Below are 288,358 nucleotides of genomic sequence, written 5' to 3'. Positions count from 1 at the left end.
TGCAATTTAAAATTCTGTATCTCCTAAACCACTGCCTGGGAAAGTCACATCATTCTGTGGCAGGCAATCACTGAAGCAGCCTGAGGCCATACTAACAGAGCTTTGAAGATTAAAAGTGTAACATTGAACTTGATGTAAATGGAAGAGAGGAGACAGTTTAGCATATGGAGTACTGTCACACCGAACCTTTGAAAAAATTGTTGTATGAATGTTAGAAGTATGGCTAATGCACTGAGAAAAGCCTGTGTACTGCTGTCACAGGAGAACAGTAAAAGTTGCCTGGTATAAGCTTTCAGATATCTACATTTAAATCAGCATGGGGAAAATTCCTCTGCCTGTTTCCTCCTGTGTGAAGCATGATATCTATTTTGGTTGAGATATGCAATGTCGTGCTTGTACATTTTTATTCAATAGTCATTGCCATGTAGAAGACACTTCATCCCATGATCCAGAAATATGTCTGTGCAAATGAAAGTTGTAAAATTTAGTAAAGATAAAAATTTTTTAGAAAGCAACCAGAACATGGCATGTAAGTAGCAGCTGAAAATGTGTTTTGATTATATTTTGGTTGTATTTTTAGCCTGAAATAGGTTAGACACTAAAAATCACAGGAAAACTTTGATTGGCCACACTAAGTAATTATTTGCCATAGTAGATTATTGCATGCTATATAGACAGATACAGGAAGGTATTAACTGTGAATCCAGATACCTGCAGATACGTTTTACTAACAATAGCGTGAATGGATCCAGGTTTCATCCAGATATTCAGATTTCTTCAGTGTTTAAAAAATTATTTTTGGTGACTGGCCCATACTCTGTGAAAGAATCACAGAATCATAGAATCTTAAAAGCTTTGATATAACTTTTTATGAATCACACCCTTACTTCTTTTCAGTTCTTTTTACAGCTTGAGCACAGTTAATTTACAACATACCTGTGTTCCCTTACCTTCCATTTTTAGTTTATGGGCAAATGGTACTTTGATGTGCTTGCCTTCAGTTTTTCTTTTGCCTTTTGTAGTGGGTTATGTGAGTTATCTGTTGTAGATGAACTTTGCAAGAAAAACCGGACAAGTGGACAAACCAAGCCGGTGCTGGTGCCCAACACTGAACATACTGTTTCCCCTGGCCTGGATATTCATCTTGATGGATGAGACAGAAGTTATGACCTGCTCCAGTGAACATCTACAGAGGATGAAAGATATAAGAATGTTGTTTGTTTGTTTGATGCAAGATGCAAGAGGGAATACAAGAATGATGTTTGTCTGTTGAAGAGTGGGGGTTAATGAGAGTATATAAGAATGTATATGGATTGTTAAGATGGTTTGTCTGAGCATGACATAAATGGTATGGAATAAGGGGTGGAGACTGTAGTGGGTCTGGGACGGTAGTGATTTTCCACAGCAGCTCCTGCAGTGCTGTGCTTACTGTTGATATCAATATTATGACTACCGCTTGCACAACATCGGGGCTGCCCCTCCAGCATTCCTTCCCCCACCTTCACCAATAGCTGTGAGTGGGCATGATCTTGGGAGGGACTATGGCCAGGACAGCTGACCCAGGCTGACCAAGGAGATATTCCATACCATATGACGTCAGCTCAGGAATATAAACTGGGGGAAAGGAGCAGGAAGGGGAGGCGAGATTCATTTCTGGCCTTCCCAAAGCAACCGCTACACGTACTGAAGCCCTGCTTCTCGGGAGGTGGCCGGACATCGCTGCTGATGGGAAGTAGAGAGTAACAGCTTATCTGCTTCTGCTTTGCTTCCCGCGCGCGCGGCTTTGCTGCTTATTTATTAAACTGCTTTTATCTCAACCCACGAGATTCCCATCTTATTTTCTCCCCTTCCCTGGCTTGCTGAGGAGGTGGGGGGTAAAGCGGTGTGGTGGGCACCTGGCATCCAGCCAGGCTCAAACTACCACACCTTTCTGGTCAGCAACAGTGCAAAACTGCCTTAGAAGTAATTGTATTGTTTTCTTTCTGAATTGCAGTAAAAGCAATCAAAAAGTGGTTGATCCCTCCTGTAAGGTATATCAGCAGTTGTAGAGGGTTACAGTAACTCAAACATATCTTACAATATATCATTTTGATGCAAGCAGGTGTAAATCAATAACAGCATAAACATCATTAATGTTATCAGCATTTCAAATGTTAAATACACTTGTCTCAAATTTCCTTTATGGAGCGAAATCATAGCTATAGGAAAATATGCCTTCATTTTACTGAAATGATATAACTTTAAAGATGAAGAATATGCTTCTGATAGATGCTGAATGTCATTCTCTCCACTGGTTGCTGTGGATGTTGAGCAGTTTTCCAAAGGATGCCTAGTAGGATCTTTCATAGGATCAGATCACAACAACACTGCTGCAGTAAGCTCTTGGTGTTTCTGTCATCTAAGCAATACAAAAATGTGATAAAGTGTGTTTAGATGGAATATAGCAACCTAGTCAGCTGTTAATGCTGGCAGTGGTGTGTCAATTTGAAGTCATAGCTGAAAAGATTCTAGCACCAAAATTGAAAAACTTTTGGATCAATGTAGGTAAATAAGAACACAGTAGATTTACAGAGGAACAGACCTCTCAGTTTTAAGTCTATGAAAGGTAAAGGAATTGTATTGTCAAGATGACTCTGTTTAGTTGGTGCTGCAAAGTCTTCCAGTGTTATAAAAACTATTTGTCCTCTTTAGGAGAGATGTGCAAAACAGCATTGGCTAGCACTTTTATTTTCATCATATTTGTTTTCTTTATGCTTGACTGCTCTATACAATACCCTTCCCTATAATATTGAGCAATCTAGCTTGCAATTTTAAAAGCATCATTCACCATAAATAAATGTATCTGTCAGATCTCAAAGAGAAATACAAATGTGCCATGTTTTCTGTGAGAGAAGTATACAATTGAAAAACCCCCCAAAGTAATTTTTTCCAGGTCATCATAATAGACTTTTTTGGCCTGGATGGCTTTAGTTAAGCCTTGGATTTTTGTCTTTGAAATTCTACATAGCATAAGTAGGAAATTAATTTACTACTACAATTATATGAAGTTTGTATCAAAGATATAGCAGCTCTGATTTTCATGTTTTATTTCTTCTTTTTTTTTTAACAAATCTCATTGACTCAAATATGTAGAGCATACACCCAATAGTAACCAGATTCTAGGTGCATAATGCATGCATACCTGGGATGCATATGTATTTCAGTATACTAGGATCCTTCTTTCTGCAGGTAAACTCTTGAAAGAAGAAAAACAACGAAACAAAAAACCCAATTTTGAGTACACAGAATAAAGTAGAAGTTAATATTACAGCAATACTCCCTTCATCTAAACAACAATGAAATCAACAACAAAATTGATCAATACTGTAGTATTCACCCCTTCACCTGCTGAATATAGGTGAAGTTCTCAGTTTTCATTGAGAAAGATGCAGTCTTTGTTTCAGAACAGATAGTAATGACATAGTCTTCTGTATGTTCACATTCAGGGAATTTCCACCACTATGGTGCCCTGAGCAAGAAGAATTCAGGCTTCTGAAGCAGTGAAGGGATTTGACATCCAAAATCTTTTAGTCACATTAGGAATTGCAAGGTTTCTAGGAATCCATTACAATGACCATAATCCTTATCAAGAATCTGACAGGACTCAACAAAAGGAACCACTCTTGTGGCACTTTTGTTTACTTTGTGTCCTCTTCGTTATCTCAGTCATCATGTTGGGTTTGTGTGGAGCTGTTTCTGGTAATGGGGAAGGGCTGCAATGATAACTCCTGTAAGAAGTTGCTCAAAACTTCCTCCAGCAATAAGTCAGACCCACCTCTGGGGCTGCGCCAATTGGGTACCTCTGCGAGAACTTTTTGAGGGAGAGAAGCTGGAAGAGGGAAGTGGAGGAGGTGGAAGGAATTAGAGGGGAAAGAAATGACCATACAGATCCCAATGTCAGTGAGAGAAGAGAGGAGGTGTGCTGGAGCAGAGACCTCCCTGCATCCTGAGGTGGGGTGACAGCTGTTCCCCTGCAAATCATGGAGGGTAACAGTGGGGCTGAGGTCTGCCTGCAGCTCATGGCAGAAGAAGTGGCTGTCCCCAGAGGAGATGTGACTATGTGGTGAGATGAGATTGGAGTGGAATGTGACTGGAGTTGTGTCAGCCATGGAGGAGTTTTGTGGCCCTTGAGAAGAACTCATGCATGTTTGTTAAAGGACTGTATCCCCTGGGAGGGATCCCAAGTTGGAGCAAGGGAAGAATGCAAGGTGTCCTCCTCTGAGAAGAAAGAAGCAACAGACACTATCTGTGAGGGACCAAACACATCCCCCATTCCGTATCTCCCTGCACTGCTGATGGGGGGAGGACGTGGAGATATTGAGAGCAGTGAGCTGAGCCTTGGAAGTGGGAGGTCTTAAAAGATTAGTTGTATTTACCCCATCATCCTGCTCTGCTTTTTGCTTTCTGTTCAGCTTCTAATTGACAGTGAATTAAACTGATCTTGTTTTCTTCCCTAAGTCAAGCAGTCAAGCCTGTTTTGCCTGGAACCATAGATGGATAGCAAGCCTTCTCTGACCTTGTCTCAATCCACAAGGCCCTTCATTATCTCTTCTCTTCCCATTTGCCTGGGTCGTCCAGCATCCTATGGGAGGTGGGGGTGTGTGGGGGTGGTGAGTGAGCAGCTGTGTGGTGCTTCGTGGCTGGCTGGGCTGTCACTGAAGTAACTGAACAGTTTTTAACTGTTTTATTCTCACAGTTGTGAGATCTCTTTTTTGCACTTGAGGATCTGAACCAAAGGCAGAGATAGCCATGAAGTAATGAAACACTTAAGTATAAACTCAGCTTCATATATCTGAGAAGCTTGATTTCCAAAATGAAAGCAAAGAATATGTTTGAAATTTTTTCGACACCTATGTGAATTCCAAAGATTCACACAGATGGTTGTAGCAATGTCAAGTGCTGAATGCCTAGGGCTCCTGAATGTTGTTGAAATGTTTTAACCACAGGTTCCCTTTCTACAAGTATATAGAAAGATCTTTATAGGACCAAATCTTTACAATAAAATCTGTTAAGATCCATTGAATTGCTTGTCTGAGAGTTGTTTTAGAACCTCAGAGACAGAATGTGATTGATAACTGAAACAATATCTAAAGTTATCTGGCAAGAAAAAAAAAGAGGAAAATTCCATTATATAAAATAAGACTCTCCTGTTGGCCATTTTTCTGTTACATGTATTATTCTCTCATTTTTCCAGTGATGGGAAAAGCATATGTGTCCTTCTTTATATATCAGATGTAAAGGTTTGCTCAAGATCATTTCATCTCTCTTTTTATAAAAGAAGAAATTTTACAGAAAAAAAATTTCTCTTTTACTCTGCACAAACATCCCAGTAAAGGTAAAGTGCACAAGGCTTCAAATGGATTTTAAAAGTTACTTTTAACAACATTTTATCTTAGCAATCTAAGAGGTTTTGGACAATTAAGGAATAGCAGATTTTAGTTTACTGCATTTTCTCTTCCTGACCACATTACATTACACAACACATTACATTACCACATTACAACAAAAGGATTTTCAAATCTCTGTTCAAAACAATTTCACATATGACCATTTTGCTTTTAGCAATCAAAGTCTCAACCTTTTCAAGACCTGCTGAAAAGTACTGATGATTTTTTATAGATGTCATACAATCATAACATGGTTTGGATTGGAAAGAACCATAAAGATCACCTAGTTCCAACCCCCCTGACAATGGCAGGAACACCTGCCATTAGTCCAGGTTGCTCAAAGCCCCATCCAATCTGGCCTTCAGCATTTGTAGGGATGGAACATCCACAACCTATTCCAGTGTCTCATCACCCTTCTGGTGAATAACTACTTCCTGACACTTAATTGTAATCTCCTCTCCTTCAGTTTGAAGCCATTACCCCTTGTCCTGTCACTACATACCTTTGTAAAAAGTCCCTCCCCAGCTTTCTTGCAGGCTCCTTTTAGATACTGGAAAGCTGCTCTAAGATCTTCCTGGAGCCTTCTCTTTTCCAGGCTGAAAATCTTCAAGTCTCTCAGTCTGTCTTTATTACAGGGATGTTTCCATTCTCTGATCATCTTTTCACATAGCTCAGAATAAGGTCAGCTCCCTGGGCTTTCAGACATGCTCTACTGACAGTTGTGGTTTAAGTCCAGCCGGCAACAACAAACCACACAGCCACTCACTCACTCCTTCTCACCTTTACAATATGTGAAGGAGAATCAGAAGGCCTATATTTAGTTTTCCTCCCCAAATCCTTCTTGTAGGGCTGCTCTCGATACACTCATGGCCTAGAATGTATTTGTGTTTGGGATTGCCCTGACCCATGTCCAGGACCTTGCACTTAGCCTTGTTGAGCTTCATGAGGTTTTCATGGGCCCATCACTCAAGCCTGTGAAGGTCCCTCTGGATGCCATCCCTTCCCTCCAGCATGTTGACCACACCACACAGCTCAATGTCATTGACAAATCTTCTGTGGGTGCACTCAGTCCACTGTCCATGTCACTGACACAGAGGTTAACAGTGCTGATCCCAATACCAGCCCCTGAGGAATTTCACTTGTCACTGCATTACACTTGGCCATCGAGCTACTGATATTTTGAATATGACCATCCAGACATTTACTTATCCACTGGGTGGTCCAATCTACCAAATCCACATCTCTACAGTTTAGATACAAGGATGTTGTGCTGGATGGTGTTAAAATAATTTCTATACCAATATCTGTCAATGCTGTAACAATATTGTAGAAGGCCAACAAGTTTGTCAGGGATGATTTGCCCTTAGTAAAGCCACTTTGGCTGTTGTCAAGCACCTCCTCATTTTCCATGTTCCTTAGCACAGTCTCCAGAAGGATCTGCTCCATGATCTTGCCTGGCACAAAGGTGAGATTGACTGGCCTGTAGCTCCCAGGGTCTATCTTTGTTCCTTGAGTTATGATTCTTCAGATGGTCCTTAGATAGACTCAAATCTGATAGTCTCCTACACTCCTGGGGCTGTGCTGAACCCCTTCAGGAAAAAAAAAATTAAATCACCAAGCCTGAAACAGACAAACAAAACAAACAAACCCTATCCACATTTTTATCTATTGCTAGAGAGATCTTGGAAACAGATAGCCAGAATAGTATGACATCAATTGCCCAGGATTCTCTTATACAAGCTTATGTTGCTTTGGATATGCAATACGTAATAATTTTTAAGCACTTCTAAAATTAATCTTGGGTATATTATCGAAGATATTAACAAGAAATAATGACAAGAAATGTGTTTATATATTCTATGATAGGATGAGAAAAGTACAGGTACAAAAATACCTGAAAGATGTAAAGATGTGTGAAGGGGAAAAAAACCCCAGAAATGGCACGATCATGTCCCTACTACTTATTGAATTAATCAATAAACTGACCCACTGAATCACTGGCAAACAGTACTTCAGGAGTGATGTTTTTGTCTGTGCCAGAAGCAGTGTAATGTGTATGGAGTACAGACAATGGACTAACAGGACCTGAGAGCAGAACACCAGGTGATTCAAACTGCTCATGTAAATGCACAAACATTTGTCTGCATATTTTTTTCTCTTTTTTGTTCCTTTTTTTAAAAAAATCCTGACACTTGACAGCTTCATTAGCTCTCTGTAGCCCTTGTACTGTATAATCCCTTAAAATTCTCTTTGTGATATAACATGTATACAAGATTTTATCTATCACAGAATCACTGCTATAGTCACCATTAGGCTTTCCTCTGCCATCTGTGTAAACTGTATTCATTCAGCTGCAATTTGGTTAGTAAACTCTGGAGGTTTATGTAGATATAGGGTATACACAGAAGATATTTCTGACAGACCCTAACGTTACTTCCTTTCTTTTATTCTCTATTATTCCTTTCCATCAAATGGAGCAGATGCTTATAATGTTTGTGTCGTGAGTAGGAGCTGTAGAAATTCAGATGCTCAATTTCATCTCAATGCTTCAATCTCTGTAGGCATTGTTATTTATACTTCCAGATGAATATGTGACATTCTGAAATTTTATAGTATGAAAGTGGTCAAATACAACATTCTTGAAAGTAGGAGTCTTTCTTTTGTGTACTGGTGTATTACAAAAGCCAAGTGACAGATATATCTTCTCCAGAGCTATCTTTTTCCTGCAAACACTGAGAGATTAATGCTTCCCATTTACTGTAGCAAACAGAAATTTACTCTCTTCTCCCTATTACACAGTGAAAATTTTTAGTAAATATTTGAAACAAGAATGAACACTAAGAACATGTACATCAATATCAAAATGTCTGATAGAGCAATCTTAAGAAGCTACTTGGACTTCAAACTTACCTGCAGTAGAATGATGGCACTTGCTTTAAAAAATATTGAAGAAGCTCACACAAGAAAAACTGAAGACGACTAAATCCGGGGAAACATATAGTTGGCACATGGAAATTAACTGGACATTCTTCCAATTTTATGGAGCAGAATGTTAAACTTTTTTCAACTTGTATTGGGTCTGAGGTGCTGGTGATTTTCCACAGCAGCCCTTGTAGTGCTGTGCCTTCTGTTGGTAGCTAAAAATGTGTATCGATAGCGCATCAATGTTTTGGCTACTGATCATGCCGCATCAAGGCTGATCCTCCCACACAACCACCACACAGCTAAACCTAAGTTTTGGTCTGGCTTCTTAGTTTATTTAGAGCATCTTACACTACACTTATTCTATGTGTAGTATTCCATCAGTTTATGCTACCCTTACCATCCCATATGACATATTTACAGTAAGCCCGATTGTCAAGTGTAAAGAGTTGTTCTTGCTTAGTGAATACATAGTGAGGTTATTTTAAATTGCCAAAATAGAATGCAAAATTAATGAACAAGGATATCTTAAAATTGCTTCATTTATAAGTGGGATCAATCCCTTTATCAAGAAATAGTAGAAAAGATAGAGCTAATCATCTTCTGTCTTTATAAATTATATGAAACATCTGTTAGTACTGAAAATCAGGGTCACAGAGATACTCTTTTTTTATAATATTAGAAAAAATACAGTTAATACATTGAGTAACAGATAACAAAAACACAGCCAAATATTTCTTCAGGGAAAAAAAGTCTTATTTTCACACTGATCTTGTGACTGGATCAAGGATATCAAGAAAAGAAACAAGGTTGGCTTTAAGCCATTTGGGAGCTTCTTAGGGCTTTCCAGAAATCTGTTGTCTACACAGATGTCAGCAACTTTAGAGTATCTCTATATTCTTGCTTTCTACAGCTTTGTAAGGAAAATAATGACACTCTAGATTCCCACGTCCTTAACAAAGACTGGTTTGTTACCTGCAGTGAAATTCAACCCTGGAGATTTTGTGGTAGATGATGGCCACTGGGGATATTTGAGAGACCTGAATGCCTAAAAAGGATCTCAACATAGCTAAATATTAAAAATAAGATCCAAAAATTGTTTCATGTGTTGGACTTCTGATTTGAAAACTTAAGGTTCTTTAATTTCTTCCTATAATATGTCAAGATTTTCTGCTGGCTACTAATGTTTCTCTCTGGAAAGTTTCTGTTTGCTGATGAATTTTCTCATCATGTTTTTCCTCTACGAACAGCTGTAAATTTGGCAAAGACATACATTTACAGCCCTGAATAGTTTATTTGGCAGCTGGCTTTTGTTTTTTTACAACTTGTTCTCTCTTAGACTGTAAATAATCTTCTGTCTTCCTTCCTTCCATGATTCTATGTGTGACACAGACATCTCTTTTGTAAACTCAGATTAATATGATATCCTGTTGTATATATGCAGTTCTCAGTAACTGCTGTTACTAAAATTAAAAAAAAAAATGTTAATAGTATTATCCTTTAAAGCCTTTTTTCTTTAAACATATTCACCATGTCTTGCTTTACATGTTAAGACTAGTAATTTTGAACTATCTGATTCAGAGGAGTTTGGCAGACTGAGGTCAGGAAACCAAGTTTCACACAAATTCCTTTCTACACCTGTACTTTTGAGCTGCCTCAGAAATACTGGTGGAGTAGAAGTTGCAAATGCACCCCAGCACACCTCAGTGGAGGTGGGCTCATGACAGTGACATCCACGCAGGGTTTGTTACACATAATCTCAGAAAATATCACAGTCTTCACCAAATTATATTTCCTGTTGGCAAAACGCAATTCAGCAAACTTGACGTCCAGTTCACAGCCTTGTAAGAGCACCAGACAAACTTGATTAAAGAATATCTGTTTTCTAATCTGTGGGTTTTAGTACTACCCACTATAACACATAATAAGACATGGTCTTTGGCTATATCTCTTCCTGTCTCTCCCAAAGACTACACAAGGAGATAATGTGAATGAAATAACCCATTTTTGGATTCAAAGGTGAGGATAATGAAGAAGAAAAATTAGGTGCTCTTTAACACCTTTTTGAATACAACTGTAAAATGAACAAATGGTCTTGAAATTACACAGTGGAAACCATATTCTACGCCATAAAAATTGATTTTGAATAACTGGATACTCATGAACAAGATATATTCTGAACAGTGTTTTTTTCTCAGATTGTTCTCTAGTGATCCCTTTTACTTACAAAAATGTTGTCATTTCTATCAAGACCATGCATTGGTCACGAAATATCCAGTCTTCATGAGTCTTTTGGGACAATTTGCTACAGTTTTATTTTATAGGTTAAAGAAGAGGCAAAATGACTCATACTACAAACACATCTATAGAGCTGCAGTTATGAAAAGACCTGCTCCCTAGGGTTCTAGTCCCCAGTGATTATACAATTGTACTAAGGGAGAACAAAGCACCTGGCACATGTATGTAATGGAATTCACGTTAAAGTATCTCAGTTTTTGTTCTCATTTTGCATTGATTTTAAATAATTAGTTTTCATCTACTTCTAAATATTCTTGCAGAATGTTGTGTCTAATAACAATTTAAATCCACTGCGTGAAAAAAAGTGAGAAACATTCTCTAGTAGAACAGTGCTACAATACTATGTCCCTGATAGAGTTTGATATCCATCTTTTTCACTGATTTATACAGTGGTGATTGAATTTCACTCTCAACTCAGTTAACTCCCCACAGATTCCCGATGCAATTTATGTAGAAACCATTGAAACAAATCCATGATAAATAAAAATATAAATCTCTGTATTTATGTAAATGTGAGAAAGCCCATTCATAGTCTCACAGGAATGGGCAGAAGGAAAGTCACTGTGAGTAATGTGAGTAGTTAAGTTGTATCAGTCTAGCTATTACTGCAAAGTAACCACTTTTCTGGTTCATTTTCTCACGCAAATGCAAGGTATCACAATTTACTCCCTTTGGCTGATCAGTGTTCTATTGCACCTTTGCGATGGAATGAAAGGGTTCATATGGATATTATGAGTGGCCAGCATGTTGGAAATCCACACTTAGCACAGACTGACTTTGAAGTTAATAGAAGTGTACCTGCTTTACTAGCTATAATTTTATCACAAAGGTTAATATGGTTTTTAAGTCAATCAGCTCCTACTTGCAGCTTTGGTGAATTTCTGCCATAGTATCTAAGTTCAGTAAAATATAACTGGCTCAAGATCTTATGTTATTCCTAAAATAGTTTTATCTACCTCTTCCTATCTGCCTACCTCCCTATCAACAAGGTTTTCAGGTGTGGTCATTGACACACGTATATCAACTGAAGAAATCAAGCTTGTTCCAGGAGCCAACTCTCAGCTGTTCCAGTGGAAATAGATTCAGAAAGTAAAACTGAGTAGCAGCATTCTTTTTGATATCGTGTTCTTTTGACCTATAGCACAGGGTTACAAGTTATGTAGTACAATTTTTCTTATCTAAACTTTTATTAAATTATTTGGAATTGTGTTTTCTGGCACAAATTACTTAAATGGCCTTGAGGGAAAATCTAGCCAAATTGAAGTGACCTTCTGTTTCAGTGGAAGACAGAATTCAAATTGAACTCCAAAATTTCATTTAAATCAGGTCTGAGAGATGTAATCATGGTCTTAATGAAGTCAGTAACTAAATACCTCTTGTCTTCCAAGAGAAGCCTGGATTTCACATGAGGTAAGAGTTTTGAATATAGTGTGCAAGTTAAAATTTCAACCTACTTTTATTTTGTTTGCTTCTTTGATACTTTTTCCTCCTGAATTTATATGTTTGTGTCATTAGGGGACAACGTGGGAATTTCTCTCATGTTTAAAGAAAGTCTTTCAGTGTTTGTGCACATACCACAGCAATATCATTTAATACATCATCCTTTCCTAGCCATAGGAAGAAGGAGAGAATTTGCTGTGCATTGGAATTTAGTCAAATCTTGTCTAACAAGTCTTCCAGTTCCACCTACTACCCTATCTTTTGGCAGAGAAGACAAATATGCTGGGATTCAAACACAGAACAATCTCAGAAAGATCTCAGAGGGAAAAGGAATTCTAATATGTTTAGTCTAGGGTTGCTATCTTGTTATATTTGAAAAGAAAACAGAAAATATAGGAATGAAAATACAAAAACAAAGGATTGTACACACATTGTAAAAAAAAATCAGCAACAGAAATGAGAATATAGAACTTTTTGCCTTATATAGTCCTACATGGATTCAAGTATGATATGAAGTCACTCTCAGTATGACATACCCCCAATGCCTCAGATAGTAACAAAAGTAAGAAATAATTTGTTTCTGTGATTTCTTTATGATCGACAAACAATTTTAACTCGCTTTCTTTTGTTCTGCTACAATATTTCTAAATTATACCCCTCATAAAGCCTGTGTCTTGTTCAGTAGGCTTGAGTGTGGTCGGATTGTTTGCTCCTTTTCTTTTCTTTTTCTTTATTCTTTCTTTTTCCTATATTTTTTGCATATTGTCAGTTCCAGGCTACTTAAACTTATCTCCACCTTTATACAAGATTTCTACATATAGACAATGAAGAAATTACCAAAGTTAATAACCTCCTAGTTTGGCAAAATCTTTTAAATATATCTGAAAAACTACTGTTATACACTTAATATTTTCCATCAAATATTCACAAAACTGGAATAGTCTACACCAGAAGAAATCAAGGCCAGATAATTTGTTTCTTTTCTAATTGATTCCTTAGCTTTAATATGCACTATGTGTTAAGGATGTTCCATAGTAATTACTAATACAGCATCTTTTTCTATGATTATACATTGTCTGCATCTGGTTATACACACATTCTGAATATTGTGAGGGCTGCCTGCTCCTATGACTCATCTGAATATGGCAGTCTGAATTCTTATAAAGTTGTTCATTGATCCGTGCTTAGACCGTGCAAATCACAGGAAGTCACAACAACGTTGATGTTGCTGCAGCTTCATGCCAGAATGCTCTGTTGAGCCTTGGCTTGTTTACCACTGAATTCTCTTCAAAGAGAAGACTTGAGTATATAAACAATGGAGACCTTAATATATAATTAATGTGTTTTCTAATTAAATAGTAACCAAGTATGTTGTAATGTTTCAATTAAGAGTATGGAAAATAATTAATTATCATCTTAAATACTTAATGTGAGCATACCAATTAACAAAATGCCAGTTCTGTAATTTAAAAATTGTGCTTGGCCGAATGTCAAACTAACTATAAATTTTTAGTGGTAAATTACTTCTCTTTTTTTCAAGGCAGGCCTTTGTTTTTGCAAGACAGGGACCTGTTAAGTTTATCGATACAGATTCAGTTTTTTGAGTCTAACTAATTTCATACACTTATGAACTATTATAATTTAGTATAATAATTTCACTTTTTTAATAATAAAAACCAACTATTTTTCATCAGAAATCTTATTTGGAGGTGAATACTGTAAAACTCAGTTGTTAATTAATATTTCTAGGGTATTTACTTTTTATATTAAACTGTATGCTTTAGGTGTATGATCAATGCAATTCACTTCCTCTAGCTAAGAGATAAAATGGTATTAAAGTCCCTGGAACTAAACTACCAATTCCATTTAGATTTCAGTCTTTGAAGGGATGTTTTGAGTCTCAGCTCAAAACATTGTATGGCACTGAAGAAAACTCACACCCAGAAAAGTTTTGCAGGACTAGACTGAAAGATGCAGCAGTATTTGGGTTTCTTCAAGAGATGCTACGTGAAATTCATTGCTATTTTTTTCTTTACTGCTTAAAATAAGATATTCCAATGCCCAAGAATGAGTAATAATGGTAGTTAGAGTTAATTGTGCATGTGACTTGAAAGGTAGGATGGATGTTAGTGTTTGCAGTCACAATCTATCTCTATGAAAATAAGCCTGGCATTTTCCACTCACTGCTGTCAAAGGTAATAAACATTTCCTGTAATGCAATATAAGATTGGTAAAGTTTAAAAACAGTTTCTTTGGATCATTGTGGCTATGGCGTTGATTAAAAAATAGAGACTAGAAGTACTTTTCAGGGATCACCACAACATTGTTGAAAAGGAGAGAAAAAAACCAAAATTTATGCATAAAATAAGAATAGAATGCCATATTTAGGCACTCCAATGTCACATTTCCTTATATTTAGAGACAGTTAATGACAGTCCGAGTTTTGCGAGTTCTGAAATGTCTAAAATACATGAATTTGAAACTTATGTGCAAGATTCTTCCAGAAGTCTGATGCTTTTAATCCTGAATGGAACAAATGCAACAGAAAAGAATAAAAAATCATTGGGTACTCATCTTGTGAACCTCTAAAATGCAAAGTTTGAAGAGTTATGTGATCATTGACTTCTTAAATGAAAGTAAAACATAGGTTAGCCCTTCACATATTCTGTAAAATAGCTTACAACTTGCTTATTCCTGTAAATATAATACAGACAAATTGTTTATCTGAGGAGTGTTATGCATTATTTCAAGGCATGAAGTCTAACAGTATTAATTATAAATATGACCTTAAATTAATAATAGACCTAACAATAATGGTAAACAAACCAAGTATTTATTATACTTTAGTACTTCAATGGAGCATAATGTACATGGGGTTTTGCCTTTCATAGTTATTTAACATTGACCAAGATTGAATACATTGTAATTGTTGTGAAACTAATGTAGTTATATCACAGAAGTGCAACCACACTACCTATGTTTTGAGGATAATTTAAATGACAGTATGTTTACACATTATGAATAATCCAGCTCTCTTTTTATGTCATTGTAATTTACTATACAAAAGCCTTCATGAGTAAGAAATATTCACATGCACATGGGATTTCTCTTCATATCATATACGTCTCATTTTCCAGTGCTTAATACTGAACAGTGTAGCACAAAATATAACCCATTATGCTTGATTTGCTGTACAAGGTTCCCTTTAACTTTTCACTGCATGACTGATTGGAATGCGAAAATTATAACTTGCAGCAGAGTATTCTGAGAGAATATTTGCCCTAGGAGCAATGTGATCATGTTGTATTTCCAAAGCAGGATGCAACATTGAACTCTCCGCCCCAAAATAGTTCATGCATCACCAGGAGCTATGCTATAGTAGAGGTCATAGCAGTTGGAGTAACCCATTTTGTAAAGAGACAACACTGTTCTCTAACTACACTTAAACAAAGCACTGAAATTCTGTTCTCCAGGTTTATGTTCTTTATGTTCAGGGAAAATTAATACATTTAACAGTTAAAGATAGGAATTCATATTCAGCTAGCTACCTGAAGAAATAAACCAAGATTTGATTAATCAACTTGAAAAGTTCTATATAGAAAAATTGATCCTTAGCTGTTCACTGCTTGATTTTTGTGTCTTCCTGTCAAGTATCCCTTGTAAGTTCCTGTCAGGGACCGGTTATTGAGTCAGGTAGATGGTTCAGTGGCCCTTCACACTGTAATGTTTGTAATACTTTAAGGATAAGATTCCTTCCATATAACATTAATGATCAGATTTAGGTGTCAAAGCTCACACCCTCTGAAGGGAAATTACAAACTCTCAAAAAGCAACTAATCAGCACTGCCTTTAATATCTGCTCTGGGATAGACAGAAACACTCTCTGAAAGAACATATCTCTTTACTATTTACACAGAAAACTAAGACAAGACATTTAATTTTTGATGGGCAAATTTACATAAAAATAATCTCGGATTTAATCAATTACTAAATATAAACTTATCACTTGAAGAAGGAAGTGCTTCACAGTAATGAATAACACAAGTTTTCATAAGGACATTGGGTACAAACAAGACCCAGCAGATCTGAGATTTTCAGATCTCACATATATGAAATCTGTGTTGCATATAGGTCAGTAATATCTCTTTTCCAGATTTTTAAATTACATTGGGGATCTGCAATGCAGACAGATATATTGTGAGATTTTTAAAAAGTAGATTTTTTTAAGATCCTATTCATGTCTTCAGACTTATAAATATCCTTATATAGTGAGTCTTAGATGAAAAAGAAAAAAAAAAAAAATCCATCATTCACACTATTGATGAAGCAATTTGCTTTAAAATGGTCTAAAAGAATTCCACTGTGTCCTCATGTGGGTTCATGGGTCTTTGGATTCCCCATTGTAATGGAAACAGTGAACATCTGGAAGCCGTTTACTAGGAGAATTTGAGGACTTTATCATTATCAATTCATTCAACATTCATTGCAAAGTCACTAATTAATCTCTTTAGTGTTCTTAGGGATCTCACTTAACATTTAATTGTTCTTATAGATCTATCTCATAGCTCAATTTCTACATTTATTTCAATGGCATCAGTTTTTGCTCAGATTTCTCTCTAGACAAAAATCCATTTGCCCCTGACTGGTTGCTCTTTTTCCTTACTTCTTTATTTAGTTTGAGGACTTTGTTAGATTTTAGAGGTCTCCTTGTAATGTTGCTTTCTTTAAACACAGTTGTTCCCACAGAGACTCTAGTCTCTACAGCAAAAATGCTAATAAGATTTTAACATAACCTTTTAAAGATGTCATGTAGATTCCTCTCCTTTTGGCCATTTTTCTCATAAAGTATAAAAAATAATATTAAAAACTATAGAAAAATAAAATATAGAAAAGAATATAAAGGTAGGAGGTTACATTTTGACTCAAGAGAAGTGGCATGTGTGGTTTGTTGTTTGTTTTTTTTCCTTTAACCCTATTGCCAGAACTAATTATAAGTATGTTTAATTCTTAGGAGCTTAGAACTTTTAAATAGAAAAAAGTATAACATTTTACAGGCTCCATAAATCTTAGCATATGCTACAAATTTTAAGCTGACAGAAAGCTCTTCTAAAATATCAAAATTTATAATTTTCCTTTATAGAAGATGGAAGACTCCTAGAGAAAAAAAAAAAATCAACATTTTTTTTATTTTCAATGTATTGAGAACACAGAAGATTTAAGAGAGTGTTTCAAAATTGTTACAGTTTTTGTTTTTTGTATTTATGTACTTCATTTTGCATACACATTTCTCACTCGGCAAATTGTTTGATCTTACCACTCCTACTGGAAGTTACATAACGTGACTACGCTTCTGTTATACTGCTATATTGAGAAGATTTGGGGAAAGGACAGTGTAGGCAGAGAGAATAGGTGTGGTTCTTTTGCCTCCTTCAAGCTTCTGAACCCTGTTTCAAGTCTGCTTTCACTACCAAATATTAAGTTCTCAGACCAAGCTATTTTCTGTCTCTTTTTGTCACGTGACTTAGGGTCCAACTGGCATGCTAATAACTAAACAACTAATCTTGTCACTTTCGTATCTACAAAACTATGATTGCTTCCACCTATGCCCACCACACCCGGTGCATTAGCATACTGCCACTCTTCTACCCATTCCATTGAATATTCCAGGTGATAACCTTACAATTCCATCATAGAGTTTTTTAATAAACTGTAATTTTAAAGCATAATCTAGTGTCCAATTTATTTTTTAATTCCAAGTTACTTAACAATAAGAGTTTATTTGCTATGGTGAAATAAATTGGGTGTCATAAATGCAAAAACTTGATGTTCTGCAGAACATTAAGTATCTCATTATTCAGCAGTCCACGTACTACCTTTGCAAAGTATATTCAGTACCATTGTCTCATATGTTCCAATGGAGAATCTGCATCAAACTATTACTGAAGGGATAAAATGGATTAGTAACAGTAACAAAGTCTTCAAAAGTAAGATTTTTAAAGATACTGGAAATACTTCAGGAAATATTTAATTTTTTTTTTTGCTTCACTTCAGAAAGGGTCACTGTACTTAAATGTTAGTAATGTGACTATTGCTATACATATACTAACAATATTTGTATAGCACATGTTAACATACATTAACAAATATTGAAAGTGAATATAGCGTATCATTCACCTTTACAAATCTCAGACTAAATGCTGGCCTAATCGTTGCCTCAGGCAACAACAATAAGAACTAAATCGTTAAAAAAAACAATGCAAAGTGTGTAAACCATGTCTAAGGTTGTGACTTATCACCACAAGAGGGAGTGAATCCCAAAGACAATGATTCTGTGATGGTCCTTTGATAACTATGTTTCCAGGAAATTGGGTAAACAGATGGGAGACCAAAATATTCAAGCCAGTCATAATAGCACATGTTAGATAAGAGAAATGAGATCTGAGATGGTCTGATCAATGCCATTGAAAGGAATTATATGGTCATGAACACCTACAATTGCATTAGAATTGAAATTAGGTGAGAACTTCTTTTTTACCAGCTTCCTCTACTTTTAAGAAATTATAATAACAAGGTCTGAAAATTATTCTCTACAATGAATTATTCAATCACTAAATTGAAGAAAGTAAGTGGACTGTCAGATTTGTAAAAGATCCTTTACAGTGAAGAGCAAACTTCAACTGTCTAATTATCTACTCCCTTGGTTGCCTAACTGATCTATGAAATCAAATTAAACACCAATATGCAGATTTAGTAATAATTTTCAGTGTTAAAGGATCTGGATCAAATGTACTGAAACAATGAGGAATACCTAAGTCCTAGTGTAGTTTGCAAATGGAAGCTTGGAAATCTTGAGTGATTAAAATCTAGAATTAGATATTCTGTTTTCTACAGCTGAGTGTTATTAACCTGTCTTCTCATTTTCTCTACTATAATGACAATGCTATTCAGTCTGTCCCATCTGCTGCAATAAGCAAGCAATGGAGCATACCAAAGATGATAGTTAACCTTTTATGTTTTTATGCAAGCTGTTTCGGGTTTCCTTTTCTTGTTGTTGGTTTTGAGTTTGGTTTTTCTTGCCTTAAATTAGTCAGTCATCTGCAGGGACAGATACTGTAGTGATGAGAACTACATCTGTCCCTTCATCATTGTCTCTCATTTTTTCTCTTTGTCCCCTTGTCCTACTCTTTCTCCTATATATATTTCCTACTGAGGACAATGACTAAGCATTTTTGGCTGCAGCTAGAGCCGTGGTCAAATACTCAAGAGTTCTCTGTTATTGTAACTTTCCAGGAACATTACAGAATGATACTTTTCCCTTGAAGACATTTTTACTTGAAGTGGGAAGGAAAAAGGTAAAGGGAAAAAGGATTGATTTCAAACAACATATGTTTAAATGTTGCTTTCTTTGTGTGCAGAGTAATTCAGTTATTTCTACTGACTTTTGTCAACATTTTCCTACTAGTCAAGAAGGATGAATAATGTCCCTTTCATCTTTCTCTTTTTTATCTTTTCTTGTCAGTACATGTCAATCAAAGATTGAGGTTATTAGGCTAAAAAGAACTAGGATTTTTGTTCTTCCATTCATTTGGGGTTTTACCACTTGTCTTCTTCAAGGAGAGGTGCTAGAGACAATTATACTTTTACTATACAGTCTCAAACTGCTGCTACATCACTTGGCTTATGCTAAGTTGGGTGACCTTATAATTATTGCAGACACAGATGCCCATGTATAGGTTTCTTCTGCTATTAAAAAACAATGAGATATTTGAAACATTTAAAATAGACCGGTCGATGCAATGCACAATCTATGAGTCTCATGCCCTTCTGCAGTAGCACAGAGGTCAAGGATGCTCTGTGCTTCACTATTGGAACATGATGAGATTATAGCATATAGTTCACTGTTGGCATCTATCTAAAGGCATCTAAATCTCTGCATGTTAATTTCAAACTGAACTTAGATTTGATATCTGGCAGGAAATTGTGATCCCGTTAGACCTGAACCATGTTGCACCAACAAGAAGACATACTTGGCTTCTCATGGGACATATTCTATGCTGAACATCTGTAAAATACTCTGACACACTAATCATACAGTTCAAGTTGTAACCTCTAGAAAATCCTGTATATACTTATATTCAGGACTTTTCTTAGCATATTAATTTCCAGCATTGCTGCATAGTTCAATTTGTCTGCCATTTGTGGAAACAAAACTTGATCTAGATTTTAAAAGCTTTTGAATTAGAATCATGAAATATATCTGTTACTGGGTACTAAGAGCACAGTTCTGAGTCTTTGGACTCTTTTCTCTTAAAATTAAAAGTAATGTATGCTAGACATGTTAAGAACTTAGTCTGCTTCCAATTTAATTCAATTCCATTGTGAAATTGTGAAAGATAATTGCTTAAGGTTTTTGTATGGTGCTGGAATCCTTGCCGTTGACATTCAGTCTCACTAATAAATAAGATTTAATGGACTCTTTTCAACCACTATACCATCTTGCTTCCACATGAGATCTGCTACAAAGTACACACAACTGAAGCTTAACCATCTGAACTCTTATTTTAGAAAGTAAGTTAGGATCTAAAGCTTGTTAGTCATACAGATTAATGACATTACTTGTCAAGATCATTTGTCACTAAAATGTAAATTTTAATCAAAATAATTAAAACCTTTACACGAGACCTTGTGTTTGTTGCCAGAAAATGTCTACTGCTGAAAGCAAAATTGTTTACAAGAATTGTTTTGACAGATCTATTGATGTGGATTTCTTAATTACAAAAACATATGATTGCTTTAAAAGCAAAAATAGTATTTGTTTTCTGTCTAAATATGAGGTCTTTTTTCCCAAGAAGTAAATGAAATAAACTGATTTTCTTTTAAAGGAAAGCCATACTTTAAAAAAAAAACAAACAACAAACCACAGGAAAGGTTTTCAACATTTTGAAAGAGCAAATGTCATTACATTATGTGAATGGTTGTTGAACATTTCTTTTCTGAAAGATTTGGATGTTTAGTGTCATTTAGTATTAGGGGGAAAAAAAAAAGAAATTTTTGAGTATTATGCCAAAATGGGAAAGACATCTTGCCCAAATCTAATAATGTCATTGAAATGTTTTCAAGGGGACTAATAATGGTGTAATGACTGTCATTGCTGAGACAGAGGTAGAGAGGAGGTAGATATGGATGACAACACCCATAGATTCTACGTCTCTGTTATCCCAGCAACTGTGGTATCTTACATATGTAGCTCAGTTTACTGGGATACTGATCTTCATCAATATATTCTCTGAGTATTAAAACAAGAAAAAAATATGACCTGGGCTACTTGAAGAAATAAGTTTGTTTTAACTGTTTGTTGAAAGTAGATTTGTATTGTTCTGCATAGGTATTGCCAGGAAGATGATATTTTCAAGTATTATATTAAAATTCAGTTGATTTTATTTTAAACTTTGAGTTTCTAACCTACAAAATAATCATACTTACAAACCCACCAACTACACTGGGCTTTTCTTTTGATTTGTTTTGTTTTCCTTTTGAGAAAATGCCCTTTTTACTATGGTGTTTATTTAAAAATTAACATGTTAAGCACGGCATGAGTGAAATAGCCAACGACACGACGGCACAGCCATGACTCAGTTCAATTATCACTTTAACTGGGAATTCCTGTGTAATATGAAAAGTATACATATTTAATCACAGTTCCATTCCCCTATTGCTTACCTATTCTGATCTGTGGTCTCTAACAGCTATATTTTTTCTGCACTAAGACCACAGATTGTATATGTCTGGGAAGGGAACGTGTTTGTGTGACTTCACAATATATAGCAGAAATGTAACAGACTGCTGAAATAATTTTACTGAATATAAATCTGCCTTCCCTTCAGCCCAAATAATATTCTTCAAAAGATATAGGTTTTCTCTATGATTTTTACAATAAAAAATCCCACATCATTTTTTGCAGCTTTTCTGATCATATTAGTGTGAATTTTTAACTTGATATCAAGCTGGTTGATTATGAAATCCTTTTAGTCAGAACCTCCAGAGTAATACACTAAGTCTTTTCTTCCTTTTCCGATATCCTAGGTTACTGCAAATTACTGCTACTCCACATCACAACATTTATTTGAGATTATTTGGAGTTCTAATTGATGGGTTATACTAGAATGATATCCACTGATTTTAATGATGTGTCTTCTCATACTTTGTGATCAATAAATTGTTAACAGAACCATATACCTTAGAAAATGTGTTGTTACACTATTTACCATCAGCAGAAAGTATTCTGTAGTAAATCTCCACATGGAGCTCTTAGACACAGAGCTTCTGTCAAAAAAAAAGTTCAATATGTAGAGTACAACAGTGTCAAAGAGTGCTCTACAGTTATCTGACTTGTTTATTTTTTCTGGTTTTCTTGCCCTTTATTAGAATCATAGAATCATTTAAGATGGAAAATACCTTTAAGATCACCAAGTTAAAAAATTAACCTAATACTGTCAGCTCCACCATCGAACCATGTCCCTAAGTATCACATCTACAAGTCTTACAAATACCTCTAGGGATGATGACTCAACCACTTTGCTAGACAGTTAGGTCTAATATTTGATAACCTTCTCAGTGAAGAAATTTTTCCAAATATCTATTCTAAACTTTCCCTGGTGCAACTTGAGGCCATTTCCTCCTGTTCTATCACTTGTTACTTTAAAGAGACCCATCAAAAAACCCAAAAACCCAAACCCAAACCACCACCAAAATCAAATCCTCTCATCTGTTTCCCACTACAGGATTTTATTTTCATTTACAATATAACTGGAAAGTGTAAAAAATAAATGCGAAAGAGAACATACTCTTCCTATATAAGTGTTGAACATGATGAATTACCTCATGGACTTATCTGGGATGAGTAGGAAGTTTCTCTTACTGTTATGTAGGTTTTTTTTCATATTTTGAACTGCATATGACTCTGGTGTGCTCTTTCCTACTTGTCAGGAACATATTTAAAACACAGTTTATCACAAGTAATTATCAATAAAACCTTCCTGATAGTTGCAGAAGCAATTTCTTTTTTTTTTATGTTGGTGTTTTATTTTTATTCCCCACAGCTGAACAAGCCATCCACTTCTGTATAATGACTATCATTTCCCATTTGTGAGAGTGTTTCTAAACATTTTTAAAAAAATATCAGCAATTCTAAACAATATAAAAATATTTCTTCCTTTTAATGAGAATGAGGAATATCAAAGGCAGAAATCTTTTAGAATACACACAGAGTAAATACCTTATTCCACTGTAGAATCACCTTTCAAATTGCAATCAAACTTTTTCTATTTTAGCCAGTCACAAGCTATAGCACCTAATATTCACTATTCAAGCTCTAGATTTCAGGCAACTCTACATTTTTTTGTTGAGACTTCTAACATTCCACTCCACTGAGCAGCTGCAATCATCCATCACAAAAATAATAAAACAAAGACAGGGTAGGGTGCTAAAACACATGAGGCGATCAAAGGTACATGATATATGAAATTTACCACAAGAGACTTAAGTGTGCACCATGCATGTCAACACCATACATATGTTTATCATCATAATAGTTGTATTCAGATGCATACATCATCTCTGAGATTTAGATTTCTTTTTAAACATAAAGATGTATGTTTATCTCCTAGTTGTTCTATTCATATATAACCCAGAGTTTATAATAAAAGTATGAGTAATTTTCTCCAGCTTTATACAAAGAAAGAAGCAAATTGTAAAGGCTGTAGAAGAAAGAAGGTTTTTTGGATATAGGGTGAAACCAGCCTGCCTGGTATGAACCATTTGAATCTGCCATTCACGCTGCTGTTGGTGAACCTGAGCAGAGTAAAACTGATAAGAAGTGGAAAGTTCTGAATTATTTTAATTTATTTGTCATTTTCAGAATTCAAATTACAGCACCACGTTGTAGAACCACATACAGGGCTTCATATCACAAAGCGTTCTCTGAATAAGCTTTCTAGCTCATCACTAATTACTCCAGTGAGTTGCTTGTCCTAAATAGATTAATGCCTATAATTAATACTTGTTGGATTTTAATGTCTTATTATATGTCATTCCTGAAAAAAAAAAAAAACCAAACTATTAATGCATAACTTTGAAATGGGAGTGATAACTTTTTAATCACTTGCATTTCCTTCTCTCTTATAAACTCAGTTTTTAAAATAAAGTACCGTTTACATACAGAGATACATGATGTTTTTCAGGAATCCCATTTAATTCTGAGTATTCAAAATTGAGTATAGATTCTATGGAAAATAAGACTTAATATTAAGGTTCAATTCAAACAAATAGATTATATTCCAGATGGATGAAATCAATATTGTTTAGAGATATCTGGTTTCTCTGGGTTTTTTTCCACATTTTGGTTCTAAAATATTAATTATGTAAAGAATATCAATTACAAGGAATTAGTAACTCACATGTTAAATAGTTGACTGGTGTCTAAAGAATATTGCTAGTGATGAGTTATCAGAAGGAACAACTAAAGTTCAGTGAGAGAATAATCATACCTGCTGGTCATAGACCCATCAAAAGAGATGATAAAGATATAAAAACATTGGATTGCTAAAAATAGAAATTATAAAAAACTTAAAAGTGAAACAAGGAAATTTAAGTATGATATTAAATATAAGAACAACCTTCTAGCATAATAATAGATTAATCATGACTTAGGGGAAATAACCTCTATCTTTAAAAAACCCCACAACCTCCTATAATCCCAGTATCGGTTTAGCCACTACAAAAGCCTTCTCAGGCTTTATAACATGTAGTCCTAGGTTCATGACCTATGAAGATGAAAGTATGTTCTTCAGTGCCCTCAATATACTAGCAATGAAAAATTTGCCTGAAAACAATTACTGTCATTCAATGTTCTTCAAGAATTATTCGCCTTCAAGGATCAGAATATTTGGGAAGAGGGTTAAATATTTGCCCACATCCAGATGACAGGAATGTTGCTGTCTGATTTTGGTTTGTGGTGGTTGGGTTTGGTTTTTTTTTTTTTTTCCTTTTGTAAGAACAGTACAAAAATCACTTCATATAGTTCTCAATTATTTTTGCCAACCACTTTGTTGTTTGATGCCTGGCTAGTGTCAGTCTGTGACAATTAGCACTTCAGGCACCTAAGGACTGAAATACTTGGTATAGCCTAGGTCACATGGCCCCAGAGAGGAGTATACGGGTGAAAGTGAACAACTTCTGTCATGTCATAGATTCATGTAGAAGAGTTACTAGGTTCCTGCAGTCTTAAATACTCCGAAGTATAAAACATAAACTTGTACCAGATGGCTCTTGTAGTTGCTTATATGAATAAACTGACTTCAGAGTTAAGTACTGACATGGCTGGAACCCCAGAGACTCACTAGATAAAATCCTTTGCCCACCTGAAACCATTGTCAAAGTCCCTACTGAACTGTAAGCTGTTTGCTATTTAAGTGAGAACCTTTCTGAGAGGTTCTGAGTACTGACTACTGACACTCCCAGCTACAGACTCTTCCTTGTAGGAGTACTCAGCAATTCAGGACCAAGCCTTTCAAATAGCATTCAATGAACAACACCCTTGTTCATAAGAGAAGTTAGAGGGCTGTGTAAAAAATTCCTTGTGTAAGTTGAAACCACTGGCATTTATTTAACTCCCAAAGAGTGGTTTAAAATGAAAACAATTTCCATTATGTTTTTCCATTATTTACTTATGATATAATGCAGTTTTTAACAGTAAACATGGTCTTTCATTAGCAATCTGGATACAAATGAGAGGTACAAAATGATGGTCACAGTTCAAACTACTCACAATATTATTCTATGTCAATGTTTCCCATATGATCATTAACAGTATTGCAAGTATGATTAACATCATTCCTCCAAGATGAGCTGATTTTTCATAAGTAGGAAGGTGTTCAAAGGCTAAATAAAATCTCAAAATAGATCAGCCTTCCTTGTACACTGTTGCCTCACTCCACATAGCATATACACAGTCTTTTTTCCTTCCTTAGTGTAGCAGTGGCTGAGATTCCCTGTGTCTCTCTGCATAATCTCTGCTTACTTTTACTAAGGACAAGGATCTGACAAGTAGCAGCTTCTGGAAACATATTAAAGAAAGAACCAAACAGAAAAAGTAGCAACCTTCAGGCCAATCCTCAGACAAGTCAGAGTTACAGTAATTAACATATTGATAATGAATTTGACTTTCAGTGTCTACTTATATTTAATCACTCAACACAATATAGAGAGAAAGATTTGGAGGACACCTTTTCAATGCACAAGCCACCAGCATAACATATGTTTTCTAATAATTCCTACATATGATTTCATGACAGGTTTGTGTGGAGCTGTTTTTTACTTGATAACAGAGGGAGGGGTTGCTGTGCTGGTCCCTGTAAGTATTTTTTGAACTTTGCCTCGGCTCCGAGTTGGACTCATCTCTGGCCCGGCCAGATCAATATGGTGCCTCTGACATAACTGTTTCGGAAGACAAATCTGCAGTGGATGCATCAAGAAGAGTGTGGCCAGCAGGCCAAGGGAGGTTCTTCTCCCCTTCTCCTCTGCCCTGGTGAGGCCTCATCTGGAGTATTGTGTCCGGTTCTGGGCTCCTCAAGTCAAGAGGGACAGGGAAGTGCTAGAGAGAGGCCAGTGCAGGGCCACCAAGATGATCAGGGGACTGGAACATCTCTCATTTGAGGAAAGGCTGTGGGAACTGGGGCTGTTTAGTCTGGAGTAGAGGAGACTGAGGGGAGATCTTATTAACATTTATAAATATCTAAAGGGTGGGTGTCAGGAGGTTGGGACAGCACTTTTTTATATGGTAGATAGTAACAGGACAAGGGGTAATGGAATGAAGCTGGAACACACAAAGTTCTGATCCCAGAAAGCTGTAACTCTTGACACAAGGAAAATAGAATCCAAGTAAATTACTTTCAACTAATACAACTACAGGAGGTCATTACCTTGAACTCCACTGAGGTGAACCAGACTGAGGCTTGAAAAAAGCTGTCCTTCTGACCCTTGCATTCTGTTCTTTAAGTTGCAAAGGTAAGTCATCTGGGTAACTAAGTTTTAAATAGTATTTAGAGTGGATTGGACACATTGTCTTTCAGTTTTACAGGCAACAGGATTTGATGTAATTGAAATTATTAGAAGAGATGTGTAAGGAAAAGTATAGAGAATAATCTTAACAATGATGAAACAGAAATATTTAAAAAATAGGAATGTATTCTAACCTCTGTGCTAACTTAAAATTAACATTCATCTTGGGCTGATCCACATTTGCACTGGAGAGTACAAAAGAGATCAAAATCTGGAACTTGAGATCACAACAGCAACCCCTTGAGGACACAGCCGTGGGTTGACTTCCTTCATTGCAGGAGTCACAACCTTGTCAACATGCAAAATCCTTCATATGCTTTGAATTCTTTGTCCTCTCTCCTTACCTTCAGCAAACAGTAGTTTCTACATAGGAAAAGCCAAAAAAGACAGGCAGTGAAGTCAGTTAGTTAAAAAATGCATATAGTTGACAACTGTGCAATGCCTCTTACATATCTCCATTGTTTCATTTTAAAGAGAATATAGCTTAAGCTTCCTTTAAATCGAGAGGTTTATTTATTTTTTATTTATTGAGGTCTCAAATACACACGCACTATAAAAATGCATAGCACATTTGTCTTGTACATAACTCTAAGTGACAGGATAGCTGTACTTAGTAAGTTTGTATGTGTGTTTGGCTAACAAAAATACAATTCTCAGCGGTAACAAATGTAAAGAAAAAAAAACAAAACAATTTTTTTTTTAAAACCCACAACTAATGTTGGTTTCTGAGAAACTTTGCAGAATCTGAACCATTAGTTATCTATTTTAATTACTTGCACAAGGCTAGATGAAATCTTCTTATCTCTTTATTTTAGCATGGGATTCCTCTTTTAAGATTGGTATGGAGCGGAACAACATATTTTATTGCCATTTTGTCTTAATAAAGGTGTGTTTCATCTCTTTTGTGACTGCCTCTCCCTCCAAAACACCTACACACATATTCACACACTCCTGAAAAAGGAAATCCTGCCCAAATACTCAAGTCATATTTCAACTCAACAAAGGAGTGAGTGGGACTGAGAGTATTATTTCATGTGAGGAAGAAAAATCTGATTAAAATTTTAGAGAAATTATTATCCTTATGTTTGTACCAGTTGTGACATTCAGGACACTGTCTATAGTAGCCTTCCTATGGAAATTATAGACATAAATGTAATGAAAGCTTGTCTACTTTTTAGCTACTTATTGTAATTTGAGGTACCTAAATGTAGGCATCTAAATTTAGGAGCCTTGATCCTGAATTAAGCTTTATCATTGTAGATATCTGCAGATGTTTATCGCAAACACTTAGGTCATGATTCAGTTGTTTTTGGTGACCACACATAAGCATCTAGTGCCATTTGAGATTTCTCAAGGCATCTGAGACATCTGCACAGAAGAAACAGATCTGACATAAAACCTGTGGGAGACTGGAGGCTAGAAGAGTAGCTGCAGTCATCCCAAATGGCACTGGATGTCTGTGTGTGGGCAACTGGACAACCTCCAAATCAACTGCTCCCCTGAATCTCTCTCTGATGGAAAAGCTGATAACTGAGGATCAGCTATACTACAGTGGGCAAAGTATAGAATAACGATGTCTGTCAATCTGATTTAGCTACTTCAATACTCTTCACCAGACTTCAAATTATACGAGGACTGTGAACTCAGTGAACAGTGTTACCAGTCATATAAATTACTAAGATCTAGATTCTGATCCAAATGTTTATGGCACCTGCATGTATACAGTCCAAGGTTTTGCTTTGCTCACAGAGAGAGCAAGCTGAGTCAGACACAAATACCAGATCTGAACTGAGACTTTCCAAATTGTAAGGGTAGGTGAACCTCTGGTTTTGATTCAGGTTTACTGACGGTTTGATGTCCTTTGTTCTGAAAATCGGTGTAGATGGGTGGGGATGTTTGCACAAGGAGGCATGAGGAAAAAGAGAATAAAACAGCAAACAAAGGGCATGTCCACACTAGGTAATCTAGCCATGACACAGCACCCACTGACAAGCTCTGAGCTGTTCGCTGATGGGCGGATGCACCAGTTTGTTCAAAGACAGCACAGAGGGCCTTGCACAACACTCCACTGTGTGAGGTAGACATGCCTCTTGGGGGAAATTTTGAGCAGATATAAATAGCTTCTGTGTATAGTTGAAGAAGCTGTATCCTAGGGATTTAGTGCTGTAACGGGTGAAGTATAAAAACAAAGCAAAGGCAGGATACACATTCCTTCTCTGCTTTTTTCTCTTATGAGGTGAAGATTAAGGGAAGTATATACTCAGACAACTCAAGAAGAGTTTATGAGAAGAAATGCACAGATCAATCTAGAAATCTTTCCCTGAAAATCAACTTTTGAATTAGAAATTTAGGGTTTGATGGGTCACTAGCTTGCCATATATCTTGTAATTTCTGTTATTATTTTGAATTTTGCACAAATTATGTAAGGAAAACTCTTCCATTGTAATTTCTTAAATGCATTGAAACATTTATCTGCCTTTAAATATATGCACATTTTTAAAATGAGAGGCTGAATTTTTACACTTGGCAATTGAATATTAGGCAGTCAAGTATAAAGAAATAGTCTGTTTCAAAGGCACTATCATCAACTTTTTATACAGTAGGTTGAAATTTGATCTATATTTGACATATTTGGCTTGGAGGGTTATTTACTTTATAATAGTTTCAATTATAAGACACATTTATATTGAAAATACATGGAAATATATTTATTTAAAATCAATATTTCCCATCAGAATCTACCAATGCGTAAAACCAAGACCAGCCACATGAGTTTTTGGGCCATCAATGAAAACTTTTGTACAAAGACTAATGTTGAAAGTGGGAATTATTAATTCATTAGATGAAACATTCTCTTACAGTAGTTTATTATGGTATCAGTTCTCCCAGTGAAGAAGTACATGAAGTTCTTTCAGCTGACTTTCTGCTACTCTATTAATTTGGATGATACTACTTAGGAAAAACAAGTTACATGATGACAGAAATCAACGTGGCTTTTGTGTTAAGTAGGATTTTTGACACATGCATGGTAATAACTTATTTAGAGAATGAAAGTCAACAAGGTCTTGTTACAAAACAACCACTAGTCAACTGTAATGAGATAAGGGGAGGAGACATGATCCTTGGAAGGTAAGTCTAAAAGAAATAATAATATTCTTCTCAATAAATCAAAACTTTTGGTAAGAAAAAGAATATACAGGATAATTCCATATGCACAAAATGTATCATTGCTTCATTAGACTTTCTTTTTCTACTAAGAGATATCGTTTCCTAATTATAGGATGGCAATGTTTTAAGCTTTCAAAAACCAATAGCATTGTCTTCATTTAATTTGCAACCAACATCACAGGACCAGCCTGAAACATATATGAATTTCAAAAGTAGAAAATAAAAGGATTGCCAGTATCTTAAATGGTACTGGTGTTTATCTAATATGTGATGAGAGAACTGAGGTTAAATAAGGCCTGTCATAGAATCATAGAATTCCTTTGGTTGGAAAAGACCTTTAAGAACATCAAGTCCAGCTGTTTACCTAACACTACTAAGTCCACCACTAAACAACATCTCTAAGCACCATATCTACACATCTTTTAAATACCTCCAAAGATAGTCCAAAAAATACCATCTTCTTGGGCAACTTGTCCCGTAATGAAACTTTTACTAATATCTAATCTAAACCTCCCCTAGTTTCCTCTTGGCCTATTACTTGTTACTTGGGAGAAGAGACTGATCCCCATCTCACCACAGCCTCCTTTCAGGCAGTTGTAGGGAGCAATAAGGTGTCCTTTCAGCTTCCTTTTCTCCAGGCTAAACAACCTCATCTCCCCCAATTGCTCCTAATAGTACTTGTTGTCTAGGCCTTTCACCAGCTTCGTTGCCCTTCTTTGAACACACTCCAGAACCCCAATGTCCCTCTCGAGTACAGAGGTATGACCACTTCCCTGATCCTACTGGTCACACTATTTCTGATACAAGTCAGGATGCCATTGGCCTTCTTGGCCACCTGGGAACACACTGTTGATTTGTCTTCTGTTGGCTGTTGGCCAACATCCCCAGGACTTTTTCCATCAGATAACTTTCCAGTCACACTTCCCCAAGGCTGTAGCATTGCACAGGGTTGTTGTGACCCAACTGCAGGACCTAACACTTAGCCTTCTTGAAACTCATACAATTGGCCTCAGCCCAGCAATCCAGCCTGTTCAAATCCTGCTATAGGTCCCTCTGAAGAGCCTTCCTGTCCTCAAGCAGATCCACACTCCAGTCCAACTTGATGTTGTCTACAAACTTTCTGAGGATGTCCTTGATCTCCTTATCCAGGTCATTGATAAGGATAATAAACAGAACTGACCTCAACACTGCGCACTGGGGAACAACCACTGATGACCAGACAGAAAAATTCAATCAGGGCAATAAAATTAGATATCTGAGATTAGACTATGAAGAGATTGTTTTGTGCTATTTCTTTCTTTTTGTCAAGCTTCAGTTTATCCTCATCTTTTGAAACAGTTCCTGAAAGTAGTGCTCTGACCCTCACTTTTAGTATCTGAACCAAGCTACTGGTGAATACATTTGCTCCATAATGTGATAAAGTTCTCTTGACTTTAGCTTTTAGAAGAAAAATACATCAATCATATATTGAATCTGAACAACGGCTTTAAGTTTTACTGAATCCATGTTCAACCAGGACTTTGTATTTTGTCCTCTTTTCTTGTCCAGAAAATTTATGTTGCAGGTGTAGGCAGTGGTTCAGTAGGATTCTCCCTCATTTAATTTTGCAGGTCTCTTAATGTATTCTTGTTTATTTTTAGACAATGCCTTCTAGTGATAAACTCATGATTTTATTGATCAGAGAAATAAACTAGCAATTTAAATTGAAGTAAAATATATTTATTTTAATTTATTGGTCTGTACTGCTGATAAAAATTTTGGTGTTTTGTGCCAGTGAGCCTTACTCCACCTATAGAGAACTACAATTTATAGGTGGCTTCATGATGGATACAAAATAACATTTTATTATGAATTAGTCATTTATTTTAAGACAAAAGATATACCCAGGCTAGCGTTGGTTGTCATTATAGCTTGTTTCTCAAGATGATGTGCCTTTTCCCTTGTGGATTTATTGTTTTCATATTAATAAATCCATGCTACATTGCATTACAGAAGCCTGAAGAGTTAGCCTTGTATCATTTCAGGTTTCCCCGGTGATACCAAAAAGCTAAAAGTTATTGAATTATGTAAATTATCTAATCTTATATATCTTGTTTATCAAAGTGACTTCAACATCATATCTTTAGTACTTATAGACTCCAAAAATCCAGTGATGTTTATCTCTTCCATTTACTTCTTTACAACTTCCCTGTTCTATCCCATTTTTCCCATCCATAAAAAAAAGACTAATATAATTCAGTTCCATTTTAAAGTATTATCTATATGGATTAGGAATTCCATTAAACAGTAAACTTTACCTTTTAATAATTTTAGTAAGTCATAATAGTTTCCACACTTTCTTTGCTTATTACTGTCAATTTTTCTTTTCCTTCTCAACTGTATCAGTATTTTTGTAAGTCTCCAGGTGCCCTAAATTGCAGCCCTCATAGACTAAAGAGAGCAATGTATTTACAAATAGTAGAGACAGTACAGCATGGGCCTTCAATAGCTTAAGAAATCAAAGGCAGACACAAGTGACATGAGCAAAATTGTTATTATCCCCATTTTAGGGACCAAAAGCTGAAGCCAAATTGATTAAATTACTTTCTCAGTCATGATGTTTTTTAAAAAAAGCTGGAAAATGAGACGTTCACAGGCACCTTTAAAGATACAATTATCTCTCTTGTCCCACTGCAAAAGATATTTTCCAGAAATAGCTAAAATTTTCTCATTTCAGTAATTCTCTCTTAATGCATAGAAGGAAGATTCCCCTTTTTATAAAGCATCAAAATTACCCATGATAAAATACATAGTAGGTATTTTATATGAACAAGAGGACATATTTTTTATTGCTATTATTATTGTCTATAGCACACTGAGGGAAAATAAGAGCATAAAGAAACTGAGGCTACAGCCTGCTGAATATGCAATGTATTAATCCTGTGTAATCTCCCACTCAGTAAAGGATTTATACTGATTACATTGACAGAGATGCTGAGTGGATATCTTACACAGTAGAAGAGGAACTGAGGATACTAAAAGAACACAGTAGAAGGAGACTTTATGTGCTCTAATCATGAGTTCACCACTCACTCACTGCTTTCATCCTGCCTAAAGCTTTTTAGTAAATTAAATTGTACAAGGAGTTATTCCTTGGATTTGGAATCATATTAAGATCTGATCATTCACTCTTACTTTTCTGATCATTAGCCCTATTTCTTATCATTTTTTTCTTGTGATCTCTTGTATGCTTTTGTCCTGGGACAATCAGATGTTTCAAATTATTTCCAGGCACTTTTTGGAAGTTAACATGGAGAAGGGACAATTGCCAACAGAGTTTGCACACAGACAATCTATTGGCAAGCTCATTAGTATGAATATGGTCAGGCTGCATCCCTGGATTGTTGAGCCACAAAAGGAAATTTGAACACTATTTATTTGCTATTAAAACTATTGCTACTGTGGCTTTATCACATCAACCCCCAAATTTATTATGGAATTAAATCTGTTAAATATTCTATTAAAGATTTCTCCTTTTTTACTGTAGTTCTAGTTTGAGGATTTATTACTTTCTGTGAAAAGAGCTTTGGTGGCTCTTGCTTCTTTTTCCCCGTTCATCACCATTTTACTTGCCTGGAGGAACAATTTCAGGAAATCATGAGATTTTTTGTCATTTTTGCCTCTCTAGTTAGGTTTATCTTCTTAATGTCTTCTGCTTCCTTAATATTATACTGTGCCTTGGACATTTTACTCTTTCATGTCCAAAGGTATGTATCTGACACTCAGTTATTCCCCTGATCATGGCAGTTCAAAACTGCTGTAAATATTTCATGTTTAAATTAAATAATTCCAGGAAAATATAGCAAGAGTTTTGACTAAGAAATTAAAATAATCCAATGGTTAAATGGTAGTGAGAAAATCCAATATTTGATAATTTGTCTCCATTTAAGTAAACAGTACTTATACCATTGCAAGTTTCAAAAGTCTCCATGCTAATAGATTTAAAATATTCAGATAGGTGGAAATTAAGATATTAAGTATTTAGTATTTCAGATAGATTTATTTCATTCATTTATGTAACTATTTTTCCCTACAATACACTCTAAATGTTTGCCTCAGATTAACAACTATGTTTTCCAGTGAGAAAAAATAGATTGCTGCTTCTGCTACATTTCCAAGAAAAATTTTTTGTTGGTTTTTCCACTCCATTGGTTATGACTTTGTAGCATAATATTACAGTATTTAAGTCGTATTTAAGAGATATTTAAGTAGCATTTACTTATAGTATTTAAGAAGTATTTACTCCTATGTTTACTTCATCGTGACTGAAACAAAAAAGCAGATTAACCATAGTGTGTTAGAATGAGTGCTCAATGTGAGCTCACGATCAACCATTTTCAATGAAATACTTTGAACAGTGTATCTAGTATAGTTAATATGGTATCTTTGTGCACTTGGTGAATATTTTGGTGTACATCTGGAAGAGAGGAAAGGGAAAAACATCTGACTTTTGGAAAACCTTAGAAGACCAAGCAGTCTCTTTTGGAACCTAAAACCAGTCATGTCTCTTGACTTTACTCCTATTATCCTTGGACCATAATTTTCAATTGTTGTCTAGGTTAAACCAAAGACTATTTTCCCATTAAGTTAGAACTCTTTTGTTTAGTCATTCCCTGGCCACTACTAATAACAATGAATAAACTGAATTACTAGTTACAAAGAATCTCACGATTTTTCCCTGTAGAAGAGGAAAAGATAAAAATACAGCAATTCTACATAAATGGCTCAAGATGTTAGTTTAAGGACATATTTCCTTTATTGGGACTCTGGGACTCTTTTATACTTACATACAATAGCATGAGTCTGTAACTGTTATCAAATTCTATTTGTCTCACTTTTCTCAATACTTAAGCCTCATCATTTCTCCTTCAGAAAAGAAAATACTTTCTTGGTCACATAGAAGGGAAAGAGAGGAAAAGAGGGATAAAGGAAGGTGCGGAAATAGAGAGAAAGAGAGAGAGATAAAGAGAGAAAGAAACGAAGAGAAAGAAAGAAAGAAAGAAAGAAAGAAAAAGAAATACTGAATTCTGAGAAGCTCTACTGGAATTTATACATCAAAGATCTCAAGAAAACCTAAGCTTAAGGTTTATATTCTACACATTCTGAAAACATTAGCACTACATAACTCCATTTTGATTTAAAATGAAAATATTGATTATCTTATAGTAGGTTGACTGACCTAAATTAAATCTAATTGTGTGCACTTAGAGATGCAGTACTGCACAAAAAGACATTAAAAAACAGGCTTTAGTTTTGTTTTCTAACATTTTAAATCTGCAATTTGCATGAAAATCATTGCAGTAAATAATCAGACAAGTGAAGAAATAAGAAAGAGCAGGATGGAAAACAATACTTCTTTTCCTGTGATCTCTTGTGGGTATTTTTAAATTAGGCTGAAACACTGTCGCAGGCAGCCTTCTGAAATGGTTAGCTGCTTTTTGCCTGTACTCCTTTTATTTACTGCTGTAGTTGTTATTTTATTGCACAATAGTTCACAAGCATGGTAGGCAATTGACTGAATTTATTATCAACACAGAACAGAGGTTTTTAACTTTAAAATGTTTTCATTAATGAGGTAATTTTTACTTTTTTTTTACTTTTTAAGATAGTGAGTCTCTGTGCATGAAAAAATGCTTCCATTCATTATGTTTTGGACAGCAGAGGCCCCAGATAATTATTAAGAAACTTTGTTGATCAGTTCTGGTATGAAATAGGCTATTTGTGTGGTAGATTTCTAGTGTCTTTCGAGTCAGACATCCTAGAACTACACAACAATGACTAGAGTTGTATGTTCTGTCTCCTTACATAGCGTTCCCCTGTCTTTATTTTTTAAACTCACATGCATGTATTTATTTCTGTAAAACTTTTTTTTTCAGTGCATGATTAGATATTTCTTCTTTTAAGCATGTATATGGAGACAAAGTCTTCAAATTTATATGTGCCTATGTAAACGTGCATGCATCTTTACTTAGAATCATAGAATGGTAGGGGTTGGAATGGACCTTTAGAGAACATCTGGTCCAACCTCCCTGCAGAAGCAGGTCAACCTAGATCAGGTCACACAGGAACATGTCCAGGTGGGTCTTGAAGACCTCCAAGGAAGGAGCCTCCACAACCCCTCTGGGCAGCCTGTGCCAGGGCTCCCTCACCTCACAGTGAAATAGTTTTTTCTTATGTTTAAATGGAACTTTTTGTGATCCATCTACTCTGTACTAATAATTGCTTTCATATATACACAAATCAAAACAAGAACAGCTGAGATCTTGCACCTCACTGGCAAATTTAAAGAATTAAGAATGTATTCATGTCCAAATTGGCTTAAGACCTTGCAGTCATCACAAGTCAGAAGCGTCTCCTTTAATTTGAAGATATAAGAAAAGTTATTAAACTCAAAATTAAAAAAACCCGAAACATTATTATGAGTCAGATAACAAAAATGAATAAAAAGCATGAGGAATCATATTTTTAAATGCTAGTAGTGATGTTGCAATAAAGTGATTAATTTTGTTTATTGCATTGCTGAATTAAATACAAATGTCCACTTCAGTGTTTTAAAGTGTTTCTGCCTACAGAGGGTAGTAGAATATACCCATCAGCTTTCATAATAACACCAATTGCATGATACATTTGTTACATTTGATACATTGTATTAAAACCACAAGCATCATGTCAAAAAATAAAACATAATTATAGCTTTAACGGACATTTTGAATTTTAAAAATGTGAAATCCAAGCTGATGCAGAACACCCACATATGTCTTTTAATACATATTTCAAGTGTCAAAAGGGAGATTGTCTAGTGCTTTGCTGTAATATTAATTTCATCCTCATTTATTTACAAAATTCTTGTTCTCTTCAAATTTGTTTAATAGGTGAACAATGTTTTAATTATAGTGTGATAATAGTAAGAGGCATTTTGTGTAGCTTACGTGACTCTCCCATTTGTGTAGCTTATGTGACTGCCATCTAAAGCAGAGTCAGATTTTGTTGCTATAGCTCTAGGCAAAACTGAAAAAAATTGAAGGATATGTCCATAAGATATGGCTACGTCGGGTGAAATACCATGATACAGAATCCTGTGCCTGTGTGCCTGAGCAAGGCTGAACAGGAGGAAGGCCAGAAGAGGTGGGAGGGAGTGAAGTTTCTGTACGTCTGCCTGCTCAGTCTGGTCCCTATATGAGGAAATTTACTCCCTCCTTTTGTTTTCCATCTCTGGTTTACGTAACAGCATTGCAAGTAGCTGAAAAGTCAGTTTAAAATACATTTAGGGTGATATAAATTCTTAGGCAAATCTTCTCATTCTAGTCTAACTCTTATCACAGTTAATTCATATTCAGTCCAGAAGTCTTACACTGTAACAGCACAAGCATCTACCTTTGCTCGAAAAGGTTATGTGTAGACATCACCCTGTTTCTTATTGAAAGTGGTTAAGATAAATTAAGCATTCAAAAATGGGAATCGTCTGCTCATCATTACTTTCTCGTAGAAGCAATAGATCACGAGTGCCTAACTCTGTTTGCATGAGGCATTTAAATTATGTAGTAAGTCTGAGACCAAACTGAATAGCATGACTACCATGACATCATTAATAATAACTCACACAGTAGTTGGGAATGACAGGACTGCCAAGAAAAGAAGTTAGGTAAATAGTATTATTTGTTGGCCTGTAAAGTAATCAGATAACTTCTCGGGATTTTTAAGTAATCTATTAATGTAAGCCATTACTTAGTTATTTGACTCCATGTAACCATTGCTTAACTTCAGCACAACACTTAAAAGGCCAAAGAGTGTTCTGCTGCCTCAGTGTCAAATACCAGTTGTTATTTTGATCAGTACCTTTTACACATTAGCAACAGCCATAATAAACAGACTCAGCCACTCACGTGCACAGTTGCCTTTTAGAAACTGCATATCAGAATGCCATCTTCACAGAGACTTCATATGTTGATACACTTGTATATGTGTGTGTCCATATATACAAATATGAGTTTATGTACATACAGTTTTGAAAGCTCTATTTCCATATATTTGTACCATGGAGAAATGTAGAAGATATCTAACCTGTCTATATTAAGGAAGTTTCCAAGTTGGAGAGGAGAGAAAGAGTGGAAAAGGGAAAATGAAGTTAAATTGTACAGTGAATAACAAATATGAAGTGATGAGTATAGAAAAGGCTAAAGAGATAAGTCACGGTACAGATGACTTAATAGTTCTCACCAATCTTGAAGCTAGAGTCACACTTCAATCAGCCTGTGTAGCTGAAGGAATCACTTCAGACTAATAGCTTTTATTCAGACTAAGCCTGTTCAGAATCTTAGACTCAGAAAAATATCTGCCTTGCATCCACATTGTTGATCGTAAGCATCATTTTGTTGTGAAGCAGAAATGGCTTACAATAGGCTTTACCTTTTTCTTAGAATTTTCTTAACATACTTTGCATTCTTTCTTTCAACAGGCTTCAACATGGAGAGCTAGTAGAGAAGGATTATCATAGTTTAACAAAGAGAAAAACGAATTTAATCATTAACCGGCCATTCAGATTCAAATGTCTTCCTCTCATTTACACCCTTGTTTATACTTCTGCTTTACTCCTGCACAACTCTCTTTAGTATGCCTTGTTTGTAAAACTCCTTAGATTGTTGCTCTGCCCTAAAGAGGTCATGTGAAAATGCACATCAAAATGCAAGTGAAAGTCAAGGCTTTCTATGTTACGGGTCATACGTTTTTTTCCAATTAATGCTTTTGCTCTTAGTGATTGAAAACACACAAAAAACCAATCTTTGAGATTTTACAACTCTACCAATTTATACAATTTTTTGTTTCATATCGTTCTCAACTTCCCATGAATAATATACATTGTTGAACAAAAGGTGTAATTAAATGCAACATTCATAAATATCAAACAAATAACCATTGTCATTTTGCAAAATAGAAATGTTCCTTTCCAGTGTAAATTGAGGTTTTGTTTATCAGCTACCTTACCTTGGCTATCAGGATAAATTATAAACCAGTTTTCTCTCTTCATTCCTAATCATGCCTTAACAACAGTAATAAAAACAATAATTAAAATATATATACTGTTAAGTTCTAACATGCTTCTGCAAAGACTTGCCTGCATTTAAGTGTCTGGCAAAGACATTTTCTTACAAGTTTTACTTCTCCTGCCTGAATATCGTGTTAAATCTCACACTGTATGCACTCATCTTTTATTGCCTAAAATCTAGTCAATTTTGTAACATTAGTCAACACACAGATTAAAGACTAGAGTCTCCAATTCTCAAATTCGAGATGCAAACTTGTATAGATGTTTCTCACTCTGGTCAAGTTTGAGAAAAGGGAAAATATGCTTTGGTTCTTTACTGTGACCATGGATGGGTCAAATTGCATGCCCATTATTAAGTCGGCTTTTATGAAATAATGTATTTATGAGATATAGGATATGTACCATTTCAGGGTTAGGAGCAAACATCAATGTGAGGTGAATGTATGTTTGAATATATCCACAAAGCAGAAACTATGGTGCATTTCCTCTCAGAAATGCAGTGTGGTTTTCTTCCAGGAGTAATCAACATTACTGGGAGAAACAGATATTTACCGTATCTTTGTATTAGTCTTTCTATACAATTTATAAATGTTTTAAAATTTTACTTCCTTAATTTGTTCTATTATTACTACGCAAAAGACATAAACAACAGACCTAAGAGGACTGTGGCCAGAAGGTCAAGGGAGGTTCTTCTCCGTCTCTACTCTGCCCTGGTGAGGCCTCATCTGGAGTCCTCTGTCCAGTTCTGGGCTCCTCAGCTCAAGAGGGACAGGGAAGTGCTGGAGAGAGGCCAGCGAAGGGCCACCAAGATGATCAGGGGAATGGAACATCTTTCATATGAGGAAAGGCTGCGGGAACTGGGGCTGTTTAGTCTGGAGAAGAGGAGATTGAGGGGAGATCTTATTAACATTTATAAATATCTAAAGGATGGGTGTCAGGAGGTTGGGACATCCCTTTTTTCTATAGTAGCTAGCAACAGGACAAGGGGTGATGGGATGAAACTGGAACACAAAAAGTTCCACTTAAATATAAAAAAAAACTATTTCACTGTTCAGGTGAGGGAGCCCTGGCACAGGCTGCCCAGAGGGGTTGTGGAGGCTCCTTCCTTGGAGGTCTTCAAGACCCACCTGGACATGTTCCTATGCGACCTGATCTAGGTGAACTTGTTTCTGCAGAAGGGTTGGACTAGATGATCTCTAAAGGTCCCTTCCAACCCCTACCATTCTATGATTCTATGTTTCTATGACTGATGGTAGAACGGTGTACACATTCACATATAGGTACACATATTTTAATCTGGTTACCTCATATGTAATTGCTTTCATAGCCTTTCTGGTGGATCACAGACAAGGTGTTAAGTATGAGATTTAAAATGTACCATGTACTCAAACATCACTTAAAAATTAACAAACAAACAAAAAAATCAGGCATATTTAAGTAAACTTTAAGTCTTTTTTAGCATGAGAACAACTTCCTGAAAAATTAAGATTTAAAAAAAAAAAAAAGAGACAGGAAATTAATTAGATTAGTGAGATGAGAAGAGGGAAAAGCACATACATAGTATACATCTGAGGCTACTGCAGCTCCCTGAAAATTCACTCCCCTTCTGTCCAAACCATCAGACTCTCTTCAAATCTCCTTGTAAACCTGTCTAAAAGATCCATTTTGCACAGTTTGCATTTCCTCAGATGGATATCTACTGCTTCTATCTACCCATAACCACTTCCACCACCACTTAAATCTTCTCCAGATCTTACTGTATTATTATTTTGTGTTACAAGAACCTATACAGAAGGAAAAATCTTGAATTTAGACAAAAAGAACTTTTACTAAAAATTAAGAGCAGTTTGGTCACTCTTCCACGTGTAATAATCACCCTTTAACTTTGAACGTGTTAATATTTCAAGTAAGTGTCATTCATGCAGATGAGGACGGCTTGATTGATCTCTCTTCATTTGCCCAGCCCTATGGGGCCGGGAGCTTCATCACTTGTTGTCTACAGGTCACAGGCTTATTGTTAACATTGAGGCTATGATGGAAAAGTTTTATATGATCAGTAAAATCTTGACTTATTCCTGATGGGGCAGCTGAGACTGGCCTCTTATCACCTCCTGTCTTCCTCTCCTTCATAAGCTGTATCACCCACGTGTGCAACTTGCACACACAGACATGTATGTACACACACAGTTTCTCACTCTCACCATGTGGACACCAGAAGTTCCCCAACCACAGACTGAATTTCTTAGGTTTTAGCAGTACAGTCTGGGTGAATGTAATAGGTTTGTGAAAAGGCAATATGAAAGCTTCTACTCTTGTAGAGAATTTAGACCTCAGTATAGACACAATATCCATGGAGATTGTTATATTGCATTCCTGGTTTCTGAAGTAACACAATAACATATAGTGGGGATTTTCAGAGATCAGTATATTACAGGCAGGTAATGTAAAAGCAAAGAACTCTGGAAAATCCATATCTACCTACCTACCTACCTATCTACCTCTGGAAGACAAATTTCAGTTTCTAAAGAAAAATGATCAGGTAGGATATAATATATGATCAGGTATAATGTCATGCTGACTTAAAATGATGGTTTTTACTGTTTTTCATGTAGTATTTTTTTGAAGCTGATCTCATGATCTCTTGAATAAGATATAATACAGAAGTAAAAATTCAGATTTTATTTCATGAGCTAAGGAATTTGATGTGAATGGCAGTTAATAGGTTCTTATCAACTAATTACACAGGATTTGTAAATCCCTTATAAAATTCATCACTATCAGCAGTAGACAGTTACTTTAACATGAGAAAAACAACCTTTCCCCAGTGAACAATTAATCCTAAAATAAAATGAAAAGTCTGTGAAGTCTGTAACAACATGTTCATAATGCTGTTTAAAAGTCCTCTTCACTTGATAACCTACAAGGTTTAAATTTATTGTGTGCTCTTAAACATTTTTAAGATACAGTCTTGTTGGCATTTACATATTTTTGGTTTTTAATTGTTATATAATACTTGGAGCAGGAAAAGAAATTTGAAAGATGAAATAACCCGCATGTTAGTTTGAAGTTGACACCAGAGTAGGTGGGAATTATGTCTGGGCCACTACAAGCAGTTACATGGAAATTCTAAGTTGCTTGACATTTCCATGCTTCAGAGGTGTTTTCAGGGCAATACATAACTCTATGTGGTTTGATTCTTTCTCCCTACATTTTGTGCTTGCATTTTCTGCTTGAGGCAAGGTAAGAGGAGAGAATTTGGGCAGAGAGTAATAGTCCAGTTCACCTGAGGTTCATCTCCTTGAAGCAACTTCCACATTTCCAATTAAAACATAAGAGCTGAAAACAGATTTTCAAGGGATATCAGATTCATTTTACTCCAAAATGTCCTTAAGTAAAAAGCACCTTTTCTATTACAGACCAGATTAAAGGAATAAAATAACAATAATGAAAAAGATCAATCTAAATGGCAAAATTTGGCTTAAAAAACAGCAAATGTTTTCTACTTTTATTTTAACACAGCTATCATGAGAGAAAACCAATTGAAATCTCTTTGTATCACGTGAGAAGACATCTGAGGCAGAGTCTGAAGTCAAAGAATTTCAAAGGTTTTATTTGCAGGCTAAATTTTCTTTTTTCCTAGAATATCCATGAACCTGAAAATATTGGAATATTAGTTTAAAAGAGTTTTCAAAAAAACCTTTCTTAGAAAAAAATCACCTTAAGTCATGTTACCATACTTATATATTAAAATGACTGAATCTTTGCTACAAACTGGTTTGAGAGGGAAAAAAAAGAAGTTACTTAGATCATTCTTATTACCGTCATCTAAGCCACAATAACACCTTGAATAGCATCAAACTATTCTTCCTAACTTCATGCAAACAAATAACAAGGAAATTTTCCCCACCACAAAGAACTTGCTATCTCATTATAAGACGATAGACAACAGATGGATCCAACAAACAGATGGTGGAAGAATAAGGTAGCAATGAGATGATTATAATCAGTGCGATAAGCAGTGATGCATACCAGCAAACAGGCTGCCTGACTATTATCTATGAGTGTATGCGTGCATGTAAAATTAACATAAATACCATTTCCATGATATTAACTAATTCTGAATGTCTGCTAAGTCAGTTTAGAACAACAAGGAATGCAGATTCAGGCAGTGAGACCTTTATGATCGACAGGTAACACTGCGAAAACTTATGGCTGAAAGTTTACCCACAGGAGGGCAACTCTACAGAGAAAGATCTGGGAGTCCTGGTTGAAAACAAACTAACTGTGTGCCAGCGATGTGTCTTCACGGCCAAGAAGGCCAATGGCATCCTGCGGTGCATTAAGAACAGTTTGTCCAGTAGGTCAAGGGAGGTTATACTCCCCCTCTCCTCTGCCATGCTGGGGCCTCATCTGGAGTCCTGTGTCCAGTTCTGGGCTCCCCAGCTCAAGAGGGACAGGATATTGCTGGAGAAAGGCCAGCACCACGCCACAAAGATGATCAGGGGACTGGAGCATCTTCCTTATGAGGAAAGGCTGTGAGAACTGGGGCTATTCAGCCTGGAGAAGACTGAAAAGTGATCTCAATACTTAAAAGTATTTGAAAGGTATATGTCAAGAGAATGGGGCAAGACTTTTTTCTGTAGTGTCCAGTGATAGGACTAGGGATAATAGGTAAAAGGTGGAACACATAAAGTTCCACTTAAACAAAAGTAAAAATTTCTTTCCTGTTCAGTCCTGGAACAGGCTGCCCAGGGAGGGTGTGGAGTCTCCTTCTCTGGAGGTTTTCTAAACATTCCTGGTCCCATTCCTGAGTGACCTGAGCTGGGTGGACCTGTTTTAGCAGGGTGGTTGGACTAGATGATGTTTAGAGGTTCCTTCTAACCCCTACCTTTCTGTGATTCTGTGATTATAGATGCCTGATGATGCTAGCCGTTGAAAGGGTGCAAAGGACTTTCAGTCAGGTAGTAGATGGCTAAACTTTTGTAAAGTGATTATTTTTGTGTTACTAGGAATTTTAAGATGAGGAAGGGAGTTTAGACCAGAAAGACTCATACTTCTAGGTTTTGTGTCTGCCTTCTTTCTAAATCAAAGCAAAGAAAATGAGTGCTAGAGATAGATAATTGTGCCTCGGGTAGTAGATGTGCTATGTGAGGAGGAACAGTCTGAAAGACTTTATTGTTAAACATCTAAGACCATTTTGTGCACTGCTACAACAGAATTTCAAATAAATATTCTACTCATAACAGCAGAATTATTTTGGAAGACACTGGAAGAGCCTTGGGAAGTATTTGAAAAATGTACTTTCTCAAAGGAAAAAAAAAGAAAAATAAATTAAAATATCTTCTAACATTTAAGACCTGAGCTTCCCCAAATACTCAGATTGCAAATACCGTTGGAGAAATATAATTGCTTCTCTTTCTTTTTGCTGTTGCAAAGGGAAATGTCTGAAGGTGAAAATATAAGTTTAAATGTAAATTTACATTTAAATAAATATATACCAACAGAAATTTCTGCATACTCATTTGATTTCCGTGAATTATACAAATAATTGGCAGGAACAGTAAGCTGCAGCCACTTCTTGACAGCTTTACCATAACAGAGTGGCTGAGCTTCAAGAAATATGAGAATGGCAGAGCTCTGTAAACTGCAGCACATTTTTGTAATTCATTAAACAGTGATAAACTGCATCTAGAACACACTATAGAAATTATTTGCAAAAGATATCCCTTACTGAAATATATTATAGTCTTCCCAATATGACATTCAAGGAATGATCTGAAGGATGTTGTTTTTCGCTTTTTTTAAAATTCCTACACAAATAGTAACAATATACAGTCATGTGGACTGGAAACAGATCTTCTGGTGCTGAAAATATTACATTGGCACTTCCAAGAGGGATAGTAATGAATAGAAGAAGGGTTACTTTTGATTTTTTATGTAGTTTTAATTTTGTTAGTAGTTCACAACTGTCTGTTTCTCATGGGCTCTTTAGAACTCTGAGCAATAAATTCATTAAAATTTATTCAATTTCTTCAATTAAGCCTAGTCTTTTATTAAATAAATAAAAATTACTATTAAATACTATGAGGAAATGGTTTTCTAATCCATTGCAAACAAATGAAAAGTAAATGAAATTTTAACAATGTTCTGTTATTAATATAAGTTGTTAATGGCAATATTATTTTTTTCCTAAGGCTTTTTTTCTCTACAATGTATTTCATTTTTTTTTCCTGTAGATATATGTGATTTTAATAGCCATAACTATAAAGAAATAATTACTTTCAAACAAAGGAATTCTTTAAATACATGTCACTTTAAGAAACACTTCACAGATTTAACACAATGGAGACATGTGAACACCTACTATTAAGAAAGCTTTCTATATAAAAAAACCCAAAAGTACATAGTTGCTTCCTTTACACATGCAAATGAAAGTAACTCAGTCATCCTGTCACTGTTATTTGACTTGACTGAATTAAATACATAATTTTGCATACCCTAGCAGCTTCTGATTTGAAGGAAGGGCAAAATGGAAATTGCAAAAAGTGGTCCAGACCTACCTGAACACTAGAAATGGTTCTTTGCCTATGACAGAGTTGTATCCCTTGGAGTATTCTGAAAATGTCCATAGGACTTCTGTATACATTCTATTAATTGAGTAAATTTCTTAATGAAGCTTTCAGTTTCTTGCCTGATATATTTGATATGTTATTCAGCTTGACGCCTTTGAGATCCAGATGTCAGTCATTAATCAAGTGAAGTAAAAAGATTATGAAAAGTATTAAAAGTTAAGAAGATGTTAACATCAAAATTTTATTATACACATGTACTTCTACTAAAGTGAAAATTACCTATTTTTTTATGTGATGATATCTGAAGTTAAAGGTCATAGTAGAAGACAGGAGCTTGTATTTTATTTGAAAATTTAAAATACTTATACCACTTCATTGCTTTGAAATTTTACTTTCCATGTTTAAATATATGTCCTTTAATAACAGTAAATATTATTATTACTATTGAAAATGCCTCTTGTGCCCTAAAAATAATCTAAGAATTAGTATTAAAAGACCTCACAAAAAACAAAAGACAAATGTATAAAAAATAAGTATAAATATAAAAAGAAAGTAGATAAATTAGTAATAGTAAGAATAAATACATTAGAAAGACAGGGACAAGAATATTCCTGAATATTCAATTTTATAGAAATATTGTACAAGAGACTATTTTAAGATGCAGATCTTATAATCCAGTTACTGTTAAGGTTGGATATGCGTTGCAATAACAGATGATTGCCTTCTGTGTGAATAAGATACAATACTATAAAATATTCTACCATTTCCTGACAATGTGGAAGGAGGAAGATTATTTTTAGTTGAAGAAATATACCTTTTGTAATGTTCAGGGATGTTGTAAGAACTATTGGGTTTTTCACCCTTCTTTATCTATCTAGTTCATGCCACCAGATAAAGCAAATCCCAAATCATTCCAGATCAAGGAACTGAAATGGAAAAGAACAGTGTCTTTGGTCACAATGTCTCTGGCATATCTTTAGTGATGAAGATTTTAGATTCTTTTTCTTGTGACTCTACTGAGAGAGAGGATAGAATAATGAATGCCCTTTAGTAAGTGACACAAATAATTCCTGAGGTTATTCAGTCATAGATCCTTCAGAACTTTGCTTGACAGATATTTCTTATGCTATATTTCATAAATTATACAAAATATTTCACTGTTGCTATTATTCACAAAACTCTAAAATCACTTGCAGTTAATTCAAACTTGACTTTTTGTTTCAAATCTCTTAAATAATTTTCATCTTTTGTATACGTGCAGAAAGAGTAGAGACAGAAGGTCATAAGAAAGTTATCAAGATTTTCTCATATTTTTTCTTTCATATTTTAAAACTTATTTTACAGATTACTGACATTTTAAAAATTCATAAAGTTTAACCAGCAAAATTAACTCTATTGGAATAACATCTGGCTGATGTTATTGCTAAGCTGCTCTCCATTTTTTGAAAGATCATGGAGCACAGGTGAGGTGGCTGAGGACTGGAGAAAGGTCAGTGTCACTCTAAGCTTCAAAAAGGGTAAGAAGGAAGACCTAGGAAACTACAGGCTGGTCAGCTTCACCTCCATCCCTGTAAAGGTGATGAAACAACTCATTCTGGATGATATCTCAAAACACTTGAAGGAAAATATTCACCAGGGAAAATACTGCTTGAAAATCTCGACAGCCTTCTATGAGAGTAAAACTGGCTAGCTAGACAAGGGGAGAGCAGAAAATATTATCTACCTTGACTTCAGCAAGGCTTTTCATACTGTCTCCTATTACATCCTCTTAAGAAAACTCAGGCGTTGTGGCTTGGATGAGTGGATGGTGAGGTGGATCAAAAACTGAATGACATAGCCCAGAGAGAGATAATCAACAGTATCAAGTCTATTTGGAGGCCGGTGGTCAGTGGGATTTCACAAGGGTTGATTCTAGGGCCAGTCTGATACAACATCTTCATCAATGAGAGCCACAACTGGTGTCCTATGTCCAGTTCTGGGCTCCCCAGCAAAGGAGGGACAGAGAATTTCTGGAGAGAGTCCAGCACAGGGCCACCAAGATGATCAGGAAACTGGAGGATCTTCCTTATAAGGAAGGGCTGCGGGAACTTGGGATGTTTAGTCTGGAGGAGATCTCATTAATGCAAGTATTTAGAAGGTGTGTGTCAAGATGATGGGGTGGCACTTTTTTCTGTAGTGTCTAGTGACAGGATTATGGGTAGTGGACACAATCTGGAATGCAAAAAGTTCCAGTTAAAGAAAAACTATTGAGGTGAGGGAGCCCTGGCACAGGCTGCCCAGGCAGGATGTGGAGTCTTCTTCTCTAGAGATTTTCCAAACCAACCTCGGCACGGTCCTGTGTGACCTCATCTAAGTGGATCTGCTTGAGCAGAGTGGTTGGACTAGATGATTTTTAGAATTCCCTTCCAAACCCTACCATTCTGTGATTCTGTAAAGTATTTGGTAGCTTGGATTTTTGCTGAATACTTTTATATACCATGCTTTTGACTGTTTGATATAAATCTGATAAAATCAGATCACCTAAAGAGTCTGTTAGTTACTATGGCTAACAAACTACAGAGAAGAGACTACTAAATAAAAGGGGGCAATTACAGATATTCAAACATCAATGAAAAATGTCTTGTAATATTTAACCAGGGCTACAGGGAATTGGTTTGGTTTGGCTTTCTAAAGACAGTACTAAAACTGCTATAAAATATTATCCTGATGAATATTTGCTTTAGTGACACAACCACAGTTATTGGTAGAATTCAGATGTTAAGGTGATAAATCATTTCAAAGACACTTAAAATGTAAGATAGATGAACAGTTTTGTGTTGTATATTTCATTATGTTTTCCCTTCCAATTTTTGTTACTGTTCCTCACAGTCTATGTGTATTGTGCAATGATATCTGAGCAATTTTTTTAATTTGAGAGGATTTTAGTTATTCCATGCAAATTTGGAATATACATCTAATTTGCCTATTCTAAACGAGTACTATCATGTGTTTTATTATTGTCTATTGACAGTAAGCATATGATTGTAATAAAAAATGGAAGAATAGGTACACAAACAGCAAATCACATCCCATCTGCTGACAGATCTGAATATTGATATCTTTTTAAGATACTTCCTTAGGGCTGTGAGTCATGACACCTAACAATTAAATATCTTAAACTCCTGGCACTGAGTTAGGCTCTCAGCTTCCTGTATATTGTATGATTGTTACTGAGTACATGAGAATGAAATGTGCAGATGATGATATTTCAAGTAGAGAGATGACCAGGTGAGATGATAAGGCCATGTCTACAATTCTGCCTTTGATGGACTCTTCTGTAGTTGTAGTCTTCAGCAGGACATTCATGGGAAATTGAAAAATCTCTTCTGAAAATGCAGATCTCCTGTCTGCTTAGACAAACCATGCCACTGAGCGAGGTTTACTAACACTCACTTTTTAAGGGTAATGTGAGAAAATAAGGGAGTGACAACTACTGCGTGTTATGTGAGTATAGAGAAAACCTGATGTGAGAGCAGAGGGCTGAAATATTATACAATACTTGGCCCAAGGATGTGTGATCAGCTGCAGAAGGAATAGTTAGGATATGCTACCTAACTGCCCATACCCTGTGCATTGCCTGCTAAAGAACTCTAAACAAGGAGGAAAGCATCACAGGAGATAACAAAGATGACACAGCTCTATATCTTTGTAATCCAGTCTTTCATGACAGAGATGGAAGACATCTCAGATTTGTCAGAAATTTTCCTTCACCAAAGAAACCTGAGCTTAAATAATTTTATCTTACCTGTGCCATGAATTGAGCTGCAGATATTTCAAGGCAAGGGCACTAATGAGACTGACTTTCCCTGATCAGCTCCACTCAAGGGCTTCTCCAACCCTGCCCAAGGCCTTGGATTCCATTTCAGCCACCATGGGCCATCAACTCCTGCCTCAGTGATGCCACAGCAGGATCTATCTCCAGCCACAGCCATGCCTTGCTATCTATAGAGCTAGCCCATCTTCAGGCTAATGTTTGCTCATTCTTTTCCCCATGGAGGTGTCCAATGACAATGTCTGTGACTACTCCAATGCCCCCTTCTGCCCTGCCCCTGACTGGGATGGTGGGATGGTTCCTAGTTGGTATTCCCTGGAGAGACCCCTGAGCTCACAGGGCTCTGAAGGTAAACACACCTGAACTAGATTATACTTTAAGTGAATCAGTTGTCAAACAGTAGCTGGGTTGGGAATGTCTGTAATACTGGATATTAGTAACTATTTTTAATGTAATTTTTGCATTGTTCTGAAAAAGTAAAAGTTGAGAATTTGTAACTGCATGTGCCAGGAAGGCAACTGACCTATTCCTCCTTGCTGGACGAGCATACCAGCTACTGAACAGATATACAGAGTCCCTACACTGACACCAGGCTTCCTCCTCAGGACTTATCTTCATGAATTTGACCATGACTGCTTTGTTTGGTATGCTGTAGAGCATTAGTTAAGGTAGTGCTGGACACAATACTGAAGAACTTGTAAATCTGAGATATCTTAAGCAGCTGGTGAACACCAAGATTACTCACATCAGATAAGAGGCAAGTGCTTCAGGGCCTGATTTGTAGCAGAATCTTAAGTGCCTAAGCAATCTGTGAGCCGAAAATATGTCCTCTAAAGAGGATAAGTGTTGGTTTTACAGACTTAGAGATCTAAATCTTGTTTTGGATCTTGCCCTCAATTCATACCTTTGCAATGCTAAGTGGTCTGTATGCAAGACAGTTGATCTTCAAGAAGCACATCACTGCTGACAATTCTAATCCTCATGTCCAGACAAAAATCTATAAAGAGAAAACTCTTCTCTCCTAGAGAGACATGACTTTAACAGACCTGATCATGTTAATTACTGTAATTATTCTTCAAAAGCAGTTTACTAGAACAACTTCCCATGGGAAAGAAAATCTAATTCTTCAACCTTCTCTATCTTAACCTAAACACACATAGTAATAATATATTTAATGAATGGGAAAAATGTTCCCGCATAGTTTGGCTTTTCAGAGGTGGATGGCAAAACATTTCTAACTTAGTGCACTTGCAGAAGTCTGTCAAATATTTTACTAAGTCTGCATAACTACCTTAGAGGATCCAACAGCTCTAATGTGTTATCAGTACTGAACAGTGATCTGAACCAATCATATCTGGTAAATATAGTTGTATATAACTAGGTGTAAGGATGTATAAGAATAACTCCTTGGATGAGACTGGCAGATTGATGGAGTTAGGGTCACAGAGGACTTTGAGTAACTCTTCAGAAAGTTAATTATTTCAACTGAATCCTGTGAGTGGTTTGGAAAGTTGGTAGGTCCTAGGATCATTTATCTTGTGAATAGAACTTAGTCAAACCAAATGACAAGCAAACAGAAGCCTGTCAAAGTGTTCCTATGATGCATAGAAAAAGAGTATGGAGTACATGAAGGAAAAAAAAACTTGTGCAGGATTTCTGCCTTGGAAGGTTAGCCCAAGTGTTATAGGAAATTAAACTTAAAGACTTTCAGTACTTGCTTATTGTTGTTATAGGTGACAGGATAAAGGCTGGAAGGAGCAGAATCAGTAAAGGAAAACATTACCAGCTGAGGTATTTGTTTAAAGATATAAAGATATATCTAAAAAAGAATTCTCTTTCCTGTGCACTCCAGGTAGATTACATCTTTGCTGAAGAAGAAAGCTTTTCTTCAAACAATCTTTCCTTAGACATGACCAGGCCTTCTCTGCCATCCTTTTTGAGAGAGCCTCAGCAACAGAGAAATTTGCTTCTCGACCTTTTAGCATTGTTCACCCTTATTAAATGCAAAAAAACCCCAAACCTGAAACCCCTTAAAAAGTAAATAATGATCAAAGAAAACCACTAGGAGCCAAAATCCTTAAACAACACACAAAGAATTTTTTTAATAGCAATAACTTCATGAGTAAAGGCAGACTAGTGTGCAAAAAGCCCATGAACAACCTCAGTGTTAAGAAGATTTGTGATCAACTCCATTTACCCCTGAAGGATATATGATTCTCCACAGAATATGTTGATTCCTTCCAGGCTCCAGAAGCTCATTCCGCAATCTTAAGTATGTCTGGTTGGAAGTTCCTTCCCACCAATATAGCTTAGGAGCTGAGGGGGAAGAGGCAAGTCATCGTTGTCTAAGGCTTCGATTTGCTTATACTTACCACAATTATTTTCCTATTTAGTTTGTTCAGTTTTTGGATGATTTGGTAGGTAAAGCCAAGGATTAAAAAGCAAGAAAGAAAATAAGAGGTGGTCTGAGATAGGCTGAGCTGTAGTCTAAACAAGGAGAGAGTGACTGTGCATTATCCTGATGTGAATGGAGATTCCTGGGATAATGCTTATGGCTCTTAACTGCAAAAAAAGGGCTTTACCAATAGCCACTCTTTGTCCTGCCTTTGTCAAGACTGAAATAAGAGGAGAAGGGCTTTTCAGGTCGAGTCTGTGAGGATGGCAGGGTGGAATGCAGTTGGATTCCAGCTGAGTGTTTGATGTCTTCATTTTTGAGGCCTCTTCTGAAAAAGAGCTGGCAGAAAAGTGTGGCCTTACACAGAAAAAGGGTAAGTCCTGGAGCAAGTAGCTTCCCTAGTAATGAGTAGACATCCCATTCTATTATAATAATGTGCTTTCATTGCCACAGTGGAGCTAATAGAGTTTGTGGTGACTTCACACCTGCTGTAGCCTGGAAAAAAAATAAAAATGACCATGAAATCACCCAGAAGGCTACTGCTGTCTACAGGCGAGAGTGCAAGTGACAGATAAAGTGTCTGACAATGGCATATTGCTTCAGGACTGCAGCAAAATTACTAGAATGTTGTAGCATAATCTCTAACTTCCCTCCTTCAAAAAATGAGGAAAAGGCAAAGAAATGATACATAAAATTAAATGTTATAATTTCTTTTCCTGATTACTTGCAGGAGCATGCATATCTGAGAAGTTTAATTGGGATTTAAACTCTTCAAGACCATGTTTGCTCATTCAATTTCATACCTGCTTTTATTATTATTAGAAAAGAACCGTTACTGTCTTAGTTTTCATTCACTTTCAAAGACAATTTGTTGTAAGAAATACCGAGATCAATGGAAACATTTCCAATGGCACAGGGCTGCATTATTGGTTTTCTCCAGATTCCATTGATAAACACGAGCTTGGTTTTCTTAAAAAAGCAAGATGCCACCTTTTTGACAGATACAGTATGTAGTTATGTCGCAGCATTATGATAAACCTTATAGTGAAGACACAACAGGGTCAGAGAGTTTCTACATTCCCAGCACAGCTTCCATGAAAGGAATGTTTACATGACCCACAACGCAAAGTTTAAATGTATGCAGCAGTTTTGCTGTTAACTCCCTGAACTTGCTTGCTGAGCAGCCTGTGACCGGCAAAATTCTACTCAACTTGTTATGGTGTTAGTGTTAACATTTTCCTGTCCTGTCAGCTGTTTTGGACATCTGCTGTGCTCTATAAAATGTCTGCACAGGGGTGGTTGGGGAATTTTGTTTGGTCTTTTTGAGTGGCTGAGGAATATAAATATTAGTCTGCCCTTTTGTTTATGTTGGTTGAAGGGAGATGAGAGAAGAGAAAGAGACCTTGGATATCAAGCCAATGAAAATGAGTAAGATTCTTGCTTGACAAGTGCTGTATTTGCCTTTTACAACTCCTTTTCAAATCTGTAACGCATAAGTACACAAAGCACAGGGTATGTATGATCTAATGTTTTGTTAACATGTGCTTTTACAGGACTGATTCAGAACTCATTTTAGTCATAGACGTTTTTCATAACAGCAGTTAATATCTCTTAGTTTAGATGGGATCACTGTATGGATCAGAAGCCTGCTATACATTGGAAAAATTAAACTGACTAAAATACCCTGAATGCTTACAGAGCACTTTGTGTTACTCTGAATAAGATCTAATTAAAGGAAGAGGGAAGAATAGATAAGATACTAACCAGTGACTGGTTGAAATATATAAACAGAACATAGGCCAGACCCAACTGTGTTTGCTCCTCATGCTACAAAATCTTGGTTTCCCCACAGTTGTTCTGAGAATATTCTATCATAGTCTATATCCATTGCCTTTAAATAATTTGACAAGGAATATCATTGTTCCTAGTCTAAAAGTAGCAAAACTGAGGCACAGAGAAAAGCAGTTATTTCTGAATCTGAATAGTAAACCTAAGAGAGCAAGACTAAGCAAAAGTAATACCAAGTCTATATTCATTGACTAGTTTAAAATTGGTTAAGGCATTAGAAGCTACATCAACACAAAGATGAGTGTGGGCTTCAAAACTGCCAATAAATCATGGTTGTAAGCTCACAATAGCTTCTTTATTGCTGTGGTTATACTATTAGAAGTGCCTGTGCTACTCTGCTTAAAACTAACTTGATTGTGCTTATATCATATTACTCTTGCTTTTGTGACTGATATTACAATTACTATCCACAGAAGAATGCTGCCTCCTTAGGAGTTCTAATTAGATTGCAAGTTTTGAAGGACTTTCTGAGCAAAACTCAAAACTCTAGGGAGCTGCTCATCACAGGCCTAAATTTGTGTCATTGTTCAAAACTTTCAAAAGTTTTTAAAAGAAAGACTGATTAAGCTTGCATATAACAGAGCACACTTGAAGATTAAAACATTATGACTTTGATTTATTAGAATTTTCTTGGTTGAAGCATTTGACCTTGCTTAGAGGCTTTTTTTTTTTTTTCTTGTTCTTTTCTTTCACTTGTTGGCCTGCAGTTAAATTCAGGCATGTTTCACGCATTTGCAAAGACTGATGTGATTAGGGTTTTACTCATAGTGTGATGTCTAGCATCTTGGATATGCCTATTAAGGAAGGATTGCTTTTCAAAATGTGATCTCTGTTACTCTTTAAAATAATTTGTTTTCAAATATGAAGCAAATTCTTCACATTTCTTTCTCCTTTGCATGCTTGCCTCAAACAAGGCAGGTTACATGTATTTTTTTTTTCCCCCTTTTTGCATTGACTGTATTTGAAAAGTCTTCAGTAGTTGTAGAGGAACTGCAACTCAGCTACATAACCACATTGTATTGAATCTTCTCTCCAAACACAGATTTAACTAGGTTTGTCTCTTTAGTTATTGGAGACTCTCTCTCTATGTATATTATGACTTCATCAAAGACTTGAAGCCCTCAACAGCTTAAAATATATTAAAAAATATGCTCTATGACTCACACTTTTAAATATTCTACACTTAATCAGCCATATCTGAAGTAATGAAAATTAAACAAATATTTCATATGAATGCAGATTATGAATGAATGTCAACATATATCTGTCATACATAAATGTCAACATTTTTACCCCATGGTAAAAAATTTAGGGAGGTAACTCAGCCATGTAGTAGAGCTGAGATCTTGACACAACACACTGAAAGCCCAGCAGTCAGATATGAGGGAACTGAGGCAGAGGATAAATCTAAGTCTTAACTGTGCTGCGTGAATTAACTTAGCAATAGAAGGGGAGGACTGGGTATTCTTCATCATAAAAATGTCAGAGATAGTCAAAGGAATGCTGCCAAGAAATATTGCTGTGTATGGCCCAGCACAACAGCAGCAACACTGAGACAACTGCCTGGCCCATTGCTAAAGGTGAGCAGAAAGAACAATGGGAAAATAAACATTTTTCACTACCACTTTTGAAAGAACAGCTTAAATGTTGTTCTTGTCCTGCAGTATTTCCTGCCTTACGTCTGCCTCAAACCTGTCAAATTACCTTGATTCACCCTGTACTCACTTAGGTTTGTTCATTTAGCTCTCTGATACTTCAGGGACTGTTAATTTTGGAAACTCACAGGGAATCTCAGGTTTTGATCTCTCCACCCTTTCAGTATGTCCTGCAGATGGATATGACAGCTGTTTGCATCTGACAGATTAAGTCTGGTAACTGAACTTGCTGTGTGTGCACTCAGCCAGTCCTTGAACCAGAACCCTGGGGGTGTATGGAAAGCAGGTTTACCAAGTGAGTCAAAAGGGAGCTTTCCACTAATAGCTGTGCTAAACTTCTCTCAGTTTGAAGTCAGTTATTTGCAAGTCCTACAGCAGTTCTTTGACAAGGGAGATTATTTTCCTGTGATGAAACGAGAAACAGAGCTGACATTAATAAGAAAAGAGATGCTACACTTTGCCACACTGAAACTATATGTCTGTTTTATTGCAGAAGGCTCATGGCTGTGAATTATGTCATTAGTGCCTAACTGAAGAAATGTGACTTTTAACAGAACTTGAGAGGGAGACAAGGTTGAGGGGTTGCTTTTTTACCTTCATTTAATTAAATGGATTTGCTCATTATAGAATTTTAAAACAAGACCAAAAACTTCTGTCTTTGTCATCTGATAAAATCCTGTCAAGGCTGGTAGAAGCTCAGACTATGTGCTACAGAGTTGCAGCTAAATACTTTAATTGCAGCAATACCATGGCTGAGAAGAAAGTAATATCTTTTTTAAAATAGAGCCTACTACTAATTCCTTGAAAATTTCCTTTCAGGCAGGTTTCAACATCTTTGTCATAGCTTTAAAGTAAAATGTTTCCTCTGACCTAGGAATAAATGCCAATGTTTTGACCTAACATTTTCAGCTATGAAAGCTATTGGATTATCTACAGTAGTCTCACATTTTACATATACTGAACAGCATCTGAAATATGACAGTGTTGCTTAAATTATTCCAAGAAAAATACATAGTCTCATCAGAGCTAAGTTCCCTTTTTTCATCTTTGACCTCACCTGGCTGACAAGGAAGTTACATATTTGAGAAAAGTAGGAAATTTAATCAGAATGATCTCTCTCTACGTATTCTCCAGTAGTTAAAGGAGACTCAGAGCAAGCATATCTGAACAATACATCTGTGGCAGATGTGTAGTCATGAGCCTAACTTCTCCCTAAAGGGTTTACTCTGCCTCACAAAATCTGCAGGAAGGAACTTATGGTTCAAAACAGATTTCTGGCAAGTAATAAGATGGATTTTTTTGAGTATTTTGATGTTTTCCACCTTCAGGAATACTTCTTAAGAGGTTTAAGTTTTATTTTATATAAACATATAACATATTCTGTAACACATTTTTAGTTTGCTGTTTTTTTGTTTTGTTGTTTTGGCTTCATTTACTGATAGAAAAAAGAAAGAAGAAGAAAAAAAAGAAATGAACTAGGAAGTGCAACTCTCTAAAGGTTTATAGCCACACACAGTGTTGGTAAGGGTGGCATTAGAAAACTGTGTGATTCCAGTATTTACAACTTTGAAAGTTAAGAGACGGAGATGAGGTAGCTAAATCTGTAACATTGTGGAAGAAAAATCTACAATAATGAAGATTTTTAAATCCAGTGAAGAAAGCCATCAAAAGATTTATGGCTGTAAGAAGCAGCCAGAAAAAAAAATCAAATTAGGAATAAAGCAATTTTTAAAAACAAGTGACCATGATTAATCATAGAATCATAGAATGGTAGGAGTTGGAAGGGACCTTTAGAGATCATCTAGTCCATCCCTCCCGCAGAAGCAGGTCAACGTAGATCAGGTCACATAGGAACGTGTCCAGGTGGGTCTTGAAGACCTCCAAGGAAGGAGACTCCACACCCTCCCTGGGAAGCCTGTATGGAACAGAATTCAGAAATGAATCCTCTGTCTCTTAACATCCTCAAATCTAGGTAAGATGCCTTTTTGGAAACTATCCTTTCTGAATACAAAGCATGTTTTAATCAAACAAAGACTGATAGCTTCAGTGTAGGGTTAAAGGGTGAAAGTTAATGTCCTATAATAAATGAGGAAGGCTAGATGAACCAATATTCCCTCTGGCCTAATTTGTATTAATCTCTTGTTCTCTTATATGTTCAAGGAAAAAAAAACCATAAGGATGCACATCTAGAAGTTGTTCTATTTTTTATTTGATTACAAGCATTTTCTTAAACTAGATGAATGTCTTTTTTCTTTCTTCTTTTAAAATATATATAGAATTATAGAATGGAAGCTTTCTATAAGAAAAAAATATATATACACTTAATTTCAGTACATGCAATAGAATGAACCTGAGTGTTGATTTCCTCAAACAAAAAACAAATTCCAGAAGTCCCATAACTTTTTTGCTAAAATATAATGTCATTCTATCTGCAATCTAGAGACAATTACTGTCTCAAATAATACAGTCAGAATACCAGCAAGATTATTTATTTATTTCTTTATGTAAAATGTCAGATGCTTATTCTCCGCTTTATTACATTAGTCTTCCAGTGTAGATGTACATTCAACCTCAGATTAGTTTGAGCTACAGCTGAGTTGCCACATCATTAGGTTTGCTAAAGCTTTACCATTTTCATAAACATAGTCACTGTGCAGAGGATTCAAAAAGATGAAGATAAAGCATAATGGCTGGGACTTTCTAAATATCTTATGGCATTGGCCTATCCATGATTTGTTTGAAATCATTGAAAGTTATGCTATTAGTGCCATAGGCAGTACATTCAGGCTGATCTTAAATGCTTTTAATCATCTTAAGCAGTTCTGTAGTATCTTTCTTATTTTTGAATTGTATAGTATTAGACAACAATAATGTATGAGAGGGAAACTATGATGGACTGTACATGAGAACATTTACTGAATTTAAAGGAACTAGAGACTAGTGATATGAAGGCAAGCCAAAATGTAAACTTGTAATTCCCCACTGCCTCTCTGAGACTGAAACCACTGTTACTGTAATCACCAGAACAGTGTCTCCTTTTCCCTGAGCTTTAAGTGGAGGGAGACTGAGAAATTAGCACTGCCTATTTTATTAAGAAGCACTACTTAATTAAAAACAACTTTTTCCTCTCCTCTCAATTGTTCTCCTATATAGTCAGCAGGAGGGATAATAACATGAAAGCTTGTCATGATGACAAGAAATTCGAATGCTTTTAAAGACAGTTAATAACTGATGACAGAAGTCAAGAGATAAACATTGCTCTCTTCCTCTAAACTTTGGGTTAAAGACAGCTCTTATTAGATGCTTGCTATCCCACACAGCTTTTGCTTTCACCTATTTTCTAAGCCAGGTATTTTTTATTCCTGCGTTCCACTCTTAATTTTCTGATGTCACAATAAAATTCTCGGAGAATTGGATTCATCATTCTAAACAATTTCAACAGCAATGAGTAAAAAATTCCCTTTCTTTATGAAGAGGTTTTTTACTACTTTTATCTTACTAAAAGGTGAAATGTGCTTTTTACATCAGTTCTTATCTCAGGTCAACTTGATAAAGATTACCAAATGAAAGTGGAAAAATTGAGAATAAAATACATACAGAGTCCTTATCAACAATAAAAAACATAAGAAGAAGAAGAAAAAAAGAACTGCTTGTATCTATTTTTAAGATGTAATGAAGGGTGACATTTTAATTCTTTATAGTTCACTTACATAGGTAAAGATGTTCTGATCAGCATAGACTCGATAGGGCATAAAAGCATAAAAAAGAAATCACTCTGCAGAGAAACAGATAATGTACAATCTATTTAGGAGGCGCAATCAGTTGGGTAGAGACTTGATCATTGATTACAATTCAGCTAAAATATAAAGTATTTCATTTGAGAGACAAATCATTCTCTCAAGATTTTCCTATGAAATTAGTTTTTTTGAAGTACCTAAATCAACTACAAGTCTAAATCTCTTGGTTTATGTTACTAAACAACCTACATGCCTCTTAAAGTATTACCCAGGGATATTAAGAGTGTGCTTTTTCTGTATTTGTTATGCATTTCAGTTCAGCTTCCTTTGCTTTAATATGTCCATACTGAGTGCAAAGCACGGGATTCTGTAAGAGTTTTGTTATTGCCAGGGCAAATAATGCCAAGAAGGCAAATGGCATCCTGGGATGCATCAAGAAGGCCAGCAGGTCAAGAGAGTTTCTGCTCGTCCTCTGCCCTGGTGAGGCCTCATCAGGAGTCTTGTGTCCAGTTCTGGGCTCCCCAGCTCAAGAGGAACAGGGAATTGCTGGAGAAAGCCCAGTACAGGGCCACCAAGATGATCAGGGGATTGGAGCTTCTTCCTTATGAGGAATCGCTGTGGGAACTGGGGCAGTGCAGTCTGGTAAAGAGGAGACTGAGAGGGGGACCTTATTAATACTTACAAGTATTTAAAATTTGTATGTCAAGAGAATGGGGCAACATTTTTTTCTGTAGGGTTAGGGGTAATGTAGGACAAGGGGTAATGGGCAAAAGCTGGAACAGAAATGTTCCAGTTAAGGAAAAGTTTCTTGTTCGGGTGAGGGAGTCCTGGCCCAGGCTGCCCAGGGAGGGTGTGAAATCTCATTGTCTGGAGGTTTTCAAAACCACCTGGACATATTTCTGTTTGACCTGATCTAGGTGAATCTGCTTTAGCAGGGTGGTTGGACTAGATGATCTCTAGAGGTCCCTTCCAACCCCTAACATCCTATGAATCTGTTATTCTATGATTCCATAATTCTGTGATTCTATAAGTCAGGGCAAATATAAGAGAGATTGGAAGTATTTGGAAATTAATTTTTATATATGTGGCAGCATAAAAGATCAGATTTTATACAGAAAATGCAGCATGCTTTAAATAGAACACAAATAGAAAAGTATACTGTAACAAAATATTTGGACAGAATGATGCTTCCTTTCAGTCAGGTTTTACATGTGGCTATCCTCTGAATCACAAATAAAAATATCTGAATTAGATTTCCTTTTTCACTAACCTCATAGTCAGATATAAATATTCCAGCCTCTTGTCAGCACTTCAGCTGAACACTTCTGTTGCATCTGCAAATAGCAAGGATGATAATAATTTTTTTACATGTCTTATCAAGAGAAAAAATGTCTAATGTTTCTCTACATCTGGGGTAAGGGGCACAGGGGAGCTATGTATACTACTTTCTGCTGATGATGTTGGACTGAGATTGATGATAAATGATTAATGAACAGATTAGTCAAGCATCCCTTGGGAACGTGGTAAATACATTTGGAGCAGAAAGATAGTGTAGGTGACTCCTCAAGGTTCCTTTCAGATCTGTCTTCAATTTTTCTGTGATAACGTGTAAGTCCTTCTTCTTGTTGTTTTAGGATTTTCTTTACAGGTACATCTCTATTCAAGGTCACTTCTCTAGAATGATATATCCCATGATTAATTGCTTTAAAATAGTACTAAGTTGGCTAAAAGATGAAGTTCAGAAGCCAACATTTCAACTACAAAGTAAGATGCTCTACTCACTTCCCTGAAGCTGATATAGTTCATAGCAGCTGAGTATATGTCTCTTTTCCTTCAACTTTCACCTCCAAAACCTAGTGAGCTCATTCTTAATACTTCAAGTGCCAGTATGGATGAATTCCAACACTGGAAGCACATTTCAACTGGCAAACAGTAAATGGCTGCCATCAGGCATAAGCACTTGTTATATCAAAGCTTTGGCACGTTATTTCTGGAAGACTTATTCTAATTAATTCCATCCACACCTACCAGATGTGCAATCCAGGATTATGCCAGCCTTTTACCAGAATACTTGATGTCCAATAATATCATGAGTATAACATGACATTCAATATTAATGTTGCTGAACAAGGAAACTTTGTCTTAATGCCTTTGTAGCAAATGAAATAACAATGTTTTCATATATCCTGATTCAAAATGTTAGCTGGTTGTAAGCTGGTCCAACCCTTACGCAAGCATATGTGCTTCTGTACATATGGCCAACTCCAAGGCTCTCTGATATTCATAACAAATAAACCTCATAGAAAATCTCTGGAACAGTAAAACATCAACTAAATGATAAAAGAATTTGATTAACTAAAAGCATTCACTATTATATGTTTATTTAAATAGATTTGCAGGAACAAAAGTACATTTTCTAGTATGAATTTCATTTACATTGTGAAGACTCCACCAATGACCTCATTAAAATTAGTGGTATCTCCATCAAATTCAGGTTTTACCAAACGTATGTGAAGACAATAGAAACTAGTAATTTTTTTTTAGTATGTTATACTTACAGACATAGTATTTTCTTTTCTTTTGTTTTATTTTGTATAGAACTGTGCCCTACTTGAAACGATATCCCATCACAGGGGATCATCAAATCAAATAATAATAACCATTCAACTTCTTGGGCAGGAATATTTTATTTTCAGATTCATAACTTGTAACAGATTGGCTTCACATTCATTGTATTTACAAATACAATAATTTCCTGATGACAAGAATAATTACTTCTTTTAAGAACTATTTAAATTTGGGAAGGCAATGAAGACCTCTTGAAAGTCTTATACTTTCTGAGATGAGAAACATTTGTGATAGCTTGTTTGGCTTTATTACTGCGTAAGCCACTGACATACCAAATTAAGAAGAAATATAATATATTGATAATGACTCTAATATATACATATATTAAAACTTCACAGTTTTTTTTTTTTTTTGTAAAAAAAATGTTGTTTATATGCCTTAATTTATATAATGAGAAATACCAACAATTCACACAAGTACTGCTCTCAGAAAAAAAAAAATCTAAGTATGGTGTCAGTTTATTACACTGTTTTTTAAAAAATAATTTATTTTTAATTAACTACAAGGTAGACCTTTTAAAAATTCCTTTTCCATTGTACTGCTTGTCAAATTAGGACTTACTAAGTCTTGCTATCAGAAAATAATCACCTAATTTGTCTTTCTGTGGTTCAAATATTGCTAAAATGCACTAACGTTTCCTGCATAGGTCTTGATTTGTTCAATTATCTGCTCCTCTGAATGCATATTGCTAATGAGAAAGAGTAACTTTTGCTGAAAATTACAGTGTCTGACATTCCAACTTGCTATTCCTAGAAGTAAAGCATCACACAATGATATAACAACATAGTCATTTGATGGGTATATATGTAACGTAGTTGTTCAAAGACAGGATATGAAGACAGTTATAAAATATTGCTTTGTTTATCTTCTGTTGTAGAACAGTAGTAACACTTGTAATGTATTTTTTAAGTCTTTTTTATTTCCTCTGTGGGCCTGATGAGACCTATAGGTTAGTAACTTGGAAATGGCTTTATATTAGCATTTCTCTGCTATAATATACCGTTCATAGGCTTTTATCTTTAAAGGCATTAGAATTCCTGCATTGGAATGGTGGTTGATAGTTGAGCCACACTTGGCAATGAGCATAAACATCTTTTATTTCCCTTCTGGATGAAAACATATATGTAAAAAAGGTGAGAGATCTTGGCATGAAAAATATCTTTCATTGTTAAAACAGAATTTCTTCACCCAACTCTGAGCTTACTTCATCAGTCTTTTCCCACTTTTTCATTGACAACTCTGATTCAAATCTTACTGAAGTCAGTAGGTTTTGAACTGGTTCCTAATGCTCCAATATCATGAATATGTTTTCTATTTCTGAAACTCATTTAAAAAGTGTATTGTATATTAAAAACTGTATTTAAAAAACATTAAAATAAAAGAAAAAAAAATAGGAAAATAAATATCAGGGGTAAATGTAAATCTACTGATCTGGAAATTTAGTTTAATCATACCTTATACTTCATTCTCCACTGTTACTAACGTAGTAATCTTTAACTTACTCCTATCACATACATACTGGTTATTCAGACATGATTAAATAATCATGTCTGTTTAATTTCTGCAATGGACTTTGAAATATGACATCAATGCTTTCAGACTTATTAGAGAATGTTATGACTTTGTTGATTATTGAGCACTGTGCATTTCCTAAGGAAACATCCAGAAATATGGATGTGTGTATGATACATATTTATTGCATGTAACACTGAATGTATTTTCATTGCTTTGGTTTTGGTTAACATAATTAATCTTTTAAGAACAAGATGAGGCTCAGAATAATAAAGTCTGAATAAAGAAGTGAAAGTAGGTTGAGTAACATCTTGTTGGCAGAGTTTGAGACTAGAAACTGAATGAATGAAGGTTGAGGAGAATGGGAGGAAAATAAGAGAATCTGTTTTGCAGGGTGTTTTCTGTTACTATTATTAGTGCACACGTGTAATGAGTTCCTGGTTGTCTATCTGTTTCAGCAGATTGCCTGCAGACAACTTAACCCATCCTAAAGACCAATATATGATCTGTGTCCAAACACAAAAGCCTCAAGCTCACTTCAAACTCTCCAGGAATACTGGCAGAGAGTCCTTATTTGCTAATCATACCATATGCAGGTAAAAAGTTGCCAAGAGTCAGATCAGACCAGAAGTATCTCCCAATCAATTATGTGCTTGCATAGCGCTCATTTTAAAAGCCAAATTTTAATAGACAAAGTGTTTTGCCATTTGTCCCCATCAACTTTGCTCAGTCTTAACAATGTAAAAACTATTGCTTTCCTAAAACTTCTCTCTTTGGACACATGTCCAGACCTCGAACATGTAATAACAAGTCATTATTCATTCTTGTTTCATTGGCAACTAAGTCTGCTGACAGTGGCCAGGGAAAACTGGAGCTTCCTGTCCACATAAATTTTCCAAGTGTCTGCTAGAAAGACAATATACTCTTCCATATCAAGATATTAACAGTGATATCCAAGAATATAACACAAAAACGATCAGTGGAACAAAAGGAGGAGGAATTATACCTTATGTAATCTCCAATTAAAAAGTTATGCATTTTAACTGGACACAAAACTGTTGTGATCAATAGAAAACCATCTAGCCTTTTGACAGTAAGATACGTAGTGTGGACATAAATTTAGTGCTCTTGAAACCTTAAGGCAGGCTCACAGTTTTATGACATACCTATGTAGATACAACCAGTACTTCCAGGAATTGTCACCAGGACACTGTTTATAAGTGTTTTTATCTAGCTTTTATCTGCTATTTATAATGCCTTTATCTTTGTATATATACGTATGTGTGTGGTATGTGTATAGAGAAGAAGAGAGAGAGAATGAACACTCTCTAAGCTTACACAGTTACAGTAGAGTCACATAATTTGTTATTAATATCTCATCGCTTGCATCTTTCCCAAATGCTGTTTTACACACACACAGAAAAAAAGCAGCAAGAAAAGAAAGCAAGTAAAGACACTGCGACAAATTTTAAAAACTTTGAGGAGATTCTGTCTTCCATAAAAATGAAACAATAGTTTGCTAGACAATACATGCCTGTTTACACTTAACATTTCCAGGAAAGTATTTATTGTATAGTAACCATGAAACTGAGACAAAACCTTCATTTGTATATTTATGTGCTCTGTCATAAGAGTGAGCTTGCTATAGAAAGAAACATTCTTCAGCCATTTATTTAGATTGTATTGCACCTCCTTTGTATGCAACAGTCATATAAATATCGTAATTTTACAGGTAACATATGGCCAATAAGTATGAATTGTGCCACCTCTGACAAAGAAGGTTAATCTTTCTTAGAAGAAGGAAAGCATTAAGGCCTCTATAAAGCTGGTGTGAAACACAAAAAGCAAAGTAATACACCTATAAGTAGTCTCCTAAGCATAAAACCAGATCAGGATTAAATTGATGTTCTTTCTAATCTTAATGAACATTCACTCATAAGTGGGATATGTGTATTCATTCACAAATTAACACTGATTCTTATTCACTCTTTTCCTTTTTGTCTCACATATGGGAAAGACTTTTACAGATTTATAGAGGTTTACAAGCTCATAGGTGGAAAAGAGTGCAGATTTTTCACTACTGTGAAAAATTTTGTGCAGATTTTTCAATATTGTGAAAAATTTTCACTTCTTTCATTAAATATTCAGCTGATTAGAGAAATATTGAATTGACTTAGAAATGGATCAGTAAGGAAGTACTTGTTTATTTATTATTATTTTAGTGCTAGCTGATACAAATTTTTTTGAAAAGGAAGTCTGAAAGTGATTCAAAAGAAAAAATATTTCTCTTCTGTGGTGAAATTTAAAGCTTAAATAAAGTGTTCTTTATCATGCAGGTTGACATTCAAACTGCCTAATTCCTTCTAACCTGATACTCAGATAGAATTTAAAGCATTTACATCCAAGACTGATCCATTCCACCTGAGCTGATGCCATGAAAATCTGTACACTTTTGGTTTGGAAAATAAAGTTCATAATGTGCTTAAATCTAGACTCTAACATATGTTTGACAGTAGCACCTGGCTCCTACATAACCCCTTTTATGATTCACAGATGGGCTGGGAAGCCACTCTTCATTTGGAATTCCTAATATGTAATATATGATCTTAGCAAAACAATACTTTCAGAGTTTTAATTAAAAGCTACAGCCTGATGAAGAATCTTATTGTTGTTAATTCTGATAATTCAAAAGCTTACCCAAAAAGATATGAACATGGATACTAGAGCTTCAGCACTGTGAGTGGTGTCAGTTCTAAAGCTCCTGCAACCAGGAAAGGGACTTAGGCACCAAATAACAAGCAAAGTAGGATCAGCTTCATCTACATCTCACCGTTGAATCTGAGCTACTCTGGGGAAATCAGTGCAAAAAATAGTGATTTAGAGAGCAAGACAAAGAGTGTGGCTAGTATTCAATCCCTAAGGAATTTGCTCTGGGTTAGGGACATGTGGACTCCAAACTATTTCAACAGAACACTTACATATATTAAAGAATGAGTCTGTAAGAAAATAATGATTCCTTAAATAGATGTTCAAATTTAAGTTTCTACTTTCCATCCTTACCCCACTAAAGCTGCCTGTCTAATGTTTTCACAGTCATGTTCAGATTTATGCCTTGGCTGCTACGCAGTAGAAAGTTGCTGTGAAAGGATTACATCCTTGTTTTCTCCTCCTGTAGCTGGGTTTCGAAAAGAAAAATGGTAGATACTTCTTCATTCTCTTTAGTGCAAGTTTCCTAATATAGGTGTACAGTGGATTCAGGTGTAGAAAAAAAATTGCTTTCGAGGTTTTGATTGGGTTTAAGATGTAAAGCTGCTCTGGCACATAAAAACAGAACCTGTGCTGGGAATGCAGAGGCACCTGAGGGATGTTCATTTCAAGTACTAACATGTCTATATGCTTTGGCACACTGACAGTCAGGTATCAGTTGAATGAGGGATTTAAAGATCATAAGTTTGGATTCAGACACATCATTCCCACTTTATAGATTTTTTCACATCTCACCTTTTGAAAATGTTTCCCATAGCTGTAACGAAAAATGTATTTATTTCCCTGACATTTGTATTGCTTTCTCATTAGGAATGTTGGTTAAAGTAATTCACTAGTTTGAATTTTAAAGCCTTTCTTCTAATTAAAGACAGTTACTCTTTTTGTTTCAAGTCATACCATGTTTCTATCTTAGATAAATGACACGTTGCCTTATGGTTTTATTTACAATAAGATATTGTTGACCATCACCACTTTTGCTATTGAACAGGATTATGAAGCCAAATCTGAAAACAGCTGAACTACTTGAAATAAACAGCGCAGTTAAGCATTTAGTATACTATTGTGTACATGTCTTTGATGAAAAGTGGTTTGCTTTCTCTGAAAGAAAAATGTCTAATCCTATCTCTGTAATCACTGAAAATTACTACAATTCCTTCTAATGCACTTAGTTTCAAAGCTGAAAATATGAGAGACATTCCTTTTGACAAGTTCTTTTCTAAGTTAAAAGTTTTACTCCAATTTAGAAAAGAAAAGAGCATTCCTTCAGAAGGAAAGGAAGAGCTCAGAGAAAAAGCCCGACATCTCATGCTATAATGCACCATTGTCTTAATACCATCAAAATAGCACCAGAAGTCACTCGAGGATTCTCTGCTGAGCTGCAGGGGCTTGTTCAACAATCACTAATTCAAACGGAAGAACGAAATCCTCTGTAAGACCGGCTAAAAGGCTGTGAATTATTCTTCCTTTCATCTGACAGTCTTGTCTTGGACATAAAATGCAGAAATGGATCTGAAAAATAACAGAAAGCTGCATCTTTAACTTTGAAAGTTCCATAGGTACATAAATATTATCTGCATACACACACACACTCGTGTGTGTATGTGTCTATATACATATATGTGGAAGTTAGATCAAATGTCCCACTGACCTACGCTTCTGCCTGCCTCACTTTAGCCACTGTGCTAGGTTTTGGTGAAGATCTTGTTTGTGCAAATACAAAGGAATAGAGGGAACAGAATTGTCAAAGCACACTAAGCTGCTGAGCTAGTACACTCAGAGTAAACTTGGTCTTTGCTGACAAGCAAGTAAGGTGAGGTGATGTTGAAGCCAATGTTTCAAGCAAATCAGTCAGCAAACAAGGCACTGGTCCTCAGCTTCCTAGTCATGCCTTCCTCATCAATCCATGTGCCATCACTGTGCCCTTTCTTATTGTAGGTTTTTACTACAGGCTGCAGATAAGGGAAATTCTAAATACACAGCTTCTGCTTTCAACACTGGAAGCAGTCACATGGTGAAGTCAGTGAGGGAAACATGGGGAAAACATTATGGTTTCTTAATTCACTGCAAGTCATGGTACAACTACACACTTTGGACCTGAAATGGTGTCATGCACATTTGTAAGTATGCCTTCACAGCTCACAGTTAAAAGCTGCTTGACACCTGTATATGGGATACTCTTTCTTTTCCCCTCCTGACTCTTGCACAGATACTGTCTGATGGCATACCAAGTCTTGCACTTCATCTTAATGCTAAGCTTAGGAATCTCTGACCGTACAAGCACTTAAAAGTACGATGAGGGCACAAAATGGTGACAAAACCTGGGAATACTCACTCCCACAAAGCTAACTGTTCATTTTGGTGTTAAGAAATTGCTTTTTACATGTGTTTTCCAAACAATTCTGTGGCAAACCTAGAATGGAATAATATTCTTAAGTCCCCTGAGGCTTAGAAATAGTTGTCAGTGTTTTTAATGAAATTTAACCAGTCTAGAAGCCTGTGTTGTTATTTTCTTTTTTCTTAGCTTGTTTTTTTGCTTTTCCTTTTTACTTTTTTACCTCCGTCACATTTTTATAAGAATAAGACTTAAGAGTGATGATAGAGAAAGGAGTGGAGGGATTTTTATGGGAAAGGGAAGAGAAGAATTGAAATTGAAAGAATTACCTTTGCAAACAGATCTCTGATTACAGTTGATGCTCTGGGACTCTCACTAGTGTTAAGAGCAATAAGTGGTTTGCTAATACTACACTAAGTTCTAACTCTCTAGCTGCTAATTTTAGGTAGAAAAATTGTTTTCATTCTTAATATGCTTTTCTTTAATTTATGTGCTTTTGATATCTTTTGCTGAGAAAAAGGTAAAATTGTTCTCTGTTGGAGACTAAATAGGTAATTTTACTGTGTTTTTCATCCTTCTCTCGGTATTTATTGACTAATTTTCACTTTAATTATCTTTTTTCATATTTGAATAAAAGAAGAAGGAAAACCAACTCCAATATTAAGACTAGAGTTATCTTATGTGATCGTAAACGAAAACCTTTATTAGATCTTAGGGGGTTTTACCATACAACCATGTTTTTTGACTGGAGCTAGGCTTTATATATATATATATATTTACATATATATATATACATATATAATATTTATATATATTTATTTAGCTAGATTTTACTATGGGGAAACATACCATAAGAAACACATTAATGATAGCCTTTGAATTTAGGTTATTAATTTTTTCACTAATGAAAACTAAGTTATTTTCCAGACATGCAGAACTTCTAGTAAATCAGTGACAGGGTAACAATAAAACCCACCAAAACCACTAAAATAAATAAATAATATTTTTTAAAAGTCCTTGAATTGAATTATGTGTTTCTGCTAAAAAAAACCCTATTTTTTGATCCTTTATTTTTTCTTTGTATGCCCTCACTTTTAAAAACAGAAATAATGAAATAAAACTTAAAATAATGTTACTTGCTGTACCAAGCAAATATTGTTTCTATTTAGAATAAGAAATACTCTTGTACATAGGTTGCAGACTTTTTAATTATATCTGCATAGAAGTGTCAGAAAGATAAGTCAGCTGTTGATTGTAAAGCTTTGTACAATTGTTGAGTGGTATCTAATTATTCCTAGTTGTAGAGAGCCTGATGAATTTCTTGTTTAAAAAAAATAAGTGAAAGATTTATGAATGAGTCAGCTATCTATCCTAGCAGAGAGGCTGGAAGATAGCCCTGTAGAAGAATGGATTTCTGATACATTTTTAATGGACTAAGTAGGACGACATACTTCAAAGAGGGACTGCATAGCCAGGGAAGTCACTGTGATGGAGACAAGCAAGGGCAAAACAACGGAGCTGTTCCTCAGAATGATGACACATATTGCTATTTTATCTCTCTGCCCCGCACTCCTGACATTGTTGATGTGAATGCCACTGAGTGTGACGACAGCTACAAATGGGCAAATGCAACAGCATTGACTGAAAGAGTCCAGGGTACTTTCCTGCAGTCAAGTATCCAGAAACAATTGAGAAGCCATATTTTTACTCCTACCTGACTTCCATTCGCTGCTGCAGGAAAGCACATGTTCCCCTTGATCTTGTTTTAGATCTGTCAGGATGTGTAAATGTCTCAGCTATAAGAAAGTAATAATACATAATATCCAATGCATTTACATGGGCTGGCAGACATGGGCTGGTTGTCTTCCTGAACAGATACTAGGTATCTTAGTATTGCTAAAATGCCTCCAGACACCTGTGTTTTAACAAAATCTAGAAATCTTGTCTAAACTTCACAGAATCATTCAGTTCTACTAAATGTACTGACAAGATGTCCATTGAGTGTGATACGATCATGTGGTCTACAGGTGATAAAGAGACCTTAAGATAGACACCTAGTTTTAGGTATTTTAGTCTCAAACTGAATCCCACCCAAAGAGTTTCTTTGTTGATTAAATGATGACATTGGATATCCTGTACACAGATATTCACACAGATACAGATTGTCTTGTCTTTGTTGTTGAATCATGATAAAAGAATAAGTGTTATTAATAGAGCTCCCCTGTGCAGCCTCTTCCTGCTGGCTGCTGGCAGAGCTGTTCCGCATAGCTCTTTCTGTTTAGCTGACCACCTAAGGCTTTCTGTGTAATCTCCAGATCTGCTGGGTAATATAGTTCTTGGCTGCCCTGTGTGAATCTGTTCGTGATTGAACACCAGGACATGCATGAAGTCAAAGGATCTCACAATGGGTTCCTGGGCACCAGCCATGCTAACTTATTTGCTCAATGTATTATTTTTTATTTTGCTTCTTTGTGGAAAATTATCGGCTGTAGCAACCTCCAGTAAGAGTCAAGTTGCTCACAAAAATGCTGTCATATTCTTATAGTGTTCTTACAGATAATAAAAATATTTCCAGAGGTTTTATTTTCCTCTTTTTGTCCACTCTTACTCTGTCAGCACTTCTGAGCTTTGACTTGCTTGGACTTTGGGGCTGCTTTCAAAGTATCTATATGCTACCACAATTCAGACAATATTTTACAGAAGTCTGGCTTCTAATTATTGTTCTTGAGACATGATGAGGTATGATGGCACTCTTTGTCTAATTATAAGACTATATATCTAAAATTATTTGAGAGAATGTAGGTGTCAGAGTGGGTAATTCCTGTATTATTCACTCATGTCAAATATATTATAAAGGACTCCCCTGGACATCCTCCAACATTAAAAAAATGTAACCTGGACATAACAATCTCTAAGCAAAGGAACTACATCAAAAGACAAACAGACTGAAGTGGATGCAAAGCACAAGTAAAAGGAGAGTCTGGAAGTCTGACAAAAACCTGAGTAGATTGGAATATATCTGCACATACCTTAGAACAAATTCATTCTGAGATGCTCCAGTATACAAACTTCTTAAAAAACAAGTGATAGCAAGACACTGACTCTCTAAAGAAAACAAACATTTTAAAATACATCTCTATTCATCCTATTAGTCTTCACGCAGATATAAGGTTGTCTTAACTTTGTTGGTGTGTATGTGTAAATGGGAAGAAAATAATATCATCAGCTTTTGAAAACAGATTATAAACAATCATTTATATGCACAGTAGAAGAAGGAAAAGAAGTGAGGAAGAGGAATCCACTAGAAACAGAGATACAGTAAAGAATCATATGTAGAGAGAGTAACAGAGAAATGCTGAGAAAGTGAAAGAACAGAGGAAAGGGTTTTTTCTTTTCTTTTGCTAATTAAAAAAAACCACAAACCCCACTTCTAGTTAATTAGAAGAGAGGCTCAACATCTAATAGCCAAAAACACCTGAGTCCCAAACCTGCATTTCAAAATTACTTCTCTGTAACAGCGGGGAATTCACTTTATCTCTCTGAGTTTTCCTGTTTTCAAATTTGGAGACAGGTATTTATTTGCCTCATAAGAGATGCATGAGGAAAATTAGTAAATATATATGTTTAGCTTAATGTTAAAAAATATTTTGATGTTTTAAATAGGATTTGTTTATTTCTTCTTCTATATGTTGAACAGTTTTTAGTGTGGTTGGTATAAACAAAATTGCAGTGTCAGATATTCTGATCTAAAACTCTCCCACAGGAACTTTCAAACGAGATTTAAATTAACCAAAGGGGATCAAACATTGTCCTCCAAATGTAATAATCTCCATCGTGTAGAATTATAGAAAAGTAATTAAAAAGTTGAATATAAGGATCCCACATCATGTTTCCCAGTTCATTCTTGCATGTAACATTTCATGCAAATCAGATTATGTTGTTTGACTTAAAAATTACTGGGCCAGATTCTCAGCTGAACTGAAATCAATGGAGTGGAGCTGATTTACACAAGCTGTGAGTCTGATTTGTGACATTTATTTACCTTATTCAGATGTCAAAAAATTCTCCTTCCAAGTAAGATTTTAGCTGTGGCTCATGGCAAGCAACATTAACCTGATGAGAGCCATGCAAGGCTACAAAGGGGTGGAGTTTGACTTTAGACAGGACTCTTAGTGAAAAGTGTGTCCACTCCCACCACAACCATAGGAAGTATCGTAGCTCACAGAACCAATTCCTCCCCTGTTTCTTTTATATCCTAGGAGTTAGTAACTTATTACTGGTGAGGTTCAACACAGAATACCTATGTTCCTACTGTGAGTTGGCCCAGTTATTTTGGCTAAGAAAAGGGAAAGTGAGCCACTGCTGTGATTGCTCTTCCATTGCACATAAAGCAACTTGGCCTCATACAAGGTCCATTGGGTCCAGCAGGAAAGAGCAATATAGATAATGATGCAATCTATATGCTTTGGAACTACAGCAGCAGTAAATTAATAAGTAAAGAATGGTAATTTCCTCAACTTCACAATGCTCTCATCATATATCACTAGTTTAGGACCAGACCTAGTAACAGTGTGTAGAAATCAATTAGAAAAAAGGAATTTGATCCTGACTATTCTTCATCTTCTCTGTTTTTCCTCATTGTTTTCATTGATCTACTGAAATTAGAGAATCATTATCAAAAAGATTTTAGAGGGAAACAGCAAATCAGGGTCAAGCTCCCTACATGTTCCTCAAAGTTTAATTCCATCTCCAAATATTCTTTCATACTTCCTGTAATTATCATAATTTAAGGAAGGAACTAGAGAGATTCATTTTAGTTAAGTGGGTTTCAGAGAACAAAAAACACATTCTGTTTTCCAGAAAATTAGTAAATTCTTCACTGGATACATGGCTCTCTCTTACCTAATCCACCTCCAGCAGGATACCTCGATTACCAAAAATTACTTTTCTTCTTCTTTTTCTCTTTTACATTTCCTTTTCCTATGAGACATTTCTTTCTCTATATTACTCTATGTTGTTGTAGCTAACAGCTAGAGACAAGTTCAACAGCAAATTTTATCTTGTGGGACATCATGTAAGTATTGTTCATATTTTACATCTGCATAACGTCTACATAAATGTTACATAGCAATAACTCTTTTATTAAACTGTAAACTGTGGTGAGGAGCATGTACGTTTGTTCCTCAGATGGCAGTGAAAAGCAAGAGGGACCCAAAATCCAGAATAAAATTTACTCAGAGACTACTCACTGATTTTTTGATCCGTTTAAATGGAATATTTACAGAAGCAGACACTTCTAGCTCAGGAGTAGTGAAGCTTAATGAAAGAAATGTAAGATGCAGAGATAAATGTTCATAAGTTCTAATCCATGTTTTCTTGAGACAAATTGAAAAAAATTAGACAAATATCTGGCTAGATCTCATTTGGAAAATATGCTTTTGAAGATTCTGGAACTTCTTGTGTGTTCCATTTACTCTACCATATTTTGATTAAGACAACTAGAAAATCCACTTTTTCAAATCAGTCAACTTGTCCACAAATTGCTCTACAAAATGTTAGCATTTATTTCTCTTATTATTTTGCTGGTAAGTACTGCTTTTTAGTGTTGTCATTAAAAGGGATGTTGCACTGGGCAAGAAAATCGCTGTATGTGAGTATGGTCCTTCATATCAATCTGTTGGAATAGAAAACACATTTCACATTGAGAGCTATGGAATTCATACAGCTAAATTAAATACTTCTGGAATGCATTTGTGTCCAGTGAGGAGCAGCCTGCCCTGTGAGACACAAGCGTCAGGAGCCATGGGGAAAGGACTAACTGAAATCTCCATTCTCTGCCCCCTTGAGCAATTCATGGTGGAAGGAGATAAAGACCCTGGGATGAGAGCTCTGAGCCCGGGAAGAGGGGAGGGATCGGGACAAGGTGGTCTTAAACGGCTGATTGGACTCTTCATCGTTGTACTACTCTGTGTTGTTTTGTGTTTGTTATGTCTTGGGGCTTTATGGTTATGTTTAATTGATGGTGGATTAAATTATTTTCTATTTTCTTCCCCAAGCTGAGTGGCCTGGTCTGTTTTATGCAGGACCATAAACAGTAATTAAGTCCTCCTTGTCCTTTGAGAGTTTTCTTAAGTCTGTGGTACTTAAATCTAATTGTGGCCTTTTGTCCCTGGATGAGTCTAAACCACAACAATTTGCAAACAAAACCCGTTTTCTTATGACCTATATGTCAAGTAGTAGTTTGGATGTAATTATATTGATGGCTACCTCTGGAGCTTCATTTTCCTGAAAAATAATTTTTATTCTGTTCCACCATGAACACAACAGATGGAGCTCTCAAAAAGGATGATTTCTGGGCTGTGTCTGAACTGGGGGATCCACAAGTGTTCTTGAGCTCATGGTGAATGTTCTGACCATGTCACACCCCCATTTTTTATATTCTACTTGTTGCAAGAAGAAAATGAATATACAAGATTTTGCTATGTTCTAAGCAGCTCCTCATGGACACTGACAGCCTGATCCATCAGGAAAGTTTCTGCAATTGTTCCTGTAATTTGGGGATGAATGAAAATCTCAAATCTGCCAGATAAAGACATAGAATACTTAATTCTAATTATTCAGATTTGCCGTGAAACAACAGTTAAGTAATTTTAACCTCTTCATATCTCCAAACTCAATCCAGAAATAGCAATAACAGTAATAACTTTAACTTCAGGGGTTTTTTCAGTGTTTAAATTGTTACCTTAAGGTTTTTTAATCCATATGTGCATATTTGTGAATGTGTGCATGCACGCTTGGGCATGCATTGAGCTAGGACAATAGTGCTGTAGCACACATTTTTAGAAATACAAATAGATAGGAACATTTATTAGTATGAAAAAGCAACAATTTTTGACCAAATGTAAAAATTGCTTATACACTGTTGGTACTCTGGCCACATTAGCTAGATCCATGTTAGCAAGCTAAACATGGCACAGACTTGTTCGGTGATGCTCTATTATGCATATAGATTTTTCAGGCAGCTTGTAAAGATTCATAGGATCCACCTGTCTCTGAAACCTCTCCAGGGATGGTGACTTCAGCATCTCCCTGGGCAGCTCCTTCTAATGCCTGACAACCATTGCACCAAAGAAATTCCTCCTCACATCCAGCCTGAACCTCCTCTAGTGCAACTTGAGGGCATTTCCTACTGTTTTATTGCTTGTTTCTAGGGAGAACAAACCCACCCACTCCTCGCTACAGCTTCCTTTCAGGTAGTTGTAGAAAGAGAGGTTTCCCCTGACCCTTCTTTTCTCCAGGCTAAACAGCCCCAGATCCCTCAGCCCTTCCTCAGCTGAGACGTGCTCCAAATCCTTTCCTAGCTTGGTAGCCCACCTCTGGATCATGTCCAGCACCTTAATGTCCTTCTTGTACAGAGGGGTCCAAAATATGACACAATATTCAAGATGTGGCCTCACCAAAGCTCAGTCCAGGGGAATGATCACCTCCCCGCTCCTGCTGACAACATTGTTCCTGATCCAGGCCAGGATGCCCTTGGCCTTCTTGTCCACCTGGGCACACTGCTGGCTCATGTTCAGCTGCTGCCAACCAACACTGCCAGGTCTCTCTGTGCCTGGCAGCTTTCCAGCCACTCCTCCCCAAACCTGTAGCACTGCCGGGGGTTGTTGCAGCAGGACCCAGCACTCAGCCTTATTGAAACTCATGGCATTGTAGTTGGCCCAGCCATCCAGCCTGTCTAGAGTTAAGCTTCCCTAGCTTCAGGCAGATCGACAGTTACACGCAGCTTGGAGTCATCTGCAAACTTACTAAGGGTGCACTCATCCTTGCATTCCTGCTCTTCAAATGGCACTGTCTTTGTTTTATACAAAAATTGTAGAAAAAATATATCTTTAGAAGACTCTTTCTTATCTTGTTAGTCTTTGAAAACAATTTTCCCTACAGTCATTATGGTTACAAAAGTAGCAAAGGACTGTGTTCATATAACCTCTTAGCTGTGTCATATACAAGCGTTGCAGATATTTTTGCACCCCAAGACAAATTAAGAATAATAACTTTGGATCACCTTGGCTAATATTTGCATATCTGGACAACTCTACTGTCAGTTATAAGAAAAACATTCAAAACCTAAATTAAGCAAACAGCCAACAGCTTACTTTGGAAGCCTAACTTAAATATCGTGCCTGTTCCCTCTATTAACTCTAAAGTCAGTAGATAAGCCAGGCTGAAAGACTTTTCACAGAAATCTGTCATCATGCTGTTGAACTGAAAGACTTCTTGGAAGACTGAACACCACCTACAACACTTTTCATTCCTGCCTAAGGGAATTTTGAGTTTTGTTTGAATGTATTTCTTAATAATCTGGCTATGGGGTGACTCATATTAGGTGGCACACTGGCAAATGATCAGTTCCTGAGATTTAAGCTTGCCAAGGAAGTCACTGGTATGCAGAAGGAATAACAGTACATTTGTATTTACAGAAAAAACAAAAAAAATATTCATTACAGAGTGACTTGCATTTAACTAAAAAAGGCTTAAAAAGATGTAAATGCCACTGCCATCTCTCTCCTTAATTTTGATGTTAAAATGGTATTTTTAGGAGACTCGTGGAGCTCTTTTGCTCCTATTTTTGTAGAGTACACAATATTGTTTGCTATTTAAAAAGAAAAGCTGGATGGTTGATCTAGTTGCTAAATCACATCTACAATGTGTTGTAAACAGCTAAAAAAATATAAAGCAAGAATCTATTTCACCAATATTTGGTTAGTGTGTGACATTAGGTAGCTGTTTTATCTGGCTTTGTAACATCACAGAAATCTATAACTTCATACTTCATGAGTCAGAATCAATAAACCTGTCATTGCACACTCCAAAATCAATCTTGCCTTACATATTCCTGCCTCCCTGCACCCCACCTCCCTTATTTCTTCCTCTTTCCCTTGTACCAAACCAGACTTCTTTGAGAATTTATACTGTTTTAACATACATAAGTAAAACAGATCATATAGGAACATGGATTCTATGGGCAAGATCACTTACCATCACGTTCAAAGCTGAGTGTTGAAACAAACACTTCAGGGACAGCACCCAGGCTGATGTTCCAGTAGAGTCATAGTCCCTCATTCCTATCTCAGTTTCTGAGGGTATTGTGATTTAAGTTTAACATTATCAGCCTTAGGCAAATTAAAATTTCAAGTAAAATTGAGAAATCAAACCCTAATTTATCTTCTAATGTCTGCAATTTCTCTGTTCGTCTTTCCAAGAACACATTTTACAATCCTGATCTCCTATATTGTGATCATATCTTTGACATCCTGTTGTGCTTTTTATCTCCCCAGTTTGGGACTCCAACCTTGTATGCTCTACATTTCATCTGCTTACTGCCTTCAGCATGTATCTAGATGTCCTAAACATTCTACCATACAAGAGTCATTGATCTTCTCCAGGAATTTTGTAAGCTCAGTCAGAAAAAAAACAATGTAGGCCACTGCTATTATTCTAAAGATGTTACTGCATCAGTTGTGCCATGAGAACAATTTGTGTAATGTCTTTTTGACCTGGTACTACATGCTAGATGATTTGAAATCCTTACCCTTTCAGGAAGGAGGAGTAAGCTCCTTCAGATATCCTACAGAGAAAGAGGACATTCATGAGAAGAGTATCCCTGGATCTTTGGAAGTCCAAGAAATTACTTACCTCCATATTCGTAAGGTATCTCCTAGTTATCAGAGAAAAAGGGAAAGAAGAAAAAAAAAAGGTAATAGTATCAAGATTTAACTGACGAAAATCATGGTAAAACTGGCTATGTATTCCTTTTACAGGGGATTTTGTCGCTCACTCAGTGCAAACCTAGTTATTTTGTTGTCAATGCCTTCTCTTGCCATTTAAGTATCTGAAGGAGTCATCTCCAAGGAAGTACACGAACCATATATAAAAACAGTTTTAACAAGTAAAAGTATTATAAAAAAAAAAATCACCTGTTTGAATAGGATAGGCCAAAGTCTCAAAAGTAGACAAGATACGATCTTTGATTTAGTTTATGTATAAAGTATGTCATTTCAGTGTTCTTCACTAAGGGAATTCTGCTAAAAGATCTAAGATTTTCTCTTACAAAACGACTATACAAAGAGTATATTTTGTACACCATACAGCTTCTGGCACTGAGCAAACCCCAACAATTTCAATACTAATCTTTTTGAGCACAGATTTCCTGTATTTTCCTCGTTATTTATTTATATTTCCAAATAGCCTAGACACCGCTTAGGATGTGGCTTAATAACCCTGGCTCATACTGTAGAGCAATTAGTGCTGTTGTGGAGAGTATTTTTTGGCATTTCTTTTGCTGTGTCAGCCCACTGGAGCACTTAACAAACGTTGGTAAATGAGAAGTTTGAGTAGGAAAGGAGAACACTAAGCAGGTGTTATGCATTTGCAGAGCTGCACTTGCTGTACTGAACATGTAAGCTGGGAAAGATACTGGCTTAAAATTGCAAAGAGGAATGAAAAGATTATGATGTATGGCACAATTATTTTTTGTTGGTGTTTTTTTTTTAAAGGGTCTGGCATTGTTTTTGTCCATTTATAGGAAGAACAGAGCAGTTCCTCCACACAAGATGTCATGTCATCCTTAATTGGCTTCTCTGATCTTTCTGAAAAGGGGATGTGGATTCTTTCCAAGATTAATAACTGTGCATCTGTTAGTATAACAGTGAGGCAGGTTTGTGATCAATAGACCTACACATGTATCTGAAGAGATCAGTGGCACTGAATGAATCTAATCATGCTATTACATAAAAAAAGGGAAAAAAAAGGGGACCCCTCTACAAGTCATCTGTGTCTTTTTGTTTTGATGGTATTTGATTCTGCTATGATATTCTAAATGCTTGAAGTATCACTATTCCCTTCCCTTCCCTTTCCTTAATGGAGACTTTCTCCAAAACTTTGTGAAAAAGACAAGATAACTGTTGAAGGATCAGTCGGAAATCCTCACTTCCTATATTTGAAAGAAAATTGCAAAGCATATAATATTTTTTTTTTATATTCTCTCTTCTGTTTGAGATAAAAATTGCTTTAAGAATGGCTCCATCTTTTATAATATCTGGATTGACTCACTTCTAACTGTTCACCGGTAGGAGTGCTGGGGTTGTTACACAGATTTCTAAACATGAAAAAAATATTGACAAGTGCTTCTGTTGTGTTTTGAACTTTCTTTATTGTGACAACATCTGAAAACAAGAGGAAGTGTAATTACAGTCAAATTAAAGATCTCTAATTAATTGCAAAAGAACATAAAGGTGAATTTGGATCAAACCATCCTCGGTAGACCACAAGCAGGTTATACTTTAACCACTTTGGATGATCTTCAGATTATAGAACACTTTTAGTACTGATCATGTTTGTTCTATTTTTAGTTATGTTATCAAATTCAAACACTACAAGTATAGAAAAAGAAGGAACAGTGTAAAAGCATACATTTTAAGAGCATGTATTCAACGATTTAAACTTTTCAGATTGGCCAGAAGTCTTATTCTCTTATGCCTGATACTATGGTTTTGCTGCAGATGAAATTGCCATTGTAGTGCACTGCCTGAGAAACAACTGCAGAGAATTTCACAGACAATTCACACCTATTCTACTGTTTGGGACAAATAATTCCTTTCTTGTAGGAAACTAAAGTGCTGATAATAAAGTTTTTCCTGATTTTGGAAGGAGGAACTACTTGTCTACATAGGCTTAAAAAATCTGACCTCAAAATAATGAAAGGAGCTTGTAGATGTCAGTATATTACCTACATACCAAAACACAAACCATCACCAGTTCTCATTGACCTTCAATAACTGAACTTTTTCCATTCTGTTAGGAATATGACAAAAAGTCACAAAAAACCTCATCTCCAACCTTACACTTGTGGTAAATGCAATGAATCAACACAGCCAAGCAATAGGTATTTTAATTGTTTCAGGAAACCTATAGATTTGGGGGGGGAATCATCATCTCATTTTGCACAGAAGAGGTAATTATGCTTTTCAGTCAATGAATGCAAGAGAAACTGCATATGTAGATAAATTTTGATGTTCCTCGTGAGTTAATTTGGCCATGCAAAAGGGTAAATTTAGACAACTGAACATGCTATGCCACTAATAGTGACTTATCTGCTTGCAAGAAACAGTAATTACTGAAAGGAGGTGAAGAACAGAGCTAGTTGTGCATGGTGAAATGGTTATGATTAATTAAATAACAGCATTGAGCTAGAGATATTTGTCAAATTAGAAAAAGGTAAACCCACTGACACAATATCAACAAGAGAAAGGTCAATGAGATAACAAAATTGAATCATAAGGGAATTGTTTGGGTTTTACCCAGTACTACACAGAGAGGCTTCTCAGTAAAGGCTGATCTTTGTCTTTTCACAAAGTGAGGAATCTTTTATTTTTACACTAGTTCTACTGATACCTTGTACCAAGGTTTGATAACGCTTTAAGTGCTTTCAAGAACAGAAAACATTTGGCCTCTGTGCATTGTTTTTTGACCCTTTGTGGTAGACTGCTTTTAACTTATAACCATGGTTCTTCAGAGTACCGTATCAGTTTTCTTCTGTTTGGGGGAGAATCTTGATGAGAGTGAAGTTTCATCACTTCTCCCTGTGGATCTGGCTTTTTTTCAATATGGAAGTTATAATGCTTCACACGTCGTCCCTGGCAGGATGTTTTCTAAGCAAAATGTCAAGATTTGCAGTATGAAAACAGTTTCCCACCTATTGAAATTGCAATGGCGAAGACATGAAAAATATTTCACTTGTCACAGAAATCATATAGAGAGATTCTCTTTGCCAGTGGTAGGTTCAGATTTATAAGCATTTAGGTAACTGCTGCTAGCCTTCCCCAGTCTGCTGGAACTTAAAGGTCAGCATAGTTTTACATGCTTCATAGACTGACTGACACCTACCAAGATATCGATAGTGACTTATTTTTTTACTTAGCATGTACAACTTGTACACTCCTCATTCTTTTCTTTTTTTCCAGAACTGTATCCCTGCACAAATTTCTGTAAAGAGGAATAATCTCTCATTCTTCTTCTCATCTGGGAGGAGTTAATATTTTTGTTCTTCCCCCTGCATCATTTTGTCAAACGAGCCATTAAAATGACATGCAAGAGCTTGAAGTTAGAAGTGCTCTAAATTATGTATTTCCAGTGATACTGCTCTGCACAGCTGCCTGGGAGATATGAGCTTGATTTCACATCCCAATCTCATATTCCTACCCATTTAAACAGAAAACCCATGAATAGTAACTAGTAATTAATAACTCTCTCCAAATTGTCATCTCCCTTGGTCCCTGAGAGAGATATTGCTTCCCTCCTCAGCACAATAGAAAATGTAAGGAAATGACAATACAGTTGAGGATAGTATCATCTTTTATGTGTTGTTCCTTAACAGCAAGTTAATGCCTGAGTCTAGGAAAAACCTCAGACTGTAAAACAAGTTAATGTACTCACCCCTGGCCTTGTTAGAACCCCCAATGGATTTCAAGAACTGTTATAGAAGAAAATGCTACGTATTTTTCCCCAAGCAAGTGAGTTTGGGGGGCCATTTATGAGACCAGGTGTTGATCTGCCTCACTGATTTGTCCATTGTTTGTCCAGTTTTAAACCTCAGTCCTCAGCACCAATGGCTGTTGTAGGTTGCAACTATGCATCTGGGTCATCATGGAAGAAATTTTATTCCAGAATAAAAAATAGACCCAGAATAGATCCAACACTTTCTGTCCCTCTGGAATACTAAGGTCGAAACTTCAAATATGTCACTGCTTGTCCTGCCTTCCAGGAGACCACAAAATCCACCAGAAAATGTGAATTTGTATTGCTGGTTCATTACCAAATCATAGAATCACAGAATCAATATTGTTGGAAAAAACATTTAAGATCATCAAGTCCAACCACTAACCTCACACTGTAAAGCTCATCATTAAACTAAAACACATTGCTCAAAATCTCCTCTATGTGTTTTTAAAGTATCTTTAGGGATGGTGACTCCAACACTTCCCTGGGCATCCCATTCCAATGCTTAATAACCCTCTGGGTGAAAAAGTTCTTCCTAATGTCCAATCTAAACCTCCCCTGGTGCAGCTTGAGATTGTTTCCTCATTTCCTGTTACTCATTACTGCAGAAAACAGATCAAATCCCAGTTCATGACAGTGCCCTGTCAGGTAGTTGTAGAGAGTGATCTTACCTCCTCTCAGTTTCCTCCAGGCTAAACATCTCCAGCTGCCTCAGCCACTCCTTCACAGGACTTGTTCTCCAGACCCTTCACCAGCTTTATTGCCCATCTCTGGACACACTCCAACACCTCAATGTCTTTTTAACTGTGAGGGCCCCAGAATTGAACACAGTATTGGAGGTGCAGCCTCACCAGTGATGAGTACAAGGGGACAATCACTTACTTGGTCCTGTTGGTCATGCTATTTCTAATACAAGCCATATGCCATTGGCCGCCTTGGCCACCTGGGCACACTGCTGGCTCATATTCAAACAGCTGTCAATTGTCATTCTCAGGGCATTTTACATTGGACACTTTTCTAGCCCCTCTGCCCCAAGGCTGTAGCATTGCCTGGGGTTGTTGTGGCCCAAGTGCAGGACCTGGCATTTGGTCTTGTTGAACCTCATGCAATGGGCCTCAGCCCATCATTCGAATCTGTCCAGATCCCTCTGAAGAGCCTTCCTGCCCTCAAGTACATCTACACACCCACCCAACTTCGTGTCATCTGCAAACTTACTGAGGGTGCATTTGATCCTCTCATCCAGATCATTGATAAAGATGTTAAAAAGAGCAGGCCTCAATTTTGAGTCTTGGGGAGCACCACTGATGACCTTCTGCCAACTGGATATAGATTGTGCTGTTGAATGATTATTCTTCATTTGAACACTGCAACACCATTATCACTTTTTTTCAAAGGGAAAATAACTTTCTTGTACACACATGTATAGAGAGATTGTTATATATATTGAGGTGTATATATAAATCATAATGTGTCTACAGTTTATAGGATGCTGGTTTATGTTATCATTAGGATCATTTTTATTGCATTATCTGCCCCACAACTTAATTTTCAACAGATTTATCTGCTGAATATTTTAAGCTATATACTACTGAGATTCCATAGGCACACAGCAGTCTGCTAATGCACAGAGAATTGCTCATTTGGAAATGTAATAAGAGCATCATGAAATTACAGGAAATATTTATTGAAATATCCTCACTTTTTAAGAACCATACTGCAACCACAATATTCTATATTTTTTTGAAAATGGTGATTTGAGTATGAAAGTATGCCATTCTATAACATTTTGAACACTTGTGACTGTGAAAAGATTGTGAGTTGAATAGATAATCCTTAGCAATGACATCTAGATTTTTTACAAACAACAGAGAAAAGGAAAAGAGTATACTTTTAAGAATATTTATCATTTCTCTCTTATTTTTTCATTACAAAGTCTCAAAGTGCTTTATAAACATCAATCAAAGCACTTGTTTCCTTACCTGCTTCAAATGAGTAAACCAAAGTTCAGAGATTAGTTTCTCTATAATAAAATAGTAAACCAGTGGAGAAGTTGAAAATAGAAGTCAAGAGTTGAGATGAGAACACCATATTATGCAAAATTTTCATAACAAAATTAAAACAGTCTTAAATATTGAGAAAGACTCTTTGTTATAAATAGAGATGCACCCAATCTAGAGAAAACAACACATATGCCAGTGGGAATGAAATTTATCTTTGTGACAGAAGTATTCAAATCATATTTGAGCCTGTTTTCCAATAATATCGTGTCTGTTTGGGGGTGAAAATAGATTATTGAAAATTGTTTGTACATCAAAGAACAGGTGAGAATGTATGGCTTTAAATATCTGTATATATGAATGTGTATACCAATGTATTTATATATATCTATTGTCAACAAAATCTTGTTATTAAAGCTACAAATACAGGAAGAACAGTGGGACTGCAAATGTTACCAGACAATTAAAATTTTCATGCAAGACTTCACAAAATCAAAACAGCAAATTTAATCCAGTTGTAATCTTGACCATGAAACTGTAGGCAGAAACCAATAAACTGCATTATTTCAACTTGAAAAGTATTTTTCAGATATATGAGCAGGTTTCTTTCTAATATCTCTGGTTTCTTTTTAGAAAGAGCATTAGTTCTGCAAGTAATGACAAGTAATGGTCACAATTAAAACAATAACATTTATTTCTGATATTTATTGTTTTTTGTACTGATGACAGCAAGATCCACTGAAACCTTTGGTGAACCTAAAACTAATGTTTCAGCATTTCACAGGGTTCATGATGTTTTTGTTCTTGGAGATTTATTTGGCTATATTATATCTGGCACTAGTTGGTGAACAACTAACAACATAGCACAGTGGTGACTGCAAGATACTTTCTCTGTTCTCACTGTGAGCTGGGCAAAGATTCATATTTTGTGTATCCTTAACAGGTTTTTTTAGTGGTGGAAAAAAAAAATCTACTAAGCTTATCACACATTGACAACAACAAAAATAATATTCAGGAAGAAATGTTTTTATCTTGTTGGTTTTGGAAAGTTATCTGAGAAGTTAGACACATAGCGCAGACGTCTCAGTGATTGTGTGTGCTTATCTCATCAAGGCCTCCCAGAGTTAACTCAGCACCCAAGTGTCAATGGCCTTAGCTGCAGATACTGGGTAAGGATTTCAGTGTGTTATATTGCAATCTCCCTTACACCTTGTCATTTCTGTCTTTCACACATTTTACTTGTTTCATATCTCAGTAAAATTTCAGCTTCCCAGGCAACTGCCAGTTGCTGCTGCAATGTGGCTGGCACCTTCACCCTGATCCCACCACAGTCAAGGAAAAATTTCTCATTGATTTCATCAAGAAAGGTTTTTGTGTGGAGCAAAGCTCATTCAAGACTGGCTTCTGTAATACTCCCAGTAAATTCCTCTGTCATACTCTTGGTCAGATAGGAAACTTAAAATCAAATTCCTGGTTGCCAGATCCAAACAGCTGAACAGAAGCCACTTCTGATCTACCTGCAAAGCTCTACCAAAGTCAATAACGTTACATTACTAGCACAAAAAAAATGAACAGATGAGGGGTTGGTTTTGATTTTATTTGCTGCTGCTTGCAAATCTTTGTCTATTTAATCAGCTACTTATTAGTATAGGCTGTTAATGTCCAGAGGGAAATGTTGATGTGCTAAAGGGTCTGAAGTAAAACTTGTTCTACATGAGGCAGAAAATACATACACATGTATACATAATACTTCTTTGTGATAGTCCTTTCACTTGAAAAGAATGGGGATGTAACCTTCTTTGTAAGAAGGTATTGGGAATTCTCAGTCTGAAATGTACTGTTTCATTCATATTGAATCTCCAAGCTTAGCTGTGTCACCTGGGATTTGTCTATAACCATGAGAAAGAAGAGCAATGCATCCAGTTCTAAAAGAAGACACTCAGGTAAATGGAATGACTCACCTATAATGAACCTTGCCTTTCTGCATTAATTATAGTATCTAAATAATTAATGTAGGCTAGACACATGAATTCTCTATCACACTATTAATTTTTTCTTCAAAAGAGAAATAAGACCTATTCCAAAGACAAACTTCAACAAATTCTTGGATACATAAATCTATGTATGTGACTAAAAACATACAGAAACACAAAATATATAATTCATAAAAATGTACATAGATATTCAAATGCACATATACATAGATTTATATACATACATTTACACATATCATACCTATACCTGCTGTGTCTTTGTAAGTATGATCAGGATTTGTAGTTGTTTTTCTATAGCCAGTCATTCTGTTCACCTAAATATCAAGTAAATAGAATCATAGAATGGTAGGGGTTGGAAGGGACCTTTAGAGATCATCTAGTCAAACTCACCTGCAGAATCAGGTTCACCTAGATCAGGTTGCATAGGAACATGTCCAGGTGGGTCTTGAAGACATCCGAGGAAGGAGACTCCACAACTCCTCTGCCTAGCCTGTGCCACTGCTCCTTCACCCTCACAGTAAAGTAGTTTTTTTCTTATATTTAAGTAGAACTTTTTGTGTTCCAGTTTCATCCCATTACCCCTTATCCTGTTGCTAGCCTCTCCTCGTGGCCTCATAGGTTATTTCATTAAGAAAATTACATCAGTAATTAAGAAAGTAGTGTGATCACTGGGATTTTTTTTTCCTTTTTTGGTCTTCTTTAACAGAAAAGGACAAAACCAATCACAAAACTCTTACCTTTTATGTAGATGTGTGCTTGCTTGTCACCATATTGTATAAAGAATAACCTCATTTAAACATTCTGAAAGTTTTATTTTCAAATATATGATATACACTACACTTAAAAAAATCTATTTGCTTCTTTTTGTGGTGACATTAAAGGATAAAGCATCACTAGATTATTTTTGATGACACCTGTGTTCTTTAGCAGCCATAATGTCTTAAATTTCTAGAGAAAATTCTCCTGACAGTGGAAGAAGCAGCTCATTAATAACAGGATAGAGAGGGACACTAAATGCACTATAAGATAGCAATCATCTCTAATTTAACATTTATATTAATTTACATTAATTATTCAATCGAAAACTATTTTATTCAGCTGACAAACCAAAGAGGTGCTGAGACACTGCAGTTAAAATCTCATGTAAACATATTTCAATTCAAAGAGCCTTGCATCTTTTTTTTTTACTCTTGCATTTTTCCTCCAGATAAATGCTAACCTTTTACAAGACTGTTATCATTACCAGTGGTTGTTAACAATAATATTGTTAATACTAATTAGCAAAAATGCTCCTACACCCAGAGAAAAAATAGGCATAGCTAAAAATACAGGTGAAGTCCTTGTTAGGAAACTGATCAAACAAGCTTAATTATGACCCCCAGATAAAGAGACTGCCATTAAGCCATTAAATTATCACAGATAAGACAGACTCTCAGTCACTGTCTGATGATAAATCACAGCTAACAACAGCAAGGAAATCAGAGCTTGAACTGCTAATCCTTTTGAGGTTTGTGATGAGCACCAGTTCCCCTACTGTTTTGCATCTATTTATATTGCACTCCGAACTCCCAAATGGCCTCTGCTTATCTGCAGCTTTAGATAATTTATGCCTATTGGTGTGTCACCTCACAGCAGAGGCTGTTATCAGGAAAGAGGAGTTTTAGGAAATCTGATGCCTTGAAATGCTAATCCTCTGGAGATTACTGCACATAAATGAGTTTTCTGCTGTGATTTACTTTTGTTTGTTGATAGCAGAGATTAGCACTTTACGATTGCCATTTCAGACAGCTCCTTATTTTGGGAATAAAGTGGTCATTTAATGTGCAGGATTTTCACATATGAAGCTGCCCTGAGCCTAGCAGTCAAAAGGCAAGGTGGTAACTTTTATTTATATGTCATCTCTTAAAAAGATTTGTAAATATTTTTACTACCTGAAAGGCTGATCTTAAATGCCTGATTCTTCAGACCCTAATCTAATCCAGAAAATCAACTACATTTCTGTGAAATTTTATTCATGTGAATGATAATAATAACTTTGATGGGATATTCTCATGCTTATAGTCTAGGTGTGTTTAAGCACTTTGCTGGGTCAAGGCCACAGCAGTGAGATGCACTCTGGTTTAATTCAGCTATGATGTGTACTTTCTGTGCTGAAATGGTTTCTGGTAAAAAAAGACTATATGATTAGAAATTTTATTTAAAACTTTTTTTCCCTATCTTAAGGCTGTTGAACTCAGAAAAATCTTATCTTTTAGCATTTGATGAGGTTATTTGGCTGGTAGTTGAATGTTGTGCTTCTTAGTGCTACAGACTATTCCTAAATGAATAACTACCAAAACCATCAAATTCAAACACTACTAGTATGGCATAATGAAAGGTTGAACTGCAGGCCCATGATGCCACTGAAAACAAGTGGACTAAATACATAGTTGCTAATAGTTTCCAGTTTCCTTTTTTGTTGTTTTATTCAGGTTCAATAGTCAGACTGGATGAGATCACACCAAGCGACATGACTGATTACTAATTAGCCAAGCATTCTGATGGTAGCTGTTGGTGGCAGCTACTGAGATATAGTACTATGTGTCAGAGAGATGAGGAGAGGCAAGAAATTAAGCCGACCTTGAGATTTCCTTACATTTAATGTCACCTAATAGCACCTTATATTTTTAATCCTGGTTACATTCTCCTTAACAAAACCATTCTCACTGGCAATCATTGAAAAAAAAATAGGATTAAATAAAATTTTCAGAACTTCTGCAGTTTTCTCCCTTGGGATCACTTCAGTATAGAAGTACATATGAGAGTAGCCTGGAGGGAAAGAAGTGAAGAAAGTAGTGCCCCCTATTTTCTAGGGTGATGGAGATACTATTTCATTGCTTTAAAGTACACATTATATAATTTTGACCTTTTTTTTTTCCCGGGCCTCTTGGGGGAATGCAGCTACTGTGAAAAGAAGAGAGTGAGGGGGTGGAAAATAAAGATGTTCTCAAAACATAACCAAAAGATGGTCACACAAACACGCAAGAATGCAAATTACATCTCTGAGTGCTCGTTTTCGCTGGATTTCAGAAAATTACATCTTTATATATATGAAGGTTTCTGTGCACTTTCAATTCACATATCATGAAAAGGCAAAGTTTCTCTTAAAAAGCTGTTTAATTCTAAATGTGTGTCTAGCTCCTGAGTAGACAAACAAAGATAAGACCTTTTCACTGTCCTCTGTCTAATTGTGCATATGTTCTTGAATATATGTGTGCATCAATGGGCAGGTAGAAAAAGATCCTGTAAACATAAAGCAAGACTTCTTCAGCTTTTGCTCAAGAATTTGTTCTAAAACTACCTAAAGATTTTTGCATTACTTTATTGATAATTAGGATATGATGACAGTAGTATCTAAACCATCCTTCGTTTTCTTTTTTCTGTTCAGACACTGAAATGGATGTACAGATGTTGATCACTGTACAGATAAAATGTTCTATTGAATGGATTAGTGTGTAAATTCCTACATTTTTTATTTGGGGGAGAGGAATAATATCAATATGTTGTACTAGATCTAGATTTAATTGGATTTGTCTACAAAAGTCTGCTCTTTTCTTTTGCTTTGAGCCTTACCTATTGTTTCTGTAAGGTATGTTTAAACTGTGTTCTCAACAGATGTTAAGGAAAATTCACAGAATCATAGAATGGTAGGGGTTGGAGGGGACCTTTAGAGATCATCTAGTCCAACCCCCCTACAGAAGCAGGTTCACCTGGATCAGGTCGCATAGGAACGTGTTCTTGAAGACCTCCAAGGAAGGAGACTCCACAACCCCTCTGGGCATCCTGTTCCACTGCTCCGTCACCCTCACAGTAAAATAGTTTGTGCTACATATACTTTTACAAATTATTTGGGAAATTCTTGACATTATAGACACTCTACAGTAAGATAGTTGCAGATCTTAAATTGCCTTAAATTGCTTGGTCTAGTTATTGAGATACAATTTTGATATGGTGTTACTGTTCTGGAGATAGATATTTCAGCAGTGAACTGCAACAAGGTTTGAAATATTCTTGTCCAAACTTGTATTAATTATTTTTGACAACAGTGCATCTTCTTTTAAGCTTCATTAGCTGAAATATTTAATGAAGCATATAACCCACTCCTTGTATTTATTGGATTACCTGCCTCCAAACTGACTGTCTCAATTTGTTTTCCTTGATACTTCAGGTTAGAAGTTCAATTGTAATATTAAAATGGAAATATTTCCCTGGCTACTCATCTACAGCAATGCATATTGCATAGGCAACAAGCAAGAGGAATTGGAAGACAGGAAAGCAATGACATAGTTGCCATCACAGAAACATGGTAGGATGATTTGCACAACTGGAGTGCTGCATTGGATGGCTGTTGTAGTGGGTCTGGGATGGTAGTGATTTTCCACAGCAGCTCCTGCAGAGCTGTGTAAATTCTTCAGTAGGGATAGGCAAGGAAGAGAGGCAGTGGAGTATGTCAGAGAGTAGTTTTTTACTATCTAGAGCTTAACAACAGTGATGATAGGGCTCAATGTTTATGGGCAAGAATCAAGGGTAAAGCCAACAAAGCAGATATGGTGGTGGGAGTCTGTTGTAGACTACTCAACAAAGATGACAAGGCAGATGAAATATTTTACAAGCAGTTGGGAGAAGTTTCACGATTGCTAGCCCTTATTCTCATGGGAGACTTCAATTTACCAGATATTTGCTGGAAATATACTACAGTAGAGAGGAAACACTATAGGAGGTTCCTGCAGTGCGTGTAAGATAACTTTCTGACACAGCTGGTGAGACAACTAGGGAAAGAGTGCTACTGGAGCTGTTGTTTGTGAACAGAGAACTTGTGGGTTATGTGATATCTGGAGGTATTCTTGGGCACAGTGATCATGTAATAATAGTTTTAGATTCTTGGAGAAGTAAGGAGGGAAGTCAGAAGAACTGCTACTTTGTATTTCCAGAGGGCAGAGTTTGGCTTACTCAGGAGCCTGGTTGACAAAGTGCCTTGATCAGCAGGTGGAAAGAAGAGTGGCCTGGCTGAACAGAGAGCTTTAGCTAGAACTCAGGAAGAAAAGGAGAGTTTCTGACCTTTGGAAGAAGAGGCAGGCAAGTGAGGCAAACTACAAGGAGGTAGTAAGGTAACGCAAGGAGAAAATTAGAGGGGCCAAAACCCAGCTAGAACCATACTGTTGCTGTAGTAGATGTTATACCACTTGTTACTTCTGTAAAACACATTAAAAATGTTTCTGTAAACATGCTTTTCAGCAACAAAAGAAGAGCTAAGGAGAATCTCCATCCTAATTGAATGAGAGGGAAATCATTATGACAAAGGTTGAGGAAAAGACTGAGGTACTTAATGTCTTCTTTGCCTTAGCTTTAATGATAAGATCAGTTGTCCTTGGGACCAGAAGACAAGGACAGGGAGCAGAATGAATCCCCCACAATCCAAGGAGAGATGGTGTGTGACCTGCCACGTCACATAGATACACACAAGTCTCTGGGCCCAGATGTGATCCACCCAAGGGTACTGAGGCAGCTGGCAAAACTTCTCACCAAGCCACTTTTCATCATCTATCAACAGTCCTGGCTAACTGGGGACATCACAGCCGACTGGAGGTAAATAAATGTGATATCCATTTATAAAAATGACCAGAAGGAGGATCCTGGGAACTACAGGCCTACAAGTTTGACCTCTATGTCAGAGATGGTTATGAAGCTCATCTTTAGTGCTATCACATGGCACATCTGGGACATCCAGGTGATCAGGTACTTGACTAACCTGATCTTCTGGGACAAGGTGAAAAGGGAAAGTGAAAGGCCATGAGTGTTTCATAGCTGGACTTTAGTAAAGCCTTTGACACCATTTCCCACAGCAATCTCCTTGAGAAACTGGCTGCTCAGGGCTTGAAAAAGCTTAAGTTGGATGGGAAAAACTAGCTGTATGACTGAGCCCAAAGAGTGCTGGTGAATGGAGTTAAATATGGTTGGTGAGAGGTCACATGTAGTGTTACCCAGGGTTCAGTGTTGAGGCCTGTTCTGTTTAAGATCTTTGTTAATGATCTGGACAAGGATGTTGAGTGCACTCTCAGTAAGTTTGCAGACAATGCTACAGGCTTGGGACAGAGTGACTGGAAAGTGTCTGAAAGGACCTGGTGGTATTGGTCGACAGATGTCTGAACATGAGCCAGCAGTGTGCCCAGGTGGCCAGGAAGGCCAAAGGCATCCTGGCTTGTATTAGAAATAGTGTGACCAGTAGGACAAGTGAAGTGATTACCTCCTTGCATTCAGCACTGGCGAGGCTACGCCACCAACACTGTGTTCAGTTCTGATTTCCTAGCTACAAGGAAGACATTGAGGTTCTGGAGTGTGTTCAAGGATGGGTGAAGAATCTGGTGCAGAGTCCTGAGCACAAGTCTTATAAGGAGCAGCTGAGTGAACTGAGGTTGTTCAGTCTGGAGAAAAGGAGGCTGAGTGGAGAACTCATCACTCTCTCAGATACTTGAAAGGAGGTTGTAGTGAGGTGGATATTGGTCTCTTCTCCAAGTAAACAAGTGACAGGATAACAGGAAACAGCCTCAAGTTGCACCAGGGAAGGTTTAGACTGGATATTAGGAAAAATTTCTTCAGTGAAAGGGTTATGAAGCACTGGAACAGGCTGCCGAGGGAATTGGTTAAGTCACCATCCCTGAAGGTATTTCAAAGATGTGTAGATGTGCTTAAGAACATGATTTTGTCATGGATTTGGCAGTGTTAGATCAATGGTTGAACTCAATGATCTTAAAGGTATTTTTCAACCTAAACAATTCTAAGATTCTGTTCTATGAAAATGTAGATATTTGTGTATGAATTTGTAAGAAAGAGAGAGCTTGAAAATAAAATAAATCAAGGACCTTGTCATGGTTAGACATCGCAGGTCAAAGACAAGTCACTGATTTAGGCTGTTCCTTTTATTTTCAATACATCTTTTTCATATCTCTGCCCTTTATAATAAACTGAGAAGTCACATATTTCAGAAGTTTGAAATTGGCACTCGAAAAAGAAGTTAGATTCCTCTAAATGATTTCAAGTTGAGTTCCCAAGCTTAATCAAAACTTACGTTACAGAAAAAGTTTTCCTTTTACAGAATTAGAGATGATAATCCTTTTTTTTCCCCTCTAAAAAAATCTATTATTTCTCACTTCTTAATTTCTGGGGTTTTGGATTGGAATAGAATCCCAGAATCTCAAGGGCTGGAAGGGACTAAATCATCCAGTGCAACCCCCTGCCAGAGCAGGACCACCTAGAGTAGATCACACAGGAACTCGTCCAAGAGGGTTTGAAAGTCTCCAGAGAAGGAGACTCCACAAACCCTCTGGGCAGCCCCTTCCAGTGCTCCCTCACAGTGAAGAAATTCTTCCTTGTGTTTCTCTGGAACTTCTTGTGTTCCAGGTTATATTCATTGCCCCTTGTCCTACCATTGGACATCATTGAGAAGAGCCTGGCTCCATCCAAGAACAAAAGATTGAACCAAATTTATCTTTCAATAATTTAAGTATAGTTTATATTCAAAACTCAGATAAAAAGGCAGAAAAATCTACATGAGGCCAATATCCAATAAAGTGGTGGAAAAACAAGTCCACGTGAAGGTAAAAGAAGGGCTAGAGACTGTACTGAAAAACAATGTGGACACCCAGTCTTTGATCCCAGTGTAGGCACCTGGAAAAGACTGATGAGATAGGCTGTGGAGGAATGAGCATTCCTGAAGGACCCTATTTGAACACACGGTTGCAATTTTTTGACCAAGTTAAAGCCACAGTCTTTCTACCAGTTCCTTCCTTTGTGTCACTGAGTATATTAGCTCTCCTAGAAATAGCTTTTTGGCATCAGTGCATAAAAATCCCTCCCTTTTTTTTTTTTTTACCATTTAGGCATAGTATTTAAAAAGAATTGTACTTGCCCAGTACATAAGAGGAAAGACTGGCTGACCTGGGATTCGGTATGAATTTTCCTCTAATCCCATATTGCTGTTCACCTCTTTTATTCTATTGCTACCTACCATGGTTACTCAATTAATACCTGTCACTTAAAAAGCAGAATCCATAAAAGTTCACATCAGCAATACCAAAAAATGCTGCAGCAGTGCAGACAGTGTGCCAACATATATCTTTAATAAACTGAGAGTGTAAGAAGTTCATTATAAATGGGGGAATGAGTCTATATCAACATAGATACTTAGATATAGATGAGAGAGGTACAGATAGTAGTCATTCAGGGCTTATTAATTTTTAAAACATTGCATGGCAGCTTGATTTGATAGTTTGTGGAGTCTCTTAATTTTTGGCTTATTACTTCCCAAAGCTCTACTGATTCACAGAAAGGCTTACAGGCATCTACACTGTAACGGAACGGATGGAAATGCATTACACTTTCTCTAGGAACATAACAAATCTCCCCTGGCAGATAGTTCTCTTTTGTCACTGGCCAGATGAGCACAGCTATAGATTTTGAAAAAATATTGCTTTTATAAGGACAGAGAAATAAACACAGTACTAGATATTTCTGTATTTTTTATAATATAGGCAAGCGGAGATGTTTCAAAAAACACAAATGAATAAATAGATAAGCTCTTCAATCCTCATCTCAAACACCCAAGATGCACCTCAGACTGAAAACCACTCAATGTCAGTCATCACCCACTTGTATCACCCTCTTTTCTCCCACTATGTAAGATTTCTAGTATGTTATGAATACTAATAACTCATAGGGTCTACTCACCTCCCCACAACTACGTACTGTCAGTGTGCACATAAGGTAATCTGTTCATGGCATAATCCTTGTACAGATGGAGAATAATTTTTGGAGAACTACTAAAATACCATTTAGGTGGAGTTAAGACAAGGGACAAACAGAACTAATTCCTTTATACACAGTAACTTTAACAGACTGCCTAAGTCAGGGTTCAAACTTATCTCACTGCTTTCACTGCTATTGTAACACAGACTCCATTCTAGATCTGCAATGAAACAGGTTAAATGAAGCTTTGGGTGCTCATACTAACAGGGTAGCTCTCCATAGTCCACTTGGTTGTTGCCTAACTCTGAAAGTTCAATATTTACTGTGAAAGACAGAGATTGGTACTTCAGTGTTGTAGTTTGATGCTAGAGATTACTGCAGGGAATAATGGGATAAACAAGAGGAACAACTACTGTGGGAGAGATGCTCAAGTCTCACCTTGCAACAGCCTGTAGTTTCATGAGTAAGGCAGTGTTGAAAAATAACCCAGTATCAGCACACTATTCACTTGTTTTATTCCCTCTATCTGGCTATTTCTCTAGTTCAGTCAGACTGTTCTCTGCTCAATATGCCAGCGTGAGTGCAGACTATTGCTAAACACCCAGCTGCCCTCTTTCAGTGTAGAGGGATGTGCCTAATCTGGGTTTATAGTTTCTACAAGGAGTCAGGACATCTAAGAGGCTAAAGGCTATTTCTAAATGCACTTTATGGATTTAGCCCTTGGCGATTTTTCACTCTGAAGGTTGTATAACCACTCTGTTAGAACTAGTTAGGCAATAAGGAGGTCTAAATTCTACTTTTAAGGTTCCCAATTAATAAAATATAAATGACAATAGTTTGAAGGCAACCCTCCCCCATCTTGAAAAATGCAGAAGTGAATTATAACAACTAGGCACTTAGGTGTGTACAAAGATTACTGGACAGAGGAATGAATTAAAACAAAGAATTTAAGCAAAAGTATTTTTATTAGTAGTAAAGGGAAATGTGATATCTAAGAACTGTCAGATGAGAAAGTTTGATACAAAATGATTTTTAAAAGTTAAATCAGAAGCTGCCTGTAAGGAACTGCAAAATGATTTCACAATTTTGAATACCATTGCCAATAAAGTGGCAACATTTGATAAAGCATAAAGAAATGCACAAGAGAAAAATAAGTCTTACTATACATACACAGGCAGAGGCTACAAATTAACTATTGCTTGAGAAGAAAAAAAATAATGATTTAATATTAGACAGCTCTCAAAACATCAAGTCAAGTACTCAGTATCAAGTAAAAATGTGAAACAGGATATTTGGATGATTAAGAAAGAAACTGTAAACAAAATAGAAAACATATATATATATATCACTGTATAAATACACTGTATCGCTATATCACTGTATAAATACATCATACACTCTTATGGTGAATAATTCATGCAACCCTGGTCATTCTATTTCAGAAGAAAGGGCAAGACAGAGAGTGACAGAGAGACAGAAGGAGGAAGTAAATTCACAGGATCTAGGACAAATTCGGGCTATTAAACATAATGTACCTCCTGATTTAGGAAGCATTTGAACTGTACATATTGGATACAGAGCCCTGAAGATGTCTGGAAGTCAACAGCTGAATCTTTAGGGGACGGTGGAGGCTTTAGAACAACAGGACTGTACCTCCACTGAGGCAGGACACCTGCCAGCTATATAGGGCTACATGAACATGTGGTTTGAGTCAGTGCAGCTATTATTTATGCACAATCAAGTGTCTTCTTGGAAAAGTTGATATAGGAAAGGATTGGCAGGGAAGTATAGGCAAGGTCAAAAAAAGAAATTACAGGCAAATAGCTAACTATGCTGTCCTTTACTCTCAGGATACATGGTAATATTCTTTGTATTTTTTTTTTTAATCAGTCTTTTTCTGAGGTAACAGTTTTTAATTACCTTCCCAAATTAAGCACCCAGTGCAGTGCCTGAACTGCAGGTTTCAGAGGTTATGCCACCTTTCCCTTCTGAAATGACCTTGGAGTAGGGTTTTTTTGGCAGTGTTTTTTGGTTTGGGTTTTTTAGTTGTTGTTTTGGTTTTTTGTAACAGAGGATGAAAAGGTGCCACACAACAGAATCTTGTCTTAGGGGTTAAATATAGGTACACACATCTTCCATATCTACTATCATGAGGGAAATGGGAGCAAAATTATGAAAAACCTGGAGTTTGGCTAAATGTGGTTAGTAGAAATCTCAACTATGTTTTGATATTGCTTTATGCTGAGTCTATTATTGCAACAAGTTGTATGCAATTGAATTAATGATGATCTTTCCAATATGTAAAAATGATATGTGAAAAACTCTGTATTATGGGGAGACAGTATGACAGGGCTTTGTAATCTCTTTTTCATGATATGTGGACTGTTATGAAACAGTTCCATTTGATTGTAAGAGGAATTTAATCAGGGTAGATTTTGTAAGATGACACCATGGTTATGTGATTTAAATCTAGTACTATTTCAATAACAGTGGCAAGAAGTTATTGAGGTGAGCCTGACTCTTCAAGCACTGCTGAACGTTGTGTTAACTCTATACCCCGTATGTTCTTCAGTAGGTGAGGTTTCTACATTGACAGAGTAAACCTCATTGCTAAAATAGTACCCTGAGGTGACAAGAGTTTAATTAACTTAAGCAAAGTTCAAATTGAAGACAATAAAAGAAAATGTACTTGGCCCTTGCTGCCATTTGAGAATCCAGTAAGACACAATTTACCAAAATCTTGAGGCAAACAATGGAAAAACCCAACCATTTAGGGATTTTTGGTAATGCTTCAGCTATGACTTTCAGTTGTCTCCTCCTCACCTACATGAATTATTTGAGTCCTATCCAGAGTCACTAAGATATTCTCAAACAAAGCCATTGTCTCCACTAGACAATATTTAAATCATTCCACTGCTAGAAGACACTGAAATTGGGCATCATATTGATAAGGTGTCACAACAACCAACTTGATATCACTCGAGTGTACATTCAAGATGAATGACTCATGCAAAGCTGTGTTACCCTGAGGGAGAAGAAAAATGTATCCAATGCTGTCCTCTAAAACTTACAAGAAAAAATACAATGGATAAGTACCTATAGTGCCCTAAACATCAATACTTTGTGGTCAGAAGTACCAAGCAAATAATGTCTATATATGTCAAAGTAATAGAATACTCCGTTACCAGCAGTAGTCTCTCAACTGTCATACCAGTACATCTACCAGGCTAGAACTATGTCTAAAACCAGTTTCACTGGAGACAGAAAGATCTGGGCCTTTCCAGTGTGCTTTCTGATAAACTTTCCCAAGAAAAAGGGAAGAGCTATGAGGAGGATTTAATTAGAGACATAGATTGCAGGGAAAAAAAGTATCTTCCTGTAAGCACATCTAGTTAATAATTCTTAAAGAAATTGGCCTTTTCTCAGGAAGCCATAGGAACTGGTTTTGCTCTCTGCAGCTTAATCGTTAGACATGTCTGATCACCGTAGCAGAGGAGAAGGAAGTGAGGAAGAGATTATACTGGATACTTTGCAGCTTTCTTACTCCTGAACAGTTCTTACCTTGGAAATTAGGGTAGTTTTAAACATCTGACAGACTGAAAATAGCAATTTTCCAGCTTCCTTCTAAAAACAACATTACTTTTCTAGGAGAAAAAAAAAAAGCCAATCCAACATAATGAAAATAACTCCCAATTTTATCAGAGTTTTTCATGGAGTATTCAATGGTTTTTTTAATAAGCAAAACAGCTCTCATATTTTTCTGTAATACTGAAATGCTTTTCAGCTTTAAAAGAAACTGTTCAAATATTTTCCTTCCCTGTTCATTCACTGTGAATGTCATAATTTCTGCTTCTTTCTGATCTAGAATGAAAGGGCATTTTAAAATGTCGTGGATTGGCTGGAGTGTTATAATTTTGCTGAGAATTTCTCAGAAAGGCCTATTTGTAAGTAGTGGAAAATACTACCATTTGTTTATGTGAAAGGCTAACAAGATGCACTCTACTACTTGCTACCAGCAGCAGCATCAGTAGGAGTAAATCTGTATCATCCCAGCTTAAACTTCTTCCCCAGCAGGATCTTTGGAAGTGTTTGAGTTAGCTGCTTCTCCTTCTCCTTTGCTCTTCTATATACATAGTTTGTGTGTAAGTGGGGAGCTAGAAAGAAGATGGGGAAGCAGGGTTATATTAGTGTAAGGAGCTTCCAGGGCAGGCTTCCAGGGCAGCTTTGCTGGCTCTTCTCTCCCTAGCAGCATCGCCATGTCCTGCTTCGCCATCCTCCTGAAATCATCATGCTCTTCAGATGTGGTCTTTCATCCTTGGCATTAGTCATAATCCTCAGTTTGTCAGGTGTGTGTTCTGGCCTCTCCCATACACCTCTGTTTACTCTTCCTCCTGTTTGCAGTCTGTTCCTCCCTTCTTCTCCATTCCTTTCCACTCTTCTTTTCTACATTTCCATTCTCTAATCCCAACTACAGTCCTTATGGGCTTTAAAAAAATGCCTCATAGCGTTCACTGTGCCTCCAAACCAATCTCATGATCTTATGGTTATAACTCTTGTTTTGCTTCCCCTTTCTGCTTCCTTTGCTTCCTGCCATTATGTCATTTCTATTCAGGCTGTCATCTCTTCTGGAAAGGGATTTTTCTTGTTCTCTGTTTTGCAAAGCACCTGGCATGTTTTTGATTCTGTCAAACAAATAATAACAACAGATATGAAATTGGCAGTGCAGCAGAATCCTGATATCAGGAAGTAATAGAGGCAAATTACACTATCATTGTCATTGCCATGTATACACCACTACTTGACAAAAACTCTCATCCACTAGCTAGGTAAACATCAATAAACCCAAAGATTCCCAAGCAAACACCTCTAACATGAAGGAAATGTAGTTGTGTTTTACATTGGATCTCAATGAGCCACAGGGTTATACTGGACAATTTCAGTGTTGGAAAGAAAGGAAATTAATGAATGAGGTGTAGGTTTTCAAATGGGTATAAAATTGAGGACTGGAAGAAAATGCAAGATAACTTTAAAACAGAGAAGTAGGAGAAGAGTGGAATGGGTGCATTCAATTTAAACTCTGCTTAATTAAAATAAACTTTATACACTTTACAATTAATAAAGTAGACTCTCCTTTAGCATAACTGATATTTTCAGAAGCTCTTATTATTGCTGAAGAATCTTATAAAGTATTTTAACTGATTTTTCTCATTCATTACGTGATATTGGGCACCCCGAGACAGTACTTATGTTACCTGTGTTGCCAAAAAACACCCCCCAACCTTAAGAAAAAGGGAAGAAAAAGATGTGGATTTCAGTGTACACTTAGTGACAGGCTAGCCATATGAAATCTATAGCTTTAAGACTAATGGATGTAGGCCAGGAGTGAATAGAAATTATTTTACATATGGTTAGCAACCTCTTAACTAAATTATTTGAAAATTCCTGAGAGAAAAGCAATTTATTACAGACTTTGAGACAAGCCAGTGCAACACTAATAGTAAAGAAAAATAAACCAGCAGAGGAATGTCCCATTGCCATTACAGTTGATTCCAAGTAGTTTTCTGTAATTCCAGCACATGGATTAGATTATTTAACAGTGTGAATCAAAAGGAAGACACTCATTCAGAAGAAGAGCATTATTAATACACTTTAACGTGCCATACATCTCTGTCATCAAACTGGACAAAATGGGAGCAGATGTTTTATGATAAGCTGAGAAGAGGATCTGACAATATTAATAGCTACAATGTCTGAGACTTAGTTAAAAAAAGAGAAAAGCCAGAGGAAGCAATCAGAATGTTTTTTTCTGTCTCTAGTATAATGATCTAGGGACTGATTTTACACAAAGGGAAGGTATTAACTAAGCTAAATGATGCTTTTCTTAGTTTTTTTTGCACCTGCCCTTTAAAACCCTAGTAATGCAAAGAATGTATGAGAAAAGAATGCAGCAAAAAAAGAACTTTCAGGGTAAATCCTTTCCAAAAGGAAAAGGGTTTTGACTCTGATAGGGTATTTTTACTATTTTGAAGGCAAGTAAGTCTTTGATTTAGTAAAAATGATTGACATGTGAATTTCTTCAAAGCTAGAGGCAAATGGTAGACACAAATAGCACTTAGATGCATAGGTATTTCAAACCTTAGGTTACATTTATATGGTCTCTGTCTCTACTGACAGTTTTTTTATCAGCACTAGGTCAAAGGTCTCTGGATGAAGAGATTCACAAAATAATCTGTGCACATGCTGGACTGTGGTGTAGATTTACTCCAGGATGCACCTGGTTCTCACTGCCAAGGACTGGTTTCAACAGAGCAGAGACTAAGTGCAAGTTAACAAGTGAGAAGCATCAACAAATGGGAGATGAGGATCCATCCATGTGTGACACATAGCAAATTGATTTGATCATCTGTATGACCTAGTTATTCATCATGTTTTATTTCTAACTGCCCTGCTGTCCGGTGTCATTCCAGGCCTGAATTAGATACTCCATCTCTCTGGAAAGAGATAGAAACCTAAAACAGTTCGGAGAAATGGAAGGCCAGTCAAAGACAGCAGACAAATTGTCTGACAAGCTCTGATGAGGTAAGGATAGGGCTCTGGTTACCAATTTCACAGTAAGAGGAAGAGTATTTCTGGAAAGGAAAGGTGGTTTGGAAAGAGAAGAGATCATGTTATGCAGGAGGAATTTTGAAGGTAATTTTGGATTAGACTTAACCTAACCAACCTTTTCCCAGGCAAGCAGCTGCAACTCGAAGTGTTTGTCAGTATATGAATATCTCCCTTCCCACACAGAGGTTGAAGGCATCATGTTGGCCTTCTTGTAATACCTTCCCACAGTCAAGTCTATGCCTTTCTCATCCAAGAGATATGTAAAATTTCCATATCTTCTTAAAAATAAGTAGGTCATTTCATCAAACCACAAACAAAAAAAAAAGAGAAGTTGACTCTCCCTGGAAACAGAGGTAAAAAAATGCCAGATAGGTGTTACATTTCCATCAGCTATGTATCCTGAACTATGGGTAGCCACGATTCAGCTGTTAATAAGCATGAGGGGAGTCAGCATGCTGGTTTCTTCTGGTATTTATGCTAGACAAGGAGAGAAAGTAAGCTCAGTAATGGCTGGACATCATCTCTGTGAGCACTCTGTACTATCAGCAAATGCCTTCTGCCACTTTACACCACCTTCATTTGCTTTCCATTGCTCACTGAGGTTAGCTAACAAGGGCTTCCATCACCAAAAGGCCTTAAATACAAAAACAGGAGCAACAACATAATAAAACTGATGGTCTAAGCACTGTCAAACATAATATTCTGTTTTGCAAAGGTACGCTGTGATGGCTCAATGAGAGACGTGCAGATGCATAACTCTATGTTAAGATATGTGGTTTCTGTTTCTCTTGTATCTGAAGTGAAGCACTGTTAATTTAGACCTGAAAATGCAACCTTAAATATCATGCAACACCTTGTAAAAGCATTATGAAACATCTAATATCCACTACTATAGGATTTTAAGGGACTTGACAGAACATGATGTTAAAAAAAACCACAAAAAAAGAAATAAATTCAACTTTCACACAATCTTATTTCAAAATACAAGTGTAAAAAAGGTATTAGCTGCTTTGAAAGTTTACTTTATAAGGAATATTTTTTTGCCTTTTCCATAATTATTAAGATAATTTGCTATACTGAAAGCAGGTAATATTTCTAGGGAATATGTTCATTTGTTTTCAGCAAACACTTCATAAGCAGGTAACACAGGCAAAGCATTACTTTCCATATGATTTTCATGAATCATGGAACCATAGAATGGTAGGGGTTGGAAAGGACCTTTAGAGCTCATCTAGTCCCATCCCCCCTGCAGAAGCAGGTTCACCTGAATCCATTTAATTTCATAAAATCCATAAAAAATAAGTTTATAATGGAATGAAAGAATGAAGAAGACACTTTTCCCTATTCATTTAGGGGGAGTATAAAATCACAGAAGGTAACTCTTTCCTCCCAGTGCCCTGAAATATTCCCCTCACCAGCTGTTTGGATTTCTTCCATTCATTTCCCACTTAGATCATACTGCAAATAGAAAGATTTGGATCTTGTTTTAAACATACCTCATTAGCTTGTATCATTGGTGCTAATGGGCAGCCTGGCTGATTCAGCTCTTTTGTATTCAACATTCCCTCTCCCTATACACACATATTTTTTTGTTTTGTTTTGCTTTGTTTTTTGCACTTAAAGCACAAATCACTTGGAGTGATCTCCCTGTCCCAGAGTTTGTTGGTCATAGACTTTGCATTAGTTGTTGCTGAGGTATTAAATGTTACTGCCTCACTGTCATCTACTTACCTCAAAGTGAAGCATGGGTACTGCTAGGTAAGTATTAATGACTAATGCCATCTGGGGAGAAATGGAAGTAGATCATAGTGCAAAAAATAGTTTCCCTCCTCGTGACTGGAGAAATATTCCTCAAAAGACAGAGGCATCTCTGCACAAGGAAACCAACGTGGATATCTGCAGAAGGACTTCAGTGTTGTGATACTCAAGTAACTATCGCAAGAAAGGTACTGTCTGGGAGACACACTGATGTCAGGCAAGGAGTTCAATTGGATAGGTAGCTTCTTGTGGCTGAGACTTGCATCGGACAGACAGTATCTGGGATTGAGCGTTTTTTTGCTAGTAAGTAGGAAGTATAAAAGAGGATTTGTCTCTTGCACTTTAGGTGATATAGGCTTTGAGACAATTCTTTCTCTTGAGAAAAAATACTACAAAGAAATGCCTGAAAGCTTTTTTTTTTAATCTTCCCCATCCCATTCCTGCTTATCACAGGGGATGAACTGGAATGTGTGGGGAAGCTATTTAGTATGGCACAGCCTTTCTGTCCACAATAGCAATCAATCATTTGCCCATAGTACTGAGACCCAGTAATATTAAATGAAAATCTTAATTAAAAATCCTTCTCAGAGCCTTCCTGGCCCAATTTCATGCTGCCATGGATTTGAATCTAACCTTGTCTTCTCCAGCAGCCCATGAGGTTATAAACACTGGCTACTGGGAAAGAAGACACTGCTGTTTTATACAGAGTAATATAAGGGAGAATTTAAGGGGCTACTTGAGTAAGAGAGCCAGAAGAGAGAACTCGGGTGAAAGGGACCAAGGGTGAGGGCTCTGCACCTCAAAGATCCTGAAAGAGAAAAACAAAGACTACCAAAAGTCCCCTATAGGTCTGACACCTCCTCTCATCCTCTCCTTTCCTACAGGAACAGACTACTCACCCCACTCAATCCCATTCTCTTCTTCTGTTGGAGAAACACTGGTGTTGCCAAGACAAACAATAAATGTTGAAGACTTGGTCTAATTCTGTTACAGAATTAAGGGGTTTTTTGTTTATTCATATGGATTCAGAGATTTTGCATTTGTGGTCTAGTTTCTACTACCCAGAAAGCTCCATACCTTGGTAAGTGGAGTGTTGTACATTGTAAAAGCTGCACACACAGACTTCCCACAGAACCACCTCTTTCACTTTCTGAACAAAATCTTAACCACCACTTAAATCCTGACATTTCTGAGTGGCCTTGAGGAGATATCTGGAAGATTTTGCTAAGTTTATTCCAGGCAAATCAGATCCCTCATGTAATTTACCATGTACAACCTCAGTGGGAAAACACATTTAACATGCAGCTATGACTGAAAAGAATACCCTGAAGAGAACTAATTTGAGATTCCTGCATCTTCTTAATCTTAAGCTACATGTGCATTCTTGGCATAGGTTGGTTGGTCCCTGAGGAAAGGAAACTGAAACATGTTTTCCAGAAGACAAAATGGACATGCAGCCCTTCAGGAAACCAGTGGAAGCTGGCACAGTAAAACAGGTTGAATGATTGTCAAGAAATTGCCTGAGTAATGATTCTACAGACATGAAGTGCCAGGGATCAACACGGATACATTCTATCATTCTTTGCTCTAGCCTCTTTAAAGTCAGATTTGGATGTTCTAGTAAAACCAACTGATGACTTTAATTCTCAGTGAGACGGTATCTCTGAAGCAGGAAGTTTGTTTCTTAATGTGAGGGATAAACGCGGGGGGTTCTTGTAATTCTAAGTAAATAATCAGAACATAATTTCTAATGTACTTGATAGACCTTACAGACTCCTCAGTATTCCTTCCTCTATTTTCTTTTTGGCACAACAGGAAGGGTTTAGTTATGGACTATAATGTCCACATGGACTATAGTGTCTCCACTTTATAAATGACTAAATATTCAGTCATGGAGCTCTAATAGCAATAGCACACATAAGTCTTTGGGCATAGCTATGACTTAAGCACCGAGTGTTTTTCAGTGTTAGCCATATTATGATTCATCAGATGACCTCTAAGTTGTAGTTGTTCATTATTAGTATTAATTATTACTAACATCACAGTTCTGCAATTAGTTATTTGATTCATTTATATACAGAAGCCTTGGTCCATGGATGAATAGATTTTCTGTTCCTGATTTAGCTCGTCTGGCACTAGGCATTATGTCTTGTTTTGTCCAAGATTCATTTGGCTGGCTTCACAAGTTTCACATGGCTGTATTGCATCTTTTTTCACAGTCTATCAAGACATCAACTATTTTTTGACTTGTGGTTATTTTTTTGGTCACTCTAACTAGACACTAATTTCACCCAATTCGTATCGAATCAGTGCTAAAATCTGCTATCGTTACCTTAAAATTAAAGAAAACTACTCTAAAACCTTCTGAGAGTAAATATCATCAGAGTTTATATTTTATTTTCAGGCTTTTAATGTAAAATTCTCCTTTCATGTCTCTTTCAAGTCTGCTTGAATGAGCTGTGTATTACCAGTTGCTTCCCCATCTGTCTCAATTTAGTCTCTTTGACAAATTCCAATCTGGCCTGAGGAAAAATCAGAGTACTGAAACAGCTCCACATTGGATTATTAGGTGTATTTTATTAACAGTATCTCTTTACTTAAACAAAAAATCTTTAACACTCCTTAAATCCCCTGGCAGCAACATCTCATCTTGCAGAGACCTATGACTTAAACGCACACATTCTGAATGTCTTCAGACCCCTCTCTTTGCATTCTCTCCCATCTTCTAACTTTTCACCAAAGTGAGGGTTTTCCTCTTTAACTTTTAACCTTTCATAATCTCTCTAGACAAAACCTATGTGGTCTGTACAGCATATAAACTCCACACGGTTCACTTTCAAACTGCCTCTTACCCACCCTGCAAGTGTGTTGAGAATTTCATGCACATTACAGACTCACTAATGTTGTCCCTTAGCCTGTCCCAACAAGTCCTACCCTAAATACACGTGTTAGTTATCTTAAAAGTCTCACAAAACTAAATCCAGAGAGGCAAACCTCCCACAGATGCAGAATGCATTCTGCCACTACTCTTTTGTCAGGATACTGCAGTTTTTATGCCTATGGTTTACCCTCATATTTTTCAAATTCCAACATGGAATGTGTTACAAAAAATGGTGAGCTCAGTCATACTTTTAGTTCCACAGGTCACTTGTTGGATTGGTTTTCTTTCTTTGTTTTTGTAGTCTTTTTTCATTTCAAAACTCTGTATTCTTCCTCCTCCCCCATCCCTCCCCAAACCTTTTTTTCAGGATTTTTTTGAGAACTGCCTTTTACCAAGTAAATAGAAGGTTGTACTACACAAACAATAAATATCTCTCTTTAAAAATAATTGTTGGCTGTACTTGACAACCCTTAAGGATTTGGGAGAGAAAATAGAGGCTGTTGCCTAGAATTTCTTGTTTTACTAGAAATTAGTTTGAGATTAAGACTTTTGAGTAGTCTTGTGAATCCAGTATTTACCATCTGCAAATCCATTTCAAGTTAAGGGGAAAAATTTCACCTATGTCTGCATGTCAGTTAATCATCAGATGTACAACCCTAACAGGTCCTGAGCATGCAGAAACCCTGCTGTGCTAGTTGCTCGGCAAATCACAGCACCAACTGCCTGAATACCCCTGCAGCACCTGCTGCCAAAATTACTGTTGGACAAGAATTTGTATCGCATTTTTCTTAAAACTGGGCTTGTCATGCTGTCTTCTGGGAACTGCTCACTTCCACAAGCATCCTAAATGTCACTCTCTAAAAGAAGAAAAGCAAGCAAACAAAACCCATTAAAACCCAAATTAACGTTATCGGTTTCTAAGTACGTGCAGGGAAGTGATGCATTAAGTATGTGTCAGCTTCAGAATGTCACATATATATATATTTAAAGGTTGAAATGACCCTTTTTTGACTGTGTTATAGCCTTCACTGCTCACATGAAGCCAGCAGACTGCTTCATGCCATTATCAGGCAACAGAATGCTGGCTGAACCCACACTTGTGGCAAGATGTCTCAGCATCTCTTGACATTACGGCTGTAGCGACACGATCAGTGTCTCAGTAACTCCAAAGTTGCAGAATTTAAAGAACTTTCAAAATTGCTACATATAAATTATTTAGAAGGTTAAGGACAAATTATTATATATTTTTTTTTATTTCAACTAATAACCAATAAATGTAAAAAAATACCAACAGCAAAACGAAAATAAACCCCTTCATCCCCCACATTAAAGCAATAGGTTTTGTAACATTCAAAACAGTGGCAACTATTTACTGTATATTACTATCAGTGAAGAAAAGCAATTGTAATTTAAAATCATTTGTTTTTTTCAGACTCCCTCCGTGGTTGTCAGATAGCCCCAGCTTAAACAAATATCAAAATCTCATTTTAAATGGAGAATAATACAGACAAAGCTCAGTTATTGAGATAGTAAGGGCAACATTCATTCGGAGATACATTTAAGCATCTTTGCCTCCTGGAGATTTTTACATGACAAGGCTTTAGATAAACACAGTTTTGCAAAAAGCAACTATCATATCTGATCACATAACCTCTGGACTGAAGCAGTATGTTAGCAAATATTTCTGATTATTTAAAATATTAAATTACTGTAATTTACTAGGCATATCTTCCTCAGGACAATCACAGTTTCTTTTTTTTCAAGAACTGATACCCATATACAAAAAGTATTTAGATGATCTGTTACAAATCTGTGAAGAATAATAAAACAAATCAACCTCTCTCTGTGAGAAAGCCCAGTTCAAATACATTCTGGGATGTACTAGTAGTGGAGGTGTTGCCTTTCTACAACACTCAGCTTGTGAGGAAAACCTCACCTAATCACCTCACCGAATTGTAACTATCTAGACATTAGACGCCTAATTTAAGCTAATCATCTGGGTTCCCTCTACAGGTAATGGAGATAAGCATTTCCAGAGGGAGATTCATCCTGCTTGTCTTAGGCATTTCTCTTTTAGATGCTCGTAGATGGATAAAGTCAAGAAAGATCAGCCTCACTAACAGCCTGACAGTCTGTCTTTAGTGATGCATAATTTCCAAATTCAATGAAATTGAGCCAGAACTGAGACAATTTCTTTGTTCCACCTTTTAACCTTAAATTCACCCTGTGACCCAACTTCTTCAGTTCCTCCCATGAACATAACTTCCTCTGGTACTCTGCTTTCTGTATACTGGACTATGTTTTCCTGAAACCTGGGGGACTGCAACCGACATCAATATGTTGCTGCTTTACCAGTTACAAATCCATTTACATGCATGTGCTCTAAATCCCAGTAACGCTCTGAACAGATAGATACTACAGAAGCATTGATAGTGATTGTGCTTTCTGGGTCTACTCTACCACTTTCAGATGTGTAAAAACCTGTGGCAACATTAAGGCAGTCAAGGTATATAGATGAATGCTAAAATATATTTACTATTCAAAGAAGATGGCTTAAATCAAACAAGAAACAACAAGGAAGAAATACCATTAGGGTCCTCGCTTTTACATGCGTGAGCCCTGGTCATCACACATGCTTCAAGGCCTCTGGGCTTCAGAATATTTAGAACAAGTCCTAAAGGTGAAGCCTGGCCTCAACTCTCCTACATTTAGGGTTTGTGGGTTCTCAGCAATATCAATACTGCCGCATCGCACTTTTAATCACCAAGCCCTTAGAAACAACAGCCGAGGTTTACAAGGAAGCAGGTGACTGAACTTAGACTCCTAAATTCATAGCTGGGTGCCTAAAGCAGCAGCAAAACTGACAAGCACCCCGTGCAGTCGCCCACAGACGCTCACTCCAGTAGTGAGGCACTTGGCAGGCGTTACAACACAAATTGGATGTTTGCTAATGAAGAGCGTTCCAACGGCTACTTGAAGTGCCTCGGCTAAGTGCTTGTGAGCACTAATTTCAACGTGGGGCATGCAGTCTACTCTGCATCTTTCTTCCTTCCATAGCATTTCTAGAAAATTAATTTGAACAGTTAAAAAACCATCTTGAGCTGCATCCATGAAAATAACTCCATTTCTACCGAATGACAATCTAACATGAAATAAGAATATTCACCTTTTTTTTTTTTTCTCTTACTCTGCCCAAACCCAGGCAATAAATTAGGCTTCTCAGCATGACTGTAAAGTGCTGTGAATTGTATAAACAATCATATATGGACACTGAAAAATAACCCTTATGCACATTGCATTATAGTTCCAAAAATATATTTACAGTCTATTACAAAGATTACAAATGGAAGTGTCTATGTAACGGGATTATGCTAGTTAAAAGCTTTTTACAGATTTCTCTTCAACAAAGGCAGGGAGGACAAAAAATTAGTAGAACCAAATTGATTTCTTTCTAACGAAACAAATAAATAAAATGACAAATATAACACTGTACAGTGATATAAAAGGGAGAAGAAAAAAAAAAGGAAGGGGGAAATGATGCATTTAAGTTTTTGATAACTATCTTTGGTCCTAAATGTGGGAAAACACATTATGTAGCACTGAATATACATGTTTGTTTGTGATGCTCTGCAAGTAAAATAGAAAAATATAGTGCATTTTCAATGTATTCAGAGCTCACTACACATAAATGTGTGTACAAAACAAGACAGTATAAATAAAATTTACAAGTTTTACAAAGGAACATTTACAGGGTTTTTCTTTTGTGTGGTTTTTTTTTATTCTTATTTTTATTTTTTTTGTGTGGATGCCCACATTATCAAACAAGACCAATTTATGATTGATCCCTGGGATCTTTCTCTATCAAAATCAATAGAAGCAGCCCGATTCTCTTTGGAAGTACAGCATTTCATTGCTGGGGTAGTTCACAATTTTCAGGTTGTTGGGTTTTTTTTTGTTGTTGTTGTTCCTTTAAAGCATTTCTCTCTGGTTCATATACATTCCTGCAATATCTGTAAAGACACCGACTGTTATTGCTTGTGGTAGTTAAAATATTTGAATCCAACAAAATTCATCCGCAAGGAAATGGTGTAAAAGGACATTCCGTCGAGCAACTACTCTCGCATGTGTTCCTGACGAGTGACTTGTGTCCATGTGAGCGCCTGTTTGTTCAGAGCAGCAAAAGCTTGGTAAAACAAACACCTTGAAAATTTTGAACTGCCCCTTGCCTCATGCTCTACAAGTTCTCGTATAAAATCTATGTTCTTACTCTGACAGCTGGACCGCGGACGGCTTCAACTCTTATAAAATATACGCCAGCCGTTTCTCTCACAGTTACTAATTCAGCTTATTGGAAAAAAGAAAACCCAAACGTGATGTGCTCAGATTAAATGGTTTAGGTAACACTGGAGGACTGCGCCCACGCTCTGAGACACTCCTACAATCAGTTGTCCACTCAATGCAGTGTCTGAGCAGGTTTACAGTCGGAGATCTACATCTTTGTATATATCCCGCTTGAACTCTAGTCCATTAAAATCATCTTGCAAACCATTTGCTAAAAGTGCCTAGAACTACTTAGGGGTCATTATTGCTTCTCTTTTCTTTTTTTTTCTTTTCTTTTTTTTTTTGTGTTTTTTTCTCTTTTATTTTCTTTTAAAAGATAGTATATGTGTAACCTTAAAAAATTCTTTAAAAAATATCAGAGCTCTTGGCAACTTGCATTTTCCTGACTTCCCTGCCAATTAGCCATGTCAATACAGTGCTGAGTTAACAAAAGTAAATGGCACAAAAAGGATACCAAAGTTCGGACAGATATACATTGCTTGGTCATGCTTCTTAAATCTCTAGGAAGTCAAATAATCCTTCAGAGGTACCCAGTGTAGTAATGTGTCATAGGATTAGCACTAAAAAGGTCCAAAGATATAAACATCATACTAAAAGAAAGTCTTTATGAAGAATAAACACAAATGATTAAAAAAAGATTCAGAAATCACAGATTTAAGGAAAATATTTTGTTGAATTCAACAATAATATCATGATTTTATCTGACAAATATATTCTTTTTTTAAATTTTTATGTACATTTAAAAAGTCTATTAGATAAAAAGGAGGTTAGAGAGCTCAAGGTGTTTGTATGTTTATTCAGGTAGTACTTTGTTTATTGTCACTGCTGCTTTCCTTGCCACCACTGGTGGATCCTAATTCCCTTTTCATAAATTCTGGTGGCACTTAGGAGTTCAAGTCTGTAGGTGCTTCTTGTAGCTCTTCTATTCACTGCAGGAAGGACCCAGGAAATCAAGTGTCTTCTAGCAGCACTTCATATATACTGAAGGCCAGTGCTGTTCTCTCAGTCTGTCACCTCCCTCATAAGGGAGAAATGTCTATCACACTTGGATGCCAGTGCCGTGTAAATGTAGCATTTGTGCTCTCATAGTCTGAATGCTGCTCATGATTTTCTTTTGATGACCAACCAACGTGATCCCTAAACTCATCACATCCCTGGGGAAGATAAATGCGTACATTGTTAATTTTTCAACTTAGACTGCTACTGTATGGTATTTAACTGTGAGTCAAAGCTATGTAGGGGTCTGGGGCTATAGGTTTCTAACACTGAAGCTACACTGGAACCTCAGCTCGGTGCTGTGAAGTTCGTATAGGTACTGTTCAACTTCTCAGTGAGGAGCGTAATTACATGGCAAGCGTCACGTAATTACACTGAGTGTTTCTCCACACCTGAGAAAGAGGCCAGTGTGTTTTGCACTACAAATAGTCTTTTATTGTTTCCTTTAAGGACACCTGAAGAAAGAGACATTTGTCTTGTGCAAATACTTCGTGGGTAGCTTTCAAGAAAAAAAGGTTAAGTACAATTACAAGATTTTGGGAACCACATTCTGCTTCCTAAAATGATGCCTAGAGAAACTTTTTGTATATTGACCCATACCCATCATGCAAACCTAAGAGGAACAGCTGTTTCAGTTCCACTACTACTAGTGCTCTGACCAAGTACAAGCTTGTGGACTCTGATGACAGTTCCCAAGCTATAGATTGAGAACCCTAGTGATACCAGGCAGATAAAAGTAGGGGTATAAACTTGAGAATATTGCTTAGAAACTTGTTTAGAAAACCACTGCTCTCTGTAAGAGAAATTACATGTGTTTGGCAATCACCAGGCCAAGAACGCTGTTTGCAGGGTGCCGGGAAGCCCTGTTTAAGATGGCAGTATCAACACAGGCCATGCTTGCCTTGAGAAAATTGTTTTGCTGCTATATACTTCTATTCTGATTCAAAATTATTTCTTGCAAGACACAAGACAGTCCCCAGCCAATCAGAAAAAACAAGTTCCACATCTTCCTAGTACACGTCTGGAAAAAAATGGCACTAATTAGATAGTGGAAGCAAAGTGGTTGTTTTCCTATACATACAACCTTTGAAATGGGTTACAATCTCCCTCAAATTCTACCCCCTCACTGTTAGTTTGATTGGTCTCAAAAGCAGGGGGAAAAAAATGATGCCACACATAGGTACCACGGTAATAATTAGTCTTCCATGGGATGCTTCAATACAACATCATCACTTGCTAAACTGGCTGGCTTAACCCCAAGTACAGTGTCAGTACTCAGAGTAAAGTTTTGGAGGTGAACATTGTGTATTATTTTACCTAGAAATTCCCTAAATGCAAGTTAAACATGCCCAGTACTAACTTACTCAATAGTCATCCTGGCAACTGATTCAAGAGAGTTGTAGCCTGCTGCTGTGAAATTATCCTTATATCTTTCCATCTTAATAGCTTGTAACCATTCGCCTACGGAGCAGAAAGTGGTAAAATCGGGAGTGTTCTGGTCCAGAAGAGGGCTAATTGGTCTACGGAGAAGGAAAAAGGAAAGTAAGTTGTTTCCAAAGAGAGTAAAACATCAGGGAGTATTTAGCAAGGGGAGAGTCAAATAAGTTTGAGGTATTAAAAACGTCAAGAGTAGAAAGTAATAGGCCTTTATACACCGTTTAGATAATTCTGTGAATAGCTCTCGACTACTCTGTAGCTCACAATATGTACTTCCTAAACTTATTCATGTAAAAGATGAAGAGTCAGAGTGAGCAAAATCAGCCTAATGGACTACTGTTACCAACAGAAAATCAACCTTATTACCTAGCTTGACAGCAGCTGCACCTGAAGTTGCTGAGTAAAATAAAGATGCTTTTCTCTTAAGCATCTCAGAAAATATAGTAGTAGCTATTCCCATTATTCAATTGGAAGGGACAAAACAAAGACAAGGAAAGAGCAGAGACACAAAGTAAGTTTCTTAAAGGTCACACAGCAAATCAGTCAGTAGAAGAACTGGGAGCAGAACGGTTGATTCCCTAGTGCAGTGATCTAGGCAGCCGATCAAAAGATTACCACCATTAAATAGTTCACCTAAAATTTATGAAGAACCCATTTAAAGCTACACCATGAAATATAATGAGATGCAATCACTGAAAGGAGTTAAAGCCAGAAAATGAAAGGCAAAAAATCTAGAGTGTAGCACGTTCAAGTCCATTGGCAAGGTGTGAGTATTATTAGTACTATTTCTACCGTAGCAGTCCCTAGGGCAAGGAATTCATCACATAAAGCTACAATAGTTGATGATCCTTGCCCTTCAGACTTCACCATGCTAGTGGTGAGAGTGTGGAAAGAGTGACAAGTAGGCAGTAGTTTACTGAGAAATGTGCAAGTTCTGTGATATTTAGTTTATTTTTGTTAATCTTCTAAGAAAGTCCATTTTTGGCTTTGTTCAGCATGGTAAAAAAGAAAGGCAAATGAGGAAAAGAAAGAACAGAGAAAAGAAGGCAGGAGGAACTGAAAGACACATGGAGGAAGTGTAAACTGCAACCAGCCAAGCAGAACATCCAGAACCCAGCCACGTGCATCATCATAAGAACATACACTAAAGCTTTTCTTACCTGCTACAGGTTCCCAGAGGTGTTTTCAAGCTGTTTGGGTTTCTAATCATTTTGTCCAGAATACCAACTATCTGTTCAAACTTTGGTCTTTCACCACGTTCCTTCTGCCAACAATCTAGCATCAGCTGGTGGAGTCCTGCAGGGCAATCCATAGGTGCTGGCAAACGATAGCCTTCTTCGATTGCTTTTATAACCTAGTAGCCAACATAGTGAATTATTTATCACACAGTCACAGAATCATAGAATGGTTTGGGTTGGAAAGGTCTCAAAGATCATCTTGTTCCAACCTCCCTGCCATGGGGCAAGGACACCTAACACCAGATCAGGTTGCTCACAGCCACATCCAACCTGGCCTTGAACACTTCCAAGGATGGGGCATCCACAACCTCTCTCAGCAACTTGTTTCAGTACCTCACCCACCCTCAGAGTGAAGAACTTCTTCCTAAATCTACCCCCTTTCAGTTGGAAGCCATTTCATCGAGGGATATTTGAAGAATATATGTTGCTAAATCAGTTCAGGAATAAAAGAAAAAAATCAATTAAAAAAATCAATAAACTCAAATTTGTCATCAGTGTTGCAAAAACAGGAGTGTGTTGACTTGAAACTACCCTTCATACTTTAAATAATCTTCCTAGCTTTCTCTTTGGGGTTATTAAGCACATTGCTTTCTACGTGCAGAACATAGCTATGTTACCTAGTCAAGTGAGCAGCAGAGAACAACAATTAAATCCACCAAGAGAGCAACAGATAGATTGATAAACTGAGTTATTTCAGAAAGTATTATTACTTGCCCCAAGGCTTTTATGAAAAGAGTGTGTGGTAGAAGCAAATGGCTTGTAAGTGGATAGGGATCTGTGCATGCACATATAAAATAAAGCAAGCCTGAAGATATTATAAAAGGATCCAAGAAAAATGTTTAGCAGACAGAAATTATTAGAGAACAAAGTTGTATTTTATGTCTAGCTATGCTATATTAATGATAAAGTGAGAGAGGAAGACCTGGCTGAATGGTATTTTAATATATCCACTGAAGAGAAAGTTAGATTTAATAAGAGATGCTGCTGGATGACGATATGATCAAAGGACAGCATAAATGTCTGAACTAAGAATTACACCCACCCATTGACTTAGCCAAGTCCATTTGTATCTAAGGAAAACCTGAGTAAAGTACAATCACAGGAAACTGCTGTAAACCTTGAGGGCAGGATGAGAAAGCAAGGTAGATAAGAAAGGCTTGTGAAAAAGGGAAAAAACATAATTCCTGGGGGATTTCAACCATACTGACATTGACTGACACAGCAGTATTAGAATTGCTAAGGAAAGGTGCTTGTTCCTGAAGGGTAGTGCATAGGACTGTCTTCTCTCTCAGTTTGTACAGGAAGCAAGATCAGAAGCTGTTTTTCATGTAGCCCTGGGAAGTAGATCTGATATGATAAATAAAGTTGGTGAGCATCCAGGATTTAATGCAAATAATAAGCTCAGATAAAAAATATTCTATAGATTATGTGAGAAAATGCAAAAGCAGTGGACTGCAAAGTAGACAGGGCTGCAAAAAATACAGAATGACCTTCAAAGAGCTGGCTGAAATCCATGATTGTACCGAAACCTTTTGCAGAAAAGACGTTTTGTGAAGATGAGGCATAGCCCGTTGGTAGGGCACTTAATGCAGCTTTGTGTCACAGAATGTCCTTTTGACCTCAGAGAAGTTGCTTCGTCTCCCTGGGCCTCAGCTTTATATCTGAACATTCAGAATGACAGTACTGTCCTACAACTCAAAAATGACTGAGAAATATTCCATTCCTGTAGTAACATCAACACCTTGAAGAATGAATGCAGTGACCTTTCAGAGACAGTAAAGTTATCTGTCAGACAAGGTGAGAATTTCTGCAGAAGAATCAGGACATGAGAAGAACAGTACTATAGAAGCACCAGTGGAATAACAGTGAAAAGTGAGCTACAGTGTCTCTAAGACACTTGATATGCCGTGAAAAGTAAGGCAGAAATCTCTAAACTTCTAAAAGGCAAAAGGTATTAAGCCATTTGTGCATCCTACATATGTTTTATTACAAATGAACCTGTAGCTTAAGAAGGCAGAATGCAGAGGCAATCAATGAAGAATTAAAAAGCTGGAAAGAGCAGCAGCAAAACAACCGCCAAGATATCTAAGAACTATAGAATTGCCAAATCATCTTCAACAGGGCTATATCCAAGAGTGTAAAAGAGAATGAAACCATAAATGAAAGAATCATAAAGAAGATTTTGCCATGTTCACTGTGATCTGCAGAGAAACCTGAAGAGAGGTGGGAATCAAGATTATATTTTTAAAAGGCTTTGGAAGTCCTGCAGAATCAGCTTCTTTGATGTGTATTTTGAACAGGAAAGATGAAAATGGGAAATAGAAAATAATGAGTTAGCTAGAGAGAGAGAGATGAAATTGCTAGGAATATCCAAAACACTGAAAAAACATTCTAAGGTATTGGAAAGGAAAGCTGTTGTTTGGCTGTTTAAAAGCTTATACAAAATTAGGGCACTTTGAAGGGTACTAGCATCCAATCTGCTAAAAAAGGTGATGGTGGGGTTCCAAAAATCACTACTCAGAGATAATGAAATAGATTCAGGAAATTACTACTATTTTTTTTTAAATAGGCAAAGCTACAAAGAGAACACAGCTGGAATTCTTACTAATAGATTTTATTTATATTATTTACACTTCTCACAATTTGTTTTACAAATTCTGCTTTTCTTGCAAAAAGAGGAAAAGGGAATATTGTTGAGAGTCAAGTACAGTTTTATAATAATCAAGCTATCAGAGGATGTAAAGTAGATGAGAAGAGGACCAGGTCTGTCTGCTTACTCTATGTGTTGGTTGCCAACAAAGAAGCATTAAATACGAGTAACTGGACAATGTAATATTATCACTCTGCTTCTGGATATATAATAAGGATGTAAATTAATAATTGAAATAAGGGTAATAAATCCAGGAGTACAGGAAAAAAAAAGCTAAGTCTAAGCTCCTGCCCCGTGAAGAATAACAAAGATCAAGCTGAAGGGAGTCCATGCTCAGAGAAGCTGGAGGGACTCTGTATCATCTGTGCTCAGCCCACTGTGCCTCTGTGGGGAGGTTGCAGGGTGAATGTTTTTTTCTGGCAGATACTAGCTCCAAGTCACTGCTAAAAGGCTGACTTTTCATAGAATCGTGGAATGGTAGATGTTGGAAGGGACTTTTGGAGATCATCGAATCCAACTCCTCTGTCAAAGCACTTCCATCTAGATCAGGTCACACAGGAACGTGTCGAGGCGGGTTTGAAAACCTCCAAGGAAGGAGTCTCCACACTCTCCCTGGGCAACCTGGGCCAGGGCTCCCTCACCTCAACAGTGAAATAGCTTCCTTATGGAATGGAACTTTTTGTGTTCCAGCTTCTTCTCACTATCCTTTTGTTTAAAAAGACATTGCAACGTGAATTTGTACCCTCCACCACTCTAAAACAGTGAGTTTTAGAAAAAGGGTCTGAATTACAAAAATGCCATCTAAAGATCCAAAGTCAAGGAGAGATATTTTTCTGGAGATCTGATCTGATCTGTGACCACTGTCTGTATATATATGCAGAATTAAAAAAGGCACATTTAGACTCACAGGTAGCTGCAGAGGAGAATAAATAATCACAGATTTACCTATGGGATTGGTAGGATATGTATATGGGAGGACACACTTGAAAGCTCATGGCATACAAGAATATTCCAAATTATTTTACCAAGCAATTGATGAATCTTTTAACTATGTGCCATTGAAGATTAATATGTAAGATGTGAACGAGAGATGAAACTGCAAGAAGTGGTAATTAGTTGTTTTATGAAAAGGTTCATTCATGTTCCCTACTTGCAGTTTTCATTAGAGGGAAAACTTTTCAAAATCCAACAAGAAGCATGAAGGTACCAAAATTTCACCTATTTAAAAGTTTTTCCTCATTGTTCTCTGAAGGATAGGTAAGGTTTGGCTTTGAGGCATCTTATATTCCTGTCAGATTTCTTTTATGTTTGAATCTAGTACAGAAGGAAGGTGTCAAAAGAAATGAAACTCTACTGGGTGTCTAGGGAATGTAAATATTTCTCTTTCTCTGCCCAGAGGACTTGTTTGCCCATACTTTGACAGTCCATGAAATCTTTGACACTGAGACCTGTCAAATATTAACAGCTTTGCACTGTGCCAAACTGACTCATCATTTACACTTTTATCTCTTTTTTCCTGCAACTTTGATGTGGATCATTCAATGCAAAAATAAAATAATAATAAAAAACCACTCAATCCACTAACCTGAAGAACTTTAAATGAGACTCTTTTTGACATCTTCCTCACCTGCATGCCTTTTTACTGTACATTTTCTCAATTAATGGATAGTCTTGTCAGAAATGAAGATTAACACCCATCTGTTCTATTACTGCTGACCTGTTGCTCTGGGTCATATTTTATGCAAACAAGGGTATTGTTAAATCAGCATAATAACCTTGAAAAAGCGAAAGTAGGTCATTAACTGCCACTCACATTCTTAACAACTTTTTTTTCAACTGATTAACCATTGCTCTGAGGTCAGGAACCTCAGAATTATTTTTTATTGGAAAAAAAAAGATAATTTCTTCTACGCTTAAGTGGAATGAAGTGAAGAGCACATCTTGCTATTTTGTATGTCTCAATTTTACTTGATACTCGGAACAGAGATCTACAGCAACCACAGGGTAGAAGAAAAATTTAGGGATTTAAGTAAAAAGTGGAAGCTGTGTAGCTTTTTCATTCTTTGTGAACTCTACAGTATTTTAATAAATCTCACTTCTAAACCAACATCTTATGCATGTATAGTTAAACACATGTAGATATTTATGATATGTAGTTTGGGGGTTTTTAACACACACAGGCATGCACATGCTCACAAACAAAGAAAGTATAACGTACATCCTGATTTGACATGTCCCAGTAAGGCCGTTCTCCATAGGACATTACTTCCCACATAACTATTCCATAACTCCACACATCACTGGCTGATGTAAATTTTCGGTACTGGATGGCCTCTGGAGCTGTCCATCTCACTGGAATTTTTCCACCCTAAGAAAAAAACAAAATAAAAGTTTTGCTTTTTTTCTCAGCAAAATTTGTGTATCATCTTCCATAGGGTGCATTTATAATTATTTCACGGAATCACAGAATGTTAGGAGTTGGAAGGGACCTTGAAAAATCATCCAGTCCAACTCCCCTACCAGAGCACACCACCTAGAGTAGGTCATACAGGAATTCATCCAGGTGGGGTTTGAATGTCTCCAGAGAAGGTGACTCCAAAACCCATCTGGGAAGCTTGTTCTAGTGCTCTCACACCTCAACAGGGAAGAAGTTTTTTCCTTGTGTTTCTTTGGAACATCTTATGTTCCAGCTTGAACTTGTTGCCTCCTGTCCTATTATTGGCCATCACTCAGAACAGCCTGGCTCCATCCTCCTGACACCCATTCTTTATGTATTTGTAAACATTAATGAGGTCATCCCTCAGTCTCCTCTCCTCCAGCTCCCTCAGCCCTTCATCAGAAGGGAGATGCTCCACTCCTTTCATCACCTTTGTGGCCCTTCACTGAACTCTCTCCAGTAGCTCCCTGTCCTTCTTGAACTGAGAGGCCCAGAATTGGACACAAGATTCCAGATGTGGTCTCACAGGGACAGAGTAGAGGGGGAGGAGAACCTCTCAACCTATTGCCCACAGCCCTTCTCATCCACCCCACGATGTCATTGGCCTTCTTGGCCACAAGGGCACATTGCTGGCTCATAGTCACCCTGCTGCCCACCAAGACTCCCAGGTCCCTTTCCCCTACACTACTCTCTAAGAGTTGATTCTATCAACATCAAAAGCAGCACTTACACTATCTATTACAGCTGACGAATTGCATGATTTTCAAAGGAATAGAACGAAGTTTAGGCTCTCAAAATGTTTAGACCATAGACGTAGGCAACTGTCTAAGCTAAGCTGAATGTATTTCTCTGGGAGTGCTTATCTCTGCATTGATTTTAAAGGGCTGCTTAGATGTCTGATTTACAGTAGTCATTTAACTCCTGGCTGGCTGAAGCTAGGTGATAGGAGTCTCACCCTATGCATATAAGTCCCACTGACTTTGTCACACAGCTCCTCCAACATGACATTTTAAAACCAGGATCCTGCTTAGAGCCCAGTGGCAGAACTGATAGCTATTAACACCACTGCAGTCTCCTGGATCCCCATGCCTGTTGGAGCAGATTCCAGGGGCCCCTCCTTCCCTCAGCATGAGAAAATAGGTACAGTGAGGCCCCACGGGAGGGAAAGTGGAGCTGGTTCAACAAAAGAATAAAGAGCTCAGTGTGCCCAATGAATGCTTATTTAAGAAAAGCGTCCCACCCAAAAAATGAGGGAAAATACAGGAGTTGAGCTTTGTCACAGTCTAGCCTCAAGCTAGTCAACTTTTTGGCAAGATAAAATCTACTCTGAAAAACAGTAATAGCTGACAAATATTTTAATTGACTCATAGTAAATGAGATTATTAACAATTTTTACGAATAAAAGTTCCGTGTTTGTTCAAACAGAAGATCATGAGGAAGGGAATAATGAAGATACTGTGCAAAGTTTTAACAACTTTACCAAACAAAAATGTATGCTCTTGCAAAAATAGCAATCCATAATTAGAGCCAGATTTCTGCAGAGATCTTTTTTTTTTTTTTTCCTTTTGACTGGTTAACATTTTGCAAGCAATTAAGGTGTTTCTCTTATCTCTGCTCTCTAGATATGTTTCTCCTTAGTAACCACACCTCAAAACTACTAAACCCCATTGATTTGTCTTACGGTAGTAGTGTAGACAGCCTCTGGATCATCTTCTATAACTCTGGAAAGGCCAAAGTCTGACACTTTACAAACAAGGTTGCTGTTGACAAGAATATTGCGTGCTGCAAGATCCCTGTGTACGTATCCCATATCGGCCAAATATCTCATTCCAGCAGCAATTCCTCTCAACATTCCCACCAGCTGAATGACTGTAAATTGCCCATCATGTTTCTGGAGGGAAAAGAAAAGCAGCAGCAATTCTTGTTAGCATAGCTGAGAAGCAAAATATGAATTAGTTCTACAACTTTAGCTTTCTACTTATTTACCATTTCTGTGCTAGTTCATCCTGGGGCAAAGAAACTCACTTCAAACACAAGTTTTATGTTCTTCAGAGATAAAGTAGTACACCCAGTTAAGAAATGTGTGAGTAGTTAATGTACTAGAAGTAACAAAACTTGCTAATCACTATAAATTTCTGGCTGTCATGGAAAGTCTCTTTTGAGACATATGATATGCAGCTCTCTACAGTTTGCCTCTATGCTCTTCATCTCTCAATCTAATTGTTTGTATTAAGAAAATAAAAACTGTGTCTTTTTGGAACCCTGGCTGCTGATAATTTTATACATAATCTTTCAGTTCTCTACAGAGTGTTTATGCATCATCTCACAGTGTATTATACACTCAGTAAGGAGTCAGAACTAACCGGTTCAGAACACACACACACACACATAAATGCTAAACTGCTGTGAACTTGAGTTTATTTTTCCTTTGTTCTTCTCTTAAACACATCACAGCTCATTTAAACTTTTTATGCTGATTTCCACCATGCTGACACAATACAATTCTTCTCCCCAACAGTAGAAGATTGGGCCTGAGGTATCAGTGGCAATTATAAAACCCACCATATCTATGCCACATTAAATGGCTCAGATTCCCAGAATGTTCCCATGTGATCCTGTTTGTTCCTCTCATTTCTGACATGATTTTGCTGAAACAGAGAACTGATAGTATTTGTCAACATGCATCCCAGCCTGAAAACCATTCTAATTATACTAATATCATGCATGTATCCATATATATGCATATATATAAACCCATACTTTTAACAGTGACAATGTATTATGCAATATCTAAGTCATTTAAAATATGTTTATGTATGTTTTCATTTTAGTACTCACCCGAAGAAATGCATCTAAGGCCCCATTCTCCATGTATTCTATTACAATCATGACTGGTTTCCCTGAAAGGAGACGGATTTTGTTTGAGAAAGTGTAACACAAATGGAGTGCCTTTTTTTGATAAAACACATGTTATGCCTTTGAAGGACTGAATCACTGAGACAACGAACATTTCTGAGGCCTCCAGCACTGTTACTGAGCTCTAATAAGTTCTTAAATGTCTGCATGGAATGTGGTCACGATTCACAAAACTAAACCATACAAATCAAAATGTCACCATGTTCTCCTAACTCCCGCTGCGCGAACAGGACTCTGGAATAATGACACTTCAGATAATATGAAAGGACATGAGAAACCTTATCTCTCTGCATGGTCTTTGAGCCTAAATGAAACTAGAAAAATAATATATTTCAAAGTACTTCATCTTTTAATCATGCATGCATCTTAATTTTTTTCCTCAGGTTGTAGCATAAAGTAAGTATTGTTTCAGTTAGTTACGCATCAGGGGAAAATCCATTAGGAGTGTACAGCCTGTTTATAATTTCAGTTGTTGACCATGAATAAGCTAAAGTAATTTCTGCCATTATGTTGGTATTTGACTGACAGATGGAGCTGCTGCTTACCTCTGGTAACAACCCCTTCTAAGTGAACAACGTTGGGGTGGTCAAACTGTCCCATGATGCTTGCCTCGCACAGGAAATCTCTCCTTTGCTTTTCAGTGTAGCCAACTTTCAGAGTTTTTATGGCCACTGCAACATCTCTCTTGCCAGGAAGCTTCAGTCGCCCACTGCACACTTCACCAAACTCTCCTAAAATGAAGTAGACCAACATTGAACTGCTCAAACTATAATATCAATATCCTTTTTAGGTCATGGTTCGACTAGCCACCTAGTGTGTGTTTAATTTTAACACATGAATGTGCATATTTAAAATGGATTACTAAGGAAGACTGAGACAGGCATGTGCTTTAAATGAACTGCTGGCTAAGAACCTTATAAACACGTTAAGCTAATCTACAGGACTGTTGTTTGACTCTTTTAAAAGACTTGTTACATTTTTTTCATAAACAGGAAATAAATGTGAAGTAGTTTTCACAAGAAAATACTATTACAGAAATATAACACCATTTCTAAGAGAAAATGTCATTCTGCCCTACATGGTTTCCTCACTATTTTTAGATTCAATGGGTGTTTTTCTCTCAAAGGGCAGCTCTATCAGAGCTGCTTTTTAATTTAACATTGTTACAGCGTTAAATGAAGCACTACATTATTACCTTCAAGCAGGATAATTTACTTTGGAGATGATGAAACGAAAGGTGGGACTCATAATTTGTTACATTAAACAAACACAAGCAAATGCTGGAAGTTTGCAAAAGGTTTCTAAAGTAACAGATGAATGGAACTTGAAGAAACGTGAAAAAACGGCCAAACTGCTAATAGGAATACCAAAGGAAAAGCCTCAGAAACCATAACCTGATTGTTGAAAGAAGTAATCGGAGTCCATCAGTTATAAGGATGGAAGCATGTGAGACATGGAGCTGAATGGCAACATATCTACCTCACTATTATTGAGATTGTGAAAAACTAGATTGTCCCTTGTCTCATAGCTGTGAAAAGAGAGAAGAAAGAGAGACCTCCTATTCTGTAGCCAGGAAGTCTCTTAGGATATATAGGAGAAAAGGGTACTAACGTGCCTTATACTGAATAAAGAGGAACATCTCTTTAAAAAGAGAAAGATTGATCACTAAAATATTTAATGATCTGGTACTCTCTAAATTTGAGGTATGGGAGACATAGATCCAAGTCCCTTCTCTGCATATTAGAAGGGCTGTGGGCAGTAGGTTGACAGAGGTTCTCCTCCGCCTCTACTCTGCCCTCATGAGACCACATCTGGAATAATGTGTCCAGTTCTAGGCCCCTGAATTCAAGGACGGGGAGCTACCAGATAAAGTTCAGCACAGGGCCACCAAGATGATGGAGTGGAGCATCTCCCTTCTGATGAAAGGCTGAGGGAGCTGGGGCTCTTCATCTTGGAGAAGAGGAGACTGAGGGGTGACCTCATTAATGTTTACAAATATGTAATGGGTGAGTGTCAGGAGGATGGAGCCAGGCTGTTCTCAGTGATGGTCAATGATAGGACAAGGGGCAATAGGTACAAGCTGCAACACAAGAGGTTCCAAAGAAATACAAGGAAAAACTTCTTCCCCGTTCAGGTGAGGGAGCACTGGAATGAGCTGCCCAGATGGGTTGTAGAATCTCTTTCTCTGGAGACATTCAAACCCACCTGGATGAGTTCCTGTGTGACTTACTCTAGCTGATCCTGCTCTGGCAGGGGGGTTGCACTGGATGATCTTTTGAGGTCCCTTCCAGCCCTTAAGATTCTATGATTCTGTGATTTATCTCCTGCATCCCTGTGGAATGCCTTAACATTAAACTACTGAGTGTATACAAGTGTGCAGACACACATACATCCCAGCCATGGTTCAGGGTGAGTGCTGAAAAAAAACTTATTGGAAAGACCAGTACAAAACATTTGATTAAATAATACAATTGGATAATAAAATGAGGTCCTGAGAAATGTGGTGGGGTCAGAACCTCAGTGAACATACACACAGGCAAGTTGTGTACCTGGCAGAGGAGAGAGGTGTGCTTGGAAACAGGACTCAGTGCCTGAAGAGGTAGATTTTGAAGTGTTCTAATAGATGAGTTTTGAGAAATCTTGCTCAGGACACTGACACTATTTCAACACTACTGTTCTCCTGCTCTAGGCAGATGTGCTTTGGCAGGGGGATTGGACTAGATGATCACCAAAGATCCATTCCAACCCCGACCATGCTGTGATTCTGTGATTTGCCTGTCACTCCCAATATAGCAGAGTGTAGAGAAGGAAAGAAGCAGTACCTGGGCCTCAGCTTCACAGTTCTCCAGACTGAAAGGTACAACTTTGACCAGACCTTAATATTTCCAATTGACTTGTTAGAGTAAATCTCCATTTAGCATGGCTCACAGGAAAGTCAAATCTCATAGGGGATGACTGCATACAGAATCTAATTCCTTTTCCTCCTGTTCTGTGCTAACTGAATGAAGGCTAGCTCCAATCTGCTGCATACACCTCTTCTAGCACCGTGCTGTACTTGAGCTAATTGGCCAGACAGAGTACAACTACTCCTGCCTGCACAGGTGAGGCATTAGGCTCAATCATCTTTGGGCACTAGAGTCTTGAATATTTGTGCCATAGTTACAAATACCACAAGATGTAGCTATTAAATACATAATATCTATCTGTTCATGCCCTTAGCTTGGTGCCTTAACCTCCCTCCTGCACTTCATTAGGAATATGGATATCTATTTATGAATTCACTACTCACAGCTCCTAGCCATAAGAATTTACTAAAGAATGACAATTTTCTCTAGCAGTACCTTCCAGAATTGTTTTTGTTCCACTCTGAAAACAGGAGCATGAGCATGTGTGTCTGAATGTGATACTTAGAGCCAGGTAATTAGGATACTTGGCACAGGAGACACTGAGGCTTAACTTCTTTCCAGCTCTCTGTGATCTGATTTTGATTGAATTCCAAAAGCAGATCACTTACACTCAGGCAAACCAGAAACTTCAACTTTAATGTTATGCATTTCAAGCCAGGGTGCTAGCCAATGAACTACTTTTATTCCCAAGAAAAGAAAGTATTCATCTAAAATTATATCCAAAAAATGACACAGAAAATATGACAAGAGGAAGAATATTGCACAATCCCATAGCCCTTAGCTCAGCATGGCAACAAGGAATAACCTAAAACAAAGGATGTATGGTAGAAATAAGGACTCAACAGAGTGGACACCATATTCTGTATCTGACAGGTGGCCGCAGCGGGATGGTAATGAATATATTGGCAAGGAAAGCACATATCCCTCATGCAAATTGAGCACAAGCATGCTTACACCCTGTTTGTCTGAGAAAGACGTGGCACTACTCAATAGTTGATGTGGCATATTGAGACTGCTAAGTGGCTTTTCTGGTGCTGTCACTGGCAGAAATTCTGCATTTTTGTTTGATGCATGAGTTTCAGTTGCTTCTTTGAGTCTTTAACACTCTGTTGTTCCTGGACTGCACTTCATTTCTCTTCTGCTTGCTATCTGCATCAACAGGTTAAAACCATAGCTAAACCTCATACACAATATGCCTCCACCATAGCATTTCTAATTAACTTTCTTCAGAATGACTACTGACATACATTAAGGGATTTTTTTGCCATCAGTTATACTCATTAAAATCAAGAATAAATTAATCTGCAGTCACCACAATTAACATTCTGAAATTAGTCTGTCATAACGGTGAAAATATGTTTTAAACTGTACACATTGCAACTGAAGCATTTTCAGGATTCGGCTCAGAAAGCATCAGTAAAGTCCAACTGGATATATTTTTGTACTCTGAACTGTTGCTATGCTGACAGTTTTTTAACTCAAAGCAAAAGACACTGCTCAGTAATTTTCACATGCTAATCTCAAATTTAAATCCTGTGCATTGTGTATTTATTAGAAGAGATGCTGCCATTCCAGCATCACAAAAATTACTAGTTAGCAGGGGCTGGATGCCTATGCTCTTACTCATCTGAAGGAATAATTTTCTCAGCAGTGCTGTTAATTTGAATGATACTACTCCTTGATTAAAACATGATTTGACATGAGTGAGGTTACTTTTAAGAGGCATTGTGAAATCTACATGTAAAGATTTTTTTACAGGTAAACCAGCTTATTTTAGGGATTTTACTTCTCTTCTTAAATAATACCATTTTTACAATACAATACCAGGATGCAATTTACAACACATGCTAAACAACAGGGTGACTTGAAAAGAATTCTACTAATACTTTTGTAAAACAACGGGAAAGCAAAAGAACATTTCCTCCAGGAATCCAAAGTATTTGATATTTTCCTTAGCCATGGAAAGTTAATTTCACTATGTGGAGCAGTGCAATAAAAATGTCACATATCTTATTAATGCAAACAAATGAAACTGACTTTTTAGAATATGAACACCATGGCTTAAGTAGGTGGTAGACAGTTCAAGAGGAAGAAAAGCAATGTAATGCTGGTGCAATTACAATCAGTCACGAGATGTTAAACAATAACTTTTTGTATTCATAAAATATCAAAAAGAGAAATGGTGCAACAAAAAAACAGCCTCAGGGAAGATTTTGTTATACAGAAACAAGACCTTCCTAGTCTCTATTTAAGATTTTGAACTGCAGACAGTTTTCCTTACTCGTATGAACAAAAATTCAGAGGTCAAAAAGCCCTATTGCAAAAGGAAAATGAGCAGAATTAGCACTCATGCCTAACACCTTTACTCTGACAGTAAGTAATAGGAAGCAATACTGCTCCCCCCCCCAATTACATTTTTAACAGCAGATATGGAATTAGAAACCCATAAGCTTTCAGTGTCAAGCAAGACTCTTCATTTACTTATTTATTTGGGTTTTGCTGGGTTTTTTTCCCCTCTGTTTGTTTTTACATTTTAGAAGCAAGTGCAGCTTCATTGCTCCTAACTACTCTGGCAAATGCGAAAAGTTCTTCTATACTTGAGGTATAATTATTTCCCTGTCATTATGATGTATGAGTTTCGATCCCAGCTAAATGGAACAGTTGAATCAGGAAGCCATGGCAGCCTTACCTGCACCAATCACACGCTCAATTTTAATACAAGAGGCATCTAGCTCCTTGGCGAATTGATGGACAGCTCTATTTGGGTCCTCGTAGGTTTCAGGGTCAATGTAGGTTTTGGTGCCTGGAAATTTAACTGTAATGATGTAAGAAAGCATGACTGTGATGAAGCAAAGGCACTTATTGTGCAGTCAGCCCAGGAATTTCATTATGCAGAGTGCTCCTTGGAAGAGTGAACCTGCTTCCACGCTGCCTGAGTTAGAGCTGCTCTGCGAGATAACCTTAGTTTTTAGGCATCATCTGCAAGCATGCTGACACAAGTACACAACCTCATCTCAAAAGATGACTAACATTACCATCTGCATCTCCACCTTGAAGTGAAAAAAAATAGTAAACATTAAATAGTGCTCAGCAGAATAAAATGCAAGGATTGAGTGGTAGTAAAAGTAAAGCGGGGGAAGGGGTATAAGACCAGCAGAGGAGGTGAAACGGTCTTTTTTACACAAGGACATTTTATCTTCTTTTCCCACATTGCTTAAACAGCTTTTCTTTACGTTATCTCTGTCTTCTAGTGGGATTTGAAGGGCTCCTCTACCTACTTTAACTTGCTTAAATGACTGAATATAATATTATTTACAGGTTGACCTGCTTATGCAGGGGGATTGGACCAGATGATCTCTAAAGGTCCATTCCAACCCCTACCATTCTATGAATAGCCAAGCTAAACTATTCACAGCACATTGGATATATAACCTCAGGTATATTTCTTGCACTAGAATATGAACATGAGAAACACCTGTAGTCAACTGCTAAAGGAAGGGAAAGCTGGCTCTGCAGCGACATTTCTTCCCTCAAGCACCTATGTGAATAATATAAAGCAACTTGTTTTTTGCTCTCTCTTTCTCTAGTATAGACCTTAGTACAACTCAGGCAGAATAGTGCTCTGGCCAGCATGTGGTTTTTTCCCTTAGTTTACTGCTGATTCAGGAAAAGTATTTTTTTGCTTTTCTAGTGAAAGTAGAAACTTCTGGTGAAAGTAGAGCAGCCCTGGAAATTTATTAATCAAATAATTTTAGTGAAATAAATTTGGCTCAAAAGGATTACAGTCTTGGGCTTTAAATCAGTGAATTAAATCTCAATATGAAAATGCAAAAAAAGGTTCATCTGCTAATCGATATACTGATATATAAGAACAGGATAAAAAGTCAATACACCACATAACTTGCTAATGGTTGCTTTGTAATCTTTTAATTGATTAAATATTTTAAATTTAAAAATATATTTAACAATAGCTTAGGAATCATGTGTGGTTTTATTTCAGATGGTATTATTGACCAAAAAAATCTTCATAAGAAAGAAAAAACTAGCGGAATTTCTTGAATAATCTAATAAATTTACCACTAGAGAAATTATTTTAAATGTTTCCCAGATGTTATTATCTGCCCTATTATGCATTTAAAGAGATGTTCTTCCAATTGTATTGATAATTCTACAGATTTTTAAAATAACTTTTTATTTCTTGGAACAAAAAAAAAAGACGAGAAAATGAAAAAAAAAGCAATTGATTAGCCTGCTGTAATTGTGCTTTCAGGCAGGGAGATGGACAAAGAGCCACCCTCTTGTGTTTTGTGATAAGGGGCTTGTATTGGAGGTAAACTTGCTGATCTGAAGTGGGCCTCTGATGGCTCTTTATTCAAACTGTCATTAAACATTTTGACAATCCCAAGGCTATCCTGGCATACCAATATCGAATAACACTGGCTTGGATTTGGAGACAATGCTAGAAGAAAATGGGAAGAGGAAACCAAATATAAATATTAATTTCTTCACTAAACTCCTCTATTGTATCATCAAGTACCTCAGCACAGAGAAGGTTGTTTAAATGTTACAGTGCAATTCAGTGTTCATAGCTCTATGACCAAGCTGGTGACCACAGCACTGGCTTCTATATCTCATTCTGTATATGATTGTCGAGTAAAATTAAATACTAATCCTTCAGTTGACAGACAATGAGCAACTGGCTTGGTAAAAAAACGACTTATATTTGTCTCTATTATTCAAAAATTATGCTAACTATTCCTACTGATGTGCTGGATAACCAGATTCCTCAATGCAAAATGAGGGAAATGAACACTTTCTTGGTCAACTATTAATCGTTAAGTAGCAGCTCTCATATTAATTAAGTTTACATTTTCATTGAGACAAAGTAAGTGTCTCCAATAATGGAGACAAGGAATATAAGAATACATAGTTGATTTTTTCCTTCATGGACATAATGGGGATTAAGAATTGAAAAGCTTATAATGCACCTTTGAGAGACAAAGTTCAATTCAACATTCATAGAACAGTAACATTTAAGAAATATTAGATTTTAGATGAATTCTTTAAAATCAAGTGCTCTGCAAAGTACATAATAAATAATTCTTATCCCATTCTTATTTTCCACCTTTCCTATACAGGTTATGAGTTGATTGACTAAAGCTGCAGTGCTGTCACTACTTTGTTTAATACTCTCTGCAGTTAAATGATTTAGGTAGTAACACACCCAAGCTCAGGAAGCATGAATAAATTCCAGCTAATCTGATTTTTTCAGGGCAGAAAGGTGAAAGAGAAATCTTGATCTGATTTTGAGTGCAGCTTTCATTAGAACTACTTGTTTGCAGAGGTATGTATTGAGAAGATGCTATGAATTTGCAACTAGTGGCTACTTCATTACATTCTGATAATAGCTCATGATTTTAACATATGTCAAATAAGTTAAGCCATATTGCTTTCATTAAAAAAAACCCCAATCTGATGGAGTTAAGCTAGAGCTGCAATTATTGGTAGACAACAAAGGCTGCATACAGCATAGAAGAACCAAATGGCAAGTTATCCCTATATGAGAGTTATCAGGTATGGGAGAAGACTGAAAACCTAGGCATTGTTCTACACCAGAACTTATATTCAGCTGAATTCTATTATGTGATTTTGCAATTCTGAATGCTTGAAATAATTTTGCAACTTAGTTTTACCATGTTTCCTGAGGTAATGACCGATTCTAAAAGAAATTAACACATTTTTAATTTTCACATCAAAAGCATATTACAATTGAAATGAGAAAGGGCTAAAAGAAATGTTTTAAACAATATTTTGACAAAAATTAAGCTGCTCTTGCATAAGCCTTCCTCTCCTCTTAAATTTTCAGTTGTCATTAACCCAAGAAAGATGTATTTTATTGAATTTTCACAGGTTTCTAGTGTAAGTTCAGATGGTAGCTGAAATTTTATCAAGAGAGACTTTAGGTGTTGCTCTTAGGCAAGTGATTCTAGAAGAGAGAACAGTAATGAAGTAGCTGACCTTTCTTTTAATATTAAATATTCTATTTAAGGACATTATGTTTTGTAAATATTGCTGTTGCAGTATTCACAGTAGCAGAACAGCTTCATTGTTAGGGTGATGCAGTGACCTATGCTTTCTTAAATTGAAGTTTGCCTGAGGTAAAAATAATCTAGTTACTTAACCAAAGGCCTCTCAAATACTGCACCTCAGAGGGATCATTAGGATGGTGTGAAGCATATATTCAAAGAAACAAAAAGAAAAAAAACCACACAACTCAATCAGATTTAAAACAACAGTATATCATACACATGTATAGAAATAAAACTGTCTGTGTGAGCAGTGTTGACTTTAATCTGCATTGTTTTCATGTAGGTCATATTTTAAGTGTTTAACTTCCAGCTTGATATTTACACAGAACTTCTAAATTTCATATGGCTTTGTCTTTGACAGTATGTTGTTTTAGTATTGTCTACACTATTACAGTTGGGAATTTCTGAAAGGGTGTGGGGGGGAAAAAGCAAAACACTTACAATGAAAATAAAGTTCTTCATCCCCTTCTTGATCAGCTTTGCTGTAGCCACAATGCCTGAAAAGAAAGACATCAGTTTTACTGGTAAATAATGGTTTATTTCCTCACATGTAAAGACTTCACATCAGTTCTACAGACTGGCACTGAGCACATAACTCCTGTAGGCCCTTTGAAAGTTTCAGCTATAATTCTCTTGACAGCAGAGTTTTAAATAAATCATGAACAGTTGCAATCAAAAGGTTTCTGTATCAAACACCAGTTGGGACAGGTCCTAAAGAGAAAATCGTAGTTCTGGTGAAAGGCTTCTACAGATAAAATAGGATTAAAGAACTTGAAAGTAGAACACTGTTTTACATGAAGGTATTCATAAACTTACTACTGTGCCTCTATTTCTTGAACATAAAGTCATTTAAAATGTCAGACTTCTCCATGTGAGAAAATTGAATAGAAAGAGACTTTGAGGAGTACAGGTAAAGAAACTGTTAAGGGTACCTTTTACCGTACATTTACATTGGATGAAAAGAATATCTTGATTCAAGTGTGTCTTGCCCAAGTAAAAGGAGAACTGCATAATTGATATCGGGATTTAAATGAAAACTGTCCTTACTAAAAATGACTTCTGTTTCAGATTTGCAAATTACTATCTCAGATTGGAATATGCCTCAAGATTTCACAAGAATAGGGTCAGATATGCTTATGCTTATGCAAGGTACAATACCTTCGGCCAATGATGAATCCAAACACCATGAAGACCAGAATGATGGTTCCTGCCACAGCAACCACAGCTATGATAATGACAGGATTCTGCTCACTGGAAACAGCTGTGGCTACAAATGGAGTACAGAGCAGAGATTAGTTGAAAACTACTCCCTACAAAGGAACTGCAAAAAATTAAGTCAACCCTCATGAATTGCAGACTGTTAGTTTCCCTTTTCCTGGAACTATTACACTGATAAAGTTAGTCTAAAGAAGGGCCTTCACTGGAAATTCATCCACATGCTGCATGGGTTAATGATTGTCTACAGGGAATAAAAAGGAGCTATGCTGGAATTGATTTGACCAAAGTGGTACAGCCATTAGCCAAAAGCCAGCACCAGCATCAACCACTTCCACGCCCTCCTACTGCTGTGCAGTCTTCTTTAGTTGCTCAGTGGTTGACTCTGCCCTGAAATAGGAAACTTCGATATCCCTCTAAGGGAGGACAGGAAGAGAAATAATCCCTGAAGAGTTCTGCTTCCAGCCTCCCCTCTAAAACTGGCTGATGTGACTTCAATGGTACTCAAGGAAACAGTGTCTTAATGACAAGAAGAATGTTTGAGATGAAACAGTATTAACACAGATTTCTTAGCTTATTTCTATCAGTAACTGCTATTAATCATTGTAAATTGCAATTATTACTTATAATTTGTTTCTGTTAGCAACAAAAAAGTGCTTCCAGATATACAAAATGAAATTCTCCGTGCTTCAGAGACTTTAGATGCTAAAATATCCACATATTCTAGCTCTTTTTATTCAGATATGTCAATGGTATTAATATATGCAAACCTATGCATGTCACATTAATGTAAACTGAGATGTAAATACTTAGCCTGAGAAACCTCAAGGTTTGTTAAATACATTGCTTGCCTGACACCTAATGAGGGTGATCACACACTCAGTTGCATTAAATGGGCACAGATCTTCTGAACTCGAATGTGCTATGCTGGTTTGTAACAGAATCTAGCCCAAGAAACTGAGAATAAAGGAGGAGACATCAGGTGGTGATGCTGAGCAAGGGACTGTGAAAAGTCTGAGTCATCTGGAAGCAGCAGAGAGATAAAAGAGAAAAAAAACAAGCAAAAAAAAAGAAACCCAACGGATAGTTGATTACCTAAATCATAGATGGTATGTTAATATGGTGAACTGCTGGCAGTGATAACTGAGCAGGATTGTCTACACAAGGATTTTGTAAATTACACAAAATCCAGTTTCTGTTGCAGATTTCAGAGGTTCCCATAGAAACAAATAAACCAGTCATTTCTTTGCTCTGTCTTGGGAGAAGTGAGCCAATCAACATGATTTTTTTTTGTCACTGACCTGTACTAACTGCTTCCCTCCCCAAAATAAGAAACTCCTTGTTATACTACCCAGAAGTAGAATAATCTGCACTGGGGCAAAAATTCCCACCATCACAACCCCTCCTTCAATTTTATTTCCTAAAGAAACTTTGTATTTTTTTTCCTATGTTCTACCTCATGGAGGTGAGGAAGACCTCTTTGTTCCTATTAGTCTTTAACTGAAAAGAACAAATGCTTAGCTTTTAGTAACTATAACTTTCTGAGATGGCCAGCTCAGTAGGATGTTACTGCAGGCTGGCATTGATCCTACCTGTGGAACTTCTAGGAAATCAGTGGTCACTGTCACGTGCAAGAGTTTAGCAGAATAAAATTCAGTTCCTGTAACTGAGTCATCAAAGCAGACAATCCCAAACAATGTCAAATTTCTGAAAAATACAGCATTTGCTAAAACTATTCCCTTCTCTCTTTCAGCTTCAGAGTAAACCTCACTTGCAAGACAAGAAGAGGTAGCATCCTGTCACAATGGCCAGAGTGTGATGCTGCATCCATCTAACAGTTTGGAAAAACACTTAGCCCAACCTGTCAACTAATCTAGCAGCCAAGTTGAGTGCATAGACACTTATATAAGTGGGTTGCTTTGTATAACTGCCCGGAAGATTTTGAGTACTGGTACATTCTGGAAGCAAGCTGAGGATGTTATCTGGGCTCTGGAAAACACTGGAGGCATGGTACACTGTCCAACTGGTAAGACGAGTAGGACGCAATGTATAATTTAAAAAAGAAATAAAATGTCTCGTTCTGGACATGGTCTGTTATAAATTCAGTGACAGTAACCTAAGAGACTTGAGAGTTCAAGTAATGCTTCTCTCTTCTATAAGATGGATACATTCAGTGTAAGGGTGAATCAGAGCCTGGCTTCTGGAATTATCACTATGGTTTGGCAGAAATAAAGATGCTAGTGTTTCCAGAGGAATGATTCTGAAGTGCAGATGCATGGTATGGTTACCTGTGACTGGCCCTGCCACAATGATGGCAAAGAATCCCCTGCAGGACAGAGAAGTCTGCTCTTACCTCTGCTTAGACTGTGCTCAGACTTCAGAGGACAAGACAGGGTCCTGGCATTTGGGTAATCAGGTACAGCTAATACCTAATCTGACATTATGATATTTCCATATCCAAAGGAATGAGGCAATGCTTAATTTAAAGGAGTTAAACCTCCATTTTAGATACATGGTTGTAGAGATGGGGAACACGTATCCAGGTTTTAGAGGCGATCAGCTGTAAAAGCCATGCTGCTCCTCCACTGACATTTTCTCATGCAAGTAACTTAAAGTGTATTATTTGCAGAAAAGAGTTTCCAATGAATTTCACCATGAAAGCTTTAATGATAAATTGGACTCAGGTATGCCAAATATTCCTTTCTCAAATATTATGCTTTATATCTTCTGTAAAAAGTTGCAGTAGTGATATTTCAGACATGAGAAGTAAATTTTACACTGGCGTGTTCCCTCAGCCTTGCTGGATGTAAAATTTATTTCTCATGTCTGAAATACCACTACTACTGATTCATGACATAAGGAAAAAGCAAAGCCTTCTTCATGTCAGTTTGTGTGGGCTCACTCACTTCCAACAGGGAGAGCTGAAACAAGTCATAAAATACCCTTCAATTACGAAAAGGACTGGATCATCTTGGGATCTACTGGCTACAAGTAATTTAACAAAACTTAACTTTTAAATATTTCAGTGAATCAAAACATAGAATTAACACTTAAGTGATATTCTTTGCATTTATCTTTTCTTCCTGAGGGACTTTTGACTCCAATAACCAGCAACTGATGTCAAAAAATACAAGGTCTTAAGTACTTTGATCTGTTGCAAACACAGTAGGGAACAGAAATATCCTGCTTTTATAAAGCATTTTTCTTTGTAATACATAAATATGTATTCACTACCCAAAATGTATGGTATGTGAAAATACAGGCATAAAATATGTGTATTTTACATATCAGATAATGGTAACATAAAGGACATAGTTCCTCAAACATTGAAAAGTGGTCATTCAGTGGCCAGTGCAGAATTGCACTCAATTGAATTGAATACGACAATTCAAAAACCAAAGTATAATACAAATATCTGTTTACTCAAGAGTGCCAACAAAAAGTGCCAAGAAGCTGAAGTGCCAGAAGAAATTCAGGGAAGCAATATGACTAGCTGACTGTGATGGTCAATATAGATATTCTTACATAAATATATATGGTTTTATACATGATATACATATAGATACACTTATATCTCTTACTGTGTATATTCACATATTTAAAAGCTGCATTCAGAAATCCACTGGAACAATGAGAAACCTAAACTGTAGCATAACACCAGTTTACTGCCTACCTGTACACTACCTCACTTCCTAGAAATGATCCAATAACTGTCTTCTTTTAAAATGTTAACAAAATACTATTTTGATTAGCCTGTAAGTTATGATAAAGTTATGATAAAATATGAAAATTTAATGGAATGTATCATCTGTTTTACCAACATTTTAATTATTTCTGAAAACTATATATGAAATAATTGGATACTTATCCTTGATGAGAATTGTATTCTATAATGTTCTCTGAAGACATTGGAAAATATGCCACTTTAAAATTTTCCTTAATGAAATCACAGGACATTTCGCATGAGCATGGTCAGTCATGCATTTTTTTCTAGGATCTCCTAATTTTCCATATTGTGACCAAACTCCAGTCAAGATCATTTACCTCTGAAATCACCTTTGTCATCTTAGCAGCTACCAGTGTGCTCAGTTTCAGTATATAAATAATAATTGGGTAATTTAATGAGCTAATTTTTGATTAGTAATTTTAACCCACTATGGACTATAAATTAGCTCATTAGCAGAAACTTATGAAACACTTCTAATTTGTTTTTCCAGAAATCTACTCAAAATAAGAACTGACTTCTAGCTTTACCTCAGGTTCCCATTCTGTGAAACGGAAAGTATGCTATCAGAAATGGAACTAACACTATTAGTAATAACAGCTTATTGCTGCTATTATGATAATTACTATTTCAATTATGTCTATTAGATGTGTGGTAGTATTCATTATTTATAGTTTTCATATTCTGTGTGGAACTAAGGTGGAATCAAGACCTAATTACTGTGCTTTAAGAATACTCACAAATTGTTCAGGCGACACCTGGCTGCAATTACTAAGATGCACCAGTGTGTGTCCATAACTTAGATATGCTGCATAGATTGCAGACAGCAGAGCTGGCATCCATACTCTTTTAACCTGCAGGCTATATATTCTCAGTTCAAAATCTGTCTGACCTGCTGTCAGGCAGGTAAACCTGAAGAAAATGACCCAAAACAGAATAACTACATTTGGGTCTGTGACAAAGTGGTGAAGCTGCCAGGGAACACAGGCAGTTGCTGTGAATGGGCTCACAGCTGCCAGTTTCAATGATGGAAGAGTTTCTTTCTGACAAATAGTATGTCTAGCAGGCGGAGGGAAGTTCTACTCCCCCTCAACTCTGTCCTGCTGCGGCCTCTTCTGGAATCCCGTGTCCAGTTCTAGGCTCGTCAGCTCATGAGGGACAGGGAAGTGCTGGAGAGAGGCCAGCACAGGGCCACCAAGATGATCAGGGGACAGGAGCATCTTCCTTATGAGGAAAGGCTGAGAGATCTGGGGCCGTTTAGTCTGGAGGATACTGAGAGGGGATCTCATGAATATTGACAAATATCTAGATGGTGGGTGTCAGGAGGCTGAGGCATCACTTTTTTCTGTTGTATCCAGTGACGTGCCAAGGGGTAATTGAAAGAAGCTGGAACACAAAAAGTTCCATTGAAACATAAGGAAACACTGTTTCACTGTGAAGGTGACATAGCCCTGGCACAGGCTGCCCAGGGAGGGTGTGGAGGCTCCTTCTTTGGAGGTTTTCCAAAACTGCCTGTATATGTTCCTGTCACTTGATCTAGGTGGATCTGCTTCTTGAAGGGGAATTGGACTGGATGATCATTAGAGATCCTTTCAAACCTCTACCATTCTGTCATTCTGTGAAAACCCAAAGTGTAGATGATTTTCTCTAAGTACATGTGCACTTAACTATATTAATGAGGAAAAATATATCAGTGTGATTTTTTGACAAATAAGGGTACAAGTTGGTTTCAGCAGCAAGGAAAGAAAAATCTCTCTCAAAGTGTTATTACTCTGCTGAGATGTCACAGCCAGAATCTCTGCTATACTCTATTGTACTGAGAGAGTCTTTACTCCATCTTCATACTTTCCACTGTTAGGAGGTTTCAGGGTTTTTTTTCCTTACACAATTTACAGCATATTAAAGAAACCTTAAAGAAACTCAGTGTCTTTGAGTCCTCTGTTTCTCTACTAAACCAAACTGAAAGTAGCCAGTGAACTCAAAAGATACTAAGGATAGACATACCACTGAAACAAGACATGCTCATAAAAAAGACTTTAAAGAGTTTTTTCAGGAAATTAAACAGCCAAAAACGACCTGGAGAAGACTTGTGGGCTGAAATCTCCTCTTGCCTCTTTCCCCAGTTACAGAAGAATCTAGTTATTCAGCTCAACACTTCTTTTGTGGAAGAAGTGTGTATTTGAATGAAAAATAAAATTATTCTTTGTCTTAGAAAGAGAAGAACACAGTGCATTACAAATCTTCTCCAGCTAATTATAACAGTAAAATTTGTAGTTCTATGGTAAAACAACTAACTGAAGCTCATCCTTCAAAATACAGTTACAGAAATCCATCTTCATGTAGAACTTCATTCTTTCTAGTTTTAATAATATTGCTTATGCCTCTTTCCTTTCTTGCTCTACTTAATACTTTTATTGAAAGTATTAATTTCCTTTAAATCTAATTGTTTACCTGTGGCTTCTTCTAGTGTGGCAACATCCAGTCTGGGGCTGTAATTACCATAACCAGCAGCAGTAAAAGCACGAATTTGAAAAACATACACTGTTCCTGGCTTTAGGTTATTAATAGAAGCCGAAGTGGACTTGGTTTTCACTGTTGAATAGGTTCTCTCCCTTTGATCCTGGAAACAATAAGACAAAAGATTAAAAGACATTTACAAGTCAGATTTTACCGTGGTTGCACATCAGTAACTGACAGCCAGTCTGGGCAGTTTTATTTCAATTTGTTTAATGCTTTTTTTTCACAACATAAAAAATGAAGCATACTCTGTGGAGTATTACAAAGCACTGTCAATGCCATGAGATGCTCTAAGTGTAACATAAAATTCAAATGAGATGCTCATGTTGTTACTCATAAAACATCCAGACATTCTCTGGCTCTGATTATGTTTTGTAAATTTTTTATAAATAGCTTGACCGCAGCTTTCCAGGGGGATCTGCAGGGTCTAAATAGTTCAAGGATAGGGAAATCTGTTCTTTTATGGTCAGAATGTCTTCCCTTGTTACCTTCTGAAAGCTTTAAAAAAAATACATTACTGCCAATGTATAACTGGCTGGATTTTGCACTAAATTCTGAAGTCCTTAAGTCATTTCTCACTGAGGTTTTTGGGTTTTTTTTCCCTGTGGCTTTTAGTCTTTTCTCAGGTTTTGACTCTATGGCATCAAGAACCCAGGGAAAGAAGCTCAGTATGATAGCCCCAAATTTGAAGCTGTAAGATTACAAACCCTGTGAGTAATAACTCACTTTCACATACTACAAAAGCTGTATCACAGATCATTACAGCATTCAAAAAAGCACTACTTATTCATCACATTTGCTGATCCAGATTATCTTTCAGCATAGATACGTGCAGCCCTGTTGATTTTCAGTGGCAGATGCAACCCTGATTTGAAGGGCAGAAGAGATGAATTAACCAACCATCTGAATGCACCACATGACCAGAGAAGCATGAGCTGTATGAGGCAGTGGTAATGAGATGGATACAAGGAAAGGAATAAATCTGTAACTCATTTCAATAGTACTTCACTAGTTAAAAATGATGGAGAACCTTCCCTTTCGCAGTCAATAAAGCAGCAAAGGCTTTAGTTGAAATACAGGTTTAAATACAACATCTGTTATTTTTCTGAGATTCAGTAAAGGTTTCTCCTGGGTCTTGCCCAGTCTCACATTTAAGCAAGACCACCAGCTTGGCTAGCAACAATTTCTCCTATCTTCTCCATTACAGTGGAATGTACATTGGTATGTGAGAAAGAACAGGAATGTTTGAGAGATGAGAAACAAGTGTAAGGAAACCATAAACAATCAGGTTCGGGATTTTAAGCCACAGTGGAATTTCAGAGTTTGGGTTTTGATGCATAAATGAGGCTTATTTGAATTGCCAAAAGTTCTTGCATTCAAAATAAATAAGTAACAAAGAAATAAAAATAAACTGCATTCAAAATCTCACAGGATGGACTTACTTGGGAGATTTCAGGCAGTTTCCATTCCAGCCCTAGCCAGAAGTGAGAGGTGAAAAAAACCCCACTTATCAGAATATTTCAGAACCACAAAAATGTTTGATTAAGGGCTCTAAAAGGAGTTGAAACTTCAAATCTTTTTTTTTCTTTTAAACTAGTGTCACAAAACTGGAACTGTCTCTCATTCTGAGAAAGAAGCTTATAAAGTAGTTTTCAAGCTGAACTGCATTATTTTGAAAGGAAAACAAGCATTTAAATATTTGTGTTAACAATTGTCTCACTGAATTAAAGGCACACAGTCCAGTTTAACTGTGTCTGTTCATAGAATAGGCTCTTTTATTAATTCCACTATATTAAGTACAATACTGTTTCTGCATGGGGGTTGGACTAGATGATCTCTAAAGGTCCCTTTCAACCCCTACCATTCTATGATTCTGTGATAATTCTTTGCATTACAAAAGAACCTTGACAACAATTCTTGTCTTTGCAAACATAGGAAATTGGCAATGAAATTCTGCTGGTTATTTAAAGCAACACGAATATACAGGGAAAATAATGAGCCATATTCTAAAAGCTATCATTATATAAAAAACCTGGTATCTTGATCATTTTTCTTTCAATTTCCACCAAATAAATTATTTAGCAGATTAAAAACTAATCTACATATTAAAAAACACAAGTTTCTTGGTTTAGAGAGGTTTTTTAATTTTTTTTGTGCAAAGAACAGTTTTTGCATTTCATAAATATGTAAACTTTTTTTTTTAATAAAAGTATGGGCTTTATTTGTGCATGTGTACACAAATGCTTGAGGAACAAAAACTACTCCGTAAAATTAGCAAATTTCCTTTCTGATGAAAGGCTGAGGGAGCTGGGGCCCTTGAGCTTGGGAAGAGGAAACTGAGGGGTGACATTCATATTTACAAATACATAAAAAGTAGGTGTCAGGAGGATGGAGCCAGGCTATTCTCAGTGATGGCCAATGGTAGGACAAGGGGCAACAGGTACAAGCTGGAATAGAAGAGGTTCCAAAGAAACACAAGGAAAAATTTCTTCCCTGTTCAGGTGAGAGATCCCTGGAAGGGGTTGCCCAAAGGGGCTGTGGAGTCTCCTTCTCTGGAGACATTCAAACCCCATCTGGACGAGTTCCTGTCCTGCTCTGGGGGGTTGCATTGGAAGATCTTTCAAGGTCCCTTTCAACTCTTAACATTTTGTGATTCTCTGTTCAGCTATCTGTAGATATGTGATAAATTTTGTTGTAAGAGTGATACCTTTAAGAGTGAACAACTTAAACTGGGAGTTAGCTTCAACAAGTAAACATTTTATTTTCTTCCCAAGTCGTATAAAGATCTTTTGATTAGCATGTTTTTGTAATTCAGCAGTGACAACTAGATGTGACACTTGATATTAGATTCAATCTGGTTTGAATTTATCTAATTCTGTGTTACTTGTAAGCTGACATGCTCATTTTGATATAGAGGTAATATTATCTTGTTTGCAGAGATGAAATGTATGCACAAGTGATCACAAAGATGCTCCTTTATTCATTTCTTTGTATTTTAATTCATTCTTTCTTGGTTTTTTTTTTTTTTCAGTTGGAATGTTTTATATAAATTAGGAATGTGTTACGTGCTGCAGTAAATTTCTCGCAGAATCTGGAGGAACCATGCTTAGTCTAGGTCCCATGAAAATCATATAGCTGTACAATCTGCCTTCACACTGCCTTCATCCAGCTATTATGGCATGTGGCTCTACTTACATGTCTGTATATCTGTCTTTTTTATTCTGAAATATTTTGAAGTTATCGCGAATGAAGCCCTAGACACCCCAAAATAAATGGCAAAACTCCGACTGACATCAATAAGAGTGCAATATCACTCTACCAGAAACAGAAATCACTTCATCTACTATTGAAAAGCAGCCCTCAATTCATTATTGTGTTGAGAGAACAAGTGAAAGAGAAATTTTACAATGCAAGGACTTTTTAAAAGGACAAACAAGGAATATTTATTAGTTGAAACTGTAGGAAATGCTTTCAAAGTTTTCAGACACCAAGTCAAAGCTTTCCAGCTCACAAGGAAATACCAAATGCAGTTAAGAGTTCTGTTTGACACAGTATCTCAAGACTGGAATTACAGTGACACAGAAGGAAATGAAACAAGCTTTAAAAGCAATGTTGAAGAGACAGGAAAATTACATATATGATGGTAAAATTCCAAGTCCAACTTGGAACTTGGAAGCTGAAAGTCCAACAACAACTACATCCAACAAGTCCAACAACAACAGTTAAAAGAAAACTCTTTTAAAAAAGGCAGATTTCAAGTGGATATTTCATTTTTAGCTTACCAAAATACAACATACGAGATATGATAGCAACAGCTATTAAAATCAAGCAAAATCACCGTGACTTTGAAGAGACACCATAGCTGATAGCTGATGGCTTTAACATTGTTCCACAGCAGAGCAAGCCAGCATGAAGCAAACACTGTTGTACATCACAGATAATCTTAGCACTTACTTTCTCATAATACTTGATTTCATATTCTGTAATGACTCCATTGGGATGTTCTGGTTCCTGCCAGGAAAGCTCCACGCTCCTCTGCAGCACTCTCTCTTTCATTACTCCACTAACTTGCGAGGGAGCTGTTTGGACAAGATGTGTCAATAAATAAAAAGCAAATTCATTGAATGCCTAAAATCAAATGTCATTACTGATCCACCCCATGCTGAGCCACTTTCATTAAGGTAAAAGAAGGCACCTTTTCATAGCTCACAATTCATAGATAATGCATATTCAAGCAGGACCCTATTACCGTTCATAAACTTAGAATGGCAATTGAATTAAAGTGCAAACAGGAAAAAGTGGCATTGTTCAAGTTAGTACAAAACTGAGATTGATTGATGGAATAGGAATAACAATTAAGCAAATTAATTCTGATTAGGATAGCATAGTAGATTTTTAGATTGATGTGGAGTAAATTAAGAGTCTAAATATTTATTGCATATGTTTCTGAAATGTCTCATACAAAGAGAGATCTTTTAGAAACAAAAACACATTTTAGGCTGATTTCATAACTGATTTCAATTCTGCTTTAAAAACACCTGATTATGACACGACCTAGTGAAGAAAACAACTTTGTTATGAGACAGAGCCCTCCCTCTTTTTCATTAATTCAAACCTTTCCAGGACATTATTACTTTAGAGCCAAAGTTTCCACATTTGGCCTTGGCATTTTTTGAAAGTGTGAAACAATTTAAGAGGCAGATCTTATGAAATAAAGGGGACACTGTTTTCCTCCACCTCACTCTAAAGAGACTTCTGTACATTCACGCCTGCATGAGTACACACATACAGAGTTTCCTAATAAACAGAACCCACAAACAACCACCTTTCAAAATAATATACAAACATTATACAGCCACTGAGTGCCATTTAAAAATGTTTAAGAGATAATGTAGTAAAATATGAGAGACTGAAAAAGTTACTTGCTTTATCAGCTTATCTCATATTTAACAAAAAGAGAAAGACAGCAGTTTTTCTGATGATGTGCAGTTTTCAAAGGAGGCCAAACATCATACTTTTCTTCAAATATACATACTGCCTGTAGGAATGTAGCACAGAAGTCTTGTAAAACCATAGCTGTTTAAAAAACAACTATGGCATTGGAACTATGGAGAACTTGATCCTGCTCTCTTCAGTTCAATGAAAATAACTCAAAAGTGTTACACTGCTCATGCAAAAGACAAATAAGGAGAGGATCTGGCATTTACATGTACAGGAAATTGGGCATGTTTGGAAATTAAAATTGAGATAAATCTATTTATATATTTTTCAATCTATTTAAATCTTTTTCTATTTATATCTTTATCAAAAGATTTTATATCTTTTATGTTCTTTTTCAAGACTTGAATGATTCTTTGAATAAAAATTCTAAAAATCTCTTTCTTGGTAAAAAAAAGAACAACTTTGTTACAAGTTTTGTTACAAATTAAGTAAAATGAGTACAGTTTTTAGATAAACCAGGATTCTTATTCCATGTGAAAAGGTGAATTGCGCTTTCTCTATTTAAATTAAAGAACAGAGAAACAAAAAATTTAGAATGCAAATTGCTGTAGCACTAAGGCTAAAAATATAATAATTAAGTAAAAGTATCTATAGCACATTCAAGGCAATAATCCTCTAAAAAACCCTTGAAACTTTATAAACTTTTCATTTTAATTGTGTAGTTTCTAGCCTTATTTATATTCATTTGTATTTGAAAACTAAACTTACTTTAAATTTCATTAAAGGCTCCAAGAGTCCATGAAAATTAAGGATTGTAGCCATGCGTGATAATTTGTATTATGAATTATTATGCTATATATAATCAATATAATCAAAGTTCAAGACTCTTTAATATAGGCTGCCTAACTGATAAATTCATTACATTATGTCGTAAAAACACCATTGATTGAAACATCGTTCCAAAGCCAGAATCGCTCTCTATTGCTCTTCTTGTGCTCTCTTTCTAAAAGCTTTGAGCATTTTCACTCTTTAATTAGTGAAATGTATTCTTTTTTGTAGCTAAGAGTCTGGAATGCAGCAAACTAATTTACTCTGTCTAGTTGTCTCTGCCATGATTAACTAGTTCTCTTCTTTGTCTAAATGAGCACCGCAGCATCCTGTCTGAATTTCAGAGAGGTCATTACGTTCCATGTTTAATGCTCAACCTCATCCATATAAATGTTTTCAGACTGCTAACTTTATATCTTTCTATATCCAAAATACTTAATATTCCTACTTATCATGAAGTAATTTTATACTACCTAGGTCACTGGAGTTTGTTTTCAATATTTGCTGTCTTTTATTTTAGCTTATCAAATTTTTTCATTCCATTGGTCATAGCATTCGGGTTTTTTTTTAGGCAGTGGAGCAAAATGAACTTGTTTCCTCTGGAATTAGTTAACTCTGTGTATATGGCAAAGGAACTGCAATGTAGAGCAAAAGGAACAGAGAAGGGGAAAGAATTTAATCGGAGAAATGAAATATACTATGTGAGATTCCTCGTTAACTTCTGTACAAAGTATAGTGGACATATGCCACTCTCAAGGAATTCCAGTTCAAAACAAAATCTCAGTGATTTATTAGCATTGCATGACAGCATTCAAAACTCTTAAAATAAATGCAGTCTTAAATATATTTCCTGATAGTTTTTTATTTCTTTCTTTTAGTAATCTAGTTCTTGCCACTTCATCTATAAAAGAGTTGTTGTGACAAAGACACTTCTTACAGCATTTCTAGACAACTAAGTACCCAGTCCTGAATGACTTGAGCATGCATAATCCCTACTGTATCACTTCAGGTTACAAAGAAGCATCACTTGTCAGAATCATTATTTCCATAATATATTACACTGGGGGATACAGACTGTTCAAAACACCATTTGCCATCAACTTCCTTTCTGATATACCTCATCTCTTCTTTTTCTCCTTTCTGCTGACACAACATCCAATGCATCAAACACACACAGCCTCTCAGGGCTAACAGGCAGATGTACCTACACATGCTGCATAAGAAAGTACTTGGAGAATGACAGGCCCTCAGCACACTCATTCACCTTTTTTAAATGCTTCAAATATACCATTCAGCAAAAGGAAAAATTGATTTTCACCAGGTTTCAACTTCACAGCCACAGAGAAGTATAACTCTGCTGGGCTTTACTGATAAAGCCTTCAAGTTATATAGATTTCAAGCTGGTCATCATTTTCAGATCAAGTTATAGAAAAAGTTAAAACTGAGGTGTCAAAAAGAGCAGGATATTTCAAGGAAATACACTGTTCCAGAGAGAATATTGCATCTGGTAGACTGACGTGTTACATTCATACTGCTAAGCCAAGCATATGGTACATTATTAATATGTGCAAATATTTAGGTATAGAAAACTGGTGATTGTTTTGGAAGGCACTGCTTTCAGTTCAGAGCCCCCTGAAAATGTTATAACACATTATTGCTCATGCTTTCAATCAATATCCTTAGCTATTCTGTGGTTCACATGCCTAATATTTCCCTTGATCAACAGTGTTCTTTCCAAAAGACAGATACAAAATTAAACCTTTTTCACTTTATATTAGGAAACAAATAAACAAAAAATACTAAGTATCAAACCAAGACAATAAAAATAGAAAAATGGAAGCATATGAAGCTAGACTTCCACATATAAAAGGAAGCAGGCATTAATGCACCAATTGCTAGCATAAAGTCATCTGTTACATCTTTTTTATTGAAAAAAGACAACTCAGCAAAAGAAACGTAACTAGTCACTTCTTTGAGATTTCTTGAAAGTCCTACATCTTAAATGTATCTCCATTTCATCACCATCATCAGTTATGGAGACTTTTAATTCAATACTTATTAAAAAATGTTTCCAGAAGCAGCGTCGCAAGTGTTTAATAGCCCATGTGTATAAAACAAATTATTAAAGAGCATGAGAAATAAGGATTTCAATCCTGCAGTCTCACATGCAGAAATGTCCTCAGTTAGGACCAAACTCTCTATGCTACCAAATCTATGTTTACAACTCCAGTTTCACGATTTGTCATACAAAGACCAATGAATGAATGAACGAATGGGCTATCCTTTTTTGTATTTCTATATCTTATAATAGCAATAATGTCCTGAAGTCAATCTGAGCTTTGTCTTGAACTTGCTGAAATCAACAGTAGCACTGAACCCCTAATGTACTTCCCTCTTGGCTTTTGGCTTTTTTTCTTTTCATGTTGTGAAGACACACAGTAATCACTTGAAACCAATAGCTTTTCATACAGCAGCAGTGAGATCGATTTTTACATCCTTGTAAAACTGTATCTTAGGTCCCAAAGTAAGCTCTACATTACATAAACACCACTTTCCTGCAATGGTGTTCTGCAGCAGTTGGGAGGCGTTTTTTGTATTGAGCCTGTAGAGGACATTGCTAACAGTTGCAAACCATGGAAAAACAGAGATATTAACATCCCAATGGTTCTAACCTACTCTGTTATTTCTTTTTAGTCGTCACTGTCTCCTTTCTTACCGGGAATCTTTAGATAACAGCGTTGCTTTGACTCTACATCTATTTTAAGTCAGACTGGAATCTGGCACCTTACCAACAACAAATGCAAAATGAAACTATGTATATATATGTGAAAATAGAAGCAGAAAATGACACTGTTGTTAGTTTTTAAGTGGTTGTTCAGGAAGACAATACAAAACTCCTTATACACTATTAACAGCCTTGCACCAAGATTACTCAAATGGCATCCTTCTGTACTAGGTTGCATACTAATTTGCTCCCAAGAGAAAGCATGTAAATGACTTCCCATCATGCTATGAAGAGAAACTTTGGCACTAGAATTGTAAAAATTACTAAATAAGACCGGTAAGCAAACAGATTATACACCTTGAGGAACTGCAGCTCCTGCTGTCAGGGGCCTGAGGTCAGTGTGTGGGATCATACTGTTATTTGTGCTGGTCCAAAGCAGTATGTCTCAGGTTTCATGCCCTAACTCGTTTCTAAGGAGCTGTCTACACAGATGTCACTTGAAACAAAAATTGACAAGGGTTTGCAGGTATTAGGTAAGTTTTAAGTCTTCACTTTGTAGATATTTCCCTTATTTGTTTATTCCATTTGCTATAAAGATAAAAAGGCTTTGTGAAAAAAACATGGCTATATTCCTCTTCATGTTTCCACTAATATATACAATAATATTCACATTATTTTATATGATAGGTCAGGCAGAAAGGATATGATAGCTCTTAAACTGAACATTATTAAGTAGATAGATGGAAATTCATAAGATTTTCTTATTTGTTACAGTGCATTTGTCTCCCCTCAGTCAAGTCTCCACACGACAAAGCAGCCCATGATAAAAGGTTATTGAGTACCACTGTATTATGTCATTAGTACCCATTGCTTTGGATCAATGACAGAGAAATACCCCACTGTGTTTACAAGCTGTAGCATTCAAAAAGAGACCCAAATAAATCAGATATTTTACACTAACAATATCCTACAGAGAAGCGATTTTAACTTCCTCTCTGACACACTCTACTTTCCGGCTCATAAATATAATACAGTGTGCTTACAATGCTCTGTAATCCATGAGCAGAGGCAAACACAGCTCCCTGGGCCACTTGGGGATGTCCTGGGTACATGGCTAAAAGGCAATGTAGTCAAGTAATACTTGTCTACATTACTCCGTTACATTTCTTTCCATTACTTTTGTGGTTCGGAAACTCTCAAATTACCTGCTGATCTACAGAGAGGAACAGAAGCAGTAGTTAGCCACATACTTTTGCAAATCAATTAATAAATGTAAGTAAAAACATGAGGAAACCAGATAAATATATTCTGATGTCCCCTAAGATTATTAGTAAAGTTCTAAGAAAGCTTGTGCTCGAATAGCATTCTCACCAAATGTGTGGTGATTTACTAATAGTCTGTATCTTTTATAAATTTGATGCACTTAAAATAGTTAAAGGTTTAGTAATTCCTTCATCAACCTCAAAACTCACCAGCTGGATCAGTTTTATATACTGTCTACTCCGACAAAATTCTGAGGAGTGAGATCAGAAAACGAAATAAAAAGAACAGACCAGAAAGAAATGAAATAGTTTATAAAGATCAAGGCTGACAGTTTGTCTATCATGGCTTGGGTTTTTTTCTGGTCAGAGTCTACATCTAGATCCATTCTATGAACTCCCTTGTTTCTCCTGCCTGACACTCGGTACAAATATTATTGTCACGTCTGTATCCCATTTCTTCCAAAACTGGCGACTTGGGCATCAATCAGTACTGAACGGATGCTGAGTTGCGTAACAAGTGACAACATTGACTCCCAAGGTAGCCACAACTCTTGCTTTGTGAATAAGTTTTGACATGTCAAGCACAAACCTGATTCTTACAAATGTGTTAGAGTAACAAACCAGCCTTACAAATAACAGAAAGGGTTTTTTGTTTTCCTGAAGCATTTGTTTTCCTCTGCAGAAGAAATATTTCTGTGTTAATTAGGTTTTTCTTTTGTCCTGCCTTCTTTTGCGATTCATCTTTCAGAACTCTTTTTTTTTTTTTTAGCAGAAACATCTGCCACAAGCCTTAGAGTAAATCCTTGGCACACAGGTATTATTCTTCATTAAAGAAAACAAAATACCACAAAACGCCTCATAGATGGGGATACACTTTTCCCTTGTGGGCTACTCAGACACATTACGTTCTCCTTCTGTCTCTAGTCATCTCTGTTGGCAAGTGTCAATTACAGACAGAGGTTTCAGGGAACTGAAGGATAAAGCACAATTTACAAATACTTTCCTCTGGAAGCAGACAGGTGTAATGACTGAGACTGTTTGCTGTAATTGAATTTCATGCTGTCATCTATTTAGTCACAAAAAGATGTCATCTTCAACTATGGTACTTGTGAGAAAAAAAACCAACAAACCTCAAACCAAACCAAACAACCCTCCCCCCAAAAAAACGTCAACAGACCCCAAACCCTTAATACATCCTCATTACTGTAGAGCTAATATCGGCACTCTAGTCTGACATCTGTAAAAGTTGCTTTTGCTAAAGAGTAAGACCAGCTTGAGAGCTGGGTGGAAAACAACCTCCTGAGATTCAACAAGGATGAGTGCAGAGTCCTGCATCTGGGAAGGAACCCCATGCACCAGGACAGGCTGGGGGTTGACCTGCTGGAAAGCAGCTCTGCAGAGAGAGACCTGGGAGTGCTGGTTGATAATAAACTGACCATGAGCCAGCAATGTGCCCTCTTGGCCAAGAAGGCCAATGGCAGCCTGGGATGCATTAAGAAGAGTGTGGGCAGCAGGTCAAGGGAGGTTCTGCTCCCTCTCTGCTCTGCCCTGCTGAGGCCTCATCTGGAGTCCTGTGTTCAGTTCTGGGCTCCCCAGCTCAAGAGGAACAGAGAACTTCTGGAAAGAGTTCAGTACAGGGCCACCAAAATGATCAGGGGACTAGAACATCTTCCTGATGAGGAAAGGCTGCGGGAACTGGGGCTGTTTAGTCTGAAGGAGACAGAAGAAGAATCTCATTAATATTTACAAATATCTAAATGGTGAGTGTCAGGAGATTGGGGAATCCCTTTTTTCTCTTATATCTAGTGACAGGACAATGGGTAATGGGATGAAGCTTGAACACAAAAATTTTAATTTAAACATAAAGAAAAACCCTTTCAGTGTTTATATGAGGGAGCCCTGGCCCAGGCTGCCCAGGGAGGATGTGGAGGCTTCTTCCCTGGAGGTCTTCAAAACCCACCTGGATATGTTCCTGTGTGACCTGATTTAGATGGACCTGCTTCCACAGGGGGTTGGACTAGATGATGTCTAAAGGTCCCTTCCAACCCTAGCATTCTATGGTTCTGTATGAGGTGATTAGAATTGTGGCTTTGGAGACCTATGGACTAGCATGATTACTTAATGTAGGAGGTCCATAAGACAAGTGAATAGATTCCAGCCTCATAACAAAGTACTTTCTTTCAGACACAGGCAACCAAAATCTGGAAACTAAGTGCCACAGCAAAAAAAACCCCAAAACAAAACAAAACAAAACAAAACAAAACCCAAAATAGTTGAGCAAATATTAACAGAAAAACATATAAGCATTCTATAAAGATGTCAGCACAAAACAATAATTATCATCATGTCAGAGCATGTCAGGTTTGATTAAGCTGATGCTTTCAAAGACATAATTGTTCAGTTGGGAAAAAAGAAGTATGACTCTAGTAACATTCCTAAAAGGTGTACAACTTCTGTTCCAGCCCTCCAAAATCCTGTGAAATGCATTATAATGGCATTGGTAATGCTGGGCATATTTCTGAAAGCAGTATGGGTGGTATTTGCAAGGAATTCAAGAAGTAATCCTTGAAAACATAGACTTGCATATTTTTTCTTTTTGCATTATGAGCTTGTACTTCTTCTCACAAAGAGACTTAGATCTCTAGAATTTAAGGAGATAGATAAATATGCATCTGGGAAGCTCTTCTACAGTGATAAATACCAGCAGTTACAAGCCTGAAGTTAGTGACCATGTATATGAGTAAAAGCCCTAGGAAGGGAAGGTCAGGCACAGCAGTCAGTCTATGACTCCCTCGGTCAGGGCTTGTGGAAGAAGCAGCTTCTCTGACCAAAATGAGGTCACTGCTGTGGAGAACTGCCACAGACATAAAGACAATGTTCAAAATTTCCCTTGAAGTACAAAAACTCACATACATTCCAGCAACTGAGAAAAAAATTAACTTGATAAAATGTTGATTGTCCCAAATGAAATACTTTTGGAAGTATGCATGAGCTCTTTAAAAACTACTGACATGTAGAAGCAGAAGGAAAACTTCTTATCTTAGGGAGAACATATTTTGTTGATTGATTTAACACCTCCCTCTTAAACAGCAATAATTACTTTAGAGACAATGCACATATTTACTTTATAACAAAGCACATAAAATTTGTATGAAAGTATCTTGAGCTTGATAATATTTTGTCTTTTTTGCAAACAATACAATAAAAACTTGTAACAGGAATAACACATTTCTAGGATTTATGCAACAATATATGGTAAATTGGTATGAGTTTTAAAATAAATGTATCCCTATCACTTATCTTTAGAAATTCTTTTCTTCGACTAGCCATAGGTTCATTCCTAAATTTCCTTACTGCTTAAAATAATCTTTGACTTGAGGGGATTTTTTTTTTTGATTATTTGAGAACACACATTGATTCAACAGTTCTCCAGCTTCCACTCATCAGAAAACTTTGCATAAAGGCTTGTCTGATGCAGAAAGCTATTAAACTGGAAAGACATTAATCATTTAATGGAAGAATTTACTACGTGGTTTTAAAAGCTGCATAGAATCATCATCTTCTTACAGACTTTCAGTGGCTTCACTTCCCTGAATGCTATGAGGCTCTAAGGGAAACCCAAGTTCTGTATCCAAAGGTTAACCTCTTGGAGATTTAGATTATGAAAATGTCAATTGCACAAATTATAAACCCATTTCACTCTCTGATTAGTTCCACTTTTAGCATACAATTTAGGGCTGCATTCTGACCTCTCATCAGTTATATTTTAGTTTAGCTGCATTGATTTTATCTAAGTTATCCTTGCTTTATGCCAATGGAAATAAGATCACAATTAGGTCTTAAGGCTAATGTAATTAAGAATGTAATTACCACAACTGATCAAGCAACACAGCTGCATCTTTAATTGGCTACTATAGTATTTTTTAAAAAACAAAAAAAGATTTAAATTTCTTTATCATTTTCACTGAGGTAGGTTTGAACTTTTTTATATCAGAAATAGCTCTGAATAGGATCCAGATGATCCAACTTAGGCACCTGGGTGCACCTACCCTTTAGATGACTTCAGCTTTCCTAAATTAGGAAGTGCTTAAGTTCCCTCAAATAGCTTTCCTCCCTGTGACAGAGAGGTAAGTGTATTGGAAAGATCCAGAAAAAGATTACGCCTGTTTAAACTGAGACCCATAAATTAGAAAACACCTTCACTTTATGGTCTCCACCAACTACATAGTGAATTTAGGCAATGATTTTAGGAGAAACAGATGACCTGGTACACCAAATAAACCTGAAACTTAACATATGCATTCTTTTTAGGTGAGGTAGACTCCATCTTCCTCACACTCTATCTAGAATTTCTTCCTATCTCCTAAATTTTCCTTGTGAATTTAAGGAGGTGTGTTCCTTGATCCTTAAAGCAGTTTAAGGTAATTAATTTGGACTCTGCTGTGACTTACCTCCTATGCAAACCTTGTAAGATCCAGGTTTCTACACAAAATAGCAGAAGCCTAATTCTTTATGATCTTACAGGCATTTTAGCAAGCTACTAGCTAAATACTGTAACTTACATACCTACAACTTCACAATTGCAGGGAATTAATTCAATACTGAAAATATTCCTTAGTAGAATTGAATTGTGAACTAAAATTTTTGTAACAAAGAAGCCTCACAATGCAAAATCAAAACAACTGCTTCTGGATTTGATTCTACATTCCCTCACTCACAGTAAAGGTATTGTAAGAGTGCATGCAGCATATGCTGTTCTGTTAAATAAAAGTATGGAAGAATGGTGTCTACAGATCTTACAAGTCCTAGGTTGTAAAGGATACAGAAAACAGACAGTAAAACTGGAATGTCACCAAAAAAATTGAATCATAACCATAGTACTATCCTTTGTTTAAAAAAAACCAAAACTGTGCTGGTACATAGACTGTGTAGATCATTTTTCAATTACTATTTTTCTATAAGTTCCAAGTCTACAGTAGAAATTGTTGCTGCCTGCATTTCTATATAGCACAAAAGCTGTATTCACAAACAACATCGAAAGACTTGACTGTAGTGGTTCCAAGGCATATCACCAGTAGAGCAACTCAATTTACGTGAATGAGCACAGCGTACAATATGGTTCATATTCAGATTAGCCAAACAATATGACATAATTTAGACCAATAGTGTATTAAATACCTGAATGTGCAAGATTGCACAGTACATAAACAGAAGCAGAATCAGGTTTGCATCCTCTGAATATCAGTCTATTGCCTTATTCATTTGAAAAAGCTCCAATGTAATCATTTATACTCATGAATGTATTATAATACACATATTAAGATGGATATACATCAGAATCATGAACATCTATAGCTTGTTTCCTTAATGAAAATGTTCTCAGCACTGCTTACTGTATAAAATGAAAGAATGAAATTATTGGTACTGGAAATTCTCATGATAATAAATACAGCAAATGCTCGCTGCTCACCCATTAAATGTGAATGGAAAATCCCTGTCTTAGAAAATAACTATGCTAAAACACTTAGAAGCTCCACTCACAATCACTCAACGATAAAAATAATCTACTCATTACCTATATATGAGTTTCTTCAGCTCTTCGCATGAACCCCACTGAAAAAGGTGGAATAGTAGAGATGTCACTTAACTGATCAAAGCTGCACTGCACATGTCCTCAGGGGTAATAAAGAAATGAAAAAAAAAATAGATCCCCTTTGTTCTGATTAGCCAACAGTGGTTGAATTAGTCAGAAAATAAAGCTGGCAGTGATAGGGCCATGTCTTACTTTAAATCTCTGCTTGAAAGGTTTTTCTTTTTTAACCTTGTAATTTATCTAATTCAAACTAAACTAAAGGTCTATGAAATATGCATATAAAGTCAGACAATACAAAGACTCCTGGTATTTTTATAATAATATCAGTATGAGTGCAGATTAAATAGGATAGATACATTCAAACATGACTGCAAACTGATTTTAGGAGTGGAGCACCCAATGGGCTTATCTTTATTAAAAGAGTGTTCACTGTATACTGGCTGCATGTGTTAAAGTGTTTGAGGTAGTGTACAATTTATCAATAAATACAATATGTACAATTTATCAATAAATACAGTTCTCCTTATCTGAATACAAATTTGACTTGTTCCCCAAGTATGCAATACCTGCCTGGACCAATCTAGTTTTGCAATGGTCTAATCTAATATTGCACCTGAGATTAAAACACAAGTCTAAACTCCTTAAGATCCTTTCAGTTAGTGGAGAATGACTGGTAGTACCTTTCTTTTATGCTACATCTTTCACAAGGTTTGAGGTTTCTTTTTTTTTTTTTGCCTTTTTATTATTGTTATTCAGTTTTAAGTCATCTAATATTTGTTTTCTGTGCTAGAAATACAGATATCTCAATTTCTGTTACTTCTATCAATTTATTACAAATAGTTGGAAACTAGCCTCTCTAATTTAAACTCTTGAGTCTGAGCAGGAGATGCTTAATAAAATACTCTCACAAGAAGAAATCTAATCAAGAGGTTGCCCTGAAAGACCTCCAGAGAGGTATCCTATCTGATACAACTCAGACACTCAGATAGGAAGACAGGACTTCCCTCTGAGGGACCTCAGAAGCATCTGCCACTCTTCAAGTGGTACACAAGGAATGTCCTTTAATGAGTCTGGTTTACTCAGACCTAAAAGTCTGTGTCAATACGTGATACGTGGCAAAGTTTGGCAGATGGAGTCTACCACCTACCCACCTTTCTGCTGCAATCATTAACTGTTCTCCAGGATCCCTAGAAACCACTCTCACCTCCTAGATACAAACAGACATTTGAGTTTCTGAAATGAATTTCCATGAGACTGAATTCTATGAAGAATGCTTCCATAAAAAAATCTATAGTTAAATGTGACAAATGAGGCTTGTGAGTAACGCAGGTTTGTGAGGTGTAACATGCAAAGAGATAGTCAGCTGACGTACAGCACAACAGCCATATGTATGTGTCTTAAGTGCCTGAGCTTGGATTGAAGTCACAGGATCACCTAAAATTGTTCTTAAACCCTGCATATTACCGTACAGCCAGTCTATCCAGATTACATACTTTAGTGTTAAGTATGCACTCTCCTCCCCTTTTCAAGTCTGTGGTAAGCTGTTGGCAAAAGAAGTTTTGAAAAGAGAAGTGATCATAAATGTGGTATTTTAAAACATTTATAATATATTTTATATGTAGATATATATAATATATACATTGAATAACAAATTAGGTCTCAAACCACTCTCCCACCCACATTCCCTCCCTTAAAGAAAAAGCAAATAAGAAAGAGAACCCAAATCTGCGGCATTTTTGCACAAGATGGATTTGATTAGTATGAAATTATCCTATTTTCTTGTTTCCTTTAGTTTTCATATTAGTCCATAGCTCAGGGAATATGGCAGAAGGAGGAAGGGAAGGGAAGAGATGTGGGTTTTTTCAATCAATGCTTTCTTTCCGAGAAATCAGATGCCTACATCTGACTCATTGACTATAACATGAAGAAAGTAAAATCTGGAAGAATTCCAGCCCAGTGCTGACTGTGTAGCACTAAGTGCCATGACTGGTCTTGAATACTCAATACTCAATACTTCCACAAGGTCAGGAATGCCAGTAGTTGGCTAAAGTTTAAAGGAAGCTTAACTGTTGAGGGAAAAAAAAGAAAGAAAAGCCATTTTAATGACTTACCACAGTCTCAGTGCAGATTAAGCTGTCTGCATAGATACAAACAATGACAATAAAACTGTTAGACTAAAGAAATTCTCCTTACCTATAGAACATCAGTGTTTATCAGAGGAACTTTGTCTTGTTGTTAGCAAGTTGAATCATGTGAAAACAAGATCAATAAGAGAGAGTATCTTTAAAGCTTCACTGTTGCATAATGGAAATTACTTTGAAGAGTTGGCTTTGTGTTCATGGAGAGTTAGCAAACCACCCCTGCAGGAGCTAGTGACATTAAGTAGCTCAAAATACAGTATTTCACTTGAAGCATATCTGACTCATTCTAGTAGCATATACATCACATGTTTAGCATTTATTACTTTTACAACCTGCTTTATAAATGTATTTTGTTTCTCTTTATAATGGCTGCCTTCTCATTTCTTTGGTTGAAAACGTTTCTGCTTGTTATTTTTGCCTCTGACAGTTTGATGGTTATCTTAAGACACTGCAAGTGTTCTTTAGTTCTTTTATAAAATCATCTAGGTACCTAAAACTTTCAGCTCATTAACAGGTGACTAATTTTTAATGGTACACCTAAAAGAATAAATCTCAAAGGCAGAAAATACAAATAAAAATAAAATGGTGACAGAAGCACTTCAGTGTTTTATTTAACAGTTCAGTGATATTATTTTCTAGTCTGAAAGGAAGAATACTCGAATCACTGGCACCTTTTAACATGGGATTGCAACACACAGGTTATAACAAATAGAACACACTACCCTCTTATTTCAGCTATTAATCATCAGACTGAAAGGTGGGTCAACAGTGCTACCATAAGCCCTAGACACAGATTTCCAGATTGTCACTGGTTATCTAAATAGTGTCACTTTTTCACAAATGCTATTTTCACTTAAACAGTTCCCTTTGTCAATCTGGGCCTGAGGTTAAAACTCTCTTCCTTTCTTTGTCTCCACAGCAAAGTCCTTTTGCCAGGAATCAGGACTTTGGAGGAGAACCATTTGATATGAGAGGCAAAATTATGAATTTAAGGTTCAGGAATGTCCCCTACCCTGGAGAAAGTTTTCTTTCATACACCCACAGTCTGTTTTGAATGGAAGTTGATATGGTCAAACCTCTCTTTCTTTTGCCAGTGTAAAGCAGACAAGAAAAGAAAGCTCAGCCTTCCTTCTATAGATCTGTTATCCTCTTTGCTATGAATGTTTGATGAGACCGTTCTGAATTTTCTTCTCTATAGACTTCCTGTCTTGGCTGCATTGAAAATAAAAACAATGCATTGAAAGTAAAAACAATGACAAAGTGTTTCTAACATTGACTCAACTTTAATTTATATTAAGTTTCATACACTTAAGTGACCTCAAAGTTTTAATATAAAGTTGTGCATTTTGAGTAACACTCTGGTAGAGCTTAATGAGACCCAAATTCCATCAATTTGCAATATGATACAGGGACAAAGACTTTTAAGTGTCTCTGCTCTAGAAAAACCAAACAGCATGGAAATGACAACCTTCTTAAATATAGCAAAATAGAGGCATTATAAGGAAGGATATATCAGGTCACTAGAAGGATGGGTATAAAAGGCAACACAAACTTACCTATAGTTTAGAACAACTTCAGGAAACTATACTTTTAGGTCTCCTCTAATATTACCACAGAAAACTATTACTGAATTGTAACTTAACTGAAACTTATCCAATTTAAAATTTTACTTATTACAGAGACTTTTCTCTGTGATGTTTGCCCATGGCAGATGAAGAAGAGGATTAAAAGTATGTTAGTGAACCAAGGATGTATTAGTGTTGAGTGGTTTAAGAGACAGCTATGTTTTAACAGAGATTGTACAATCTGAGCAATGTTTTTGCATCCTAAGATTACCCTTCATCCTTTTAATTGCAAATTGTAAATTCACATTAAAATAATAAATTGGACATGGTAACCCTTTTGAACAATGATCTAAATTTAGCCAGTAGATAGCATCTATCCTACTAGGCTGTATTCCCCAAGGGACTGGAAGGTGTGTGGTATGCAACACTTGAGAGACAGGCCTCAAGACCAGGATGCTGACAGGGATTGGGGAAAAAATAAAGTTTTCACTTTTTTTTCCCCAATTTTCAAAAGAGCTCTTGCAAGGTAATTCTTTTGAAATTGCTACCCCCATCAATGGTTTATTTAAAACACTATGTAAAACTATTCTCTCTTAAAATACATACTTTTAGTTACTAACTTGGTGTTTCCATCTTTATTTTTAACTTTCTAAGTTTATTTCACTATTTACTTTATTTCACAGCCCTGAGGTAAACAACAGTATAACATGTGTATCAGTATATGGCTTTTTAACTCAAACTCTCAGCACATTAAAGGCTGAGCTATGAGCTTTCATTCAAGACGTATCACCTGGCACTTTTTTTGTTTGGTTGGTTTATTTATTTTCTGATTCACTGGAACATCAGCCATGAATAGAAGCTAATATACCTGCTTTGTTTTAACTGCTCACCAGTTAAATAATTCTGTTCAACAGAAACAATCAATACTAGAAATGACTTGTGCATTAATGACATAAAAGGAATAAAAAAAGTGTTAAACTGACGACCCTCTAATTATCACATCTTTATAGAGTCAATGGCAGCATATTTATAAATACTGTTGGAATTTCCTAATGCCAGGACATTGATTTTTGCCAATGAATGAATCTTTGTATCCTGAGAGAATACCATTCTTTCTTGAGCTAGACACAGATTTCTGTTTACACAGAGATGTTCCTGGGAAAACACTAATTTTTCAGTTTAATGTACTTTTATTCATGAGAAATAGTGAGATGAATTTGTGGACATAAATATCATCCCAAATCCACCAAAAAAGAAATCATAAAACAAACAGACAAAATCCAACAAAGTAATGGTGAAAATAAATTAAATCACTCCATCCCGTCAAGTCTGGATGTTGCAATGCAGGTTTTATAGTAACCAGATGCTATCATAGCAAGTGTTCATATACTTTAAATCAGTTATCTCATTTAAGGATCTAAATTTACTTGGTCGTAATTCCACTTAAAATATGTAATTTTTAATTAAGATTTATTAAAATGTTTTGTGAAATACTTATTTTGAGGCACATTGATTAAAAGCAGTACAGCAAGCAAGAACCATAGAATCATAGAATGGTAGGGGTTGGAAGGGACCTTTAGAGATCATCTAGTCCAACCCCCCTGCAGAAGCAGATCCACCTAGATCAAGTCACACAGGAACATGTCCAGGCAGGTCTTGAAGACCTCCAAGGAAGGAGCCTCCACACCCTCCCTGGGCAGCCTGGACCAGGGCTCCCTCACCTCAACACTGAAATAGTTTTTCCAATGGAACTTTTTGTGTTCCAGCTTCATCCCATTATCCCTTGTCCCGTTGCTAGATACAATAGAAAAACACCAACCATTTAGATATTTGTAAATATTAATAAGATCTCCCCCTCAGTCTTTTCTAGACTAAACAGCCCCAATTCCTGCAGCCTTTCCTCGTAAGGAAGATGCTCCAGTCCCCTGATCATGGTGGTGGCCCTTTGCTTGACTCTCTCCAGCAATTCCCTGTCCCTCTTTAGCTGAGGAGAAAACTTCAGTTTCAACTGAAATACAGACTTCTTAGATGTTAGATTTCCATCTATAATGGAGCTGAAGAACTGAAGTACCTTAAGCATCAGCATCCGCACCAGTGACTGGAAGGTGTCTGATTCTCTAACAGTGACTTCAGATCAGAAAACCCAGGTTCATCGTCATGCAATTTGATGGACTAAGTGGCACACCACATTTAAAAATGAAGTCTCCAAGACTCCTTGAGTAAAGACATATTCTGATCTAACATCTCTACATCTTGCTCTTGGAATTAGAAGGAAATTCACATTTTATCACTAGCATACTGACTTCTGATCAAGTGCTGAACTGAAAAACATTAAAACTGGGACTGAGTCCTTATCTAGAAAACATATGTGACTAAACTTACATAGATATATTGTCCCAGGGGAGTATAGAAAAGCATTTTTCTTAATCAAAATATGATCTACTGTGCAATTTCAGTCTCAGCTGGCCTAAGCTAGCCACAAAGGTCAGCAAAGTTAGCATATGAGATAAAACAAAGTGAAACAAAACATTGAACAACAGCCTAGCAAAATGATATTGTACCTCAGGAGCTGGTCTAGTGGTTGATAGGCCTGGGACAAAGGCTGGACTCAATGAGCTTAAACATTTCTTCCAGATGAAATGATTCTGTGATCCTGTGATTCTATGATATGGCAGACTGGAATTAACAGTTTATTTGCTCAATTTTTAGATTTCCTTACTCCTTCATTCTTAACTGTGGAAATGGTGGCATCACTCTCTAAAACAAGGTGAGAGGAGAATTCAGGGCACTCTGTTCACAGTGCTGTTCCTACTAAAAGCTGGGGCTGTTCAAGTGTAAACCTCAGTCTCGTGATATATGCTAACAAAATGCAGGAAAGCAAGATTGTCAGCTCACTGTGTATCTCTTCCAAATAGGTTTCTCCTCTGTATATATAGGGCTTGAACACAGCTCAAGAAGAAAATGTTCCTGCCACTCAATGGAAGCCAACTCAAAAATGTCATTCTAGCATTTACTGTCTGTATGATTTTATCTTACACGATGCAGAATATTAAACATTTGTTTTTTACTTAATTATACCCACATATATTATTACTTTTTCCTTTTACAGGTTAAAGTCAATTCATATTGCGATCTGTATAAGTCCTGCATTACCAAGGAAACTTGACATGTTTTAGCAACTACTAGTAATGCCTGTGACAATCACTCAGTAAAGGAAAGTAGACACTAAGCATGAGGAGCTGCAGCATCTCAGGGAGTGGGTGGGTGAAATGCCTTGACACTTCCATATCACAGAATCACAGGGAAGGGACCTCGAAAGCTCATCCAGTGCAACCCCCTGTCAGAGTAGGATCACCTAGAGTAGGTCACACAGGAACTCATCCATATGGGTTTCAATTTCTTCAGGGAAGGTGATTCAACGCTTCCCTCATCTGAACAGGGAAGAAGCTTTCTTTGTGTTTCTTTGGAACCTCTTCTGTTCCAGCTTGTACCCATTGCCCCTTGTCCTATCATTGGCATCACTGAGAAGAGCCTGACTCCATCCTCCTGACACCCACTCTTTACATATTTGTAAACATGAATGAGGTCACCCCTCAGTCTTCTCCAAGCTGAAGAGCCCCAGCTCCCTCAGCCTTTCATCAGAAGGGAGATGCTCTACTCCCTTCATCATCTTGGTGGCCCTGCACTGAACTCTCTCCATCAGCTCCCTATCCTTGAATATCACTGCTGTGTATAAAATATCTTCCCTTAGTTATTACAACTCTCTTTTTTTTTTTTTTCAGTCAAAAATGATCTTTCTCGTGACCACAACTTTATTTTAAAAGAGATAACTTTCCCCACTCTTTTTTTCTTGGTATAGTTCTTTGTCATGGAGATAAAAGGTTAGGGTTTTAGCTGGCACAAATTAGAAGAGTGATAGGCAATAGTATAATTTAATTTCTATTTATGTATTACATCTATAAATTGCTTCGTTTTTCTGCACAGTGAGCAAAAGTAAGCTTACTGTTGCACAACTTCTTTGAATGACTAATTTAAACCAGAATTTAAGTTGATATGCTCTGATGTCACACATATTTTTTCTTCATTACAACTATTTTTTTTAAAATATAGTAATATAACTTTAAATTCTTTAGAATATTTAACTAGACACACTTGTTACATATATGTACATTAAAACATTAGAATATTCTTCAAAAAGAAAGATCTGCATAAATAGAAGTGAAATGATTCATAATAGTAAGATTAAAAAAATCAGAACATTCAAAGATAATAATATAAATGAATATCTGTTCTATTCTTGTCTCTATGTAATGTGACTTGGAATAAGTGATACATATATCATGCACATAACAAATAATATATCTTTAGAATCCAGGAATTTAATAACCCAGCTACAAATACATTGACAAAGATCACTATTAATAGTTTCTGTGCTTGCTTTATTTATTTGGGTTTTGCCTTTTAACATCCTCAAAAGCAAGAATATCATTCAATCCTTTGCACGATAACTACTTCCAGCAAAATTCTCACTGTCATGAGAATATTTCCCTGAAAATTATTTCTACTATTTAAATATTAGAACTATTTCTAAAATTATGTTGTATTAAAAAATCCACAAGAGTAGAAAACGAGTAGCATAATGACTTGTTTAGAAAGCACAGATATATTTTTCTGGGTTTGATTGCAAGATACTTAATCCAAAGCCCAGTTAAATGTGTATTTCACCAGTCTTCCAGAGAAGTGATATTTTAACTACTCTAGATCACAAAAATGTGCTGGATTAAATTCTCCCAAGTCCCAGAAATTTCACATAAGACATACATCAAATCTGTCACAAATAAACCTGTAGAAACTTCAGTAATTTTTGACTGCATTTCCTAATCTAAAGTTCAAAAGCTGTATAATATTTTCTCTGTCATGCTTAATAAAAAAAAAAAAAGAAAGGTCTACGGCAGAGATTTAGGAAGGAAGAAATGGGAAAGGTGTGTTGAACCAGAAGATAAAGATTTTCATCTAAAATGGTGGAAAGAAATTTGAAGACTCCGTATTGTTTTCCAGATAAAACCATTGTAAACTGGCATAATAAATGAGCATGTCCTAATTACTCAGGAAGTTCCAGAAATTAGAATCACAAAGCTGTCCTTTGGAGCAGGGACTTTTGTCTACTTCACCATGTAGTATATTAAAGCAGCAGCAAACAGGACATTAACATTTCACCTTGTCCTTGGCAAAGAAAGCCTTTGGTACTTTGTAAAAGCTTTTTGGGTTAGAGAACATATTTTCATATGTGTATCTGATGGCTAATGGTCTCTGTCTGAAGTTAGATGGAAGCCTTTCAACACTATTCTAAAAGGAAGAAAAAGAACAGTATACAAATAAAACCCCAACCCTGATAATGACACTGTCTTTCAGCCAATTTGGTAGTAAAGTTTTATATAGCCCTGCAGAGAAAAGAAAATTTCAAGTACACTTCTAAAAATAAGGTAAAAAATCCATTCATTCCATACACTTAATGAGTCACATTCATAGTAGAAAATATTAGAATTATATCTACTTTCCTTTGCTTTATACATCATTCCTTGCCATTATCTTTCTTTATCAGAAATAGCTGTATGGAAAAAGATAGGCTGCCTCTATTTCCACCTTGGTTAGCAGGAGTCAGTCCTGCAGAAAAATCATACAGTTGATTTGTGACATCAAAAATAATATTCAATTATTGTAGGTTTTGGAGTAAAGATTCTTTGAACAAGAAGGCACGAAAAGATGGGTCACAAGAAGAAAAAGCATAAAACATCTAGTAAATGCATATTCCGTTTCTCTGAATATTTATAATATAACGGCAGAATTGCCTTTCTCATTTTACCATTAATAATCAATAATGTCTGTGCTATATCCAGACAGCAATATTACCAGTACTGCATGGTAAAGGTAATGATAATAGCAATGGAATAAATATTTTAATAGTAGAGTAATGATTGTTTCCAGTAGCTCCTAAAGTATGATTGATATTATAAAAACAATGTAAAGGGCATAGTAACATATGTGCAATATTTAAAATTTGACATTATCCTGTGATTGCCAGAATTCATCAACATGAATGTTCATTAACAATCACATAACACCTAATATCTCCATCAAAGGTGGATACAAAATGTGTACCATTCAAAGATTTGTGATTATGCCAGAACAAAACTGAATTTCATCATAATATTAAAGAATAATAATCAATAATCAACATTTAATTGAAAAAATATCAAATCACTATTCTTGGTTATTTTGCTGCAAGTATGGTTCAAATAACTGTGCATATATGTCATAAAAACCCCAATTCCACCCTTTCACTTTTCACTTTATACAAAAGATTAATAGCTTATCTCAAAAGTCCCTTTTATATCTTCCACAAACTATTGAACAACCACCCCAGAAATCTCATCAATGTGAAAAATTTTAGCCAAAAATTAAGTACTGGAATGGAAATGCTTAATTAACTATAAGCCTACAAATCTTTGCTCTATCTTGGTTCTATCTATACCCACATCTAGGTGGGATTATCTTGAAATTAGGTATCTTTAAGGCAATTTTGGCTTCATATAACAGGTTTTACTTAGAGATATTTGACGTTGATCCTGCAGCAACAAGTGATTTAAACTTTCCTCATTTAAGGAGTATACATGTCCATAGTCATACTTAAATGTTAATAGAGCAGTCAGGTACAGGATGAAAATTTTTCTTCCCAGTACAAAAGGAAGAAGTATTTTGTATTCTTCCTAGAGGATATAAAAAAGAGAAATATCAAAAATAAACAATTTTCATTAATTGGATCTAGTCATACTTGACAATGAGTCAAATATATGTAAAATCATATTAAACAATGTAAATCACAAGTAAAAATGATAGGATTCATTAGCTAATGAGGTTTACTTTCTAATCTACAGAGTTGTTGAAAGCAGAGGTATTTTAGAGGAAACAAAAGTCCACCATATGGTGCAAGGAAAGACTCATAATAATTAACCCTTAACAAGGGAAGCACTGCAGGCTATTGCTTTATGAATTCTCTTCCCATTAGCTAGATTTCAAGTGCTGACACAGTTTTAAACAAAGAGAAATCTGCAAGTGCCCCAGCAGTCTTCCCAAGGAGCATTGTGGCTCCCACACTTCTCTGTGGATCAACGTCTCCTGCTCTTCTTCCAGGCTTTGAAGCTGGGGTGAAAGATTTGGATTTTTACTGTTGAACAAATGCTTTGTTTTGACTCTGCAGCATAGACAGCTGGAAAAGAGGAGCACCACAAAATAGGCAAATGCTTAATCAACCTTTTGAGCATTAATCAGCCTTTTGAGCATGCTGCAGTTCAGTGGTCTAAATGTCTTCACATGCAAACAGAAGAATGAGAGTCCCACATCCTGGGCTGCCAAAGTGGGCCACGCTCCTATTTCCTGCCACCTTCTAATACACTCATTGAAGTTATGTGTACTATTAGTCCAGAACACAGCTGTTTGCATGGGAACACAATGTGGATTAAACAATCACTCCTACTCCTTAACTCAGGATAACATCTAGGGTACTGCACAAAATTGGGGAAAAAAAACCTTGAAGAGTTTTTTTACAATACAAATGCAAATATAAATTCATCCTTGCACCCTCATTTAACTTCAAATATGATGATATTCCAGCTTCTTTGAGCTTTCAATATGACAAGCAAGATTGTTAAGAGATGGAAAATTGTATGTGTCAAGGTATCAAAATTAAAATATCTGCAGTAACATTAAATGTGTAAAATTTATTAAGTTTAGCTAGGCACATTCAGATTATAAGTGCAAATGAAATGTCATGCTAGTCACCTCTAGCAAACATTGTACAACTACTGCTATAAAAAGATACATGTAGTTTCTTACTAGTTTCCTGGTTTCTACCATCAGGGATATGCTTTCTGGAAAGCAGGTTCATGCACTCTGACACATGGGAAGGAGAACATCTCTTTTTAAGAGGATGAAGGTGCTTTGTATTCATATGAAAATGCCGAAAACTTTTTTGTAGCTCTTAAGTTTCAGCATTTTTCCTTGTGAAAGTTGAAGATGCTTTTGGTGGGGGTGGGGGGTAGGATCCCATTTCAGACACGGTAAACAGACAAAGTGAGAGAGCTTCTTTCTAAAGATATTGTTTTAAAAGAGAGACAATAAGATTGAAGGCACAAAGAAAGTGCAAGGGGTGCAAGTATACAATATATTCTTTATCTTCCATGAAATGGTCACTGTTTTGAAGCCTTTGAGGCTTAATCTCTAATGAGTGATGTGCCATATGATAACTCCAAGCTCCACCTCAGGATTTGCTCACATCAAACTTCTATTGCTCCTGAAAACTGCAAAACATTTCTCAATGGCTCACTGAACTGAAGTCACATATACTCTTCATCACCTACTCTGGCAGTGGAAGAGTGATGAATAAACCTAAAAAAAGACCTATCCATGCACTGCCCTTTATTAGCAGGAAGCTTTAAAAAGGAAAACATGACTTCCATTACTCCTCCAAACTAAGCCAAAATTAATGCACTTTGTTTTGAAGCTAAAGAGAAATAAAAAATATGGGTGAAAGGGAAAGAGGAAGAGGAAAGGCACAATGGAAGAGAAATGAAAGTAGAGGTGGAATCAGCAAAGCTCATGTCTCAGAAATACTGGCTTGCAGATTAATCTAGCCCAATCTTCAATAAATTCAGGATGTGATCTGCTCCAGCCTCAACAATGAAATCAGTTTGAATACTGCTTTATAAATCGTTCAGTCATTCTTTAACAAGATGAATGTCTGGCAAGATTCTCTCCCTCCCTGCCTCTTGGAAAAGATTACATTTTGAAAATCTGTAATTTCTGAAAGACTTTAATATGCTGAAGTAGAAGCTGCTCAAAAAAGAAGCTTTAACTCTATTTCAACAAATGAATTGAGAATTAATAAATAAAGAGAAAAATTATTTACACTCCCCATCTCTCCCAGATTAGTGACAGGCGATAGACAGATAGCCAACAAATAAATAAACTTAAACCCACCCTTTTTCTACATAAACATCAATACTTTGCTGAAATTATAATTCTAATACAAACTATCACAGAGATCGTTGCTTTGCTACTCATACATTCAGGAATGTGAGATACTTTATAGCAAAATTCACTCTGATACAGGTCTGGGTTATATTAGTTCCAAGCTATTGTGAATCCATCATTTACCTGAAATGAGTCAAAAAGACAGAGAAAGGGTTTTCTACTTTTTATTTCTTCTCTTTGTTGACACATACTTCCTGAAAGATACTTCCTGATAGAAAAATAAATAATATATTTAGAAGTTATCCCATCTTAAACAGCTATTTTCATGTTCTGATTCTGATATTGTTTGATTTGGTGCAAGAAACTGGCAGGAGAGGTTAAAAGTATATTTACCAGCTGATCTGTCTGTGAATACCTTGATAAGCTTCAGTTCTGTAAACTCTGAAAGCTTGTTCTTAAAATTTTAGCCAATTAAAGTCAAAGAGATTTAAGAATATGCTGATTTTGTTTACTTATTTTGTTAAAAATGGGTATTTTGGGGGTTCAAGACCAAACTAAGGAATTCACTCAGCCAACTGCTGGCTTTAAATCTATTCCACTACATTCTCATTCTCTCACCACATTTCAGATTAATGAGCACAAAGCAGATATATTTGTCCTTTATCTTTGAATCCTTTGCAGACAAAGGATTAAAAGTTGTCTTTTAACCATGTATGACATTAGGCTAACTGTGCTCAGGGAAATTCTCAGTTCAGTTACTCTGGATTTATTTATGGATGCCAGAGTACTTGGTAGAAAGATCTTTGCCTGGCATTTCTGAGCTCTGCTGCATTTCTCCTTTCAGAATCCTTTTCTTACAGTATGCTTCGTGTCTCGTCACTCTCATATGTGCTACAGAGAGAACAGTATGGAGGAAAGTCATCTAGAAATAACTACACTTGTTGCTACATTCATTTTCAGGTGAATTTTCATGTGGTTTGTCCTTCCTTAACTCTCAGTTTCAAGGACTCGGGCCTTGGAGAAAGAAGAGGGGAGACTTGCAGGCATTTTTACATCAAAATTCTTGGGAAGAGAGGATTAAGCCAAACCAGGAATCGTACAAAGACGACTTTTCACTAAATAGTTTCACATTAACAAATCCTATCTAAGAAATGAGGGATGTTGTATAATTTCCTCTGTATACTACTCTTATTTTGGCAAGATCTTCTCTGTAGAAAAAGAGAGTAAATTCTACAAGATTCTTATGTATTATGAAGAATTCATACATAAGACACAAATTTAGCCATTTCAAGTCTTAAAATCTGTCTGCATGAGGTGGACTGTTCCTGCTCTCACATTCAGTTTTTTAGTCATTTTGAACATTTCACCTCTACATGTCCTCAAGTAGTTTCACAAAACCATCATCACCAAAACAAATCACAAACTGGTCCTAACCCACTAAGGCTTGCAAGAGTTGCCTTTGTTTGACTCAAATCTATTTTGATTCCATTCAGTTCCAGCTATCCTAAGAAAGTTTCTTTATGATAGCTGCAAAGGGATGCATCCAGATATATAAATGCTCATCAGCATAAATATTACTTATAAGAACAGATCCGCATCATGAAAATCTTTTGGGTTTGTCTTGTATCTTAAGCATACCTTTGGGATTCCTGGGTTTATACTCCACTAATACATACTTAATTTTCTTTTCCTTGCAGACTTTTTAGGTGTGAAATGGCATCAAGTACAATATTGAAAATATCTTTTGAAAATATCCTTTAAGAAAATATCAAATATGTTGTCATGAAAAACTCCCAGATGATATGACTGGTCATTTTGAGGGTTTGGGTTTTTTTAAGCTCTAATCAAATCTACAGGGGCTGACCTCTGTACCATGGTGTAGCAAACAGATTCCGTCAACATGACATAGTCTGTCCCTGACAAGCTATGCAACAAGTTCTGAAATAATAATAACGCACCATGACTGTCACCTGTTACTAATGTTTTGAGCTTGATGCCATAGTTAAAATATTGCACCCAGCTAGCTTTATTAAATCGACACTGAATTTTTATAACATGAAAGTACCCTTCTGTAGTCATCATCTTATGGAGTTTTATTCTGAGTAACCTGAAGGAACCAAAAGTCATTACTGACATTCAGAATCAGAAAGGAGTAAGTACAGATACAGGAACATTCCTGAAGTAGCAGTCTACCATTTTATTAATTCACTATACATGGCATGTAAGAAGACCTTGTCTGGAGATAATAGGGCTCCCACTCCTGAGAATTGTTTGACTGAGTTCATTTAATGATTCAGACCAATCTTCAAATTCTCTCATCTTTCGTTTTGAGAGGAATAGAAGATATTCAAGAAGGAATACAATTGTCAAAAACCTTTTTTCTATGCTTCTCACAGAAAAAGCTCAACTTTTAAAAATACCAGGTCACCTCTCACAAGATGAGTCTTCAGTTGTTTGCATACAGCAGACACGAGTCGCAAACCAAACTAACTAAACACACAGATCTAGTTATTCACTTCTAATTAACTGTTCTTTATCCCACCTCCTCAGTGTCCCCAGAATGTTCTGAGGAATGAAAAAAAACACATCAACTTGCTTAAATTCTGTTAACTCTGACTATCATTTTCTCTTTAGCCTCAGGAAACAGGGATTGGGCACAGCTCTAATATCCAAAATAAGATTTCTGCATTACAAGAAATGTGAATGGAACAAAGAAGAGCCAGAAAGATATTTTAAAAGTTCAGATGATTGAATAAAGAAGGTGACATTCACATGTCATCTCTCTGTGACAATCCATGAAATGTATAACTCCTTTGAAGCATAAAGTGCATGGTTCCTGTGTTCCTCTACCAAGCTCTTCTACACATGAAGACCACTCATCTTTCCTTCTCATACCACAGGTTCAGATAGGATACCAAAACCAAAGTTCTTTAAATTTTCTGCACTATATGTTCAAAAAGCTCTACATAATGCAGACATTTGATGTTGTTCCATTCCTTAAATTTCTGCGTGTTATAGGCGGAGTGAATGGTTCCATATCAGAAAAAAACTTCCTTATTATGGTTGAGGCTTTCTGATATTTCAGCATAATATCCTCAGGACATCATTGAGAATAAAGTTATTTTGCTCTTATGGTTAATTTAAAAAAATCTATAGAGTAAATAGACTTTAAATGAAAAAAGTAATTAGAAAGCACAGAAAAAAAGACTATTAAATATATATTCTGACAAAGTGAAAGGAGTCAAAAACCCCAAGGAACATTTAAGATCCTCCTTACAAGAATATAGTTATACTGAATGTATTTTATTTTGGGGTTAGAATAAATAGAGTTGTTCAAGAGAAGAATTCCTTAAACTTTTATTTTCTATTATATCATACAAACTGTAAATTGATGGTGTTATCTTAAGTTTAAATCTATATGAAAGTGAATCTTGAGGCATATGTGCTATCTTCCCTTTGAGAACCTATTTCCCTTGGCAAGTCTTGGTTTCCTCTGCCAGTTAAGGACCATCTATTCTGATCAGATTTCCTTGTTTATTCTCTTGCAAATGAACAAGTAAAAAGACTTACTTGAAATTCATACCAACTTTGGATTTGGAGAGCCCTGGCCCAGGCTGTCCAAGGAGAGTGTTGAGTCTCCTTCTCTGGCGGTCTTTAAAGCCCACCTGGACACGTTCCTGTTTGACCTAATTTAGATGGACCTGCTTTAGCAGGGAGGTTGAACTAGATGATCTGTAAAGGTCCGTTCCAATCCCTACCATTCTATGATTCTATGTACCTTTCTTGATATCTTGTTCAAATAGCCTGACATGCTTATTAATCTTAGTTCTTCATCATAAACTATTTCCTTTGAAACAATGATTAACTGAATTAAAAATAGTTCCATTTTAATATTTTCTCTTTTTAATGTTCTCTAAAATCCAGGCTATATCTATATCTCTGATCACAGTGGATAAACATTTTAAGAAATGCCACTTCCATTGAGAGTCATGGCTTGATTTACTTGTTCTGATTTGAGTTTTCCATCTCTAATGGAACAAGTCAAGACAATATGGAGATATGCCTGTCTGCTTGACACTCACCCTAGATCCTTTCAGTCCTTCCTCTACTCAGTAATGTGTCATTCAGTTTTTGGAATACCCCGCATCTGACAAATCATTGTGTTTCAAGGACTCGAATGAGATCTCTGGGTCACAAAACTTAATGCTCTGCTAACTACATTGTAGATAGCATTATGCAGTCAGGATATAAAGACATAAAATATTAAAGGGGTTTACTGGGTTTTTTTTGACTGGAGCACTGTTCCAGAACAACATGCATGCATTGTTAACTTACGTGCATTTCCTATCTGCCTTTCTTGCTAAACAAGCTAGCTATTTGCATGTCTTCTCACTTAGGTGAGACAAAGTGCATATATCAAACACCTGTAAAATGTTTCAGGAGGAGTCAATACACAATCTTTTAAGTGGGAGAGAAATTTGAGTAGGAGAGAACTGTTGCCTAGGAAGCCTAACACTAAAAGTGCTGTGGTGAAGGGATAGGATGTAGAAGTCACAATGGAAGAGGAAGGAAGTGAAGGAAGCCGTATAATACCAAATCTGAACTTTAGCTCCTTCACAAAATGCAAACCCTTGTGGTATGTGGCATATTCCAAATAGAAGCACTCTTACAAAGCTGCTTTCTGGACTACCCACTGATTGACATAGTTGTGCTGAAGGCAAGTTTAAAGTAACACATCCCCCCAAAAATGAATGCAGTCTCACTCCTTTTCTCTTTTCTCTTATTGCTCTGTGTTATTGCAAACACAGGCTTTTCCAGTAGTGCAGAGAGATGGAGTATATCCAGACAAACTGCAATTCCCTTTTTCCACACAGCAGGCCAGCTGCAGAGTAGAAGTGGCTAGGATACTCCTGAACTCTGTTCAAGCTCTAAGAGTTTCCCTTGGAGAATCTGCCCTATGAGTAGAACAAGCACCTGCCAACATTAATGTGGTAACAGAAGAGATAATGCTGCTTTGATTATGTATGTAACTTCTTCCTTCCTGATCTTGTCCTGGTCTTCCCTGCCAGGTGGCTCTTGATCCATGATTTGAAACATAAAATAGAGAAACTATTCAGAACAGGTAAGAAAAAAAGATAGAGAGTAAAATTAAGAACAGAAATAGGAATAGAGATGATGAAGTGACTTTTGCTGAAAGAAAATGTATGGCATTTCCACAATATGAACCACATATCAGTCAAATTACCCTCTGTTTTTAATAGCGTAGAATATTATCTGTGTGTGCAGTTTAACCAGACAATGCCATAAGAAAAAGTAATTACATAATAAATTTGCCATAAAGCTCACATTAACTAACAATTAGATGAATAAGGAGTAAAACTTGGAGCTGAGATATTTGGATTCCTTTCTAAACTCTGCCAATGACTTCCTTTCATATCTTCAGTAAGACTTGATATCTCTCCATCAGAAATTCCTACTGCAACATTAGATATTAATTCTTCCTCTTATTTATGATATATATGAAGGTTAGAAAATAACCAGTACATCACAGTTTCCTAGAGATTTTACTATACTTGGAACATGAGCCCTACAAGGCATATCTCTGAGAAAGCGTAATTATTGCATTAAAAAAAAGATCATTCACTGACCCAACTGTATCTACTTAATAAGAACATTTCTGCAAAGATAAGACTATTATTGCTATTTGTATTTAGCAACAGTGTGTCAGGCTGTGAGATTATCCTTGACTCTCTACACCCACCAGCAATTTTTCTTCTCCCAGCGATGACAACCATGAAAAAGACCTGCTTTGTAATACAAGGCATCCTTCTGATTTATTTATTTATTATTATTATTTAGCTTTAAAAAGACTATATTAGCTATAGGTTCTATCATGACTAGTAGAGAATAAATACATAAACCTGAAAGCATGAGATTTATGATGTTCATTACACTTTAACAGACAGATTTTCTAATTGCAGCAGCAGTACATAGGACCAGCTGGTTCCAGAATCTGTAAATGAATGAATCCATCATGCTGCAATTGGTAGGTTTTGAAAAGGTTGTTTACTATTACAAAAATCTTTGTTTATCAAAACAAAGGAAACTATGCTAACCAGGGTGCAGCAGAAGCTTCTTTTGATTTTGTCCCAACTTACTCAACAATTAGTCTTTCCTTTTATGTAGATGGATATATTTTACATTACTGAGTAGTGATATATTTTATGTTAACTGAGTGTGCCAAAATGTACAGCGAGAGATACTCTGTTTAAAATTCAGTTCAATGAAATTGCTATGAGAAAATCAACATTCATTAGTCTAAAGTGAATGAACAATATCAGGAATGAAGAAACAAGGCATAGGAACATCATCTTAAAATATGTTTAAAGTTATTTATTCTTCTTGTACAACAAAAATAAACACAGGAAAGACTTTCCATTTTTATGTTAGTGATGCCTATTTTTTCTTCAAAGGTCATAAACTGTTTTGGTTTGGCGAACAGAATAAAGTGATGAAGAATGATAAAACTTTAACTTTATAAATAGTAATATGAATGATCAAATTTACTAAATCTATCTGTGACTTTGGTTTTCCAAAATGCAAGCAAACACACTACAAATCAGCCACAGGTTTGCTTTTATAAGTGAGTCAAAATGAGAAGGCATCATTACATGGTAACTCTAATCTGTCCTTGTCTGTATCTCTTGCATTCAGAAGAAACACTCAAACTCTGATTGTCTCAAGCTTCAAGCAACAGGAGAAAAATGTGCAGTCTCTGTTTTATTGGTATCATGTTCAGATATACATTAACACTTTGAATTTGCAGGCTGGTTTCCTTAATTCACTGACTTTCACTGTTTTCTTCCAGGTATAGCCCATTGTTGTATCATTAATATTCCCGTATCAGTGATAAGTCAGGTGTATCAGTATATGTTTGTATATCTTTGCAAGGATTACTATATGTCTTTGCAATAATATTTTTAATGTAAACTATTTTCTTCCTCAGAACACATTTATATTAATTTCTTTATGCATTGCTATATTAAAATTTAATTTTCAATTCCTAACCATAACAAACAGATTATGCAAGGACTTTTATTGCTTCCCTGTTTGTAACAGCTGAACCTTCCAATACTCTAGTCTGTTTCTGTCACTTGCAGTCCAATGTTTCCACCTATTTATAAAACACAAGTGAAATAGGACCATTTTCCTAAATCAGACAATTCTATTTTAGAATACACTTTTGATTTGATACCTTACTAAAAAAGACAAACCCTGTCGGCATGCTGTATACAAAAACGCACATGAAGAGAGACATGGTCCTAAATCTCTAGATATATATAATATCTATTTATACTTTAATATTCATCACCAGTTGTTGATGAAAATTGCATTTAGATTTAGTGTGAAGTCGATCTGCTAATTTTCAGTTTGATATATGCCATGATCTGCCATGAAATAGAGAGATACAGCTAAGACTGGAAAAATATCTCTTTTTTTTCACACTTACCCTTAAAAAGTACTGGTTTATTAAGTGCTAATTTCACTAGAAATTAAGGGCAAGTGTATTTTTAATATAGTGAAAAATTAGTAAACTATAAAATTAGTAAACCTATGCATGTTTTTGTTTTCCCCATTGAAGAGTTCCAAACATGAGCTTTACATTTCTATGCTATATGCAGGGAATTAAGAGAAGTTATATTAGCTTATTTAAAAGGAGTGCAGCCATTTGTGTAGAAAGCTTTCTCATCCAAGTTCATTACGAAGGTAAGAACACTTCCCCTTATATTTTCATTGTAATTAGATGGCATATAATATAATTTTCATAATTAGCTTTTACAATGGCTGTATGTTCTTGAAAAATCAACATAGAGCTCAAACTGAAAAATAATAGACAAAACGTGGCATAGCCTTTCTGCCTATCAGATTTATCTATAACATACTAAACTACATAAAAGCCAGTTTAAAGATAACTTCTTGACCAAAGTCTGCATAGTTGTGGTAATGCTTAGTGCTGTGGGGGGGAGTATGGTCCAACACAATTAGTAAAGCCCTGAGACAGCATTAAAAAGCTAAAAGGTGAGATAAGAATAAGCTTACTGACTCATATGTCCTTAAAAGAATCTGGATATAGCTAGGATATAATCCCATTTGTAAGGGGTTCCACATGTCTCCACGCACTACATTACAGAAACAGTTATTTTCCATCCTATGGCATTATCACAAGTCAAATACATGCAATAAACCCACTGCCTTATAAACTACATGGCTGTTGTTTAACTCATAAAGCACTATTGTTTCACCGTTGTTAAGCTCACAACATTATAACTTCATTTTATGCTGTTGCCTTGCTGTTGGGTGAGTGCATTGGAATGGGGCTGTTTAGTCTAGAAAAGAGGAGACTGAGGGGTATCTTATTAATATTTACAAATATCTAAATGAATGGTGTCAGGAGGTTGGGACATCCCTTTTTTCTATAGTAGCTAGCAACAGGACAAGGGGTGATGGGATGAAGCTGGAACACAAAAAGTTCCACTTAAATATAAGAAAAAACTATTTCAGTGTGAGGTGAGGCGAGGGAGCAGTGGAACAGGCTGCCCAGGGAGAGTGTGGAGGCTCCTTCCTTGGAGGTCTTCAAGACCCATTTGGACATATTCCTATGCGACCTGATCTAGGTTGATCTGCTTCTGCAGAGGGGTTGGACTCCATGATCTCTAAAGATCCCTTCCAACATTACCATTCTATGATTCTATGAGTGCACATGTGCTTTAAAAACAGGCATCACTGTGCCTTAGAAAGGGACATCACCAATTTGAATGTTTGACTAATTTTTTTCTGGTACAGTCTATGACTGAAATATCTTCAAATGTTGCTGTCTAATTATTTTCTCATGTAACTTTCCAATGAGGAACAAACATGGCACTTGAATTCTATACAAGCTTATCTTTTTAAGAAACCATGTTCATTGAAATACAGGATTAGGATGCCTTTCTGGTCCTTGTTCATGTTTCCTAGGCTGGACTATGATGGAAATTGGAACGGGCCCCAGGAGATGACAGCTGAGGAGGGCTTTCTGTATCATAGCAGACTCCAAGGATGCCCTAAGGTAAGCTCAATTGCTTAGAGTTTGCACAATGCCTCATGCTGTTATTTTGTTATTGAAGGCACTGTTACATTTTAGTACACTGTGTGTTCACAACCCACCAGAAAAGATGTGACAGGCATGAATGGTCATCTAGTAAAGCAGTTTGGTTCCCTTTAGATTGTCATCTATAATACATCCGTTTTATATGCCCAGAGAGGTACTTTTCCCTGCCACCTGCACAATGACAACAAAGCAAGGAATCTGCTTCAGAACAGTCTGCTTCAGACTTCAGTCTGCTTCATGGTATGCCAAAAAATGGGGCAAAAATTCTTTGTCACCTAGAGGATAGAAATATATGTAAATAAATCCTGCATGACCTATTGTAGATGGTCCTGCTCTGGCAGGGGGATTGGACTGGATGATCTTTCAAGGTCTCTTACAGCCCTTGAGATTCTGTGAAATCTTATTTCTTGTACATTTTCCTATTTGTAGGGAACTGATCAATGGAACTGATCTCTACTGCACCAGTCCTGTCAAATCCTACATATTATGGAGATGAGAGAAATCCATTCAATTTTTCTTTCAGAGGTCAAGATGTAGCTATGAAATTTGTGAAAATGAATAATTGTACTGGCAAAAATAATCACCAGGGAAGAAAAAGAAATAATTCTCAAACTGTTTATCCTTTTGAAAAACTAATTCCAGAAATATAAATGAAATCAAGGGTCCAAATTCATCCCTGATGTAAAGGTATGCAATATCATTAACATAAACAGGGTAATATCCCTCACTGTCATAACATAGGCCACTGTGCTACAGGTAGAGTACACTTCTGGCAGTCATATTAAGATTGTCCTAGTGTGCATTATACACAATGGCAAAAACATTCCTGTCTACATACATCCATTCTGTTTCTTTGGCTCCTCGCAATTATTCATGTGCCTTCTCCTCTCCCAGACTTCTATCTGAATGTTCTCATGTGTGAAACAAGAGACTACATTAGTAAATATGAACCATGAAGACTCTGAAATCTGCCAGCAAAGCATACATGATAATTAAACATCAGCAGATGCGTGTTATTTGCTAACTAGGCCTTAAACATCAATACATTCTGGGTTATGTTCTGCATTCCTCAGGCTATTTATTAAAGCCCAGTAACTGCAAATGCTTACCTATTTCAACATATTTTTTAGTTTTAGTTTCAAATGTTTAATTTCCCGATGGATTAAAAGTATTCTCACAAGAGTAAAGTTCTAAATATTAAAGATATTTGCTCCTAGCTGACCTGATGAAGTACCATCTCAGCTTCCAATCATTCCTGCTTTCTAGCATCTTTGAGCCTGACATAAGTTTTGGATGCAGCTAAATGCCAACTATCCCGATAAACATGTACACTACCAGCTGTGGCTCCATCTGCTCAACTAAACATTTTCACACCAAATCTGCCGGGGAAAAAATATTGGTTTTAGAGTTGGTTTGTAACAACTGAAATATTAAAACCTTAACTCCAGGTGGCCCTTCACTTTTCTATTCCTATGACGAATATATTTAGAAGAAACAAACCCACCTATTTATAGTCTGCCCCAAACCCACAAAATCCATCGGAAGGAATTTGATGCTAAAAGAACAGATAAATAAAATAGAAAGCCAGGGCTGATAAACCTCTACTTTGTCTCTTGCAGAGCCCTGCAAATGCCTACGTGACTGTGCGACCTGAGTGATGTACAGAGGCAGCTATAAATAGCTCTGGGTCCCTCTGCCCCACGCCGGAGGCAGGCAAAGCTGGTGTGTTTGTCAGCCTGCTCCCAAAGCACTGCAGTTTCACTTCCAGAGTTGCAGTTTATACTTCAGTAAACAGGAATGATAGCTGCAGTGTTTCAGAGTCTTTTATGAAAACAAAAGATGTCCCTTTTTTTTTGGGAGCAGGGATACCTGTAGGAGCAGTGAAGCCAACATCCTACCAGTATCTTATGTATTCTACCCATCTGAACTGACTTCTACCTATAAAGTACTCTGAAGTGATTGTTGTGTGCATGCTTTTGTATCAGGTAGAGGTCTAGCACACTACTATTACTGTTCATTTTTTGCATATGAACATTTAGATCTTCTCAAGCAAAGAAATAAAAGTCCTCAAGAAAAGGTAAAGCAAAGTTGCGAATGTGTCTCCTGCCTGAACTGTTCAAAATTATGCTAGAAAGCTCAGCATGGTAATGAGAGGGCACTAGAAACAGTACCTGTCGCTGTGCTAGGACAATAACTCTGATATACAAAGTCTGAACAAGGACTGAGGTCTAAATTGCACTGAGTGTTTCTAACTTTCCACTTCTCTGCTGGGAACCCAACAGAAGGTGTAGGGCAGACTCAATTCTAACATCATGAAAGCCTGAGTGGCTGCTGTGAAACAAAGATAGCACAATGGCAGAGCAGAAGGAGAAGACTAATCCTAGCCACAAAAAGCTCAAGTATATTTTTCCTGCTATACTTTCTAGGGCCTGTAAATTGCTCCTTCTGAGGGTCCTTGAGAGCACATTGCAGAGTCCTGAGATAATCTTACACCTTCGTGAACAGCAGTTAGAAAATAATAAACTCAAAAGACCATTTGATTCAGACTGGCATTTGTTTTGTACAATGTAATATTAAAGGTAAAAGTAGAATAAGTTCACATCCTAGTTAGGGCTTTTTAAAAGATGTAGTAACATAAAAAGTAAGAAGCAGCAAAATAATGGATGAATAAACTATGCTGTGGTTTAAAAATCAAAAGATGCCCTCATGGAAACTCAAGAGGTATGAAAAAGTGTGATGCTTCTGTAATTTTTGTTAATGAAAGCCAAGAGTAATTTTACTGAAATGGAGTAACACCCAAATTTTCGTACTAAAAGATACATCAGCCCAATTTAGCTCCAAAGTACTTCTTGACAACTGAATACATTTCTGGTTTGAAAGTTAATTTGTATTTTGGATATTATACCTTCTATTCTGTCACACACGTTCCTTATAAAAAAAGACAGAAAAAACATCTTGCTACATCTAATAATTTCTTCTAAGTAGAAAAAAAAACGGCACCCAGGAATGTGCTTTAAGTAGGTATGGCAATTAACATTATAGTCTCCACATTAGAGATTTCTGGGCTTTTTTGATACAGCTCTCTCATTATTTCACCTTGAATTTATTTTTACTACTAAAGCCTAGTATACACAGGAAAACCAGGTAATAAAATTGTTCATGAAGATGTTTTGTCCTTTCTAATTCACTTAGCAATTTCTTGTCTATCTGCATGAACACAAATGTATCAATAGAAAAGGAGTTTGGGCAGAAAAAATGCATTGAATAAATTTATTACCTAACAGTTCTTTTTAATGAGTACATTGCAATCTAATAGTGCTGTGGTATATAACAAGTTAATACCATTAGTCTCTGATGTGGGGTCTAAATTGTTAACTGCTTGCCATGTGTACTTAAAGCACATTCCTGGGTGACACTATTTTACATAGAAGAAATTCTTGGATGTAGTAAAAAATAACTGCCTTTCTTTCCCTTCACATTTTTGACTTGAGAAACATTTCAAAGAAACTCAGTAATAAACCCAATTGTGAGAGACAAGAGTTCCAGAAACAATGCAAATATTCTGAAGTTATGTGCAGAGGCACAAGTACATAACCCACTTTGCTACCTTCTGTATTTTGAAGTTCTCCAACTGGAGTAATATTAGCATCAGTCAGAGAATAGTGAAGAGTGGTCAAGGTTTTGTAAAACAAACAAACAAAAATTATGAAGAATTTAAAACCCAAAGATCCATATCCAGCATTGTACACAAATAAATTGAATCTTGTGTTGTTCAGTACTCAGCATTTCTGGTTACTGGCCAACAGTTGGGAATAATATTTTTTTTTAAATCATATGTCCTAACATCTTTTCTTCATCATTTTAGTATTTAACTTCAATATAGATATTGTATTATTACCAATGTCTGTGATAACAGAACAAAAAATAATCTAGCAGTTTCTTTACAACAAAAGCTTATGAGACAAATAAGCCAGCAAATTCTTGTAACAATAATTTTCCATCTATATAGTAATGTGTTATAATTTGGCATATTTTCACTATAGTCCTTTGAGTTATACTACTTTATAGGGATCTTTAGAAACACAGAAGCACATAAATATATTTCTCATCCTTTCTCAATGACTAGAGGAAAGAGTAACTCAACATCCACTCTGGAAAGTGTCTTTTTGTTCTGCTATGGCTGTTTCTGTGTAACTACAAGATAGAAGCAAGTTCAAGAAATTTGCATCATGCAGAGAAATAAGGCAATATTTTGATAGTCATCAGATTCCTTGGGAATTAACTCGGAGACTTTGATGCAAACTGCACTGCTGTATGGTCTCTCCTACAGATAAGCCTTATATTTCCTGTGGAGAAATCTACTGGAGAACTTCCAGCAGTGAAGCTATCAAGCACTGGGGCTTGAGATAACTTTTTAGATACCTGGGCCCAGGCCAAAGAGTCTTGAAGATAAGACTGGAGACTGAGTTAAGCCTAATTCTCTGAAAAGCCAATATAAGGCAGTATGATGTGCTCCTGGTAGTCTGAGGTGCTACAACCTTTTGTATTAGATAACTTTTCCTATCCAGTAAGAGCTTTATGCTCAGGTATACTGCATTGCTATAATCCAAGAGAAAAGCAGTAAATGCATGAATCACCGTGGCCAGTTCAACATCAAGGAGGATGAGGCAGACTGTGTTATACACAGAGAAATTGTGTCAGCTTTAGTATCAACACAGAACACAGAAGTACTCTTGAATTATGGGATGCACTAATAAAAAGCTGATGTATACATCAGTTTCCACTGGCCTGGAAACTCATTGGTTTGTCATTTTCTTCATACTAGTACCATCTCTGCCTCATTTGGGTTCAGTTTCAACCAGCTATTCATCATTTTTGTGTTGTTTTCTTGCAATCAGTTGCCACTATAGTGACATTGGAATGGTTACAGGTCTCAAGGTACAAATGGAAATGTATATCATCAGTGTATTTCTCAAGCAGACCAACCAACCTGTTCACACAGTAGCTGTGTATAGATACTAAAATTCATTCTTGAAGGACACCAGGATGGAAAACAGAAAGACAGTCTGTCCTAACTACTTGTTGGATGTGTGTATCTGAGAAGAATACCAACCATTTTAGTGTATTACTTTATATCCCACTACCTCTCTCAAGCAAGAAAGTACTATCTTATGATCAACTGTGTTAAATGATTCAGACATGTCTAAAGTGATAAGAATAGATGTCTGTCCTCTCTCCACTGACAGGAACACGTTACCTGCTACACATGCCACTAAAGCCCCTTTAATACCTTGCTTTAAGCTCAGAATGGTGTAGATATAGAGTTTTATCTTAATTTGGTTAATACAGTTGGCCTTTGGCCAGCTTCTCTATGAGCCTGCAAAGAGTTTTGCAATTATTCTGTGTCTGTATGTGGGGACAGACAAAGAAAGATGATTACCCAGTTAGCTCTGGGGTGAAATGTGGAAACTGTTACAGAGCACATGGTAATGCTACACAAAGTTTTGGGACAGGAAATGAATAGCTAATCCAACTGAAGCTACAGGAGGAATGACAGTGATGTGAGACATAATTATTCAAACTGGAATTTTCTCAGGATGTTGAGGTTAACATCTCTCCTCTTGAAAATTTTGTCCAGGCTACATCTGACAAGACTTCAGGTTTTTATTTCAATTCAAAAGCAACAAATCCAATTGCAAAATTCTTTTTTCTCACAAGGGACAATGAGTTTGGCATAATACAGTGAGAAAGAATGGTTTTGTGAATCATTCTCTCTTAGCACTTCTTTCAACATCTGGATTCTCACTGCAGGTATCCCGCTCACATAATAATATCCCCCAGTATAATCCTATTCAGACTAATAGGAGAACAGAAACAGCTTAAACAAGTGTAGCTACAGTGACCACAAAACAAATATTAGCGTAATTTAAGCTTGCCAGCTAACTCACAAACTACATAACAAGGAATGGAGAACTAAACACTGGAGAATTTAACCTGGAAAATGTGTAGATTGCTACTTTAAGGTTAAATAAGAGTAGTAAGTAGACAAATGCAAGCCATTAAAACCCATATAAATGTACACAGCCTCACATATATAAAATAATCAATTTTATGATGTTCAAAAGCTGTACAAGAACTACTATGTCTTTGTGGGATTTTGCTGATCTTTCAAGAATGACAGATCAATTTGTTAAAGGAAGAAAAATGGATTGAAATCCCACAATGTTTTAAGAAGCAATTCCTTTCAGAACTCTACTTTTTTGACAAATTAACCACGATCAGCAATGGAGAAATCCATTTGCCTTTCCATCTAAGCTTCAAATAACGATATAAAATAACACCCAAATTTTTCAGGAGTAGCCTTTACTTTTCAATTCCGTTGTTTTTATAACTAATATCATGATTTTCAATGATACTAATTGCCTACAGTCCAGTGGCACTTATGCAGTAAATACTCCCGCCAAGAAGTCTGGCAAGTGTCTGCTTTGTTTTGTCCCTCAAGGAATTGGAACTCGGTGCAAGGTGAACTGATATATCCTATCACCATATCTTCCTTCCCAAGCCTTTCAACAGAACAGTTCTCTAGAGTAATCACTGCTGAAAACCAGGCCATGGGAGTTAGTGGGTACCCAGAATCTGAGGAATTCATAAAAATTACTTTTAAAACCCTTGGTCATATTTGTACATCATCAGGCAATTATGTCATTACTTATGATCTGTAACCTCCTCTGGGGGTTTCATGCCATAGAGCAAGTTAATGACCCATTGCAAAGTACCTCCTTGTAATGGGATTCAGAACTTCATTTTAGCACCTTGATTATGAATGACATGCTTCTTGTTTCACAGTCAGTAATGTGCTGAGTCATTAGCAGCACAACATATGAAAGCAGATTTAACATTAACAAAGCTAGGATAAATACAATCTTCCAAAGAGTCCTTTAAACTGAGACACTACATAAGGCTATGCTACTATTATTTGTAGCTAAAAAGCCTTTTAACAGGTAAACACAAGTTACTTTGTGCAACACAAAGTAAGGCAGTAACTAAGAGACTAAATAAAGAAATAAATGATCATATACATCCATACATAAATTAAAGAAAAAGTCCAATTTGAACTCATTCAACTGCACCATCAACGTAATATTTTGGAGTACTCCTTTTACCGACTATGGCATGATTTTCCTCCCACAAACTTTAAATGCTTTGATTAAAAAATGGTGAATTCAGAATACAGTCAAATGTCTTTTTAGTACCAATGATGCAGAATTAACAATCATTCAAAAGAAAACAAACTTCTAAATTTATGCTATCCAAGAAAAAAACCACTTTGTCTATGCTTTATCAGTCTTGACATCAATATTAAAACAGCTATATGAATTGCCACAGTTGTTTATACATCCCTTCCAGCCATTTCAATGCGAACAGTGTCCTCCTTGTTTCTTACCCCACATGCAGGTATTTCATCATCTCTCATTCACATATCAATTACCAGACAACTCCTGCAATCTCAACACAGATTTTTCTTTTCTATGTCCAACTTCTCTTAGGCAATAAAAAATACCACCATCAAATTACAGGTGAAGCCTTTCTGAGAAACTGGAGAACATAACAAAATAGAATGTGTTTTCCTAATTAAGAAGGCAGGAGTAGATGGGTACTTTGGGATCGATGTGTCCAGTCACCTGTTATCTCAGGCAACCAGGTGATGTCATTCCTTCCAAAAAAATGACCAAACTGTCTTAAAATCAGACTATGCCTCCCATTACTCTCATCAAAAGGCTACTCCAGAATTTTACTGATGGCTAGAAAACTTATAATTTCCAGTCTAAATACCTCATGTTACAAAATCAACCATTTGTTTTCACATCAGTACTAGTTGTTCTATTAAGCTGGCATTTTGTTCATGAGTTTTTTTCCCCACGTTGCCTCCCAGTGTACTTCTGAATGCTAGTGAAATCTGTGGCCATAAGGAGTTTCTGTCATTCCTGTTGATTCTCTGCCACGTGTCAAACCATGACAGAAAGGCAACAAGAGAGAAAGAAACTACACATAAAGGCACTACACATAAACATGACTCTGTGGCCTAAAAATTAGGATATTCCTAGAGAAATGGAAGAAGCACAGTTAAAATTAGTAGTTAAAGAAGGGAACTGAACCTAACTCTTCCATTTCACAGGCCAAAGCACAATGCCAGAGGAGCATTTCTGAGCTCTAAGCACCCTATTTTAACAGAAGGTTGAGCCTGTTCTTTTATCAAAAAAATATCATGAACACTGGCACACTCACCAGCTGGACAGGTTTTCTGCCTTTCAACCCCAAATACACCTCAGTGCCAAATTAAAGGCAGAGGAAAGTAGATATGTTTCAGTTTACCAGGTCCAACAGCTTTTCTTCCACCACATTTCTCCTGAACATTTCTAATGAGGCACCTGACTTTCTACAAGCAGAGGGTGAAATTTCATACTATTCTTGATACCTCCTAATAATGGCCTACTGATAAAATACTCCTTTTCTCCTCTGTGCTCAAAACCACATTATTCCATTATTTCCTTTACATGAAATCTATCAACCACAACTGAGAATAAGAAGAAACTATTCTCTTGCCTTCCTAACACTAGAGTCTGAATTATGAAAGCAAGACCCAGCACTCAGTGCTGAGGTCTTTTCAAATACTTTTGTATCTTTTATCTTTCAACTGTGAAATGGATCTAATTAGCACTTTTTAATGTAGAATTAAACTATCTGTTTGAGGTTTCTCTTGGTTCACATAATCATGGTGCTGAAGCAATACAATCAGGGTCATCTTTGACACTGCACTCATACCAAAGAATAAGTTTTATTTTTCCAACTGGCACTCTAGGACTTTTCAGGAGCAACTAATATTTTGCAACTCTAAAATATAAATTGTGTCATGCTTATTAAAAAGAAATCAAACCTAACTTTTAAAAACTAAATCTAAATTATAAATGGGGTTGTGTCTATGTTAAAAAATTATTTGCAGCTCATTGCCGTTAATCATACAACCATTACCAAGCTTCTAGCTTCAAACTGCTTGCTTGCTTTATTTTTTTACAATCAGTTGCAGACAACAAAGCAATAACAGTACAGCACCTCAAGTCACAAAAGTGAAGAATTTGCTTTCAATTCTTATAAGTCTGAGGCTCTTCTGTTTCATTTTTTATCACTGTTAATCTCTGCAGATATTACATTATATTAAATCTGTAACACAGCCATATTTATCTTGAGCTTTTCTGTTATATGTGTGTTCATGACAGAAACAAACAAACAAAAACACAAATAAAAGAAAATCAAAAACCCAAGGCATTTCATGTGATGAGGACATGAGTTAATTTCATTTAATTCACACCCAGTTACCAAAATCTAACTGCTTTGATGTTTTGCAGTATAAGATCTATCTGATAGTACTCCAAATTTATAAACATCAACAACAAAAAGTATTTTATCACTTTACGTTAATAGTTCTCTTTTGTTCCCAACTCCTCCACCAAAATGGATTTAATAATTCAATTAGCACTGCTTACCTAACAGGATCACTTCCTGAAAGATTGAAAAGTATATATTCACATGTTCCTACTATGAAATGACATTTGAAGCAACTCAATGCAAAAATATATACATCTGTATAACAGATTTGTGGCGAGATTTTCCAACACTAACCTGTATTTCAATGCAATCTGTGGGCAACTACACTGTGAGCAGTATGATGCTCAGTTTTTATAGAGTGCAATAAAACCATTAGTATTCTAAATCCAAATGGATATAAATTACAAGAAAAAAAAAAGAAACCCCTTTAGTGAATTCTCCCACTAAAAGAAATGTTAAAAATTCAATGTAGAAGAATAGAATCTCTCAGATTTGTTTATATTTTGCATATGTGCAAATAGTAATTACTGTTGTCTATGAAATCATTAATAATATTGTCAAACAAAAATATATTGTTTATGGTTGAAAACACTTTTCTTTAAAAATTCAAAAATTATATCACCTACTCACTTCAAGGTTAAAAGAATAATGTAAATCCATATGGATCCCTGATGATCAAGGTAGGATTAACATATTTTCACCTTCTTTAATAGAACTGCTTTGGTACAAAATACATTGTTCTGCACTGTCATGATGTATGGCTCATATTTAGAAATTTGACAGTTCAGGAGTGCATTATGGCATTCCATTAAACTGAATACATTTTTTGTGCTGCACTGGAAAAGATAAAGAGGCCACAATTCCTGTCTTCTTTTTAATAAATAATGGCTTTTTTCTCTACAGTAGTAAAAATTTTAGAAAATGTGGCATTTCCTGGACTGATATGTTTTCTTCTTTGTGTTTCAAAAACCATGCAGAAGATAAGATACAACTTCATTTCATATAAGTCTCAACTATATTAATTGGTAGGGGTGTCAGCTAAAACCCTCTTTTACAACTACAATAACAGCAGGGGTCGATCTCTTCTTTCCAGCAACAAATTATAGGACAGGAGGAAATGGGTTAAAGTTGAACCAGGGGAGGTTTAAATTGGACATTAAGAAGAACTTTTTCACCCAGAGGGTTATTAAGCATTAGAACAGGTTGCCCAGGGAGTCACCATTCCTGGAAGTAGTCAAAAGACACATAGATGAGTTGCTGAGAGACACGGTTTAGTTTAGGGATGGGCCTGACAGTGTGAGGTTAGTGGTTGGACTCAATGATCTTAAAGGTCTTTTCCAGCTGTAATGATTCTGTGATTCTGTGACAGAACAATGCAAAGTTGCATGTAAACCCCTGGAATGTAGACAAGGCATTAATTTAAAAGCTTTCCTTAGTTTTAGTAAACATTTGTGGTTGTACCATTATAAAGCCAGCCACATCATAAATATGCCCATTATCCAAATGTGCGGAATTTCTTTCATCTCAACAAGAATCCAGATGATGTTTATCAGTTGATATTTTTAGTCCCTAGTACATATTTTAACTTTCCTTCAGTCTTTTACCCACTTTTCAAAAGCCAGATTAATAAAGAAACAGCTTTCTGAAGATCCTTGTTTCCCCTAGTGCTAATCATTTACTTTACTCAATTATGAAGAGCAAAAGCATAGTGCTTGGCCAGAACAGGGGAATATATGACTAAATAAGAGTCTGTTCATCATAGGGCTCAAAAAGTTGCACTCTTGAAGCTTCATCTGAGCATTTGAGCTTACCTTTTCCTTTATGGTTGGGTTAACAAAATGCAATGTGGAGTAAGAAGGTGGCAAAACAAACACAGCATCACACTACAAATGTATGAGGCAGAATGGTTGCTTTGAGAAAGTGTCAAAATCCAACCAGCAGACCAAGGCTTGATAGTTCTGCTTTTGATGGTTCACCATCATCTGGAGCTATGGGAAACTGTCCTCACTGCTCACACCTAAAACTCTGTGAACACCTCCATAATAATGGCTTGAATTTACTGAAAGTCTGTGGTTTGATTTCTGAACTATAAATGTTTTTAACTGTATTTCAAATCAAAACAAAAATAACAAAATTGGTCCCCAAAGTTCAGTATCCTCTGTTATTCTTTACACCTACTTCTGTGTGATCTTAAAAGACCACCAGATTTAAAATTGCCTGCCCTGAAGCCAGTAGAATGGAAGCTAAAAAAACTTATGCCCAAATATCTGAACAACCTCTTGAGCTTCAATGGTGGTGTAATGTGGCAGAAAGGCTACTCCTCAGTTTTAGAACACTTCCAAACTTAAGATCTTTCCATGCAAAGGATAAAGAGTAATGGTGCTGGTTTCCATAAAATTATTCCTCTCATTTGCAGTAGTGGGGTGAGAAGAAACATGAGACAAGAAAATGCACTTTAATGTGACCAATCTTGTTTTTTTTAGAGTAGTTGGTGAACAGTTTATTAACTGCAACAAGAACCAGATCTTCCCAGATGCAATTAAGGAATGGAGGAATACATCAGTGTTACAGTTTAAAAACTGCTGAATAAAGACCTGCTTTTGTCTCCTGGGACACTTACCTAGAATGCTGCAGAAAAATCCACAAGGTTTAGATTGCCAAAAAAATGACACAACGACTAGTGATTAAAAACAAAGTTCCAATAAGGACAAACTATTTCAGAAAGGTCACATTCTCAAGATTTTCTTTTTAATAAGCAAATGTATTATTAAAATATCCTTAAGGGCTAACACTGTTAGTTGCTCACTGTCTGAAAACTTGGAGATTCCTGGTGAGATTTTTTTTCCCTTTCATATGCAACATCAGCGATTACCCAGTGCATTCAGCAGAGCTACAGGAGACCCAAGCTTTCTTAAAAAGCTGATGATATACTGGACTAGTCCTGTTTACAGTGTCTCTCAAATTACCGTTCTCAGGGAAAATACAGAGGGATAAAAAAGTCTATTAAGGGTAGTATACAGGAATTCTAGTCAAGAAAAATTCTCCCTTGCTTAACAAAGAAGACCAACACTCCAGATTAACATGAAAACAAGGGCTTAATTCTATCATACATTTTAACAAGAAAAGAAAAAAATAAAACCAAAACTCAAACACTTGATGATTGATAATTTTAACCTATCTTTGTACTTATATAGCCACTAGCAAAACAGTATCTACATGCCTTACTGATGGATTTTTCTTCACAATGCCTCTTTGATGCAAAGAAGTCCTATTATTCTCATTCTTCTCATGAAGAACAGCGTCATGGAGAGATTAAGTCGTTTATCCAAAGTAACATAAGATGCCTACAGGAATGACTATGTAATTTATCACGGATCTCCAGAGCCTCAGACCAGTGCCTAAACCAGTAGAGCATTCTCTTCTTAACAGACAAGAGTTGCTGTACAGTACCTTAAATGACCTTTCAAAATGGCTCATTTTTACATGGTTATTGGTCTATCAGCATCCTGAAGAAAGTTGTTAAAGCAATAGACTCTGAGAAAGTTTAATTAAGCACCCTCTATCTTGTCTCAACATCAGATGTGAAACTTTGGAATACAAATACTTTTCAGCCCAAATATTACATTTCTCTTTAAAGTAGGTAGCAAAGCTAAAGCTTAGCAGCTTGGCAGCTGGCAAAGATCCTTCATGCTCTGCAAACAGCCATACTTCAATAAAAGTCCTTTACATTTTTTATCTTCCTGTGACTGGAAACAGCCAGTATACTAGCAATATATGTCTGAATATATGGCAGGAGTCATTCGGTAACTATCAGAATGTGTTGTCTCCTGTCAAACTGCAAACAAAAATGAGGAGATCTGTTTATCATTTAGTGAAGCTGCTTAAAAGCTAAAGGAAGTAAATTGTTTTCTGTTTTATCTTCAATGTCCTGTTTGAACACAATTTAAGCTGCAGAAGCACCCATGAGACTGGCAGTTGAACACACTGGGTCAGTATCTGCCTGTAAAGATTCAAATTAATTAAAATATGATATTAAAAGAAAAAGTTACATCTTTATCCAGAGAATAAGCACAATTCAAATCAGCAACCTAAAATTCTCCAGCCACTATGTTTACCTGAAGCGATCATGACCGGGAGGGAAAAGTTTACTAGGTCATGCTCCTTTAATCTTACCTTTAATCTATCATTTGGGTGACTGCCAAAAGCACTGCTTATGATGATATTTATGAAAATGAACTGAGATCATCACTGAAATTCCACTCAATTCACAAGCAGCTTTCATATGGTAACAATTTTTGGCCACTGCTTGAGTTCACTGAATTTCAATTGGTGACCTAAAGGTGAAAGATTCTGCATTACAGGCTCAATCTCCTTGCTATTCATTGTTACCATTTTTTGAAGTTCAAACTAGGAGTTCCATGTTTAAATGCAGTTGTCTCCACTTTTCATCCAGTTAAATAATTTCAGATTTCTTTCCCTGTAAAGTATTCTAAGCATAAACCACAACTACATAAGATTTTCTCATGTATGGAGAATTTAAGACCAAAAAAAATGTTCCTCTGTTACATAAGAAAATAATCTGGCAGATAATAAAATTCTGATATTAATGAAGTCATGCAAACAGTAATGAAAATAAAACAGTGTTACAAGTTCAATTGTGCCTTTGTAAAACTGCTCATTGCAAGGGGTTTTAGTTGAGAGTATCAAACAGCTAACTTGAAAATTACGACAACACCAAAAATCCCATGATGTTAAGACTTCGTTATTTCCTTCACAAATCTTCATGCCATACCTTCTTAATTGCTTTTAAAAACTTTTCTTCTAATCCAACTCTGTTCTGTAGCCAAAACATGAAACTTAACTAACACACTCTTATCTGCTTCAATAATAAAGTGAGTAAATTTATTTCCAGGAAATTGACTTGTGAAAATTCTCAAGGAATTTGCAGCTGTATCTGAGGTAAAATGTTTGTGTCAAAATTTTCATAAAAGTTTAACCTGTTAAAACTTTTCTTTGGGGAATGAGAAGGGAATTGAGAGGAAACAGAAGAAAAAACACTTTCAGAAAAATCACAAAAGAATTTCCACAATAAACACAGCTTGCCTAAAGTGCAGGCAACTAAATGCAAGATTTGCACTATGGTATTACTTATTTTTACCCACCAAGCAGCACTTCTGTTCAGCTTTCCAAATATCTTAACCCTTCACCATTTTCAATAAGAAAAAAGAATAACTTCTACAAATTTATTACCATGTTATTTAATCTGCTGGTCACACACAACATTTTCAAAGGTCTATCTTCCAGCTATGGAGCAATGAAACACAAAACTGAATAAAATTGCAAGTCCTTAACCTGGTTTTGAGAAGAGGACTTCTAATTTATCCTTTGAATGCACCAGAGAGTAACTCTTTGGCATACACAGTTTATGCTATAAAAGCCATACATTATTCAAGAGCAAAAACAGTGATTATTTTCAGTACCTAGTTTCACAATGAGGTAACTATTTCTTCAGAGACTGATTGACTTTTATATTCTGTGCTACATTCATTATTTTTGTATCAGCCACCATTTTCTACCATTGCTCTTTCCTGCTTTAGATTGTACAAATGTCATCAAAGTCCACCAAAGCAACTAGACCACAACATCCTTACTGACACGTTAAGAAAAAAAGGGGCAAAAAACAAACAAAAAAGAGGGACACAAAATTTGTTTCATGGCCTGTTTGGTTTAACAACAGACCCAATGCCCATTCAAGCACATATAATTCAGAAGGCCTGCCTGCCAGCAATAAAGACTGAAATTGGATACTTCGTGAGATTAATTACCTAGATAGGCCATGATAATACTAGTCAAATGGGAAGGTAATTAAAGTGCACCTTCCATGAAAATTATTCATTGCTGATGGATCAGGTGACAGATAAATCAAAAGGCACTTAAAAAAGCTACAGGTTAACTTGTGGAAGGCTGTTCCTCTCTGGAAGTCTTAGTAACTGCTGCTGCTTGTCCCTATCGTAAGACAAAAGGCAGGAGGGTAAGGCAACCTTCCAGGAAAGAGGAAACCCAGAGAAAAGTTATCAGCATTGTGCCTGCAGACAAAGGGTCAGCTAGAGTGGAACCAGTCGGCTGGCAGCCTTCGGATTACTAGATCTCTCTGCTTGTGTGCTATAAAGGGGTATTGCAACCGTAAAAAGCGGCGAGTGATGAATTAATAAATTGACTAGTCCCGTGGGTGCAATCCTTACAGGCGGAGGACATGCTGCGGTAATCAAACGGGGTTATAAATTGTGTACATTGAATGGCACAAAACGCGTCTCACTTCATCACCGTTCAGTCGAGACTTCCTGAATTTGTCATTAACTCTTTAGCTTCAATATATTTATTTACACAGTAAAAGTAAGAGAAAGACCTAACAATAACAAAAGGGCAACTGATACTACCCACTGGGATATACAGTCTAATGGAGATCACTGACTTTACTTACTACAGCTACAGGGGTCAAACTGCACTCCTTTCATAGCAAAGCTCCCCTTGAGATGTACTGATTAAGTTCCAAACATTGAACCAAATGCATTTCTGAATGTAGAAAAATAAACAGGATCAAGTAATTTTTTACAGTTAGCTTACGCAAATTTCTAAGTATTTATTCCCCTCCTTGAAAAAAAAAATGGAGCTATTTACATGGGTAACTACTTCCCAGGTCCCAGATTTTTACAGAAAATTTCCAAACTACCTTATTTTGGATGGAACATCTGATTATTAAAATGTATGTCAATGAATGGTTTAATAATTACTACCTTCTCTCTATGTTGTTGTTTTTTTTTAAGGTGTGCCAAGTCTCTAGGTTGTGATATTAGGATAATTCTGACTATTCAGTCAGGAAAGAAAATTTCTGACACTTTTTTTGTCTTTAATAATAGTAAACAATAATAAATAGGGCTTAGCTACCTTGCAGGGTTAAAGGAAAATATGCCACTGACTTTGAATCAGGGCATAAATAGGCAAGAATATTTTTATTTTTAATCCTTAATTTTTTCTTCCCAAAAAACTTAACATTTTGTCACATTTTGAGACAACAGTTCTTCATATTGTACAAATAACTTCAGAACCATTATCTGCATCCTCTGAAAGTTTTTGCCTTTCCCAGGCTTCTTAGTGAGAACAGCAAATGAATATTTGAGCACTGGAAAGTGATGTCAACTTCAAAAGAAGAAGCTATAAACTGAAATCCTTCCTATGTGCCCAAAGGAAAGATAACTCCATTCAAAACAGAATTTGTGACACCATCCATGACTGTTCCCTGTCCAGGGAGGTATTTTGTGTTCACAGAGGTTTATGCATTTATGTGACAAAAAGAGGTATGGCACTAATTTACCAATCTCACTGCAGTGAGTGTCATTTCTCCCAGAAAAGGAATTGTTCTGATTTCATATATAGTTTTATCACTTTGAGATTAACCTATCACAGTATTTGCCACAAAGTCATATTTTATAGATCTCCTAATCAAGAAGTATAACTTGGTAAACTTAGTAAACAAACTAGTAAAGTAAACTGTGGTACAGTTGAGGATAGAGTATGAACACATGCTTACCCATACCATTCATTCCTATGTATGGTTAGCTAATTGAGCACAGTTATGACAATCTTAATGTGAGTACACTGTTTTGGGAGATAAAGAAGTTTAATTTTGCAAGAGCAAGCCTTGATATGGCAGAAAGAGAGGATGGACCCTGATCCATCTTATGTAGGTGAAGCTTTGGTAAAGAAGGAACACACATTATCTTCTTTAGAGTCTCACTACTTGTCTGGTAGTATCCAAGTGGAGTTACAGGTATTGATGTAGATCTGTAGATTGCTAAATTGGATAAGACTTGTCTGCATGAGAGATCATCACTACTGCTGTAGCCAACAGAGGTGTGAAAGGTAGCTTACTCTTTGGCATCTAGAAATTAGTCTCCAAAAGCATCATCAATGTGATAATATTCTGAGGGCCTGGGTTACCTGTTAGGGCAAAGGTTGAGCAATGGTTCCCATGAGGATGGTGAAGGAGTTCACTTGCTCGATTTATTGATCATTGAAGGTTATCTGTTTGTAATTGTTCTGTCCTGCTGCATGGCTGAGTTAATTTATTGCTTACACAAAACTATATAACACCGATAACTGGTCATCATTGCATTATTGTAGGCAAAATAAACTATAAGGCAACTGCAACTCTCCTAATGGTGACTTTTAACTAGCATTAAAATAAAAACAAAACATAGAATAAATATTTTACATCTTAAAAGCATTGTTAACATTAAGGTTATAAACTGTAGTCAACTGAAATATTCCTAAGTCTCACCTGTATATGCATATCCTCACTAAGCACCTTAGTTAATTCAATCAATGGTAAAGGGCTTCAAAGAGTCTTCATAACACGAATTAATAATGGTAGAGGAAATTCCTTTTTTTAGGAGCTTTAAAACACTGATGATGAGAAACTACTTTTAACTGTGCTTACTTATTTAGTATTTTCTTAAAAATAAATGGAAGCTTGTAAATATTTCATATTAACATTGTGGCAGATATTAACATTTGCATACGTAGAGGTGGGAGGAAGAGGGTATTCATGTCATCAACTTTTTGGCAGTTAATTTAGGTGGCTAAATAGGGAAGATAATCTGAAGCTTCCTCTCTAATTAAGGACGAGCCACTGCACAGTTCCTAAATTTTGCTCCTGTTCCAAATCAGTCCCTAAAGAAACCTATCAATCTCCACTGACTACAACAATGTAAATATCCACCAAAGATTTAAATGTAATGTTTAATGCCAACATCAGAGAGCAGAATGTTTATCTACCATTCTGTGATTCCATGATTCTGTTTAGACCTAAAATTCTTCATGTGATTAACTCTACACAATAAAAAGAGTAATGACTTTTCTCTCTTCATTACCAGTAAAGCTGCAATACAAAAAATTAGAACTAAGGGTGAAATTTTGATCTCAGCTACACTCGGGAATATTTGTAATAATTCCACAGAAGGTTCACAGAGATGGATCATTACAGTATTGGCACTGAAATATTAACATGCAATTCCTCATTTCACAGCCATGATTAGAGGCTCTATGAACTTAAATAGACTCTTTAGCGAAGTAAATGGCATTTCTTCACATAAAGCATCAGGGTTTACTAGCTCTGAATCCAGCCTGCTGACTCAGTCACTACTGCGTGAAAGGAGTTTGGAAGTCACATAATTAAATGAGCACTCTGTGATGCACTAGGAAATTCAGTTCTCAAAAATGAAAAAAGGTCAGATGACAGACAGAAAAAGCCAGAAGAAGAAACAGCAAATAGAACCATCAACAGGTATGAGATGAAAGATATAGAAACTTAAGGGTCTGATGCTACAAATGCATACACTTGATAAGTGATCCTGGATTCCATGGATAACTGTGTACAACAAAACATTAAAATAGATATAAAAGTTCAGCACAGTTATCCTTAAAAAGAAAAGCTAAGAATCACAGTGACAGGACCTCATCTATAGAGTCTTAAGCTCATGTCAGAGGTATTGAGATCTGCCTTAAAAATTCTGAAAAATACACTAACAGGATGGAAGAAAGATTATAATTATTAAGTTATATGTATACATGTGTGTGTATGCATCTGTCTGAACAGCAATCCCTCTCTCCTCCTTTCTCTGTGTCTCTTGCAAAATCCATATGCACTCCTAAGATTGCTTCCATGAACAGTAGAAATATATCAGCAGGTCTGTTAATTTTTCTTACAGTTTTCTGTGTTTCTGTTTATGTGGATTCTCTTATGTCTGTTACATGATTTAGCTCATTCAAGTAAAGACAGGTCTTCATTGGCCAGTTGACTTCACGTAGGAGCTTAAGATGTCTACCTTCTCTGTCAAACACAGTCAAAATTGGTCAAAAACTATTGACAGAGGACAAAGGGACAGAAAGAAAATTGTCAAAAGACAATTTAACACATTCAAATAGTCTTGTACGTTTAGAAAATTGAGCTAAAACCAGCCTTTTCTTAATTAGCATTAACACAAAAATGGCCTAAATCAATATGTTTTACGCTGTTTGCTGTGAAAATATAACTGTACAGATTAAAAAGCACCGAGTTAGTGAATTTAAACTACATCTGTCATTAAAGCCTGCTTCATATTGTGGGTTGATATCAAAAACTACCTTATGGAAACACAAAATACAGCTAGTTATAAGCTCAAATTTAAAATATTTATGTTGATCCTGCTATGGGACAATTCTGTGTCATTATTGTGAGCATGATTTAGTTGACTATGTTCACATGCAGACACTGTTATGTAATACTTAGCTCAGACAAATGGCTCTGTTTTTGATCTTCCCTATTCTACTGTAGTTAATGACCAAATATTGTTAAAAATTGGGACAGTAATAATCTGATGTCGACATGTTATGGATAATTAAGAATTGCTCACTCTGATGCCATGCTAATTGTTTTTCACAGGTCTCCTTCTCTTGTCCTTGTGTCCTCAACAAGGCGAGCAGCTACAGGTTTATGCGTACATCTCTGTCACGTACTTTGTCACAGAACATACATCATCCTTTCTGGCTCATCCCTGATTAATTTTGCTGGCTTGCAGCAATTATCTCTCCCTTTGTGACTGACCTCCTGGTAAATGGAGTGCATGATAGCTGGGCATTTTTTTTTTTGCTGTGTATTTTACCACTTAACTGATGCTTTTTGGCTGCCCACAATAGAATATGCTAAACTTAAGTCATAAAATGGTTGAAATTGAGTGAAAGTGGTAACCATGTTTTAGCAATTGTAGTTGACAGCTGTAAAACTCAAATCTTGATAATGTTCTCTCATTTACCCTATTACTTGGATCAGTTGGTTAAAGCTGTTAATGATCCTCTTGGATCAATGTCTCTTGCTTGTAGCTATAATTTACTGCATTGGTGGATTAGTACAGATGTTTTCATAGATAGCTCTGCATCATTCCACCAGATTGCTGTCTGCATCAAATTTGCTTCCATTCATCACTAACGAAGCAAAGAAAAAGATAATCAGAATCTCCTATCTTAACATTAACTATTGAACTTGGGATAACACTTTTATTGTTGTCAATTTGCAGCCTTCAACCATGGCTTCCTCGGTAAATTGCCCTGAGAATTTCCTCTAGAAATAGATTCAGTGATATATTTTGACTATAATGGAGAAAGACTACAGAAATGCCAAACTGTACAAAACAATTCATACACTAAAGAGTAGTTGATATAACCATTCAAATAGGAATATGCCTTATGGACTCAGGGCTGGTTCTATCACATGCAAAGCAGAAGAAACTACAGAAGGCAGAAATATATCAGACATGGCAAAAATTGTCCAGACTTACTAAGTGCAAACTATTCCAGCACCTGAAAAAATTATTGCTACCCATGGAGCTGTTACTAGTTGGTAAATCAGCAATGGCTACCACTATTAGGGAAGATGTCTCCCCTTATTACCCTGGTAGCATCAGAAAGATCAAGTCCAGCTCTTCATAGACTTTTATCTTCCTTGACTTTCCAACCCATCTCATATTCCCTACCTGCTGGAAATGAAGCATTCATTTTTGGTCCATTAATACTCCTTAAACTGCCAGAAGGCCATAGCCAGAAGGGGAAGATCTGTATTTTTCACCTGAGGGCCCACTTAGGAAATGAAAAACAAGTAACTGAATAAAAGATTATATTTTCAAAGAAAAAGTAGCAGTAGAATCTCTGACTCTAGTCCCAATAGGATAGAATACATATATAAAGTATATTGGAAATACACTGTCTTAAAATGTTGGATAAATCTATATGGCAACTCTGTCTAGACAGTTAACTATGAGCCTGAACTTCAGCCATAAGTGGTGGCCTTGAACATTGCCGTAAGAAAGCTCTTGATCAAGGCACTCTTCATCCTTTCCTGAAGTGCATTTTTGGCATACTAACTACACTAGCTTTGATATCACTACAAAAGTCTTCCAGCTATTAAATGGGTACTAGTGTGAGTAATCTCTCCCATCTATAAGTTACACGTTTAGCTCTACTACCATTTAAGCTTAATGTAGAAACTTCTTTAGCTATCGCTGTATTAAGCTACCTTCTATCTTTTAAGATTTCCACAGGATTCCTTACAGTAGGCTGGCTCCATGACATGTTGTCATCAAATGCTTAATTCCATAGAGATGTTACAGTTAAATAATTTTTTAATTTACTACATACAAACTCAGTTAGGATTTCACATTTGGTGGTATTTGTGCACTTCCAATAGTGTCTTTCAGTAGTGACATTCCTTTTTTGTTGAAAGAGCATCTGTGCACTTAGAGTGTTTTGTTTGTTCTAATTGACAATGGTATGTGAATTCTTCTAAAGTTCTAAAACAAACAAATATCTCAATAATAAATTACACACTACTGAAGTAAGAACTTAGAACTTATGAGCACAGTGGGTTTTGGCTAGAGTAAGTCAAACACTGTTCATTATTCTCTGTTACTGATATCAACATTTCACAGTTTCGTTCCTTGAAGGAATTCAAATCTGTTTTGTAAACATCAAAACTCAATTCTTCCTTGTGCTTTTATGAGGCCAGTTATGTGTTGTTATTAGTTACAAATTAAGAAACAGGAAATTCAAATAAGCAAACAAAAGTTATCCTTGGGAAAGCTTATGATAGAATCAGAACAGGCCTTTCTTTTTGCCAGTTTCCCCACTGCATTTCTCTTTTACTCTTCGATCTCAATATAGCTATGACAGTGTTCCACCTAAAATGCTTTGGTAAAAGTCTGATACATGCTTTCAATGTACACTGGGTTCATGAGATCCTACTGACAGTGTTCAGCACTTATCTAGATCCTGCATCCACTTACCATGCTTCAGTTCACAGGAAGTAGAAAAAGGAAGATACAGTTCTGCTGCCAAAATCAAAGATCTGGGGAATTGCTCTTTCTTCGCACAGGAGTTAATTAGCTACTCTAGACTGTGTATCACCACATGCAATTGTATCATGTGATTTCTTGTCTCTGTTGCAGTTGTAAATCTTGAGATTGACTAGGTCTTTGCAGAACTATGTATGAGTTCGCTGATAGCGTAAGCAAGCTCAAAGAATACTATTTAGTTTCGACTCTGCTCAAAAGCACTTATGGTCATGAGAAATAATCTTAACTACAGATGAAGTAAAAGAAGCAGCCAGGCATATTTGTGAGGAGATAAACCCCAACCTAGCAGGTGTAACATGGAGGGCTCTCATTTTAAAAATCTTTCTGGGATTGGACATAGAAAGTGTGATGTTAATGCATATATTTTCTTTTCAGGATCATGGTTAATATTTTGCCACTGTACTTTTATAAGACAGCTGGTGTAACTCGTGAACATTAAGGAGACCTTCAGCCCATGTTTGCAACATTAGAAGAAAAACAGGCACCTAGTCCTTTGTGTTACATTAGCAAACCAATCTCTCCTTTCCTTAGCTAAATTGTACCTTACATCACTCATTTTCTTTCTCAAGTAGATACTTATTGCACAGCTGGTAAAATGATGCTTTAGTAATGTACGTTTGAATGAAGTGACATAATCTGCTATTTCAATAGCTCAGTGCACAGGCAAGTGAACAGCACTATGGCTGTCATCCTTCTCCTAGCAGGTTTCAACCAAACATTTAGCATACATATAAGATTAATCTGACCATTACTAACTCAGAGCTTTCATTCTGTGAAGCTGGAGCTTTACTTTGGCTTTGTTTATTTACTCTAGAGTGTAGCTTTTCACTATTTTTGTTTCTAAATATCGTAAAATTCACACAGTCTCCACTAAAAGATCTTAGTACCATAGCAAAAATTATTGCATCTATTTGTAAAAAGGTTTTAAGGTAAAGTTGAACAGGCAAGAGTTCTGATACCCATTTGGGAATAAAAAATAGTAAAATCACATTTTTAGTATACTAAAAAAGAACAAATCAAATGACATACAGTGCCAAACTGATGTGCAAAAACCTGCTACAGTGAAATTCAAAATGTGATATGAAGTTAAAGCTTCCTTTCAGGATGACAGAGTGCCCACTGCTTTGGTTCCTGCGTGTTCTGATAGAGCATAAGGTTCAAATCCTGCTCCTATTGAAGTCAATGACAAAACTTCCATTGACTTCAGCGGTGCAGGATCAGACCCTAAGCAACACAGCTAAAATCTGTTTTCTTGCTTTCTCTCTTATCTTTCAGTGAAAAATATTAGAACAAACAAGAACTAAATATTAGGGGGAAAAAAAAAATTACTATCAGTTGGCTATTCTGTAGTAACCATTCTTATAAAACATATTGCTTGTCACTTCAAACGTGTATCTACAGTCTGTATATGTATATAAAATATTATCAAAACTGTTGAATATCATATATACCATACTTTATCCTATATAGATGATTCCTTCTTTGTGAAAATCCTAAAAGAAATTTAACATTTACAGTCTTAACAATAATGTCCCATCCTAGCAATTCTACAGTATCTCTATAACCTTGTGGATTTTGCTACATTAAATATGACCTGATAAAATCAGGAAATGAAAAAACTGTTTACCCTAATCTGATGGTATTTTCTATACTGAGACTGGAATTCTTATCAAGTTTTTATCCATCAGTTTAATTCAGGCATAAATTCAGTTACCACCTCCTGTCAAAACATCTGTGATACTAGTCCAGGGTAATGTGGTTGCAGATCAATAGGCAGTCTTAGCTCCACAGAAATAACCCAATCTATTTTTAAAATATACTGAAATGACATGTAAAAAAATGGAAGAATAACTACCACATGTAATTAACTTCTACTCTATTTTTACCCTTTTCAGTTGGTGGTCATCAAGTGCAGAACACTTACAGAACCATGCTGTCTGTCTACTGTTATAGAAAAATAGGTTAAAATGGATTAAAATATATCTTAAATGTTCTTATGAAGAAGCACTAACATCTTGGTAGCTCCCATTGAAGAAGTAAAACAGTAACCCAAAACACAGTCGTCATAACATATACTTTTCTAAAAGCCAGAACTTGATGAAAGTGTTTAGGGAATATTAGTTTTAAAAAGTGACTTTTTTTTATCAAATAATTGTCCCAGCTAAACAATCTTGTCATCTGAATTCTTTTTTTACATGAAGCATTGTTTTTAAGTATATATACAGATGGTGTAGTCATATAGATGTGGGAAAGCTGATCTGTAGTTGAAGACTAGAAGGCAAAGCATACCTCAAAAAGCTAAGTGAGCAGCAAGAAATACCAAACAAAATCTGAAGCTAAAGGAAGTCCACTGAAATGGGAAAAACGTAGAAGCAATGTGAAGCTGAACACTGAAGCTATTTGTAATAAGCTGTCATGTATCACTAGAAGTGAGCATCGGATGGAAGGTGTAGATGAAGGTAGATTAAAACAACTTGGTGGCAGAATGGGAAGACACCAAATGGTCTGGGGAGAGACTGAGAATAGGACTAGAGTGGTGAGGTCAAAGCAACTGGGAAAGCCACAGGCATAAATCTTCTTGATTGCTGCTTCAGCTGGGGAACAGCTCACTACTGACGAAAAGTCAGGCTTAAGTGAGACTGACAGGGAACAGGAAACAAATAGACAGTCAATAGTGCAGAGACTATGAAAGAGGAGACTTTAAAAAATGACTAGAGATAATTGAAATCTGGGGAAAATGTGAAGAGCAAAGAAGAGAAAAATGATGAGTAGCACAATGAAAGGAGAATGTAGAGTAGGGGAAGTGTCTCTCAGAAGTATGTAAGAACGACAGAACCCTTCACTTAGCTTTACATACAGGATGGCTCATTTCCTTTATACATTCAGTCCTTACTGCTAGTTGATTAGTGACTATTTTATAACATGTAATCTTTCTTATTCCATTCTAGTTGCTGGGATAATGAAATAGAAAAAAATGAGTTACTTTTTTTTTTAAAACTGAATTTTGGGATGTGTTTTTTGTACAAAATGGTCTGAAAATGAAACTCTAAGATGTGAGAAAATAAAAGGAAATGCAAATGAACATATACAAAAGGTTCTCTTACTAAAAATATTTTTTTTTTTACTAAAAACTGTATTTCAAGGATGTGCCTTGACTATGGATCTGAATCAGAGATTTTTAACCACTTCAAGACGTCAGCATTTAGTGCATTTGAAGGCACAGTATGACCTAAGAATGCTGTGGGGCACCTTTCTCTTGCTATCAAGAAGCAAAGAGCATTAGCAAGTGTCCACTACAGGAGAACAGAGAGTACATTTAGGAGTAGATATTGGCATTATATTTAGCTTTTGTTTGTCATGTTTGGTTACAGTAATAAGACACAATGAATGTCTACTTGGATATGAATATTTTTCTTTCCAGTGACTAAAGACAACCCCTAATGGCTCAGGATAAATACTTAGGTTTTTTTCAAACCCTGATAAATGCTAAGATTCATCCAACCTTTCTTAATTTTTCTCAAAGTAAGGTTAGATTGGGTGAATACCACCCTTTATCAGAGACCAGTCCATTGTCCATTCAGATAAATTCTAGAACCCAGGGTGTAGAAAGAGAGTTTAAAAAACACATTATCTTTGCAAAAGTGTCAACAGGAAAAAATGTCTCATAGAATCATAGAATGGCAGGGGTTGGAAAGGATCTCTAGAGATCATCTAGTCCAACCTCTGTGCTAAAGGAGGTCCATATAGATCAGGTCACACAGGAATGTGTCCAGGTGTCTGAAGACCTCCAGAGAAGGAGCCTCCACACCCTCCCTGGGCAGCGTGGGCGAGGGCTCCCTAACCTCAACAGTGAAAGAGTTTTTCCTTATGTTTCGAAGGAACTTTCTGTGTCCCAGCTTCTTTTCATTACCCCTTGTCCTGTCACTAGATACAACAGAAAAAAGTGATGATCCAACCTCTTGACATTCACCATTTAGGTATTTGTAAATATTAATGAGGTCCCCCCTCAGTCTTCTCTTCTCCAGACTAAACAGCCCCAGTTCCCACAGCCTTTCCTCAGAAGGAAGATGCTCCAGTCCCCAACTTGACTACAAATGCCAAAATCCAACACATGTTCACCTACTGTGAAACCTACCTAATTTCATTAGCCTTTTGAGTATTGTATGGAAGAAATGTAAAATTTGGAAAATAATTTAATGGATTGAAAGCAGTTACCAGTTTCACCAAGAGGTGAATAGCTTTTTAAGGAAGTGGAAAATTTTACCTTCGGTAAATAACCATTTAATAAGCTCACAAAGGTAGTATTTGTCAGCTGTTAGCCAGCTGCATCTCTTCAGTATATCCCCCTATTGTAACTGGGGCTTAGTCACATTTAAATCTGAATTCTACAAGGATGCAGGGGTTCATATAGATCAACTTTCAATACTGGGATGACATTCTGTATCCTTTATATGATATTGGATAGGCAAGATATGAAACAAGATGGTTTTACTCCTGGGGGACTTAGTGCACTTAATCTTTTACCTCTGATTCCGGCTCAGTCTTTCATGCTTTTGTCAAAATACAAAACAAAGCAAAACAAAAAGCATCATGGTTCTTGGCTACAGCATAAAAAAATATGCCATATGACAACTGATAGCCTAATCACAAAGTTCTTTTAACACAAGGAATGAATAGTGATGTGTCATATGTATGGATGTGAGCAATGTGAAATGTTACCTACCTGCTTGAAATCATTTTATTGTGTTATTTCCACAAATATAAATAGTTTTTCATCAACCACCTGGTTCTTTTCTGTGACATGCTCTCTTTGTCTCATCAGAAGCTTGTTACATGTGGGTGAAGAAAAGTTGAATATATTCTGTAACCCCATTCTTTTATCAGTAATTTCCTGTTATCATTATACAATGATTTGAATTTTCTGAATATGGCCACAAAGGATCAATTCAATTAAACCAAAACTACAAAGAGAAAATCTCCCTGCAAGCCTCTGTGCAACTGGTGAACCCAGTAATTATATATAGTCACCTATTGTGCTAGCATAATAACATGTGAAGGAGGTTTAGTTAGACACATTTACACACATAAAAAGCAATATGGGCTTAGAAAAAGTCATTTTTGCCAAAAAGTATTGAACAATCATGCAGTAACAAATGAGAGCTGCATGAATCCTAGTTTACTTGGCTATAAATAAATCCAACATTTTCTTTCTCTCCATGGTAAAAGAAAATAGGAGCACAGAAGTGTAACAGTCCCCATTGAGTAACCAGTCTCTTTCTGTTCAATTACAGTCATCAATCTGTTCCACCTAAAATATTTTCCTCCTTGAGAAACCAAAGAAATCAGTATTAAGATTCTAAACATGCTGTTGCAAAAATAACATAGGAGATATCTTTCTTTTTGCTGAACGTATTTATTCTGAAAGACTGTATTTTCTGTAACATGGATTTTGTAATTTGGGTAAAAAAATATAATGTAGCATTTATTTGGTGCTTTTAATCAGAAAATCTCCAAGAGTTTGGCAAGGAAAGGTAAGGGTTACTTTCATTTTACAGACAGAGCAAACGGCAACGAGAGAGCTTAAAGCCTTCTCTTTTTTCCCAAATCTGTTTCCTATGTACATTCCTTTTAGATGCTCAACTGGAAGCCTTTAAATCCTGATATTCAGAAGTGCTAAACAGACAGAGCTTCAGCTGTATGAGTACCGTATGAGTACTCCTTCCCTCAACAGTGACAGTGTCAGATTCCGTCGCACTGGGAAATGCTCGTCTATGCATAATTCCACAGCAAACTGGAGAGCAGGGAAGGAAGAAAGTCAGGTCTCCTCCTTCCTACTGCATGCTTTTACAGATTTATCTAGGGAAGTGAAGTTTCTTCCTTTACTTGAAATTATTAGGTAAAGTCTAGATGTTGTCTTTAATATATATATATATATGCAAGTCACAGCTTCACTAACATTTGTGGACTTGATATGAGGATCATTTCAAAAAATCATATAGCCCATATTACTTTAAAATAACACAGGATAACAATATTATGTCTTCTGGCCTGAAAAACCCTATACATCTATATGTATAGCTGAGAATTATCTTAGGGGTAACACAACAAACTTCTGATTTAGGCTTCTTTATCTTCCCAAGAAGCCACTTAAATTGCATCATCTCTTCTTTTACCCTGCGTGCCACTGAACAATCAAAGCACATAAAGCAAAGCCAATTTGATTTCTCCAAATAGGAAAAAAATCCAAACCCTTCTCTTCAAGTGGTAGTTCTGTACAGACATCTACAGAGAGCAGAACACTGTCCACCTGTGCACGTTTGAAGAATTACAGAGATTTATTTTAAAGATGAAAAATCAAGGTGTCAAAATAATATGATCTGTGGTGTAAAAATAGTTTCAGGGTAAGTTCGCTGTGTTCAAAATCTCATCATAAACTCCAAGAACTGAATGAGCACTGAGACCAAACCTTTCACAGAGATGGTTCCAAGATAACATAAAATGTCCATTCGGTATCCGGGAAAGCACTATGGGGAAATTAAATATCCCATAAATATTACAGTCTAGCTTTAACAACTATATACACCATGCTAGGTTTTGGGGGAGGGAGGGAAGGTTTTGAAGTAAATTTCTTGGGTTTTGGGTTTGGGTTTTTTTTTGAGATGACCGTCTTTAAAATTAGCAAAATAAATACAGTTTTTCTTATTTGTTCACACTGTCACTGTACAGTGATTTTGTCCTTAGTTCAAAGAATGAGCGTAGGGGATCAGTTCTACTGTTCTAAAAAAGGATAACTTGATCACAGTCACTAACATTTCCTCCAAGATGTAAGTATGAAGTATCCTTTAACTTATTGGTTTGCTGTTATTCATATCACTTTTTATTTAAGGTTTTTCTTCAGAAGTCAGATCTAGCAATTAATGTTCAGTTTAAGATCTTTTGTTCAACACATAAAAGGTTAGTTTTAACATTCTCTCTTAAAGCCCACAGTGCACTATTGTAAAGTCAGAGGCCCATAATTTTTATCAACAAGTAAGTCATCATTTCAGAAACCTAAATCAGAGAATTCTTTTTTTTCCTTTCACCACTCAGCATGCAGACAACTAAAGCCCTTTTTTCCCCTGGGGTGTTATGCTAGTTTGATTTTATTGTCCCTGACATTTCACCTGTCAGATTACGATTAAATAGAAGAAACAAAGAATAATCATCACATTCTCACTGAACCTCATAATCAGATATCTGGAAATATAAGATAACTTAGAAACATTATCCTGAGGGAAAACATTAAGACTGAAAACATCATCAGATATCCAAATCATCTTCCAGTGACCTAGGACTCCCATACAAAAATTCAGGAAAAAAGCCTGCATAGGACTGCCACATTTACTTTTTTTATCTTTAAATACCAAGGAATGACTTACAGTGATGTAAGAAGAAAAGAAAAAAATTGCAGAGTTAAAAAACTCTATTTAATAATAAAGCTGTATGTCTTCTTTCTGTCTTTCTGAAAGCAATCCTGAGGCCTAGAAACAGGACAGGTTATGATGAAACAGTATAAACTCAAACTAACTTGTTGGCAAGGTGAAAAGATTAATGAGCCAGAACCCACCAAACACACTCCTGATTTACTGCATCTGTAGTTTGTATATTCCCAATCTCTCTAGTCTCACTGTTGAGATTCATAAGTGATGAAAACTTACCTGCTTGACCGGTGGTAATACTGACAGCTGCAAAAAGCCTCTGGGAACGACTTAAGTCAGAAACCCCATTCACAGCTTCAACTTCAAACGTGTAGTTAGCATGAGCTAGCAGGTCCATGACAGTGACATAGTTATCTACTAATCCAGTTTGCTGGGGCATATATCCAATGTTACTCCCACAGGGAACACATTCGCCCTGCTCCCAGCTGCACCTCTTGCATAAAATGCGGTAGGTCACATCGTTTCTTCCCCCATTGTCAGCAGGAGGACTCCACTCCAAGCTCACGGTAGTCTGGTTGATATTGAAAATGAGGTTTTGTGGTGCAGATGGAGGTCCTGGGTAACACAGAAAAAGTCCAGGATAATTGCACAGAATCATGGTAAGACATGTAGCTAGCATTTTTGTTACTGAGACAGAAAATAGTTGAAGCATTTTTCTTCACATAAACATTTCATGATTTTTAGTACAAGCTACATAAAAGCTTCTTAGAACTCACTTGGCAAGAGCTTTATTTCCCATTAAAGCATCAGAATAACAATTGTCTGTATATTTGTTGCAAGTGATTTTAGCTATTTCTCTTCTGTGCAATTAAAAGGATTGGTTAATGTACCTTAAAGGTTGTCTTCCCAAGTAGGGGATTTGTTCAGCTGTTTAAAACATGCTGCACCAACAGCATCTACTCCTTCTTTATGAGCTCTGATATGATTTATTGAGACATTTGGTGCTGCTTTGGATTTAGGAGACCTCCACTATTTGAACCACCAATGTGTGAAGGCTAGTCTATTTGCAGTTGGAAGGTTAAGCCAGATACAATTACAGTTCAATCAAAGCTTATATCCACACAGGTTACTTTTCATCTTTTTGTGTTACTCGTTTTGATGTCATAACACATAAAGCACATTGTCTACAACACTTTTACAGCCATGGGAAAACTATGCCTGTATTCCATCTATTTACAATGATAGCACACTTACTCAACATTCAGTGTTTTCCAATGTCATATCAAGTAAACATGAAAATTATATTTATGCTGATTCTGTATTCACTGTCAACGCTTTCTCTTCTGCCTTTCGATTTCATTTACTGTTGTAAATGTACTTTTCAAACAGAGGAAAAGTCAATCGAAACTACTAGCGTCAAGTGGCTGCACCTGGTTGGTTAAGCAATGTCCTTTACTATTAAATTCATGACTGACTCACTTGTGCATGCGACATATGGTGGATCAGAAGGTGCCCTGTAATAGCTATCTTCACAATCGCATCTTGAAGATCCTTCCTTGTCAGAGAAGCTATGAGTAGGGCAGCGGGAACACTGGAGATCTTGAGAGGAGGATTTGTAGAACCCACGGCCACAGGCTAAAGCAGAAAAAAACAAACTGAAGTTTAGATTTGCATGGACTATTCTCATCATTCTTATCTCTGTCACTCGAGGCACACACTGATGTAAACGTCTAAACTACCCATTATGTTACGTTCGTGTAAGGAAGACACTGTGCTCATGTTTTCTTTTTGTTCAACTGATGCCATTAATGATGTTATAGCATTTTTATGAGTTTGAGCACACAATACAAATATCTCAGCAGTTGTCAGCACAATATTTGAACACAGAGGGTCACAGAAATATAATAAGCATTTTTTTCTTATTTTTTTCACCAAAGAAAAGTAGAATAATGGTGTGAAACAGTTCAATGCCTGAAAAAGGCCTAAACATTGAAAAAAACAGTCTGGAGAAGTTCTGCTCAAACGCTACTGAAGTGTTCCTCGTGTCTGAATTGGTTGATATGGAATTAATGCAGCAAAAGTTACTCTTCCTTGATCTCAGAAACCCAAAGAAGTTGTAACCCACCAATGAACTCTTATCCCGAGGAAAAAATGAGGCGTGAACACTTGTTGGACAGAGAACACTGTCAGGAAGGAGCAGAAAGAGGAAAAGGGCAGACAGTGTAATCTGCATAAGTGTTTTTTCCAGTTTCACAGAGAGACACAACTAGGCTGAAATTAATCTACTAAAACTCTCAAGGGAAAGTTGAAAAACAGATAACTGGCAATATGCACATTAAAGATCATTCCATACTTTGGTTTGCCAACTGTGAAACCATGGATGTAAAAAATGTGTTCTATTCCAAAACTGATGTTTAGAAATCCTTCTTTCAGCTACAGCCACAGTTCCCAAAGCAGAAACATCCATAAAACACATCCATAAAGATACTTACAAGCAGACAACTGCAACCTAGTCTGCCAGCTTAATGGATAAACTATGAGAGCTACAGGGGATGAAGAAGAGCTAAGAGGGGATCACACGATGTTAAAACTGGAAACAGGTTAAGACTCCATTTCAGCACTAAGGTTATGGGCAAACTTACACTGTCAACATGAAAAACAGAAAAGTCCTCTAGAACTTTCCAATAAAGCAGAGGGTTTTTTCAACCACACTATTGTACTCTTTTTCCATACCCTAACAGACAGTCTAGCCTTCTTAAGCCGTCACCTGTATGCAAAGAAAAGGGACTGTGGGTGAAACTTAGCATTGGGTATCAAAATATTAGAGCAAGTTAAATAGTCATTCTGAATTTGGAGAAAGAGAATTTACTTTGGTTATATTCATATTTGCTTGGATATTTTCTCAGAAGAGAAATGCAAAGCATCCAAAGACACTGATATTTGGAACAGTTATTTCGGTTGTCTGGTACTGCACTGATGGAAAAGAGCATGAAAACAAGGAGCTTTATCCAAATCTCACTGAAGTCAATGAGTGTCTTTGACTTTAATAACCTTTGACCTTGACCCACAGTGTAGCTACAGCAAGATAACTCTTATGTAATCTGATAAATTTCATGCAACTGAGAGAATAAAAAGAGTGGCAATACTTAACAGTAGATTAAAGTTGATGAATTAGGTAACAGTGGATCATATCAGGATAAAATGTCCCTCTGTGACTCTCTATCAATACAATAACTTTCTAAAGAAAAATATGCCTAAAGGACAGAAATCGTCATAACATGTAGAATTTGTTATGCTGAAAAAAACCCCAGTGGATGAAAGCCAAAGTACTTGGCAGAGAAAATTAGCATGCAAAGCATGTATCTTTTGACTTTGACAAAGGGGCATGAGTTTGCATTAGAAGAAAATCTAGCCCTGCTTGTAAAACATGCTATAGTTTGATTCTACCACAGTAGCTGTTATATATGCTATTTAGAAAAGAAGACAGAATTTTTGAGAAACACTAAGGGTAAATACGATCTGTGAATCCACAGTTGAGGCAAACTTCACTCAGAATTATCTTTTTACACCTTCATTCAAGATGGTTTCAGAATTTTATGACCAAAGAAGAGCACAAAAGCTCAACTGATTTGTATTCATGTACCTTAAGACATATATTTAAACTTCTATCTGCTATTTCAGGACTCACAATTTATATGTAGCTAAAATTACCAAATAATAGTTTCCTGCCTTTCTTAAATAGTCATATACCTCTCATACAGAGCATAACACTGGACAAATACACGGAGTCTTTCGGCACGTAGCTCTCTGCAAAGCAAAGAGCAACTTAAAAGGCAAAGATCCCTACTGTGTTTCCAGTCTGTCCTTCTCAGCAGGGAACAATATAAAGAAAAGACGAAGAGGGTAAAATAGAGATTTCAGACAGAAATAGCAAAATGTAAACAGAAATCCCCTTTTTGTTTCTGGTTGTTTTTTTTTTTTTCTGATGACTTGATCAAGACATTTATATGCTTAGTCACTTACTATTTAAAGTTGTGAATTTCTTACTAGAGTGTAAAGGATCTCAATGTCTGTGACTACTTTACATGACTGAAAGCCATTTATTCTCCCGCACAATATACCACAGGAGGCAGGTACCAGCTACCATTCCATTAGCTTTTTTTTTCCAATAAGAGGCTTGTGACAACATTTAGTAATCATCCCTTCAACCCATAAATATAAGGAACAGAATATTCCAGCATTTAAATTTTCAACAGTGTGAAAACGGTGCTTTCAAAAAGGATTTTAAGAAACTTTCTATTTCTTTAGAAAGGGGAGTACATGAGGGTACACATCATAGTTAAAAGTACTCATTGGAGAAATACAAATAAATTATTTTCTCCTTTTTCTTCATAAGTTTAAATTTGCCACACAAATGTGGGGCTTTTAGCCTGGCAGTTGAATACTTCTGTTGCTCAAAAATTCAAAAGTGCTATGAATCCCTGTCTGTTTTTAACATACATCATTGTCCTTGCCAAGAAACTTAACAGCTGAAGAATACTAAGACAGGGTGTTGCATGGACCACTTACAAAGGTGTGACAACTTGCCAGTGAGCTATTAGAGATCACAGATGGGAGAGAATCATTCAAAAAATACTTATTTGCTTCCTTTTTTTCTTCCCTTTTGTTCTATCTTGCCAAATTGCCATGGTGATTTCTTTTTTAATATTGCAAGTAATTTAATTACATTGTTTTGTTCTATTTTTTTAAATCCACCTATTTTGATCCAATTTAGTTCTTTAAGTAATATTTTTAAGATCACGAGAACAGGTGGTATAAAATCCTCACTGCCACTACCTCCATAAGCAACATTCAAAAAATGCAAATTGTAAAAAACCCCTCACATTAGCCAAACGTTACTTGTAGCTCTGCACATTCGAATCTAAAAGTGATAAATACAGATACTGTTCCACAAAAGTATCTCATGGCAGAGTTTGAGGTAACTCAAATTGCATTTGATCACATCCATTTTAATACTTCAATTCATCCGTGCAGGAGAGCTCTCATCAGAAGCCCTTCTTCCCTTTAAAGGGAGACAGTACTGTAAATCAAGGCACAGAACTCAAACAATGGTAAGGGATACGCAGAAGGGTAACAACTGGTGAGGCAGCACTCTAGTGTTGTAGCCATAATCCTAATTCTTGTTGATCTCAGTAAGCTGTGAACTCATTTGATCTTCTTCAAGCACATTTATGACCCAGGAATAGGTTTGCTACTGAAAGGCTTCTGGGGTACTCGGAAAGATGGAGAGGTAAAGGGAAGAAAGCCAGCACAAACTAAATTTACTTCCATTCACTGTGAAGTGTCATTTACAGCTGCTAATTTAATAGAACAGCTCTTCCCAGATGAAGTTCTCATTTTGTTCAAACAGCTGCTCCAAAGTCTTATACGTTCCAAGAAAGGATTTCAAACCAAGAGCAGTCAACTTTACTGACAGCACAAAGATGCAGAATAACACCTACTAGCCTAACCTAAGACAGCCTTCAAATAACACAAAACCTAGTTGCTAATTCTTTCCCCATAGACTACAAAATCAACAATATATAAAGAAATTATGCTTCAGCCAAGGAACAATTCTTTGCTTAACATCTTAGCCTCACAGCCCTTGGGGAGTGACCATCAGTGACACTCCCAGGGCTCTCCAACACTTTGGACTTGTTTACTTGTCTGCAATAGCCATGGTTCCTTCTCAGAGTGAGTCTTCACACCTTCTCTGTGAAGCAAAGAGGCTTCTCTTGTTGGGAAGCTGGCAGAGTTCCACTGTGAAACACAAAGACCATGCAAATGAGAGAGCTTCCTTATGCCACAGAGCTGTGGTTTGAAACTGAGCAGGTCATTGTCACTTCGTATTTAAAAGTCCTTGCCTGGAAGCCCTTGATAAACTGGTGGACTGTTCTGTCTGTATACAATGAAAGACAGTGGTGAAGATGACAGCAACGGTCTTCTTTGCCTTGGACTAAGTGCTCAGTACTGGCTCAAATACACATTTAGCATATGCCACTGCAGCCAGTGCAATCACAATTTTGAGCCAACGTGCCTGTTATCTGAGGTCCTATACAAATCCTGTAAACAATGTAATATTACAAAGCCACAAGTAAATACTGAAGAATTACCATGTACTATTAAGAACTATGACGTCACATCTGTGGCACAACAAGGCATTAGCTGTTTTAACTAGAGATATTGACTGCGGCTTATATAACAAAAATAGCAGCTTGTGATGCTGTGATGTCAGATGTCTTAGTGGCCTGGTAGAGATCAAATCATGTATATTTTTCCTTTCATATGTATGAAAAAAACCACAACCAGAACCTTTGGAAGGAGGAATGAAGGCAGATGTAGAGAGTAGCAAACCGCAATCTGAAGTCCCACTTATGGGACAGGAAAAAGGAAGAAAAAAAAAGGAACAAGTACTCGTTTTTCTTCTAGGAGAGCTATGGAGCTTAAATTGGGAGGCACGATGGAAATGTGGTGAGGGCTATAAGTGACAGGTATAACAACTGATGTTTATATAACCAAAGAGGAAAGAGTAAAGAGTAAAAACAGGACAGTGACATGTTAATCAAGAAAATCATTTGCTACTACAGTAATACAAACAAATTAAAAGAAAGAAATCTCCCATTTGTAGAAGTACAAGGCTTCCAGGTGGCATATCAGCATAAGACTTAATGGGCATGCAATTGTTTTAGCATGTTAGACACTTGATTGAACATGGCTTTTGATAACAGTTTTTGAGTTTATGTGAAAGTAATGAAACATAGTGACTTGCAAGGAGGTGACTGATCCCAATTATAAAAAGGAGACTGGTGAGGAGAAGAAAAAATAAAGATGAAATACTGTGCTAGTAGAGCAAGGGAGCTTGTCTCTTTACTTTGGTTTGCTTACCACTCCCTGAGTTTGCCATCATGAGCAACTTTTAGCAGTGTACATGCCCCAGTTTCACGTACACTGAAGAGGATGAAACTAACATTTAAAGAATGGTGGTTTTTTTCAAAGCTAACTCCTTTTTCACAGAAATTACGTATACACAAGGAGTTTGTGCAGATGTTTCCTGGATGAAGTTATGCAGCTGCAAAGACTTTATTAATTATAAAATGCAAAATGGATTGTTCTGTAATTGAAACTCTCTGGGGCTCCGGTACATTTGAAAATTAACATATATATATGTATGGTCAGGACATAGATGGATGCTGTTAGATTATTTATTACAGATGGATGTTTTAGCTAATGCAGAAAAAAAAGGCTGGTCTTTCTTCAATGGAGCTTTCAAATATTTGCTTCATATTAATGTCTATGGTTCCATAACTCAGGACTGAAAGCACAGCTTGCAAGAACAGTACTCCCACTGCTAGTGTTGCCGACCTCATCTACGATGGACAGGTCTAGAATCTTTATTTTAATCCTATTGACAGTGCCTCAGTGGGAGTAATTATAACAGTCAGCCACAAATCCAGACCTCCTGTCACTGATATATTAGGGTTTTTCACAACGAAAATGAGCAGCAGACGAGGAGGATGAAAACAACATGGGGTAGTGATTATAGCAAGATTTGTCAACCCCCTTCTGCATTAACCTGCTACAAACATATGACAATTTGGCATGGGAGACACTAGAAATCCAAAATGTTTAATCTTCCATGGTATGAAAGTAGTATGAAAATAATCTGGGAGGCGTTGTTCTCTCATGAGACACATGGCTGGTAGAGCACAGCATCAGGCACAGGCACTTTTTAGCTAACGTATCTGAAAAGTTTAGATAAACCAAAAGCAGGCCATTATTGGGAAAATAATTCACAAACGTGGTTTTCAACGTGAAATATTAGACATCAGAAACCCAGTAACAAAAGGAGGCTTTATAACCTCTTATCCCCTTTTCCAATAATTTGTGTATGTTCGAGTCATGGCTATGTTTGAAACTGTAAATTACTTTTATAGTGAGAGATGGCATCTGTTATGCCTTCTCTGGCACCTAATATATATTGTTTTATAAGGAGCTTAGACTGTAGTGTTTTATTTGTCTAACTACTATGCAATGATAAATGTCTAGCTGAAAAAGATGTTTATTTTAGCTTGATTTTTTAAACTGCAATAGCATCTAAAGATTATTCATGTTTCAACCAAGGAATTATGTTGTATGGTTTAGTCAGAGTAAACTCTAGACCCTTAATGGTGCCCCAGCTATAGTGTGAATGACATATCTAAATAAGGCTGTCCTGTGGCTGCATACCATCATCCACTGAATGTTTGCTGTTACCTGTCAGGAATCTCTCAGACCTCATATTCATTTCCCAAGCCTAATATGCCCTTGTTGTCTAAAGTCCCACTAATGTCTTTTGAAGGATGTTGTTCATAGTAATGGACTGCTTGCTAAGTAATAGTAACTTACTCTGACTTTTCCACTGAATTAAGTGAAATCTATACCTCTCTACAAATCTGCTTAAAGAAAAGTCCAACTGAGCATGTCATCATGAGTGCTTTTTTAAAGAACCTAGTTGCAAAGAAACGTGGGCACAAAGAAACACTATGATGTTTTCCTGTCTAATTTATACACAAGTACAAGGTAATCAGGTTGAAGAACATATCCCACAAATCAAAGAATACCCAATACTGTAACTGCAAAATTACTTTGAGGCTAATGATCCTGAATAAGAACATAAAAGACTATATTGAAATGGCAATTAAAGAAACTCTGGCAAAGTCTGAGTAGAATTAATTAACTGGGAAAGTTAAAAGTCATGCATTGACACTATGACATCATGTTTCTCTACATTTACAGAGTTTGCAAGGACCTGGGTATGTGCCTCATTAACTTTCTTGGGACCCACAAAGAGAAAGCCACCCCGGAAATGTGGGGGAAATCAACATGAGAATTACAAAGACACAAAAGTGCAGATAGATTCAACTACATTTGTTAAGGGAGTTCAAAAGGGAAAGATGGGTTAGAAAAATGAAAGGAGAAGACATATTCTGGCTTTCCTATTTAGTCTTCTTCTTTCTTTCCCCCCCACTCCCCCTTATTCTACCATGTCCTTCCCTAAACACCAGGTTTGCAAGGTGCTCAAAGAGCTTCTGCGTAGTTGAGTGACAGCTTGATGGATTAGCCATGTTGGGAGCAAACACTCAACCCTGCATGAAATGGTACAGGTTCATCGAGAAAAAAAAATATCAATTCACATCTGAAGTTTTGTCAGCAGTAGAAATTTTATCTGTCTTACTCAAAAGGTTCTCAACCAGTCAGAGAATTAATGGAAAATTCACAGAATCATAGAATCATAGACTGGTAGGGGTTGGAAGGGACCTTTAGAGATCATCTAGTCCAACCCCCCTGCAGAAGCAGGTCCACCTAGATCAGGTCACATAGGAACATATCCAGGTGGGTCTTGAAGACCTCCAAGAAAGGAGCCTCCACAACCCCTCCCTGGGCAGCCTGTGCAACTGCTCTGTCACCCTCACAGGGAAATAGTTTTTTCTTACATTTAAGTGGAACTTTTTGTGTTCCAGCTTCATCCCATTACTCCTTGTCCTGTTGCTAGCGACTATAGAAAAAAAAAATGTTCCAACTTCCTGACACCCACCTCACCGGGGCAGAGTAGAGAGGGAGAAGAACCTGCCTCATCCTGCTGGCCACACTCTTCTTGATGTATTCCAGGATGCCATTGGCCTTCTTGGCCACGAGGGCACATTGCTGGCTCACATTTAGCTTATTATCAATCAGGACTCCCAGGTCTCTCTCTGCAGAGCTGCTCTCCAGCAGTTCAACCCCCAGTCTGTCCTAGTGCGTGGGGTTGTTCCTCCCCAGCTGCAGGACTCTGCACTTGTCCTTGTTGAACCTCAGCAGGTTCCTCTGTGCTCAACTCTCCAGCCGGTCGAGATCCCGCTGAGTGGCAGCACAGCCTCTGGGGAATCAGCCAGTGCTCCCAGTTTGGTGCCAGCAGGGAACTTGCTGAGGGTACACTCTGTCCCCTCATCCAGGTCATTGATGAAGATGTTGAACAAGACTGGCCCCCGAATCGATCCCTGTGGAACTCCACTGGCCACAGGCCTCCAACTCAATTCTGTGCCACTGATCACCACCCTCTGGGCTCTGTCATTCAGCAGCTCTCCATCCACCTCACCATCCACTCGTCCAAGCCACATTGCCTGAGCTTTCTGATGAGGATGTTGTGGGAGACAGTGTCAAAAGCCTTGCTGAAGTTAAGGTAGATGACATCCACTGCTCTCCCCTCATCTAGCCAGCCGGTTATGAACTCATAGAAGACTATCAGGTTAGTCAAACAGGATTTCCCCTTGGTGAAGCCATGTTGACTCCCCCTGATAACCATCTTATCCTTCAAATGTTCTGTGATAACATTCAGGATGAGTTGTTTCATCACCTTTCCAGGGATGGAGGTGAGGCTGACAGGCCTGTAGTTTCCTGGGTCATCCTTCTTGCCCTTTTTAAAGACTGGCATGATATTGGCCTTTCTCCAGTCCTCAGCAACCTCATCTGTCCTCCATGATTGTTCAAAAATGATAGAGGCTTAGCAATCACATCAGCCAGCTCCCTCAGCACTCTAGGATGCATCCCATCAGGCCCCATTGACTTATGGGCCTTAAATTTGGCCAACAAAAGTTTGGTTCAACAAAATTTAATTTGATTGTTCATAGCTTCTGATCTTTGGGGTTTATTTTTTGGTTTTTTTTCTCTTTTACTGACTTGTTAATATTTAATCATGAACTTTAAAAATTTGTACTAAAAAAGCTGTGAAAACTACAATGACTACATTCAGCAAATCTATGATCCCCAACTAACTTCTGCTATGGGAGTTATAGTGGTGTGATAGGAAAGCTGAATGATTAACCTAACTGAGCAGAATAATATGTTCTCTAGATGCATTAGCAGACAACAGACATTGCTGCAACGGAAATGAATTGGCTATGCAAACTACAGTGTAAGTGGTGCTTTTTGTCTAAACAGATGTATGAAAAATTTATGCTAAATTTCACATTCCTGTATTAATGTGTTTGTCTTTTTTTTTAACTTGTACAGAATTCAATTATAACAGTTGTGAGAGGAGAGGAGAGGAGAGGAGAGGAGAGGAGAGGAGAGGAGAGGAGAGGAGAGGAGAGGAGAGGAGAGGAGAGGAGAGGAGAGGAGAGGAGAGGAGAGGAGAGGAGAGGAGAGGAGAGGAGAGGAGAGGAAAGGAAAGGAAAGGAAAGGAAAGGAAAGGAAAGGAAAGGAAAGGAAAGGAAAGGAAAGGAAAGGAAAGGAAAGGAAAGGAAAGGAAAGGAAAGGAAAGGAAAGGAAAGGAAAGGAAAGATACTGGTGATGCAATTAACATAATAGATTTGTTTTCATAAGCTTTTTTATTTAACTTTTCTCCTTCCCTATTCTTGGAGTGTATAGCTTAAAGAACCAAGCACCAAAAAAGCTCCTTATTGTCTACAATGTAGCTTGCCTCACAGTGCTGCCACTTAAATAATAAACTGAGCTTAACAGAGTTCAGCAGGGACTTTGACAGTGGTAATGCTATGACTCAACTCCTCTGATGTCATAGTTTTTGTACAGTCATACCTTGTCCATTCATACACAAATGAACCCTTTGAAGTGGTAAAAGCACATTTGGGCTTTGTGATTGCTAACCTGTCTTACTGAAGGCTTTCTGATGTTTTCTAAAGAGACTAAAATGCATTAATAAAGCTCCAAGCAGTAATGAAAATAATCTAATTTGGGGTGGGAGTGGTCATGTTATTTTGGGTTTGTCTGTTTTCCAAATAAAAATACAGTAAAATCTACCAATGATAAATCACTTGGAAAATACAAAAATAATTTGAAGAAAAGATATTTGAATTTAAAGCCAAAGAGTCTTCTTACTTGATCTTCCAATGTAACAAAGGCCTTTGCATTTAATGATAACAATTTTTAATCTTAAATACAGTGTCCAGTTCTGGGCCCTCGCTACACAAGAAGGACATTGAGGTGCTAGACCGTGTCCAGAGATCGGCAAGGAAGCCAGTGAAGGGTCTGGAGCACAAGCCTTATGGGGAGCAGCTGAGGATGTTTAGTCTGGAGAAAAGGATGCTAAGGGGAGGCATGATCACTCTCTACAACTACTTGAAAGGAGATTGTAGCGAGGTGGGGGTTGGTTTCTTCTCTCAAGTAACAAGAGGAAACGGCCTCAAGTTGCACCAGGGGAGGTTTAGATTGGAAATTAGGGAAAACTGGTTTATTAAGCACTGGGACAGGCTGCTTAGGGAAGTGGTTGAGTCACCATATCAGAAAGTATTTAAAAGACATGGCACTTTGGGATATGGTCTAGTGGTGGACTTGGTAGTGTACGTTGGACTGGATCTTAAAAGTCGCTTTCAACTTCAACAGTTCTATGATTTTATGACATTAAAAACACAAAGGTACAGTGAGATATGAAAATACTAGGCAAGATCTGTTATTTTTCCCTCCTTCACCCTTTTTTTTAAAGCAGCTCCATTATTTTAGAATCTTTTGTCCTCATTACCTCAAATCAGTTAAACAAAAAAGACCATCTCACTCTAAATAGCAACCTCACTACACAGCACTGCTGCAACACCACTAGAGTAAGATAACGTTCGATATGGAGCAGTGGACATATCCCTGACAGGAGCATCCCTAATGCCTATTAAGCATCCAAAGGCTCTCATGATCCTTGCTAAATGAAGGTCTGACTTTTGCCAGTTTGTCTACCAGAGTCCTCTCATCAGAAACTCACAATGTTTTTCCTCATACTCCCCAAAAGCAGTTTCCAAATATCTGCAAAAGCTCTCTCACTCCCCAGCTACCCTTATTATCTGTTCCTGGGAACAACACTGAGCAAATTTCCAGAGGAGAAACATGAGCTGGTGAAGACTCATGATGAAAGCTTTTCTGGTGGAGTTGCTTCTAAATTACCACCAGAAGGATACTGGAAATAGGGGTGAATTTTGGTCTATCATGGACACATGTCAGACGAGTCTGTCAGCCAAAGAGATCTACATACGCAGAGATCACAGTTTCCGACTTGCCTGTCATTCAGAGCCCTTCCTCAACAGATACATCCTGTGGCTGCTGGGGACAGATGGCTTAGGCTGTCATAGGAAGAGCAGATGCCTGCAGCTGGGCACTTTTCAGGTTGTCTACAGACTGGATCTGCCCCTCTGCAACCTTCCAGTAGAGAACATACACTGACCTACCTGTCTGACCCAGCTATGGGCAGGTATGGGTGGGATGGTGTTGGCTCAGGTCAGCTAGAGGATACCAGGACAAGTTTTCCTTCCCAGAATGACATGAAGTTCACTTAAGACTTGTCTCTAAAAGCCTGAACACTCAAACAGTCTGATTTTGCTCAAAGACTCAGCACTGCTGTTTTAGATGCAACAATCTCAACAGCAATCTACTTCTGCAAGATGAAAAAAAATCCTTCATTATACAGATACAATCATTTACATGTCACTAAAGCCTTACACAATCATAGAATGGTTTCAGCTGGAAGAGACCTTTAAGCTCATTAAGTGCAGCCTTTGCCCCAGCCCTATCAACCACTAGACCATTTCCCTCAGTGCAACATCCACTCTGAAACCCCTCCAGGGACTGCGACTCCAGCACCTCCCTGGGCAGCCTCTTCCAATGCCTCACAACCCTTGCAGCAAAGAAATTCCTCCTCACATCAAGCCTGAACCTCCTCTGGTGCAACTTGAGGCTGTTTCCTCTTGTCCTATTGCTTGCTCCTAGGGAGAACAGACCCATCCCCGCTCACTACAGCTTCCTTTAAGGTAGTTGTAGAGAGTGAGAAGGTTTCCCCTAAGCCTTCTTTTCTTCAGGCTAAACACCCCCAGATCCCTCAGCCCTTCCTCATAGGAGACGTGCTCCAAATCCTTTCCTAGCTTGGTAGCCCACCTCTGGATCCTCTCCAGCACCTCAATGTCCTTCTTGTAGAGAGGGGCCCAGAACTGGACACAGGATTTGAGGTGCAGCCTCACCAAAGCTGAGTACATGGGAATGATCACCTCCCTGCTCCTGCTGACAACACTGTTCCTGATCCAGGCCAGGATGCCCTTGGTCTTCTTGGCCACCTGGGCACACTGCTGGCTCATGTCCAGCTGCTGTCAATCAACACTGCCAGGTCCCTCTCTGCCTGGCAGCTTTCCAGCCATTCCTCCCCAAGAGTGTAGTGCTGCTGGGGATTGTTGTGGGTCAAGTGCAGGACTCAGTATTTATGTACAAAGCCTTCTGACATACTACTGTAAAACTAACTTTGTGCAGTTTGTTTTCTTGGTTTTCCAGTTCACAAACACTAAAAGTCTGGGAAGGCACAATACAGGAGGAGGGGGCTGAGAAAGGGTGGAAACACTTCTTTCAGCAGCAATGCTTAACTGATGCATTAATAAAATTTAAATTTAGTAAAAATATAACCTAAGTAGTTTCTTGTACTTCTTAGGAGAGAATCATTCTATCTACCTTTATGCCATGGATTTCTTTTTTCACACCAATAACTCCCTCCTGATGTCTCAAAATCCAGCCTTGAAACAATTGCCGAAATAGAAACATAATGGGAGAGTTCCCTGTGAAGACTTCAGATAATCTGAAATCCTTTCATGAAATCATTTTGTCCCCTGTGAAATGATGGAGGTTTTGAGGAAAGTCTTAGATTGTATAGTTCCATGATAAAGCCCTTGTAAACGAAGTGGTACAATCAGATCTGTTGCTACAGACTTCCTGAAGCTCTGAGACAATCAACTTGATGGGGATGTTTTAAGTTAATTTAACGGTAATGGTGCTTAATAATTGGTTGGCAAGAAGTAAACCTGGAGGGCTTACTCAAAATAGAACAGAAGCAGGCATCTCTATAAGCTTTCCAATTGAAATTAAAATAACTTAATAACACATTTTTGTTTGCTTTGGACAACGACCTATCATTACCATTCCAGGCCTCGATCCAGAAGAAATTTCTCACAGTTTTCTGTAACACATTCCTCAAGGCCATCATTATACAGCAGGCAAATCCATCCAAACAAAAGGCTAGCTTCTAAGAATCCACAAGAGAGAAATGACTCCATTTCTGCACAACAGTGCTACAGAATCTAAAAATAACTTCAGTTGCGTGTCTTGGTCTCAGACATTCCTACACTTAATGGTAATTGTTCTACTTACTCAGAAATATATGCTCATGCCTATTAATCCATTGTGGTGCTTTTGAAGGAACTTTAATCCAAAAGAGCAACTGTTCTCCACAGTTACATTTGGCTTTGAATGGGAAAAATAGAAATAATTCTGGAGAGGGAAGAAAAATATACTATAATTTCTTTATGAAGGGATTCCCTTCCAGGTTCACTAAAGGCAACACGTTTTTTAGCAGTATATAGACTGGAAAGTTAAACTGTCCATGCAAGTATTTAACTATAATCTTTCAAAATAAAAATGGATTTAGCTTCTTTATCTAAATATTAGAGTACCAGTTTGAGACAAACACACAACTCCCCTTTAAAGAAAAAAAACACACAAACAAACAAACAAACAAACAAAAAACCCATAAAGGAAAATAATTACCATATTAATTCACTGATATTAAACTGAACTGGAATAAAACATGAAGGACTAGATAATCTCTAAAGGTCCCCTCCAACTCTACCATTTTATGATTCTATGAAGAACTTTCTTCTGGATTTGTTTCAGTAATACTACAGTAAGAAAAAACATTGCTAACTGACAGATTTATCTGCTACAAGTTTTTTAAGAGAAAACTTCCCAGATTCACACAATGCTTTAATTACAAATAGTACAGTCTGAGTTGTGATACTATAAAATGAAGTTGTCTTTACTAATTGCATACACTGCAGAGAAGCGTGTCTTATAGCACAGAGCATATCAAATCTGCCTGGTTGATCCTTATGATTTGGAAATGTCACTTTCTACTAAGCACAGGGAAAACGGGGAGGGGCAATAAAGCCGCTCAAAGATAGCAGCCATCCAAAAAGATAAAGAACATGCTGAGGAAAAGCAGACAACAGATTGCAGAGACAGAACAATCACAGATGGAGGCCAGGTGGGTGGGTCAAACAATTTTTTTTAAAAGAGGTTTATTTTCATATTTAAACAGCACCCCGTTGTGTAAATGTTCAGCAAAGAACTGATAAGAAAATGGATTTGTAAGTGCGTTTGAACAAACAACGTGTCTTATAGTCAAGAGGGGCTTAGTCGTATATAATTAAGGGATAACATACAGGGCTGAAGAGTGTATGATACTGAAAGTGATTAAATGCTGCTACAAAACAAAGGAGCTAGATACCCAAGGAAGCTTTGTGGAGCCAGCATGGAGTAATCTTAAAATAGGAACTTTCTCTTAGAGAAGACAAGAGGATATTCATCTAACCATACAAAAGATTTTTTCACTGAAAATGCTGTGAACTTCCATGCTGCTTCTGCCTCCTAATCAAGCTCTTTAACTAAGATTATCACACTTTTTTTTTTTCAATGTACACTATTATTACATTTAATCTCTTAAAACCCCTAAGAGAACAACTCCGTACACATACAACGAATGCCCAAGTTCACCAGAATTGTGTGCCTAGTTCTCTGCAAATTCCTGAAAACTTAGTGGCATTAGTCAGCTGAGAAATTACAGCCCTGAGAGCTTGATCCAAACCTACTGAAGTCATAGGTGTCTTGGACAATGGAGGACCTGAAACAGGCAACAAAGACAAGGCAAATCAGGAAGATTAACACCTAGACTATTGCCTTGTTTCTGGCCATGATTTGTTCCAGATGCTTACAAAAGGAAAGAAAGAGCAGGGCAGAGAGGATGGTCTCAACCCAACAACCAGGTGCTAGCAATCATGAGCCATCAATCATCTCCATCTCTTTGCTTAATATCCCCTGACAAACTTTTCTTTCATGAATTTATCAAATTATTTTCATAATCAGAGTTCATCCAAGTGACTATTTACCTACATGTTAAAGCACATTGTATTTCTTATAAGAAAGCATATATAGTGCATGTCTCCACACAACTCCTTACATAGCTGTAGCTTATACACGTACAGCCACACCAACACTGAATCTGAGTAACGACAACAGTAATGACCAGACTCTGTGTGGCTTTCAACTGCCCAAGTAGATGAGTAAACAGCATATTCTAAACACTGATCATTACAGAGGCTATGCACAGGTGTCACTGACCAAATAGTCAGCTTGGGTATGTCATAGCAGAGACCGCAGTATAGACACATGAACAAATTCCATCGCATCTCACCAGCTGTCAGCTGTATTTCCAAGAATATAAATATTACAAGGCACTTGCAAAACTTTTAAAGATTTGGAAAATTAGAATTCCTATTTCTGTTTCTTTTTTACTGTCATTACTCATTGTGTCTTGGGTTTCAACTTTTAAAACCTGAAAGCGAATAGAAAGAATGCTAATGTAATATGAATGCATCCACATTATGACTGTTGTTTGGATTCATAGAGCACTTTTGATTTCCCCATCATCTCTGCTTACCATGCTTTGGTTCACATCAGAGTAATCTCAGAGGATGTGAACCGGTTTGCTTTCAGAGGGAAATAACTAGAAGATGTGCTCCAAGAGTGAAACTAATGCACTCCAACCACAGTTGGATCAGCCTAAATCCATCCCAAGAAAAACCCCACCCCAGAACTTTATTTGATGTGGACATCGAGACCTTAGGACTAACTGTTTTGCTTTACAGATTCAATACTGTATCTCCATGTTCCTTGCTAGTGACACCATCATGAGGGGGAAAAAAGAACTCTTTGTTTGGAGAAGCTTTAATTCTTGGCTTTGATTGACAAATCAGTACATAAATTATCTAAGAGGTAGAACTGACTCAGCATCCTAATTGTGAAGAATTTATAGCTCAAACGATTTTTTTTCTATCTCTCTATGCAAGTAATTCTTCAAACAGCTCCATGTAGCTTGTTGGAAAGTCAAATTTATAGATGTTGGTTCCTCAGTGCTCAAGAAACTGCACAATTCTTTGAAAAATAGAAAGTCACTGAGAAATCATGAAGGAAGCAGGTTGTTATAGTCACAAACAGAAAAAAAGAGAGAAAAATAAAATAAAGGCTGGTTTACAGAAGTGGGAGGAGAAAGAGAAATTGATATAAAGTTCAGTAACAGGCAACGAGGCCCAATTTGTCCTCACATAACATGAATGCAGCTCCCCAAAGAAATACTGCTCATGTTAGGGAAGTACCCTCATAGCCTATGGCAGAATTCAGTTTTACACTCAGGGTGAAATTTAAGGCTTTCAGTTAGGCAGATCTATTCAAAAAATCACTCACTCATTCTCAAAACGACGGATTTCCAAGGAAGACATAAAATGTATCTCAAAAAGGCATGAAAGGACAGAAGATACTGCCACTGATAGAAAGAATTCCCTGATCTCTCTGATACATTTCCATCTTCAGTTCTGCCACATTAGCCAAAAGTATATTAGTCCTCTAGTACCACTATCCTTCTTCCCCATTCTTGCAATTTTCTGCATTAAATATGAATGTTTTTTCTGAATGATAAAAACACAAATATAGTTAAACTTTAATTAGAGTTAATTCTATAAGAAAAACAAAGATGGATGAAATTCAGAGAGTAGAGTGCTTGTGGAGGTCCATTAGGAGTCAAGGAATGGGGCTGAGTAATAGGGACAAAGCAAGCATGCAGTCCTCACTGGGGACTTACAGTTCCTACCCCTTTCGCTACTTTTTATAATTGCTCAGTCAGATGAACTTCCATTACACAACCCATCTCCTTATCACCAGCAATCACACTAGTCCGACAGATATACTGATCTCAAATGGGTCTCCTCTGAGACAGTGATAGAAAAAACACACGAAAGAAAAAAGATTCACCAACTCTGACATCGGATTAAATACATAGTCAGATTGGGTCCTGAGTGCCCTAAATCTGCCTTGACTACTTCAGCAGGAAAAAAGGGGCTCTTGGGAGGGAAATATCAACAGAAACTATAGTAGCATGATACAGAATGGAAATATTTTTAGAGAAGTCATCCAAGTTAATCCCTTGATCTCCACGGCCTAGATGGCAATAGGTCATAGATAAATAGTCAGAATGTGATTTCTCCTAAGATTACAACACCTAAATTTCAGGGTCAATATATTAGTGCTTACGTGTGTAATGAGTAGCTAAGTTCTGATTTGAGTCTATGGAAACTAAGGGCTAAATTTCAAATTGCCTAAACACAATTTCCTAGTCCAATCTGAGAAAAGATATCCTGCCAGGTCTCTAGCTAATGGTCCAAAAGGACTTCTGGACTCCTGTATCACATCTGCCAGCCCATACAGATGTCTTGCCTACTATACACAACCTCAAATAAGCCCAGACAAACAATGTTTATGAACCCAACTCCAGTCTCTTAAGAGCAAATGATCAGTGGAATGGCCCTCCAGGCATCAGAATAAATCTTGCTCTCAGTTACTTGTCCTGGCATGGTAACATATAAAGCATCTAGTCATAAGAATTACCAGTAATCCTCAAATGGCACCTAACTGCATAGTCTCATAAAATATCTCTTGTTTTCATACACAAACAGTTTATCTAGCATCCTATGTTAGGATGGTAGTGATGAGAAATGAGAGCAGCAGATTATCCACCATTCTCTATTAGATCTACCTTTATCAAGCACTAAATAGATCCACACACATAGCCTTGTAGAGCTTTATATAGCTTGTCACACAAAGTCTCAGTGACTGCACTGAAATGAGTAATGTATGCCTACAGGGAATGAGATATCAAGCTGAGGTTGGCATGTCTGAGCCTTTGAGTGGAGAACTAGTGTGCTGTAACTAGTTACCTAAATTCAAAATAAAACACTAGTGAAGTTAAGTTATTTATGATTATGTTATGCTATTGTGACATTTATGTGGAAGATGATGAAAATTAATTTGATATGAATGCAAATGTTACCTGGCAATTTATTGCATTATTGCAGCAGGACAGATAGAACACTTATTAAAAGAATCTTAATCCTATATGAACAATATGAGCATTTCTGTATTTGTGGACATGTGTGTACCCAAGTGTTTGCTTCACAAGCATTCATATTTCAATGATATCAGCCTCTCTACTGGCTTATTATGAGTCCAGAAATGACTGGTAGGAGTTGCATTTTGAGTGCAGCCAAGAACAAGTAAACATTCTCAGTTATTATTGACTGCAGAAAGTAGAGTTACTCAAGATTTTATCAAACACACAATGATTCTTGAAGAAAAAAAAACCCCTCTGTCTTTCTGTGACTCATCTTTCTTCAGACTTTGAAACAAACATGACATCACTGAAATAACAGATGCAAAAGCCATATATTGGGCTTTTTGCCACTATATGCATGAAGCTACAACAAGCATTAATTATGGACATTTCCGAGGCATCTGGGAATCCCTAAACATTCTACTTCCCTCACTATAAAGGTTGACAATCCCTTTGCCCAGTCACTAATTTTCACATTGAGTTAATAATATATTTTTGTGCATTTTGTGCCCTTTAGCTTTCCCTATCTGACAAGGCCCATAAGTGGTAGAAACTGTATTCTGTATTCAACCTGCAGCTTTTAAGATTTTCATCAATTACTGATAACTTTGTCAAAATAAACCAAAATGCCACTCAAAGCAAGGAGCTCTAAAGATGTAAAAGGAATGTAAAGCTCACTGGAATCTTTCTCAAATGCAGTGAGAGGTTTTGACTATGTGTACAGACACATTTGACATCAGTGTCACACAGAGGAACTTTATTGTACATATTTGCAAGAATGAGTCCAAATGCATGTCATCACTACAGGCATACCGGTTTTCAAACAGTAAGGTTCCCGACAAGTACCTCTAGATGGTCTTAAACCAACATATCCTCCCATCTGTCCTCTGCACTTAGGCTTTTGCAATAGTACCAGAGCTTTCAAATAGCCCATACTTAGTGCTGAATTTTCGCTCATCCTCCTTCAGTTCTAAACACAGCAGATATTATGGATTAGCAATCAAAAAAACTGTTTCATCAAAGGCTGAAAATGGGAGCTAGTGCAAAAAGAAATGGAATTTAATGTGAAAATAGGTAATGCTAGGCTCGCTGTACTGATTGCTTTTCTTATAGTTTTTTTTTTGCTTTTCTTTTTCCTGAGGTTTTTTTTACTCTGAATTCACATACAGCCTCTGTTTTTTATTTATAGTGAAGCTGGTACAAAATTGTTTGTCAGCTGTAGCTGGTTTGCAGAATTAAGGGCTCCTGATGTACAATTTAAAAATACAGATTCTTGACCTTTTCCATGATGATGTTTCTACAACATCCTTTGGCAGCAAAGCCAGTAGTCTAATCGATCGTATAGTAATTGTCCTAAAACTTAATATAAATTGTTCCTGACAGTGCTTAATCACATAGTATTTTTATCTACGTCTACTGGCATATGAAAATAAAATGTCTTTTCTCTTTGTAATGCTATGTAACAGATAAGATTTTACATAGAAAAAAAAAAAAGAGTTTGTGTGTTTTGCTCTGCTTAAAAAAATAAAATAACCCAAGCACAACAATCTCCCCAAAACCTCAAAAGTCTCAAAGCCTTAACAATGAAGACAACAGATGCCAAGTCATGCTGGTAGATGAGCAGCTCCAACCAAAAAAAAAGAAAAAAGCAAAGCATTTCTTTCAGATGAGAAGATCAGAAGAGAACAAGGGACAAGGAAAAACCTCAGACACACTCAGAATGCAAGAAGATTAAATAGGATTTATGTGGTTTTACTAGTAAATCAAATCCAATAACACAAAACTTGAGGAAGGGATTGACTTCTGGTATTATCTCAGTCTATATTGTTCAGCTAAAGATTCGACAGGTATATAGCCCATTTACATGCAGCTTTTTGCATATGCAGCAAAATTTATATCTCCTGCTCAAGTTTTATACCAATTCTGTTAAACTTAGAAGATTGATTGCACTGCTGTTCTCATGAAGGTCAAACAGCCGATGCAAACTTCTGCTGCTTTTAGTTCTTAAATTTCTGGAGAGTTACTTTGATTCCGTGGGGTTTCTGTTTACTTTATTAAGGCTGTAACCATGCTTAAATGCTTCAGTGGGATGGGAGAAGGCAATTTTTCTGCACAAAATAATAACATTACATTTGTCAGCCCATACATCTGCATTATCTCCTTAATTTTGTCTTTGCATCAAAACCAGATTAAAACTGCGGCTTCTTTAAATAAAATTGTTTTACATTTTCAAAGAGCTTGGGTAAATTTTACATTGAAGCACCTATTCCTGGAAAGATGATGACCATTATCATGACAATTTGTCTTATCTCTGGCTTCTCATTTATATATTACAATATCTGTATACTGTCCTTCCAGGCTCTCCAGCACCTTGCTGCCTCGCTGTCTTCAGCTGGACTTCCTGGCACTCAGTACACCAAACCTGCCTGCCAATTTTAAACTATTATTCCTTCAAGAGGGAACATAATATACTTCTCCATTGGGCCTGTCCTCATAGGCCCTTACTCTAAAGTGACTGAGATGACAAGAGTATATATACAACATCCTTATTATGTCACATCATGAAAAGTGATTAAAAAAGACCTTAGTTACGTATGTTTAAATAAGATGAAAACTCAAAAATACTGTTTTTTCTTCAAAAATTTATTCATTCTAATTAATTCTATTTATTAATTTATTCTAATGTCTATATGCCCAATGTCTATTTTTGGATCCTTCTCTTTGTGATGATAACCTTCAGACTAGAAGCAGATTTCATAAGAAGAGCTGCGAAAAGGTGCATTCCCTAGTCTGCTTCAACTTTCGTTAGTTATGATGAAGCACGTTACAGACTGAAAATTTGTTTTTATGGCCTGTTCTGTTCATAATAGAAACAGAAGTGGACTAAATCCACACCTCATTTTATTTCATTTTGAGATTTCATTCTATTACTCTGTTAACTACAGTAGCTTTTTTTGGTCAGTTTTTCAGGCTAAGCAATCTTCTTCATAGAAGAAAATTATTGAGAAGTAGTATTGCTCAGCAACAAGGGCAGTAAGTCAAAATCTGTATTTGGGATCTATTCCCTACTTTGGCATTTAACAGCTTTGTGCCCATGGGTAACTCACTTCGTTTCTCTTGCTTTCTCTGTCTTCTTTGGTTAAATAATGAACAACAGGAGCAAAGGAGGATATGTTCCCATTCAGTGTACAGGCAGCAGTATCTCAGAATCAACTGATTCCTCTTCTTGAGTCTGGTAGAAATATGTAGGCATTAATACATGAAACAACACCAACAGCCTTCAGTAAAATCTGTGCAATTTCTGAAGAATTTAAACTGCTCAAAGGAAAATATTACTAGAATAGAGAATACTTTCTAACAGCCGATCATATTAAATGGAAGAACTGACACTTTCTCTACACCTCCACCAAAACAAGCATGAAATGATGAAGTGGAAAATAGCCTTGCTGTCAGTCATAGGATATAACTAACACACGGGCACATTGAAGATAAACACTTTATTCCTGCAACTTTTTTTCTTGTGGATTTCAACAGAAGGTTGTAGAGGTAAGAGTAGAAAGACAAGGGGCTTTTATTGATTTTGTGTGCTATACTTGCTCTTGCTACTTATTAAGAGCTGTGGAAATTGCCCATAGCTATCTTTTTCCATGTTTTTTTTTCTGGCTGCAATACTGTCACTCCTGTCTTTGTTCATGTCCTGGAAAAGCAGTTCCTCCAAGGACCACTGCTACAACAGCAGCAGACACACAAGTCATATAAATGAAGATGGTAAGAGATGTGTAAACACTTGGCAATATTCTGAATTCTCCTATTAATCAACACCACAGTCACTTAAAGAGGTGAAGACATCCAACGCACAATATCTACCACCCAAAAGCACATGATAGCAAGAGAGATCCCATGGGATCAGGTTGTAAAAGACCTCCCAGTTTTTATCTGCAGGTCTTTTTTTTTTTTTCAACCAGAGTAAGACTCATCAAAACTTTCCTTTAAGAATTTGCAATGGTGTCAGCAACAGCAGCAGTAGAGACAGCAGCTTTCCCAGCATCTGTCGTGTCAGTGCTAGGGCCATCAGCATAAACAGATTGTGTTAGAGACAGTTGTCCCATGTGAATCAGTAAGACTCAGCCAATTCTCTCCATTCTGCACAGATCACTGATGAAAAGTATTTTCTTTGAATTGAAGGATAAATGTTATATGTTCCTTGTATATTTACAAAACAACTCAGTATGTTTTATGACTTACTTTCCCTGATTTTCTCCTCATAAATGTACACTCCAATCTGATAAATATTCCCTGAGGAGCATCATGCATTCTGCCTGTCCAGACACACAGCGGGGAAAAAAAGCCACACAAATTTTAAAAATCAACCTATGGATGACTAAATATTGATGAATATGGTCTGAATTCCAAGGCAGATTCTCCCCTCCTCTGTCTTTCCCTTTCTAATTTACAGAGTCTGCAGTATTTAGAGTCACAATGTCAACCAAAGGCAGAAGAAATAGAATTCTAGAAAGCATTACAACCATCATTAGCACTCTGTATCCCGACTACTTATCAGACACATATAAATCTTGATGCCTATTTGACTCACTGTGATGAAATTAAATGAGAGCAAGCAAATGCATTTCTACTGCTTTTATCTCTAACCTAGTCAGACAGTCATCAATATATTTGAGCTACAGCGATATATTCTGTAATATTTCAGGATATTGTTATCGTTTTATTAAACCAAAGATCTTTAGTGTTTACTCCTTGTACACCTCCATAGTTTCCTAACAGATAACCCCTCTCCAGCACTGACTGGATCATTCAATATTTCATGCAATGTTCTCACATGCTCCCTTTTCTGGGGAAAAAGGCAAAATCCCCTGTTTCAAATACACATTTAATTTACACCTAATACGTTGCAGAGCGTACTAAAATCAACATGCACAAAGGCAAGGAAGCAAAACAGAGTCAGTGAGAATGTTAAAGCATGTGGCATCCCTGTTCATAACTGCACGTATCGTAAAAGGACAGAGGCTGTACGTGCATACCAAATCAACCCTCCATTCGCCCTCAGACATTTTAATCTCTTTCCTTAAAAGGACAGGTGCTGATAAAGATTTGAAACAGAGACCAAATTAAGAAAATGACAGGAAAAAAGAATCCCTGCTGCTACAAAACAGCACTCTCACCGAGATTGCATTTCTTGAATATTCTCTTTCAAGGAGAGGAGTATATCATCTTTTATATTTAGCCAGGGAAGGTGACAGACTGAAATCAGAGTTGCTAAAACCAAGGCAGGTAGTGTGAAATCTAAGCAAGTATAGAATTGAGAACTTAAAAAAAGAAAAGAGAGTTTAAAATATTTTTTCATCTCTAGAAAATCACCACATTATTCCAACTGAGCTAATATGTTCAACTGTACTGCAGGATTACAAGGAAGCTGAAGACAAAGGTTTCATTCACAACTCTCTCCTTTTACAAGAGATAACCTCCTGTGCAGACATAAAATCAAGTCACGTCTGATTAGGTTCACTTCTCCTGTGACAGTGCACAACACTTTTGGAATCAAAATAGGTTGAAAAATCTTGATCCTGTTTCAGTCAGTATCCTGGCACACGGTTCAGATCAAAATTTAGCATAACAAAGTGGTGCATGTCAATATTCATTATAACTACACTAAAAATCATGAAGAAATTTATATAATCTTCCTTTATATTGTCACCCTTACCTAATAAAAATACTGTCTCCTTCCTATGGCAAGTTGGGAACTACTTTTAAACATCATTGATTTTTCATAGTGTATTTTCTTTTATTACAGGATGTGTTTAAAATAAATCATTATCTATCTTACTTAGAAAGGTTTCCCCTCTTGATGTCTGTCTTATCCATGATGCTTCTACTTTGTGACATCACAATTAGTTGCCATGGAATTGAATACGATATAACACACAGAATACTTCCTGTCAATTGCTGGTCCAATTGAACTAAGATTCATGCCATTCACTTCAGCAAGGCCAAAATTCAACCTTTTAACTTCTTCCAATGAAAATCTCATAGGAATATCTGAATAGAACATGGCATCCACTTTTTATGCAACTTTTGATAAATAAATTCAGTAGGAGGTTTGGCATTCATTTTCATGGAAACATGGATAAATCTATGTCATGCAAATATGCTATGGGGGCAGAAAACATGCATACATTGGAATATTTTGCAGAAATCAATGTTTTCCACACAAAGCTTATGATTTTAGGAACTTATTAGTTGTCCTGGTGCCCAAATTACAAGCAGTCATTTTACAAACAGGCAGAATAATATTTTGTATATCTGTGAATTACATATCATTTAGTTTTGTTCTGAATTTCTAGCAATGGGATATGAGACTATAGTAACTCTTCGTGCTTACTGAGGCAGCAAAGAGGAGTATGAGACTTTTGATCGTGTTAGAGAGTTAAGTTTTACTATAGCGCTTCATTTGGTAAGTTTGTCAAACTGTGTTGAATCATTATTTCAACTTGCAAACAGTGATGTAAAATTACTATACCCATATGATACACTAATTAGCCTCTACCTCAGAACTGTAGAAAGAGGAAAAAAAAAATAAGTGAAATGCAAGACAGAAAGCTGATGCTATAAATATTTTTAATCTGTTTCTGGCCTGATATTGCTCATTTATCACAGAAAAGTAGCATGTGTGCTGACCTAGCACTGTAACTTCTTGCAAATGCACAATAGCCAGCTACTAATGGTTTTGAATGCTATTAGTGCATTGTGGTGAGAACAAATGTATCAATGAGTTTTTAATGACTTCAAGTAGGATGCGTCTGTACAGCAGCAAGGACAGGCACAGACGTAATACACTGTGTTTTATTAATAAAAGAACAACCATTTTTCCCTCCATCAAGATGGTCCCCTTCAGGCCTGAAGTGCACCGTAGGTGATAGCTTTGCGACAAAAATAGAAAGACATTCTCTTAGTCCTAAAAGAATACTCCCTAGCAGGCATTACTTTCTTCCTCCAGAGCAAGTAGATTACTTTAGGAAAACAAGTAGCTCATATCTGAAAAAACACATCTCAACTAAAATCTTTAAACTCCCTGCTTAATTAATGATGGACAATACAGAAAGGTTAACAAAAGGACGTCCATCTCTACTTATTTGCACTGGAGACTTTAAAATACGACCAATTCCATTTTCCTTTTTTTTATTATCTCTTATCACTTATCTTCTCTTATTATCTTTAACTACACAGCATTTGTCAAACATCAGAAGCATTTGACAGCATACCCTTTAAAAATTTCAAGAAAAATGACTGAAGTATATTTCTGCAGGAGCTGATACTGTATGGCTGCAAGTAGGCATAAAAAACTCATGATAACACTACAAGAGCTGGAAAGAGGCACTTTACACAATGAGACTTATTATGTTGTCCAGCATAACTTTACTGAATTCCTGCATTTAATTTTTTAGCATAGAATTAAAATCTACTGTCTCTATTTCTCCACAGTGTTGCAAAGAAATTCAGTGAATGATGGGGTATCCTGGGATAAAGCATTTGAGTTAATACAACAGAGCAGGAGCTGATCACTCCAGGCATGTTTGATGTCATAACATAAATGAGTAGCAGCAGTAAAGCTGTGAATTTCTAGGGCTGTATACTGAGAACACTGAGCATTACATAAGTGGAAGTAAAAAATTACATGCAAAGCAGTAAATTCAGTGGAATACGGTTCTGAAATAATGACACTGGTATTGCCTATCCAACAATTTATTCACATTTAGCAGTCAGTGGTAAAGAGACCAGACATTGCAACTAGTAGCTAAACATCTGATTTGCAAGCTGAGGATCACTGCAGTCTTCACATGCAGTTGCTCCTGATTAAATCCATGCAAACAGAGTAAGGCTTTTTCCTATTTAGTTTAAATCACTTTTAAGCCTAGATTCCCCTTGATGTGCATGTTCTCCACCAACAATTCCTGTCTTATTCTGCACTCTTCAGCATGAGGGAACAGGTGTACCCTGAGCACAAGACTTCTGCTGCTCACTGTAGAAGGTTATTTCCTTTCTCTTAACCTAAATTTTGCCCATAGGGAGACTCTGGTTACACAGGCATTGGAATGCAAGTCCTGTACTCCCTGATCTACTGCATGCACAGAGCTTTGAAAGAGCCAGATCTAGTCTGCTCAACGTCCTCTGCAGTCTGGCCATTGAAGGCATTTACATACCCAGGCTGTAGCAAAACTTCACTCCAAAAGAGCCTCTGCAGTCATATGAGAGAGAGACAACTATCCATGCTTATGGCCTGCTTGGTGAATTTTGCAGCAAATATCATTAGTTTGCAACAAAAAAGAATTTCTGCTCTTCACCAGCCATACAAACTCAGTCTTTACTTACAGACTTTCAAAGCCCCAAGGGGTTTCTCTCCTCATCCCTCATCAGTGGCAACTGAAGTATGTCTGTCTATGCAACAAATATATATTTTCCCACACTTTGAGACACATTGTGATGGTTTTATACAAGTAAAAAGAATACTCAAAGGCATGATGATTGTGCTATCACAACTTGTTAAGCAGTCCTTCATGTTGCTGATGTATGAGATGAACTAGGATCCTTGGCCTACTCTTTTAGGATACATCGTTTCATCAGAAAAGAAAGCATGCTTTAAAAAACAAAGCAAAATAATCCTGAAATTATCTGATTGAATATGAAAAAAAGAACCTTGCAGTTGTTGTAACTGCAGGTTTTAACACAGGCTTCAGAATCAAAATATGCTTAGGAATATAAAGTTGCCAATTCCTATTTATTTCTTTTTTAACTCTTAATCCTAAAACAATTGATAACCTATTTTTAATTGCAGTTCTAAGAATCATGTGGTTTTGTTGTTATTGTTGTTCCTGAATGACCACCTAAACTTTAGCTTGAGGAAAAACGGGTTTCTAGCTCTTGCAGTTGTTGAAAAAACATCTGAAAAAATGATCCAGTTACATTTCAGAGACTGAACAGATGCGCACACAAAGAGTAAGGAATCAAGATGATTTTGGACATTGCTGATTTTGTGAGGGCCCAATAAATTTCTGCTACATGAGATATATGCAAGCCTGTCTAAAGGTTAAGAAGTTAAAAGACAAAAAAAAAAAAAAAACAAACCAAAACAAGCCACCACCAGTAAATTCTCAGATTCAGAACCTTTCTTCTTCTACCCAACTCATCTGTTAATTTCCAGTTTTGCAGGCGCTCAGGGACAGTGCAGAGAGAAAAGAGACATTCCAACATGCTTGATGAGAAGCACAGAGCTCAGTTGCCTCAGGTCCAGATCATCAATTTAAATGGTATCTTCTCTTTTTTTTTTAATTCTTTTTTCCCTAAAGTGTTATTGCAAACTTCCTCCCTCTCTGTCTGTGTGGATAAAACACAGTGAAGCCTTTTGTATGGGTTAGTACAAAAAAATCTTACTTTTGTCACACTTTCTGCCATTCAAGGAGAAAGAGGAGCAGCACACAGCAGGGAAGAGGAAGAACATACCTTATTCTCCTCTACTAAATTAGACTGTGGCCACATTTAAAACTGAGCCCTTCTTTTTTATTATTTATGAAAGGTATTTCCACAACATTTACTACTGATATTTAATCTATTAAACCAGGGTTTTTTGTGTGTGTGAAAGGCACTTTGAAAATTGTTATGAAAAAAACAAAGCGGAAGCGGGAAGTAGACCTTAGCTCTTATGAAACACAATCTCCCAGTTCCTTCAAAGGGACAAGGTCAGACTTAACCTTTATTCTCATGCATTTGCTTTATTGACTTTATGAAACAAAGGCAAAGCCCTAAGAAAAGAACTTGTTGTGCAGACCAAAGATGCCTATGTGATCCTGTGTCATTAGTGATGGCTGCTCTAGCCATGCACCACACACTGGCTGAGACTATTTGCACGGCATTCAGATACCACTTTTCTGTGGTATGCAAACCATTAAACCATATGCCTACCACAGTGATGAAAACTCCAGCTTCACACTTGTATTCACCTGTTGACACATCCACTGCCTGGCATTCCAAAGTGCAGGGTAGACGCTGAGAAACATCTCTATCTTCAAGCTCAGCCTGTGCCCAAAATCATGCCCCCAGATGGCATCTCCTCATCTATCCAAAGTCCTTCCTCACTAACATACATTTCCCCTTCCTCTCCTTGAGGATATATCTTCAGGCTTCAGTTTGACAGCACGTGTCTTAAGTAGTTCAATGCTTTCTGTGGGTGAATTATGTTATTGACTTAAAGAAGAATAAAAAAAAACCATAAAGTCAAATGGATAGCCTTGTTAGTATACAAAAGAATAAACTGGTATTCTTAATTGAGAGGGGTTTTTTTCCCCTTATAACAAATTCTATTTGTTGTAAAATTACATATTTCATTACTGGTAGGTTATTTACAGTATTTCTGATCCATCCAACAAAATGGTACATGGTTTAACTGTTCTCTTTGAGGTGATTTTTTTATTAGTCATATAATCCATTTTTTTACCAATTAGGAAAGATGACTCAGTACTAAATATTCTGTCTCCTCATACAATTGATTTTTTTTCTGCTTTTTTTTTTTCCCATATTATTTTCTCCAACACAGTTTTGCTGGCTAGTCTTTATTAGTATAAATCACCTGCAGATGTGCTAGAGATTTCACACTACAGCTTCAAAGATCTGTTCTAGAAACTCTGGAGAACAAAGCAGTTTTTCATACCTGATTGCATTCTCTTCTCCACTGATGTAACTGTCAGAGAAAAATCACAGCTACGCTGACAATGCAATACAGAATGAACTCAGATCCATACAGACTATTTCTGCAGAAGTCAAGAGTTCAGAGGTGAAAATTATCTATTATTCTAAATAACAGAACTGGACAAAATAAAAAAATCTGATGTTGAAGACCTCATCCCTTATGGATGCAAAATTGGGAACAAAATAACAGCTCCAAGCAAGAACATCAGATTCCCAAGTCCTGCCAGGTTTTCTCCATGACAGCAGCCAGACATGGTGACAATGTCACCAGCAAACGAGTTGTTGGTAGTACCAGGCTTATTCCTGCCTTCAGACAAACCACATCCCCACGGCTAGCTGGGTCACCAGCACTCTAATGAATCTTCTGCCGACATTTAGTCCAAAGCATCTTTTGAGGTTTTTTCTGTTTTGTTTAAAGGACAAAAAAAAACCCCACAACAATTCAACCAAAAAGTAACTCACAACCAACAGGAAAGTACATTAAACGAAACACTTTCAATTTGTGTTATTTTTTGATCACTTCCTCAGCAGTCTGCCCATAGAAAGCTAGCATTTTGCAAACTTTCAGCTAACATAGGAACAATATTCAATACTACCAGGATGAAATGAATCAATCTGCCCATGGCTTAATTCACTGTCTCATCCCAGAACTTCTGTACTGCAGTATCTATTTCTGCTGGAGGAGAGGGCAGAAGTGGGTTGGTTTGGTGGATCTTTTTGAATTTTATACTTTTCAAAGGACAAAGCATGACAAAGACTATCAAAACTGAGCCAGAAATGAATCAATTTACATCAATGTAGTAAAATCAAAATATTACTCAATCTGGTTATTACTTGACATAACTTACAGAAGAAATGGGTCTTTGTAATGTCTAAAACAAATTAATTTGCTTGCTTTAGCAGACTGATGGCTTGTTAAAGGCCCACTAAGGTGCCTTGTTGCTTTCAATGCTCTCTGGCTCATTGCTCTTTCCACATTGTTCAGCTGGCTATAATTCTGTATTTCAGAAATTTACTTCTAACTTCAGACAATTTCAGAATCATAGAATGGTAGGGGTTGGAAGGGACATTTAGAGAACATCTAGTCCAACCTCCCTGCAGAAGCAGGTCCACCTAGATCAGGTCACATAGAAACATGTCCAGGTGGGTCTTGAAGACCTCCAAGGAAGGAGCCTCCACACCCTCCGTGGGCAGCCTGTGCCAGGGCTCCATCACTCTCACAGTGAAATAGTTTTTTCTTATATTTAAATGGAATTTTTTATGCTCCATCTTCATCCCATTACCCTTTGTCCTGTTGCTATATACAATAGAAAAAAAGCAATGGCCAGACCTCCTGACATACACCATTTAGATATTAATGGACTCTATATAAGATTGGAGGAGGTGGGGCAGTGGGGATGGAAATCTGAGTTAATCTATCTGGACAAATTTCACTAATCAGACATCCCACTAAAATCAGTCCTAACTAAAAGTAGCCTTTTAACCATCTGAGCTACATGACTGAGCCATCATATGGCACAGTCAATAGACAAATAACCAGAAGCTTATGAAATATAGTGCTGTACTTCAAACAAAATCACAAATTTCTTAAAATTTCATACTGAAACCTAGAGAATTACTTTGTTTTTTGTTTGTTTTTTTTTTTTTTTTAAATATCACCTGATGGGAGTTAATATCAAGCAAAGACATACAGAGAAAATCAGCTGATGAGTTGCTAAGTATATCTGTTACTACAGGAAGCACGTTCACATCTTGAACAGGTGCAAACAAACACAACTGACAGGAAGAACACAATCAATAAAATAGTTTCAAAAAATCTCAAAATTGTTTATCTTAAGATCAGATCTGAGTGATTTCAATTAGATGCAGATCCGTTCTGATATTTCACATCATTGCCAGCTTGTCACATAATTGCCTCCCAAGCAACTCCAGTGATCAGGCTTTCTCAGTTCAACCATTAACTCATTCTTCAGAAGGAAAAAAAGCCATGGCACTTTGAGTTCTGTTTCGAAAGGACGAGTATGGATTGAAGCCTGAAAGGTGCTAACTATACTACAATCATCATTCAAACGTATTTTTAAAACCAATACTGCGGCATAATAGAGAGTTTCTGTTACCTACTGCTGCGTTCTGCACACAGTCAGGAAAAACGTGGCTGTGCAAACTTCATTGCTGGATACAGTTGAAGATTTTTATTAATAATGACTACTTACTTTATTACCATAAACCATTATACTCATCTCTCATAAGGTAAGCACACGTGAGCCAGAATTACAGCTAATTTGGAGGAAAAAAACCCAAATCAAACTACTTTTCACCTCCCGTGCATGGTACATGCTTATGTGCTTCCTTGAATGAGAACCACAGGCTGCTAAGAAACACCACCATGCCTTAAAAAGAGCCATGGAGTGTCATCCCAGACCTACAACAGATGTTTGACTCTGGCTTTCACAAGAGGAGTGCAGATGCATTCTGTTTGTAAAAGTCTGTGGAAAGTTTGAGGGTCTACCTGGATGAAATGCACTGTATAAATATGCAGTTATCATCAATATACATCTTTTCTAGATAAGGTTCTGGCAAAATAGAACTTATGAAAACTGTTTAACTTTCTGTAATTAAAACAATATTCAAATAATCATGTTTCACCATGACAAAATATTACTGGAGATAAAGGAAGACTTGAACCACTGCTTGAAATAGGCCTTTTAAAATAAAAACCATACCCATGAAATTCTAGTTGTTTTTTCTTTTTTTACTTCTGTAATATATTTCCTTTTGTGAAGGTATGTTGCAAAATAAACACTATTCTTCATTGTGTTCTAAAAATGTCTGCTTTGAACTATTTAAACTATTTTAATTACTCACTGTTTTATCAGCATAAATAAAAATTTGTTCACTGACCCATATATTTCTTATCTAAGTGAACTGAGCTACTACTCCTAGATCATTTAGTGCAGGTTAGCCAGGCTTTGTGAGCAGTCGATAATGATATGCAAAGTAAAACCATAACTATGTCAATTTAAGGTCAAAAAGGCCTATTTGTGGTTATTATGGAAATCAGTTTAAATGCGAGGTGGCTAAACAATGCGTCTTTGCGTACTGGCTCAGCAAAAAAAACACAAACAACCTGCCAACATCTGCTTTTTGAAGTGTCAGATAACATTATTTCCAGGATGACATCAAGGGCCTTCATTGGCTATGCATAAGGTCAGTGAATATTAACTTCATTTACACTTGGCTGAGAATTGGCTGGTGCCAACAATAGAAGTTTAGATCCTCTGCTGAGCAGGGTTAAAAACTGACAGAAAGCTGCCATTGAGGAAGATGGATGATCGTACTAGCTGACCCTATTCCTCCCCAAGTGTCACAGCTTCGGCCTCTTTTCTATCTCCTCAACAAAAGACCCTCTCTGAGCTTCCCAGTGGCCTTCAGCTTTATTGGTGCTAACAGGCCCAGACATTTTCATCGATTGGATTCTCTACCTCTTAAACACAAGAGCTTGCCCTCCCTGGCTAGTCAAACCTTGGCACAGATGTCTTTTTTTGTAATTGCTTCGCTGCTGTCTGTTGGGAAGGATGCAATCGGACAGGCGAACATCATGTCAACACAGAAAATGCTTCACCATTTATCTCAGTTTCCCAATGGCATTTTAAGGAAAGTGATCCGCTGTTTGCCTGGGGGAAGGAGGGGTTGTTAACCCTTCAATGGGTCAAAGTATCTATAAATGCAGAGAATGAAACTGCTGTAACATTGCTGTAATAAAATTCTAGTGCATTTGTCCACCACACAGTTCACAAACTATGAATTTGAGTTTTTCCACTCAAACTATTTAAAATACATATCACTAAATACACAGAAATCAGCTTAGTGTTGTTCCTGTGTATGCTTCTACGTCAGACCCTCAAGGGGCTTTTCAGTCAAGTTCAAAGTATATGTTTTATAAATAATAAGGTTTGAATAGCTGATAATGTAAACATCTGTACAATTTCCACTCTATTTAATTCTAAGGCCACAAACTTAAGAAAAATCACAAAAACATTAGGAGCTTAAATGGATTAGAACATTCCTATCACACAGAATGAAAACAATCAGACATCTTTTTACATTTGAATGACAGAATGGCAGGAGAAAGGATATAAAGGAAGTGTAACAGAGCTGTATAGAATGCTCTGGGGCTGAAGGAAAACAAAACTGATGTTATCTTTTATAAAAACACCAAAACATCTGCTACTGGACATTGCTGGCAAAGAATAATGGATTTGACAAGTCTCTTATTTGATCCAATACAGCAATTCCTGTCTTTCTCCATATACCATGGAAACACCCATCCTATCACAATTCATACATTTTCCCAGATTCTGGTCTGTGCTGTATGTGCTCTGTGCCAGACTGATTGTGCAAAGCCACCCTTAAAGGCATTATAACTAGCCAGAGGACGGGTCTCACACGGAGGTGCAATCAACAGGATTATAACAACCTTTGCTCTGCATAACATAGGTTTATAGCCAGAAGCAAAGGAGCACGGACTAAACAGAGTTATTAAAACCCATGGCACAAGTTATCTAGCAGAGACTGGCAAAACCCTCAGAACTAAGTATGAGCAAAAAGCCATGCAGGATTTAAAAATTGATGAAAATAAAATGGGAGGGGGGGAGGGTAGGGCATTAAAATTGTGGGGTTTTGAGTAAATATTATGGAGTAATTTTCTCAAATATTAAAGTAGAAATGAAAATACAGGGGAGGTCACAAAGATGGAGAAAAACGTAATGCAACCTGTTAGTCCAGTCTATAAAGGTGAGTGGAAGTAACAGTCGCCAAAACTACCTCTCTCCTGTGATGTAGTTTGACAGGATGGATCAAATTATTTCAGTTTTCCAATAATGCTTGTAGTAAAAAAATTGAGGAAGGATGTTGGAACGAGTGATGGGGTCACCAAGGAAATAGGCAAACATTTTCTCCTGAAGGTGAAGGGAAAAACGACACCATTTTCAAACCATCTATAATCAAAAAGGAAGCTGAGCCCTCAGTCATAAAAACAGTAGGAAAAAAACACCCAGTCATAATTCAGACATAAAATGAAAAGATATACTATGTAAAAATATGTGTGAAAGTAGCTGAAGTGATTTTTCCAAGTACAGCAATATATATATTTCTTGGTCTGAGATGTTTATTGCATACAGACTACTGCAATATAAAATAACGCAATTGTACCATTGTACATCAAGACTCATGATGACTTCTCTTTTTTTTTTACACTACTGGTAAGGAATATTGCCTCAGTAATGAGGAAAACACACATATTTCATATTTGTAGTAACTCTGATTAAACAAACTGCTTTTATCAAGGATTGCAAGACTGGGCCCTTGCTCTTTGTGTTGATAACAGATGGTTATGACAGGGGGCCAATTCCTGTTTTTCTTCCTCTTACAACTAGTCTCAAGGGACTAATTATTTTTAATTTTTGTGTGTGTGTGAATAAAGAAAGCAAGCAAGATTTTACCCAAGGGAAAATAAGTAGTTTTGAAACAAAAACGTTTGTGGTACCTTTTCCATTGGGTAAAAGTAGGGAGCCCTGCCTCTTTGGCACCCTCTGCCAGCCCCAAAGGAAGCATTAAAGAGCCCCTGTTGCAGGTACTTGGAAGGAACAAGGAGAAAAACTGGCATATAAGTATGAAATGATGACAGCTCTCAACAGATTTCCCCAATATGCTTCAGAAACCGCTATAAGAGATAGATATTGGCAAGGTATCCCCAGCAGCATGCTACTTCCATCTGGACTGGGTGGAACTATAGTGTCTCCCAAAGAAGATAGCTATGGGGATTCTAAAGAAGACAAAACAGACCCGTTTTTAACCCACAGAGACACGTAATACAGCACAGGAGTTCTTCTACCACAGATAATCACAGGAAACTGCTTCAGGGAGAAGATATTCTCCTTCTCCATGATCTTAATGAACAGTCTTCCAGCTCTTTGAGTTAACAATGCCAACCATGTAAGCATATTTGTAAGCATATTCTGAAAACTAAAATAAAGAAAAATTATGATAAATAAGTACCTGTGAAGCAGGTTTCATAGAATCACAGAATGATAGGGTTGGAAGGGATGAGATCATCTAGTCCAACTCCCCTGCAGAAGCAAGTCCACCTAGATCAGGTCACATAGGAACATGTCCAGGCAAGTCCAGGTGTTTGACATATGCTGACATTGACCAGGCTGTTCACCTTATACAGGAAAGTATAATCTTTCTATATGGGGCTATACCATGCATCAGCTACGATGTTGTGTTTCTTCAGCTAACTGCTACCACTGTTGTATCATCAGGTGCCCAACACAAGAAGCAGGAGTTGTGCCACTGTTGCCACGAGGCCTAGGCTACCCAGCCCAGGGCAAGTACAATTTCTATGTGACACACTTGTTTACTCCTCTTTTAAAAGGAGATATGAGGGTGCCACAAGCTGCATCTTCATTTCACTGAATATACAGACACTCATTCAGGGAAATGGAGACAACTGGTGTCCACAGACATTTAAAATTCACTTGTGAAGAAACTGTAAAGATTACAAGATTCAAAAGCTTCTTCCATCTTTGCATTTAAATGTAATATAAATTAGGGTATGGCAATTTTCTTCTACCTATAGTATATATTCATTAGGTAGGTATGTATAGCACTTTATAAAGTAATACCAAAAATACTGTTTCAACCCTAACACTTAAGCACCTCAAGCATTAACAGCTAGAAGTGGCACGATACCACATTACATGTATGTGACAGACCAAACTAAAATCTTCTTAACTGGTGATCATGGTGCTAGAAAGCTAAGGTTTAACTTAGAGATCAAGAAAATTTGGGATTCATGGAAGGATATCGTCCCTTTAGAAAGAAGGGCAGCCCAAGCAAAAGATCTTTTTGTGGATGTGAAGCTGATCTGTAATGTTTTCATGTGCTCAGATGACCTGAGCAGCCTGCTTGTGCACAGTCCCAGAACATGTCCATCAATCAATGTCAACATTCTTCCAAGCTCCACGTTGACTGGCAACTGACAGTCAGTTATCTCCTGAATGTTAATTAATAATGAATACCCTTGTCACTGCTTAAATACACAAAACGTCTTTAAATGGTGGAATTTTAAAAATGAGGTTTGTTCTGTGAGAACAGGGATTGCATTTTCATTTAGTCCTTGATTCAGGAGAGAAATAAAATTTGTCATTTAAAAATTGCACATCATTTGGACTATCAACATGTGCTTTATTTCCTAAAAACATTCATCTCCTACTTGTGTCATGCAATTTAAAATCTTTTAGTCCTGGACACACGATTTTTTAAACAGTAATATGCAACACAATTTTTATGACAGTAATAACAAAAAACAGTGACCGTGCAGCTCTATAGATGACAGAAAATCTTTAAGACAAAAAAAATCAAAGTAGGCATGTCATTGTCTCCTCCTCTGTTGCACTCACGTAGGAAAAAGAGAAAATGTTTTAAAAAGATGTTATTTCTCTCCTCTGTTTACTGGCATTATTCACTAGCAATTCCACTGACAAGAGTTTTTTAATAGTAGGCCAATATAGAGACTTATTTCAGCTGACAAACTAAAGCAGGCTGACAAGCATATGCATTGTAAAGCCAAAGAATTGCCCTTTTTAATCACAAAATTAAGTGATATGCAAGTACTAATAAGTGAAAGTGCATAGAAGAGACAGTCACAGATCACAAATTGAATATTCTACCCAATCTACACGTGATTCCCAGCCCTGCTTATGATTTTAAGCACATGATACTTTCACAGTGCCCACTAGCAGGCTGCAGATTAAATTTGGCTGAGACTTCCAGAGGTGCGATAATTAAGTGACAATATGCAAACTTGGTATTTGCTAACAGTTAAAATTGTGTCCATTTCTTTTAGATATTTACAACTACCTAAACATTGGATGTCAGGAGGTTGGGGCATCGCCGGTTTCTATTGTATCTAGTCACAGGACAAGGGGTAATGGATAAAAGCTGGAACACAAAGTTCCATTTAAGCATAAGGAAAACTATGTCACTATTGAGGTGAAGGAGCTCTGGCCCAGGCTGCCCAGGGAGAATATGAAGGCTCCTTCTCTGGAAGTTTCAAAACATACCTGGACATGTTCCTGTGTGACTTGCTCTAGGTGGATCTGCTTTGGCAGGGGGGTTGAACTAAATGGTCTTAAAGCTCCCTTCCAACCCCTCCCATTCTGTGATAGGTATTATTTGAGAGGACTTTATATTTTTTTTCTAATTTTGATAAAGCTGCTCACATTTTGAAAGATGTCCATTTGTCTGTATAAACATATTATCCTTAAACTATCAGCATAAAACAATGTCACAATTATAAAATACTCAAAAAAGAAAATAATTTGTGTTAATTTTTATTGAAGTGCTACCTGTAAGGAACAGAACTTTTCAGTAAGTTGGATAAAAATGAAAATGGAGAGTTACCTAATTTACTTACTGTGCAAATAAATTGATCCAGAAAAATATGCTGAAATTTTGAAACATGAGAAATCAGATATCCAAGAACCAATGTTTGATTTCATCCAAGAGACTGTATCATGGGCATGACCCAACACAATGAAATCAAGTAAGTATACCCTCTCTTCAATAGAATTCCAATCATATTTCTAAAGTATCTCAACATAGCAATTAAAAAAAGAAATACTAAAGATAAAAAAATAAAACCTGTTTCATATCATCTTTTTATTTCCAATTACATTTTCTTAAGTGATATTTTAAGATTTCTAATAAAACTATATCATCTAAAAGAAACCAGAAAAAAAGATCAATATGTCTCCATATGTCATATACATACATATAGCTCTATATATTAAAAAAGTAAGCTCAGAATATAAGAGATCCATCATCCCATATGAATGGTTCTAACTGCTAGACTATGGGAAGAGTAAGTTTCAGCATGGGCTAATAAAACCTTCTAACAATGACTGCAAATTGAATCAAAAGATCCAGGTCCAAATTCTCCTGAGCAAGAAAAATAGTTAACCTAACCCTGGAAAACTTGAGTTGCATGAGATCACAGAATCTCAAGGACTAGAAGGGACCTCGAAAGATCATCCAGTCCAACCCCTCTGCCAGAGCAGGACCATCTAGAGTAGTTCACACAGGAACTCATCCAGGTGGGTTTGGAATGTCTCTAGAGAAGGAGACGTTCACAGCCAAATGTTGCCCACTCAGACCATGTTCCAGAGGCAAACTTTTCAACATATAAATGTTTCCAGTATCAACAGAGCTGAGTACTTTGGTACACAAGCTGACACTTTTAGGAATACAATAAAGTTTACTTATAGAATCTCAATTGCCAACATTCTTCAAGCATTGTCATGTTAGCTAAGCAAGGCTGACAAGATTTTAGTGAGATCCTCAGGGCCAGCTATTTTCCCCTATGGACACAAACGAATTAATTCAAATAGCCACCACATAGACATTAATGAAGTGTATCACCTGTTCTCAAAATCTATCCATACAGTAGTTTAGGGTAAAAAATGATGGAACATTCAGGAAGTTCAAATAATACTGTGTTTAGCACCCATACATGAAGACTAGCTAGTAAACTAAGAAACTGAGAGATTTGGAAGGATGGAGGCCACAGGTAGTACTAACTTTTCAGCTCAAAAAAACTCCTGACATTTTCCTTGATCATCCTAAGTGGATGGAGAACTCTGAAATCCTGCTGATCTCTGCATAAGGGGTTAGACTTCTATAGAGAAATATGCACACATGCACTATGTCATAAGACTTGAATAAAAGCATATACATGGTCATATGTGAAAAATAAGATCTATCAAACTCTGGGGGACACTTGCAATGTAGACACATTATGAGGACGTATCCAATAAGATGAAGGGAACATACAGTAGGTCATGTGTGTGGCCACATAAGGCCATCATCTCAAGTCACCTGCCACAACCTGCCCAAATATCACTTTCAAGGGACATCCTAGTTCAATCTACTATGTTCAGCCTACTGGAAAAAAGAACAGCAATCATCTATGCTGGGTGATTTTTCACAGTCACTAAATGCAAGGACAGAATAGTAACAAACTATAGCCACTAATTATTCTAGAGATTATGCATCTAATGTACCATCAGTGGAATCTTTTAGTTCAGTTTGTTTGCTTCTTTGTACACATTTACACCAGCACAATACCTTCAAATCAGAAAAGCACATCTAATAAAACATGCATTTAAATATGTTTCATCAATCTAAAAGCTTTAGACTTATGTATGTGCTTACAGCTACTTTCACACTTTCCTCGATAGGAAAATATTAGCACATGATGTTACTCCCATCGAATTAACGAGATTCTTGTCATTCATTCTAGGGATGACGCCTCAGCTCACAGCCCTTCAGATAGTTTTCTGCATTTGGCATCACTTCCTTAACATAGTCATAACTTTTTTACTGAAAAATAGGACCCTCATTTTTACACTCTCTACAGTATGTTGATTTAAAGTAATACATACTATCAGAATTCTTTATTTTTGTTCAAACCAAAAAAATCAGTAGCCAATCAGCAAGCCAGGACTATAGACTTCCATCAGCTTCTCAAAATTAAACCTCTAAGTTATTTCACAATTGTGGCAAGAAATAATATTTACATTTATGTATATTAACTACATTGTAAAATAATAACAATGATTATATTTCTTAATCATGTATTTCCTTTTTATCCATCAATCACATATTTTTGAGGTGTGTCAAGTGTCAGAAAATACTTACAGTTAATTAAACTTTTATTAAAAAATGCTTGATATTATTATTGCAGGAGAGCCATGTCTTGCCAAGAGTCACATATTAACCATAACAATTAAGAAGTATCAATTTACCTCAGGTAAAAGACCCTTCTTACAGATATATGCAACTTTGCCCTCCTTAGGATAGGCAGGGAAGCGATCCAGCTAAATAAAACTATACAGGTATATGCATTGACAGGATCAGGACTATCAGGACTCTCAAAGTATGATAATTGAGCCCAATTCTTATCTCACACAAGTTTTATACTTGGTTGCCTTTGCTACTCTGAATTACAAATTAGCTTACCATTAAGCAAAACTTCCTAGAATTTATGTAGCTTCAAAAAGATATTTTTCTTAAAAAGAAAACCTTTTCTTAATGGAGAAAAGATAGAACAGAAAAAAGTGTTAAATACCAAATTGTCACTATCCAGCATGTTGGCATGTTGTGTTCATTAGAAAGACTTGACAAAGTCAGAAACAGCCATTAATGGAGACATACATAAGAACAGTGCTTCAGCAGAGACACCAAACATACTGCTGATACGTCTGAGAACAAAATGAAATCCGAGATTCCCACAGAAAAGGTTTAAGCTGTGAACTAGGATACTATTCACTTTAACATATAACATGTATTTTTCATTAATATTAGTGACAAGAAAACTCGCTGTGACAGATACAGGCAATAGAAAGATTAGGAAGTGCACAGGGATAAAAGCTTTTCTAAGTAAGAATTATTCATAAAAATGTCTTGAATATATTTGCTGTTGCTGCTGTTTTCTCAGTAAGGCAAGGTTATAAAAGAATTAGCTACATCATCCTGTAAAGAAAGATTGCTTTAATGAAATTAAAGTTGAGTAATGCCAAGTTAAACAGTGAACTTGCCTTTTTTTTTCTTCTTTCCTTTATTTTTCTGTTCACCTTTCAGTGAAGGCTTATAGTTCAAAACATCTACATGTTTCCTGTCATAGGAACTGTATTCTTAGCTCAGTTCCAGCCCTAAGTTTTTATTAAAAAATTAATATTTATAGCATTTCAGAGGCAGGGTGAGACAAACAGGACACCAATGACATGAACATAATCACGGTGTAAACAAAGTACATGTATTGAATACACCTTGAAAGATCTATTTGTCTTTGCAGATATTCATTTGAAAATATTTTACTTGTGGATTAACACTTTTGAAATTGAAAACAAGCCATGTACAGCTTTTTGCTTTTAATAACTAAATTAGCATTGCAGACAGAGCTTGCATTGTAGAGGGAAAACACTGAAATTCAACGCTGAGAAGTCAAGAAGCAACAACTAATTTTTGCTCTGTAGTTCAAGTGGTAATAAGCATGATACTAAGTGAAAATCCACATAAAGAGAAAAATGTATCTCCATGCTTTCCCAAGTAAAACCACAAACATATTCTTAAATATTTAATACTCCTTAATATATCTCAAATGTTGAGGAGTCTGTGGGCAGGTATTTTCACAATAACAGGAAGTTTGAGAGCAGCAAAATCCAAAAGCTAATCTACTTAAGTAAATATTTTACTCACAGAATATTTTTTTTCCAATTTAGTACCGATCATGGATCTTTCTGTATGGTTGTCCCACTTCTTGAATAACAACCTCAAATTCACACCTTGCTTTCAAGGGATGATTTATACTTTAAACTGCAGTTTGCTTGAATAACTCTGAAGAGCATTCCACCATCCGTATAATAGATGTCTTACAGATATATAAAGTAGATTATTCAAATATTAACATGTTCCTCTCTTTTCTGTGATCAGTTCTCCCATTAAATATCTCTACTTTCAGTTTCTCTGTAACCAACTAACTCTTTTTTCATTTCTGGCTGGGGATTCTTTTGTTTGAGTTTGTTTGGTTTGTTTTTATTTTTCCCTAAAAAGCTAACAGTCACATTTAATGGAATACATGTACACTTGAGAATCCCTAACAAGGATTATGTGTCACTTCTCTCATTTGTACTCAGAAATTTTAATTTATTTTTAATGGCTTAATTCTCAAAAGTTAACAGAAACCCAGGTGGAAAAGAGCAAACAAACAAACAAAAAATCCCAAACCCCAGAATTTCCCAGCAAGTCCAACTGCTTTTTCATCTAGGAAAAATCTTTTATACTTAGAAAATGATAACAAACCTATTACATGCCTATTGCACCTTTCACAAAAGATTTCTGGGCAGGAGAGTTTGTTTCAGAAGCAAGATGTATGGTTTTGGGCAGCAGACTTGACACGATGAGATTCTATTTCTAAATACCAACTAAAGCTTCATTTAGAACAAACAGAAGATAGACTTTATGGTTAAGGAGTTAACAGCCCAGCTGTTGAGCAACTGTAGCTAATTCAGCAGTGGCATCCCAGACCCGTAAAAAGGCAGCTTTAGTGCTTCCTCTGTAACTAAAAGAGAAATTACTAAGATTCTGCTGGATTTCATTGCTCGCTTTGTTTTGGTTTCCTAATCCATGCACAGTAGCGCATCTGTGTACAATAAATTTAATTTCAGAATTTCAGCAAACTTCTAGCAAAATAAATCACAAATTACTATTTCCTGAGACAACAGAATCTGGGAAGAGGAACAAAGGGACATTGGAGAGGAGAAAAACAGACGGAGAGAGGAAAAAGCTTCTCGTTCAACTCCATTGTCTCATAATTTCAGTTGTAGGACCTAGGCTCCTGACTGCCCACCTGCGTGTGCTATTTCACTCCTGGCAGTTTTTCTGGAACAAAACAACTAGTTCACTGCAGATTGAACCCGTCAGTAGCTCTGCAGTTAATTCATTTTAGGGATCACTCACTGATGGCATTATGGAAGAGAACTAGTTGGTTTCGACTGCTTCTACCACTTGATCACTTCAACTTAGTATCACCTTATTTCTCACACAGCTTCATGTCACACTTGAGAGAGCATGTTGTATCACCAAAACTATCAAAACTGCAATCAATTCAGAGATTAATTCAGAGACTACAGGCAAAAGAACCCTACCAAAAAAAAAAAAATTGTCTTAGTGATGAAAGACAATCCAGAAGACACTTGAAACAAATGCTAGGAAGCATGAAGGCACTAGTTTCTTAGGTGACAGCTAGCCCTGATCACTGAGAACACTTGCCATTTGTTTTAATGTTTTAATTTGGAAACCACTTTTCAAAAGGGTTTAACAGTAGACATAGATGCTCTCCTTTCTCTTCTCTCTGTTGACATATCTAAAAAGGTGAAGAATATGAACAAAGTAAGTCAAAGAAATCCAAATGACTTAGGGAGACTGACAAATTTGTGAAAACTATTATCTTTATGAACACTAGACTGTTTTGAAAGAAAGATACAGCGAGAAAATATGTCTTTCTACCACATCTCTCTGGCAAGAAAGGCAGTTCAGAAGACTCCAGAGTGAATGAAAGCCAAGACACTCAACTTTCTAAAAACTCAAAAGGGGCTGGGGGCTGGAATCAGAAATCACAGTTCTGTATTTCATATTAGAAATATTTTCAGCATTCTTGACCATCTAGCTGGAAAGTTGTACTTCTACCTTAAAAGTATCTGGTATATTTTTTCTTAACACTTTCTTTTGGAAAGATACTTACTAGGTTTTTTTTCTTTTTTTAATGTAATAGTTTCTATGCAGCTGTATCTGGGACCTGATATCAGACCATATTGGGCACTCTTTAAAAAATAGATAGAAAAAAATATTTAATATGTTAGGGGATAAAAAGGGGGGGAGGTAGACAGTCTCACTGAAGTTCCACTGGCTTCAGAGAAAATAAGAAGACTCAGAGATATCCTCATTCTCTGCTCAGGTTCAATTTGCTGAGAATAATTACATGCTCTTCCCTAGAGTAATTTCAGAGACAAATGGAAAAAAGGTAACTCTTCTTCAAAAGAGGAAACATTTAGAGTCTTGATGATATAAATGCCATCAAAAAAGTTTTCTACCACTCTTCTCTTTCTCCACAAAGCAAAAAAACTTTTTTGAGTTGAAAATGCAGGAATGTCAACATAGGTCACTTAAGCTGCAGCTCATCCACTGCTCTTGAGACACATCACTTGGGCTAAACTCTATATTCAATTCACAATATGCACAACTTGGGCTCTTGAGAAACTTGGTAACATTTTTTTTTAATGACAACTTCTTTCCATGCCCCCTTTAATTCATTGCCCTCTACTAACAAACTTGCTGCACATCAGCTCCTAAGTGGAGTAATATTGAAAAACTAAAGAGCCCAAACAAACAAAAACCACAGCCACACACACTTTACCACAAATATGCCAATCATGATGCAAATTCAGTTTCTGGAACAGTTATCAAGTACTATTTCACAAAGTCAAGAGATAAAAGTTTGTTCCAAGAAGAAAAAAAGAAGGAACAGATGCAGCTTGCAGTCTGGCACAGTGTACAGCACATGACGAACTTTGGAAGGAAAAGCCTGTAGCTCCTTTTCTACCTCTCCAAGACAAAATGTACAAACAGCGATAATCCGCTACCCATTTGGGGGCTGATAAAGCAACTGTTAATGCGCATGCTATTAGAAAATGTTGTAACAGTAAAGTGCACTCATTTGGCTTTCCCTAGAAGTCTGAATTTTTCAACTTGGTGCCCAATCATCTCTGTCATTTCTCAGTTCAGTCATATTGAGATGCTTTCTACCTGCTGAAATATCACTCTACTGCCCTGATTGAATACATTTCATTCTCTCCCTCCCCACCCCCAACTCACATGAAACAGATGGAAAATACATTAAACTAGAAGTTCTCAAATAATTATTTTCTCCTTCAAATACCAATCACTGACTGCAATGTGCTCCTTACATGCACAAGATATCGACTGGACTGTGGAAAAAAAGAAAATGTAAAAATAAAATCGAATTTAGACCTATTGGGAATGTACTACAGTTACTGAGAATTTTATTGAGTTTTTGTGGTTGGAGGAGGTGTTTTTTCTGGAACAGATGCAATACATGATGTTGGAAGAAGTGAATATTTCTAAGTACCTTTCTGGTACCTTTGCTAAATACCTTTCAAGACAGTTCTTTAAGACATACAGCCTGCACACTTAAGCTTAGTGCTGCCCATCAGCAGACGCAAGACCAACCCTGAGGAGAAAATGTCTTTGCACCTAAGCAAAAAAACATGCAATTCAACCTGCAGAGGCTCATTTAGTTTTCTCACATTTGTTTCACCCAGCTTTAAAAATTTTGCTTTAAATGACAATTGTGAGATCTCTAGAATTTGGCTCTTATGTATGTGTGTTATCACTATAGATTACTGAGATGGCACGGACTCCTTGGTATATCTATACTGAGAAGTAATCAGTGTACATCTAAAAAAAAAAAAATAAGAGGAATTTGGCCTAAAAGGTTGAGCACTGAAGAAGGAACACATGGGAGCTTATTTCCCAGATTCTGTGCTCCACCACTCATGATTGTTTTCTTCCTTACTCTTCCTAGCATTACCAGTTCTCTACATTCATGAACAAAGAAAAAGAAATCTTATGGCAACAGATCCAGTGCAGAGCTGTGTATAAATCAAAACTCATTTGTTTTAGTATCTGAACTCAATAAATTTCACACACAGGAGAGAAGCTGTATGCAAAAGAAACGCATTGAATCACAGCTAGCCAATCAAGCTAGCGTAACACAAATGAAAATCCCCATTGAGTTACAGGCTGAAGAGTTATTTGGAACTACAATGTGGCCATCTACTCCTACCTTTGCTACAACGCAGTCAGATAAGGTATTATTCTGTATCTTTAAAAGACTTTCCTATTGTGTTAAGTTAATTCAGCTAAGCTTTAGCAAGCGTGAGAGAGGAATCACAGACTTCTGCCCATCCTGACAGAGCACAATGCTTTCTGCCATGAGTAGTCCCAAAGAAGTCACACAGCATGCCAGGTACAAAGTATTTGCAGAAGTGAGCCCTCAGACAAGGCTATAAAAGCCCTGGGTTAAGGAAGCACACACCAACTCGCTTCTGCTTGATCTGTTACACAGCTTGACAGTAACAGATAGCCAGTTGCATTAGTGTCAATGTTCAGATAAGTTTCCCTCAATATCTGTCACAAAAAACAGACACAGTATCAATGTACTAGCTGTATTATCGGTCACTATGTAGCTGATCATACTTAATAGCATCCTCTAGCACAGACAGGGCTAACAAGTATCACAGGCGGCAATTACTATTGTGCGTCTCAGTCACCCAGATCGTTCACAGTCAGAGCTGCCAAGGGCTGCACATTCGGCAAGTGCCTGCCTCCCACCTTTTCTCTCTCAAATACATTAACTTGTCTCAATATGGAGCCACAGTTTGTTTTGAAACTCTTAACAGGATCACTGAAAGAAAAGAGGAAAAATACCACAAAATGATCCTCTGGAGTGCTTCCAGAGTAGCGTATTCTCTTAGTGACTGCTTGGGAAGTAAGCCAAAAATGGGAAGTGTTCTTGCAAATGAGCACGTTACCATGCTCAAGTACAAGTTATCATTTAATTCTTTTCTCAACATAAGCGTGGTTAGACATTAAGAAGCCTTTTTAATGAACAGGTTACTTGAATTCCAGTTATCAAACACCAATTCCTTTTCTATCCACCCCACACTCCCTCTACCATTCACTAGGGTCCTGCCCCCCACCTCCTTCCTAACATATATATACTGCTTTTTTTTTTTTGCATACTTTCCTTTATTGAAAGCCAAATAACTTAGTATATTAATTACATCAACCATGACCAAGTCTGTAATCAAAAGCAAGTTAACTAAGAAAACAAAAAAGTAATTCACTCCAAAAAAACATTAAAAAAAATCTCAAAACAGGCTTATATGGGACACAAGCTTAATATTTTTAACAGCTTTAATACAGTCTACTGAATGGTTTTGTGGGGGTAGTTTTTCACATTACAATTACTCCTAACAAGATCACCCTCCACAGCGTATAAGCACTCATCCCTTCCCAACAGAACAATGAAAGATTTCTGCAAGTCTACAAAGGCCTTGGATCAACTCCATCCACTTCACCTTGTACCAAATTTCCTCATAAAAACTTGTCAAGTACACAATCATGTTTTTTCCTGAGGACAAGTTACTAATAAGGAGACTCGGTTACTTCAATTTAAGGTGTCCCTAATCCTCTACAGATTTTGAAGTCCTCACATGGACATCTAAGACTCAGTGACTGTTGCCAGGTTTGGTTATGATTTTTCCTCTTCACAGATTTGTGGAGGGTTTTTTCCAGTTTTTAACTTACAACACTTCACAGCAACAAACATCTGCCTATCTTACAAGAAAAAAATATGGTGATATGTAACTCCTTGTGTTACCTTACGATAAAAATGATAGGTCTTGTGTTCAATGTACATGAAAATGGCTGTCTCCAAACAAACTGCCTCTTCTCTTGATTGTACTGTAAGCACAGATAATGAAATATCCTTTCTTGTGCTAAGCAGAAATATGCATGTAGCACCAGCGACAGTAATGCTAAGGGTAAGAATCATTCTAATATAGATAAATGAATCATTAAATCAGCCTGAATTAAAAAATACAACTCCATAGTCTCTATTTGATAGTATTTGAAACTAATCACCATGATCCCATGGCAAACTAGAATTTTAGAGTCAATTTTATGCAAGAAGAGGCTGTAGAAAGGAAAACATACCTATTCTGTGAAATTCACACTGCTTGAAAGACCTATCTCCTGTGAGAATTTCTATACACTTGACACAAACCACTAACTCAATTTCTATTGTGTGTGTATTTCTCCTCTCGCCAACAGTACCTCATTCAAAATTTACTTCCTCCAATTTAGTTTTCTTAGAATTGTTACAGATCATGTGAAAGAACAGATCAACTACTCATATCTGAGTTTATTGACACAGTGTTTTGTGATAGATACAACTTGCTCAGCATTATGAGAGATACAAGGCACATCACTTTACCGGTTTAAAACATTAGTCCTGAATCTTCATTGTTGAAGTTAACTTTTCTTGTTTAACTTTTAAAAACACAGTATGTAGCCACTGATTTCCATATCCAGAAGGGCTGACTGCTTTAGTTTAGTCAGTGAGAAGTTTACAAATTGAGGATCCGAAAACTAAAAGCAGACTGGTGATGTAATTGTCTTGAGAGAGAAGAAAAAAAGGGAAAAAAAGTAGAACACAACCTATAACGAACATGTTACAGCAAGTTGCATGTTTACTTACGTTCACATGTGTCTCCTTTTTGCTGGTATCCTGCTTTGCAGATACATTTTCCAATAGGCACTAACCATTCTCCCTCCGCGCTACAGTGCATCTTCGGCGAGTTCTCCGCCTCCTCCTCCGCACTGCTGACACAAGTTCCTCGTACTTCAACTAAAGAGGAAAACTCTGAGCCAGTCACTGTGTCAGGAAAAACAGCTAAGTTCTCAATGATGGACCAGCACTTCTTGTAGTAGACTTTGACAGAGACCAAAGCAATGCAGGCCCCTACATCCTGAAATGCAAGATAGAATCCTTTTTTGGACAAAGGTCCAATTTCTCTCACCTCTGTGTTAAGTTTCATTTTTCTCTCCCCAAGGTCACCCTGGGTAAAACTTTCATCTGCTGCAATAGTGTCTATTTTTACATATTGGTTTTCTCGGATATTCCTGCCAATGTCGTAGTCTGTTTCATAATAATACAAGTTAAAAGTTTCTTTACAAGTCCCCAGAACTCCAGGAAGACTGTTACAATCCCTCAGAGTGAATTTCAGTTCTACAAAAATCCTTTGTGCATTGCTTTTTGCAATCCAGTTAGTCCGAAGCCAGTTGTTTTGGTTTGATTCCATCACCTGGCATACCTGGTATGTTCGTATAGGAGTGTAGTTTTCATCCAGTCCACTAATTTCTTCCCACTAAAACAATAACAAAGAGTTAGTAATACAAAACAAGTACACCACCAGATGTAACTACTGTATATTTTAAAAGGCTTCAAACAACTCCAGTCTCCCTCCTTTTTAACAGTGTGTCTTCATAAAAAGTAGGTTATTGTTAAAATACTCTCAAGCACTCAAATGAAGAAAATACATATTAATACAGATGCAGGCTCTCTCCTTCCATGTCCTTCCCACTTCTAAAAATCATTGTTATATCACGGGCATGATTGTAAAGGGGAAGCTTCAGAGAAAGCTGTTCAGCATACCAAGTTCTGATTACACACTGAGCTCTCCCACAATTCATTAAAGTCGTGACAGTTTTTGGTAAGCAAAGACCAAAAGGAGGGAGGCAGCTTTACTAACAAAGAAACCTAAAATCAGTGAAGTCTCAGAAACTGAAATTGCCTGGCATTACAGTACATAAAGCTTGTGTACATAAAACTTCCAACAGAACTTTGAGTTACACAGAAAACATGAGACCAGGTCTTGAAACTCGTGAGTTAGGTGATTTTTCACTCCTACATGATAAAAATGGCATAGAAAGAGAGGGACAAGAGAAAACAGACAGAATTAAAAATCTGTAAGCAAGGAAACATTTTGGGTGTCCTGTTTTTTTTTCAGTCCATCCTCTGTTCTAGTTACAAACCAAAGAAGGTAAGCGGGAGCTCCCCATTTCACATTTTCTTCAGTGACTGCATTCATGTTAAAACTTCATTTAGCTAGAAGTTCAAATAAACCATGAGATTATATGCATAATTAACAACAACCCACAAGACTGAAAGTTCACTGGTTCAAAGCCTGTTTTCTGTTCTTGCTGCTTCTTTAGGATACCAACTGTGTTGCAGACTAGTAAATCTGTAACAGCCCTATGGTCTTTAAAAGCTTTTGGTGTCAAGGGAATTTGCACCCAGTCTGATCTGCCCATGTGTAACCAAAATAGTATCTGTTTCTCACCTTTTTTCACATTCCTTGTAACATCGAATTCCCTGCTGAAACTGTAGCTGTAATAAATTAGGCAGAGGGGGTCGAGTTATCCTCACCCAATGATATAGGCAACCTATGATTTCTCTGTATGGCACTTAGCCCTCTGGCCCTGTGTCAATAATGCACTTAAGCTCATGCTTAAGATCAATGACAGTACTTATGAGCTTAATGGTGAGCATGTGCTTAAGTGCTTCGCAGGACTAGCATACTCGGCACCTCTGCAGGACGGAGCACCCACTGACATTCCTTACACTGGTAACCAAGCATGGAAGGCATGGGTTTCCCAAACTAGAAGTCATGCAGTATACAGCACTTCACAAGCCTCTCTGACAGCAAATGAGATCATTCTAATGTTGGTGTACTGCTCCAAGAAGAAGCAGATGTGGCTTGAATTGATGCTGGAAGTTACCACCACAAAATATATCATAGTTGCACATGCTGAAATGCACAGAAGTTGTAAATATCAAAGCTCATTTCAAAGACCTATAGTTGCTATAGATGTGGTGTGTATAGTGTTATATATGCATATGGTATTAAATGATTGAAAAAAATTATTAAATGCTCATGGAGCTGACTGAATTGACTACATATGGAACTGCATTCATCTCAGATCTGAAGAAAGTCTATCAGCATAATCGGTTTATTAGCTCTGAATGAGTAAAAATTTTCCTCCCTTCTATAAGAACTAGTTAAAACAAGGAAAATTAAAAAAGACGCCCTGGATTGAGGCTTTTGGCTCTGCCAAAAAAACAAACAAAACAATCCAAACCAAATAAACAAACAAAAGACGTGTGTTTAAAAAACCCAAAAAACACTCAAACCACAAAGATGACAAAAAAAGGCATCAAGCTTGAAATTTTCCTGATTTTTATATTCTCCCTTTCACATCAGATAGCATTGGTTTTGGATACTTTTTTATCTTGTGTAAGCAGTCCTACCTCAAAACACCAAGCCAGATTTTGCGACAACATATTGTATCTTTGAAGTGAAATCAACTCTGAGATGCCGCACCACAGAATCTGACTCCTTGGGTTTTGATGTGGACTGCTCCATCAAAATAAATCCCTGTGTGTCCCCCCCGCCATGAAAAAAAACAATAAACTAGAAAGAAAACAAAAAAACCATAAACCAAAGTACACACCATTTTTCATTATACAACAGAAATTAGTTATTTTGGAGTCAAAAGCCCTCTACATGAGGCTAGCTAGTACCAGAGAGATTTTTATGCTACAGTCAAAGAGAATAATACAAAAACCTAAATTCTGAGAAGTCCTACTTTGCGTTATCCCTAGTATTAAACAGTCTTATCTTTTCATGTTTTCCCAAAGCCACAGATTCTCCTAAAAAGCTAAGCAAGTATGACTTATGATTCCGTTCTGTAATCACAGAGCTATTATTTCAATTAGTCCATCAAGGTGTACCAGCTCCTCTGGAGGGGGTAAAAAAGAAATCATACATTGGTATTTCAGAATATATTTTCACTTATATCATCTGACATCATATGTCATTTAAGTCTTTTTAAAGTGATTAATTTCAGGACAGCTTTTACAACAAGAAAATTCGACTTTTCTTTGTCCTGCTGCAACATATGGTGATAGACATGCAACTCCATTTGAATTTTTCTTGTTCTATGGGTTTCAATAAATGGCATTTCAACTTCTCAGTTGACATAACAATATTTGAGATCATCATTAGACGTAACATTTGCAATTGAATGAAGCATTTAACGAGGGTCTGGCTGATATATTCCATACTGTGATGATTCCGTAGTTTCTCTCAAGAAGACTTTCTGTGTTTATTCCCACAATGTCTTTATTCCAAAGTAGAAAATTCAGTAATTAAAACTAGAAAAACAGTTGTTTTCAGAACTACATTATTATAATTATATTTTATGTTATTTTACAGGCAACTATTTCTGAACACTTTCATGCCCACAAATCCAGCCATTACTTTTTGATTCCCTTTTAATTCCCGATTGAAATTGGCCTCTACCTCTGAAAGTTGCCTTCTACTGTTTGTTGAATTTGACTTTACTGACATCTTTCAGTATGCTAACGTGTGTAATGTGTTGACACGTCTTTCATTACCTACAGGTTAGCCTAATATAATTGCCACCAAGCTAATCTTTCAAACACCTCTGGTAAAGGCTTCAATCAGTGCAAAGCGCTAATGCCGAGGTTATTAACCATCATACGCGGCTAGCTCACATTACATTCTTTCTGAAGTCCTTAGATTCGTTTCCAGTTTATGCTTGTATTGATTTTACGATCTTGCTTTTAAAGAAAGACACTTTTCAGATTTTCATTCTTCTTGTTTAAAGGATTTGTTACACTCTTATATCCCCACTCACACTTCATGCTCCTCTGGCTCCAGATTTCTTAATGCGCTGAAGATTAAAGGCCTGATCCCCAAAGTCCTTGTTCATGCAAAGAGTCGCAATGGATTCAGCAAGACTGTTTCCGTGAGTATGAACTGTCCATATAACTTATGATTTGTCAGGCTAAGTTAAGGTAGGGCTGAGATAAGGTAGGGCAATATATCCATTATATCGTTCTGAAAATGTTCTTCCTCAAGGCTTGAGGAAGAATGGGGTTTATACCACTTTTAACTCAGACTGAAAGCAGTATTTCTCAACTTTATATCTGAGAATAAGACAATAACATCGATGTTTCTAAACATCTGCCTTTTTTTAATAATGATGTGCTTTACAATGGTACATTTCATCGAGTACCATGAGATTAATTTGTAAGCAAGCTTGAGGTGGCCTTAACCACATAACTCATGCCTAGTTCCAGATACCAAGCTTCTCAAGACTTGGGAATGTTTCAAGTTTGGAATGTCATTTCAAACACATCTGCAGTATAAATGTTTTTATTTTAGAGCACTTCAATCTGTGCTACTCACTTACAAAGAAAACACCATAAACAAATTTATGATCACCCATTATACAGCAAATGAAAAACATATTTTTAGAAAGTTTCCCCACAGAAGCAAATCCTCTGCTTCTAAAAGAAGAAGGAAAAAGCAATTTAAAATCGTGTGTTATAACTATACAGAGCTTTCTGGTACAACACAAAGGATTACACTAAGAAACATAAAGCTACCGAGAACATTTAGGTGAGTTTCTAAAGCTACTCTTCCTTTTAATTAGCTTGTATATTTGTACACTGCAAACTGAAGTACGCTTCTTTCCACTCCAAAAATGAGAAAGTCATAAACACTTGGTACGACTACTGAGAGAAATATGAGGGAGAGTTAGTTTAAAGTCTTTCAATGGCTTAGGCAAAATAACTACTCAAAGGAACTTAATTTTTGCTTGGAGTACTTACCCCATTGGGAGGAGAGGAAATCCATTCCAACTCTGTCTGTTGTGCTTTAGAGTCCAGCAATATTACTAAAAAGAGAAGAAAAAAATTCACTATTTATTAAAATTAATAAGTGAGAATATAAACCCAAAAGTTGTGAATGTAAAAAAGAACACAATACGATAAAAGAACATAAATTTTGTACCTTTTTTTTTTGCCTTTGTATTATTAAAAAGAAAATATCTGCAACCACAACTGTGCCTTTACTTGTATGTAGATTAAGTGACTACCATCTACATTTAAGCAGTTACACATTAATCCTAAGAATTTCATTGCTTAAATCAAAGAGTAGTGCTTTTCTTAGTGCTCTGAAGTGTTACCAGTCAGTCACTGAGATGCATGGTCTCTTCATTTGCTTTGTCACAAGAAGGACATTTGCCTTATACTGGTTATTACACTGAGCTTAAAACAAACAAATACACACTTAAGACTTTTCCAAACTAATTTAGCGAGGACTAGTCTATACCCTACTGGGAGTTGCATTACAAAAGCAATGGTCTTTTTGAGTTTAGAAGACAAAAATACATGTCCCTCTGGTGATAAAGCAGTATTCTATAAATGCATGACAACCGGGAACACAGAAAATAGAAGCCTCTGCAATTACCTGACACTTTGCATACACCAAATACTACATATACAAAAATCAGACTAATTCACTTTATGGTAATGGCTTGCTAAAATCTTCGTGTCATTATATCTCAGTGACACTTCAATACAAAAAGACATCAGTTCTACTAGCACTGCAATTATTTTCAGCTAAATGTAACCCCATCTCTGAGAGTGGTGAATCACAGCCTAATAAACCAACTCTTACATATTTTACAGTACATAGTGGAGGTTATATTACTGATGTTCTATTACCTCCAAGCTTACATTGCTATGTATGTCTTATATTACAATTACATCTATAAGCTTCTTTCTTCTATTATCATTACGAGTTTCTGTAAGACTTTCAAATCATATATAGGTTAATCTACTATGTCCAAAACAAAAAAGTTAAATAATTTGCTGTAATGCCATCTTTCAAACAACTATAGCTGGAGAATGATCAATCATGTCTCTAGGTCTGGTACCCTTTGAAGATTTGTTCTTTAAAGCTGCACATTTTACTTCTATTTGATTACATAAAAAGTAACAATTCCAAATTAAATCTATTCAGTACATCTTTAGCTATAAAGCTATTTATGGCTTTGCACACAGGATTTAAATGCTGATATTACAATGCAAGATTTAAGGCTGTAACTTAGCGCAACTTCTGTCAGGTCTTTTGAAATGGTTATTTTTCTGGCTTTGGCCCTTTCTCCTAGTGGAAGTTAATATGAAATTTCAGTGAATTACTAGAAAGATGAGATGACTAAAAAAGTTATTTAAAGGTTCATATCATAATATACAGAATGTTAGCTGAACACAAAACAGTAGCTTCCAGGCCTATATTTCAGTGATAAAGTGAAAGAACTACTCATTAAAGAAGTTTGATAGTCTCTCTTTAGAAAGATTATCTGCTGATTTCATTAAGCCTGGATTCAAGGGGCTTTACTCTGCAACACTTTCTATAGAAAAGCAGGTGGTGTATGCGGTGGTTTGTAAAACAAGAACGTTTATAATGGTCCTGGAAAAAGAAAAAAAAGCTACCATGAAAGTGTTAACCATTTCAGCACCAGCACAACGTCCCACGGCTGAAATTCAATACATTTTTTTTATTTGGCAGCAGTTTTCCAACACGTACCAACGGGCGGGCACATACCAGAAAGAAAAGATACCAAGTAAACAAACAAACAAACATAAACCCCTGCTCTGCAAATACTTCTTCCAAACAAAAAAAAACCCCACCGTGTCGTTTCCGTGCACGGTGCACTTAAAGTTCCTGGCGGAGAGCTCTGCAGGCCGGCAGCTGGTGCGCTGCTCCCAGCCCGGCTGTGCAGCCCTGCCAAGCGAGGCGGAAGGACGGCGCCGTGCTCCGCGCCCCCGTCCGCCGCCTCCTGCGCGGGGAACACGACAGAACGGCGGGTGCGGTCTTTCCGCGGGGGCGCGGGGGGAAGAGGCGGCTCGGGACCCCCCCTCCGCGGCGCGGCGGAGAGCGAAAGGAGGCGTGAAACCGGAGGACGGAGCGCGGGGGCACGGGGAAGGGGCTCCGCGCAGGCGAGGAGCAGCGGCCTCTCGCCTCCGCGGGCAGCCGCGCACGCACTGCCGCGCTGAGGAGCGGAGCTTGGCGGCCGGGCAGCTCAGGAGCACCGCGATCGCCCCCGCTACATCTCCCCGTGCTGGCAGACCACAGTTTGGGGAAGGAGCGCCCGCGACGGCAGCCACAGAAGGGAGAGTACACAGCTCTGGTAGTCATGGGGAGGAAAAAGAGGACCCTCACGCCGTTCCCAAGGGGAGAGTAGTCGCAGGACCCCCGGATCCGCGCTGTCCCCGAGGGGCTCCCGGCCGCGGCGGTGGCAGAGAGCTGTGCAGGTAACGCGGTCACCCTCTCGCTTGGAGAGCCAGGCGGGCCCTGCCCCGCTCCTCTCCAGCATCTCACCGCCGCATTTATTTAGCTACAAAAAGGCAACTAGGAAAACTTTTCCGCCTCTCATCTCCCCCTTCTACTCCCCCGTTCAATCCCTCCTCCGTACCCAGTGGGGAGTGGTGGGAAACCACACGGGGCTGCTACTGACACTGGCCCTTCGGCGAGGAAGGGGGACAAGCTGCAAAGTTACTTTCCCCCCCTCCCTCGTTTTTTTCTTCCGCGGGAGTGAACTGCGTTTGCAGCAGGTAACCGCTATCAATCCCCGTCTGCCGCTCGCCCCCTCCTGACCCTCCTTTAGCTAGGCTGATTTTCCCAAAACATACGCACATCATACACACACGCTTCTATATGTAGATGCGTACCCACAGATACACTTATTCCACAGACGAGCATCCATACACGTATTCCATACACAAACACGAGGCAGAATACCGCCGAGAGGCACCAGCGCAGCCCCAGTCACGGAGCAATTCACAGGGCAAGAGCGGGGCAGACAGCCCTCACCCTCCATGCCTGTTTCCCTGGCCCTTCTCCGCCCCCTACCCCACGGCCACACTTTACTACTCTTCGTGTAGGGGGGTCTCCGTTCTTTATAGCCTCTCCAAGTAAACTTTCGAGATGCTGCTAAGGAAAGGCTCTCTCGCTCCTTTCCCTCCCCAACCTCGCCATAGCCGCCTTTTCTCAGGGGCAGAGGACATTTTAATTGAAGGATTTTGGGTTTTTTTAAAGCTCCAGTTACAAGCTCGAAATGGTATTTTACTGCATGCCAACGCTTTGACAAAAAATATTGACGTATCCAACTGAAGGGGGAAAACCCCCAAATGCATATATATATATGCAGAGACATCGAAAAAGTCCCTGACTCCTCAATTCCCCGTCGCCCCCCCGCCACCCCACCCCCCGAAGATGGAGACGGACCTTCGCCTTTGCCTGTCAAACGGGAGCAGGGCTCTCCTTTATATCGTTTCGGATTTTCTTAGCGTGAGAAAAAAAAAATCCACACATTCCCAGATGGACTTTGTGAATTGATTTTACACACCTCCATCAGTTTCTGATTGAAAACTGCCTGTTTTCTCTCTCTATACGCGGGGGAAGCAAATGTCCGGGGTTCGCCTTACACAGATACCGGTGTTAGATTGATGGGAATCGGGAAGCCCCATTGCGATACGCAGATGGTGTAAAACATCCATTCCTAAACGTCTCCCTCTCCAGCGATGCCGGGGAGAACACACGTTGCAGGCACACGACGACAGGCTGCATGTACCCTCTAAATACATGCCCAGCCTTCGTGGCCGGGAGGTGCAAAACTGCACCCCGATGCTCCTTCCCACAGTCCGTGCACAGCCCCGCGGGGCCGGAGCGCTGCAGGCCCCTGGTGGGTAGTGCCCCGCAGCCTCAGCCCCGCGTCGTTCCTCCCTCGAAACGTCCCGAGCCTCCAGCCCCTGCGGCCCCCGCTCGGAGAACAGTGAGGGAACCCGTCTTCTCCGCACCTCGTCGGGAGGACTAGGACAGCCACAGGAGAGTGAGGTTCCCCTGCACGGACACTCGGGCCGGGGGCTGTCTCCCCAGCCCCATGCCTTTTCATCACGTGCAAATGCCTCACAAACCTCATTCCTGAGAGCAAAGGCAGTCGTCCCGGTCTCTCACCCATACACACGCACACCCCCAGTTCATACCTTGCTCTTACCTCCCTCCCACTTCAACTGCAAAAAGAAAAATGTCCTTTTTTTTTTTAAGGGGGTTACTGGAGAGAGGACTGACAAGCAGCTTGCAGGGTTAGGCAGGTCCTCCGCGAAGCCGCCACACTGACTTCGCGTGTAAAAGCAATAAATAAGCCCAAACTTTTTTGTTTTCCGCATCATCTTACCTTCTTTTGCAGCCTGTGCCTCCCCCGTGTGTGCAAAGCGGAACAGCCAGACGGAGCACAAAATAATCCAAGAAGGGAGCCTACTTTGGAAAACCATGGTGCAGGAGCGGGCTGATTTTATTTTTCTAGCTATATATTTCTAGACACTGCCGCTGCCGCCGCTTGGTGGGTGTTAGAGGACGGTGGAGAATTTGCTCTGCTAGTCTCTGACTCGGCGATCCCTCCCTCCCGGCTGTGCCTTTCTTTTTCTCCTCCTCCTTCTCTTCTCCTCCTCCGCCTCCTCCTCCACGCCGCTGCCCGACTCCCGCACTCGGCCGGCCGCTCGCCAGCCCCGACTGCAGCCCAGCCGCCCGCGCCGCGCTCCGATAATATCAATTAGGGCGAGGGGGCGGGATCGCGGCGGCTGGGCGGCCCGTCTCTCAACCTGACTGACAGCCGCCCTCGGCCAGCCAGCAGCCAGCGCTGGCGCCTGGCGGGCCGGGCCGTCGCCTGAGTCGCCGCGGCCGGCGGGGCGGGGCCGGCGGGGCCGCCCAATGAGCGGGCGGCGGTGTCGAGTTGCCGCTGGAGCCGGGTAGCCGCCGGCTGCGCGCGGGGCGGCGGCGGCAGCGGCAGCTCGGAGGGGCTGAGAGGGGAGCGCGGAGCGGTGCGCTGGGATCGGCCGGTACTCGGGTTGGCCGGCGGCCGGGTTTATCCCGCGCGCCTGAAGGCAGCTGCTTGTTCTTCCAGGGAACCGGGCGTCCGGCCTCCGGGGCTCCGTTTGCTCTCCCAGCGCCGCAGCTGCCGGGGTAGGGAGCGAGGAGCGTCCCGGACGGGTCCCGGTCCTGTTGCTGCACCCCCCGTGCCGTTCCCGCCAGTGGCAGAGGCGGGCGCGCATCTGGGCAGCTGCCAGCGAAAGGGAAACTTCTGCAGGAGATGCGGGATGGTGCCCCGAGGCAGCCCTCTCCCAACAGTCAAGTTTCTCAGGGTTGACATCACTTGGGCTCCCCTCCCTTTGTTTTATTTGGTTTTCCCGTCCCGCGTCTCCAATTTTCCACAAAGAACAGGTTGATGGCAATATAGATCTCATTGGGGTGGAGGGGAAGGGGCGGTTGCTTCCCCCTTCCCCGTTGGGTGTAACCTGAAGCGAGGGTTATCTGCTAACAATGGGACAATTTAAATAGGAGAGGGAGAAACAACAAAGGAGTTAAAAAAACCCAACAAACCAACACGAGGGACAGAGGTACTTTCTAAATGTCTTTTGTCAGGTCTCACCCCGCGGGCCAGGAGTGCTTTTCCCGGGGATGCCCCCACCCCTCCGTTTTCCCTTTCCCAAACACACCCTTGCTCCTTCAACGAGTGAAACAACGGAGCCGCGCAAAAACTTACCGCTCCTCGCAGGCGAGCGCGGAGCGCAGGGCGCTGCGTCGGGCATGTCCGGCGGCCGCCGCGGGACAGGGGCCGGGGCAGCGCGAACCCCGCGGCTGCGCTCCGCGGCCCCTCCGGAGCCACTGCTGGGCCCCTGCCGCTAACTCTGCCCTCCGCACCTTCCCTTCCTGGGGCTGGTGCTGCGCGCCGCGGAACGGGTTGTGTATAGCTCCGTTAAAAGTGCATCGTCGTATCCTTTCGGAGGTTGGAAATGCGATGTAAACGGCGTGAGTGATTAAAGCAGGGGAAGGCAGCGCAGCGCAGGAGATGTCACTGCAATTCGGTGTCAAGATTATGCGAGAATCTGAAACAATCCTTGCGTAAATAGGAACGCTGATACAGAAAATGTTGTGCCATAAATGGATACTCAAACTGTATGCGTGTGTGTTTATGGGGCTTTTAGGTGAATAAAGCAAAATTAGAATAATAACAATAGTGATAATGATAATGCTAATAATATCTTCATCATTGCTGGATAAACAGCCACCATACCCCAGGCTTTCAGCACTTTCTGTGTGGTCTCCTTGTTACTTCTGAGAATGGAGTGAAAGTAGCCTCAAAATGCACTGTATTCCTTTAACTTGCTGAATAATTAAATACTCACGACTTAGAATGTGACAGTTTGTGTGTTTCATTCAGAATACTCTTGATACTCATGATGAGTGTAGGCAAAGTACACACTCCTGATTCTCTCCTGTCATCTGTCATTCCCGTCTCATCCGTGCGTACTCGGAAAGGAGAGCTGTACAGAACTGCTAGTTTGCTTAGCTTCTAAAAAGACTATTTTGTTTTGAATACTGACATGCAGGTATTTTGTAACTTCATTGCAAATTTTCATAGGTAACATTAGTTTTCCTGTGTCAAATGTTAGAACAGTGACTAAAGGAGATATAGGAAGTACTTAACCTAATCGGAGAGTTAGCCTGCTGCAACTTCCTAGCATTAAGTGCAGGTGTTTCACTACAATGTCATTAACTCAAAATGACAATTTTTAACCTACAGAATGTATTAACAAAAAAAATGTATTGAAGCTTTTGCTATATTCATAAAAATGCAGGAAGACACGTCCTGCATATAGCATTAGGCCAGACACTTATTTTCATCATCACTTGCACTTATACAGGCTTTACTGTACCATGTTGTACAATCTAATGTTGTACATGTATATGTGCAAGGCCTCTTCACATCTAAAGTGCATAAAATTATGTAAATATATTAACCACACAAAGGATGTATTTGCACATGACTGAGTGTAAAAAGAAACCAGGTATTTTTAAAAATCTCTCCCTGATCAACTCATTTCAGTGCCTTGTCTTCCTGATAATAGTAAATTGAGGAAAAGATGACATACTGTATGTAGTGCTTCCTTAAAACAATCATACATTCATTCACAGTTACACCCAAACAATCCATATACATTGACAGGGTATCTCATAGTGTGAATTTTCTGTTTAATGATGCTTCTTACATATTAAATCTTTGTGAAATTGATGCAGAATTTAAAATCTTTCTGGATTAATTTGATTTTCTTTTTCCCCCATTCCTCTGCTTCTTCGTAGTGTTTGCTAATACTTCAGTGTATTCTGTAAAATGCACAGCCTGTGTTGCGTCTCGTCCAGCTGAGCATTGGGTCTTCTGAGAACAAAAACAGAAAAGAGAAATATTACAACTGAATCAAAATACTCTGGCTAAATGGACTGTAACCCTCAGATTTGGTATCAAAAATCTCTGAGAGAAAAAGGAAAAAAGAAAAGAAAGAGAGAAGCACCTGGGAACTTCAACTTAATGGGTTACAATTCAGACACTATCAGAGTAAATGGTTAACTAGAACAGAGCAATACAGTGAAAGATGCTAATTTTGCTTTTATATTTTACTCTGTTTTTTCCTTTCTTCTTACTTAAAATCTATATCCGAGATTCTGTCTTTTACTTAAATTTATGCATAGTTAGTATGGCTTTCTTGATATTACCTAGCTTCCCTATACTGATACTATACTGATCCTCGGTGATACTAGCTGAGCTTCCCTATATTGAACTGTAATGGTCTAACCAGACTTTGGAGAAATGGTTAAAGAATTTTCTCCTTAAAATTAGCTAACTCTATCTTTACCCCATAAATCAATCTGAAATTATGATTGATTGAAATCGTGATACAAGAAATATGAGATGAATTCTAAGGCTATACAGAAATACATAAGGAAATGAGCATGGTTTGAAAGTAGTTATAAAATCCTGTTTTCACAAATTCCCTTTTTGCAGGATTCAAACGTTCTTTCTCAGCTACTCTGTGCAGGGCTGAAGCCAAATATCAAGAGTTTCAAAAAGACACTGAAGGTTAGCCTCAGATGCAGTTTATGAAAATTATATTGAATCTTAGTTCTGTCCACGCAGGAATGATCCTTTAAAATGGTTTTTATAAAAAACATTTGAACTGTGTTTTATGGCAGTAAAACTAGAACTTTGGCTTAGGTAACAGAAAATTTTTAAAAACTCTGAATTTGGTGATTTGTGGTCACAATCTAAGCAATTTCTAAGCAATCCTTTACCTGTACACAAGCTTTTCTATGAAATATGTAGTACATAATTCTGTACAATTGTTGTTGAATTTTTTTGAGAGTTTTTTAATATTAAAAATGCATTGAGTTCATGATATTTTAAGTAGTATGTGTATAATAAATCACTATATGAGTCTTCATAGAATCGTAGAATGGTAGGGGTTGGAAGGGACTTCAAGGGCCCTTACATTCCAGATCTGGGCCAGAGATGAATTTTCTGTGCAGTGTCAACTTCAGATCTTCTGGTGGATTTATAAATCAGAGTAGCTCTATTATAGTAAAGAATGCTATGGATTAAATAAATATTACTGATTCCTAGAGAAATTGTAGAGAATTGGGACTGTTTTGCTTTCCTCTCCACAGCTGAAATCTCAGTTTGTTTGTTTGTTTTTTTAAACTATAATAGTTAGCACAAATCAAAAATAGTGCTATAAAGCTTCACATTTTAAAGTCTTCACACACATCAGGATGGTAATAACAATTCCCTGTCAGATTTTCTCTCAGGAGATTTAAATTTATACACTGTGCTAAATAGATTCTTAGATTCTGTTTTCCTAGTCTATGAATTTTCAACACACTTGAAAAATATTGTCCAGAAATAGAGGTAAACTGGTGTGTCATGATGCCATTTAATGGAACATAAATACATTCTATAGAACAACACAAATGAGATTAATGTTAAATATATATGTGAACATGAAATGCCTCTGTTTTTCCAAAGGAACAGTAGCAAAGATTAGACATGGTCCAAAAGGCTGTAAGTCCTTTAAGACTGCTTCCCTCGATAAATCTGAATTTGAAAACTGATTTGCTGAGGAACAGGAGCCTTTGGAGAATGCACTGTGTTGATCATTCTTCTGAGTCTGTTAGAATAGCTCATCGTGCTGTGGACTCTGGGAAGCCCAAGCAGGGCAAGCCAGTGCCATCGTCCTGTGGTAGCATCTGGAAATATTCTGAAAGGAGAGGATTTTCCTCGCTCAACTATGAATTAAAGGAATGCCTTTGTGCCCAGGTGCAACAAGAAGTAACCACACACACAAGCAGATTGGTGACTTCAATACTCTGTAAGATTCAAAGTTTCTATTTTCCAAGGGTGTTTTCCATACTAAAAATTACACACAAAGGAATCTGATCATAAAGGGTGGCTAATTCTTATTTTACTGAATTAGTTGTAAGTAGTAGATAATCTCGAGCAATATGTTCCAATGAGGTTAGTATCTTCCTGTTCTTCCCTAGTACAAGTGACATCTGATCACTTCCATCTGTGACAGTCCCAGATTCTTCTTTCAGCCCAGCTGAGGTGAAAAACCAGACACGGTAGATTTCCTGTTTCCATATCTTTCCTCCTCTTACAGTCAGTCTCGATCTCTCAATTTCCTTATGGTTCTATGAAAGAGAATGGAAGCATCTTTCCTCTCAATCTCCCTTCTGTGTTAGAAGGTAGGAGAGGGAAGGATAAAAGAACATATGCAGTAACCCTTATTTAGTTCTGAAAGATAAACTACAGATTGCAATGGCAGGAGTTCCAGTGCTTTCACCTCTAGAGCCAGGAAGTGTAGTGATGTGGTGCATCACTACTGACAGGAAAGCTGCCAAAGTGTATGGGAGAAGGTGTTCCTTGAAGTAGAATAATTTAAGAATTGCATCCCTCAGGAGTTAAACCCTCTGCAGATTTCTTTCTTTGCTGTCTTTCACATGTTCTCATTCTCTGTCAAGTTTCCATTCACATATACTGCTGCTTCTATCCTGGTCTATAGATTTACTTTCTCTCAAAATTCAGCTCTTGTTATCCACTGCAAGTAAACCAAATCTCTGAGAAAGTAACACACATACTTATTTGTTTAAGTCTTTTTTATCCTAAGATACCTGATGTTTAGCAGACATGCTAAATCAGAAGACTCACATACTTTATTTTATCTCCTTCAAATGTAGAAGTTCACATGATAGTGAGTTTCACAAGTAAGTAATGCTTTATTCAGAGAACGTTTACTTTTGGGTTGAATTTGCCCACTGTAGTTTCAGGATGTGATTTCTTTAGTATTTACTGTAGTGTGACAAAGGTTAATAGAAGTACCAAACAAACTGTCTTTATACAGTCAACTCTGGTTTATCAAGAGTAATGATCTTGTAATACAAATGCAAGGATGATGCAAATCATCTGTAAAATTAAGCTACATGGCTGTACAATGAATTAAAAAGGTTTCCCTATATTTGACTCCAAGAGGCAAGCTAACACCTGTCTGGATCAGTAAATGCAGACTGAGAAGTAAACCACAGTATTGCAACACTGCCTCTGGACTCTTTCTGTCCTTCATGAAACCAGGTTAGTCACTTCTGTCCCCATGATGATGCACACCACCAAATGGATCATTTCACCCCAGTCACCACTGAGTAGGTTCTTTTACTTTAATTATTATCATTTAATGTACATTTACCAAGAAATTTCTTAGTTGTCTCTGTCTAAAGCCTCTGTTCAAATAACATTTTCCTCTAGTAAGCAGTTCCATTGATCTATGTGAGAGTTAGGTGCTACTCAGGCTGAATTAGAGTGATACTTTTTGGTAAACAATAAGTATCTTTAAAGCTCCTTCAGATGGAAAACACTCCATTTCAAGAAATCTTTTATTTGTCCTTTTGTACAGTGGTGGTTTTTTTTAAGGAGGTGATTTCAACTGTAAGCGGTAAGCAGAGTTAACTGATGCAGTGGGGGGTCCTTTTTTGTACATTATTTTTTTCCAAGGTTTTTTCCAAAGGTTTTTCTTGGTGTAGATTTTGAGTTCTCTTTTCCTGATTATGATCATTTTGCTTTGTTTTGTCTGGGTTTTGTTGTTGCTTTTTCCTCCAATGATGGCACAATAAGCACTTGTCACTGAGCTGCAGCGTTGCCAGTGATGTCTAGGTCTTTTTCTTAAGTGGTTGCAATAAATGTAAAGCCCATCAATGTGATTGAATAGTTCTCTTTTTTTTTTTCTCTTCTCCTTCTTTTTAGTGAATAACATGGCAGCTGTCTACAGTAATTTATTTGTCACTGCGTTGCCCAATTGCTTAGAGGTAGGGTTTCTAATCCACTGCATAACCTTTCTTAGTCCTGGCTAACCTGAATAACCTTTTCCCATATTGCTGTGTACAACTTCTACAATAGGTAACAAATATATTAAATTGTGCAACTCATAGTACAGATCTTGGTGCATCCTGTAATTTGCTTGTTTTTGTGATGAAATCAACCATTTATTTGTTAAAGCACTTAGTTTTCCATCTCATAGCCAGACTGTAATTCTTGACAGATGTCTACTTTGCACTCTGTAATTATTTAAGTGTAGTGGCCAGGTTTTTGGTATCTGGGGGAGGTACAGGGATAGCTTCTTTAAACAAACAGCTACCAGGATCTTTGCCTGTGGCTGACAGGACAAGGGCCAGTCAATTTTAACATGGAACCACAGATGACCCAGGTCTGGCCGATTAGTGACTGAAGTAACACCTCTGTGATTAACGTATTGGAGAAGGGGAAGAAGTTGCTGGGCAGTTGCTAAATGTGAAAACATCTCCACAGACACTAAGATCAGCGGAGAAGGAAGGGGAGGAGGGTGCTTAGTCAGAGATCCACTCGCAGCCTGTGAAAGAGCCCATGCTAAAGTGGGTGGATGCCTGAAGGAGGCTGTGACTCTGTGGGAAGCCCACACTGGAGCAAGTTCCTGGCAGGACCTGGGTGTCCATGGAGAGAGAGGAACCCAGGCCAGAGCAGGTTTATTATCAGGACTTGTGATCCTGTGAGTGACCCAGGCTGGAGCAGTCTGTCCCTGAAGAACTGTTCTCCCAGTGGGTGACCCACGTTGGGGCAGGGTGTGAGGACCTGACCCCATGGCAAGCCTCATGCTGGAGCAGTTCATGAGGAGCTGCAGCCCATGGGAAGGACCCATGCTGAAGAAGTTGGTGAGGGACTGTCTCCTGTGGGAGGGACTCCACAGTGTAGCAGTGGGAAGCTTGAGGAGGCCTCCTCCTGAGAAGCAGCAGCAGCAAAGTCCATCTGTAATGAACTGTAATATGTGAATTAACATTTTCTATTTTCCATTTGCTTTTTATGTTCATCCCGTTTTAAAATATAACCAAATATTCAAATATTACCTCTGTGAAGTAATATGATTTGGGATTTGTTTTATTCTTTTTTTTTCATATATTTGATTAGTACACAAACTACCAGACAGATTTCTATAACTGCTGTATTACAGTAGTAAGCCCCACAGTAAGAAATTAACTTCCTAACTGAATATCTAATGTTAAGAAAGAAGAGAAAAGGTGTTCTTCAAAACCCTGATACTTCAGCAGAAATCAGCTTCCTGGGTTCTAGGAGAAAAACTCTAGACGAGTTTTTCCTTCTTCAGTGTTAGCATGTATCTTCCTGATCATCCCATATGGGCAGTGGGAACTTCTTTTTCCCCCAAATGGGCACAAAGTTATCAACGAATGTTGCCACATAAAATACCAAACCAAAACATAACAAAACCACAGTGTACTGCTTAAATTTACAGTCAAGGGGCACGGCAAGCTGAGAGAGCACTGAGTCACCTTTGTGTCTTTCTGATTTGGTAATCTGAAAATGTCCTCAGTGTATCCAAAAGTGCTCTGGGAGCCTGTAAAATTATGGCACACTTCTAAGATTGCCTGGTGCACTTCAGGACCAGTTTCACTCCACGCTTTCTGCAGCCATGTCCCAACCCACTCTTCCTTCCCCTAGTTTGCTCCTAGCATTGCCCCTTGCAGGGATTTGCAAGGCAATTTTTTGAAGGCTGACTTCTAGTATGCCTGTGCAAAGGCTTTCTTCTCAGATAGAAACAATGTTTGTGGGGCTCTAACACTGTTGCAGCCTCTTTGTCCTCCCATATAATGTGTCTCGCATACAAACAGCTGTAGCATAATTAAGCTAGATTTTAGGTGCTTAATCAGGCTCAGCAAAATAGCATAGTTTGTCGCATTCCTTCGAGCTGAAATCAGTATCTAGCTTTAAGTCTGCACTGCCTCTACTGTACCTGTGAGTAACTGCTGTCAGCTGGCATGAGCTTCATCTGAATTCGGATTCACTAGATTGATTTAAGATATTTTTCTTTCAAAACAAGTACTGTACAGTATCTTTTCAGACTGAGCCTTTCCAGTACTTTTATTTGTCAAATATGCACATATTCCAACCCTACCATTCTATGAGTCTATGATTCATTCTATGATATTTATACATAATTTCCTCATAAATTCAACAACCATAGATAAATGGAATTTAGAGTCAATGTAGTTTCACGCACGCAATACGGTGTACAGAGGACCAGTCCCTTATCTCCCGTGAACTGACATAATTGCAACAACATTATGCTAGTTGGGGCTTTTTGGCAAGAATTCATAGCAGTTACATAATTCATTACAGCATATTGTAACATACTGAAGTCTATGCATATCTTTAGGCATGGCTTATACAGTCACAGAGATTTCTACTTGCAAATTCCCTTTAGACATGCCCTCAGGTTCCTCCTGGATACGCTTCTGTCACCGTGTCACTTTGAGACTCACTGCTGCAATTCTTCCATCTATGCAGTTCTCATAGAAGTCAGCGTGGAATTTAGATGCACATAGATAATAGGGCTGGATGTTGGTCAAAGCACAGTAGGTTCTGAGCTCTTCTAATGGTCCTCTGCACATGCTTCCCATTACTGAGTGCTGTGAGCTTGAGCCTTACCTAATATGAGCCCCTGGAGTTAGTGTCTTTGTGCATCTGCTAAGATTTCTGCCTTATGATGAGTCACATCATTTAAATCTTTCAAACTGTGTTTATGTAGATTAAAAGAAAAATCTACAATTTCAAGTATCTGAAAACATTTGATCTTTTGGGGAACAAAATTTCTGCAGATTTTTATAGGAATGGAGAGCTTTCTCTCCAACTCTTCTCCCATTAGCTTCTCATCAATCTAATTTTGCTAGGAGCCTAGGACTTCTTCCTGAGGAAATTTGCCCTGCAGTTTAGACAGTGACCTACAGTGGGATTAGTGATGTTAAAGCTGCTGTCTTCTGCACATCGTCATTGAGATATAGTACTACTCGTCTCCAGGAAGCACTCTCTCACACTTAATGTCATAGCAGAGCTACGTGCTCACTGTTCTGGCTCTATTTCAAGATTGTGCTGTAGAAAGGAGAGGATTGAGAGAAAATGATGAGTGCAGTTTGTCTCCACCTCCTCCCTGATGAACTGAGGAGAGGAACAGCTCAAGGAAGGGGAGTAGCAAGATAAAGCTAGGAAAAGGGTAGGCTGCTGTGCTGTGTTCTGCTGAGCTGTGCTGGCTTATCACCGTGGATACTGTGATAGCCAACTAAAGAGTTTTGTTACTGTTTGATGTTATATCTGATGAGGTCATCAAGTATGGTGCATTATCCAAGTCTTACCTTCTTTTCTCACCTCCAGTTTTGCTATTCATAGGGAATTACTCAGTTCTCAGAAAGGTGTAACTTCGATTTCAAAAGGTGTCTGTAGCCAAATGATGGAAAGCCAGAAGAGTTCATAAGGAGACTAAAATAACAAGATTATTTTCAAATGACATTTGCCCATGATTTTTAATGTTATATCTCTTCAGCATGTGAAAAAATGTAACACTTAACTGACAATTAGATCACATGAATCAGGCTACTTCTATAACTGCTTCTTTCTACCTTCAACTGCATATCCAAAGGAATTCCAGATGGTTATGGCTGGTGTAGAGACAGGACTAATTTGGCAATGCTTTGCTCAGCTGCATTAAGTTGGTTTGCTATATGGAAAGAAATGAATTATTTCACATCAAAGTTACACCACCTTCAGTGACAGGTAATATCGGTGTGTAGCAGTATGAGCTGAATCAATGTGAACTGATATAGAACTCTAGGAACCTATGTTTCAATGGACTGCTTAATGCAGCTCAGAAAAGCAAATCTCAGCACAGTACAGCACGCAAAGTGAAATAAATGAATGAAAACTGCATGATTAAACGCTTTCATCTGGAAATTTCATTGCAATATTCAGAAACTCTACAAATTCTTCTAATTCATCATACTCGTTGTTTATTACTAATAAATTAATGTGCTGATGGAAGGAATTCATTACCCTTTCTACACACTTCGCTAGTTGCAGGTCATTTATTAATCTGTGTTATCTAGTAAGACTAAAACCAGATGTAATTACATTGTTAAACATTGATTAATAAGCAGCCCACATCACTAATATCTGCAAGAAGCAAGACAAAAAAAATCTTTTTTAAAGATTTAGTTACATTTTAACTTTCCTTTGGGAGTAAGGAAATCTGAATCTTCATCTATTCATTTTTTGTGAGATTCCATTTGCTTGTACAGCTGTATCTATAAACACCTTTTGGAAACAGATTAACAACCAAATTCAATTACACTAGAGTAAATGAGCTACATTCACAAGTGGTATTAATGTACTAAGCGAAACATTTAGAATGAAACATGTTTTTAAAATAGTCTTCAACTAGCTGTTCTTTTTGGGGTTTTATTTCTGGTTCAATCATGTAATTAGACACGCATCTATTTTAAATCCATTTGTATTTCACAGATTTAAAAACAATGCAGCAGTTTGAAATACATTATCAAAACCACTGCAGATTCATAGACACTGGTTTTGTAGGTTTTCAAAAAAACTCAGTTTGATTGAAGTGACACAGAGGAAATTATTACATGTCAGAAGCCTGGATTATCATTAAGGGTAAATAAGCAGAATGTCTTTGCCATTTGATAAAATTGGGGAACCCATTTTTATGGTATAGCTCTATGTGAAATAAAGCAGATGGAAGGAAGATGCTTTTAGAAGAGATGTTTTAAGACTATCCTCAATTAATCATAAATGACAAATCTTATTATAGCAGCACTATTGCTAAGTGTCTGTCCATATTTCCATTACAAACATATATTTCAAAGATTTATAAATGGGACTATAAGAATTAAGTCTGAGATGAAATTTGGTGTTCATACTGTTCATTGTGGGATCATATTTTCCTCATAAAGCCTTAAGAAATGTCTTTTACCTTTTTTAGTTGGATTGTTGCAAAGGTACCAGAAGTGATAAGTTTGGGATGACTCGTTTGTATAACTTTAAAAAAGGACGTAATTTAATAGATCAGGAGAACTATGGCATCAAGGATCTGAGTTACTTCTTTTTTCCCTTATCTCTGAAAGGATCAGTCATTTAAGCGTAAGTTCAGCTTGTAATAGGGCTACTCTATTTGGCTTTCAAACTCCTTTGGCTTATTTCTTCCAGTTTCATTAATAATGAGGGGTTTGACTTCTGTTTTCCAATCACTCGAATTTACAAAAGCCCAGAACATGTTCTGCCCCTGGAATCTTATAGGACTTTGAAGCAGAGTCTACTATTTCTACAGAACTGATGATCTGAACTATGGTTAGCAATTATTGATTAATTTAGGTTTTTTTCATCTATATTCTCTTTGAAAGCTGAAACTATTCTTTAAGGTGCAAAATAAGTATTGCTAGAAAATCAAACCATTGTAAAGCTCAGAAGTGTTGTGGTTCTTCAATATTAAGGCTCAGAAAAGTAGATATCCTGTTAGGCTTTTGAAGTCTCTGACAAAGATGTTGAGAATTCCTTAAGGACATTTTGAGAAAGATAATAGTCATGTTTTGAGGCTCACCCATGAGTAAATACTTACTACTCAGGGATGTTAGGGACAATGCAGTAGTTCTTTGCTGCTGTTCTCTACTTGTGACATAGGACTACCCAGAACATACGCCCCTTGAGAATTGGGAAGAGAGGAACCTCATGAGGTTCAACAAGAACAAGTGCAGAGTCCTGTACCTGGGAAGGAACAACTCCATGCACCAGGACAGGCTGGGGGTTGAACTGCTGAAGAGCAGCTCTGCAGAGAGAGACCTGGGAGTCCTGATTGATAATAAACTAACCATGAGTCAATAATGTGCCCTCGTGGCCAAGAAGGCCAATGGCAGCCTGGGATGCATCAAGAAGAATGTGGCCAGCAGGTCAAGGAGGTTCTTCTCTCCTCTGACCTGATCCAGGTGAACCTGCTTCTGCAGGGGGCTGGACTACATTATCTCTAAAGGTCCCTTCCAACCCCTACCATTCTATGATTCTATGAATAGGACGAGGAGTAATGTTTTTAATTTAAAAGAGATTCAGACTATATATAAGGGAAGATTTTGTTTAATTTTTTTTTTTTTTTTTTTATGATAGAGGTGTCAAAACATTGGAACAAGTTGCCAAAAGAGGTAGTAGATGCTTTTTCCCTGGAAACATTCAGGGTCAGATTAGAGGAAGCTCTGAACAAACTGATCTAGTTGAAAGTGTTCCTGATTGTTGCAGGAGGATTGGACTAGCTGACCTTTAAAGGTTTCTTCCAACCCAAAATGTTCTATGATATAGAGAATACAATAAGGAGATCTTTGTTTTCTGGGATCTGGCAGTGGTTTTTAGCCACTTTGTCCATCCTGGTAAGCTGTGCCCGTGCCTCTTGTCTGGTAGAGAAATTTCTGTATTCCACTTCTTATTTGACTGAACCATCAACTCAGGCAGCCACATCCAGCCTGCCCATGTAGAATCACATCTGCCCATGCCCAGGAATTGTTGAGGAAAGTGTTATTTTGTCTTGCCAGATTCTGCTCTTAAAGCAGAATGCTTTTTTATATTCTATATACAGACATAAACTTTGAGGCAATTCAAAATGACAGGACAGCTAGAGATTGGTTTGGATGGAACTTAAATCTGCAATTAAGGTGAAATTTGTCAATACCAAGTGGGAGAATCCAGCTTCAAAAGGCCAGACCTTAAAGTTGGCAAAATTCATGGTACCTCTAGAGCTGGTAGCCTTGAATGACCAATACATAGAAATATATATTCCAGAGGAGACACGGTATTCATCTAGCTATTCTGAGTGTGTGCTCTCATAAGAGAAGACTAAGACACTCTTTCAACCACTACTACAGGAAAATTGTGTTCTTTTCATAGTAGTAGCCTTAGAAAAAGCACACGCTAAAGATCACCGCCTGCTACCTAGCAAATCAACCTACAAATGAACCTGACTACTGCAAGTGAACCTGACAGTCCTTTCACTGACTGAGTAAGAATCTGGCCCTTGTGATTTATGTGTACAATGATATGGCATGTGCTTCCACTAAACACATCTCTCACTTCTTGTATGGTGACCTTGGCTGGCTGATGAGAAAAAGAAACCCTAGAGACAAAATTCAAGCTGAATTATCAAGAAATTAGGTTTGAATAGGTAGCAAAAAAGAAAAGAAGGATCACAGAAGGAAGATTTTAAAAATATAGTGTCATTATTATTGATGGCATCATTATTGTGCTGAAAATCACAAATCTTTGTTTTTGTAGAAGACAGAAGATGTGGAGAACAAAATATATGATCTTATGTTTTACTTTATTTAGGAAATAGCATTTGTGAAAGCTAAAGTCTAGGCTGACAGCTTGATTCATTTGTACAGTTGTTGCTTAAGGTATTGTGGAGACATAGAAAAAAAGCCTTCCTATTTTGTTCAGGAGTATGTTACTTAATATTTCAGTTTCTCTGCAGGTGGAGAGTAATTATGTTGTGGGCTTTTTTTTCTCATTTGCTACTTCTCTTTATACAGCATTGGCCATGCTGAGGACAGCAGAAACTATCTAAAATATCATATTATCACCTGAGAATATGAAACCTAAATTGAAAAGGGAGAAAAGAAACTAAAATTGTAACAAGGGAAAGTGGTTGAGTGAACAGAACAATAAGTATTTAATAGAATTTTCTTTAGCAAGTATTCCCTTCTTCTCAAGACACTTACACAGTAGTATTTTAATAAGAAAATAAACTTACAGAACATTTACAAAAGTTAAAATTGGAGTACAGATCTGTCTGAAGTATGCAGGGCTTCTCTTTTGTGTTTTGAGGGGTAACCAAAAGTAGAGTGGTCAAACTGTAAATTTTCATAAACTTTTGCTTGTAAATGTATGCCAACTTGTGATTGATGATGATTTCTGTGACTGGAAGGTCATTTGTGCAGTTTTATATATTTTGACACATATAGAATAAACTAACCATGAGCCAGCAATGTGCCCTTGTGGCCAAGAAGGCCAATGGCATCCTGGGATGCATCAAGAAGAATGTGGGCAGCAGACTGAGACAGATTCTTCTCCCTCTCTACTCTGCTCTGGTGAGGCCTCATATGGAGTACTGTGTCCAGTTCTGGGCTCCTCAGCTCAAGAGGGACAGGGAAGTGCTGCATAGAGGCCAGTGCAGGGCCACCAAGATGATCCGGGGAATGGAGCATCTTTCATACAAGGAAAGGCTGTGAGAACTGGGACTGTTTAGCCTGAAGAAGAGGAGACTGAGGGGGGATCTTATTAACATTTACAAATATCTAAAGGGTGGGTGTCAGGAGGTTGGGACATCCCTTTTTTCTATAGTAGCTACCAACAGGACAAGGGGTAATGGGATGAGGCTGGAACACAAAAAGTTCCACTTAAATATAAGAAAAAAATATTTCCCTTTGAGAGTGACAGAACAGTGGAACAGACTGCCCAGAGGGGTTGTGGAGTCTCCTTCCTTGGAGGTCTTCAAGACCCACATGGATACATTCCTGTTTGACCTGATCTAGGTGAACCTGCTTCTGCAGAGGGATTGGACTAGCTGATCTCTAAAGATCTCTTTCAACTCCTACCATTTTATGATTCTATGATAAAAATATTCCTAAAAAGAGGATACTTTCCCTTATCCTGTTATTTCAACTGTACCTATCATGGACTAGAATCAACACTGTGAGACTTAAGTGATCAGCCATTCACTAACAGTATTGATTCACAGAAGGAACTTTATAGCATGAGTGAGGTTCACAGATGTCACCTCTGACCTGAAAATTATCCATCCATACTTAAACATTAGCACTCAGAGATTCATTTGTCAAAATATACCTGAATGTTTGTGGACTGTGGTTAAACAGTAGTCTAATATGTGAAAATGAAGAGAAATGAGAGAAATATTCATTGAGAGCATTGTAGCCTCCAAATAACTCTCAAGAAAATGTTATCGAAAATGTCATTTAGTTCATTCTTTCACTGCAGAGTTCATTTCAATATGCAACATTTGAATTACTCTTATTTTGGTTAGTCTAGTTTGACTGGAGGTGTATGTTACATAGTAGTACTTGTGAGTTGTCGGAGTTGACCCAGTTCTTGGTGTTTGTGATCGCAAATCTTTGGGGATGGAAAAATAAGCACATCAAAAGATGGAGAAATTGCTTCTGTCTTACAGATATACAGAGAAAGCTACAAGACCTTGGACATTCAGCAGAGTTGACCACATTTGACCATGTTGTTCCTAGACTGATCGTATGAGTAGCTACTGAGATGTATTTGTTTGAATCTTTTCCTGTATTATTTCTCAGGCTCGTTGACTCAAACTGAAAGCATCAATGAACATATGTTAAAGCATTTCTTGCCTATAAATAGGAGTATATTAGTGGCAAAACTAGAATGAAAATATCCCTATAAGATAGCTGGGGATGATAGGAAATTACGATGCCAACTTGCGAGAATGCCTAGTTTCATCTAATATTGATGCATAACCAGTGGGCTGTCCTTGATTTGCCACTCTTCTCCCATATGCACAGTTGTATGTATCTGTGGATACAGTGCTGTACAGTGCAGGCTGAAGGCAGTTTAGAGAAGAAAGAAGTTCTGACGTGCCTTTGAAGAAAATACAGGAGATCCTCCAATTGTACCTTCTGTTGTGTGTTTTGAACAACAAAAAGTGTTTAAATCGCCACAGGTTTTACATGAGTCTCACCAGTCACGTGATGTAACTGAGAATGTTGCAGATATCAACTCTGCTGGCTTGATTATCTCACATTGCCTTTCTGTTCATATCATAGCCTGTCCTCTGTAACAGACTTTGGATCCTAAGCACAAACATAGCTTTTGTGTCTTATGGTGGTATGTTTGCAGGGAACCTGGTACTCTGCAGGATTTTCTGTCTCCTAAGGCACCTGACTGATGGTTGTGAATAAAAATGAAGCCTTAGTTTGTGCTGAAAATTCCATATGTTTGGTTTTATATATTTTCTGTAGGACAACTCAAAGGAAAAATGAACAGATTTTGTATTTGAAGTGTTTTGATACTGGTGGGATTTTATTTTCTTACAAAGGGAAAAACTAAAATCAAATATATTTCTCTTTCGGAGACATACTTTAGGTAGAAACTGTTTATTTGTATGTTTATTAGTATTGATAAAGAAGGTTTGTTTAAAAAAAACACTCAACCCTAACTCTAGTACTATATTCAGCAATAATGTGGGGAAAATACTGAAAAAAGAATGCTTAAATAGGTATAAAGGTAATTTTAAAAGTGAGGCAATATTATATATATATATATATTTAGAGCCAAGCTCAAGCAATGTGGCTTGGATGAGTGGACGATGAGGTGGATGGAGAGCTGGCTGAATGACAGAGCCCAGAGGGTGGTGATCAACGGCACAGAGTCGAGTTGGAGGCCTGTGGCCAGTGGAGTTCCACAGGGACTGGTTCTGGGGCCAGTCTTGTTCAACATCTTCATCAACCACCTGGATGAGGGGACAGAGTGTACCCTCAGCAAGTTCCCTGCTGGCACCAAACTGGGAGCACTGGCTGATTCCCCAGAGGCTGTGCTGCCATTCAGCGGGATCTCGACTGGCTGCAGAGTTGGGCACAGAGGAACCTCCTGAGGTTCAACAAGGACAAGTGCAGAGTCCTGCAGCTGGGAAGGAACAACCCCATGCACCAGGACAGGCTGGGGATTGACCTGCTGGAAAGTAGCTCTGCAGATACAGACCTGGGAGTGCTGGTTGATAATAAACTGACCATGAGCCAGCAGAAATGTGCCCTCGTGGCCAAGAAGGCCAATGACATCCTGGGATGCATCAAGAAGAGTGTGAGCAGCAGGCTGAGGCAGGTTCTTCTCCACCTCTCCTCTGCCCTGCTGAGGCCTCATCTGGAGTCCTGTGTCCAGTTCTGGGCTCCTCAGCTCAAGAGGGACAGGGAAGTACTGGAGAGAATCCAGTGCAGGGCCACCAAGATGATCAGGGGACTGGAGCATCTTCCTTATGAGGAAAGGCTGTGAGAACTGGGGCTGTTTAGTCTGGATAAGAAGAGACGAAGGAGGGATCTCATTAATATTTACAATATCCCTGTATTTACAAATTTCCCTGTTCCAGAGGGGCTGTGGAGATTCCTTCGTTTGAGTTCTTCAAGACCCACCTGGACATGCTCCTGTTTGACCTAATTTAAATGGGACTTGCTCTGGCAGGGGCATTGGACCAGATGATCTCTAAAGGTCCCTTCCAAACTCTGACATTCTATGATTCTATGATTTAGCCTTTAAGTATGGCAGAAACTGAACAAAAGCTACATTCACATTAATAAATGGAATCGTCTATGTCTTATTCTTTCCTCCCGAAATCTAGTGTCAAAATATAGCTTTCATCTTCTTCCTAAAGAGAGTGGACTTACTGAGTCCTGCAGCCAGTCCCAGCTGTCTTGTCATCTACCTGAGCTAGTGAAGCCACCCCGGGTTGACCCATCTGTGAGCCACTACCGACCACTACAAGCATGATTGGGATAGAATATAGATGATCACAGCTCCCTGTGCAACACCATGCTTTGTCCTGCTTACTTTCTTAGAAAAGAAGTAGAAAAGGGACTGGCGTTCTGCTAAAATTTTGGTAGGTGTTTAATTTACCTGCTGCTCTTGATTCTCAGTGATTAGAGAGCTCTTCTCATGTCCAGGAGCCTCATTGTTGATAAGCAGAGCACAGGAAAGAGCTCTTGGCCTAAAATAGGAGTGATCTGTTTTGAATGATCATATTTAATAGACTATGAATCACCACCATGTCATCAAGAATCTAGAAAAAAAACTCATGAGAAAATCCTGTCAATAGAATGCTGTTTCCATTGACTATTTTGTGTCATTGCAAATTGCATTTGCTGTAATAAACTGCAAATGTAATTTATTACAAGTTAACATCAGGACTGAGACAAGTCATTAAAAATGTATAATATACACAATTTTGTTTCCCCTGATAAATATGAAGTTTGCTAGGCTCAATTCCCCTCATTAATATGTGACAGTACCAGGAGACACTTTGATTCAAAAGGCCAGATATACATACTGTATGCCATAAATGCATTTTAGTGTTAATGTCAATCCAAGAGGTTCAGCATATTGCTTAATACAAGATCAATGCAGTAATATGATTAACCACTCAGTGTTGCTTTCTTTCCATTTGTGAGAAAAGATAGTTCAGGAGCTGCATGAAGTGAATCGCAAAATGACTAATTGACAAGCAAAATGAGGGTTTCCCTAAAGGCTTTTTCCTCCTCCCTGCCCTCTGGACTTTCTTTGTTGATAGAATGCTGTTAACTCTTTTGTTTAGTGTCTCTTACCTTTAAGCAGGCTTGTGGAAGAGCTTTTCATATTTTTTAGCAGTAGATTTACTTGCTGAGTAAATATAGCTGATGAAAGAAAAGCTGGTGATCCATAAAAGACCAGACTGCGGGGATCCTCATTAATCTTCCAATAGTTTTTGCTGTCATTCCTCTTTAAAGTTCCTTGCCTTGTAAAGTGTTTGTGGAAAAAGTAGGAGCACTTTTGCCTTCCACTAAGCAAAGATTTCCAGCTAGACCCCAACAAAAGCTTGCACTCCCTTTCAACTAGTTTTAACTTCAGCATTGTCATTGGGCAGCTCTGAAAGGGAAAATGCTGTTTAACTGAGATTTACAAAAGAAGGCAAAAGAAAAAAAAAACAGAGAAAAACAGTTTTTGTGTTATCTACTGATGTTAATGTGACTATATCATTAAATAGATAAGTCAGTTGTGGTACAATGATAAAAGAAATTTCAAAAAACCCCAATGTGAGTGTATTCGGCCTTAAATAAGAGACTGTCCTTTGGAAATCTTGAATTCTTTTACAGAAATAGTGAAGCAGCATATGGCATGAAACTGAGCAAGTTAATATAATTAGCTGTGATGGATTATAGCAGAATCATAAGAAAATTAGCATGGAAGCCTACAGTATAGAAGGTATTCCAAATTTGGGATTGCTGAGCTAATGGTCACTGAGCAAGGCTCAAAGCCTTAGTGTGCTTCTCTCCAGGATGATTAAACTGACTTGTGATGAGATTACACTTCCTATTAGCACTGTCCAGCATTTTAGACCATCTATCAGATATGCCACCAATAAGTATTTTGCCTAAAGAAGAAGTCACAAGGGATAATTCAAGCTCTTTCATATACGAGAGACAAATGAATCAAACAGTTTTAAAAAGCTCTTGTGGTTCAAAAGATAATAAAAAGAACACCAAAATGTTACCAGTTTGCCTCAGACTAAGGGTAAATAATTTTTGCCAAGAGGAGGGGAAAAGAGATACAGTCTTAGATATTATCGCCACATTTTCACTCTGACAGTGGAAAGCCTCCAAGACTTTCTCCAAGTCCTCTTTCAGATGTATTTGGCACACTTATTTTCAGAACTAGGTGAAAGTACTTTAGTGGGTCATTTTCCTAACCAAAAGGAAAACCTTAGTGCATTGGAAAATGTTTGATCTTGGATTAAATTTAACAAATAGTTTTTGCTGAAGAAAAAAAAGAAAGAAAAAGGAGAGAATATGAAAAACAAAGAGAGAAAAAGACACTGTAAAATCCAGTTCATTCTTCTTAACACAATTTTTTTGTTATTGTTGTGAGCATTACTCAGAAAATCAAGAAAGTTGCCTTATATCAGGAGTAGTGATACTTGCTTCTGGTAACCCTGCTGCTGAAGCCCTTTATGGGACCTGCAAAGCCAAGGTTTTGATGCATTATCTCTTTGAAATGAAGCAGAAACACAAACTCTGTAGACATTGTCAATCCATTGCTCTTCCTTCAGTATCCCACATCACAGCTTTTCGGGTTTGTATGTAGTATCAAAATCACAGAATCATAGAATTTTTATGGTTGGAAAAGACCTTTAGGATCATTGAGTCCAACCAGTCACTTCACACTGCCAGACCCATCACTAAACTAAACCATGTCCCACAGCACCTCATCTGTGTGTCTGTTGAACATCTCCAGGGATGGTGACTCCACCAGCTCCCTGGGCAGCCCCTTCCAATGCTTCATAACCCTCTAGGTGAAAAAGTTCTTCCTAGTGTCCAATCTAAAGGTGCAACTTTAACCCATTTTCTCCTGTCCTATAATTTGTTGCTGGAGAGAAGATATCAACCCCCATCTCACTACAACTCACTTTCAGGTAGTTGTAGAGAGTGATCATGTCTCCTCTCAGCCTCCTTGTCTCCAGACTGAACATCCTCAGCTCCCTCAGTTACTCGTTATCACACTTGTTCTCCAGACCCTTCAACAGCTTTGTTGCCCATCTATGGACACGCTCCAGCACCTCAATGTCCTCTTGTAGTGAGGGGCCCAGAACTGCACACTGTATTCAAGGTGCAGCCTCACCAGCACCAAGTACAGGGGGACAATCCCTTCCTTGGCTCTATTGGTCACACTATTTTTGACACAGGCCAGGATGGCCACTGGCCTTTATCAAAGCATAAGCTAAAATTTAAGAGCAGCTTAGTTTTATATAGCTAAACAGTAGTAATTTTATTTAAATAAACTTCTAGGATCATTCTGTACTCAATGTCAGATCAGAGAAGTGGTCTTGAAACTTACCTAAAGATTAGTTTTAGCTGTCACTCTTTCTCTGCTGATGGTAAAAGAAGTTTAGATTCTTACCTAATCCAAGCCTTTATGGAAGTAAACCAAGGTTGGGTGATGTGAATCCCTGCTGAGATGGCTCCTCTTCTAGCAAGTTGTAGACTTACTTTAATTTTTTCATTGTGGCCTAGCAAATAGTTAATTATATATACAATGGGCAATAATAAGAAGAATGTAAAAAAAATGTGAAAAACATGGCTTGAAGTGACCAGGGAACTTATATTCTTCTAGGGGAATGAAGACAGATGAAAAGACTACCAAGTTCCCTAAAGGAAATATTTGTGTTTCTATAACAAACTAAATCTTAATTTGTCTCTGAAATTTCATTGTACTGTCATTTAATTAACTATACAAACTGTTTAACATTATTCTCAATGCTATAAAATAAGGACATAGTAACATAATCACATATTCCAGAGTAGCAGATTTATCAGCCTTTGGCAACAGATAAAATACTGATGAACTTTTCTATTATCGGGCCTGAAGTGATCTGGAAACTAAAATTTCACTTTTCGTATAGAAAACAAATCAGATGACTCAGATGCAGCAATATATTTTGAGTTTTACAAGCAAGTCCTCAACAGCTACAGAAATGGCTCTGTGGCAGACTGATTTACTCAGTGTATAGGTCACCCTTAGACAGATGGCTAGTCCCTGAGAAAGCCTTCAACAATGAGTTACAGGATTGCCTGGGGCAAGCTCTCTTCATGGAAATGAGCTCACCTCTTCCTCCGTTCCCAAATTCCTAATTCTTGGAAACACCTGTTCCTTAACCTGGGGCTGCTTGGCTCAAGAGAGTTATTCCAACTCGTTTCTTTGTAGCCTTGACTTTGTAAATGTGTCTCTGCCTGTTGGGGAGAGACAGAGAGACCTTTCTGTCAGGGAAGAAGGCATTGGCTCTCTGTGGTGAGGTTTGGGGCTGTTTGTAAAGAACAAAACACACTGGCTCTGATTGTAATTGAAAGATGTTCCCACAATGCCAGTAACATTAATCCCATGGCAGAATAAACAAGCCCAGATACTAGCATTAAGTGCTGCTTGTAACATTTTTATTGTTATGGAGCAGGACCTCCATGGTAAGGCATTGCATCATCATAACTGAAAGTCCACACCTCAAAGGCCTATAGTATATAAGGAACAAAAGGCAAATAATACCCTCTGGTTTAATTCTAACGGAATGAATGGGCTCTGAAAATGTATGTTAACATAATCCAGTTACTAACAAACAGTTAATGTTAGGAAAGGCCTAACACAGTCTTGATTTAAGTTACAAAAATCACCAGTACAATAAGGTCTTTACAATATTTAAAGCTTTTTGAACCAGAAAAAGAAAAGAAACAAAACAAAACAAAACAAAACAAGACTACCCTGCCTTAACTCATTCATATTTACAAATATCTAAATGATGGGTGTCAGGAGACTGGGTCATTCCTTTTTTTCTGTTGCATCTAGAAACAGGACAAGGGGTAATGGGATGAAGCTGGAACACAAAAAGTTCAATTTAAACGTCGGAAAAAACTGTTTCACTGTGAGAATGAGGGAGTCCTGGCACAGGCTGCCCAGGCAGGGTGTGGTGCTCCTTCTTTGGAGGTCTTCAAGACCTGTCTAGACACATTCCTATGAGACCTGATCTAGGTTGACCTGCTTCTGCAGGGGAGTTGGACTAGATGATCTCTAAAGGTCCCTTCCAACCCTACCTTTCTAAATTCTAAGCTCCAAACAACAGAAAATAACTGAACCCAA

The 288,358-nt window shown here is 37.1% G+C and overlaps 1 protein-coding gene across 7 annotated transcripts; it reads right to left on the bottom strand.

The window, feature by feature from the left end:
• Positions 1-99,521: 99,521 nt before the first annotated feature.
• Positions 99,522-264,983, bottom strand: EPHA7 (EPH receptor A7). Of its 7 annotated transcripts, XM_061991082.1 has the most exons (18): positions 264,884-264,980; positions 260,472-260,536; positions 255,468-256,137; positions 207,202-207,357; positions 206,002-206,337; positions 142,701-142,825; positions 138,668-138,849; positions 132,449-132,559; positions 131,732-131,787; positions 127,891-128,016; positions 122,841-123,026; positions 122,218-122,279; positions 121,038-121,270; positions 120,803-120,834; positions 119,161-119,282; positions 114,215-114,408; positions 112,982-113,137; positions 111,661-111,775 (listed from the first exon to the last, which is right to left on the bottom strand). In XM_061991082.1, the coding sequence occupies exons 1-18, from the start codon at positions 264,978-264,980 to the stop codon at positions 111,661-111,663; spliced, it is 3,024 nt and encodes a 1,007-aa protein (XP_061847066.1). The 7 variants fall into 7 exon arrangements, with proteins under 7 accessions (XP_061847065.1, XP_061847070.1, XP_061847066.1 ...); XM_061991081.1 differs by lacking the exons at positions 111,661-111,775; positions 120,803-120,834 and adding an exon at positions 99,522-99,717 and having other exon boundaries at positions 119,161-119,310; positions 121,061-121,270; positions 132,449-132,557; positions 138,681-138,849; XM_061991087.1 differs by lacking the exon at positions 120,803-120,834 and having other exon boundaries at positions 119,161-119,310; positions 121,061-121,270; positions 132,449-132,557; positions 138,681-138,849; positions 264,884-264,983.
• Positions 264,984-288,358: the final 23,375 nt, after the last annotated feature.

Source organism: Colius striatus, chromosome 2, assembly GCF_028858725.1.
Source record: "Colius striatus isolate bColStr4 chromosome 2, bColStr4.1.hap1, whole genome shotgun sequence".
NCBI classification, from domain to species: Eukaryota; Metazoa; Chordata; class Aves; order Coliiformes; family Coliidae; genus Colius; species Colius striatus.
The sequence above is the reverse complement of the archived record's forward strand: the minus strand, read 5'-3'. Positions and strand labels throughout refer to the sequence as shown.

Excerpts from the sequence above, each read along its gene's own strand:
- EPHA7 (XM_061991081.1), bottom strand. The coding sequence starts at position 264,980 with ATGGTTTTCCAAAGTAGGCTCCCTTCTTGGATTATTTTGTGCTCCGTC. Across the intron at positions 131,788-132,448 it reads GGATTCATCATTGGCCGAAG|GCATTGTGGCTACAGCAAAG; the intron begins GTATTGTACCTT and ends CTTTCTTTTCAG. Across the intron at positions 128,017-131,731 it reads TGAAGAACTTTATTTTCATT|TTAAATTTCCAGGCACCAAA; the intron begins GTAAGTGTTTTG and ends ACATCATTACAG.